This window comes from Artemia sp. Qi Xiang Cuo, chromosome 16, assembly GCF_049724085.1.
Source record: "Artemia sp. Qi Xiang Cuo chromosome 16, ASM4972408v1, whole genome shotgun sequence".
Classification (NCBI taxonomy): Eukaryota; Metazoa; Arthropoda; class Branchiopoda; order Anostraca; family Artemiidae; genus Artemia; species Artemia sp. Qi Xiang Cuo.
This window is the reverse complement of record NC_142809.1, coordinates 7,970,886-8,234,607: the sequence shown is the minus strand read 5'-3', so window position 1 is coordinate 8,234,607 and position 263,722 is coordinate 7,970,886. Positions and strand designations below refer to the sequence as shown.

The 263,722-nt window shown below is 36.4% G+C and overlaps 4 protein-coding genes across 5 annotated transcripts; 1 reads left to right on the top strand and 3 right to left on the bottom strand.

Moving 5' to 3' along the window:
• Window positions 1–29,824: 29,824 nt before the first annotated feature.
• LOC148942530 (uncharacterized) lies at window positions 29,825–40,614 on the bottom strand. The gene is made up of 2 exons (XM_089102791.1): window positions 40,428–40,614; window positions 29,825–32,590 (listed from the first exon to the last, which is right to left on the bottom strand). The coding sequence occupies exons 1-2, from the start codon at window positions 40,454–40,456 to the stop codon at window positions 29,917–29,919; spliced, it is 2,703 nt and encodes a 900-aa protein (XP_088958917.1). The 5' UTR covers window positions 40,457–40,614; the 3' UTR covers window positions 29,825–29,916.
• Window positions 40,615–112,972: 72,358 nt separating this feature from the next.
• Window positions 112,973–147,646, bottom strand: LOC148942529 (methyltransferase-like protein 25B). 2 transcript variants are annotated; one of them, XM_089102117.1, is made up of 5 exons: window positions 147,527–147,646; window positions 135,321–135,557; window positions 123,041–123,253; window positions 115,480–116,157; window positions 112,973–113,173 (listed from the first exon to the last, which is right to left on the bottom strand). In XM_089102117.1, the coding sequence occupies exons 2-5, from the start codon at window positions 135,546–135,548 to the stop codon at window positions 112,994–112,996; spliced, it is 1,299 nt and encodes a 432-aa protein (XP_088958243.1). In that variant the 5' UTR covers window positions 135,549–135,557; window positions 147,527–147,646; the 3' UTR covers window positions 112,973–112,993. The 2 variants fall into 2 exon arrangements, with proteins under 2 accessions (XP_088958243.1, XP_088958244.1); XM_089102118.1 differs by lacking the exon at window positions 147,527–147,646 and adding an exon at window positions 141,625–141,747.
• Window positions 147,647–149,462: 1,816 nt separating this feature from the next.
• On the bottom strand, window positions 149,463–174,150 carry LOC148942528 (presequence protease, mitochondrial). The gene is made up of 2 exons (XM_089102116.1): window positions 174,083–174,150; window positions 149,463–152,524 (listed from the first exon to the last, which is right to left on the bottom strand). Exon 2 carries the CDS (start codon window positions 152,497–152,499, stop codon window positions 149,524–149,526), a length of 2,976 nt encoding a protein of 991 aa, XP_088958242.1. The 5' UTR covers window positions 152,500–152,524; window positions 174,083–174,150; the 3' UTR covers window positions 149,463–149,523.
• A 97-nt stretch (window positions 174,151–174,247) lies between these two features.
• On the top strand, window positions 174,248–262,401 carry ergic53 (lectin, mannose binding protein ergic53). The gene is made up of 10 exons (XM_089102795.1): window positions 174,248–174,416; window positions 210,546–210,602; window positions 222,610–222,877; window positions 226,443–226,542; window positions 232,653–232,796; window positions 236,342–236,472; window positions 245,087–245,279; window positions 255,435–255,574; window positions 258,537–258,809; window positions 262,140–262,401. Exons 1-10 carry the CDS (start codon window positions 174,254–174,256, stop codon window positions 262,174–262,176), a joined length of 1,506 nt encoding a protein of 501 aa, XP_088958921.1. The 5' UTR covers window positions 174,248–174,253; the 3' UTR covers window positions 262,177–262,401.
• The last annotated feature ends 1,321 nt before the right edge of the window (window positions 262,402–263,722 follow it).

Here is a 263,722-nt window from a genome sequence, read left to right as displayed (position 1 = left end):
CAATTGAAGGCGAGGATTTCTGTTAAATAAATAATTGTTATACCTTTTAAAATGACTTCACGGGGTTTGAGGGGCTCTGTTGTTTTAAGCCGTTTGATTTTTTCTTTACATGGTGTTCGTTCAAAAAGCGAGGATATTCCGTGTGATTTTTTTGGGAAGTTTAATGAATTTATTAGTTACCGAGAGTTCAATGACTCCCCCCCTCAATGACTTCCAGGGGGTTTTATGACTCCTCCTCACAATGAATTCAGATGGTTTTAGGACTCATCCCCCTAGCCATAACTCCATTAAACCTTGAGCGAAGATATAAAAGTTTGATGAAGTATTTTTCTGCTTAACAACTACATTAATAACTTCCAAGATGATATTACTTATTTTTTAATTTAATTGGGAATGAAAAGTCAAAGTCTAACATAAAGAACAAGGTATTTCGGAGGGGTTAGCTAACTTCATATACGGTATAATTTCCATTCGTCTTAGTTTTTAACGATGCTCCTTATTTCTAGTTGAAAATTCTTATTGTTTAATTTAATTGTGAATGAAAAGTCAAAGTCTAACATAAAGAACAAGGTATTTCGGAGGGGGTAGCTAACTTCATATACGGGATAATTTCCATTCGTCTTAGTTTTTAACTATGCTCCTTATTTCTAGTTGAAAATGCTTATTTTTTAATTTAATTGGGAATGAAAAGTCAAAGTATAACATAAAGAACAAGGTCTTTCGGAGGGGGTAGCTAACTTCATCTACGGGATAATTTCAATTCGTCTTAGTTTTTAACGAGGCTCCTTATTTCTAGTTGAAAATGCTTATTTTTTTAATTTAATTGGGAATGAAAAGTCAAAGTGCCAGAATGGTTGAAATCCACTAGCTCAGTATTGGGGTCTTAGTCCACCAGCCTGAATGGTGGAAAAACACTGGCTCAGTATTGAGGTCTAAGTCCACCAGCCTGAATGGTCGAAATTCACTAGCTCAAAATTTGGGTCTCAGTCGACCAGCCTGAATGGTGTAAATGCACTAGCTCAGAATTGAGGTCTGAGTCCACCAGCCTGAATTGTGGAAATTCACTAGCTAAGAATTAGATTCTTAGTCATTGTTCAGAGTGGAGCGTTGGGGTTCGACTATCTGGGGTTTATTTGTCAAGACCTGAATGCTAAGTGGTGGACATGAGCTCGATTGGGACCCCATTGTGAAAATGGAAAACAAAAAACGAAAAATAGAGTGTTGATATGTGTGTAGAGCACTGTATGGTTACCGCTAGGGGCAACAGTCTAACCATTGACAGTTTTAGGTATCCGTGAATAAGTTATAAGGCGAGAGTGGAAATTGGGACAAATTTTTGGAGGTGCCCACCTCACCTGCTCAGAGTCTCAGGCAAGTGACCCTAAATTTGAAAAAGTGGAAATTGGCTCAGATTTTCTAAACTGAGCTTAGACAGTGAATAGATACTATTGGGAAAGTTATTGGAGACGCTGGGCATCCTTGAACAATTGCTAAATTGAGAGAGGAATTTGGGACAATATTTGGGGGCACCCAACCACCCAGAGTCTGCGGCAGTTGACCCAAAAATTTAAAAAACACACAGAGACGACAGCCACAAAGAGATAAATCACACACAGAGGACAAACACACAGAAACGACACATAGAGACGTCACATACACAGAGACGATACACACACACAGAGTCAACACACACAGAGAGATGAGACACACACACAGAAATGACAAACAAACAGAGAGACGACACAAACACAGAGACGTCACACACACACACAGATACGAAACACACATAGAGACAACACACACACATAGAGACAACACACACACACCCACACAGACGACAAACATCCACACAGAGAAGATAAACACACACAGAGACTAAAAACACAAAGTGACGACTTACACATAGAGACGACACACACACAGAGATGACAAACACACACAGACGACAAACAAACAGAGACGACACACTTACAGAGACAACACACACAAAGAGACGACTTACTACATAGAGATGACACACACACAGAGACGACATACACACAGAGACGACAGACAAAAAGAGACGAATCACACACCGAGAGGACAAACACACAGACCAGACACAGAGAGAGGACGAATACACAGATACGATACACACACAGAGTCTGCATACATATAGAGACGAGACAAGCACAGAAAACAAACACAAATCGAAAAGATAAGACACACACACCGAGACGTAACACACACACAGATACAGAAACACACATAGAGACGACACACACATAGAGACAACACACACACAGACAACATACACACACAGTCGACACACACACACAGAGAAGACACACTCAAAGTGTTGACTTACACATAGAGACGACACACACACAGAGACGACACACACAAAGAGACGACACAGATAGAGAGACACACAAAGAGACTTCACACACACACAGATACGAAACACACATAGAGACGACACACACATAGAGACAACACACACACACACAGAGACAACATCCACACAGAGACGACACACACACACAGAGTCGACACACTCAAAGTGTCGACTTACACATAGAGACGACACACACACAGAGACGACAAACACACAGAGACGACACAGATAGATACGACACACACACAGAGACTACACACTCATAGTGACGACTTACACAGAGAGCATGCAAACGACCACAGATGAAAAACCCACCTTGCTTGAAAACATAGTTATAAGATACGAACCCCGCGTAGAAACCCAAAATGAGAAACAAAAACCCCAGTTACGACAACAAAAACGCAACGACACACGTACTGAGACGCCCAATAAAGCGATACGACACACACACACAGAGTTCCCACACATATCGAGACACCACAGGCAGAGATCGGACACACTCATATATACGAAACCTCCCGCAGATTAGACAATCACACAGATCACTCACACACACAGAGGACAAACACACAGAGACTAGGTAAAAAACGAGACGAATGCAACAACGAGAGGACAAAACCCACAGACATTACAAATAGAGACGACACATGTCCACACACAGTCAACACACACAGAGAGACAGAGACACACACACACAGAAATGACAAACACACATAGAGATGACACACACAAAGACACGTCACACACACAGATACGAAACACACATAGGGACGACACACACATAGAGACAAAACACACACAAACAGACAACATCCACACAGAGATGACACAAACACACACACAGAGACGACACACACACAGAGACGACACACTCAAAGAGACGACTAACACACAGAGACGACACACACACACAGATGACAAGCACACATAAACGAGACACACACACATAGACACAGAGTCGACACACACACAGAGACAACACAAACACAGAGATGACACACACAGAGATGACACCACGTAGAGAGACGACACGCACACAGAGACGACAAACACACAGAGACAACACACACACACAGATACGAAACACCCACAGAGACGACACATGCACAGAGACGACACACACACACAGAGTCCACTCACACACAGAGAGGACAAACACACAGAGAGACGACAAACACACAGAGACAACACACACACACAGATCCGAAACACCCACAGAGACGACACATTCAGAGAGACGACACACACACACAGTGACAACTCACACAGATTGAGGACAACCAAACCTAGAAGGCAGACAAACAGCGCCGACAACCCAACCTATTGGACACGAACCAAGAACAGACAATCAGAGACGTCACACACACACAGAGCCGCCCCATTAATCGAGATGACACACACATCTAGACAACACACACACACACAGAGAACACATCCACACAGAGACAATGCACACACACACACAGACGACACTCACAAAGGGACGACTTACACAGAGATACGACACACACACAGACAAGACAAACACACAGAGACGACACACAAAGAGAGACGACACACACACAGATACGACACACTCAAAGTGACGACTAGCACACAGAGACGACACACACACAGAGACGACAAACACACAGAGACGACACACATAGAGAGACGACACGCAAACAGAGACGACAAACACACAGAGACAACACACACACAGATACAGAAACACACAAAGCGACGACACACGCACAGAGAGGACAAACACACAGAAACGACACACACACACAGAGACGACACACACATAGAGACAACACAGACATAGAGATGACAGACACACAGATACAGAAACACCCACAGAGACGACACACACACACAGAGTCCACTCACACACACAGAGGACAAACACACAGAGACGACAGACACAAAGAGACGAATAACACACAGAGAGGACAAACACACAGAAACGACACATAGAGACGACACATGCACAGAGACGATACACACACACAGAGTCAACACACACAGAGAGACGAGACACACACACACACAGAAATGACAAACACACATAGAGATGACACACACAAAGAGACGTCACACACACACAGATACGAAACACACATAGGGACGACACACACATAGAGACAACTCACACACACACAGACAACATCCACACAGAGACGACACAAACACACAAACAGAGACAACAAACCCACACAGACGACAAACTCAAAGTTACTAATGACAAATAGAGACTACACACAAGAAGAGACTACACGCACAAAGACACGACACACACACACATACACAGATCCGCCACACACAAAGAGACAACACAGACACAGAGACGACACACACACACACAGACGACACAACAGAGAGAGACGACACACACACAGAGACGACAAACACACAGAGACAACACATACACACAGATACAGAAACACCCACAGATACGACACATTCACAGATACGACACACACACACAGAGTCCACTCACACAGAGAGAGGACAAACACACAGAGACGACAGACACAAAGAGACAAATCACACACAGAGAGGACAAACACACAGAAACGACACATAGAGACGACACATGGACAGAGACGATACACACACACACAGAGTCAACACACACAGAGAGACGAGACATGGCGTATCTGGTGAAATAATTGAGGTCTTATTATCAATTTAATTTTTTTTTTTTAATAAAGTAGTTTTTTTTTTTAGTAAGGAAACTCATAAAAACACGCACACAGAGAGAACACACACACACAGACACGAAACCCAAAGAGCGGCCACAACCAAACACAGAATACAAATTCAAAGTGAAGACTAAAAAAGAGAGACGACACACACACACACACACACAACCACACACAGAGAGAGACGAAACAACAACCACACACGATACACATAGAGACGACACACACACACACACACAGATGACAAACACACGGAGACAACACACACACACAAAGAGACGACACACACACACACACAGATACGAAACACACAAAGAGACGACACACGCACAGAGACGACACACACACAGAGCACACACGGGTATAACCCTCACCACCAAGGTCAGGTTAGGTTAGATTAGGTTAAGTTACCTAACATTACTAGGTTAACTTACAACAGGTTAAGTGGCGCGCCACTTAACCTGATGTAAGTTAACCTAGAAATGTTAGGTAACTTAATCTAACCTAACCTGACCTTGGTGGTGAGGGTTCTACCCGTGTGTGCTCTATGTGCGCGTGTCGTCTCTGTGTGTGTGTCGTCTCTTTGTGTGTTTCGTATCTGTGTGTGTGTGTGTTTCGTCTCTTTGTGTGTGTTTGTTGTCTCATTGCGTTTGTCATCTGTGTGTGTGTGTGTGTCTTATATATGTGTCTAGTCTCTGTGGTCTCTGTGTGTGTGTGCTCTGTGTGTGTGTGTCGTCACTGTGCGTGTGTCGTCTCTTTGTGTGTTTCGTATCTCTGTGTGTGTGTGTGTGTGTGTGTGTCATCTCTTTGTGTGTGTGTGGTGTCTCCGTGTGTTTGTCATCTGTGTGTGTGTGTGTGTCTTCTCTATGTGTCTCGTATCTGTGTGTTTTGTCGTCTCTGTGTGTGTGTGTGTGTGTCGTCTCTATGTGTAAATCGTCACTTTGTGTATGTCGTCTCTGTGTGTGTGTCGTCTCTGTTTGGGTTTGGTCTCTGTGTGTGTGTGTTCTCTCTGAGTAGATTTTTTTTTTTGTTTCCTTACTAAAAAAAAAAACTACTTTATTAAAAAAAAATAAATTAAATTGATCATAATACCTAAATTATTTAAACATATACGCCATGTCTCGTCTCTCTGTGTGTGTTGACTCTGTGTGTGTGTGTATCGTCTCTGTCCGTGTATCGTCTCTATGTGTCGTTTCTGTGTGTTTGTCCTCTCTGTGTGTGTTTCGTCTCTTTGTGTCTGTCGTCTCTGTGTGTTTGTCCTCTATCTGTGTGAGTGGACTCTGTATGTGTGTGTCGTCTATGTTCATGTGTCCTCTCTGTGTGTGTTTAGTATCTGTTTGTATGTGTTGTCTCTGTGTGTTTGTCGTCTCTGTTTGAGTTTCGTCTCTCTCTGTGTTGTCGTCTGTGTGTTTGTTTATTATCTCTGTGTCTGTGTTGTCTATATATGTGTGTATTCTCTGTGTCTGTGTGTGTGTCTGTCATTTATGTGTGCTTTTCGTCTGTTTGTGTGTGTAGTGTCTATTTGTAAGTAGTCTCTGAGTGTGTGTAGTATATTTTTCTGTGTCGTCCGTGTGTGGGTGTTTGTGTCGTATCTTTGTGTTTGGTGTGTGTGTGTGTGTGTGTTGTCCCTCTGTGTGTGTCGTCTCTCTGTGTGTTTCGAATATGTGTGTTTGTGTCGTGTCTGTGTGTTTGTCATCTCTCAGTGTGTTTGTCATTTCTGTTTGTTTGTTTGTCTCGTCTCTGTGTCTGTGTTGTCTCTGTGTGTGTGTATCTTCTCTGTGCATGTGTCGTCTCTATGTGTCATTTATGTTTGTTTGTCCTCTCTGTTTGTGATTATTCTCTGTGTGTCTGTCGTCTCTATGTGTTTATCCTCTGTGTGTGTGAGTGGACTCTGTGTGTGTGTCGTCTCTGTGGGTATTTCGTATTTTTTTGTCTGTCGTCTTTGTTTCTGTGTTGTCTCTATGTGTGTGTCATCTCTGTGTGTGTGTGTGGTATCTGTGTTTGTCCTCTGTGTGATTGTGTCGTCTCTTTGTGGATTTAGTCTCTGTGTGTGTGTTTTCTATTTATGTTTTTCGTCTCTGTGTGCGTTTCGTCTCTCTATGTGTTCCCTGTCTGTGTGCTTGTCATATCTGTGTGTGTGTCGTCTCTGCGTTTAAGTCGTCACTATAAGTGTGTATTCTCTGTGTGTGTGTCTTCTCTGTCTCTGTGTCGTGGCTGTGTGTGTGTAGTCTCTGTGTGTGTGTCGTCTCTTTGTGTAAGTCGTCTCTTTGAGTGTGTCGTCTCTGTGTGTGTGTGTGTGCGTCGTCTCTGTGTGGATGTTGTCTCTGTGTGTGTGTGTTGTATCTATGTGAGTGTCGTCTCTATGTGTGTTTCGTCTCTGTGTGTGTGTGACGTCTCTTTGTGTCGTTTCTGTGTGTTTGTCCTCTCTGTGTGTGATTCGTCTCTTTGTGTCTGTCGTCTCTGTGTGTTTATCCTCTCTCTGTGTGAGTGGACTCTGTGTGTGTGTGTCGTCTCTGTGCATGTGTCTTCTCTGTGGGTGTTTCGTATCTGTGTGTGTGTGTTGTCTCTGTGTGTTTGTCGTCTCTCTGTGTGTTTGTCCTCTCTCTGTGTGAGTGGACTCTGTGTGTGTGTGTCGTCTCTGTGCATGTGTCGTCTCTGTGGGTGTTTCGTATCTGTGTGTGTGTGTTGTCTCTGTGTGCGTGTCGTCTCTCTACGTGTTGTCATCTCTGTGTGTGTGTCGTCTCTGTGTCTGTGTTGTCTCTATGTGTGTGTCGTCTCTGTGTATGTGTGTGTCGTGTCTGTGGGCTTGTCATCTCTTTGTGTGTGTCGTCTCTATTTGTAAGTCGTCACTTTGAGTTTGTCGTCTCTGTGTGTGTGTTTGTGTAGTCTCTGTGTGGATGGTGTCTCTGTGTGTGTGTGTTGTTTCTATGTGTGTGTTGTCACTATGTGTGTTTCGTCTCTGTGTGTGTGTGACGTCTCTTTGTGTGTGTCATCTCTATGTGTGTTTGTAATGTCTGTGTGTGTGTGTGTCTCGTGTCTCTGGGTGTGTTGACTCTGTGTGTGTGTATCGTCTCTGTGCCAGTGTCGTCTCTATGTGTAGTTTCTGTGTGTTTTTCCTCTCTGTGTGTGATACGTCACTTTGTGTATGTAGTATCTGTGTGTTTGTACTCTGTGTCTGTGAGTGGACTCTGGGTGTGTTGTCTCTGTGGGGTGTTTCATATCTGTGTGTCTGTCCTCTCTATGCCTGTGTGGTCTATATATGTGTGTCGTATCTGTGTGTGTGTGTCGTGTCTGTGTGTTTTTACTCTCTGTGAGTGTGTCGTCGCTTTGTGTGTTTAGTATCTGTGTGTGTGTTGTCTCTGTGTGTTTGTCGTCTCTGTTTGCGTGTCGTCTCTCTATGTGTGTCGTCACTGTGTGTTTGTCGTCTCTGTGTGTGTGTCGTCTCTATGTGTTAGTCGTCACTTTGAGTGTGTAATCTCTGTGTGTGTGTCTTCTCTCTATGTGTGTCGTCTCTGTGTGTTTGTGGTCTCTGTGTGTGTGTCGTCTCTATGTGTAACTCGTCACTTTGAGTATGTCGTCTCTGTGTGTGTGTCGTATCTGTGTGGATGTTGTCTCTGTGTGTGTGTGTGTTGTCTCTATGTGTGTGTCGTCTCTATGTGTGTTTCGTATCTGTGTGTGTGTGACGTCTCTTTGTGTGTGTCTCTATCTGTGTCGTCTCTGTGTGTTTGTCGTCTCTGTGTGTGTGTCGTCTCTATGTGTAAGTCGACACTTTGTTTGTGTCGTCTCTATGTGTGTGTGTCGTCTTTGTGTGGATGTTGTCTCTGTGTGTGTGTGTGTTGTCTCTATGTGTGTGTCGTGTCTATGTGTGTTTCGTATCTGTGTGTGTGTGTCGTCTCTTTGTGTGTGTCTTCTCTATGGGAGTTTTGTCAGTTCTGTGTTGTGTGTCTCGTCTCTCTGTGTGTGATGACTCTGTGTTTTTGTATAGTCTCTGTGCATGTGTCGTCTCTATGTGTCGTTTCTGTGTGTTTGTACTATCTGTGTGTGATTAGTTTCTTTTTTTATGTCGTCTCTGTGTGTTTTTGGTCTCTGTGTGTGTGTCGTCTCTATGTATAAGTCGTCACTTTGAGTGAGTCGTCTCTGTGTGTGTCTCTCTATGTGTGTCGTCTCTGTGTGTTTGTCGTCTCTGTGTGTGTGTGGTCTCTATGTGTAAGTCATCACTTTGAGTGTGTCGTCTCTGTGTGTGTTTGTCGTCTCTGTGTGGATGTTGTCTCTGTGTGTGTGTGTGTTGTCTCTCTGTGTGTGTCGGTTCTATGTGTGTTTCGTAAGTGTGTGTGTGTGTGACGTCTCTTTGTGTGTGTCGTCTCTATGTGTGTGTGTGATTTCTGTGTGTGTGTCTCGTTTCTCTGTGTGTCTGTGTTGACTCTGTGTGTGTGTATCGTCTCTGTGTATGTGACGTCTCTATGTGTCGTTTCTGTGTGTTTGTCCTCTCTGTGTGTGATTCGTCTCTTTGTGTCTGTCGTCTCTGTGTGTTTTTTACATTTTTTGGTCACCTGCCGGAGACTCTGGGCGGGTGGGTGCCCCCAAATATTATCCCAAATTCCTCTCTCAATTTAGCACTTGTTCAAGGATGCCCAGCGTCTCCAATAACTTCCCCAATAGTATCTATTCACTGTCTCAGCTCAGTTTAGAAAATCTGAGCCAATTTCCACTTTTTCAAATTTAGGGTCACTTGCCTGAGACTCTGAGCAGGTGAGGTGGGCACCTCCAAAAATGTGTCCCAATTTCCACTCTCGCCTTAGAACTTATTCACGGATACCTAAAACCGTCAACGGTTAGACTGTTGCCCCTAGCAGTAACCATGCCATGCTCTACACACATATCAACAATATATTTTTTGTTTTTTGTTTTCTGTTTTCACAATGGGGTCCCAATCGAGCTCATGTCCATCGCTTAGCATTCAGGTCTTGACAAATAAAGCCCAGATAGTCGGACCCCAACGCTCCAATCTGAACACTGACTAAGACCCTAATTCTGAGCTAGTGAATTTCAACCATTCAGGCTGGTGGACTAAGACCCCAATTCTGAACTAGTGAATTTCCACCATTCAGGCTGGTGGACTAAGACCCCAATTCTGAGCTAGTGAATTTCGACCATTCAGGCTGGTGGACTGAGATCTCAATACTGAGCCAGTGGATATCCACCATTCAGGCTGGTAGACTAAGACCCCAATACTGAGCTAGTGGATTTCAACCATTCTGGCACTTTGACTTTTCATTCCCAATTAAATTTAAAAAATAAGCATTTTCAACTAGAAATAAGGAGCATCGTTAAAAACTAAGACGAATGGAAATTATCCCGTAGATGAAGTTAGCTACCCTCTCCGAAATACCTTGTTCTTTATGTTAGACTTTGACTTTTCATTCCCAATTAAGTTAAAAAATAATAATTTTAAAATAGAAATAAGGAGCATTGTTAAAATCAAAGACGAATGGAAATTATCCCGAATATGAAATGGGCTACCCCCCTCCTAAAAACCTTGTTATTTATGTTAGACTTTGACTTTTCATTCCCAATTAAAATAAAAAAAAATAAGCATTTTCAACTAGAAATAAGGAGCATCTTTAAAAACTAAGACTAATGGAAATTATCCCGTATATGAAGTTAGCTACCCCCTCTGAAAGACCTTGTTCTTTATATTAGAATTTGACTTTTCATTCCCAATTAAATTAAAAAATAAGTCCTATCATCTTGGAAGTTATTAATGTAGTTGCTAAGCAGAAAAATACTTCATCAAACTTTTATATCTTCGCTCAAGGTTGAATGGAGTTATGGCTAGGGGGATGAGTCCTAAAACCATCTGAATTCATTGTGAGGAGGAGTCATAAAACCCCCTGGAAGTCATTGAGGGGGGGAGTCATTGAGCTCTCGGTAACTAATAAATTCATTAAACTTCCCAAAAAAATCACCCGGAATATCCTCGCTTTTTGAACGAACACCATGTAAAGAAAAAATCAAACGGCTTAAATCAACAGAGCCCCCTCAAACCCCGTGAAGTCATTTTAAAAGGTATAACAATTATTTATTTAACAGAAATACTCGCCTTCAATTGAACGGAAAAAATATAAGAATTATTTATTTAACAGAAATTCTCGCTTTTTTGAACGAACACCATGTAAAGAAAAAATTACACTGGCTTAAAACAACAGAGTCCTTCAAACGGAACTTTGAAAATCAAGATAATGTAAAAGTTACAAGGTAAACCACGGTCCCTTTGGCAGCCTAGAGAACCTTTGAGGACCGGGGGTTCCTTCGGGGTTGGGGTGGGGGGATCGGAGCCCTTTGGGGTTGTGGTAAGGGACCTCACGGCTAAACCACGACAAAGCACTACTCTCGTGGAACTCAATTCCCATTTAACTCAACCCCCGGGCAACTGACTCCCCCTTGGAACTGAACCCCTGGATAACCGAAACCCCCGAGCAACTGTATCCCCTTTAACTGAACTCTCGTGCAACTGAACCCTCCATGCAACCCATCCCCCTCAAAACACTTTTCAGCCATTTCTTTTTAAATTCACAATACATTCCAAACGTTACTTATGTATTATACAGACCACATCAGCGAGGTAAAGTTAGGTCAAGTCACAATGTCATTCTATCGTTACTTTTCAATTAAGCTATTGAATACTTTCTAGCAATTTCTCTTGTAAGCGTCAAATCTATTTAGTATCTGAGCTTATTCTTTGTATTGCTGATGCAAGCATCCCATTCTTTAATTACCCGTGAGGCATTCTTAACCATCGCAATACCTTTACGCAAATATCTTTTCGCAAAAAATTCACAAATCTCGCAAACTAATGAAGTAATTACCCTTTTCAAAAATATTAGTCCTTCTATTAATGAACCCATGAAACGAAACCAGTCTTATAGCATCACACAATCTCGCTCCTAGTTCCAAAAATGGAATGCATGTAGCGTTCGTAGTAATAGGTTTAAAAACCTATTAGCCAAGTTAAAAAAAAAAACTACTAATCAACTTACAGATGAATGACCACGGATTTAACCTAAAAAAACAACTTGTATATCAGGAACTAGAAATCTACGTCAGAAAAACTTGTCCTTAAATTGTGTAAATCTCTTGGCAAAGAAAGAGTGTAATGACCAGTAGAATAGAATATCTATCAGAAAAAAACCTGTTTGGTACGGGGGCGTACGCAAAGTATATAGCTTCAAGCAAATTCCATATGATATTTCAAATTGCTATAGCTTCACCCAAAATCCATATGATATTTCAAATTGCTATATGTCTACGCAAAATCCATATGATATTTCAAATTGCTATATGTCTACGCAAAATCCATATGATATTTCAAATTGCTATATGTCTACGCAAAATGGTACCTCTTACCCTACTAATGAATCATTAGATCTTAAAGCGAGTAATGCTAAGATGAATATGAAAATCATGCTTAAAAAGACAAAAAATATTTTGCTATTGAAGTATAAATGTAACTTAAAACGAACAGAAATTAAATAAAAAATTAATGCAAAGAAAACTACAATAGATATTAATTTAAATGAATAAATAAATCTTAAAACGAGTAAACTTAAATTGAATATGCAAATCAAGCTTGAAACGAACAAAAATCACTAAAAACAAGGGTTTGGGTATCGCCTCCTCACTGTAAAAGTTTTATGCCTACTGCGTCATTGGCGCTTTACTGAAAACTATATACGTCTTGAACATTCTTGGAAAGTATAAACAACATCAAATTGAATATTTGATGTATAATGAGATTAATTGTTGAAAGATCCGTCAGTTCAAGAATTTATTTCACTGTGATTTTATTTTTATTTTCAATTCTGTAATAAATGGAAAAGAAAATGTTTGTAATATAATTTGTTTTCAGTGAAGCGCCAATGACGCAGTAGGCTTTTGGTTTTTATTTACAGTTAAGGAAGGGGGCAGTATCCAAACTCTTATTTGTAGTGAAATTATATTCGCACAACTTTAGAAAGAACTAAAAATTAAACTGAATATTTGATGTATAATGATATTAATTGCTGAAAGCTCATCAGTTCAGAATTTTACTTTAATTTAGTGTTTATTTTTAATATGAAGTACAAAAGAACATATTTGTAATAAAATTGGTTTTCAGTAAAGCGCCAATGACGCAGTAGGTTTTATACTTTTACAGTGAGAGAAGGAGGCGATACCCAACCTCTTGTTTGTAGTGATTTTGGGTATGAAGGTAAAATTTCCAAGAGATTTTGAGGGGGGAAGATGAACTGAATCAGAACAAACCCTCTGTATGTAGGTTGTCAAAAGGATGTAACAGCAATATCGTAGGAACAGTTACGTGAGTGAAGTTGAAACTAACAGGGATTGTTGTGAAGATCGATTTGCACATTCAATGTAAGTTTCACTCGTTTTAAGATTTATTTATTCATTTACATTAATACCTACTGTATATTTGTTTGCATTAATTGTTTATTTAATTTCTGTTCGTTTTAAGTTTATTTATATTTCAATAGCCAAATATTTTTTTCGTTTTAAGCTTGATTTTCATATTCAATATAAGCATTACTCGCTTTAAGATCTATTTATTCATTTATATTATTTCTTGTTGTATGTTTTTCCTATGATTGTTTATTTAATTTCTGTTCGTTTTGGGTTTCATTTATTCTTTAACAGTAATTTCTGGTCGTTTTGAGTTTGAATTTTAACAGATATTTGTATTTGCTGAGCTTAAATTTAAAATGGCCTTTACTTTTCTTTCAAAAACTTATTTTTCGGAAAGTTTTTTTTTTAATTAATTACTAGTAATATCAATATTACTACTGTGACTACTGTTACAACTATGCTTAAGGGTATGAAGGTGAAATTTACAAGAGTTTTTGAGGGGGAAAGATGAACTGAATCAGAACACGCCCTCTGTAAGTAGGTTGTCAACAGGATGTACGGCAATATCGGAGGAACGGATATGTGAGTGAAGTTGAAACTAATAGGGCTTGTTGTACTAACCAAAAGAAAATATTTGCATCCTAATGCTACTGCTTCTACTCATACTACTGGTACCGTTACCATAATTACTACCTCTGTTATTGCTACTGCCACTAAAGCTTAGGCTAATGCAATTAATTCTACAGTTACTACTTCTACTACTACTGCTATTAAAACTACGGATATACAGGCAAAAAGTTTGGGATATATAGAAACTGTATGGACCTAATTCGAAGCACCCAATGCCCATACAGGTTGTCAAGCGGACGCATCAGAAATGCTTCAGGAACGGTTGGTGGTATATATTAAGCTGAAACTTTCAGCGTGTGTTGAAGGGGATGTTGAAGAAACCAAAGGTACTATGCACATACTGCTACTAAAATGCTGTTACAACTATTGGTAATGTACAAGCTAAGGGTATTAAGGTGAAACTTTTAAGGAATTAAATGTAAAAAAAAAGAGTTTTTTTTAACTGAAAGTAAGGAGCGACATTAAAACTTAAAACGAACAGAAATTATTCCGTATATGAAAGGGGCTTTCCCCTCCTCAACGCCTAGCTCTTTACGCAAAAGTTTTTTAATGGCATAAAAATTAGAGTTGTGAGAAAGAGTCAAACTTTAGTGCAAAGAGCGAGGCGTTGAGGAGGGGACAGCCCCTTTCATATACGGAATGATTTCTGTTCATTTTAAGTTTTAATGTCACTCCTTACTTTCAGTTGAAAAAAACTTGTTTTTTTAAATTTAAATTCTGAACGTTTTTAAATTATCGCAGGTTTTGATTTTGGCTGACCGTAAATAAATAATTAAACGAAACTTGCATATTAATTTACCTTTTTTTGGCTAAATGGCTTTCTCGAAAGTTGTTTAATGTTATTTACGAACGTTTTTATTAGCAATAAATATACGTAGCTTACGAATTAACTTACGCAACAAACTTCTATATTCGTATATTTTTATTACGTATATTATCGGGGTTCGCCCTCCTAGTCAATACCTCGCTCTTTACTCTAAAGCTTGATTTTTGTTTCAGTTCTTTAAGAATGACCTTTTAATCACAAAGGCCGTTAATTAGAATAAATAGCTCTTATGAAAGTACTGAACGAACATTAGGGCAAAGAGTGAGGTATTGATTAGGGGGCGAACCCAGCCATATACGTCATAGTTTCTGTTCGTTTTAAGTTTTCATGTTGAAAAGTTTTCAGTTGAAAACTTGTTTTTTTTTTTTATTTCTGATCTTTTTTTTAAATAATGCTGGGAAATCTGACGCCCCCTTCATAGCAATGTCTCTTCCCCCATGAAAACTTCCTTCATGGAAAGATTCTCCCACGAAACCCCCCGATCCACCCACCCCCCCCCCCCCCCTACCAGAAAAAATCCTCCCTGAAAACGTCTGTATACTTCCCATAACAACCAGTACTATATGTAAACATTGGACAAAGTTCAAAACTTGCAGCCCTTCCCCCGGGGACTGTGGGGAATTAAGTCATCCTCAAAGATATAGTTTCTATATTTTATAACCATGCTGAACAAAATCGCTGTCTCAAAATTTTGATCGGGTGACTTTGGGGATAAAATGAGCGTGGGAGGGGGCCTAGTTGCCCTCCACTGTTTGGTTACTTAAAATGGGCACTAGAACTTTTAATTTCCGTTCGAATGAGCCCTCCCGCAATATTCTAGGACAACTGGGTCGATACGATCACCCCTGGAAAATAAAACAAATAAATACGCATCCGTGATCTTTCTTCTGGCAAAAAACATAAAATTCAACATTTTTGCAGATAAGAGACTGAAACCTTTACAGTAGGTTTCTCTGATACGCTGAATCTGATGGTGTGATTTTCATTAAGGTTATTTGACTTTTAGGGGGGGGGGGAGTGTTTCCCCCTTTAGAGTTTCGGTTACTATTGACCCGGGTCGCTCCTTACTTACAGTTCCTTGCCACGAACTGTTTGATATTTAGACGGATCTTGAACTAAATAAAAAAAACTCCAACTCTTTAGACTTTCAGAAAGGTGGAAAAGTAATATCTGTGGACAAGCTTACAGCATTAGGCTAGACCTTCAAGGTTCAATTATTGTAAATGTCGTATTTGCCAGATAGTATAACGTAAGTGCTTTGATTCCTATCAATACAGTTACTGCATCTAATAAGGCTAAATGTACTGAGATAAAACTCTTAGGAACCGTATAGGAGTTTCAATTAAAGGAAAAAACTGTACGCCTGCAGGTTTTCAAAATGGCATATGAGCAACATCATAGACAGCACCACTATAATAGCTAGAAAAATCATTAGCTGTGCTCGTTTTCGCCGTTCGCCGTCCTTAGTTCTAGGAAGATGTTCTCGGTTTTACTCTTAAATTGCGTTTTATTTCGCCGTTCTAAGAACGTCGTTTATAAGAGCTACCTTAATTTCAAACCCCAGATAGCGTTTCAGCTTCAACAAAAATTAATGGGACAATATTGGACGCGGTAAGACAATTGTTAAACTTGCTAGTGGGGCATAAGGACCCTGACAATGAAATCCAGCGAGAAGCTTTAGCAGACAATGTCACATCAGGAGCTTACAGCTATGTTTCGCACCTGCTACTGGGAATTTTTTAGAGCTGACATAGAATAAAATAAAAGTTGTGCATTTGCTTTGCTGAATTTTTTTCTTAAAAAAGTACTACGTTTAGAAAATGATGTAAACATTCATATTGCTGATTCAGTAAGCTTTATTTTAAAATCTCTCTTGCATTAAAGCATTTTAGAAAGAGTAGAACCATGCAGGCATACAGTTTTTCCTTTAATTGGAACGCTTAAACGTTCCCTAAAACTTTCATCTTAATACCTTTAGCGTTTTTAGTTACATTAACTGTAGTGGCAGTATTAAAAGTATACATATAGTACCTCCTGATTAGTTCAAAATCTTCCACAGATTACCCTTAAATGTCTAGTCTAGTATAATAAGTTATTTTATAGATATTTCTATGCCACCTTTTTGAACGCCTACCTGCTCATAGTTTTTTTTATTTATTCCAACATCCGCCTAAATATCAAACAGTTCGTGGCAAGGAACTGTAATTAAGGAGCGACCCGGGTCAATAGTAACCGAAACTCTAAAGGGGGAAACACTCCCCCCCCCCCTAAAAGTCAAATAACCTTAATGAAAATCACACCATCAGATTCAGCGTATCAGAGAAACCTACTGTAAAGGTTTCAATCTCTTATCTGCAAAAATGTTGAATTTTATGTTTTTTGCCAGAAGAAAAATCACGGATGCGTATTTATTTGTTTTTTTTTTTTCAGGGGTGATCGTATTGCGGGAGGGCTCATTCGAACGGAAATTATAAGTTCTAGTGCCTATTTTAAGTCACCAAAAAAATGGAGGGCAACTAGGCCCCCTCCCACGATCATTTTATTCCCAAAGTCACCCGACCAAATTTTGAGATAGCGATTTTGTTCAGCATGGTCAAAAAATATAGAAACTATATCTTTGAGGATGACTTAATTCCCCACAGTCCCCGGGGGAAGGGCTGCAAGTTTTGAACTTTGTCCAATGTTTACAGTATAGTATTGGTTATTATGGGAAGTATAGAGACGTTTTCAGGGAGGATTTTTTCTGGTAGGGGGGTGGGGGGTGGGGTGGATCGGGGGTTTCGTGGGAGAATCTTTCCATAGAGGAAGTTTTCATGGGGGAAGAGACATTGCTATGAAGGGGGCGTCAGATTTCCCAGCACTATTTAAAAAAACGATCACATACTAAATAAAAAAACAAGTTTTCAACTGAAAACTTTTCAACATCAAAACTTAAAACGAACAGAAACTATTACGTATATGATTGGGTTTGCCCCCTAGTCAATACCTCGCTCTTTACGCTAAAGTTCGTTTAGTACTTTCATGAGCTATTTATTCTAATTAACGGCCTTCGTGATTAAAAGGTCATTCTTAAAGAACTGAAACAAAAATCAAGGTTTAGAGTAAAGAGCGAGGTATTGACTAGGAGGGCGAACCCCGATAATATACGTAATAAAAATATACGAATATAGAAGTTTGTTGCATAAGTTAATTCGTAAGTTACGTATATTTATTGCTAATAAAAACGTTCGTAGATAAAATTAAACAACTTTCGCGAAAGCAATTTAGCCAAAAAAAGGTAAATTAATATGCAAGTTTCGTTTTAATTATTTATTTACGGTCAGCCAAAATCAAAACCTGCAATAATTTAAAAAAGTTCAGAAATTAAATTAAAAAAAACAAGTTTTTTTTAGCTGAAAATAAGGAGCGACATTAAAACTTAAAACGAACAGAAATCATTCCGTATATGAAAGGGGCTGTCCCCTCCTCAACGCCTCGCTCTTTACGCTAAAGTTTGACTCTTTCTCACAACTCTATTTTTATGCCATTAAAAAACTTTTGCGTAAAGAGCTAGGCGTTGAGGAGGGGACAGCCCCTTTCATATACGGAATAATTTCTGTTCGTTTTAAGTTTTAATGTCGCTCCTTACTTTCAGTTAAAAAAAAACTTATTTTTTTTACATTTAATTCCTTAAAAGTTTCACCTTAATACCCTTAGCTTGTACATTAACAATAGTTGTAACAGCATTTAGTAGCAGTATGCGCATAGCACCTTTGGTTTCTTCAATATCACCTTCAACACACGCTGAAAGTTTCAGCTTAATACATACCATCAACCGTTCCTGAAGCATTTTTGATGCGTCCGCATGACAAACTGTGTGGGTATGGTGTTTCAATTTAGTTTCATACAGTTTCTATATATCCCAAATTGTTCGCCTTAATATCCTTAGTTTTAATAGTAGTAGTAGTAGAAGTAGTAACTGTAGAATTAATTGCATTAGCCTAAGCTTTAGTGGCAGTAGCAATAACAGAGGTAGTAATTATGGTAACGGTACCAGTAGTGTGAGTAGAAGCAGTAGCATTAGGATGCAAATATTTTTTTTTGGTTATTTCAACATTCCTCACAACAAGCCCTGTTAGTTTCAACTTCACTCACATATCCGTTCCTCCGATATTGCCGTATATCCTTTTGACAAACTACTTACAGAGGGCGTGTTCTGATTCAGTTCATCTTGCCCCCTCAAAAACTCTTGTAAATTTTACCTTCATACCCTTAGGTAAAGTTGTAATAGTAGTCACAGTAGTAATATTGATATTACTAGTAATTAATTAAAAAAAAAACTTTCCGAAAAATAAGTTTTTGAAAGAAAAGTAGAGGCCATTTTAAACTTAAGCTCAGCAGACACAATTACTTGTTGAAATTCAAAGTCAAAACAACCAGAAATTACTATTACAGAATAAATGAAATCCAAAACGAACAGAAATTAAATAAATAATCATAGCGAAAACATACAACAAGTATTATATAATTGAATAAATAGATCTTAAAGTGAGTAATGCTTAGATTAAAATCAAGCTTAAAACGAAAAAAATATTTGGCTATTGAAATATAAATAAACTTAAAACGAACAGAAATTAAATAAACAATTAATGCAAACAAATATACAGTAGGTATTAATGTAAATGAATAAATAAATCTTAAAACGAGTGAAACTTACATTGAATATGCAAATCCATCTTCACAACAATCCCTGTTAGTTTCAACTTCACTCACGCAACTGTTCCTACGATATTGCTGTTACATCCTTTTGACAACCTACATACAGAGGGTTTGTTCTGATTCAGTTCATCTTCCCCCCTCAAAATCTCTTGGAAATTTTACCTTCATACCCAAAATCACTACAAACAAGAGTTGGGTATCGCCTCCTTCTCTCACTGTAAAAGTATAAAACCTACTGCGTCATTGGCGCTTTACTGAAAACCAATTTTATTACAAATATGTTCTTTTGTACTTCATATTAAAAATAAACACTAAATTAAAGTAAAATTCTGAACTGATGAGCTTTCAGCAATTAATATCATTATACATCAAATATTCAGTTTAATTTTTAGTTCTTTCTAAAGTTGTACGAATATAGTTTCACTACAAATAAGAGTTTGGATACTGCCCCCTTCCTTAACTGTAAATAAAAACCAAAAGCCTACTGCGTCATTGGCGCTTCACTGAAAACAAATTATATTAAAAATATTTTCTTTTCCATTTATTACAGAATTGAAAATAAAAATAAAATCACAGTGAAATAAATTCTTGAACTGACGGATCTTTCAATAATTAATATCATTATACATCAAATATTCATTTTGATGTTGTTTATACTTTCCAAGAATGTTCAAGACGTATATAGTTTTCAGTAAAGCGCCAATGACGCAGTAGGCATAAAACTTTTACAGTGAGGAGGCGATACCCAAACCCTTGTTTTTAGTGATTTTTGTTCGTTTCAAGCTTGATTTGCATATTCAATTTAAGTTTACTCGTTTTAAGATTTATTTATTCATTTAAATTAATATCTATTGTAGTTTTCTTTGCATTAATTGTTTATTTAATTTCTGTTCGTTTTAAGTTACATTTATACTTCAATAGCAAAATATTTTTTTTCGTTTTAAGCTTGATTTTCATATTCATCTTAGCATTACTCGCTTTAAGATCTAATGATTCATTTATATTGTTACTTGTTGTATGTTTTTTCCTATGATTGTTTATTTAATTTCTGTTCGTTTTGGATTTCATTTATTCTTTAATAGTAATTTCTGTTCGTTTTGAATATGAATTTTAACAGGTATTTGCAACTGCTGATCCTAAGTTTAAAATGGCCTTTAATTTTCTTTAAAAAATTTATTTATCGGAAAGTTTTTTTTAATTAACTTTTGTTCCGTTTTGATTGCAAAAACTTTCAAGTTTTTCAAAATTCCTTATTCTAAAATCAAAATCAAATCAAATCTTCATCAAAGTATCAAAACCGGTATCAAAGTAACAATATGAAAGTGAAAAAAGTTTGCCCCCTTTGGAATGTGTCCCCTTTGAAGTTTATACGACAACCCCTTCTTCTATATAAAGCCCGTCTGTGAAAAAATAAATGGAGTGTGGGGGGGGATAGCTGCCCTCCGATCACTTTTTACTCTTAAAAAGTGAATTACAACCTTCAATTTCCAATCAAATGAGCTCTCTATGAAGTTTATACGAGCATTCCTTCCATAGGAACCTTATATGCCCTCATGGCATAACTTACAACGCCTAATCGCGGGCCCTGGGGGGCTGTGTCGTTATCGGAGTTTTTATTATCTTAACTTTGAACTATTTCTAACAAAATGTCTATCTAAAAATTTGTATCGGATGCATGTACGGCGTGGAGGGGGGGGGGCTAGTTGCCATCCAATCTCTTTTGACTCTTAAAAACTGAACGAGAACTTTCCAATCTAATGAACCCTCTTCAAAGTTTATACAAGCATCCCTTCCATAAAAACGATATATGCACCGAGAGCATTACTTACAATGCCTGCCTCCGGGCCATGGGGGTGGCGTCGACACAGGAGTATTTCTTATCTGACCTTTGAATTATTTTTAATGAAATAGCTATTTTAAAATTTTTATCGGATAGGCATGGGGGAAAAAGGGTGTGTGGGGAGCTAGCTGCCCTCGGATATCTTTTGACTCTTCAAAAATGAACTAGAACTTACAATTTCCAATCAAATTAGCCCTCTCTGAAGTTTATACGAGCATCCCTTTCATAAGAACCATACACACCCCAGGACAACACTTACAACGCCTACCTCCATGGGCCCTGGGGGGTTGTGTTGACACCGGAGTTTTTTTTAGCTAATTATTGAAAATTTTTTAAAAAACTGGCTGTCTCAAAATTTGTAGCGGATGCGTTTTGGGAAAAAATGGCTTGGGGAGCTAGTTGCCCTTAAATGTCTTGATTCTTAAAAAGCGAACTAGAACTTTCAATTTCCAATCAAATGAGCCCTCTATGAAGTTTATTTGAGCATCCCTTTCATAAGAACCATACATGCCCTTAGGGCATAACTTAGAACGCCTTCTCCCGGTCCTTGGGGGGGGGGTTGTTTTGACACCGGAGTTTTTCTTATTCGACCTTTGAATTATTTCTTTTAAGCAAAATGTCTATCTCAAAATTTTCATCAGATAAGTTTGGAAAAAGAAGGCGTGGGGGGGGGGGGGGGGAGACTAGTTGCCCTCGGATATCTTTTTACTATTAAAAAGTTAACTCGAACTTTCAATTACCAATCAAATTAGCCCACTCTGAAGTTTATACGAGTATCATAAGAACCATATATGCCCCAGCTCATAACGTACAACGCCTGCTCCCGGGGGTTGTGTCGACACCTGAGTTTTTGTTATCTCACTTTTGGACAATTTTGAACTTAATGGCTATCTCAAAACTTTTACCTGATGCATTCGGGAAAAAAGGGGCGTGGGGGGGGGCAGGTTGCCGTCCAATCTCTTTTGACTATCGAAAACTGAACTACAACTTTCAATTTCCAATCAAACTAGCCCTCTCTGAGGTTTTTACGAGCATCGCTTCCATAAGAACCATAGATTCCCCAAGGACATAACTTACGACGCCTGCCTTCGGGCACTGGGGGGTTGTGTCGAACCCGGGAATTTTCGTTATATGGTCTTTAAACTATTTTAAAAAATTGGCTATCTCAAAGTTCTTATCAGATGGATTTGAGAAAAAAATGGCATGGAGAGGCGTGGGGGGGGGGCTAGGTGCCCTCCAATCTCTTTTGACTCTTAAAAAGTGAACTAGAACCTTTAATTTCCAATCAAATGAAGTGTGTACGAGCATCGCTTTCATAGAACCATATATGCCCCCAGGGCATAACTTACAACCCTTGCCCTGACGGAAAATGGTGGGCGTGGAAGGGGTGTTCGTTGCCTTCCAAACACTTTTGACCCTTAAAAAGGGCATTAGAACTTTCGATTTCCAATCGAACGAGCCCCCTTTGAAGTTTTTACGACGACCCCTTCCATATGAACTGCCTCTGAAAAAAAAAACAATAAAACATTAGAGCCGTATGGCCTTTACTATAGGCAGCGCTATAGCGTTGCCTCTCATAGGATTGAACAGCGCTAGTTCTACTAGCAGCAATACTTTTAACCTATGGCCTTTTGATCAGTTGAATATTCCTCTCATCAAGTCCTGGAAGTTTCAACTTAATACAATTAGCCATTGCTATGACATTGCTGATGTCCTTTTGATAGCCTGTATGTTTATATACTTCTTGAAATTTTCATCTCAATGCTCTTAGCCCTACAAGTAGTTGCAATAGAAGTAGTAGTAAATGGTGACATGATCACCCCCTTTAAGTATTCTCTGAAAGTTTAAACTTAATAACCAAATCAATTCTTGAGATACGCTATTTTGACAATGTGCATACACAAAGCGTCTTTTGATTTATTTCAAATTTCCCCTTATTACTTTAAATGGAGTAATGTGGTGGTAGTTGTATTGGCAGCATGCAAATACTGCCTTTTTGATCATCTCCTTTATCATTTCATGAATTTTCCAAATTAATATACTCCGTTATTCCTGAGTTACGCCCTTTTGACAATCCTTATACGCATAACGTCTCTTGGTTTACTTCAACATTCCCCGTAACATTCTCTTAGTTTGGCTGACCCCGATCACTTTGACTCTTTAGAAGGGAACTAGAACATGACTTCTAATCAAATGAGGCCCCTCCGGAGTTTAAAAAACAACCCTTTCAATAAAAACCTTATGTGCCCTCAGGGTATAGCTTCTAACCCTTGCGCTGAGGGCTCTGGGGGGGAGGGGGTGTCATGCTCAGACATAATTTCCAGATCTTTCAACTACGTTGAACAAAATGGCTATCTCTAAATTTTGAATAGACTTGATTTGGGAATTGATGGATGAGTGTGGGGGGAGTTTGTTGCCCTTCAATCCCTTTCGACTATTAAAAAAAGTCCTTTCAATTTCCAAACGAAAGAGTCTTTTTTGAAGTTTCTACGACAACAAATAGCCATCTAAAAATTTCTATCAGATGCATTTTGGGTAAATACGCGGTGTGGGGGGAGGGGGGTACCGCCCTCTGATCACTTTGAATCTTAAAAAAGATTACCAATCCAGTGAGCCCCTCCAAGTTTATACGACCACCCTTTCTATCAAGACCTTATATGCCACCAGGGCAAAACTTAAAACCCTTGCCCTGAGGGAGGAAGGGTTTGTCATCCTCAAATACATAATTTCCACATCTTTTAACTACGAAAATTTCATATTTTGATTGGATGTGTTTGGGGAAATGGTAGGCGTGGAGGAGGGGTGTTAATTGCGCTCCAATCACTTTCGACTGTTAAAAAGGACACTACCCCTTTCAATTTTCAATCGAATGAGCCCTTTTCGAAGTTTCGACGATAACAAATGGCCATCCCAAAATTTCCGTCAGATGCATTTCGGGAAAATACGCGGTGTGGGGGGGGGGGTATCCAACCTCCTATCACTCTGAATCTTAAAAAATGCACCAACACTTCTGATTAGCAATCCAATGACCCCCCTCCAAAGTTTAAATGATCACTCTTTCAATGCAAACCTTATATGCCCCCAGGGCATGACTCACAACCCTTGCCCTGAGGGCTGTAGGGGGGTTGTCATACTCAAATAGATAATTTCCGAACCTTTTGACTACGTTGAACAAGATGGCTATCTAAACAATTTTATTGGATGTATTTAGGGAAATGGTGGGCGTGGGAGGGGGGTTAGTTGGCCTTCAATCACTTTCGACTATAAAGAAGGGCACTAGCCCTTTCAATTTCCAACCGCTTTTCCCTTTTCGCAGTTTCTAAGACAACAAATTGTCATCTCAAAATTTATACCCGAAACATTTCGGAAAAATACAAGGTCTGTGTGTGAGAGGGGGGGGGGAAGGTATCAGCCCTCTGATCTCTCTGAATCTCCAAAAGAGACACTAAAACTTCTGATTAGTAATCCAATGAACCCAATCCGAAGTTTATACGATCACCCTTTCTATATAAAACTTAGATGTCCCCAGGGCAAAACTTACAACCCTTACCATGGGGGCTGTAGGGGGTTTTCATCCTCAAATATATAATTTCCGGGCCTTTCAACTACGTTGAACAAAATGGTTATCTCAGAATTTTGATTGGATGTGTTTTAGGAAATGGTGGGCATGTGACGAGTGTTAGTTGCCCTCCAATCACTTTTGATTATTAAAAAGGGCACTAGCCCTTTCAATTCCCAACCGAATAAGCCCTTTTTGAAGTTTCTACGACAACTCTTCGATACGAAGTGCCCTGGTCTAAAGCTAAAATTAATAATAATACATTGTGCCCACATCGCTCTTTCCTTAGACTTCGCTATTGCGCTGACTATGATAACTTTGGAAGCTCCTTGTGGTGCTGGGAAAATTTGCCAATGGGCCTTTTGTCTTCGAAACTTTCAGCCGACACAGAGACTCGCAAAAATGGTATTTTTGATATCAAACATCTTTAAAGTTTGAGCACATTTGCTAAGTTATAAAGCAAGTGCTACACAGAGTATGAAAGTCTAAAATACATTTAGTTAGTTATACTAATATCTTAATGACAAATTAACAAAATATTTGACTTGGCGGCACGAATGAGGCCAACTTCTAAGGTGAAATCGAGAAAGGCGGAATTCCCTTCATGCAACGCGATAGCAGACCCCCCCCCCGGCCAACACACATATTTGTTCGGAAAACATTTTAAGGGAACTAGAAAAGTTTGCATAAGACCACCACCCCTTTGGAAAATTCCCCCATCCCAAAGGTTGTGTCACTGTGCAGCAAAGCACAGAATACCATCGTTAATAGGAAGCTGAAGTGGGACAGTAAATTCTGTTCAATCATTAGTTGAATGAATTGTGAAACAAGTATACAATTCTGGTAAAGTTATGCCAGCTTTACCTCTCACAGAGACCATCTGCCTTTGCTTTACTTTAATTTACCCTGATTCTCAAGTTTTTCATCTTTTCCACCAAGCTGATTTTAATTCAAAAATGAACCGTGAACAAGTAAAATGAAACAAGTGGAATGAATCATTTTTGTGCAATTCTGAAAAACCAAGGTAGATAGGCATAGAGTAATGGTAATTCAAATAGTCTATCAGTTCAATGAGCCATTTGAATGCAATAGGAGACCCCCAAAAAATGTTTAAAAGATTTATGATTGACCATATCCACAAGACTTGCAGGCAATTGGGCAACAGAGATTGTTCATATTATATGAGCTTTTCCAACTGGGAAACCCCACTGAAATTACAATGGGGATGACCGAGATTTTTGGGTTGACTCATGATGAAGGGGGTTGAAACTAAAAAAAAAAATTGGCCCAAGTTGCTTTTTGTGGAAGGAGGATATTTAGGACGAATGTGAAAGGAAAAGCGATGAATTCTTCGGAGGGGCTAAACATGGAATAAACTGGCCATTATATAGTTAAAAAGAACTTTTTTAATAAGATATGTATTTATTCTAGTATACAAGGGCAATAAAGGATTAGGATCTTCCAGGGCCACTTCTGGCTCACAGGGTGTTCAATCGATGCTTCAGTTGCTGGGCCATTTTTTTCAGAGACAAGTAGCAACCTTGCTGCAGCGGGGATCAATTTATGGGCCCCGTAGCATGCATGGGCGCCCACTTATATTTTCCATGGTTTTCCAAAAACAAATTTCCAGGAAGTGGGAGGTTTTAAAGTAAAAGCGTTTTTGCAAGAGAAGCAGCACATTTTGCAAATGTTTAACAATTTCGGATCTTTAGTAAATACTTCGTCTTCTAAAGGCGGGGGTGCTGAGGCCCCTCTTAAACTTTCCAATTTGTCCCCATGTCAGCATTTAAATAGATATATCTTTTGGACTCAGATAAAAAAAAAAGTAGAAAAACTAAACTAAAACAGTGGGAGGAAGGGCTGAATCTACTTCCTGATGCAAGCTATGTGTAGCCTACCCTTATCAGCATTTAGACACATATCTCTCGGGTTCAAATCAAAATTACAGTAATTAATTCAAAAGAAAGTCGGGGAGTCTTCTGATTATCAATTGGAACTTGAAACTACGACCAAAAAGTACCACGCGTCTGAGGGTGTAGTTGCACTCCTAATTTTCCCACTAAGCACATAAGATATACTTGGGCCGTAAAGAGAACTTAAAGACAATAAAGTTTTTTTCTGACGGAGATAAAAAGCAAAGTTAAAACGAAAAAAAATTTATTGGTTCAAAGCTTATGGAACATACACCTAATACTAGTTCAAACAAGCCGGCTCATATTTCCATAAATATGGAAAATTCTAAAATTTTTAAAAATTGTTCTAAAATTTTTAAAAACTAGCTCTCTACTGAAAGCCTAAAACATTTCATGATTTTTTTTAAAGTAGAAATCACTGTAGGATTTTTTTAGAGAGCAAAAACTACGTATTTTAGAATGGCTTTATATGACTTGCATTCACTAAATTTGGTATAATTTGTAGATTGATCATTTTGAAGATAGACCTTTGAACGTGTTTGAGTAGTGTTAGGACTATAAATTAACGTCAGGATTCGAGTCATAGCTTCAAACTGTCCATATTATATATAGCCAGAAATAACAGGATTTCTTGAGTTCGTTAGAACTTATTTGAAGTCTAACAGTTTGTGGTGACCAACTGTTAGTAAGGAGCGACTCGGCCGAATAGTAACTGAAGCTCTAAAAAATGAATTTTCATAAGAGTTAATACATCAAAAGAACTGGCTTTTGTGCTGATTCCAAATGTATTTAAATTCATTAATGTTACCCGTCAAAGCTACCAGCCTCAGAAATTTTACCTGATTTCCGAAGAAGGGAGAAACACTTCCAGAAAGGCAAGCGATCTTGATGAAAATCTCACCTGATTCAACATATCAGCGAATTCTACTGTAGAGGTTTCAAGCTCCTATCAAAAAAAGAAGAGGCATTTCGTTTTTTTTTTGCAAGAGGAAAATCACGGATGCGTGTTTATTTGTTCTTCCCCCAGGGGCGATCGTATCCAGCCAATAGTCCTAGAAAATCGAGAAAGGACTCCTTCGAACCAAAATTAAAAGTTCTAGTGCCCTTTTTAAGTGACCAAATAAATTGAAATACAACTAGCCCCCCTTTTCCCCCAAGGACATTCAATCAAAATTTTTAGATAGCTGCTTGATTCCGCATAGTTGAAAGGTCCAATGACTATGCCTCTGGATATGACATGACCCCCCCCCCCCCCCACAGTCCCTGAGGAATGGGTGTAAATTATGAATTTTGTCCATTGCTTATATATACTATTTGGTATTAGGAAATGTGCGCAATTTTTTAGTTTGGGGGAGGGTATTTTCCACGGGAGGGGGGATTTTCCGGCATGATTGGAAAATCGACCAGAAATTAGGCCTAAATATAAAAAATAATTTTTTTAAACAAAAGTAAGGAGCAGCATTAAAACTTAAAACAAACAGAAACTATTCTGAATATGAGCGGGGCTGCCCCTTCCTCTACCTCTTGCACTTTACAGCGAATTTTGACTTTTTCCCGGAATAAGAAGCTTTTTCAAAGCCCCAAAAACTTTAGCGTAACGATCTAGGGTAGAGGATGGGGGCAGCTTCCATCATATACGGATTAATTCTGTTCGTTTTAAGCTTTATTGTTGCTCCCTTTTTCAGTTGATGTATTACCAGTTATTGACAACAAGCCTGGTGAGTTTATAGCAGCTTAATAAGGTATCAGTTATGAAATAATTTTTTTTATTCTTTCTTTAGGGAATTTAATTTGCGCGGTGTATGATTACTGAGATCTTTGTAAATTAACTTTTATTATTCTGGAAGCTACTTAAGGACTTTTCTGCTCCTAAAACAATATTCCGATAAACCGATGTTTTGGCGCAGGTTTTACGTTTTCAGCAAAAAGCTAGTTTTTCCAAATTCTACAAACATAGAGAAACATCATGAGTCGGTTTATATGGGATAGTTTTACCGGTATATACTGAAGCAATATTTTTTGCTCGTTCTATTTTCTTTCTTTACTTCCATTAGAAAAAATTTTTTAAATAAATTTCCGGTCGTTTTTTTTTTTATTTTCAATACATAAAATAACTAAATAACATCTTTGTCAACTTAGGCGGTTAACTTCCGTTTTTGGTACAATTGGGCAGAAAATATAAGGGAGTGTTTCACCCAAAAATTATGCAAAACCCAAGATTCTTCTAGCCGATGGAAAGATGAAATGCCCAAGTATCGTTATTATGGAATTTCAAAGAATAAAAAAAATTATAAACGTTTAAATGATTATAAAACACAAATACTACTTGAAAGAGTGTAACAAAATTGTATGTGGTGTTTTTACCAAATGAAGCAGGTATTTGGCTAAAGATCGTAATTTTTTTTATTTTTTTTTAAATATACCATTCTCAAAATCTTCCACAAGAATTATCCCCGTAAATAGCCCAAAAACTTTCTTAATTCTCTACAAAACCCATAGATTTTGCACGCATCATTATGTAAATAATTTCTGAGACTACACTGGCTAATCATGATAAAACGAAAAAATAGTAAAAAAAGAGAAAAACGAGGATTATACAAGCCAGTGAAAAATTTGGACTAAAATGCAAATATTTTGGTCAAGACCTCCGCTTGACCGTCCTCAGTGCCAGATTTTTTTTTTTAGTAATTTTAATGTTATTATCTTGCACTGAGGACGGTCAAGTGGAGGTCTTGAACGAAATATTTGCATTTTATTCCATATTTTCACTGGCTTGTATAATCCTCGTTTTTCTCTTTTTTTTTTACTTTTGTTTCGTTTTATCATCATTATGTTCGTCTAAAAAAAAAAAAAAAAAATTATATATATATATAAATATAAATCATAAGTGCAATAGAAACAATTTTGATTAAATAAAAATTTGAATAACAAAAAGTGCCACATCTAAATATTCACAGATTAAAGTTCGAGAAAAGCACTGAAATCCTCAAGGTAGCTTCTGGATGGCGCCTAGAGTCAAAATAGCAGAAGAAAACGGAAAATTACTACCCCCAGTCTTAGAATCAATCGAAACAAGAGGTATACCGTATGTTCCATTACCAAGCTGGGTTAGCTTTCCAACAGGGAGACATGATTTGATACCCAGGCCTGATAGCCTTGATGTCACACTTGAGTCACTTAAATCCACAATGGGAATCGCAAAAGACTCCATTCGAGAATCAGAAAGAGTATGAGATAGCTGTTTGTGAGCCTCCAAGGCTGCAACAGTCTTAAAATGATTATTGCAGACGCTACAGACAAAGGCACCCTTAGGGCCTACGCCTTGACTAACTAGGCTTTGGCTTATGTGAATTTCAAGATGTTTTCGAAGTCTCTGCTTATCAGGAAAACGCTTTTTGCAGGCTTGACAAAAAAGATACTTATTTTGATCGCCTGTTAAATCAACAGTTGGGGGTCTTGGAGGTCTATCTTTTTCACTTATATTTCTTGCGACTGGTGGCGAGGGAATCACGAAATTATTCCGTTGTGGCTGGGACACTAAAGGGGAATTACCTGATAGATTAGGTGAAGGATATGAAGATTGCTTTGGAGGGATGCGAGGGACTGGTGACTCGTGAGAACTGGAATCTGGCGATGTTGCAGATACAGTTACACCCCTATTTGCCAAAACAGAAGCAATGCCCCCGCTCTCTCGATTTTCTGGGTTTGGCGATGGCGCAGGAAGGGTTTTGACACTGATACTAATAGAACTCGGAAGTTTAGGGAAGCTTGTGTTTTCAGGAGGGGCTAACTGGGGAGATGCAATTTTCTTGACAGCAAGAATTTCAATATCGTCACTATCTTCTTTAGCTCGTTTTTCTGGTAGCGTTCTAGGAGAGACATTGGGTCTTTTTTTAGGTGGAGTAAACCCGACTGATGTACCTTGATGAAACCCTCTTGATGGTAACGAGTTACTGTTAATAGGGGGCCTCCGAAAAGGAATTCTGAGTTTTGGCATAGCCGATAGAGGCCGTCCTCGTCCTTGTATCGGGGTACTCGGCCTTGGTCTCTGAGTTGCATTAAGTAATGGCATCCTTGGAGACTGAGCATGTGACTGTGGGGGAACGTAGTGCTGTGAATAAGGTTGGACGCTGGCTGGATGCAACCCACTTGAGGTTGCTAAATTGGGGAGGATCGAGAATGGAAATTGTGAGGAAATTTGGGGCTTTGGTTGCTCAGCAATTGAACGGTCACCGACAAAAGCATGACTAAAAGCTGAATCGCCGTTATTCGCAACACCAACTGTATCTTTATGTCCTGCTGATTCACGAAAACAAAAGTTTGCATTCTCCATAGGAATCTGTACCATGGTTTGATTGCATGGTCCTTCAGGAGACTTGGAAGCAGCATTTTCGTTCAATGATGGTGACATAAGCTGAGAAGGTGGTACAACACGTATTTGCTGTTTCGGTTGTTTTTCTTCGACTATCTCAGGTTTCACGGGGGAAGGAGGCACCGGAGAAGGATCCGGCTGCAGGTTTAAATCATCAGCATGTTTTGTCCTTACATGGATTATTAGATTTTCAGCATCCTCAAACACGCTATCACACCTAAAACATTTTTGCTGATCTTTATGGTATAGATTTATATGCTGTTCTAAATCACAAGTTGAGAAAAAGTTTACAGAACACGGCAAACAAGAGGTAGCCGGCACCGGAGTCACTTCCAAATCTTTTGTGCTGTCATTACTTGGAATAATATCGCACTTTTTTTTGTCAGAAACAATGTTTATGCAGTTTTCCACATCACTATTCAGATTTACAACAGGGTTTTTTTCGGAATCACTCAATGCTGGGTCTTTATCACTATCCCCCGAGTTTTCCGGCTCAATCATTGTTGTTTGTTCACTGGAATTGAAACAGGGGTTATCCTCTTTATTCTCTGACTGATCACAATCATTGTCGTTCAATACACAGTTTTTCTCTTTTAATGACGAAAGCCTAATAGTGAGTTTTATAGGTTTTTTCTTTTCTTCATTTTCAACCTGATCGGCAACCATTCCGTGAGAAAGCAAAACGTGACTAGAAATTCTTTCAATGCTCACTAGAGGAAAGGATGCATACGCATGCAGTAAATGATGCGATAGAAAGGCTGAATAACTTGGAAAATCAAAAGCGTGACAGCTGACACACTTTAAATGTCGTTGAGACGGAGGTCTTCTTACGCGTCGTGCAGTGTTACTTGATTGTTTGTCTGAGGTACCTTCAAGAGTGACAGATGTGGTACTGGAAGCCTGATTTGAACCAACTTCACACAAAGTTTCTTTATCAGGCAAAAGTCCCGGATCGTGACAACTGACACACTTTAAATGTCGTTGAGACGGAGGTCTTCTTACGCGTCGTGCAGTGTTACTTGATTGTTTGTCTGAGGTACCTTCAAGAATGACAGATGTGGTACTGGAAGCCTGATTCGAACCAACTTCACACAAATTTTCTTTATCAGGCAGAAGTCCCGGATCAATACATTCAATAATCTTATTATTACAAAGATCTATGTTATCAGCAGTCTTGAGTGATTGAGTCGTAATAGAAAATAACTCGACCACTGTATCTCTGCTCGGAGAGAAACTTTTCCTTGGTAGATCGATTGTTGCGTCAGTGCTGGCAAGTATATTTGTTCCACTGAAATGAAAAGATAGATTTCAGGTAAAAGACTACGAAAATGAAGGGATGTCCCCGTGGCATAGCTACAGGGGTGGATAAAGGTACCTCCTCCCAGAGTAATCTGACACTCCATCTTCTTGTACAAAACTGAAAAGCTAGTCGACAGAATATAGGTTTAACTGGGGTGCTTAACAAACAACTGAGTGGATTCATAAACATATATGTTGCTTTAAAATAATTCAAAAGGTATTGTGTTTATGGTTGCCAATAAGATACCTCAATAATATATCAAGAATGACTGGAGGTACTAAGTTGAACCGTTTGGGGATACTACTATTACTATTATTACTGTTTTTTAGTAAGCACCCCAAACAACTGGGGTGCTTAACAAACAACTGAGTGGATTCATAAACATATATGTTGTATTGCTTTCAATTACAACATATATGTTTATGTTTATGACTGTATTGCTTTCAATTATGCTGAAAATGCTGAAGTATTTTCGCAATTACAATAGACTTTACAAATCGAATATCAAGGGGAAAGGGCCAAAATTGTGAAAGGCCTAACATCATTAAACATTTCAAAAAGAAGAGCAGAATTAACAAATTGTCACGGTAAGTTTTGTCTTGCGCAAAGATAACATTGGAACTACTCAGAGGGTAGCAAAATCTTATATCGTTGATGGGAGGGGATTTTTATTGCTATTGAGCGATTAACAAGATTTGGAGGTCTGGGTTAACCCTAACCGTGACAGAGATAATTTAGAGGACACGCGTGTCAACTAGGATGAGTCAAGATTATCTTTTTATGCCTGATTAGAATAACTAGAATGTTCTTTAATTACGATGTTCCTTTTTAAGACAGAAAAGAGAAGAGGTTAAGAAAAGTACTGCTTTTATGTCATTATGTCATAAGAGAATTGGTACTGGTGCGTTATATGGTCGCTTTTATATCAAACAGTTTCTGGTAACAAACTGTAAGTAAGGAGCGACCCGGCTCAATAGTAACCGAAACTCTAAAAACCGGAATTTTGATACCCATAGATACTTCAATAGAATCATATTTTTATGCTGATTTCAAATATTTAAGTTTCATTAAGTTTAGTTTTACTCATCAAAAAATACGAGCCTGAGAAAATTTGCCTTATTTTTAAAAAAGGGGAAAACATCGCCAAAAAGTAATAGAACTTTAATGAAAATCACTCCATCGGATTCAGCGTATCAGAGAACCCTACTGCGGAAGTTTCAAGCTCCTATCTGCAAAAATATGGAATTTTGTATTTTTTGTCAGAAGAAAGATCACGCATGCGTGAGGTTTTTTTTTCAGGGGTGATCGTATCGATCCAGTAGTCCTAGAATATCGTAAGAGGGCTCATATGAACGGCAATGAAAAGTTCTAGTGCCCTTTTTAAGTGACCAAAAAAATTAGGGGAAAACTTGGCCCCCTCCCACGCTCATTTTTTTTGAAAATCACACCATCATACTCAGCGTATCAGAGAACCCTACTGTAGAGGTTTCAAGCTCCTATCTTGAAAAATGTGGAATTTTTTATTTTTTGCCAGAAGAAAGATCACGGATGCGTGTTTATTTGTTTTGTTTTTGTTTTTTTTTCGAGGGGTGATCGTATCGACCCAGAGGTCCTATAATATCGTGGATGGGCTCATTGGAAAGGAAATTAAAAGTTCTAGTGCCCTTTTTAAGTGACCAAAAAAATAGATGGCAACTAAGCCCCCTCCAACACACATTTTTTTCCCAAAGTCACCCGATTAAAATTTTGAGATAGCCATTTTGTTCAGCATGGTCGAAAATATGATAACTATGTCTTTGATGATGACTTAATCCCCCACAGTTCCCGGGGGAAGGGCTGGAAGTTATGAACTTTGCCCATTGTTTTCATATAGTATTGGTTAATGGGAAGTATAAAGACGTTTCAGGAGGGATTTTTTTTCTGATGGGGGTGAGGGGGGGGGGAGGGGTTTACGTGGGAGGATTTTTCCTTGGAGGATTTTTTCTTGGGGGAAAGGACATTTCCATGAAGGGGCAATAGATTTCCCAGGATTAATTAAAAAACGATCAGAAATTAAATAAAAAAACTAGTTTTTTCAACTGAAAGTAAGGACCAAAGTTAAAACTTAAAACGAACAGAAATTATTACGAATATTAGGGAGTTCACCCCCTAGTCAATATCTCGCCCTTTGTGATTCGGGGGTTTGTGATTCGAACAAAATTCGAACTTTAGCGTAAAGAGCAAGGTATCGACAAGGGGGCAAACTCCCTAATACACGTAATAAAACATACAAATATAGAAGAACAAAATTTCGAGAAAGCCATTTAGCCAAAAAAGTAAAATTAATATGCAAATTTCGTTTTAACTATTCATGTACGGTGAGCCAAAATCAAAGCTGCATTAATTCAAAAACGTTCTGAAATTAAATTTAAAAAAAATAGGTTTTTTATAACTGAAAGTAAGGAGCGACATTAAAACTTAAAACGAACAGAAATTATTCCGTATATGAAAGGGGCTGTCCCCTCTTCAATACCTCGCTATTTACGTTAAAGTTTGAATCTGTCATACAACTGACGAAACCCGCCGGACTGGTTATTTCTCAATAGCGGTCTCTTGAAATGGAATGCAAAGAGTAGTTTTCATTACGTTTAGGATATTTAAACTGTTGTTTTTTGGGGTTTAGGGGAGGAAGGTACCTAGGTTAGGTTACATATTAATATAAGCTATGCTTTATCCCCCCCCCTCTAATGTGCAAATATATAGCCCAAATTTGTTTATAAACTATTACATATTCATCCTATTTTATTTCATTAGCATTAACCAAACTTGACTTTTTAGACGTGACCATATAATGCACCAGTGCCAGAGAATTTTATGTCATATAAGGTTAAGAAAGGTTAATAAAAACACTGCTTTTGTGTCATTATGTCATAAAAGGTCATAAGAGAATTTCATATCGAAAGAGATTAAGAAAGGTTAAGAAGTCTGCTTTTATGTCATTATGTCATAACGGGATCATAAGAAAATTTTATGTCATAAGAGGTTAATAAAAGAACTACTTATATGTCATTAGAAAGATAATAAATATCTATTTTTGAAGTTCCCGTTACTCTATACAAATGTATCTTTTTCAGTTTTGACTACCCCCTGCGTAAAAGTTCACCAATACCCCCCCCCTTGCAGATCAAATGTGTGTGCACTTATACAGAGGCCTAATACGTCTATAGAGATAGCGTATTTCGCCTTGAAATACTTGTCATTCAGTTCGTCATGATTAACAGAACGAAAAAAATTGGAGTTGCAGAAGTATTTGGTAGGTTACTGGTTAAGAAAGCGGTAAACACGCCATATATTATATGGGGAAGATGCTTAAGAAACTAGTCAAACGGGTTTTTTTCAATAGACAATTAGATTGGAAACTGTGGTTTGTCACTGCGTTTACAATATTTAAACTATTGTTTTTTGGGGGTTAGGGGAGAAAATGTACCTAGGTTGTATTAGGCTACGTATTTAGTATGTGCTATGCTATACCCCCCCCCCCCATCCCACTAATATGAAAATATATAGTCGAAATTTGTTTCTAAACTATCATATGTTCATCCTATTTCGTTTTAATTTATTAGCATTAACGAAACTTCACTTATCGCGTGTTTGCAGCATTCTCAACCAGTACCAAGTACTTTTTACATTGATGCCTCATGGGGAATCCAAAAGGGTGGGAGAAAAATGGATTAACGAAGCCACTGAATATAGGTTTGTACATTCAACCAGTTATTTTGAGTCGCAGATGAACCCCTAGAATTACAAGCAGACAACAGTAGATACGTCATAAGAACTATGTATGGCTATGTATGGTGATTCCAAGAAAATAAATAAAGTTCATTGTGTTTAATGTTCCCCCATCAAAAGCCACGAGCCTGAGAAAATTTCCCTGATTTTCGAAAAGGGGGAAAACATTCCCCAAAAGTAAAGCAATCTTAACGAAAATCACACCATCGTATTCAGCATATTAGAGAAACATAATCTAGAGGTTTCAAGCTCCTATATACAAAACATGGAATATTGTTTTTTTTTTGGCGAAAGAAAGATCATGGATGCTTGTTTTTTTTAAGGAGGGCGGGGGTCTTATCGAACCAATGGTCCTAGAAGATTGGGAGAGTGTTCATTCAAACGGAAATCAAAGTTCTACTGCCCTTTTTAAGAAATCAAAATGATTGGAGGCTGCCAACCCCCCCCCCCAGGCCCATTTACCCCCAAGTTATCCGATCAAAATCTTAAGACGGCCATTTAATTCAGCATAATTACAAAGTCAAATAACGCTTTTGGTGATGACACGACACTCCATAGTCCCTGAAGAAAGGGCACAATTTGCCACTGTTCATATAGTACAGTGCTTGTCACTGGGAAATATAAGGAATTTTTTGTGTAATTTTCTGTGCGGAGGAGGGTAGGGTTTTCAACAGGGAGAACTTTCAGCGGGAATGAAAATACAGCGCGAGGCTTGAAGAAGGGGCAGCTCCCCTCCATGGGCATCCATAAGCTGAATTCCAGGGGGGGGGCAAACTTCGTCTAATTGCTACTTTTAATGCTATATAATAGAAATCTCAGAACAAAAATATAAAAATAAGGCAGCACCATTCAGCAAGGGGGGGCAAGAGCCCACCCCCTGCCCCCCCATATGGGTGCCCATGCTCCCCTCATATAGAATAATTTTTATTCGTTTGAATTTAAGGGACCCTCATTTTTTGGTTTTAGCCTTGTATATTTCAAATAGGTCACTTCAAAAAATTTAAAGCACCCTCATTTTGTAGTTTTAGCCTTATATATTTCAAATAAGTCACTTTAAAAGAACTAACGGAGGCTTCAAAAATTAATCTCAGGCTTTTTTTTCAAAAAATTTCAATAAATAAGCAATAATAAATAAGCAATACAAAGTAGTTAAATTTGTCAACACTTTTAGTCTGTAAAACATTGATACAATAGAAATCTGCTGATTCCCAGACAACAATACCTTCAAAATCTAAACCTTCTTAAGCTGTTTGGTGCCATATATTTTTATCTCTTTTTGCTGGTTTTTGACCCGCATATTTTTTTATAATCATTTTTTATATACATTTATAATTTGACGCCCGCTACAACCAAAAACTGCATGACTGCAAACATAGACGTGGCTAGGAGGCAACCAGGGCAGCTACTCCTGGTGCGGTGGCTAGGGGAGAGGGCGCAGCTGGGGGGTTGCCCACTTTCATTCGGCTGTTCGCTTATATGTGAGTCGGGAGCAGGGTGTTTTGATGAATTCTTCCCCAGGCACCACAAAACCTAGGAAAGACTCAGACTGTATATAAGGGTCTATATAGGCTAGGATTATATAGGCTACATGTTTGTAGACGTTCTAACATCACCAAAATTTTATTGTCACTGTACATGGTACTTCAAATACCTTACTAACTTGAAATCAAACATCGTTTGTGAAATATATGTTAACCATTTTTTGATTTTAGACGTCCATATTGCAATATTAACCATATAATCTATAGGCCTAAATACTCTAAAATTTTTGTGGCGAAAATTTATGAACACGTAGGCCTAGCCATTTTTGGTCACTGCGTGTCTAAAAGTAATAGCCTTTCTTAAATTTCAGCCCCCACCCGATATATACCTAACCTAACCCTGAATTGGCATATATAGGGGGGGGGCTGAAATTCGTTTCCGATAGAAATGATTATTATATTCGTAATCAGCATAAAAAAGTCATCGAATGGTGTATTCACTTTTGTCCTAACTCAATAATATGATTTGGTAGAACTTTACCAAAATTTTATGGATGTTTGCCAGGACCACAGATGGGAAATTATTCAGATGTTTCAAGGAATCAGCTTTTCAAAAGATATATTCAAAGCGCAAGTTGTTTCTAACTGTAATCGTAGGAGATAGTTAAAAGTTATATATCAAAACCAGAGATAAATTACCCATACTTTAACCTACAGACCCGTCCCTGAAAGTTTCATTTTCCTAACCTAACCTCTTTCCAAGTTAGCCAAAAGTAGCTAAAGCAAAATTTTACCATAACTTCGTTGTGTGGTTACAATTCAGGGCATGTATCTGCACATTAGGGGGGTGGGGGGGGGAAAATTTGAATTTCCGATAGAAGCGATTATTATATTCATAAAGAGCATAAAAAAGGCATCGAGTGGTATGTTCACTTTATTCCTAAGTCAATAATATGAAATGCCAATAATTACTCAAAATTGTCCCCCTAGATTTTGAAAAATATTTTGCCGCCATCCGTAATCAGCTTAAAAAAAGGCATCAAATGGTGTATTCACTTTACTCCTAACTCAATAATATGATTTGGTATATATTGACCCCATCCCCTAAACATCATGGGTCAATATCTACCAAATCATATTATTGAGTTAGGACTAAATTGAATACACCATTCGACGCCTTTTTTTATGCTGATTACGAATATAATAAGCATTTCTATCGGAAATGAATTTCAGCCCCCGCCCCCTATATATGCCAATTCAGGGTTAGGTTATGCATAGCCTATATAGGGGAGGGGGCTGAAATTCATTTCCGATAGAAATATTTATTATATTCGTAATCAGCATTAAAAAAGGCATCGAATGATGTATTCACTTTATTCCTAACTTCATAATATGATTTGGTAGATATTGACCACATCATGAATTGACACCACCGTGGAAACTCAAAATTAAGTAAAACATTTTTCTTGTCAAAATTTTGATGGGTAGCCTATAGACTTGTCACTATTGCAACATTCTAAGCCCTAAAAATAAGGATAGACTAGGTTAGAGATAGGCCTACTAGCTGGATAACACCTTTTCCGACTAGCCTATATTTTTGGTCCTGAATTTATCCTGAAAGTTTAATTCATCTAACTCAGCTTATTTCCAAGATAGCAAGAAGCCCCTCAACTATAGTTTTGGGTAAAATTCTACTTTAGTTACTTTTACCTATCTTGGAAAGGGGTGAGGTTAGGAAAATGAAACTTTCAGGGATGGGTCTACAGGCTAAAATATGTCCTGGGAAGGTATTTTGAAGTAATTATCTCCTCTCCTTCTCCCCCTAGAGGATCCTGAAATTTGCCTACAGGATAGGTCCTATGCCTATTGAAATTTTGACAAAACAACATTTTACCTTAATTTTCAGTTATAAGATTCTTTTTCTCTGGCTTTAGTTCTGAAAATGTAATTTCTGTTATTTGAGTAGTATTTTAAGCCATATCAATGTTAATTTTCAAAATTTAGGAAATGTATTTGCGTATCTTTAAAACTCTATAAATCATGATTGAGCAAAGTTGTGAGGCTGAAAACAATTTTGTTGGACTGCATTTTAAGGAGAAGATCTATTTTATAAAGTTTCACTTTTATAACACATATATTTTTAAAGGTCATCAAAGGTCAGGACCCTCTAGAGGGAGAAGGAGTAGATGTAGGTACTTAAAAATACTTTCCTGGGACAAACTTTAGCCTGTAGACCTATTCCTGAAAGTTTCATTTTCCTAACCTAACTCCTTTCCAAGATAGCCTAAAGTAGCTAAAGTAGAATTTTACCTGGTTTTGCCCTAAATCGAATTATTGACAATAATATTTGTCACCTAGTTGCTCGCTTGATTCCATCAATTCCAATTAAACAGTTTACTCTATTGATTAGCTTGAATTAATGCAATCGAAAATTAATCTTGTTAATCAAATAACCAGGTAGAGCCAGTAGCAACTAAACGTAGCCTGAACTGAAATATTTATAGCCTAATATTATTTCGCCAACATTATTAGTGGCACAGGAAACAATTTAATATTCATATAGTAAATTCAATTACCTGTTACCACTTTCCTCAAGATCGCTCATACTGCGCACACATACAAAAACACCAGCAACATCGAAACACTACAAGGCGCATACACTCTAACGTCACATTCACAATACAGCCTAACAGCCAACAAAAGGCTGTTAAGAACAAGATTTAAAAACCTTATTTCAAAGTCGACCTTAAGACGAATCGGAAAACATACAAAGAGCGCAACGCCAATTGCAAGCGGTTTCAGAGAGCCAACCAGTTTTTGGATTTTCTCCAGCTGCGAAAGTCCCTATGGGCAATTCTGAATTTTTATCAAACTGCTCGAAATCCAAACACAAATATAACAGCCAAGGGACAAGACCGGGTAATCGCTCAATCAATAACATACGTCTAGTCTACAGACATTTCGTAAGATATCGATTTAATTGTAATTAAACATTATCTTGCGCCTTCAGAATTCTGGAAGTGGCAAAGCCAAGGAATAGGACAAATGATGTATTGACGCTGTCGTACCTAGATGAGAGCAGTACAGGCCAATTCCAGTAAATATAAGAAGGGGGACAGGGGAGTAGCTCCAGCATTTTTATTGAGGGAGGGAGGGGACAAGAAAGGTCCATATCCGGATAGTCAAGGGGTATGGGGTATATAATAGTTTTTTATATCCAAATTATTGGGGAGGGGGCAACTGCCCCCCCCCAAAAAAAAGACGACGCCCCTAGAGGGGTGGTGCAAAATGTATTTTTCGAAATGTAGAGGCAATTTTGTTGGTTTCCGTTTTTTTCAATGAAAATGCCGAAAAGGGTATGTTTCAATATCTGGTGCCCCTGGAGTAGCCAAAATAGTATTTTCGAAGCATTCCAGCTCATTTAAGGGAAACAAATGTTGGGATCCTTTTGGGGGAGGTGAAAAACCTTCTAAAACGAACAAACTATTTGAAAATCAAGGGTCACCCACTTTTTGCTGTCTCGTGTACATCTTGGAGAGCGACACTTTCCACTACGCGTGGCAAACAGTCCCCGCAACGCTTGGCACACTTTCACCGCGCTTGGCACTCACCACCTGGTGTACGTGTTTTCTTAAAGTCGGCGGCCCCTCGATGAAAACAAGAAAATTATATAAAGACTCATAAAAATAACGAGATTTCAAGAGGAGAGAGCAGCGTGTCAGGATACGAGTATAAAGGTAAATCAGGTACCACCACAGGAATCTAGTTCAAGCACCAGACTAAAAGGACAACAGAAAGCAGGCGATTTGCATAGGAAACAACGAAAATTTTAAACACATCTTAGTAATGATAAAAATTTTAGGGGACAGGTCCTATGCGTATGTGACTAGGGTAAATGGTAGCCAAAAATGTGCAAAAAGTACGTATTTCCACACAATTTTCCAAATTTAAGGGCAAGATCGGTACTTGTGTAGAATCCGGGCAACACGCGAGAAGAACCGCATATAGAATCTCAAAGATACTATATGAAAAACAGGTTTCCGCTGCCTAGTAAGGTATTGCCCACTCCGTGACTAAGATTCAAACTTTAGTTTTTTGGGGTTGAAGGGGCAAAAGAGATACCTAGGTTAGGTTACGTATTTAATATATGCTATGCTTTACCCCCCCCCCCCCCGAATATTCAAGTATATAGCCCAAATTTGTTTCTAAACTATTATATTTTTATCATAATTTGTTTTATTTCATTAGCATTAAGCAAACGTCACTTATCGCCGGTTGCCCGGGTACTAAACAAGTCCCGATGCATCCCTTCCCTGTCCTTACAGAATTCAAAGATGAAAGCGATACCGAATACTAAAATTTATTTTTATAAGCAAAGTTAGCAGTAATGGTAATTAGTCTCAAAACGACAATGTGAATACTTTTTCCTTGACACCCCCCCCCCCCCACCCCAAGGAAATCCATCCCAGTCAAGGCTTTTCCCCCATTACTTCTCTCCTAGTTTCACCAATTGGTAAGGCATTTCCCTTTCAAAATCTGCAACTACGCCAGAAACAAACAAAACTATTCCCTTGGTTTTTAATTTGAAACCGGAATTTAAAGCTTAAAACTGTTTTCTCTTGAATAGCTTATGTTGATTGACCAGAAAGTTGATAAAACCGGATTTTGTTCAAGACTTCTCATATTCGAGTGAGTAACAAAGAACATTTTCTGGCAAGCATTCAAGCGAAAATCAATAAGAGGAATGTAAGCCCGGAAACAGACAAATAAACGCATGTCTGGCAATGCATCAAGACTGCTGTTCGCTAGAAAGGAATCATTTAACGTCAGGGAAAATCGATCTGTGACAGGATTGTACTGAAAATATTATCGGAAAGGCGCATGGAAATTGCCACTGAATTGCACCATCAAACCCGACCAAAGAGAGGAGCAAGGGCTGTTATCACGAATAATAGGTTCTGACTCAGATGGGGGGGGGGGGGTAAGAAAACAGGGATAATTACGAGAGAGTGGGTTAAAAAAAACTTATGAATAAGTATTTTTCAATAAAAATCTGAGGCGGCACCCTAGCGCTACTTGAGTAAGGAACCATACACCTGCAATGCCTTATAATTATTAGTTTGTCCCCGTCACCTCGTAGGGAAGGGGTGGTTGTAGAAAATTCGGAAGGAGCTCATTCTCTTGGAAATTGAAAGTTTCAGTGCCCTTTCTAAGAATCAGAACATCAAAGATAGCCAATAAAAATTTGAGATAACTGTTCGTTCAAACAGTCGAAAGATCCAATAAACAGTCATCAAGGAATTGCAAGACCCCTTTCAGCACTTGGGACAAAGGCCGTAAATAATGCAAATTGTCCCTTGCTTAAACATGGATTCTACAATGGAAAAGGGAGGGGGCTTGTCTCATGTTCGGGATGCAGGTGGACCGAAGCTATCAGAGATTGTTCTCTGGGTCAAAAGAATTAAATACCATTGTGGGAAGGAGACGGGAAGGACCTAAAATGGCTCAAAACCTTCTTTTATTCAGTTTTAAACTCACAGACGGAAGTCTTGGGCACAAAAGGAGCGTAATATACGAAGGAATTGTTCCGGGACACTCCGCCCCTCACACACAGAAGAGACTCCAAAAAAAGCGAAACAACTTTTTCCCCTATAAACTCGATATTTATATCCTAAGCAAAGGACCTCAATGCACAATCATGTATAGAAAAAACACCAGTTCCTCTCAAAACTGAGCCCAACAAGACAAGGGCCAAAAAAGTTTCTTCGCCGACCAATTTGTATGGAAGGGATAGTTGTAGAAGCATGAGAGGGGGCTCATTCGACTGGAAACCAAATTTTTTAGTGCCCTTTTTATTATGCTTGATCAAAAATTTGGGTACTTGTCTGTAATAGCGCCTATGAATATAGCCTAGTAGCTAAGTATAACCGATTTTCATTGAGTTTGCGGTCTATATTGAATACAATTTATCTAGTTTGCGACCTGTAAATAGACGGCACCGAGGAACAGCCCGCCGCCATCTGAAATCATATCTAGCGGAGTTCATGTGGCGTGCGGCACCGAGGTCAGAAGGCAGAGATCTTTTAAAAGCGATTCTTAATGACATCAATGCATTTTGGACAGGCGGCATTCTACAAGTTTCTTGGGTAGTTTCCATAGTTTTGTTAATAAAGTATTATATTTTTATCATATTTTGTAATGTTTCATTACGAATGAGCGTCAGAGAAACAAGTTCTACTTAGCTTCTATATACCCAGGCGGCGCTATAACAGACAAGTACCAAAACTTGAGATAATCATTTTACTGATAAACACCAAAAGGTCTAATAAGTATTGATTCTGGGTAGTACAGGCAAACTAGAGTTTGACCCCAAACAAATTGCAACAGAAATGAGTTTTGCACATTGTTGTAGAAAAAAAGCTGAACAACATATCCAAAGTTGCACATTCTAGGTCGACGCAAAACTAGTTTTCTTGCTTTTCTTGTCAGTTTTTTCAGGGTTTTCTTTAAAAAATTAAATGTCGATAAATTTTCGTTTTCCTGCAAATAAAGTGCCGTCCCGATGTAAAATAAAGAGCGGAGACCAAAAATGAAAGCAAATTTGATCTAGGCAACAATGTACCAGAAAAAGTTTCATGATCATCAATATGTGATTTTACCCTTCCCATCGTTATGACCCCTTTTTCACCATACTATCAGAAGGCAGTTATTCGAACATAAAATCATGAATTGAGCCGAAAAATCAAATAAACCTGATGTAGTGTCTACTAGAAACCTGTTTCATATTCATCAATATGCACTTTTTTATTTTTTAACAAAAAAATTAAGTTCCGATAATTGTTCGTTTTAATTGAACTGAATTATTATTCCGATGTAAAAAGACAAGATGAGTGCGAAAATCGAGTCAAATTTGGTGTACGGTATATAAAAAAAAGTTTCTTAATCATCAATATGATATTTTTACGCTTTTCGTCGTCGTGACCCCCTGTTTTTACCAGACCATCTTTCGCTGGTAAATTGTCGGTTTTGAAATCTAATAATTAGTTAGCCTGAATCTGATCGTCGCTGGCTCCATCACCTGATGGGTCGGCCTAAAAAAAGTAATTGCAAGATGTTTATTAAAACATTAAAAATATTAGAAACGAGGAATCATCTATGAAACTAGTTTTCAGCAACCGACATTTAAAATCTCACTTAGAATAAACTATTATGAACACATTGACTAGTCTTCACAACTGATGAAATCATCGAATCAACTTCATGAACATTTGAAAGACAGAATCAAAGTCCGATTACTATTCACAACTTATTCTTTTGATTCAGATATCTAAGCATCGACGTTCTCCTCATCGCTATAGCTTTCAATTCTCGGAGTGTTAGAACATGCTGTCCCTTTGCACGTTTTACACGCTGCAGTGCAAGCTAAGCCGTTTTTAAAGCAGCTATATCTCGTTGAGCTACATTCCAGTAGACAGGAGCACTTCGTGATTTTCAGAAGCAGACGAGGGGCTGGTGGGACGTCAATAGTCAATGGATACAAGAATTCATCTTTATTTTTCCAACCATATTCCTCGGCTTTAAATTCAGAATCTGGATCTCCACTCAATACCTGAACTTAGTAGAAAACCCTGTATCTGTGGAATTTAGTCGCATCAGAAGTTGGTGGTAACTGTTCTGGGTGGACGAACGTGCTAGCATTAGTAACCTTCTTTTTAAAAACTTCCCTGCGGAGTTTCTGTCATAAAACCAATTTTAAGACAAATATTTTCTTTTGTACTTAATATTGAAAAAAAAACATTAAAATTATAGTAACATTTTGAACTGATGAGCTTTCAGCAAAATATCATTATACATCAAATATTTAGTTTCATTTATTAGCTCTTTTTAAAGTTGTTAAAGACAAATATAGTTTCACAACAAACAAGTGATTGGATACTAACTCCTTTCCTAACTGTAAATAAAAACCAAGAGCCTACTGCGTCATTGGCGCTTAACTGAAAACGGATTATTATTACAAATATTTTCTTTTCCAGTTCTTACAGCATTGAAAATAAAAATAAAATTACAGTGGAATAAATTCTTAAAATGATGGATCTTTTAAAAATTAATATCATTATACATCAAATATTCAATTTGATGTTGTTTATACTTTCCAAGACTGTTCAAGACGCATATAGTTTTCAGTAGAGCGCCAATGACGCGGTAGGTTTTAGACTTTTCCAGTGACAAAAGAAGGTCATACCCAAACTCTTGTTTGTGGCGATTTTTATTTGTTTGAAGTTTGATTTGCATATTCAATTTAAGTTTCACTCGTTTTAAGATTTATTTATTAATTTACATTAATATCTATTGTATGTTTGTTTGCATTGATTGTTTATTTAATTTCTGTTCGTTTAAAGTTTGATTCATACTTCAATAACAATTTTTTTTTGTTTGTTTTAAGCTTGATTTTCATATTCAATCTAAGCATTACTCTCTTTAAGATCAATTATTCATTTGTATTATTACTTGTTTTATGTTTTTGCTATGATTCTTTATATAATTTCTGTTCGTTTTGGGTTCCATTTATTCTTTAATAGTAATTTCTGGTCGTTTTGAGTTTGAATTTTAAAAGGTATTTGTATCTGCTGAGCTTAAGTTTAAAATGGCCTTTACTTTTCTTTGAAAAACTTACTTTTCTTCGGAAAGTTTTTTTTTTCATTAATTTTTTGTTCGTTTTTGATTGCAAAAAATTTCAAGTTTTTAAAAATTCCTAATTTCAAAATCAAACTTAAAAAAAAATCAAATATTCATCAAAGTATCAAAATTTACATCAGAGTAACAATATCAAAGTGAAAAAATGGACCTCGGAGTTTTTATTATCTGATGTTTGAACTATTTTTAACAAAATTGCTATCTCAAAATTTTTATCGGATGGGTTTGTGGGAAAAGGGCGTGGGGGGACTAGATTAAACTTCGGTCTCTTTTGACTCTTTAAAATTGAACTAGAACTTTCTATTTTCAATCAAATGAACCCTCTCTTAAGTTTATACGAGTATCCCTTCTATAAGAACCACATATATCCCCAGAGTATAACTTACAAAGCCTGTCCCTGGGCCATGGGGGGTTTTGTTGACCCTGGAGTTTTAATATCTGACGGTTGAACTATTTTTAAAAAAATGGTCACCTCAAATTTTTATCGGATGGGTTTATCCATCCGATACACCCAAAGGCGTGGAGGGCGGGAGGGGCTAGTTGCCCTCCGATTTTTTTCACTCTGAGAAAATAAACTACAACTTTTAATTTTCATTCAAATGAGCCCTCTCTGAAGTTTATACGAGCATACCTTCCATAAGAACCATATATGACCCCAGAGCAATACATACAACGCCTGCCCCGGCCCTGGGGGGGGGGTGTTGTCGACACAGGAGTTTTTTTTTATGATCGTTTAACTATTTTTAACAAAATGGCTACCTCAAATTTTTTATCAGATGTATTTGGGGAAAAAGGGCTTGGGGTGGGGGCAGTTGCCCACGGATCACTTTTGACTCTTAAAAAGGGCACTAGAACTCTCGATTTCCAATCGAATGGGCCACTTTGAAGTTTATACGACGACCCCTTCTATATGAAGTGCCTCTGGAAAAAAAAGGAGTGTGGGGGGAGGCTAGCTGCCCTCCAATCACTTTTGACTCTTAAAAAGTGAATTACAACTTTCAATTCCCATCAAATGAGCCCTCTAGGAAGTTTATACGAGCATCCCTTCCATAACAACCATATATGCCCCCAGGGCATAACTTACAACGCCTACCCCCGAGCCCTGGGGGGCTGTGTTAACACCGAAGTTTTTGTTATCAGAACTTTGAACTATTTTTAACAAAATTTCTATCTCAAAATTTTTATCTGATGCATTTAGGGCGTGGAGGAGGGGGGGGGGCTAGTTGCCCTCTGATCTGTTTTGACTCTTAAAAAGTGAACAAGAACTTCCAATTTCCAATCAATTGAGCCCTCTCCGAAGTTTATACGAGCATCCCTTCCACAAGAATTTTATACGCCCCTAGAGCATTACTCATAACGCTTGCCTCCGGGCCCTGGCGGGTTCCGTCGACACAGGAATTTTTCTTATCTGACCTTTGAACTATTTTTAATGAACTAGCTATTATAACAATTTTATTGGCTGGACTTGGGGAAAAAAGGGTGTTTGGGGGGGGGGGCTAGTTGACCTCGGCTATATTTTGACTCTTAAAAATTGAACTAGAACTTTCAATTTCCAATTCAATGAGCCCCGTCTGAAGTTTATACGAGCATCCCTTTCATAAGAACCATATACGCCCCCAGGACAACACATAAACCGTCTATCCCCCGGGCTCTGGGGGGAGGTTTTTTTATCTAATTTTGATCGATTTCATGACATTTACTTTCTCACAGTTTGTATTAGGCAGGTTTGGGGAAAAAAGAGCGTGGGGGGGGCTAGTTTAACTATCTCGACTCTTAAAAAGTGAACTAGAACTTTCAATTTCCAATCAAATGAGCCCTCTATGAAGTTTATACGAGCATTCCTTTCATAAGAACCATATATGCCCTTAGGCATAACTTCAAACGCCTTACCCTGTGCCCTGGGGGGTTCTATTGACACCGGATTTTTTATTATCCGACCTTTGAACTATTTTTAACAGACTATTTATCTCAAAATTTTCATCACATGGGTTTTGAAAAAGAAGTCGTGGGGGGGGGGGGCTAGCTGCCCTTGGATCTCTTATGACTATTAAAAAGTGAGCTCGAACTTTCAATATCCAACCAAAAGAGCCCTCTCTGAAGTTTATACGAGCATCCGTTTCATACACACAATATATGCCCCAGGCCATAACTTACAACGCCTGCTCCCGGGCGCTGAGGGCGTTGTGACGACACCTGAGTTTTTGTTATCTGGCTTTTGAGCAATTTTTACTTTATGGCTATCTCAAAATATTTATTGTATGCATTTGGGGGAAAAGGGGTGTGGGGGGGAGCTTGTTGCCCTCCAATCTCTTTTGACTCTAGAAAACTGAACTAGAACTTCCAATTTCCAATCAAATGAGCACTCTCAGAAATTTTACGAGCATACCTCCCATAAGAACCATATATTTCCCCAGGGGATAACTTACAATACCTGCCCTTATGCCCTGGGAGGCTGTTTTGACACCTCAGTTTTCATTATATGGTCTTTGAACTATTAGTTAAAGAACTATTTCAAAGTTCTGATCGGATGAGTTTGAGGAGAAAAGGGCGTGGAGGGAGGGGGCTAGTTGCTCTCCAATCTCTTTTGACTCTTAAAAGTGAACTGAAATTTTCAACTTCCAATCAAATGACCCCTCTTTGAAGTTTATACGGACATCCCTTCCACAAGAACCATTTATACCAGCAGGGCATAACTTACAACGCCTGTCTCCGAGCCCTGGGGGTTGTGTCGACACCGGAATTTTTGTTATATGATCTTTGAACTATTTTTAAAAAAATAGCTATCTTAAAATTTTTATTGCATGCATTTGTGAAAAAAAGGGTTCGGGGGGGGAGGGAAGCTGGTTACCCTCCAATATCTTTTGATGCTTAAAAAGTGAACTAGAACTTTCAATTTCCAATCAAATGAGCCCTCTCTGAAGTATATACGAGCATTCCTCCAACAAGAACCATATATGCCCCCAGGGCATAACTTATAACCCTTGCCCTGAAGACTTTTGGGGGAGTGTCCTGCTCAAACATATAATTTCCAGAACTTTCAACTACGTTGAACAAAAAGGCTATATCAAAATTTTGATTGGATGTGTTTGGAGAAATGGTGGGCGTGGAAGGGGTGTCAGTTGCCTTAGAATCACTTTTGACTATTAAAAAGGAAACTAGCCATTTAAATTTCCAATCCAATGAGCCCTTTCTGACGTTTCTGCGACAACGCTTTCTATACAAAACCTTACAGGCCTCCATGGCACAATTTAAAACCCTTGCCCTGAGGGCTGTGGGGGAGTTGTCATCCTTAAAGACCTAATGTCCAGAACTTAAAACTACGTTTAATAAAACAGCTATCTCAAAATTTTCATTGGATGTGTTTGGGGAAAAGGTGGGCGTGAGAGGTGGGTTAGTTGCCCTACAGCCATCCTTGACTATCAACTCGGGCAGTAGAACTTCGTAGTTTCAATCGTTGGAGCCTGTTTTAAAGTTTCTACTGTCACATCTTATATACCAGCCTTCTATGTCCCCAGGGTCGTAATTACAACCCTTGGCCTGAGGTCTTTGGGAGAGTGTCCTCAAAAAAATATTTTCTATTTGGAAAACAACCACGCTGAACAAAATGGTTATCTCAAAATTTTTATTGGATATGTTTGGGGGAATGATGGGCGTGGGGGGGGGGGGTTGCCCTCCAATCACTTCCGACTATTAAAAAGGGCATTAGCCCTTTGATCGGCCCACCGTTCGATCGGCCTGAATCTATCGGCCTGAATTTATCGGCCCACCTTTTTTTTACCAACAATCGACGAATTTGTGGACAATAAGTGCTAAAAGGAACATGTCAAGTGAAAACAAAAAAGTGCATATTGATGAATATGAAACAGGTTTTCTAGTAGATACTACATCAGGTTAATTTAATTTTTGGGCTCAATTCATCATTTTATGCCCGAATAGCTGCCTTCTGATAGTATCGTGAAAAAGAGGTCACAACGATGAGGAGGGTAAAATCACATATTGATAATTATGAAATTTTTTCTGGTACATTGTACACCAAATTTGCCTTTATTTTCGGGCTCAGCTCTTCGTTTTACATCGGTACGGTACTTCATATACAGAAAAACGAACATTTACCGACAGCTCATTTTTTTTGGGAAATTAATTTAAAAAAACTTTCCGAAAAAAAAATTTTTCAAAGAAAAGTAAAGGACATTTTAAAATTAAGCTCAGCAGATACAAATACCTGTTAAAATTCAAACTCAAAACGACCAAAAATTACTATTAAAGAATAAATGGAACCCAAAACGACAGAAATTAAATAAACAATCATAGAAAAAAAACATACAAAAAGTGATAATATAAATGAATTAACAGATCTTAAAGCTAGTAATGCTTGGATTAAATATGAAAACAAAGATTAAAACGAAAAAAAAATATTTTCCTGTGGAAGCATAAGTTACAACCGAAACGGACAGAAATTCAACAACCAATGAGTGAAAACTCACGGGTGATATATAATAATACAGAGGCATAGATAAACCTCGTAGCAAGTTAAAATTAAATTGGACATGTAAATCAAGCCAGAAACGAACAAAAATCTCTACAAACAAGAGTTTGCGTATCGCCTCCTTCTCTCACTGTATAAGTCTAAAACCTACTGAATCATTGCCACTTTACTAAAAACCACTTTATTAAAAATATTTTCTTTTGTACTTAATATTGAAAAAAAGTATTAAAAATATCATAAAATTTTGGACTTATAAACTTTCGGACATTAGTACCTTCATACATAAAATATTCGGTTCAATCTATTAGCTCTATCTAAAGTTGTTCAAGACGAATATAGTTTCACTACAAACAAGAATTTGGATACTGCCCCCTTCCTTAACTGTAAATAAAAACCAAACGCCTACAGCGTCATTGGCGCTTCACTGAAAACAAATTATACTACAAATATTTTCTTTTCCAGTTCTTTCAGTATTGAAAATAAAAATAAAATTAGAGTGAAATAAATAATTGTACTGATGGATCATTCAAGAAATAATATCGTTATATATCAAATATTCAATATGATGTTGTTTATACTTTCCAAGACTGTTCAAGACACATATAGTTTTCAGTAAAGCGCCAATGACAGAGTAGGTTTTAGACTTTTACAGTGAGAGAAGGAGGCGATACCCAAACTCTTGTGATTTTTGTTCGTCTCAAGCTTGATTTGCAAATTCAATTTAAGTTTCACTCGTTTTAAGATTTATTTATTCATTTACATTAATATTGTATGTTTGTTTGCATTGATTGTTTATTTAATTTCTGTTCGTTTTAAGTTTCATTTATACTTCAATAGCAAAATATTTTTTTTTGTTTTAAGCTTGATCTTCATAAGAATTGGTTTTTAGTAAAGCGCCAATGACTGGAGTTTTCGACATAACTCCGGTTGTGTCGACCGGAGTTTTCGTTATATGGTCTTTGATCTATTTCTTCAAAAAATGGCTATCTCAAAGTTCTTATCAGATGGGTTTGAAAAAAAAGGGCATAAAGGGGGGATAGGTGCCTTCCAATCTCTTGTGACGCTTAAAAAGTGAACTAGAACTTTCAATTTCCAATCAAATGAGCCCTCTCTGAAGTTTATACGAGCATTCCTTCCATAAGAACCATATATGCAACAAGGGCATAACTTATAACCCTTGCCCTGAAGACCTTGGGGGGGGGGGGGGGATTATCATGATGAAAGACATTATTTCCAGAACTTTCAACTACATTTAACAAAATGGCTATTTCAAAATTTTGATTGGATGGGTTTGGGGAAATAGTGGGCGAGGAAGGGGTGTTACTTGCCTTCCAATCACTTTCGACTATTAAAAAGGGCACTAGCTATTTAAATTTCCGGTCACATTAGCCTTTATCGAAGTTTCTACGACAATGCGTTCTATAAAGACCATATATACTCAGGTGCCATAACTTACAACCCTCGCCCTGAGGGCTGTGGAGGGGAGGGGGGGGTTGTCATCCTCAAAGACCTAATTTCCAGAATTTTCAACCACGTTGAACAAAATGGTTATCTCAAAATTTTGATTGGATGTGTTTGGGGAAAAGGAGGGCGTGAGAGGGGGGTTATTTGCCCTCCAATCACTTTCGACTATTAAAAAGGGCACTAGCCCTTTGAATTTCCAATCGAAGGAGCTCATTTTGAAGTTTCTACGACAAAACTTTTTATAAAAAGCTTATATGCCCCCAGGGCAAAACTTACAACCCTTGCCCTGAGGGCTGTGGGGGAGTGTTCTCCTCAAAAAAATAATTTCTATCTAGAAATCAACTACGTAGAACAAAATGGCTATCTCAAAATTTTGATTGGATGTGTTTGGGTAAATGATGGGCGTGGAAGGGGAGTTCGTTGCCTTCCAATCACTTTTGACCCTTAAAAATGGCACTAGAACTCTCGATTTCCAATCGAATGAGCCCCCTTTGAAGTTTGAAGTACGACGACAGTAGACTAGAACCTTATACTTTGCCCAGACATATAGCCAAACAGGTTCTTCTAGTAGTCCTATCTACAGGTCATCACACTCTTTGCCAGGGGAATGGCGCAATTTCAAAGTTCAATGTCTTTTTGGTGATAAAGCCAAACCAGCACGTCTTGTTTCATTGTTATGCAATTATTTTTGTATATATTCAACTTTCATATTAGTGTGACCGCCATTTTTTGATCTGGTTAAGTGGGTATAATCTGGTTTGGTTTGCTATTGCGAGAGGACTCAAGCGATTTCTTTCTTTGTCAAGAGATTTACGTAATTAATTAAACCTGTATTATAAAACCAGCGTGTCTTGTTTCGAGTTTTAACGGGCAAGTTTTTTGATAACTTGATAGGTGATTAGGATTTGAATAAAAGGAATTTTTCTGACGTAGATTTTTAGTTCATGATACAAGTCTTTTTAGCATTTGCACAAAAGGAGTAATTAGTGATTGGAAAATTTTTTATTGCCGAGAGGAATTGAGTCAAATATATTTGGTGTTGGTGATATTATGACCCTCCAAGTCCCCTGGGGAAAGGGCTGCACAGTGTATCGGTATCGGACTTATTATTTTTGGGCGTATTGATATCGCAGTTATATATAAATATTTTTAGTAGATCGTATAAAAGATATTACTAATATCTACGTTCTTCCTATAAATTAAACCATCACAAACTTCAAAACGGCACTAAAAACGGCACTTTTGGTGCAATGTCTCAAGTGGAAAAGTTGGGGCTAGTGGACTACCAGCACTTTTAGATTGACGTTTAATGAGTCATTCGAAAGCTAATGCTCGTATCTACGTGATGTTATCATTTATACCATCACTTAAAAAAATAATTTTTATTTCAATTATTAAGTAGATTAAATAAAAAAAAAACAAGTTTTTTTTTTTAAATTAAACAAAGGAACGACGGTAAAACTTAAACCGAACAGAAATTATTCCGTATATGAAAGGGGCTGTCCCCTCCTCAACGCCTCGCTCTTTACGCTAAAGTTTTTTATTGTTTTAAAAAAGAGTCGTGAGAAAGTCAAACTTTTGCGTAAAACGCGTGGTGTTGAGGAGGGGACAGCCCCTTTCATATACAGAATAGAGTTTTATGGATATTGGTAAAAGTGGTATTTTACTTTTAAAAAGTTCAATTGGGGACTTGAGTTGCACGAGAGTTCAGTTACATACGGATTCAGTTACACGGAGGTTTAGTTAAATTTTCGTCTGAAAAATAGGAGTTCACACTTAAAAAAGTTCTATTAAGAGCTATTTTTATGGAAATGGTTCATTTTTGAACCAAAACTATGCTTTTCTGACTGAAGATACACATTTGAATCAGAAAAGGTGAAAATGTACACATCTAAAACAGAAAAGTGTGTTTTGACTATATTTTCTATAATTTAGTCTGAAAAATAGGACTTCACGCTTAAAAAGTTCTATTAAGAGCTTTTTTATGGAAATGGTTCATTTTTGAACCAAAACTATGCTTTTGTGACTGAAGATATACATTATAATCAGAGAAATTGTTTAAAAATACGCTAAAAGATGGTTCCCGTGAAGCTATTGTAGTTTTCTATAAAAAATAAATGATTTTCAAAATCAAATAAAATGGCCCCATATTTAACAAATATAGCCTTAGCTAGTTAAAAATGCGCATAAATTCTTGATTTTCAATCTAACTTAACTTGTAGGAATAGGACTTCATTCAAAAAAGTAAATCAGCTTTATTTAAAGTATATTAATTGCACAAAAAAAGACTATTATTTTTCCTTGTTTTTCCCTCCAGGTGCTAAGGTCTCCATCTCGCTTTCAGTTAGTTTTCTTCTAAGTATACGATAGTAACGATTACGCCATCGCCATACTTCATAATAGCCATCATGTGTTATATAATTATTATCATCCAATCTAGGCTCCCGATCTAAAAAAAAAACAAAAACAATTCAAAATAGAACTAGACCTTAACTAACAATTGTTAGTGGTAGTGTTACAATTGTTACCATGTAGAACTACAGAATGATTTAAAACTGTATTAAAAGTTCAGAAACACATCTATACTATTTGCTAACAAACAGGGGTTCAGTTACATGGGATCGGTGGTCGTTATAATACAAAAGTTCTATTTGAAGTGTTGCGAGATCCCCTACCACACCTCCAAAGGACTCCGATCCCCCCATCCCAACCCATGTATTAGCGAAGTTACTCTGTGGTCGTTATAATACACAAGCGTCAGTTTACGAGATTTGGGGGCTTGAGTTGCACGAGAGTTCAGTTACATACGGATTCAGTTACACGGGGGGTTAGTTAAATTTTCGTCTGAAAAATAGGAGTTCACACTTAAAAAGTTCTATTAAGAGCTATTTTTATGGAAATGGTTCATTTTTGAACCAAAACTATGCTTTTCTGACTGAACATACACATTTGAATCAGAAAAGGTGAAAATGTACACATCTAAAACAGAAAAGTGTGTTTTGACTATATTTTCTATAATTTAGTCTGAAAAATAGGACTTCACACTTAAAAAGTTCTATTAAGAGCTTTTTTTTTTATGGAAATGGTTCATTTTTGAACCGAAACTATGCTTTTGTGACTGAAGATATACATTATAATCAGAGAAATTGTTTAAAAATATGCTTTTGTGACTGAAGATATACATTATAATCAGAGAAATTGTTTAAAAATACGCTAAAAGATGATTCCCGTGAAGTTCACTTAAAAAAGTTCTATTAAGAGCTATTTTTATGGAAATGGTTCATTTTTGAACCAAAACTATGCTTTTCTGACTGAACATACACATTTGAATCAGAAAAGGTGAAAATGTACACATCTAAAACAGAAAAGTGTGTTTTGACTATATTTTCTATAATTTAGTCTGAAAAATAGGACTTCACACTTAAAAAGTTCTATTAAGAGCTTCTTTTTTATGGAAATGGTTCATTTTTGAACCGAAACTATGCTTTTGTGACTGAAGATATACATTATAATCAGAGAAACTGTTTAAAAACACGCTAAAAGATGATTCCCGTGAAGCTATTGTAGTTTTCTATAAAAAATAAATGATTTTCAAAATCAAAGACACGGGGGTTTAGTTAAATTTTAGTCTGAAAAATAGGAGTTCGCACTTAAAAAAGTTCTAATAAGAGCTATTTTTATGGAAATGGTTCATTTTTTGAACCAAAACTATGCTTTTCTGACTGAACATACACATTTGAATCAGAAAAGGTGAAAATGTACACATCTAAAACAGAAAAGTGTGTTTTGACTATATTTTCTATAATTTAGTCTGAAAAATAGGACTTCACACTTAAAAAGTTCTATTAAGAGCTTCTTTTTTATGGAAATGGTTCATTTTTGAACCGAAACTATGTTTTTGTGACTGAAGATATACATTATAATCAGAGAAATTGTTTCAAAATACGCTAAAAGATGATTCCCGTGAAGCTATTGTAGTTTTCTATAAAAAATAAATGATTTTCAAAATCAAAGACCCGAGGGTTTAGTTAAATTTTCGTCTGAAAAATAGGAGTTCACTTGAATCAGAAAAGGTGAAAATGTACACATCTAAAACAGAAAAGCGTGTTTTGACTATATTTTCTATAATTTAGTCTGAAAAATAGGACTTCACATGCGCTTTACTGAAAATATACAAGTGAATATGCATTGTCAATTTAATATACATATACTGTTATCTAGTAATAAAAATGTAAATATCATCTGATATGTGTCTCATGTTCCCCAATTTTTTTTAAGATAGTACATTTTTATAAATACAAAAAAGTTTAGTAAAATTCTACGGTACTGTTCTATTAGCTGTAAACCATACAAGACGTAAAGTTCGGTTAATGCTAATTAAATAAAACAAAATAGTATAAAAATTTCATATTTTATAAAAAAAATTAATTTAATAAAAAAAAAAAAAAAATATAATTTAAAAATAAAAAAAAAAAAAAAAATAATATATACATTAACAAATGTTAAAAAAAAACAACATAAAGAGGGGACATAAGTTGGGGCACAAAACCCCTATGCCTTCCCAAGACACGAACAAAATTTGCACTTTACTGAAAAAAAAATACAAATCAATCGCTTTCAGGAGCTCACCAAGTTTGGCGAAGTGAATTCTTCTATTCGTGTTCCACTTCATGCTTCAAATTGTAAGAAGGAACTGAATGTACATCATACTGTTTTTAAGAGATTTTATACGTATCTTGGATTAAGTCCCTTCTTAACATATTCTACAATAACGCTACATCTTGGGGATTAAAAGAGTCAAATTTCACCTTAAAACGCAAACATATCTGATCAAGCAATTTAAATCTTAGGATCAATTTCGTAGGAAACACTCGCACGGTTTAGTACCTACCTTTGGTTATCGAAAAAGATTGAAAACTTGGTACTTGTATATTATATGGCAAACACTCAAGAAGTGAAGTTAAAGCAGATAATGGGACAGTGGAAGAGTTGTAGCCTAAAACAGCCATCCTAAAATAAGGTGGGGGGGAGGGGGAGGGAGACCCCGTCGCTCCCCTCCTCCCATCAATTGTAGTTAAAAATAATTTTGGAATAAATAATTTTGAAAATTAGGATTTTGACTTTTTCTGCTCTATTTACGAGATTTCAGACATTTGAATTATTATTCCAGCAGCGTTGGATATCACAGAATTGTCAATACTTAGCTACATCACCCTCTTTGAGGTAAAATCAGGGTTTGGTATGACAAACGAGCAGGGTGTTATGATTATAAGCCCACTGATTTTTATTTGGCTGTGACGGAATGTGATTCGACACTTGAGGACACTGTTTCTTTAGCATATAATACAGTTTCAATTTGGAACTTTAAACAGACATTCCAAGGTGTGTATCCCCCCTACGTCTTTCGACAATTATTTGAAACCTCATGAAGAGTAAGCAGTTTGTTCCATTAAAACGTACTATTTTAGGAATCTACACTATCCCTACCTAAACAATGACCCCCCCCCCCACATTATAGTTGATATGCAATTACAGATAACCAAACGTGACATTACTTCTTTTGCAATTGGGAAGCCTAAAATATAGTTATTGATAATTTTAAGTCAATTAGCTTCTCAGAATTTTAAATTGATTTCAAATTCGTCCTCTTTGGGGTAAAGTCGTAGTTTGGTGCTAAAATGGCAGAAAACAAGACTTTCCCCATGGCCCAATCTTAATGGTCACTTAAAAATTTGCACTTTACTTAAAAAATACAAATCAAACCGCTTTCTGGGTATAATTACAAAAATGACCTTCATTGAAAAAAAATAAGTTATTCCCAAAATAGTATTTTCGTTCTTAGTTCAAAAAAAAAAAACAATTTTTCCACCAAATAAGTTTTTCAAAGAAAAGTAAATAAATCCATTAAAAAAAAAATTAGCAAAAATAACATCAAATAATCTACCAATCGTGAAACTGTCACAAATCCGCATCGATAAATAAATCAAACCGAAAATTAACATACATTTTTTTTTTTTTTTGAAGGGGGAGGGAGGGATTTTTCCGTGGAGATGGGGCTAGATTTACTGGCATTATTTAGAAAACGATAATACAATAAATTAAAAAAGTTTTTTCAACTGAAAGTAAGGAGCAAAATTAAAACTTAGAACGAAGAGAATTATTACGTATACGAAGGGGATCCCCCCTCCAGGGACCACAGGGACCGAAAGCCTACCACGAGTGGGACCCCCCCCCAACCCCGGGGCCACACACAGAGACAACACACACACACACAGATACGAAACACCCCCAGAGAGGACACATGCACAGAGACGACAGACACAAACGAAAACTCCACGTTTTCAACCAGACTGGTTTTTTGACACGACACACAAACAGAGTCATAGTGAGAGAGATATCCAAAAAGTTGGGGTTAATCTAGGTTCACTTAGAGTGGCATAATTTTAAGTCAATTAGCTTCTCAGAATTTGAAATTGATTGCAAATTCGTCCTCTTCGGGGTAAAGTCGTAGTTTGGTGCTAAAATGGCAGAAAACAAGACTTTCCCCATGGCCCAATCTTAATGGTCACTTAAAAATCTTCAATTTACTTAAAAAATAAAAATAAAACCGCTTTCTGGGTATAATTACAAAAATTACCTTCATTTAAAAAAAAAAATTTTTACCAGAAAATTTTTTTTGTTTATTAGTTCAAAAAAAAAAAAAAAAACACTTTCACAAAAAAAATTTTTTAAAATAAAATTAAATAAATCCAATAAAAAAAAAATTATCAAAAATAAAAAAAAAAAATATACCAAACGTGAAAATGTAAAAAAACCGCATCGATAAATAAATGAAACCGAAAATGAACATACATTTTTTTTTTTTTTGAAGGGGGAGGGAGGGATTTTTCCGTGGAGATGGGGCTAGATTTACTGGCATTATTTAGAAAACGATAATACAATAAATTAAAAAGTTTTTTCAACTGAAAGTAAGGAGCAAAATTAAAACTTAGAACGAAGAGAATTATTACGTATACGAAGGGGATCACCCCCCACCAGGGACCACAGGGACCGAAAGCCTACCACGAGTGGGACCCCCGCATCGATAAATAAATGAAACCAAAAATTAACATACATTTTTTTTTTTTTTTTTTGATGGGGGAGGGTGGGATTTTTGCGTGGAGATGGGGCTAGATTTACTGGCATTATTTAGAAAACGATAATAAAATAAATTAAAAAAAAGTTTTTTTCAACTGAAAGTAAGGAGCAAAATTAAAACTTAGAACGAAGAGAATTATTACGTATACGAAGGGGATCCCCCCTCCAGGGACCACAGGGACCGAAAGCCTACCACGAGTGGGACCCCCCCAACCCCGGGGCCACACACAGAGACAACACACACACACACAGATACGAAACACCCACAGAGAGGACACATGCACAGAGACGACAGACACAAACGAAAACTCCACGTTTTCAACCAGACTGGTTTTTGACACGACACACAAACAGAGTCATAGTGAGAGAGATATCCAAAAAGTTGGGGTTAATCTAGGTTCACTTAGAGTGGCGCGCAACTCTAAGTGAACCTAGATTAACCCCAACTTTTTGGATATCTCTCTCACTATGACTCTGTTTGTGTGTCGTGTCAAAAACCAGTCTGGTTGAAAACGTGGAGTTTTCGTTTGTGTCTGTCGTCTCTGTGCATGTGTCCTCTCTGGGGGTGTTTCGTATCGGTGTGTGTGTGTGTTGTCTCTGTGTGTGGCCCCGGGGTTGGGGGGGGGGGTCCCACTCGGGGGAGGCTTTCGGTCCCTGGGGTCCCTGGAGGGGGGGATCCCCTTCGTATACGTAATAATTCTCTTCGTTCTAAGTTTTAATTTTGCTCCTTACTTTCAGTTGAAAAAAACTTTTTTTTAATTTATTGTATTCTCGTTTTCTAAATAATGCCAGTAAATCTAGCCCCATCTCCACGGAAAAATCCCTCCCTCCCCCTTCAAAAAAAAAAAAATGTATGTTCAGTTTGGGTTTCATTTATTTATCGATGCGGGGGGTCCCACTCGTGGTAGGCTTTCGGCCCCGGGGGTCCCTGGAGGGGGGGGGGATCCCCTTCGTATCCGTAATAATTCTCTTCGTTCTAAGTTTTAATTTTGCTCCTTACTTTCATTTGAAAAAACTTTTTTAATTTATTGTATTATCGTTTTATAAATAATGCCAGTAAATCTAGCCCCATCTCCAGGGAAAAATCCCTCCCTCCCCCTTCAAAAAAAAAAAAAAAAAATTTATGTTCATTTTCGGGTTCATTTTTTTATCGATGCGGTTTTGTTAACGTTTCACTTGTGTTTTTGTTTTTGTTTTTATTTTTGGTAATTTTTTTTTTAATTTATTTATTTAATTTTATTTTAAAAAATTATTTTTTGTAAAAAGTGTTTTTTTTTTTTTTGTAATAATAACGAAAATACTTTTGTGGGAATAAAGTATTTTTTTTAAAGTAAGGTAATTTTTATAATGATACCCAGAAAGCGGTTTGATTTGTATTTTTTCAGTAAAGTGCAAATTTTTAAGTGACCATTAAGATTGGGCCATGGGGAAAATCTTGTTTTCTGCCATTTTAGCACCAAACTACGACTTTACCCCGAAGAGGACGAATTTGCAATCAATTTCAAATTCTGAGAAGCTAATTGACTTAAAATTATGCCACTCTAAGTGAACCTAGATTAACCCCAACTTTTTGGATATCTCTCTCACTATGACTCTGTTTGTGTGTCGTGTCAAAAAACCAGTCTGGTTGAAAACGTGGAGTTTTCGTTTGTGTCTGTCGTCTCTGTGCATGTGTCCTCTCTGTGGGTGTTTCGTATCTGTGTGTGTGTGTTGTCTCTGTGTGTGGCCCCGGGGTTGGGGGGGGGGGCCCACTCGTGGTAGGCTTTCGGTCCCTGTGGTCCCTGGAGGGGGGGGATCCCCTTCGTATACGTAATAATTCTCTTCGTTCTAAGTTTTAATTTTGCTCCTTACTTTCAGTTGAAAAAAACTTTTTTTTAATTTATTGTATTATCGTTTTCTAAATAATGCCAGTAAATCTAGCCCCATCTCCACGGAAAAATCCCTCCCTCCCCCTTCAAAAAAAAAAATGTAAGTTCATTTTTGGTTTCATTTATTTATCGCTGCGGGGGGTCCCACTCGGGGTAGGCTTTCGGTCCCGGGGGTCCCTGGAGGGGGGGGGGATCCCCGTCGTATACGTAATAATTCTCTTCGTTCTAAGTTTTAATTTTTCTCCTTACTTTCAGTTGAAAAAACTTTTTTAATTTATTGTATTATCGTTTTCTAAATAATGCCAGTAAATCTAGCCCCATCTCCACGGAAAAATCCCTCCCGCCCCCTTCAAAAAAAAAAAAAAATGTATGTTCATTTTGGGTTTAATTTATTTTTAGCTGCGGTTTTGTTACTTTTTCACTTGTTGTTTTGTTTTTGTTTTTATTTTTGCTATTTTTTTTTTTATTTGATTTATTTAATTTTATTTTAAAAAATTTTTTTGGGTAAAAAGTGTTTTTTTTTTTTTTTGAACTAATAAATAAAAAACTGTTTCTGGAAAAAAATATTTTTTTTAAATTAAGTTCATTTTTGTAATTTTAACCAGAAAGCGGTTTGTTTTGTATTTTTTAAGTAAATTGCAGATTTTTAATTGACCATTAAGATTGGGCCATGGGGAAGGTCTTGTTTTCTGCCATTTTAGCACCAAACTACGACTTTACCCCGAAGAGGACGAATTTGTATTCAATTTCAAATTCTGAGAAGCTAATTTACTTAAAATTATTAATACCTATATTAGGATACCAAAGTGCAAAAAGACTTAATGTGCCGTATGGTTATCGGTATTGGACTATCAACAATAATGTGGGAGGGGGGGGGGTCAGGTTTGATTTCATACTATTGAATATTAATAATATATTAATTTTTAATGGAAAAAGATGATTAATCTTAATGAGGTTTCAAATAATTTTCGACAGACGTAGGAGGGAAACACACCTTGGAATGTCTGTTTAAAGTTCCAAATTGAAACTGTATTATATGCTAAAGAAACAGTGTCCTCAAGTGTCGAATCACATTCCGTCACAGCCAAATAAAAATCAGTGGGCTTATAATCATAACACCCTGCTCGTTTGTCATACCAAACCCTGATTTTACCTCAAAGAGGGTGATGTAGCTAAGTATTGACAATTCTGTGATATCCAACGCTGCTGGAAGAAGAATTAAAATGTCTGAAATCTCGTAAATAGAGCAGAAAAAGTCAAAATCCTAATTTTCAAAATTATTTATTCCAAAATTATTTTTAACTACAATTGATGGGTGGAGGGGAGCGACGGGGTCTCCCTCCCCCTCCCCCTCCCCCCCCACCTTATTTTAAGATGGCTGTTTTAGGCTACAACTATTCCACTTTCCCATTATCTGCTTTAACTTCACTTCTTGAGTGTTTGCCATATAATATACAAGTATCAAGTTTTCAATCTTTTTCGATAACCAAAGGTAGGTACTAAACCGTGCGAGTGTTTCCTACGAAATTGATCCTAAGACTTAAATTGCTTGATCAGATATGTTTGCGTTTTAAGGTGAAATTTGACTCTTTTAATCCCCAAGATGTAGCGCTATTGCAGAATATGTTAAGAAGGGACTTAATCCAAGATACGTATAAAATCTCTAAAAAACAGTATGATGTATATTCAGTTCCTTCTTACAATTTGAAGCATGAAGTGGAACACGAATAGAAGAATTTACTTCGCCAAACTTGGTGAGCTCCTGAAAGCGATTGATTTGTATTTTTTTTCAGTAAAGTGCAAATTTTGTTCGTGTCTTGGGAAGGCATAGGGGTTTTGTGCCCCAACTTATGTCCCCTCTTTATGTTTTTTTTTTTTAAATTTTTTAATTTTTTTATTATTTTTTTTTTTTTTTTTTAGTTTTACCTGATATTTATTTTTTTTTTTTTTATTAACTGAATTTTTTTTCTAAAATATTAAATTTGTATCATATTTTTTTTTATTTAATTAGCATTAACCGAAATTTACGTCGTGTATGGTTTACATCTAATAGAACAGTACCGTAGAATTTTACTAAACTTTGTTTGTATTTATAAAAATGTACTATCTTAAAAAAAATTGGGGAACATGAGACACGTATCAGATGATATTTACATTTTAATTACTAGATAACAGCATATGTATATTAAATTGACAATGCATATTCACTTGTATATTTTCAGTAAAGCGCATGTGAAGTCCTATTTTTCAGACTAAATTATAGAAAATATAGTCAAAACACGCTTTTCTGTTTTAGATGTGTACATTTTCACCTTTACTGATTCAAGTGAACTCCTATTTTTCAGACAAAAATTTAACTAAACCCTCGTGTCTTTGATTTTGGAAATCATTTATTTTTTATAGAAAACTACAATAGCTTCACGGGAATCATCTTTTAGCGTATTTTTAAACAATTTCTCTGATTATAATGTATATCTTCAGTCACAAAAGCATAGTTTCGGTTCAAAAATGAACCACTTCCATAAAAAAGAAGCTCTTAATAGAACTTTTTAAGTGTGAAGTCCTATTTTTCAGACTAAATTATATAAAATATAGTCAAAACACACTTTTCTGTTTTAGATGTGTACATTTTCACCTTTTCTGATTCAAATGTGTATGTTCAGTCAGAAAAGCATAGTTTTGGTTCAAAAATGAACCATTTCCATAAAAATAGCTCTTAATAGAACTTTTTTAAGTGTGAACTCCTATTTTTCAGACGAAAATTTAACTAAACCCACCTGTCTTTGATTTTGAAAATCATTTATTTTGTATATAAAACTACAATAGCTTCACGGGAATCATCTTTTAGCGTGTTTTTAAACAGTTTCTCTGATTATAATGTATATCTTCAGTCACAAAAGCATAGTTTCGGTTCAAAAATGAACCACTTCCATAAAAAAGAAGCTCTTAATATAACTTTTTAAGTGTGAAGTCCTATTTTTCAGACTAAATTATAGAAAATATAGTCAAAACACACTTTTCTGTTTTAGATGTGTACATTTTCACCTTTTCTGATTCAAATGTGTATGTTCAGTCAGAAAAGCATAGTTTTGGTTCAAAAATGAACCATTTACATAAAAATAGCTCTTATTAGAACTTTTTTAAGTGTGAACTCCTATTTTTCAGACGAAAATTTAACTAAACCCCCGTGTCTTTGATTTTGAAAATCATTTATTTTTTATAGAAAACTACAATAGCTTCACGGGAATAATCTTTTAGCTTATTTTTAAAAAGTTTATCTTATTATAATTTATATATTAATTCACAAACGCATATTTTCGGTACAAAAATGAATCATTTCCATAAAAAAAAAAAGCTATTAATATAAATTTTTAATTTTGAAGTCCTATTTTTAAGACTAAATTATATAAAATATATTAAAAAAACACTTTTATGTTTTTGATGTGTACATTTTCACCTTTTCTGATTCAAGTGAACTCCTATTTTTCAGACAAAAATTTAACTAAACCCTCGTGTCTTTGATTTTGAAAATCATTTATTTTTTATAGAAAACTACAATAGCTTCACGGGAATCATCTTTTAGCGTATTTTTAAACAATTTCTCTGATTATAATGTATATCTTCAGTCACAAAAGCATATTTTTAAACAATTTCTCTGATTATAATGTATATCTTCAGTCACAAAACCATAGTTTCGGTTCAAAAATGAACCATTTCCATAAAAAAAAAAGCTCTTAACAGAACTTTTTAAGTGTGAAGTCCTATTTTTCAGACTAAATTATAGAAAATATAGTCAAAACACACTTTTCTGTTTTAGATGTGTACATTTTCACCTTTTCTGATTCAAATGTGTATGTTCAGTCAGAAAAGCATAGTTTTAGTTCAAAAATGAACCATTTCCATAAAAATAGCTCTTAATAGAACTTTTTTAAGCGTGAACTCCTATTTTTTCAGACGAAAATTTAACTAAACCCCCCGTGTAACTGAATCTGTATGTAACTGAACTCTCGTGCAACTCAAGCCCCCAAATCTCGTAAACTGAAGCTTGTGTATTATAACGACCACAGAGTAACTTCGCTAATACATGGGTTGCGATGGGGGGATCGGAGTCCTTTGGAGGTGTGGTAGGGGATCTCGCAACACTATTCAAATAGAACTTTTGTATTATAACGACCACCGACCCCATGTAACTGAACCCCTGTTTGTTAGCAAATAGTATAGATGTGTTTCTGAACTTTTAATAAAGTTTTAAATCATTCTTTAGTTCTACATGGTAACAATTGTAACACTACCACTAACAATTGTTAGTTAAGATCTAGTTCTATTTTGAATTGTTTTTGTTTTTTTTTAGATCGGGAGCCTAAATTGGATGATGATCATTATATAGCACATGATTGCTATTATGAAGTATGGCGATGGCATAATCGTTACTATCGTATACTTAGAAGAAAACTAACTGAAAGCGAGATGGAGACCTTAGCACCTGGAGGGAAAAACAAGGAAAAATAATAGTCTTTTTTTGTGCAATTAATATACTTTAAATAAAGCTGATTTACTTGTTTGAATGAAGTCCTATTCCTACAAGTTAAGTTAGATTGAAAATCAAGAATTTATGCGCATTTTTAACTAGCTAAGGCTATATTTGTTAAACATGGGGCCATTTTCTTTGATTTTGAAAATCATTTATTTTTTATAGAAAACTACAATAGCTTCACGGGAACCATCTTTTAGCGTATTTTTAAACAATTTCTCTGATTATAATGTATATCTTCAGTCACAAAAGCATAGTTTCGGTTCAAAAATGAACCATTTCCATAAAAAAGCTCTTAATAGAACTTTTTAAGCGTGAAGTCCTATTTTTCAGACTAAATTATAGAAAATATAGTCAAAACACACTTTTCTGTTTTAGATGTGTACATTTTCACCTTTTCTGATTCAAATGTGTATCTTCAGTCAGAAAAGCATAGTTTTGGTTCAAAAATGAACCATTTCCATAAAAATAGCTCTTAATAGAACTTTTTTAAGTGTGAACTCCTATTTTTCAGACGAAAATTTAACTAAACCTCCGTGTAACTGAATCCGTATGTAACTGAACTCTCGTGCAACTCAAGTCCCCAATTGAACTTTTTAAAAGTAAAATACCACTTTTACCAATATCCATAAAACTCTATTCTGTATATGAAAGGGGGTGTGCCCGCCTCACAGCCGCGCGTTTTACGCCAAAGTTTGACTGTCTCACGACTCTTTTTTTTAAAACAATAAAAAACTTTAGCGTAAAGAGCGAGGCATTGAGGCGGGGACAGCCCCTTTAATATATGGAATAATTTTTGCTCGGTTTAAGTTTTACCGTCGTGACTTGCTTTAATTTAAAAAAAAAAATTTTTTTTTTTTATTTTAATATACTTAAGAAGTGACATCAAAAGTATTGTTTTAAAGTGATGGTAGAAATGATAACATCACGTAGATACGAGCATTAGCTTTCGAATGACTCATTAAACGTCAATCTAAAAGTGCTGGTAGTCCACTAGCCCCAACTTTTCCACTTGAGACATTGCACCAAAAGTGCCGTTTTTAGTGCCGTTTTGAAGTTGCTGATGGTTGAATTTATAGGAAGAACGTAGATATGAGCAATATCTTTTATACGAGCTACTAAAAATATGTATAGATACCTGCGATAGCAATACGCCCAAAAATAATACGTCCGATACCGATACACTGTGCAGCCCTTTCCCCAGGGGACTTGGAGGGTCATAATATCACCAACACCAAATATATTTGACTCAATTCTTCTCGGCAATAAAAAATTTTCCAATCACTAATTACTCCTTTTGTGCAAATGCTAAAAAGACTTGTATCATGAACTAAAAATCTACGTCAGAAAAATTCCTTTTATTCAAATCCTAATCACCTATCAAGTTATCAAAAAACTTGCCCGTTAAAACTCGAAACAAGACACGCTGGTTTTATAATACAGGTTTAATTAATTACGTAAATCTCTTGACAAAGAAAGAAATCGCTTGAGTCCTCTCGCAATAGCAAACCAAACCAGATTATACCCACTTAACCAGATCAAAAAATGGCGGTCACACTAATATGAAAGTTGAATATATACAAAAATAATTGCATAACAATGAAACAAGACGTGCTGGTTTGGCTTTATCACCAAAAAGACATTGAACTTTGAAATTGCGCCATTCCCCTGGCAAAGAGTGTGATGACCTGTAGATAGGACTACCAGAAAAAACCTGTTTGGCTATATGTCTGGGCAAAGTATAAGGTTCTAGTCTACTGACGACCCTTTCATATGAAGTGCCTCTAGAAAAAAAACAATAATAATAAAACATTGGAGCCGTATGACCTTTACTTTAGTCATTGCTATAGCGTTTCTTCTAAAAACTGAAAAAATTGACACAAAAAGCAAAAAAAAAAAACTAGTTTTTCGTCGACTTAGAATATACTTTGGATATGTTGTTGAGCTTTTCTCTCTCTACAACATGGTATAAAAATCATTTCTGTTGCAATTTGTTTGGGTTGGCATCACCCCAAGAGTCCCAAAGAAAATGGGACTTAATTCAACGCACCCAGTCAAAGTTTTGAGATAGCTATTTTGTTCAAAATAGTCCAAAGGTCAAAGAACTAGTATTGTATATCAGTATAGGCCGAGTATAACGTGTTCTGGTTGACTTATACGATGTACGTCCAGTTGTTTAGGCTGTTCGTCCACTATTGTATATCATTATAGGCCAAGTACAACGTGTCCTGGTTGACTTATACGATGAACGTCTAGTTCTAAGTCCTGGAGCAGCATATAGGACACTACTAATAAAGCCCCATGAGAGTTATTTTCTACGTATAGTTAAGCACGCAGTAAATAAAAAGACACTATGTGTTGTCAGTTTATCAAAGTGACGCGTCTGCAATATCTCAGGAACCTAGAAATTAAAAATTCCCACAAAGTATTAGTGGGAATGGAAACTCGACGTTAATCTATGACTAGAAGAAGAGGTAGATCTCAATCAAAAGAAACAATGTGCGACCAAGTTATCCAAACACTATATCTGCAGTATCAAGAACGGCTCGGGAATGGAATTGAAACATTCAGGTAGTGTAGGAGAAAAAAGGGGCGAAGGGCGCTCCAGATAAAGGTTTTTGCACTGTAAACCCCAATGAGATCTATAATCTACTCACAGTTAAGAATCGAAGTAAATCAAAATAGACTATGTCGGTGGCGTTGATTGAAGAGGGTCTGGAGGGGAATCCATCCCCCAGGATCCCCCCCTGAATCATGAAGATAAATAAAAGTTCAAATAGGGATAAATTCCATTAATAGACAGTGATAGATTTCACAAAATTCCTAGATATTTCGGTCACACATACAGTGACCGTCATCAGTAGTAATAATGATGGTCTTCGAAATAATCTGAATTACAAAATATATCTTTCTTTGTACTTTCATTAAAAAATGGCGTTTTTTGGTATTTTCATAGAGCAAATTGAAAGAAACAACAAAACCACCCCCTTGGTTCTAATAAATACAATTGCCCCCTACATTTTTGTGAATTAACGCCATTACACTGTATGCAGGGGGTGATTAAAATGGTGTGTATCTATTATCATGTGACACTATGCGCATCCAAGTACGGTAGTCGAAAGAACATTTCTACAGTATCCTGGGAATGGCGTTGAGGATCAAGGTGAAAATATCCACGAATGTTCGGGAGGAGAAACATCTCAAATCTTGACTTGGAAGAGGGAGCAGAGGATGAGAGTCTAAAGATTTTGATTTATTTGTTAAAACTTTCAGCACTATCAGCTCTGTTTTGCCACTCCCAACGAAATAACGATGTAGATCAAAAGTAACCATCCACCAAGTGTACCTAGTTTTCAGTAGGCAGGGTTGCCTTTACAATAGTAAAAGGCCATAAAGCTTCAATGTGCTCTAATGTTTGTTTTTGTTTACTTTTTTACCAGAGGCATTTCATATTGAAGGGGTGGTCCTATAAACTTCGGAGGGGACTCATTCGATTGGAAATCAGAAGTTCTAGTGCCCCTTTTAAGAGTCAATACTGATCGGTGGGCAACTAGCCCCCTAAGCCTTTTCCCCCCAAATGCATCCAATCAAAATGTTTAGATGCTCATTTTGCTTAAAATAGTATAAAGGTCAAATAAATACTCCTCCAGGGTTGACAAAACCGTGCACAACTCCTGAGGCAAGGGCTCTAAGTTATGCAAAGCGACCGTTGTTAATATGTAAGGTCTTAATGGAAGGGGTGGTCGCATAAACTTTGAAGAGGGCCATTCGATTGGGAATCGGAAGTTCTAATGTCCTTTTTAAGAGTCAAAAGCAATCAGAGGGCAGCCTCCCCCAACGCCCTTTTCCCCAAATACATCCGATCAAAATTTTTAAATTGCTATTTTGTTCAAATTAGTCCAAAGGTCTACTAGCTGTGTCACCAGGGGTATGATACGATGCCCCCCACAACCCAGGGCAAGGAGTGTAAATTATACGGCATGCACATTGTTTACATGCATTTCAAAAGGGAACATGTCAAGTTTGGTATACAATGTACCAGAAATTTCATAATCATCAATATGTGATTTAACCCTTCTCATCGTTGTGACCTCTTTTTCACCATACTATCAGAAGGAAACTATTCGGACATACAATGATGAGTGGAGCCCAAAAATCAAATTAAACTGATGTAGTGTCTAATAGAAAACCCGTTTCATATTCATCAATATGCACTTTTTTATTTGCATTTGACATGTTTCTTTTAGCACTTAAAGTTCACCAATTTGTAGATTGTTGGGGAAAAAAAAAGTGGGCTGATAAATTACGGTTGGCTCGTTTAGAAGACCAGTTAACGCAAAAAAGGCAGTTACACCACTTTCATTACCTTAGTAGGCAATAAATTACATCAACGTTTCGTCCCACACTTTGTCCATGTGATTTCTCGGATAAAGCCGCAAGCTAAAAAGTCACAATTGAAAATTACCCCATTTATCCTTTATTAATTAACGTTAATGCCCGTTTTTGATATCTTGCCATCTATAGATAAGATACATTCACTGCGAATGTTTATCAAGTTTCACTTCACTGTTTACCAAGCCTTCAAGAATGGGATGCATGTGATCAGGCGTTCTGGGGATATATTCTGGGCCGGGCTTTGAACGGATCTTGTCATTGAGCAAGAGTACATGCCTTGTCTCCAAACGGCTGGTGGTCTTACCGATGGAAGTGGTATGACAGAGGTTCAAAGGTCTTTATGGGTTTCTTCTCGACTAGTCTGCTCTGCATTAAATCTTCTGATAGAGGGTATGTTACAGGTGTCCTATGGAACTAGTGAACATAAGGAAATGTCCAAGCCGAGGCAACTAAGAGACTGTAAAGACACCCATGTCGTTATCGATTTCTTAGAAAAAGGATCACCATTTAATGGGGATCTTCAACTAAGAAACATCACCAACGGTCTGACTTCCTACGAATCTGCCATCTTTGGTTCTGCCAGAGATTTAGGCCTAAAAACCATTGACTCCATGCCTGGATAACTGGTCGCTGATTTTGCATTTCGACGAAAACAACAGGCAGCTCAAATTACTACAAAACAGAATACAGGTGGAGATTGCAAAAGACCAGACCCCACTCTCCTTTTCCAGAAGTTCATTACGCAAGCAAAGAGGATCAATCTCACGGAATCTGAGTACTTTCAACACGAACTGTGTCCCTACCCGGCATCACTTTTTGACAGTTCTTGCATGCTCTGGTCTCTGAACAAGCCAGGGTTTTGCCAAGCCTATAGCACAGGCTTGCAATCTTAAGGAGCGCTCTACTCCCCTTTCCAAGGACATTCGATATATCATCGACAGCGGAACTCTTCTGCACAAAATTTCATGGGCCAAGAATGAACGATACTCTAAAATCCTTGACCATTATGCTACTTACATCACCCAAAAGTATCCTGCCACTATTGTGTTTGATGGATACAATGGCAGAGCTACCATAAAGGATATGGCCCAGTCAAAGAGAAGTCGTATAATCGGCCGTTAGATCTCCTTCACAGTACATATGCAGCTGAAAGTAAAAAAGGATGAGTTCTTGTCCTGCAAGAAAAACAAGGCTAGGTTTATCAGCGCGTTGGCTGTTTACCTCCGATCAAAAAACTTCTTTGTAGTCCAGGCACCAGATGATGCAGATGTCCCAATTGTGCAAGCTGCTGTTGATTCTTCCCGGTATTACGACACTGCTGTCATTAGAGGTCATAATGATCTTTTGGATCTATTGTGTTATCATGGTGACCTATCAAGCAATAAACTATTCTCTGTACCTGAGCCAAAGTCGAACAAAGTTTCCCGTATATGGGATATTCACAAATTGAAAGAGAGGCTGGGCCAAGAGAGTACTAAGTATCTATGGAAATCCAGCCGATTATGTTCCTTCCGGTGTTATTTGCCCACTTTACATTCCATGGCACCTTTCCATGGCAGATTACCAGACTGATTATTGCTATTGTTGTCAATTGCATATGGAATTATACAAAACCTACCAGACAGCTTTCTTGGTCTACCACAGCTTTCTCGGCCAACCAGACAGGTTTCTGGGCCAACCAGACAGGTTTCTGGGCTAAAACGGGGATTCCCCACACAAGTTTGTTTCAACTCCAAGTTTTTCAACCAGACTGGTTTTTTTTTAAAGCATAGTGTGTACATGTGTGTAGGCTTTGTTAATAAAAACTTGGACACTACAATCAGAATTGTTTGATTGACATTTAAAAATGGTAATGAGATTTGCGAATTGGAGTGTAGGATTCGCGAATTTGATCCTATTAAGGATTTACTTGAAATAAAAATTTTTAACTAGAAATGACTGAAGTGTTTTGGGGGAGATGAGGTCATTGTGTACTGTATAATACACAACTGATGTTTGGACAGTACAATCAGAATTGTTTGATTGACATTTAAAAAGGGGTAATAAGATTTGCGAATTGGAGTGTAGGATTCATGAATTTGATCCTATTAATGATATACTTGAAATAAAATTTTTAGCTAGAAATGGCTGAAAAGTGTTTTGGGGGAGATGGAGTGATTGTGTACTGTATAATACACATGTGATGTTTGGACAGTGTTGTCAATTTAAAATAGTTTAACGTTCCCTCCTTCCCCCATTTCTGCGGGCCGGGGTGGGGGGGGGGAGGGTCAATTTTGGAGGGAAAACCAAAAATACTCAGAATCGAAAATAAATGGGATCTGCCTCAAGGGGAAGGCTCAGAGGCCCCTCCTTCCTCCATTTCTGAGGGCAGGGGAGTGGGGGGGGGTCAATTGTGGAGGGAAAACCAAAAATCCTCAGAATCAAAAATAAATGGGATCTGCCTCAAGGGGAAGGCTCAGAGACCCTTCGTTCCCCCATTTCTGAGGGCAGGGGAGGGGGGTCAATTTTGGAGGTAAAACAAAAAATATTCCGAATCGAAAATAAACGGGATCTGCCTCAAGGGCAAGGCTCAGAGGCCCCTCCTTCCTCCATTTCTGAGGGCAGGGGAGGGGGGGGGACAATTTTGGAGGGAAAATAAAAAATGCTCAGAATCGAAAATAAATGGGATCTGCCTCAAGGGGAAGGCTCAGAGGCCCTTCGTTCCCCCATTTGTGAGGGGGGTCAATTTTGGAGGGAAAACCAAAAATACTCGAAATCGAAAATAAATGTGATCTGCCTCAAGGGGAAAGCTCAGAGGCCCTTCGTTCCCCCATTTCTGAGGGCAGGGGGGGGTCAATTTTGGAGGGAAAACCAAAAATACTCAGAATCGAAAATAAACGGGATCTGCCTCAAGGGGAAGGCTCAGAGGCCCTTCGTTCCCCCATTTCTGAGGGCAGGGGAGGGGGGGGGTCAATTTTGGAGGACAAATCAAAAATGCACAGAATCGAAAATAAAGCGTGATCTGCCTCAAGGGCAAGGCTCAGAGGCCCCTCCTTCCTCCATTTCTGAGGGCCGGGGAGGGAGGGGTCAATTTTGGAGGGAAAACCAAAAATACTCAGAATCGAAAATAAATGGGATCTACCTCAAGGGGAAGGCTCAGAAGGCTCAGAGGCCCTTCGTTCCCCCATTTCTGAGGGGGGTCAATTTTGGAGGGAAAACCAAAAATACTCGGAATCGAAAATAAATGGGATCTGCCTCAAGGGGAAGGCTCAGAGGCCCTTCGTTCCCCCATTTCTGAGGGCAGGGGGGGGGGGTCAATTTTGGAGGGAAAACCAAAAATACTCAGAATCGAAAATAAACGGGATCTGTCTCAAGGGGAAGGCTCAGAGGCCCTTCGTTCCCCCATTTCTGAGGGCAGGGGCGGGGGGGGGGGTTCAATTTTGGAGGGAAAATCAAAAATGTTCAGAATCGAAAATAAAGCATGATCTACCTCAAGGGGAAGGCTCAGAGGCCCTTCGTTCCCCCATTTCTGAGGGCAGGGGAGGGGGGGGTCAATTTTGGAGGGAAAACCAAAAATACTCAGAATCGAAAATAAATGGGATCTGCCTCAAGGGGAAGGCTCAGATGCCCTTCGTTACCCCAATTCTGAGGGCAGGGGGGGGGGTTAATTTTGGAGGGAAAACAAAAATGCTCAGAATCGAAGATAATTTCCATTCGTCTTAGTTTTTTTAACGATACTCCTTATTTCTAGTTGAAAATGCTTATTTTTTAATTTAATTGGGATGGAAAGTCGAACTCTAACATAAAGAACAAGGTAATTCGGCGGGGGGTAGCTAACTTCATATACGGGATAATTTACAGTCGTCTTAGTTTTTTAACGATGTTCCTTATTTCTAGTTGAAAATGCTTATTTTTTAATTTAATTGGGAATGAAAAGTCAAACTCTAACATAAAGAACAAGGTATTTTTTTTTGGGGGGGGGGGGGTAGCTAACTTCATATACAGAATAATTTCCACTCGTCTTAGTTTTTAACGATGCTCCTTATTTCTAGTTTAAAATGCTTATTTTTTAATTTAATTGGGAATGAAAAGTCAATCTCTAACGTAAAGAACAATGTATTTCGGAGGGGGTAGCTAACTTCATATACGGGATAATTTCCATTGATCTTAGTTTTTAACGATGCTGCTTATTTCTAGTTGAAAATGCATATTTTTTAATTTAATTGGGAATGACAAGTCAAAGTCTAACATAAAGAACAAGGTATTTCGGAGGGGGTAGCTAACTTCATATACGGGATAATTTCCATTCGTCTTAGTTTTTTAACGATTTTCCTTATTTCTATTTGAAAATGCTTATTTTTTAATTTAATTGGGAATGAAAAGTCAAAAGTCTAACATATAGAACAAGGTATTTCGGAGGGGGGCTCGTTACTGATATGGATATTAGTGCCTAAAAACTACAAACTGACAAAAATATCCAGAACTTTTTTTTTCTTATAGTCTTGCCTTTGAAGACATTTCTTCATCTTAATTGACTTTAGAAATTTCATGCAAAATAAACTAGCCTAACAGTCATTGCTTTGTCGAATTTTTAGCAAAACAAAAGGATTGTAACACCTGATTGGCCCGTTTTCCAACTTTTACCTTGAGAATCGATGTTGTTAGCAGGATTTCAAAAGGATCGTTTATTAGTGCTGGCGTATCTGATGACGATGCTCCTTATTGCAAGTTGAAAATGCTTATTTTTTAATTTAATTGTGATGAAAAGTCGAAAGTCTAACATATAGAACAAGGTATTTCGGAGGGGGGCTCGTTACTGATATTGATATTAGTGCCTGAAAACTACAAATTGACAAAAATATCCAGAACTTTTTTTTTCTTATAGCCTTGACTTTGAAGACATTTCTTCATCTTAATTGGCTTTAGAAATATCATGCAAAATAAAATAGCCTAACAGTCATTGCTTTGTCGAATTTTGAGCAAAACAAAAGGATTGTAACACCTGATTGCCCCGTTTTCCAACTTTTACCTTGAGAGTTGATGTTGTTAGCAGAATTTCAAAATTCCGATTAAATTAAAAAATAAGCATTTTCAACTAGAAATAAGGAGCATCGTTAAAAACTAAGACGAATGGAAATTATCCCGTATATGAAGTTAGCTACCCCCTCCGAAAAAACTTGTTCTTTATGTTAGACTTTGACTATTCATTCCAAAATAAAATATAAAATAAGCATTTTCAACTAGAAATAAGGAGCATCGTTAAAAACTAAGACGAATGGAAATTATTCCGTATATCAAGTTAGCTACCCCCTCCAAAATACCTTGTTCTTTATGTTAGAGTTTGACTTTTAATTCCCAATTAAATTCAAAAATAAGCATTTTCAACTAGAAATAAGGAGCATCGTTAAAAACTAAAACGAATTGAAATCATCACGTATATGAAATTAGCTACCCCCTCCAAAATACCGTGTTCTTTATGTCAGGGTTTGACTTTTCATTCCCAATTAAATTAAAAAATAAGCATTTTCAACTAGAAATAAGGAGCATCGTTAAAAAAAAACTAAGATCAATGGAAATTATTTTCGATTCTGATCATTTTTGATTTCCCATCCAAATTTGACCTCCCCCCTCCCCTGTTCGCAAAAATTGAGAACGCACGGGCCTTTGAGCCATCCCCGTTAAGCAGATGCCGTTTATGTTCGCTTCTGAGTATTTTTGTTTTTCCTTCCAAAATTGACCCCCCCTCCCCTGCCGTCGGAAATGGGGGAATGAAGGGCCTCTGAGCCTTCCCCTGGAGGCAGATCCCATTTATTTTCGATTCTGAGCATTTTTTATTTTCCCTCCAAAATTGACCCCCCTCCCCTGCCCTCAGAAATGGGGGAACGAAGGGCCTCTGAGCCTTCCCCTTGAGGCAGATCCCCTTTATTTTCGATTCTTAGTATTTTTGGTTTTCCCTCCAAAATTGTCCCCCCCTCCCCTGCCGTCTGAAATGGGGGAACGAAGGGCCTCTAAGCCTTCCCCTTGAGGCAGATCCCATTTATTTTCGATTCTGAGTATTTTTGTTTTCCCTCCAAAATTGAACCCCCCCCCCCTCCGCTGCCCTCAGAAATGGGGGAAAGAAGGGCCTCTGAGCCTTACCCTTGAGGCAGATCCCATTTATTTTTGACTCTGAGCATTTTTGATTTTCCCTCCAAAATTGACCCCCCTCCCCTGCCCTCAGAAATGGAGGAAGGAGGGGCCTCTGAGCCTTGCCCTTGAGGCAGATCCCATTTATTTTCGATTCTGAGTATTTTTGATTTCTTCTCCAAAATTGACCCCCCCTCCCCTTGCCTCCGCCATGGGGGACCGCGGAGCCTCGCTGCCGTCCCGTTGTGGCAGCTAACAGTTATTGTCGTGTCTTAGTATTTTTTGTTTTCCCTCCAAAATTGACCCCCCTCCCCTTCCCTCAGAAATGGTGGAAGGAAGGGCCTCTGAGCCTTCCCCCTGAGGCAGATCCCATTTATTTTCGATTCTGAGTATTTTTGGTTTTCCCTCCAAAATTAACCCCCCTCCCCTCCCCTGCCCTCAGAAATGGGGGAAGGAGGGAACGATAAACTATTTTAAATTGACAACACTGTCCAAACATCACATGGTTATTATACAGTACACAGTCACCCCATCTCCCCTAAAACACTTTTCAGCCATTTCTAGTTAAAAAATTTTATTTCAAGTAAATCCTTTATAGGATCAAATTCGCGAATCCTGCACTCCAATTCGCAAATCTCATTACCCCTTTTTAAATGTCAATCAAACAATTCTGATTGTACTGTCCAAACATCAGTTGTGTATTATACAGTACACAATGACCTCATCTCCTCCAAAACACTTTTCAGCTATTTCTAGTTAAAAATTTTTATTTCAAGTAAATCCTTAATAGGATCAAATTCGCAAATCCTACACTCCAATTCGCAAATATCATTACCCCTTTTTAAATGTCAATCAAACAATTCTGATTGTAGTGTCCAAGTTTTTAATAACAAGGCCTACACACATGTACACACTATGCTTTCAAAAAAAAACAGTCTGGTTGAAAAACTTGGAGTTGAAACAAATTTGTGTGGGGAATCCCCGTTTTAGCCCAGAAACCTGTCTGGTTGGCCCAGAAACCTTTCTGGTTGGCCAAGAAAGCTGTGGTTGACCAAGAAAGCTGTCTGGTGACAACATGCAACTGACATATATGTTGACATGCTGACAACATACTGACATGCAACTGACATATGCAACTGACAACAATAGCAATAATCAGTCTGGTAATCTGCCATTGAAAGGTGCCATGGAACGTAAAGTGGGTAAATAACATTGGAAGGAATATAATCGGCTGGAATTCCATAGATACTTACTACTCAAGAGACATGCCAAATTGTTCTTTTTGCTCACGACATATTTGGCTTTGACTCTACTTCACGGATCCACAGTGTCGGAAAAGGCCTTGCTCTGAAGAAGCCAATGGCAGATGCCAATTTTTTGTACATCAGCTGCAGTTTTCTTGCTGAAGTCAGCTTCGAAGGAGGAAGTAAGGGTTGCTGGAGAAGACGCTCTGCTCATGATATATGGCATATCAAAAGGGGGAAATCTGAATGAGCTCTGCAGGGAAGTTTTTAAAAAGAAGGTGACTACTGCTAGCACGTTCTTCCAGCCAGAACAGTTACCACCAACTTCTGATGCGGCTAAATACCACAGTTGCAGGTTTTTTTTACCAAGTTCAGGTATGGAGTGGAGATCCTAATTCTGAACTAAAGCCGAGGAATAGGGTTGGAAAAATAAAGATGACTTCTTGTATCTATTGACTAATGACGTCCCACCAGCCCCTCGTATGCTTTTGGAAATCGTGAAGTGCTCCTGTCAATGGAATGTAGCTCAACGAGATATAGCTGCTTTAAAAACGGCTTAGCTTGCACTGCAGCGTGTAAAACGTGCAAAGGGACAAGTTCTAACACTCCGAGAATTGAAAGCTATAACGATGAGGAGAACATCAATGTTTAGATATCTGAATCAAAAGAATAGGTCGTGAATAGTAGTCGCAGCTTGATTCTGTCTTTCAAATGCTCATGAAGTTGATTCGATAGTTTTATCAGTTGTGAAAACTAGTCAGTGTGTTCATAATAGTTTATTCTAAGAGGGATTTTAAATGTCGGCTGCTGAAGACTAGTTTCATAGATGATTTTCCTTTTCTAATATTTTCCATGTTTTAATAAAAAAAAACTTACAATCACTTATTTTAGGCCGACCCATCAGGTGATGGAGCCAGCGACGATCAGATTCAGGCTAACTAATTATTAGATTTCAAAACCGACAATTTAGTCAGCAAAAGATGGCCCGGTAAAAAAGAATGGGGGTCACGATGACGAGTAGTGTAAAAATATCATGTTGATGATTAAGAAACTTTTTGTATATACCGTACACCAAATTTGACTCCATTTTCGCATTCATCTCGTCTTTTTACATCGGAATAATAATTCAGTTCAAGAAAAACGAACAATTATTGGAACTTAATTTTTTAGTTAGGAAAGTGAGAAAACTGACAAGATACGCAAAAAAAAAACTAGTTTTGCGTCGACCTAGAATATGCAATTTTGGATATGTTGTTCAGCTTTCTTTTTCTCTACAACATGGTGTAAAAGTCATTTCAAAGGGTTTTCTTGTAGATATTACATCAGCTTAATTTGATTTTTAGGCTCAGCTCATCATTTTATGTCAGAATAGTTCGCTTCTGATAGTATGGTGAAAAAGAGGTCACAACGATGGGAAGGGTAAAATCACACATTGATGATTATGAAACTTCTTTCTGGTTTGTTGTACATCAAATTTGCATCCACTTTAGGGCTCGGCTCTTCCTCTAGCACCAGGACGGTACTTCATATACAGAAAAACGATAATTTACCGACAGTTCATTTTTATAAGAAAAAACTGAAAAAATTGACACGAAAAGCAAAAAAAACTAGTTTTGCGTCGATCTAGAATGCGCAACTTTGGATATGTTGTGCGGCTTTTTTTCTCTACAACATGATGTAAAAATGATTTCTGTTGCAATTTGTTTGGGGTTAAACTCTAGTTTGCCTGTACTAATAGCAAAGGATCAATTTTTCTCGAGTCCTTGCCATAGGCATCTGAAAATTCTCAAGTTCCTAACTGTCAAGGTCTGAATTTAACATGGAAGACCATTAATGTGTTTCCGTATTTGTCATAAAGCACTGGAGGTGTAATAACTAGGAGGACTCTAGGAGGTGTATAATAAGAGGAGGGGGACCTATTTCAGACATCAATAGAAATGAATGGGAAGGAAACTACAAATGCAGGTCTCCCTAATCACCATCTCGATAGTTATATCTATTATACTACAACTACTAAGAATTCACCACAGCACCAAGCCACCTGGGCCCAACACAGCTACCCACGCTTCTCATCCCTCCCAATCTATTCAAAGACTCTCTCTTTAGACCCTTCCAGGAAGTTCCCATTTCCCTTGAATCTTTCTTTATGACATCCTCCCATCCCAACCGTGGATAACCTGTTTTCCGTTTAGCCCTAAACGGTTGGCGGAAAAAGACTATCTTTGGCAATCTGTCATCCTTCATCTGCAGAACATGCCCTAGCCATCTCAATTTTTCTCTCATTATAGTCCAAGAAAAGCGGGATTGAACCACACTTTTTGTATAGCCTACTGTTTGAAATACGGACAGTCAATCGGGTAACCAGTACATTCTGTAGGCAATTTCTCTGGAAAACATCTAGCAAATATTCATCCGCTTTTCAGAGGACCCATGCTTCAGAACCATATTTGACCCCTGCCATCACTGAAGGTTCTAATATTCAAATCTTGGTTTGAAGACTTATCTTCCTATTCTTTGAAACTTTTTTAACTGTGAAAAAACACCCTGAGCCTTGCCTATTCTACTTTTAACATATTCACTACTCCACGTGATCAATTTTTTCGTTACCCAACGTCACCTTTTCAATGTCACAATTCCTAGCCTTAGCGACTTAGTCTTCTTAACATTAATTTTCAAACTTATTCTAGCACCCTGAACACGCAAAACCTCTAAAAGTTCATTCATTTTGCTCACACTTTTATCTGAGATGCTTAAATCACCAGCATAATCTAAGTCCAGGAAAGTTTTTCCTCCCAATTTGATTCCGTGTTCTCCCATTGCCTTTCCAATGTTCCTTAAGACAGTCAATCAAAATGATCCATATAAATGGAAATGGAAGACAACCCTGCTTAACTCTTGATTTAACACTTGATTTAATCAGCTCACCTCATTTCCTTAATTGCAGCAGTGTTATTCAGGTACATAGCACTAATGTACCGGGAGCAAAATGCGATATATTTAAAATACAAGATTCTTTCCTTCTAGAGATGATTCGGACAGAAATTAAACGTCCCCTAATTGAGTTCAAATACCGCTTCCAAGAGTCTAAATTCTTAATCAGCAAAAAGAGAAATTGCTTTCTAGCTTCAGTCAAACAACGACGCTAGTCGTTCGAATTTCGCTAAGAATATAAGATAATTAGTAACAAAAAAATTCTACGGTCGATATTTCTAAGGAAGTTTAAATGGTAAGAACCGTATGAACGTTTGAATCATCAGAAATGTTTAAAAGAAATTATTGGACGAAAGGTTCACAGCCTTGGACCCTTGGGCCAATTAAGAGCTAGTTCTCACAGCGCAAGACTAAAGAGCTACGTTTGATAGTGGGGTAGAAATGCCTTTTGAAAAGATTCATAATGTAGAAGCAGGACCATTCAGATAGAAGTCTTAAATTCTTTCATGTTGTATCTCGGTCACCATTATTGTCATTTGGAGTGACCCACTGCTGTTCACCTAAATAAGTAAGTTACAATAAACCTATTGCTTTTTTATCTGTGTTTATTTCATTTTATATGTCTGGATCTAGTCTAATAAGAGGTAATTAATTCGAATGTCTCCAAGGTAACGCTCACAGGGAATCAGATCTCCAGATAGCTCAAGAAAAAGAGGTCACGTTTACATGGCTGGACATGTTATTTTCACTCAATAATTGAGCGCGGCGCAGGCCTTGTTGGCACAATCTTCAGTGCTATAAGCGGCGCTATCTGAGAAATTACAAGGTGTAAGCTCACGACCTTTGGGCAAAATATCGCCTTTATCGCGGTCAGTATTTAGTACCATATTTAGTATAGCCAGCCTATTTTTTCATCGCTACAAATACCAATTTTTTTCATCGCTACAAATGGCGCAGTCGGAAATTGGAAGAAAATTCCGAACTAATTACGCTATAAACTTTGTAATTCGAATTTAATTGTTGGAGGTATACAGACATACAAGTAAAGTGATTAGGCCTATAACCGCTAGGCTACGACAGGAAACCCCTTATATCTCATAGGAGATAATAGCCTCCCAAAAATTAGGTTAAGTGAAAAAATAAAATTTATTTTACGTTGATTAAAACGCAAAAAAAATATGTCGGACGACCTTAGCGAGTTATTAATAGTGCAGAAATTGGTCGTGAAAAATATAGAAATAGCGAATCTATCCCGGAGTACAAAGGTCAATCAGATATTGAGGAATTTAATATCCAATTGACCCAGTTTGCACAACTAACAAAAACAGATCTAGGAGCGTTAGTCGACATGCTCCTACTACGATTAAAAAGCCAGGCCTTAACCTTCCTAAAACAGACACAACATACCATAGGCAATAACGCCAACTTGCCAATAAATACGGTTGATAACTTGTTAAAAGCATTTAAAGATAGGTTTATAGACACCAGTTCCATAAACAAATTAAAACACGGAACAGTGAGCTTTGACTATTCACAGAATAATATAGGCATTTCTGTAGAGGCAAAATACGGAAGTGGTTCGGGGCAACTTTATGAAAAATTCATACTAAATACCTTTTTGCAAGGGCTACCCCCAAAACTATATAGTGGTAATACCCAAAAATATTCAGACGTTGGATCTCGCATTTCAGGAGATAGAGTGATTGATCGAAGTCGATACGATGGTCGCAAATCATAGTAAAGCAAAAATAAATAGCCTAGGCGATTCAAATGCGAACATAAACTTCAAGGGCGATCAGGCATACCCCAATTTCTTTTCAGGGAATAACTCCCCAGTGCCAAAAAGAAATAAAACGCAAGAACCCGCTAGGCAGAAAACAGTATGTTTTCAGCCTATCAAACAATCCAATTACGAAAATAACCCTACAATAATAAGGTGCTATAATTGTAATCGTGTTGGCCGCATCGCGAGAGAGTGCCGTTATGTCCCCAATCGCATACCAAGAATTGCTGTCGGTAATACGCAAAATTACGGCAAGCATTTGTTCGGAAGAACAAATTTTAGCACCGGTCGTGGAATAGGCAATAGCCAGAGGGGATTGCGCCAATCAGTACCTTACCACACGTACCAACCAAATTTGTATAACCCTCCCCCCAACAGACAAATTAATTACCGATGTGAAAACCCAATTACTCGCCAAAACCAATATAAGGTAAGAATGCAATATAGCTATTACGAAAATTTGCCAATGGGACGTGAAAATTTTACAAGCCAACGGCATTGGCAGTCAACGCCAGCAAGCGGCAATGACACGAGACATCCACTTTACCATAATAACACATGGCGAAGACATACAGACGTAAATCAATTAGATATGCCTACGGAAACTAAAAGGTCTGAATATCTATTACAGGCACCGACACATGAAATAAATTCTCAGGGAAACGTTTCAGGCCCCTCAGAAATATAAATTGGACCAAGAGGGTACCCGGAATATTTAATAGGTCCAAGACAATATTAGTGCCGGCTTGTAGTGATATTAATAACAAGTTACCTATATTTAATGATTTTTGTGTAGAAAATATTCATTTTAAGGCTTTGATTGACTCTGGTGCAACGATTTCTGGTGGTATAATGTCGCAGTATTTTGAACCTCATGTCTCGCTAAGACATGGCATAATTAGAAATTTGTTCAATTACCCTGAGAGACATTGCAGAAATGAAGTAAATTTAAATAATAAAAGTATTGAATCTGCGAAAATAGAAACAGGAGATGTGTGATAGTACAGGTCAAGCGAAGTTAATAAAATAGTAGGGTTATGGAAAAATATCATAAAACCAAACTTAACTCCGCCAGACGCCGCAATGGTGTAAAATAGCGCCACTACAAGTCATACAAACACTGGAAATAAAGAGAAACATTACGGAGTCGCGATAAGGAAAAAAAATCCCTCCCAAACCAATGCAAAAATTCAAATATCACAGAGGATTGAGCCAGTGGTTAGCACATCAGAAATAACGTTTGCGACACCGTCTGAAATACCCGAAAATCTGCTATGCGAGGAACAGATTATATCTTATGACAAAGGAGAAGGTTTTATTTGGGTAACTAATAATCACAAAAATGATACAATTACAATTAAAAAGGGGACGTGTTTATTTCAAATCCAGATTTTAACCTAAAATGATTTAAATGGTTTGAAAAATTCTAAGGGAAACCTAGTTAACGGTATCAAAACTTCAAATGGCAAATATCCTCTAACTAAATCACAATTTTAAAACAAATATAATATGAATCATAAAATGGATTTGGAACTGAATGAACAAGTTTACTAATTACTATGTAATTTTAAAGATATGTTTTCGCAATCTGAAGATGATATCGGGCTAATACCATTTTACGACAATTCAATTTTAACGACTGGTAATCCCGTAACAAAACAGCCATATCGTGTGCCGTATAAGCACAAAGAGTGGTTAAAAAATAAAATCCATGAATTAGAAAAAAATGAAATTATACGCCCAAGTATAAGTCCGTATAGTGCACCAGTGATCTTAGTACCAAAAAAGAATGGAGATCTTAGACTCGTAGTAGATTACAGAGCCTTTAACAAACAAGTAGTTAGCGATAAATTTCCTCTACCAAGAATAAATGAAATTCTTGACTCAATTTCAAGCAAAGACAAAATTTTTACTTCTTTGGACCTTACCCAAGGCTACCACCAAGTGAAAAAAGTCGAAAAGGATGTCCATAAAACTGCATTTTCAGCACCCGAATATAGTTCTTATGAATACTTGAGAGTACCATTTGGGCTTAAAACAAGTTCAAGCCCGCTATGTAGACCCCTACTGCACCTGTTAAGAGGATTAAAGAATATAATTCATTTTGTCGACGATGTTATATGCGTGGGAGAAACACTGAACAACACTTAGCAACGTTAGCTAAGGTATTCGAGAAGTTCAGACAAGGCAATTTAAAATGCCGGCCTGTGAAAGTAATTTTATTTCAACCTAAAATTAGACGTTAATGAGTTGTATTATCAGAAGGAAAGACATCCCCAGACCGTGTTAAAACAAAATGCGTTGTTAACTTTAAGCCCCCCAGAACCGCAACAGACTATAGGTGAATATTAGGTCTTACTGGCTACTTTAGAAAATTCGTACGCAATTACGCCCAAATTTCAAAACCCCTCACGGAATTAACTAAAGGGAACTCCCATAATGTTACCTGGTCCCTGGAAGCTCAAATTTCCCTAAACTGACTCAAAAAGGTGCTCACTTCTGAACCAATATTATCGCTTCCTGATTTCAAAAACACAAAATCTGTGTTTACAACCGATGCTAGTTCAAAAGGCATTGGCGCAATTCTGTCGCAAATAATCCCGGTAGAAAACTCTAATCATCTAGAGGGAACGCCTAAACAAAAAAAAAAAAATAGAAAAAGTTATATGCTATTCGAGTAAAACTTTATCAAAAGGCGAAAGTTGTTATTCCGCCACAAACTTAGAATTATTATCTATAATCTACCCCTGGGAAAAATTTAGACACTATTTAATAGGTAGAAAATTTATACTGCGATCAGACCATAAAATTTTGCAGTACCTGTGCACAATTAAACACCCCACAGGCATTCTAGCTCGATGGATTTTGAAAATCCAAGACATAGATTTTGAATGTGAACACCTAAAAGGGAAAAAAAACGCTGCTTGTGACTTTTTGAGTAGATACCCAGAAAATATTCCGTCTGAAGCCGAAGAAAATGAAGTTAAAGCTATAAATGCTAAGAGCAAACACAAATGTAAGAAAAACAAAGTTAAAGACACAGAAAAAGAAAATAAAATTAACTTTTGTCCCTTGTCCTTGGAAAAAATAAAAATAAAGCGAAAAAAGGACGAAATCTGTGTAGCACTAATTGATTATTTTGTGAATGATGATGCTTTACTGGATAAATTCAAAACTCTTAGAAAAAGAGATAGATAATTTTTACTATGATCTTGATGATGAGATATTGTGTAGAATCGTGACTGCTGAGACAAACAGAAACCAATCCTCGATAATTCCCGAGTTATCACAAAACTTAATAGTGCCTGCATTTGAATATTTTCATTCGGATACAGGTGGGCATTTAGGAGTTATGAAAACGTTCCATAAGTTAAAGCAATATTTTTACGTACCCTCTGCAATGACAAAACTTAAAGAATTTGTAAGTACATGCGAAGCATGTAACTTACGAAAAATCTCCCCAGCTTATCCTAATCCTCCAATGGGAAGGATCCCGGTAGCAAAGTACCCCTTCGATATTATCTCATTTGACCTATATGGAACAAGTGGAGGCTTGCCTGTTTCCAGCAGAGGCCATACTTGTATTCTTTCGTTTATAGATAATTTTTCCGGATTTACTTTTGCAAAAGCATTAAAAAATCAAGGTGCTTATGCCACAAGTAAGGTGTTAGCAAAATTATTTTTACAATTTGGCATTCCTAATAAAATTTTGAGTGACAACGGAGGTAATTTTGTATCAAAAGTAACAAAAGACTTAATGAGTTTTCTTAATATAGAGAAAATGGTGACAGCCCCGTACCAACCACAAGCTAATGGTAAAATAGAAAACAGGCATAAAATATTTTCGAAAGTATTAAGTATTTATACGAAAGACCATAGGAGCGACTGGGATAAATTCTTACCTTATTTAACTAACGTAATCAACACTGCTTATTCCGAAACAACCAAAGACAATCCATTTTATTTACTTTTTGGTCGTGATTTCAGAATCCCGTATAAGGAGATTATTGAATCTAGGCAGTATTATAATAGCTCGAAAGATTACAAACAAGAATTCATAAATAGGATGAGGAAAACTTATAAAATAGTTAGGCAAGAATTGGAAAAATGTAAAATAAACCAAGAGCTAAGAAACTAACCCAAAGTCAAGGGGAGTATAGATTTCAAAGTAGGAGACTGCGTCTACCTAAAGAACGAAGCAAAAACGCAAGGAAAAAAACTTTCCAATAAATATTCTGGACAGTACAGAATAGTCAAAAAGTACGATAACGAATATACTTTCAAAATGGAAAACCCCGATAGTGGAAGAACTTACAAGGCGCATGTTAGCCGAATAAAAAGAGCCAAATTTCCAGAGAGATGGGTATCACATCCCTCCTCCACTGATTCGTCAGATTCAGAAAATAAGACCCCTAGGTCAAGATTGGCAGAGCTAAAACCCTTTAATTTCAAGCAAGACTATTTCGAGAATGACAGTGATGAACAAAATTTCGGAGAATTCTTAGCTGTAAAAAATCTTGATATTACTAAGAAAAAATCCCTAATACCAGGATTCTTTCCTGGAATATAAACGCCAAAAAGTCCAAAAATTTATTGATCGCCGAGCGCGGGAGATTTAGATTATAAAATATCTCCAAAAACCCAGTTTTTTCCCGATAGCATTTCGCCCCATGTCCCCCCAAAAGATTTCCAGACGATATGGTTTCCCCTGCAACACCGATAGAAAGGCCCCTGTCTTTACAGGAAGAATTAAACAGAGCTGTAGAAACCCCCGCTATTACTGTGAAGATTACCGGTATTACTCCTCCCAAAGATTTAACTAAAACAAACCTATGGAAGTCCATGGATCTAATAAATTTTCCCTTAAAAACAAATCCAACTGCCCTGTCTAAGAATAAAACTCCCAAAAGTGACCTGCTAGGCAAATATCCTGGCATACCTGTGTCCAAGGCCAAACCCAAAAAATGGACGTTAGTGGGGGACACCTTATTGCAAAAAATACCCCACCCCTCTAAGGACACGGCATTCAAACAGTGGAGGAACCCCGCGAAAACTCTTAATTCCTCCCAAAGCTCTCAAGAATCTTTCAAATCTCCCGAGTTGAAGACTCTAGGCGAGTACTTAAAGAATCAACCTTCTACTTCCAAAGGAATAGAAATTTACGAAGGAAGGGCAGGTGTTACCTCAAGAAGTGCCACCTCTAAAATTTCTAATCCGGATTCGTCAGAAACTAGTTCCGAAGAGTCTGACGGCGAATCAGACCATATAGTAGCTTAAGAAATAGGGAAATCAAAACCGGCCTCATCAGCCGCACACGGTAAAAAAACTAAATTAAAAGGGAAATATTTTTTGAAAAAAGAATTAAAATATTTCTACACTTTTTCGATATAAAAACCTAAAAAGAAAAGACCGCAAGAAACCCAGGAGAAAACAACGACGCAGTCAGGCAGAAGGGTTAAAAAACTTGACAGATTGATATATTCCTAATTAATGTTAAGAAAATTTTCAAATCCCTTATGAAAATCAACTAGTGATCCACCATAATAAATTTGACAGTGTGCAAATAAAGTAAACCAAGTCAATGTTAATGAGAAAAAAAGTAATACTAATACTATTGATGTCAAAACGTCGGCGATCCGGGAGAAAGGCCCAAGGTGGGAAGCTCGTGGTCGCCCCGATGGTGACAAATAGTGTTTTTAGGTCCTGTGTGGCACATTCTGCCTACTAGATAGCTACTTCACGAAAATCAACTATACCCCTATAAATGTGAATTAATCAGTTGGATAACTTATAACGGACCCAGTTATTGAGATCAATAACGGAACTTATATCCTGGAGAGGCGAGGTCGTGTTTTCGAAGTCAATATCATCGATTCTATATGTGAATCGGTGATATTCATACTTCGAATTCATACTCCTCTATGGAATTCAACTTATATTCTACAAATAAACTATGGAAATCAACCCCTACTCAATATTAAGTTGTGTAATCAAATCTAAATAGATGGACCACGTTTTGTGGGCAGCCTGGGTAGGAAACAAGGGTAAAATATCAGTACACTACACAGACACCGTGTTCATGTTTTAGAGCAATTGAGTTTGACTAAATTGAGCTATATTTAATTTTTTTTCAAACTGAATTGAATTTGATTAAAAACAGTTTAATTATAATAAATTGAGATAAATCTAGTGCAAATGGAGCATTCAGGTATTTGTTGTAAAGCTCAAAAGTGATACTTAAATTTTGAAATCATTTGATTGGTTGAAGTTTGCGTAAGAAAACCCTGTATACATCAAATGGTAACTAAGTGTGACTCATTAGGGTTACAAATTATAAGCTGGAGAATGTATAGAGGCAATCCTAATGTATGGGCCACCAGTCAATATTAGGGGCAAAAATACTTTTAAACGGAGGGATACAAAAAAATCCGATCCGATCTTTATCTATAGTTGGCTATTGGTACGTTTGTATTTAGAATTTCACGGCAGATGTGGACTCATATCTCAATAATAATATGTAAAATTTTAAAGCCATTTGATCAGTTAAGATATATGGACTGAAACCCTGTGTATGTCCAATGGCGACTAAGTAAAACCCACAAGGAATTCCCTGATAATGTGAAGGTGTTTTTCACTTAACAGATTCTAATAAGACTTTAATATCACATTTATTTATGTATTGCTGCATAGTTTGCTCAAACAATCGCCTTCTAATAAGATATTGATGTCAGTTTTTCATTACGCTTATGTTTTTTCCAAGCATCAACTGGAATCAACACGGGCAAGCTTGGAAATCCTACATCTAATTACCTTATTTTAAAAGTGAATATGAGGCTCTAATGTTGAATTGAAATTACGGAAAAATCCTTAAACTAAGAAGACGAAAACCAAGAGGAGAACACGGGGAAACAGCTGAAATGCAGAGGTTAAACCCAGAACCCAATGAGAACGTCTAAGGCAAGAAATAGGGAAGACATTAAAAAACGAGTGGGTATAGAGGTCTCCACTCGTCCTTGCTGTGCCTTTTTCCCTCATTGTAGTATCGTTTACGTAAAGCCGTGTGGTTATGACGCTGCACATGCGTTTCTTAAACAGCACGGACGTGCGTGAACAATGCAGGCATGAAATAAGTTGTAAAATTAGACCTAAAAAAATTAACCATGTAGCATAAACTCTGTTTAAATGATTATTTTAAATCAAATGTAAAATTAACTAAGTATTGAAAGAAGTTAAAATAAAGTGTATGTAGTAGTGTATATTAGAAAGTATAATAAGAGACCACACTTAAAGTTGAAGAATAACTATTTTATAACGTCGTTAGGCTATAACAACTTAGAAGAAACTTCTAAGTATTGAATTTCCCAATGTGAATTATGTCGTTTTATTATAAACCAAACAATGCATGATTTATTTTTACTATGAGTATTTAATTCAAATAACGTGTGATTCTGCCTCTTTATTTTTATTACAGGAAGTGGATGGACACATTGAATATTGAGCAATACAATTAGTTGCCCAGTACAGATACAACCTAGTAGCATCTATTTTCATCATATCTCAACCAACGAAGAGTACTCACCATATACTCCAGGCAATTTTCATCCCAGCTTCGTCTACGAAAACAACAGTTACCTTTGGTCATTGTTTCTTCGACCACAAACCACATTACGTATAAGGTAACATTATTTTTGAATATCAGTATCCAGTGCTTTATCGAACTATATAATCACATAAACGCTGAGAACCCCATCGATCAGTACAAGATATAAATACATAGATATCGCCTTTGATAATCATTATGGACCCCAGAAGCATTTGACTGTGTAGTGATGGTATTTGAAATTAAATGATATTTAACAATATTTGAAGTTAAATGATATTTGAAGATATTTGAAGTTGAAGTTAAAGACAATTTGAAGTTTACTTCTGAGAACCCCATCGATCAGTACAAGATAACTGATATTTAACGATATTTGTAGTTAAATGATATTTGAAGATGTTTGAAGTTGAAGTTAAAGACAATATGTTAAAAGAGTCACTATAGTTTGATGACAACCCGTTCCAAATCCAAACTTCAATTACCCCGTGATTAACCTAGGAATCACCGCAAGGGTTAATCGACACAAGCCATGAGCGAACAATTTTATAAAAGGCACAAATGAACAATTTTACGCGAGAATACATTCTCTATGGGCCTCAAAATATCCTAAAAATGATATGCTGAGAAGAAAATAAACGCACGCCCAGTGTTCGACCCCTTAATGATAAGGCATCCTATGAACTTTAAAAAAGAAGGGCAGGTGAGAATGAACCCTGATAGCATATGCCAACACCTGTAGTGGGAATCATGATTTCCCAGTTGACAATTAGAGAAAACTTGTCGTGTGAACACAATCAGGCTCGAACTGTTCTATGAAGAAACCATAACGTAAATGATTCAATATTTTCGCCAAGACAAAAAGAGTGAAAGACAATAATTTACAACAGAAGGATGGAGTACACTAAAGACTCGAAGGTGATGAAATAGATGTGAATTTACATATGTTACTTCCTAATAACTTTGATAACTCAAGAATCCCAATAGTGAAAGTGTTTTAATATTACCAGTGAATATGGTAAACCCAATATTGTTTGTTGTGAATCATTCATGTATGTACCGCTACACGTTCAAGTAGAATTAAGTGTAGTATTATCATGTCATTAATTTAACGTAGCATATAAAGAATGTAGTATGTTATATAGAAAGCAAAATAAAAAAAAAAGCCTTGTAAAAATTGAAAAAAAAATCTTTAGTATAGTAGCTAGCCTAGAACCATGAATAATCTTAGTCCGGTAGATGAATTTTAGATAGGGATGTAGAATAAAATAAGAAAAGTAATAGAGAAAATTTTTAGCACTCCTGATTAAGCCATAACTTAAATATAAAATAATTCTGTAGAGGAAATAGTTAATAAATGCTAAACCTCTAGAAAGCCCAAAGGCAAGCAATTACTAATGACGGGGCGTCATTAATTGATGGGAAGGGTGATTTGTACCGTGAGCAAAATGCGATATTTTTAAAATACAAAGATTTTTTCCTTCTAAAGATGATTCGGACAGAAATTAAACGTCCCCTAATTGAGTTCAAATACCGCTTCCAAGAGTCTAAATTCTTAATCAGCAAGAAGAGAAATTGCATTCTAGCTTCAGTCAAACAACGACGCTAGTCGTTCGAATTTTGCTAAGATAATTAGTAACAAAAAAAATGCTACGCTCAATATTTCTAAGGAAGTTTAAATGGTAAGAACCGTGTGAACGCTTGAATCATCAGAAATATTTAAAAGAAATTATTGGATGAAAGGTTCGCATCCTTGGGGCCACTCGGGCCAATTGTGAGCCAGTTCTCACAGCGCAAGACTAAAGAGCTAAGTTTGATAGTGGGATGGAAGTGCTTTTTGAAAAGATTCGTAATGTAGAAGCAGGATCATTCAGATAGAAGTATTAAATTCTTTCATGTTGTATCTCGGTCACCATTATTGTCATTTGGAGTGACCCACTGCTGTCCACCTAAATAAGTAAGTTACAATAAACCTATTGCTTTTTTATCTGTGTTTATTTCATTTTAATGTTTGGATCTAGTCTAATAATAGGTAATTAGTTCGCATGTCTCCAAGGTAACGCTCCCAGGGAATCGGATCTCCAGATAGCTCAAGAAAAAGAGGTCACGTTTACATGGCTGGACATGTTATTTTCACTCAATAATTGAGCGCGGCGCAGGCCTTGTTGGCACAATCTTCAGTGCTATAAGCGGCGCTATCTGAGAAATTACAAGGTGTAAGCTCACGACCTTTGGGCATAATATCGCCTTTATCACGGTCAGTATTTAGTACCATATTTAGTATAGCCAGCCTATTTCTTCATCGCTACAAATACCAATTTTTTTCATCGCTACACTAATCCTCTTATATTTGTCTGGTATACCATGCAAGGATAAGCCCTTTGCTAAAGCTCTTTTATCAACAGAATTGTACGGTGATTAATAACTCAGACACTTCTCAATTATTAACCTAAAAGGGAAATGTGGTTGAAACGTCCTCTGCCTTTCCCAAAACCGCACTGTTCTTCTCTTGTTACTTTGTCTACAGCATCTCCAATTCTAAAAAGTATCATATCACTAAATAATTTTTTAACAGCAGAGACAAGGTTAATGCCTCGATAATTATGACACTCATTCTCATCACCTTTCTTATACAGTGGTTTAATTAGGGTTTTCCCAAAATCGCTAGGTACTTCCCCCTTTTCAAAATCATATTCATAATTTGAGATATTGCTTTGTCATCTTTTTGAAAGTTCACATGCTCATAGTTTGTTTTGATTTAGTTCAACGTCCGCCTAAATATTTCTTATATTCGTTTACTGAAGACGTTGTTGTATCTCTTTGGACTATTGGCTACAAAATGGCTATCTCACAATTTTGATCGAATGTGTTTGGGGAAAATAGTATATCAGGGGGGAGGGGCTATTTTCTCTCCATCAATCTTGACTGTAAATGGAACTAGAACAATGCATTTCAAATCAAATGAGCCTCATCTAAAGTTCGCAAGACCACCTCTTCCTAAAAACTTTACGCCCCCCGGTGCATAACTTAAAACCCTTGCCCCCATACTCTGGGGAGTTGTGTCAACCCCAAAGACCATGTTATGAGATCTTTGGACTATTTTTTAACAAATGGCTATCTTAAAATTTCTATCAGATGCATTTGTGGAAAATATGACGTGGAATTGAGTTATAGCTGCCCTCCAATAAATTTGACTCTTAAAAATGGATCTTTAACTTCCGATCTCCAATCCAATGAGCCCCCTCCGAAATTTATACGACCATCGTTTCCATTAAAACTTAAATGCCCTTGCGGCACATCTTACAACCCTTGCCCTGAGGACTGCGAGGGGGTTCTCATCATAAAAGACATAATTTCTGAACTTTTAAAAAACTACGTCAAACAAAATAACTACCTTGAAATTTTGACTGGAAGTGTTTGGGGAAATGATGGGCGTGGGAGGGGGGGATGTTTGCCCTCCAATCACTTTTGACTATTAAAGAGGCCACTAACCCTCTCAATTACCAGCCGACTGAGCCCTTTTCGAAGTTTCTACAACAACAAATAGCCATCTTAAAATTTCCATCAGATGCGTTTCGGGAAATTGCAACAGGGCGTTGCAATTAAACGAAAAAACTGTGTACATGCAGGTTTTCAAAAAGGCATATAACCAATACCATAGGCAGCACCACTTTATAAAAGCTAGAAATATCATTGAAACATTTAAAGAAGCTAATTCGATTCAAAATTAAAAGTTCTAGGGTCTTTTCTAAGACTAAAAAGAGATCGTAGGGCAATCAGCCCGTCTCTCAAGCTGATTTATTTCCCATACACATCTAGTCAAAATTTTCAGACAATTATTTTGTTCAGCATATTAAAACGGTCCAGCAACTATTTCTTTAGGGATATTGGGCATGTCAAACCCCCACAATTATGCCAAACTGTAAATTCTCATAGAAAAAAAAATGAAAAGATAAAAAATTTTTATTTCATGAAAATGGCTTTTTCAATAAAACATAATCAGAAATTCATAATAAAAAAAACGTTTTCGACAAAATACGCTTTCAAAAGTGAACTAAAGATTTCTAATAAGCCAAAAATGCGAAGAAATGAAGTCGAGCAATCCTTCGAGCACAAAACTATTACAGATCACTCTCCATAAATAAATGAAACTCGAATAAATAGCCGAGTTAAACTGGAAATGAGCAAAAACTAACATTAGCAGGGCCGATAACCCCCATGCCTTCTCAAGACCAGAACATAATTTGCGCTTTACTGAAAACAAAATATGTTTGAATGTTTTCACTTTTTTTACTTAAATAAGTAAAAAACTCTTTTTACTCATTTTTGTTTACCCTTTTTTAATTTAAGGAATAAATATCAGTATAGGTATATTAAACAGAAAATCCACTGTCATTTTTATTTATTTATTTATTATTTTTTTTTTTAGTAAAGCTTAAGTTATGTTCTGGAATTGAGAAGGCATGGGGGTTGTCAGCCCTAATAATGTTAATTTTTGCTTTTCTGTTTGACTCGGCTATTCATTATAATTTCTGTTAATTTTGAGTTTCATTTAATTGTTGATAGTGATTTGTGGTAGTTTTACGCTTGGAAGTTTATTTAACTTTATTTTTGCCCATTTTTGACTTAATAGAGCTATTTATTTTTCTTTGAAAACTTATTCTGTCGAAAAAGTTTTTTAAATTAATGCAAATGTATGACACCATGATTCAGCCAGAGGGGGGGGGTTGCCCCCCCCCCTTATGGGCGCCTATGGAGCCACCATATTTAAGAAAATAATTGAAAACAGTATCAGCACCTGGTGCCTTATCATTTTTTAATCCTATTATTACTGTCGCTAATTCTTCCTCGCAAAACAAATCTTCCTTCACATTCAAGGTATCACACACTTTTAGTATCATTTTTCTCTATATCTTTTCCTGCAACCCTGTCATGGTTTAGCACATTCCCAATATGTTCTGTCCATCTCTCTTTAACTCTTTCCTTATCACTACTCGTGGCCCCGTCCCTATCTATAAATTAACTACGACAAGTTTGGATTGACTACTCCCTCTCCCTCTTTTTTCTCTGCTTACTCTGTCTAAATTTTCTTAATAAGTATTTCATTAGTTTGAATTTTTCACCCATATACCATGGTAACTATTTCAAATGCACAGACATTTAATAGTAGAGGCCTAATTATAATTGCAAATCTTTAGCTTGAGTCTAATTTCGGAAAATAGGCTACTGCCCAATCTTATACAAAAGATCTTAAAGTTGAAGTGTCTCAATTATGGACAGATTCAATCACTGACATATGTTATGAAAATGAGTGATCATACTTAAATAGGCTTGGCTATAATATTGTAGTCAGCTAATCCCAACTATCTACATCAGGTCCAAGATTAAGAACCTGTTTCCTTGTTTAGGGAAGATACATTTCAGTCAAAACATTTGTCCAAGATCAGAGACTGTCCTGGTACTGGGGGTTTTACCATAAATCCTCTTTCATGAAATAGATATGATCTGGCTGGTCTAGCCACTTTTACAGATTACCTCTCCCACCACTCAGTTATCACACTGACCTTGGCGGTAGGTTTTAGCTTCTCCCTAATGGCCTTCATGGATAGTTGCCAATTGCAACCCCAATAAAAACTAAGTTCAAATTCCTTTTCAGTATCTTGCCCAAGAGAACTGTCTGAGTTGTCAAAATCAATCACAGTCTGAACCTTTTCAGTTTCATTTTCACACTCAGTGTTGTCTTCTCACCAAATCTTTTCACAGCATGGTTCTTCATTTTGCTTGCTTTTGTTGCTTCATTTTTCTTTTCCACATCTTTACCTCTCTTGTAGCAAAGGCAGCTTGGGTCTTGGCCTTGGCTGATGTATCAGTGAGCACTTTTGTTCTGGCCTCCTTTCTTCTTTGAAGCATTTAGATTTCTTGGGGGTGCTGGGATGTGGTTGTACTTGCTCAAGTGCGACTATCCTGTTTCACAATGGCTGCAAAATCATAGGGCTTACTGAAAGCATTGGGTGAGAGGATGGCAGTGCAGGTACGGATGGGCTAGAGTTAGAACCTCTGATGAGCTTTGCAACTTGCCAGTAGCTTCATGGGATTAAAAAACATTTGGTTGGTCTATATTTAAGAGTACAGATCTTCAATATTAAAACAATCTGGATTGAAAGGGGATATACCTTCCAAATCCCTTTTGGAAAAATGATGGTATGAAAGCTAAAAGGAGAGGTTTTCCTACCAATCCAGTTGTGATGTAAATGGTGACAGTTCTTCCGGGATTGTTGACCATCGACATATCCATGGATTGGTTGTACTGACACTTGGTTGGGTCAGAGACAGCAATATCCAATGGTTGCATGCAATGACTGTAATGGGATAGTATTGTCAGCAATATAACCCCATGCTTCTTGGCACAGTTTATCACATTTGGATGAAGATGAGCATCATGCTTCTTTGGTACAAGTAGCTTCTTAGCATCAGGATAAGCATGCAAATGCTTCACTTAATATTTGATGTAATTTATAAAGATAGGACCTTTGATCCACCTATGAAGATAAGACTTGCTATTCCTAGCACAGTGTTACAAAGATAGCCTCTTATTAAAAACAAAATCCATTATTTCAGGCTTCCAAATATATTTAAAAAACAATTAATTATATAGTAGATCAGTGTTATAAAAGTACGTTTGTCTATTCATAAGAAATCCGTTAACAGGCATTTCAACCTTGGAAGGCCTAGGCTGCAGCCAAGCATGGAAGTAAGACTTGTATGGGTGGGTGGGGGCAGCATTTGAAAAATGTAAAATGGTATAAATTTATGGTTAGACTTAGAAAATTGTAAACCCTTTGAGATTTCTTGGGAACAAGGTCACAAAGGCTTTCCTGTATATGTCTGGTGGTTAATTAATTATTGATAAAAGAAGAAAATACATAATATTAGGTTTTGAGGATAATTGCAGATAACAGCCAACAACTTGCAAACTTTCTAACTCAGAATAGGCCCATATCTGTTGTAAATTAAAACTGAGTTTTGAGAAAGAATGATCTAAACATAAATGTTTGCGGTCAACAATGGTCACGCCGGCAGCGCAGAAAAGTTTTCAGCAGCGTCTAGTCCCTACTGTTTTCAGCCCGACCTTCCATTATCAGCACAGTGTTGGGGTCTAGATGCAGTAGAATTTCTGATAAGTACTACATAGCTCTACATCATCATGGTTCCCAAAAGAACTTAAGGTGCATGCAAGCACTTCATCTTTTTACTAGTATATTACTTAATACTCATCATTCATGGGAACTTTTGATTTTAGGTCAATATGATGTCAAGGTAGCCGCTTTTTCTGGATTTTATGCCGATATTTAGTTCAGATTTAGAAGGATGGTATGGTCAGTACAAAACAAGTACAAGAATCTAAAGTTTTATATTTACTTGCAAGAGGATGATTTAATCAAGGTTGTTCCTGTACACAATGGAAATAAGCAAGAATCAATAATTTACCTAACCTTGTACAATAATAGTATCAATGATGCACAGAAGGTCATGTTTCCAAGTTATATTTCCAAACATAGTGATGTGTTAATCCAATGTTTGCAGACGATTTGCTATACCTGCCTTGGCTGCTGTTGTCTTAGAAAATACTCATTGCTGGCTTCAAAAAAAAAAAAAAAAATGCATGGACATTGGTATTCAGCTCCATATGGATTATTCATCAGTTTAGTTTTTGGATTGTTCTGAAGAGGTTTCTACAACGAGGTGTCGTAAAGGGGTGGGGATGGTTAACCATTGGGGCAGGTTGAACACTCGGATATTTGTCTGCCATCTACCGCCAAAAAATTGGAGCCTTCTACTGAATATGAGGAATTACAATACAAACATGCCATGAAAAAATGGCAGTTGTAGGTTGTAGCCTCCATATGAATAGAGTGAACAAACGTTTTCTCTTTATTGGTGAGATTATTGGTTTTTTTTTAGAATGGATGCTAGAGTTAAAGTGTTTTTAAGAGAAAATGAGAAGCCTGATCTTAAAAAGGACTTCAGGATAGAATAGCCTATTGATTGGTTTTCATTATGTTTAGAAGCAAGTTCTCAATATCATTAGTTTTTCATGGAGCCATGTTTTTATTCACGAGTTCTTTGTGGTGCTGGTTGGGCATTTTTGGAGGGGCAGGCTGGTCACTTTGAAGGTGCTCTGGCCAACCTGCCCCACTAGATGAATAAAAATGATTTTATTCATCTATCATTATTTTAGGTACCATTGTTATCTTTCTATGTGAGCTTGAATAGGTATGTGAGAGATTTTTACCTGCACTCTATCTATTTCTCTCCTTCTCTCTTTATCATTATTATTTTCTCTCTCTCTCTCTATCATTATTTTTGTGTAAAACTATGTCATCTTTCTAGGTAAGCTTCAATAGACATGTGAAGATCTTTATCTGCACTCTCTCAATCTCCCTTTATCATTATTTTTGGGGTATCATTATGTCATCTTTCTTGGTGAGTTTCAGTAGGCATGCAGAAAAATTTGTACATGAGGCAGGTGAAAAATTTGCAACCATTGCAAGTGAGATGCACATCACCCAGTCAACTTAGAAATGTTGCGCCCAGAAACTCTCTGAAGAAGGTTGTACAAGTACAGCCAATGTTAGTGAATTTGTACTATCTTTTTGGAGCTTAACACCTTCACCACAGACTGTCACCAAAAAAGGTCAGGACCTTGGCATCTTAGTTTATAGTGATTCTTGGTAAGGACATTCTTCACTGAAAAAAAGCTAGAACAGCTGGTAAGGACTGGTTCTAGGCCTTCTTACACTGCAACCCAGTGCTTTCTCTTAGATCTCCAGAAGCAAAAAACATTGCAAGGGCAACTGTTTCTAATAGACCTGCAGTCAATGCTTTCTTTGAAACATACAAGGCGCTATTGCATTAACATAATTTTGCAGCTTGTGATGTCTAGACCCTAGACAAAACTGGAGCCACTACAGTTCAAAATCCCTCAGGTGGGTGGACTGGAGAGAACTTTGCAATTTTTCTGGAGCATTTCATTTGCCACAGCAAGCCAGGTATTGACAGACCAGTGCTGGTTCTAATTGACAATCACACTAGCCATATAACCATTGTATTGCTTGAGCTTATGAAAGTCTTACATTGTTGCATTGACTTTTCCACTATACACAAGCCACTAGACAAAAGCTCTTATAGCCATTCAAGTCACACTGCAATACTACTTGTAACACATGGATGACAAAGAATCCTGGACAATCCATTTCTATTTACGAAATCGCATAATCAGTTGGTGCTACCTTTCTTTGTGCTTTGATTCCAACAAATATCACCTCTGGATTCAGGGTTCCTGGAATTTGGCCCTGCAATTCCCATGTGCTTGGGGATGAGGAATTCCTAGCTGCAGATGTTACTAACAGACCAAAACCAACCAATGTTCCAAAAAGAACTCTATCCAAAGTAATTAATTTAATTAGTAATTAAATAAGTCACAACTCTGTCGTGATTTTATAGTTCAAATCACTCAGCCAGAACTAGGGTGTTTGACAAGTTCCCAAGCTCCTATGGCATCAGTATTGACTGCTACTAGTCTAGAAGTAGGAGACCTTATCCAAAAAAGGCTGATGCAACCAAACTCAACAAGGGCAAATCTGAAGTTCTCACAGATACACCAGTCAAAAATACTTGAACTGAAGAATTCTCAACTATGGAGAAACAAAAAATTGTGAAGCATGTTTCTAGTGGGATGAAAATCACCAGTAAATCAAGCAAAACAACTATGGAAGTAAGGGCACTTTTTGCCAAGGCAGATGCAAGCTTTAATAGTGAAAGGGAAATGGTTGTAACGTGAATCTTGAAGCTGATATGGATGACATTCCAGCTGAAAAGGATGAAATCAGCGCTGGTGATCTTGGTGCCACAGTTTTCCATTCAGTTAAAGAAGATGAAAATATGGATATGACATCTAATGAAATCTCAATCTAGGTTGGTAAATGTAGCGGTTTTGCCGACTTGTGTCATGAATTTATGGGTGTAGCCAAAATTTTTCGTTTGGTTAAATAAAGAACATGAAAAGCATGATATGGTGTGTACCAAAACTTCAATCTAGGTCAGTAAATCTAGCAGTTATACCAACTCGTTTAGTGATTTTATGGATGGTGCCACTATTATCTATTTGTTATAAAAAGAACATCAAAATAATGACATGGCGTCTACCAAAATCTTACTCTTGGTTAGTTAATACAACAATTTTACCAACACATGTTCTGGTTTTATAGATGGTGCTGCAATTTTTCATTTGGTTTAAATGAAGAGCATGGAACATAGTAAAGCTGATTGTGTAAAATTTATTCATAGATAGCATTGCTCTTTCAGCCAAAATATAGCATAAGTCAAAAAGCCTTGCTCAGATAATTCAATCCAAGATCAAGGATTCCAATTCTAAATTCTTCACTGTATCATAGTGCTGAAACAAATGAACCAGCAAAGCAGGAAATTTGGTTCAATTACCAATGACGATTTTTTACTTAAAAACCGTCCTGGACGTCCACCAGCTCGTTATTCAGAGACATTTGCTAATTCTGAAGCCAACCCACTCAATGACTGGAAATTGTGCTATGCTAAAGAGCTCTGCGGTGTCCTTAGAGCCCTAGTGACCAGCATACCAAAGTTTACTGGGCAACATGGATGACAGCTATGAAAGCCTTTTGGAAATCATGAAGATGTTTCCTGGGAAAGGTTTAGATCCCATGGAACTAATGTTAGAGCTAAAGGCTTTCAAACACTTTGTGGCCAGGACTGAGGTTGAAAGCAACAAAGTCATAAATCACACCATCTTTGAGGGACTATTCCATGAATTTAAAGCTGTCAAATCAATATTCCTAGCTCTCTGGTTAGTTTACCAGTAGTTTGCAACAGCACCACCAACTGTGGCCACAGCAGAAAGAAGTTTTAGGAAACTGAAACTGGTCATGACACATTTACACACAACAACAGATGATGACTGTTTGATCACCTTGTCATGATGTGCTGCAAGACTGACGTTACAGACGAGCTGAAACTCGACGAATTACTGAAAGTCTGGCTGTCTTTCAAACCAAGACGTTTGAATTTTTAACTGAAGGTATATACAGTAGTTGCATTTTCTTCTTTCGTTTTTTTGTTTAATCTCTGTATTTTAATTTAAATTTGCCAATTTTTCACTTCTGAGAACTTTTTGTAGATAAATCATGTTATCACTTTTCTCATATATTGCTCCATTCTTCACTAGGTCACCATGTTGCTGTTCATACTCTTCTTATGGGAATTTAAATAAAAAAAAAGTTTTTTTTTAACTGAAAGTAAGCAGCATCATTAAAACTTAAAACAAACAGAAATTATTCCGTATATGAAAGGGCCCTCCTCAATGCCTAGCTCTCTACACTGAAGTTTTTTATTGTTTAAAAAAATAAAGTTGTGAGACAGAGTCAAACTTTAGCATGAGCAAGGCCTTGAGGGGGGGGACAGCCCCTTTCATATACTGGATAATTTCTGTTTGTTTTAAGTTTTAATGTTGCTCCTTACTCTCAGTTTAAAAAAAACCTGTTTTTTTATTTAATTTCTGAACGTTTTTGAATTAATGCAGCTTTGATTTTGGCTCACTGTACAACAAAATTTGCATATAAATTTTAATTTTTTGGCTTAATGGCTTTCTCAAAACTTTGTTCTGATGTAACTTATGAATTAACTTATGTAACAAACTTCTATATTTGTATATTTTTATTACGTATATTAGGGAGCTTGCCCCCTAGTCAATATCTCAATCTTTATGCTGAAATTCAAATTTTGTTCCAATTCTTTGAGAATGACCCCTTAATCACAAAGGCTCTTAATTAGAATAAATAGCTTTGATAAAAGTACAAAAAAAAACTTTAAAGTAAAGAGGAAGTTAATGAATGGGGGCAAACCCAATCATATACACTAATAATTTCTGTTTGTTTTAAGTTTTGGTCTTGCTCTTTAATTTCAGTTAAAAAAAAAATGATCTTTTTTATTTAAATTCTGATCTTTATTTTTAGATAATGCTGGGAAATCTGGTGCCCCTTTCATAGCAATGTCCCTTCCCCCATGGAAAGATCTTCCCATGTAAAACCTGACCCCCTCAACTACCAGAAAAAATCCCCCTGAAAACTTCTGTATACTTCCCAATGACCAATACTATATGTAAACATCAGGCAAAGTTCATAACTTGCAGACCTTCTCCTGGGGACTGCAGGGGATTAAGTCATCCTCAAAGACATAGTAATTTTATTTTTGACCATGCTGAACAAAATGGCTATCTCAAAATTTTGATCGGGTGACTTTGGGAAAAAATGAGCCTGGGAGGGGGCCTAGTTGCCCTCCATTTTTTGTCACTTAAAAAGGGCACTAGAACTTTTAATTTCCGTTCGAATGAGCCCTCCTGCGATGTTCTAAGACCACTGGGTTGATACAATCATCCCTAAAAAAAAAAATAAAAATAAACATGTATCCATGATCTTTCTTCTGGCAAAAAATACAAAATTCCACATTTTTGCAGATAGGAGCTTGAACCTTTTATAGTAGGGTTCTCTGATATGCTGAATCTGACGGTTTGATTTTCATTAATGTTCTATGACTTTTAGTGGTTGTTTCCCCCTTTTTCCAAAACAAGGCTCTTTTTTCCTTTTTTCTTTTTTCCAACTCAGGCAAATAACTTTTGATGGGTAAGACTAAACTTGATGAACTTATATATTTGAAATCAGCATAAAGCTCTGATTGTTTTGATGTATCTATTGGTATCAGAATTCCGTTTTTAGGGTTTTGGTTACTATTGAGCTGGGTTGCTCCTAGCTTATAGTTCATTACCACAAACTGTTTGAAAAAGAACTAAGCAGCTATTCTTCCTCAGATTGTATGATTCTTTGATGATGAAAACAGTTGGCATAAATGATCAGCCAGTTTCTAAAATCAATCACTGCCCCCCCCCAAAAAAAGACATTTTGGCTAGTAATACCCCTGTTTGTATGTGAATTGAAGGAAGAAACAAGCAAGGGATATGTTGTGAGCTTCCTTTGTAGAAAATCTCCTGCAGGGAAATTTGTTTTCCTAGAAGTAATTGACAAGGCTGCAGTCCCTTGAAAAGATATTGTTTTGAAGCTCACAGGCCCTTTGGTGGGATTGAACATGCTGTGTAGGCACAGGTGCTTGATGTTGGTCTTGGGGAGTACTCAGTTGAATAAGTTATATCTTTTTCCGTTTTTATTGAACTTCTTACAAGGCTTCTATTGTAATTGCATCAGGTCTCTGATTGATCATATCATTCAATAAACCCAGAGTATGTGTCTTGGCCATTTATGTTTTGTTTATACTGGAGTTGTCACTGGACATAGAAATTCAAACTGCAAGTATCTGGTTCATCTTTATTATGTAGTTTTCCTGCCTTGTGTATTGTTCCTATCCCCCTTTTGAATGCCAAAAATAAGGAAAATATAAATAAAGCTATAAAACACAGCATTTGCACCTAACAAAAGTGCCACCTTTTGTTAGAAGTTAAAATATTGTTGATAAATATGGTATTTGTTGAGCCTTTGGGTATAGGTGAGGATGCCACTTTTGCCTATAAGAAAAAAACTAAGGCTTTCAGTCCATGGGTCAATCTAACCTTCTTAAGTAGACCTACATGTATAGTTTTCAGTGCTGGTACCTTATTGTATTTGTTATTCTTTTCTCTATTATCTATATGCTATATCTTTTCTGTTATTTGTATGATTGGTTAATAATAAAATCCAAATCAATAAACAAGTGGCTTTGGAGGCTAGTTATGCCCTATTTGGACAGGTCCTACTGATTATGAACTTAGTCAGCCAGTTTGCTTCTACTTGCAAGTACTATCCTATTTTGTATCAAGAAACATTTTTGGCCCAAGTTACTATTTATTAAACCCTCTCTTTAACAGACCTCTTTAATAGGTTTTGCCTCTTTTAAGTGTTTTTTACCTTTTATATGCATCTTCCATGGGGAAAAAACTTTTTCTTGTATATTGCTGAAAAACTGACAGAACAGCAAAATTTCTCCTGACACTCTCTTTAACAGACAGACTCTTTGATATGTTTTACCTCTTTTATGTGTTTTTTACCTCTTATAAGCATCTTTTACGGGTATAAAACTTTTTCTTGTATATTGTTGAAAAATCAACAAAACAGCAAAATTTCTCCTGTCCCTAGATTTTGATTTAATTTTAAAAAACATTTTTTTTCATCCCCCTTGGAAACTTTCCTCTCCACAGAAACTTTTTCCCTTAGAAAATCTCCTTTGCAGAAAATTTTTCCCAACAGAAAAATTATGTATATTTCCTATTAACAAATACTGTATGTAAACAATGGACAAATTGCTTAGCTTACAACCCTTCCTCAGGGGCTGTGGGGGACAGTGGCAGATCCAGAATTTTTATAGTGTGGGGGGGGGGCAAAATAGGTTGATCCAATGAAATTGCATTAGGATTAAGTTTAATTAATGTAAACTTGCTTTAATTAAGTAAATTACAGTACTTTAGACTATCTTAGGGGTGTGTGTGCCCTCTTCACCCCTCCCCTGGATCCGCCACTGGTGGGGGATCACTGTCATCCACAGAGGTATAAGTATTGGACCTTACAACCATCCTGAATCAAATGGCTATGTTGAAATTTTTATCAGATGTCTTTGGGGAAAAGGAACAAGGGATGGGGGCTAGTTGCTCTTTAATCTTTTTGGTCATTTGAAAAGAGCACCAGAACTTTCATTCTGTTTGAATGAGCCCTCTCTTCATCTTCTAAGACTATTGATTTGATAGGCTATAATCACCCCTGAGAAAAAAAAATGTGCATCTGTGATCTTTCTTTTGGTATAAAATAAAAATTCTACATCTTCATAGCTTGGAGCTTGAAACTTCTGAAGTATTATTTTCTGATATTCTGAGTCTGATGGTTTCATTTTCATTAAGACTACTTGACTTTTTGGGGATATCTGAAAATCAGACAAATTTCCTCAGGCTTGTAGCTTTTGGTGGATAACAGTAAACTTAATGAATTTATGTTGCCAACTTGAAATAGCATGAAGCCAATTCTTGTGATGTATAAATTGCTATCAAGATTTTAGTTCTTAGTGTTTTAGTCAATAGTGGGCCAAGTTGCTCCTTACTTATAGTTAATTACCACAAACTGTTTGCAAAATATATTTTGAAGGTTCTACCTCCAACCCCATTAATGTACACATATCAACCCATGTGAATGTATTTACTATGTGCTTTTCTGTTTCCTGATTTTGTCAGCATTAATTTTATTTACATGTGCACAGGTTGAAACAAGATTGATGCACAACAAAACACATAATCAGTGCTATATATTAGGACACAAGGGAGAGGGGGAGGAAAGTGTAAAGTAAAGTGGAAGCACCTTCAAGTACAATTTTCTGCCTTTTAAGAAGTAAGGATTGTTTTCTTAACATGTTTCCTTCTCATTGGCCTCATTTGTAGGCTAGCACCTACAATGCTAAATCTCCTATAGGTTGGCTAGCCTTAGTAGGCCTAGGCCTATCCTTCTAGTTCATTGTCTAGCCTAGACTTTAGCAAAATCAAAACAGCTCTCAATGGGCCTACTAGCTAGTTCTCAGGAAGGTAGGGTAAAAGACCTCTTTTTGGGAAAGACCACTTTTCTTTGGCATTCCAGAAAGAGAGCAATGTGTTTTTGGGCCACTTCTTTGTGTTGGAACTCGATAAAAGATGAGGGCAACAACAAGAACCCTGTCTTCAAAGTCACGTTTTAACCAAAGATTTGCCAACGTTAATTGAAAATATAACCCCTGTTATGAATACCAATTGAAAAGAAAATTATGTTTAAATATTTGTGATATATAGAATGAATATCAATCACTAAAAGTTACATTTCGAGAATCAGAAGAAAATCTGCTTTCTGTTAATACATAAATAAAACTGAAACACTAAAAGGATATAAACATCAAAATAGGATAATTGGTATTTCCAAAAAGAGGTCCCTGCAGGTAAGTCAATAAACTAAGAATTTCAAGTCTCTGATCTTAAATAATCTGAATAATAACCATATTGATGCATAGCTTAGACTTTTAGCTATTCATTAATATACTCAATCCTTCTCAATTCCTCTTTGGTAACAAGATGTGACGGTTTTAGTTTTACATAATTTTATTCAATTGGATACTGGTTTTTTACCCTACTACTAACAAGGTAGCTTCTTTACTGATCAGCCAACAATACAGGAGGGAGAGGCTTGTACAATGATATGAAAATGCCTTAAATATGGTAAAAGATCTCTTTTTGGGAAAGACCACTTTTCTTTGGCATTCCAGAAAAATAGCAATGGGTTTTTGGACCACCCCTTCTTTACTAGCCTACAGCATGATGCAATGTGAGGGCAGTAGCAAGAACTCCACCTTCTTGGTCGAACTTTCACCAATAATTTGTCAGCATAAATTAAAAATGTGGTCTCTGCTTTGACAAGCAATTGAAAAGAAAAAGTATATTTAATATTCCTAATTCACTGACCAAATATCAAGCAATAAAAGGAACATTTTTAGAATCAGAAGAAAGTCAGCTTTCTGTTGATATGTGAATAAAACTGAAACAAAGGATGTATACATCAAAATAGGATAATTGGTATTTCCAAAAAGAGGTCCTTGTAGGTAGGTCAATAAACTAATAGCCTAGGCTAATTTCAAGTTTTTGATCCTAAGCAATTTTAATAATAACCATATTGATATATAGCTTAGATTTTTAAATTTTCTCTGATATATATAATTCTTCTTCGGTAACAAGATTTAAGGGTTTTAGTTTTATGTAATTTTTCTCAATTGGATACTGGTTTTTTACCCTATGCTTACTAAGCTACACTTCACGAAGTTCATAGCCTAGGCCTTTGAGATAAGTTATGAAGGATTTTCTTTTACAGTAGGTTATATCATCAGAACAAAACAAATTTTACTTTAAAAGACACATGTGTCGGAGTTAAAAGGCTATAATTACCAACCAATGGAAGAAAAGTTCAATTTTTTAGATTTTTGAATTTTTTGCCTCTTAAAACATAAATAAGGAAAAGTTAGCATTAAAGTATTTTATAGATGTCGCCTTAGTTGAGACGTTATCATAGAGAAATAACGAAACAAAGGACTAAATGAATGTCCTTGTAAAAAAAGTACAATACCCACTAGCGTATTATGGGATATGAAGTTACGAATATAAGACTGCGTTATTAAGTTAGATTACACAAGAATAAACTTTAATGAAGCGGCTTTCATTAACTCGGAAAGATGTTGAGCTGGGATGTGTGTAAATTCAGATCCAGAATGGTGAAAGAGAAAGAGAGAAGTTTATTAAAACAACAGAGAAAAAAATACATAGCAAATACTACAGATTTTAATTCACAACTCTGTGCCTAGAAACCTCGATGAGGTCTAATTTAGGGTCGATTCTCATTATATGTTTACTGGTGTTCTCAAAATCCTCCTTGCCTCTTTCTCCCTACAAGACACTGCATTTTTATGATTTTTAAATAATTTTTTGCAAATAAAAGCTTAAAAATTGGTTTTATATCTCCATTTGTTCCCGACTTATTAAGTTTAAAATATTCTAAGAATCAGTAAAAATTTGAACAAATAGTCTTGGGACTTGTTCAAAATCTAGTAGCATTTTATTAGAATCCTGCAGTAAAAAATAAAACTATTCTTAAGCCTTTTCTTCTTCTCTTTTTAGCTATGACGCGTCTTTACAGAACCATTGAAAAAGTTTAAAAGGAAATAGGGTAAATGTTAAGAGCTTTAAAACCTTCCTTGACGCCAGTTTGGGCTGTACACCTGGCTCTGAAAGCTTCAATCACCGACAAATAAGAGAATACATTTTCCTAATTTTGCAAAAAGCCGTGAAACTGCTTACGGATTACGGACTATACTCCAGCACATTTCTATAATATAAAGTCAATTAGTTCGTCAAAAGGCCTATTCAGAAATAACAGAGGAAATTAATTCGTGCTAATGTCAGCGAAAAAAAAATTTCATAAGTCCTTCAGCGAATCCAAAAGTTTACAAATAACCTTATCAGCTAAAATTAGAACAAACAAAAGCTGCACCTCTGCTACCTGAAACCCGTGAAGTACATCTGCAGCTGTAACACATGAGTCACACTTTTAAAGCGACACAAAGAAACAATGAATATACTCTTTGCAAGCCTTGCGCATAATCACTTGCATCCAGGTAGTTACATTGACAAAATTTACATTGGCAAGGAATGAGTGGCAAAGGTAACAGTGAAAAAAAAAAATGTAAGATTGGCTAATCAAAAAAATAAAATTAAAAAGGATAACAACAAAATTCCAAAACAAAGAGGCTAACAAGATCATTTTACTTTGTAAAATTACTTTAAAAGATTATGGCTTCATTTTCTTTGAGTCGTTGCCTAGTATGTGAAAAGTCTTTTACTAATCCCGTCAAAGTTTTGAGTCGGAAAAAGAAAGATAGAAAGAAGACTGACGTGACCGCAATTCAGTGGCGTTTTTCAAAAAGGGCCCAAGTCCACTTTTTTCCTAAAATGAGTAACGCGTATGGTTCAAAAGAACTCTCAGAGACCTATCGACTGGTCTATTCAAAATGGACTTATCTATAAATCTGACTTGAGTTATAAGTTGTTCTGAAAGGGCGCAAAACAGAGCGTAAATCACTGTATATTATAAGTAACAAATAATTCAGCAATTTGGACGCTTTAAATGAATTTCAATCGAAAAGTTGACTAGGAATTAGTCTTTAAAGTTTCAAGTTACTTAAATGGATTAAAATCCATTTAGCGAACAATAACCCGACCCGTATAATGTCCATATAACGACCCGTAATATGTTAGTAGATGCAGCTTGTTTGGAAATGCTGTATTCGAAATAAAATCAGATCATGGTCTTTACCAGATAGAGGCTCTATTAGATGGACTATAAACATCTTATATTTGGAATAAGAACCCAGAACTGCCAGAGTCCGAAAGTGGAAGACCAGGAAATCCAGATTTGGATTCCGATGATAAGGATCTTAGAAACGTTGCAGTCTTAGGTTCAAAAAGTCTTTGGTTTTGAATATTTTTAAGAATTAGAAACGTCAAGCGACATATCCAACACATAAATATAGCAGGATAGCATCAGCTATCTCATTTAAGAAGACATTTTTGAGGGTGATATACTTGAGTTTTTGAGATCCTGAAGACAGCTTTAACAAAGACACCCGTTCATTTGCGTTTTAATTTTCATTTGTTCTCCTGTAAAATTAAGAAAAGTGGACTTTGGTCCTTTTTGCAAAATGCCATAGAATTATCAATTAGGCTTAATATATACAATTTTTATGAGAGATATCAAGAAGGGTGAATAACTAGAATAGAATCAGAATCAACACAGTAGCATTAGCAAAGTTAAAAGTGAAGTATCTTCCATGAGTGATTCATTTATCTTTTCCTCTATTGCTCCGTATTGGAGGGATGGTCCCAGGAACTAAACAGAGGGCTCATTTGTTCAGAAATTTGAAATCTTAGTGCCCATTTAAGGAGTAGTGATTTGAGGGTTACCAACCCCCTTCGATGCTCTTTCTGTCTCAGCAGATAGCTTTTCAGAGTCAATGAGTCTGTTTAATGTAATCTTTTTCAATTTAAGCCGCAATTTCGTTACTATCGAATTTGGTCAGAGCCGACTTTGACTCCTTTATAGGCTCCGATATGCGATTTTCTGGATCTAAGACAGCGTCTATCGTTTTTTTTTTGTGTGGATATCCAAGAAGATCCACAAGTATTTGTGTAAGCAATGGAGAGGAAACAGAGCTCCTCCGAAGACAAGATCATTCAGAAGAGTGAATTCAAGCAGCACCTTTTTGTCAAAAATCGTGTCCTTGGGCGCATAATTTTTATCATCAGTTGGAGATGTGTCCCAAGGTTCAGCCTGAATTTTTCAGTTTCAATAAGTTTTTCTCCTGAGGACATGCCTTTTAGATCCAAGGTATGGGTCACAAGCCCAGAGCCAAACTCTCTTCCTTTTTTCAGGCTTGGGACTGGCTATAGTGCACAAGCGCGCAATAGACGGAGCACACCTACGGTCCACAAAAAATTAACAGTTATCGTTGATTATTTATCCAATAAAAGTAACGGCAATAGAATATTACGCAGTTGCACACCCTCTATTAGGATGATAGCTAACGGATCCTTTAACGAAGAGATGGGTATCCAAGGTTTCGCAACATTTTCGAACTTTTTATGAAAGGTGCTTCAGATGAACTGAATGAATATATAAATATGAATCGTCTCTCCCCTCCCAAGAAAAACGGCAACAAAAATAACAACACACACAGACAAACTGAATCTACAGTCTTTTCTTTACCACTCCACTGACATATTTGCAAACATGAACGGGCGTCTGTCTTAAAGCTGTCTGAAGAATGTCGAAAACTCAAGGGTATCACCCTCAAAAAATTTCTTCTTAAATGAGAAAGCTGATGGCATCCTGCTAGAAAGTGTGCTGCATCATCAGCTCTTAAATTACATCTGGTACAAGAAAAATCCGCATCTGAAGCCAGTCCTCATCTTTTAAACACTCTTTTAAAAGGTCGGTCGACTACAAAACAAGGTCCCTTATATCTCGGCCGACTACAAAACAAGGTCCCTTATATCTCGGCCGACATTTCTAATTCTTCAAAATGTTCAAAACCAAAGACCTTTCAAACCTGGACAAAAGACTTTGACGTCTCTAAGCTCCTCACCATCCGGATCCAAATCTGGATTTCCTGGACTTCCATTTTAGGACTCTGGCTGTCCTAGCTTCTCATTCCAAATATAAAATGTCCCTGCTCACTCTAATAGAGACTTTATCTGATAAAGACACATGCTCTTTTTTGTTTCGACTGCAGCATCTTCAAATAAGGTGCATCTACTAACCTGTTACATTTTGTTACATGGACATTATATGGGTCGGATTATTTGTCGTTAAATGGACCTTAATTAATCTTTTAAAGTGCTGCAGCTGAATTGATTCCAACTGTGCAGCCTGCTCATATCTCCAAAGCTGAGCTCCATAATCAATTGTAGGTCACACTTAAGAATTAAAGGTATATTTATGCATCTTTAAACCCATATTTAGGCTTATCAACTTTAGCTAGTACTGTATATATACCGTACACCGTCTTATATAGCACTGATGACTCTAATTTACTTATCAGGTATACCATAAAATAGGACCTTCATCACAGATTTGCTATGAGCTGAATCAAATACCTGTTCATAGTTTCTTAAACTGAGGACTAAAATAGACTGAAGATTCAGGCACTTGTCAATTATTAATCTAAGAGTTAAAATTGGCTCCTTTTTAGAATAGAACTGTTCATCTCTTAAAACTTTATCTACAATATCTTCTAGTCTAGTAAGTATCATTATGATAAGTATTTACTGCCTATGGGAATCAAGTTAATGCCACTGTAATTACTTCACTCATTTTTATCACCTTTCCTGTAAAGAATTTTGATTAAAGTTTTTCTAAAATTCCTAGCTACTTCCCTCTTTTCAAAAATCGCATGCGTAATCTTGAGTAAATTATTTCTAACTTCACAACCACCATATTAAATTTACAACTTCACAACCACATTTAACTTCACAACCACAATATTATTCATTTACCAGATCATCGCCACCCGATACCTTATCCTTGTGGTGCTGTCTAATTCTTCTAGAAAAATAAATCCTCCTTCACTTCCAAAGTGTCAACAACTTTTCTTTCTTTGCTATATCATTTTCAGTGACTTTAATCCAGTTTCATACATTCTCAAAATGTTCATCACATCTCTATTTAACCATTTCTATATCACTAATTGCGGCCCCGTTCTTATCTTTAACTGGGACAAGTCCAGATTAACAATTACCTTTCAGTTTTTAACATACCAATAAAAATTTTTACTGTTATGTCGTCTGGCTGTATCTTCTAGATCTTCATTTTTTATCCATGGCCTCCACTTCACACCTCCTTAATTCATATTTTAATGCTTTCTCCATTTTTCTTACGCACCTCTTATTTTCATATGACCTTTCAATCAAACACTTCTTGTACAACCCCTCCTCTTCTCTACAAACTTAAAGCATTTTCACTAATATTAGCTGCTAATACCTTATGTCGAACTTCATAACCAGCATGTTCATTAAAACGCTATGGCATCTAAGACCTGCTTACTTTTCAATCCTTTCGGAACCGTTCAGTGACACATAGCTGTATATATTACTTAAATAAAAAATATACCTTTTGATTTAAATCAGAAAGGGTATTATCAGTATCCTACCCCAAGTCATCAACGACAATGGTTCTTCTCCACTACGCTGTAGAGCCTTTCACACTAGCATACCTCAAGACTATGTTACGTTAAGTAATCTTAAGGAGCAAATTGTGTCCAAAACATAGGAGTGCCGCGTAGATATGGCTCTACTTAGAATGTTACGTTACATAAGCTTGTGCTGCATTATGAAAAAGTTAACATAGTAGCATCAAATTGGAATTCCTGGATGAGCCATTAACGAATACAATAAAACATTAATAAAATTCTCCTAAAAAGCCTTTCACACTTGATAAAAGCTTTAATATCCATTTCACATTTTCTACCTTTCAATAGATTGTGGATGACGATTGTGTTGATGTGTATATGAATGTGATGTGTGATGGTTTTATAGATTTTACCTCTAGCCTAGTGTGAAAGGACTTGCTTAAAGTGTGAAAGGGTAAACTTTCCGTCATGTAAATTAACCACTGTGGTTATAAAAATTACGTGCGCAGAGTGGAAGCCATTTAAGTAAATGAATAAGAAAAGACATGGAGATTACGACCATTGTGACATAGAAGTCGTATAGAATTTAATTTAATTTAAAAAGCTTTTACAAGGTTTGCTAAAGTCTCAGAATGCTTGGAACAGACAATGGCCAGAGAGCGTGGCGATACTTCATTGTCAAAAAGTCGCAGAAGTCGTGGATGATAGCCTTTTTCAATAAGGTAAGCTAGTCGGTCAAGAAGGACAAAGTGTTCAGCTATATTTTGTATTCGTGCCTGAAATTAAAATATAACTTATAATCAAAACAAAGAGTATGGTTAACTTATAAAAGGTTAACTTACCTTATTATTACACTGATAAAAATCACTGCCAGGTGCTTCACGAATTGGATACGATTAGTTGACCATCTGTGACCGAGTCTATTCGGCTCGAGATTGAATTTAATCAAGTTTCATGAGCCTTTCTTTGTGCTCCTTAATGTGTACTCCAGGAAATGATAGGCTCAACTGGAAGGATTTTGAAAGACGTGGCTTCCAGCGTGGCTTTCCGCAAGATACCATCCAACAAGTTTAGTCGGTAATCTTTTTCTTGGTGCAAACATTTCCTATGCTTAAATGTTGAAATTGCCGTCACGCAGGCTTATTCAGAAAATACGTATTCTGAGAGTTGTTTTCATATAATCTCATTCAATGAATTCTAGTGTTGCTGTTTCTCTTCGTAGCATATTTCGTAGCATTGAACCATGCAACGACCACTTGATCTGCGTTTTGCTTTATCTTTTTACGGATAAAGTTGAAAGTAAATTAGACATTCAAATTGTGATATAAAGTATTCTTGTGTTTCATTCGTTAATTTGTTTCCCATTTTGCCCGTAAACCGTCAAGTGGAAACGCGGCTTCATTTCGTGGTGGCTCCATAGTGGTTTGTTAAAGCAAACAAAAGCTGTTTACAGCTTCTTTAGTTATCGCTCTACATCTCTCTTCTTTTTATTCTCTCTATATATACTTTTCGCTCGGTTTGTTTTCTTTCAGTTTGTTCCTTTTTTCACAGTTTGCTTTCGGTTTGGCATTTACGAAAAAAAACTCTCAAATTAAATAAATGTATTAACGGACGCACCACACGCAACGCCCTTTTTAATTTTATATCTTAATTTTATAATTTTAATTAGTTTTATGTCTTTTAATTTTTATCTGTTTTTAATTATTATTTTTTATTTTATTAAATATTTTTTTTTAATTTTATATCTTATAATGGGTATTTTTGTTATTATTTTGTTCTAGGTAGATGATTTCTTTCTGAATGATACGTAGATGGGTTGGCCGAAGAGGACCAATTAAATGGCCACCCAGATCAACTACCTAAAACCACTGAATTTTTTGATGGGTCTATTGAACGATCTGATTTACAATCTTCAGCAGAAAACAATCATGGAATTAAAGAGTGCAATCTCGGATTAATTTTATGGCATTACCACTGAAATCTGAAAACTGATATCTGTAAAATGTTCGTAAGTGTTGCTTGCAGAATTCAAAATTGTACCAAAATTCAAAATTCAGAATTCAAAATTCTTGCAGAATTTCAAATAAATCGTAACATTCTAAAACTATATTATTTTGTTTTGTTCTTTCTCCTAAATTTTGTTTTGAACATTATTAAACCAAACAAGCCTTTTACTAATTTTTTTAAAATATTATATTAAGTTAGTAGCCTGTGACAATGCCTTCAGGTTCCAAAAAAAGAATAATCAAAAAGTTTAAGTTTTGTTCTACTTAAAAAGAGCATTTCTTATGTCGCACCCCACCCCGTGTATCAATTTGTTTAGTTATGAAAGCTAGTTATGAAAGCAGTTATGAAAGCTAGGTATATTTCAGAAGGACCTTTTTCTTCCAGCTTTCAATAAATAATAAACGAAATATTAGCATAGAGAGCCGGTATTTCAGGGAAGAGGAATCTCCTTTTGGCTTGAATTAGAACAGTCCCTGCAAGCTTTAAATATTTCATATTTGAATTTTGCTTAAAATTAAACATCATCCCCTTAATTTTCAAGAGAAAATTTTTAAAATGTAACTTTAAAAAGTGTAACCGAACAACTTCTGCAGAATTAGACAATAAATAACAATAACCGGTACCTTTTGAATAAATACTGAATAAATAAACTAATAGTACACAAACAAATTTTGACATGGCAAAAAAGTCACGTTTCAAAATTTTCTGTCCGACGGGTACATAGTTCTTTCTCTAAAACCATCCAGTAGCGTCAATTTATGAAATGTTTGGGGGAGGGCAAACCGTGTTTTCAAAATTTCGGGAGGTGGAGGTAATTTTTTTTTTATTTCTTCAATAAAAATGCTAAAAAGGAAGTTTTCAATGACAATGCCTTAAGAAATATATTTTCAAAATTTAGCGAGAAGGGGGGACAAAAAATATAGGGGGAGATAAAATACCCACAAGTGACGCCACAAAAACTACCCCTTAAATACGGAATGAAATTGATGTTTGAAAAATGTTTAATATCTTTTGCTGTCCCTCTCTCTCTCTACATTCTCGGTTATAGGCTATAATTATAAAAAAGCCAGCTTACCTGAAGCACGCATAAAATTCTAATCTTGTGGATAAAATTAGTCTGAGTTAGTGCCCATTTTATGAAATGATCCTCCCACTCGTCGGAGTTATAGGCCTGTACGCCGACTCGGAGGAAATTCTCAATATCACCAGCGTTTTTTGTTCCCAAGGGTTTTCGTCTAGATTTAGCAATAGTTACTTTAATATCTTTAATGAATTGCTCAAGGCTTGCACGAAAAAATAAGTTCCATGATTGAAGTATTTTATTCTGTTTTCGCCACTGTTCCCAACTCTCTTGTGCAGCAACTCTTAAAAACGTTTTTGATATTTTACTACCACGCCGTTTCAAACGTTGAGAGACTGGAAAATTATCGTCCATTCGGTGGTAGCAGCAGGAGACTACAATACAAGCTTCAGCTGACAAACAACCGTCAAAAATTTTTAACATGGTTGGACTCAAGTCCCCACAAGCGTGGAGACCAAGAAGACATAACGGAGTTGATGGCTCAAAAATGCCGTCTGCAAGTTTACATAGAGAGCAAAGGGACTCACTTGTGCCATCTATTATTAAATTTCTGTAAAACACTCTATCAACAGATTTTGTTCTCAGGGTGGCTGCTTTAGTTCTATACTCATCAGATTCTATTCCGAGGATTTTCAGTTTTGTTCTTTGTTCTAGAAGCTCATCAATATAACCCTGAAAAGAAATTAATTTTCAATGAATTTATTGACAAAACAAAAAATAAATAAATCTCACATAACTAAAAACATCTCAATCCATTCTTGGATGTCAAGAACCACAATATTTTCATTTTTAAACATAAATACTCAGAGTAGTCATCACTCCTACTTCCTACTCCTCGACAGGATCTTACCTCCTCATCAATCATTATAACTAACCAAATATTTTCCTGCTCCTAACTCCAGGGGAAAGGCGTCCTTAAGTTTTTTTATTACTCCAAGATTCCGGGATAGCTTCAGCTTTAGAGCTTGGATATGATTAAAAAATGACAAGTTTTCCTCAAGGAGGATCCCCATTTATTTTGCAGAGCGCTTTTCTGGTCGAACGACCAGACCTCTGGATGTTTAGATACCACATATCTCCGGATGAACACCCTCGACCTGGGAAAACAACAGCTTAATCATTTATAGAACTTTTGTATAAAATATTAAACAAATGTTGAACTACTATCAAACTTATCTGGGAGCAACGGACAATGTGCATAATTGGGAAATCTTACCTCTAAGGCTAAGGGTCATTTAATCCCGGGCACATATTTATAGGACCGTTTAACTATTCTGAGCAGTTTTTTCCGACGACATGGAACGTTCTGTAGTGCCCTGGGGCAGAAAAGAGCACACTAGGGAAAGGGTCACCCAGTAATTAAATTTGACTCTTAAAATTCAACTAGAAATTTATTGACACTACTTCATTGATTATATCTGAATAGGCGAATATAAAATGGCCAAAAATTGATTTAATTTATCCTTACTGACGAAAGCTAAGCAAATTAGGCAAAATGACAGGTAGGATTTTATGTCCAACGGTGTTGCAACCGCAACCTTCAGTGCAAAAACACAAAATTGTTGGCACAACGCTCAGACTTGGATAAGCAGCATAAAAAGCATCAAAAATAACGCATTCCTTACTCAAAAGGTGGTACTAAATACGCCCAAATATAGGAAATGCGTCCATTTTTAAAATGGAAAACCTTGAAATTTTAGAACAGAATGGTTAGTCCTTCCGGTTCTTGCGGAATAAATAAATAAATAAATTCACTGTGATGTTCTACATGATAAAGAGATAACAGTGGAGTATCCCTTATCAGATTATTTACATCAAAACAAGCAGCCAATGTTTGCTTTACGTGGATGCTTCATATTCATAAAAAATAAGTACTGACGAAAAAAATTAAAAAAAAAATAATCTCAAATCCATACTTTTGAATGACATTCAAAATAAGAACAATTACAACTTTCACAAAGAAAATATTTGAATTTAATATTCCTATGAAAAGTATTCAGTTTAAAAAAAACAAACAAACAAACCAACTAACTACTACACCCTAATCAATAATAAGAACTAACACACACGACTTGTTTTATTCAGGGGCTTTTTTAGAATTATTTATAATTATTTAGATATTTAGATAATTATTTATTATAAGATATTTAAATATTTAGATATTTTTTATCTAAGATATAATAATAATAATAATACATATTGAAAACCCGTCGTATACAATAAATGTACAATGACAGAGTATACAAAAATACGAAAAGAGGGAACAAAACGATAATAATAACAACAAAAGCAACAACTTCTTAAATAGTATACAAAATAGTACGAAAAGTGGAAACTGAAAGATAGCATACTCAAATACTACAACAGAAACAACAACTTCTTCTAAAATAGCAATAAAGACAACAACTTTTGAAAGGAGAGAAAAAAAAAAAAAAAAAAAAAAAGAAATAAATAAAAAGGGAAACAAAAGGGAAAATTAAAAAAACAAACTTGCCCACTCGTGCTTTAGAATTGCTGGTTTTGTTTTTTGCCGGCTAATAAGGGTCTCAACAGCTAGATTTGGGTCCGCTAGGTTATAGCGCCAAATCAGAAAACTATTTTTTGTCCAAGGTTGCAATTTTAGTAGGTACTTTGCAAAACGGAAAAATACAGAGCGGATTTTATACTTTTCACGTTTTGCCAATAAATTCCAGAAAGGGGTCACATATAATATATGTGGCAGAGCGGTAGCGTTGTAAATACTTGCCAGTAGTGGACGGTTAAAGCTCAGAGTGGATTCAACGATCAAAGCATAGGAGCTGGATATTCACCGTTCAAGATGTGAGATCAGGAGGGAATGGGTATACTGTAATGAGAAACCTATTGGAAGCCCCAGATATACTATTTTATCAACTGGTTTTACTGAGCAATCACCTAGTGTGATATTAGTAGGAGGGTCATTCTTCCAATTATAAAGCAAAGCTTCCGACTTTTGGGAGTTAAATCTCAGACCGACTTTCTCGTAGTTGGACTGCAGACATGATAATATTTCTGAAAGGCGGTTAAGCATCCGGCTGAGATTCAGCGTATCATCGGCATAGCACACTAGGGAGATGTCAATGGAACTGAGAATCCATGATGAAGGACAGCTGTCTTGAGGTTCAATAATGTAGTTATTGAAGAAATTGGGGGATAGAACTGCTCCCTGACGGGCACCTTTACGGACTGGTATCAAAGCTGACCGTGGGGCTGGCGGAAGGCCTTTGTCGGGAGGGCGCTTGAGTCGCACGCGAAGGTGAGAATAAATATCACGGAAAGCCCGGATGATATTTGAGTTCACTCCTCTTTTAGCTGAGTTTAGCAACATAAGTGCAAGAATCAATGAATCAAACGCGCTCTGCAGGTCTAAGCCCCCGATCGCTAGACTTTCTTCTGATTTGTGTGCATTCAGGAGTGCATATGAAACGACATGGAGCGCTTCCGCACAACCAATGCCGCGTTGGAAACCGAATTGTCTTGGTTTTATCTAAATAATATAATTATTTAGATAATTATTTAGACTTATCTATCCACCCCCTTACCTTTATAAAGGGAATTGGCCCTGCCCTCTATATTTTAAATATAAGTTTTTAGTATTTATTTCAAACAATCGAGAAACAACAAAAATCCCTGAGATTTTGGAAAGTACCTTTATTTCTATCTTCACTAAAAAAATTAGAAAATCATTGATCCCCTACTATTTTATATTTTTGAAAAATGGCGCCACTGCTTATACACTCTATCCTTACCTGAATAAATAAGTTCTATATCATTCAAATTTCCTAGTTTCTAGAAGATGGGTTTCCAAAATTTCTAATGAGTCCGCTTGAATATGGCTAAATCTGTCAGGAAGAATCTTGTGTGGTTTCATGTCGCTATTTTCATATTATTCAAACCCCTGAAAGCGTTAGGCACTCAAGAAAAGCAAATAGTCCCACCAGTGAAGGCCAAGGACCAACAACCCCTCCTCAAGTGCGTAAAATGTGCTTAAGCGAGCTTACAACCTGACAGCAAGAAGTCATCGCAACCTTCAGCGGAATTGAGGCTTTGTGCAAGTCGGAGCCCACCTTAGTGGGCCCAGACTCGGTTTCAGCTCTTCGGAGATGAACTTCTATCAACAAGAGTTCACATCCTGCATAGGCAATCCCAGGCCTATTACCACTGACCTATAATTTGTTTATCCCCAGACATATAATGCTACACTAGAGTCGTAGCCCTTAATAACAATACATACTAAACAGAAAACATCTACCTAGATTCGTCTAACATCTACCAAAGTCACCCGCTAATCATTAAAGGAGGTAAAGTGGGGGTAGCTACTGTATTATACCTTTTGAATTGCATAAACTCTATCTGATTTGGTTGAGTATTAGTTTAAAGATAATTTGTTAAACCCTATTGGCCTGTCATAACATAAAGAAAGAAAACGACCAAAAATGGGGTTTTTTAAGGCCAAACATGAATACTGAAAATACACACAAAGCGAATATTTCGAGAGGACAACGGCCTCTATTCTTCAGTGTGAACAAAATAGTGTATTCAATGAAAATGCCGAAGAAAGAAACAACAAAACAAACGCGGAAAGTCAATGTGAAAAAAACAAAAACCATTGAAAAAAACAGAAAACATATAAAAATTAAATAAAATTCAATAAAAGCCAAAAATTATAATGATGAAAAAGAATATACAAAAAAAGAACCCAATCTCCCACCTCAAAAATCACTAGACCAAAAGCTAAGAAAGGGGGTAGCGCATGATTTCAAAGAAACCAATAAATAAAACAGAGAACGCAAATGAATCACGCTCGAACAAACATCCAAACCTAATCCAGGGACATCTAGTCCAGGGAAGCCGTGAAAGGAAACTAGGAAGATACATGACAGAGAAAAAATATACAAAAAAATAATCCAATATCCCGCCTAAAATCCCCCTAAATCAAAAGCTAGGCACGCGAGTGGTGCATAATTTCAAAGCAACCCCTCGATAAAATTCAAATAACTTATGCTCAGCTCAAACAAACATCCGAACCCAATTCAGAGACATCAAGTCCTGGGGAAACCGTAAAAAAAAAAGAAAAAAATGCTTCCGTTATCCCCTAATTTTCCAGGCGTTTTCCCAATCCCTCCGAAAATTAACGTTAACAAAAATTAATAATTTGTGTTTTGCGTTACTAATCGTGTATTTACGAACGGTAGTTTTGGAGAGATTTGGAGAAATTAGTTTTCATTCGGGGAAACCCCGAAAAACTTGGAGATAGTGAAAACCAATGGTTACGTGCGGTTATTGCAAAGGCGGTATGATCAAGCCTCGTTAACAGAAGTGCCAAACTCTGACTTTTAAGTCAAAATAGGAGTTAAGCCAAATTGTATATGTTAATCAAATAGGAGTATCCGACAATTAAATACAAATACCTATTTAAAGATATTAAAAAATTTTCATTTTGTTCTCATTACTTGCTGTGAAGTATCAACAATCATCACAAAAAGCATACAATCGTTGATGAAGATGAAAGCATAGAGAAACTGATCCAAGATAGTACGCAAGAGGTGTTGTCAGCTCAGAGCAGGAATTTAATAAAACTGAAGGCAAATGTAAAAATTACTGTTTTTTTTTATTGTGGCTAGCTTAGAATGCGACTCTTGTACCAACTGTACCATACCACAATTGAAAAGCCACTTTCAAATAAGATTTTTTGTAAATTGTACCATTGTCCAAAATGACAAAAATATATATTTTTTTTTATTGTGGCTAGCTTAGAATGCAACTATTGAACCAACTGTACCATACCACAATTGAAAAGCCACTTTCAAATAAGGTTTTTTGTAAATTGTACCATTGTTCAAAATGACAAAAATATATATTTTTTTTTTTTGGCTAGCTTAGAATGCAACTATTGCACCAACTGTACCATACCACAATTGAAAAGCCACTTTCAAATAAGATTTTTTGTAAATTGTACCATTGTCCAAAATGACAAAAATATATATTTTTTTTTATTGTGGCTAGCTTAGAATGCAACTATTGCACCAACTGTACCATACCACAATTGAAAAGCCACTTTCAAATAAGGTTTTTTGTAAATTGTACCATTGTTCAAAATGACAAATTTTTTTTTTTTTTTTATTGTGGCTAGCTTAGAATGCAACTCTTGTACCAACTGTACCATACCACAATTGAAAAACCCTTTCAAATAAGATTTTTTGTAAATTGTACCATTGTTCAAAATCACAATTTTTTTTTTTATTGTGGCTAGCTTAGAATGCAACTCTTATACCAACTGTACCATACCACAATTGAAAAGTCACTTTCAAATAAGATTTTTTGTAAATTGTACCATTGTCCAAAATGACAAAAATATACCACAATTGAAAATCCACTTTCAAATAAGATTTTTTTGTAAATTGTACCATTGTCCAAAATGACAGAAAAAAGTCTTACAAAATACCTTATGCCAATGCCATATTATAGTCACACTTGCTGACCGAATCAAAATTACGCACAATTGCAGGGCCAATTACGTACGCTGTTCATTATTTCACGAGTTCAACATTGTTTAACTTTTTTCTTGATTGACCAATCAGAGTCGAGATTTAAGGTAGGACATTTTGAAACTAGAAAGAATGGAAGCTTGGAACAGTCATTTTTCTATCTGCAACAAAAATCTGACAAATGTTATGAAGACTTAGTACTAGTAGAGTATAGTTGGACACAAATTAGTGTTGGCGCTAACTTTTTAAACCAATTTCTGGCAAGTTTGATATCCGTTTCTGAAATACAAGTGTGGCATCCCGTGAAATCCCCGGGCTGAAGCGGTTCCACCACACCAAAACGGTTACTTGAACCACCCAGGGGCCTGAAGCAAAAACTTCGCGTACTTAGAATGGCACTTTCGCAACACTTGCCTATCAGATTCCGTAAAAATGTCCCACAATGGGGTCAAATATAGAATATGCGGGAGAGCCACACTATTATATATTCGAGAAAGGGCTTTCCGTTCCAGATTAAGTTGCAAAGTAACCACACTAGCATAACCACACTAGCATAAGCAATTCTAAGTTTGCGTTCAGCATTCCGAATCAAATGCTTTCATGTATTCTTAATCGAAGACCCGATTGGGAGACCTAAACATGTTAGTACGGTGGTGGGTGCCACCTCACTATCACCTAGACGGACACTATTGGGTACCAAACTACCGTGTGAATTAAAGAAGACCGTGTAAATGTAAATTATACATATATATATACATATATATATATATATATATATATATATATATATATATATATATATATATATATATATATATATATATATATATATATATATATATATATATATATATATATATATATATATATATATATATATATATAATAAATTTATATTCGAATTTTGAACAAAGTTCAACTCGAAAAATTACGAACGGCATACATAATTGGTGCTTTATTCGCGAATAATTTTAAATTTTTGGAATCTCCCTATAATGTGATCAAAGCATAATACACAAACAAACGGGGGTCAATTCAATCGTACTCACTAGACCACAACCAATATCAACGACACCTGAAATTCCTTCCTCTTCAAACAGTTTCACCAAAGCAGCAAGCCGCAGAACTTCATGTAACTTCTTGGGACTCAATCCCTTCATAATACTTGGGAGATCATCAACGTCTTTCAGATTGAATTCTGGGATTTTTAGTGACAGTTTCCTCGTCATAAGCGCAAAATCCTTAAGACTTTCAGGTATAGACTAGAAACAACAATAAAGAAATGGTACTTCTTATTCATCACTGCTCGGCACTTACGTATTATATCGACCAAACTCAAAAAGTAAAGTTATGTTAATTATAGTGAAATATACCAAAATATGATGGAAATATAATAATTTAGTAACAATATTACGGAAACTACAACAGAGAATTGTGGAAAGCAGGCCGCCCAGAACACATTATATTAAATACCTAACCTAACCAACACTATATATTAAATATTTAATAAAAATATACCTGTATAGTACTTTATCTCACTCAGGCTGAGCTGATTATCTCCGAGTACAAACAGAGATACCGGTTTTGCAACAGATAAAGAACAACACTGTGGTCGATATTATTGGGAAGTACCCTTTGCTCTTTACTTTAAATGTAGTAAAGATCAAAATGATAAATTTCTGAAACGTATGCCCTAAACATCACTTGCTTTAAAGAACATATTTAACGGTAGGAATATACTGATTAAAAGAATATGATGAATCTTGAAATCAAGGAATTCAGGATAAAACGGATTAAGGAGTATGTTTCATATCAAACAGTTCGCGGTAACGAACTGTAAGTAAGGAGCGACCCGGCTCAATAGTAATCGAAACTCTAAAAAACAGAATTTTGATACCAATAGATACATCAGAAGAATCAGATTTTTATGCTGATTTCAAATATTTACGTTTCTTCAAGTTTAGTCTTACCCATCAAAAGTTCCAACCTTGAGAAAATTTGCCTTATTTTCGAAAAAAGGGTGAAACAACCCCTAAAAGTCGTAGAACTCTAATGAAAATCACACCATCAGATTCAGCGTATCAGAGAACCCTGCTATAGAGGTTTCAAACTCCTATCTGCAAAAATGTGGAATTTTGTATTTTTTTTTTTTTTTGGCCAGAAGAAAGATCACGGATGCGTGTTTGTTTGTTTGTTTGTTTGTTTTTTTCTCCAGGGGTGATTGTTACGATCCAGTAGTCCTAGAATATCGTGAAAGGGCTCAATCGAACCGAATTTAAAAGTTCTGGTGTCATTTTTAAAGGACCAAAAAAATTCGATGGCAACTCGGCCCTGTCCCAGGCTCATTTTTTTCCCGAAGTGACCCAATCAAAATTTTGAGATAGCCATTTTGTTCAGCATAGTCGAAAATCCAATAACATGTCTTTGAGGATGACTTAATCCCCCGCAGTTCCCGGGGGAAGGGCTGCAAGTTATAAACTTTGCCCATTGTTTACATATAGTATTGTTTATTCGGAAGTATACAGGTGTTTTCAGAAGGAATTTTTTTCTAGTGGGGAGGTAGGGGTCGGAGTAGGGTTACGGGGGAGGATCTTTCAATGGAGGATATTTCCTTGGGGGAAGGACATTTCAATGAAGGGGGTTCTAAATTTCCCATCATTTTTTAAAAAACAATCTGAAATTAAATGAAAAAACAAGTTTTTTTCTACTGAAAATAAGGAGCAACATTATAACTTAAAACAAACAGAAATGATTACATATATGAGGGGGTTTCACCCCCTAGTCAATGCCTCACTCTTTGTCCTAAAGTTTTTTGTAGTACTTTTAAAAGAGCTATCTATTCTAATTATCCGGCCTTTGTGATTCAGGGAATTGTGATTCAAACAAAATTCAAACTTTAGCGTAAAGAGCGAGGTATTGACTAGGGAGCAAACTCCCTAATATACTTAATAAAAACATACGAATATAGAAGTTCGTTACGTAAATTGATTCGTAAGTTACGTCAAAACAAAATTTCGAGAAAGTCAATTGGCCAAAAAAAGGAAAATTAATATGCGAATTTCGTTTTTATTATTCATGTACGGTGAGCCAAGATCAAAGCAGCATTAATTCAAAAACGTTCAGAAATTAAATAAAAAAACAAGTTTTTTTTTAACTGAAAGTAAGGAGCGACATTAAAACTTGAAACGAACAGAAATTATTCCGTATATGAAAGGGGCTGTCCCCTCCTCAACGCCTCGCTCTTTACGCTAAAGTTTGGCTCTGTCTCACAACTTTATTTTTAAAAACAATAAAAAACTTTAGCGTAAAGAGCGAGGCGTTGAGGAGATCAAAATCATCATTCGCTTTAAGGAAGATATTTAGCTGTGGGAATATGTTGATTAAAGGAATATGCTGAATTAAGGAAACTAATAAATAAAGAATGCCAGGGATTTAGGGGTACATTTCATTCTATATTGACAGGGGAACAAACATTTTTAATTTCAGTAAATTAGGCCTAGGCACATCCTTTGCTGTAAGGAAGATATTTACAAGAAGATATGATTATGAAGAATTAAGAAATCAAGGAATTAAGGAGTATATTTCAGACTATATTCAAAATGAGTCTAAAATTTTAAAGTTGAGGAAAGTAGACCCTAAGCCAATCCTTTGTTTTAAGAAACATATTCAAGGGTACATTAGACATATAACAGTATTGAGGAATTAAGGAATTATCATAGGCAGCGCGCTTTACTGAACAAAATTTGCACTTTACTGAAAAAATGCAAATGAATGTGCATTGTCAGTTTAATATACATATACTGATACTTAGTAATCAAAATGTTTATATTATTTGATTTATTAAAGTTATAAAAGTAAAAACATTTACATTTTTTTCAGTTGAGTGCAAATTTTTTTCTGGCCTTGGGAAGGCATAGGGGTTTTGCGCCCAAATTATGTTAATTTCTGCTCGTTTTGAGTTTGACTCGGTTAATTATTGTAATTTCTGCTCGTTTTGGGTTTCATTTATTTATCGATGCTGATTTGTGGTAGTTTCACGCTTGGTAGATTATTTGATTTTATTTTTGTTAATTTTTGTTCAATGGAGTTCTTTACTTTTCGTTGAAAAACTTATTTTGTGGAAAAAGTTTTTTAAATCAATTTCATACTATGTTCGGGGTTGTCTAACATTTTGAGTTTCAGTAGCTTAGTGATATCATATGGTTTAAGGAACAACAATGAAAAGAAAGTATGTTTGAAAGTATGTTTGAAAGTATGTTTGAAAGGGCATAAAATTAAAGTTACTAGAAATGTGGTAGGACAAGAAACAGGAGTAGCACAGGCGCCAGAAGAAATTGTAGTGGAAATTAGAAAAATGAAACCGTACAACACTTTATAAACGTTATATTAAGGATGGTAGCCGCACACCTATTATGGTGATTTATGTTCGTTTTAAGGTTGACTTGATTATCTATTTTAATCGCTTTTCGTCTAATCGCTTTTGATTCAGCCATTTACCTAAACAATTTCGGTGATCTTTATGCTTGACGTGGTTATTTATGAGTTAGGTTCGGAAAGCAAGTTCAGTTTTTTAATTTATTAAAAAAATACAAATAAAGCAAGAAAATTTTTTTCGCAAAAAAATACCACTCTTACCCTATTTTTCAGCACAACTTCCACTACTTTCTACCCACCTACCATCTACCACCTACCATCTACTTTCTAACCATCTACCCATCTACCCAACTACTACTTTCCACCCATCTACCATAGTGCGTACACGTTTTTGTTTACCCTGTTTTATTTAAATTTTTCAGCATTTTATTAAAGTCGAATTAAGAAAATTTTGACTTAAGAAAACGTTGTATTTTTAGTATTCAGCATTTTAGTTTCTGTTTATTTTGGGCTTCATTTATTCATCAATGCTAATTTCTGTTCTTTTTAAGTTTAAATATGACTATTTCTCTCTGTCTTAGGTTTTAATGTGGCTCTTTGCTTTTCTTTGGAAAACTCCTTTTTTGGAGATCATTTTATTTTTAAAATTAATTCTAGGAAGAACAATAGCAGTGACCAAACCATGCTGGAGGAAAAACTAAAGATAGATTAAAAACCACAGTTTATAGAATTATCCAGTATGATCATTCTCTATCTCACCCATTATAAAAACCCGGACCGGGGTGCGAGTGCTCCGGAGAACGTTTTTGCAGATATAAACATAAGCGAAGTCAGATCTTTTCATGGGTAGACAATTCAGACTGTGATCTAATCGGAAACAAGTGGAAACCCGCTATTACGAATAATGCACTTTGTTGGAAACAATCGGAAACATCGATCCCGCTAATGCAGAAATAAGTGGGAGGAGCTTTTTGTTCGCACCGAGAACGAAGACCAGAAATGATCTGCGATAAGCTTACTGTCTATAAACTGTGTTAAAAACTAACAGATCACTATTCTTTTTCTATCCCGTATACCAAATAATTTATCAGTTATCCTGCTAAATGACCTTTCCAGTAGTTGTCAGCATTCAGTTATTTGTAAAAAAAAATTTTATTTATGGAGGACTTGAAGATAGGCAAAAATATAAGTATATTTATAAACATACGGAGAAAAAAGTATACTGAAATAAGGTGTAAGCTATTTAATGTAATAGGGGTTATAGGGTATACCCTTATATCAGGTCAGAATTGCTGATCAAGACGGAAATGAAGCTCGGCACCCCTTTCTTGAATGCCCATATAATTTTTCTCCAAATCTCTATGTCAGAGCTTGTGATTGACTTATGGACATGTCTAATAAGCAGTAGGGTAGACTCAGAATATTTGAGTAAGAACACCTTCTTGAAGTCAGGGTGCTGTTTATTGATAACACATCCTTGGAAGCAATCACATATGTTATAGTGCTTTGAAACTTCCTGTGTGACGAGAATATTAAACACTCCTAAATTGCAGCGAAACTATTACTTGTAATTGTCACCACCGTTCCCGAGAAGACGATCTAGCAAGCAAGAGTGTGTCCAAGATTGTTGTTCAGGGAGAGGGGGAGGGGGTTAACAAAATTAAAAAGCGCACCCATAATTTGTTCAGATGCTTTTCTGGCCCCCCGCCTGGATAAGGCCTTGCTGATTGTCATCATTTTTTGGAAACAACTCCCTTCAACATATTTCATCAAACTGATGTTGGAAGCTAAAATAAAAAGGAAAGGGGAAAATGTTACAACTGTTACAAATTACCAATGGGTCAAAGTGAAAATTTTTGGTCAAAGTGACAAAATCGGTTTTTGACCACGGCCATAAGTGGGAAATTTTGGTCAAAGCGATAAATACGATTTTGTGAGGTATTTGTAAGGTATGTAAGGTACCTTGCTTGTCTTGGGAACCAGTCGTATTTTTTATTTATTTGACAAAACCCTAACCTTTTTCCTCTTTGTTAAGCCAAGACAAATCAAAAAGTCTGACTAGAGCCAATTAGTGGAGTAAAAATACGGCTTGACCTCGAAGAAATAGCAACAGGATTTTTTTCTACACCAAAATGTTCAGAAAAATCAGTTGAATTGCACACACAAAATCCACCAAAATCCCTCTTGCACAAGTGTCCCAAATTTACCCTTGAAGGGGGAAGATGAGGGGGGAAATTGATTTTTGTGTTTATAAATGTTTTGGAGTTTAAATAGTCGTTTCCTATCAAATCAAGTGTGACGAATCAGAATACGAGGTCAGAAATCCAGTTTTCTGTATCAGTGTATCAATTTTCACCTTCATGGAATGGGGGGACGGGTGGGTAAAATGCGCAGATCATTATTTAATCAAGATCAAAACTTTAGATCAATCAGTTATGAAAAGGAACGTTTAGAACTCAGGTAAATTAATCAAAAAAACATTTTGATTTTAAAGCACAACCTAAAACTAATTCTTCTTTCCTACTCGTCTTCATTATCGTCCTCATCCTGTCTTGCTGCAGCGTTAGCACATAACGCCCCTTTACACTCCCCACGAGCAGAGCTGCAGGGTAAACCGTTCCATCTGTAAAAGTGGTTCTTAGCTGCAACCAAAGTTGGCAGTAGCCGCTCTGCATGAACTAAAGCATTTGAACTTGCAACCCGCATGGTAAATGGCCGCATCCGGATATCCTTCAGGGTCTTTCCCTTTGTATATGCGGAGCAAAGCTTTCTCTTCAGCTTCGATGATCTACTCGTCGTTGGATCCTGGTGTCATGGAGATTTTGGAAGCATCCAAAAAATACCATCTTTGAGTGACAAGGCAACAACTGCTGGTTTCCCTACGCTATAAAGTCTAGATGTCGTATCGCAGCCAGACATCGCGTGGCAAACAAGTAGGCTTTCTGCTACTTTGGTTCCTAGTTTGTTCTTGATCCTTTCTATGTCATATACTCATCGGTTACTTTCACGCGTGTCTTTCTGCATAAAGATATCACATGCATCAAGCTTGGCCAAAGGTACAACAGAAGGACTAATAGGTCGGTATCATTCCAAATCAAAGTTGTCGACAAAGTTTCAGGACAACTCATTGCAGTTTGTACAACTAAGACATCGGCATCATCGCGAGTATGTAGAGCTTTACATCCTGAATTTGCCAACCTCTCTGTAAGTAAGTCGATGAAGCGTTGTTTATTTTTGGGACTTCTCAAAGATTCCACCTTACTTTTGACGATCTTCATGTTAGGAAAGAATTCAATCCTTGGTCATGACAAACCTTTGGTTCTCTTCAGCTGTGTGCATTTTTCCGTTGTTGATTTATCATTGTAAGGGTCAAAAACTACCACTGCCTTGCCGAAATTTCTTTTGACATAATCTATGTAAGATTCTGCTACCTTAGGGTAGGCAGTTCACGATATTCTGTGTACTAGCCAGCCACCGTCCAAAACTCCCTGGGAGTTTGGCAATGTCACTGGAACACCGAGCCCCAGAATTAACAAATACTTTATCAGTGTATTTGTTAGTGGCTTTGTCAGTTGTCCTCATCACATCGAATAAACTAAAGAGAGATGGTGTAAAAGTACAGAGCTCGAATGACAGAACTTTGTTCAAGTCAGAACCACTGGTGCTAGCCACTGCGGCTAGACGTTGGAAGATTAGCCATAGTTACACTTCTCAGCCATAGCTACAGCTTTATCCTTTCTTCTTAAAACATTTTTACGTATACGTTTACGGATGATGAAGCGCGGACACTAGTAACCACGTTCAATAGCTGTGAATCCTGCCTGAACAGCTCTAGGGGCTCAATGTAAGGGGCTCAAGCTCTCCTCAAAAATATCACTTCTGCGTTATTTTCAATAGTCAACTCTGCAAGGCCTCTCAGGTTCTGCATACATTCGTTAACGAGAATCAAAGTAGGCATAGCAGATGTCCAAATTGTCTGCTACAATTCAGTGATGCCTCTACCTCTCGTCAGACCCCCACTCGTTTTCATACTTCTAATTAACGTTTGTTTGATCACCAAATAACGAGAAAGTGTCGCCCAGTAGCTGTCAGTTCTGTGGATGAACAGGTATTCCTGTGACATTCTCTACTGCTCTGGATTGTCTTTCCTCAACTAATAAGTCGACTGCACGAAAAGCCAGGTAGACTTCGTGTAAAGATTATGCCCAAAACCAACGAAGTAAGGCAGTTCTGGACTCGGATAATAGTTTTTTTTTCACAGGTTGAACTATGTCATAGATAAGCTCCGCTGCTTCCGACACCTGCGATGGTATCTCCTTTAAGGAGCAACTCGTACGCCTGTTGTGTCTTTTCAAGGGGTTCTGGTAGCATGTAATTGCCATCAACACTCTGATCTGATATTCAGTTCTGATGACAAAAGGTTCGCATAAAAGGTTACCTCCAACAGACCATGGCCTCGCACAGCACGAGAGACAGCTTTGCCTTGTAACACACTTCGCCCAGTGTTAGGCGTGTATACTTGACTTGTGATTTCCGAAAGTCCCGAGTCAGCCACAGGGAAGGCAATAGCTCCCAGGAAACTCACGCGCGTGTGAAATTCACTTAGGACAGCAATAGCATTTCTTAAAGCACTTGTGACAAGCTCTGCATCGATGATACACTTTGCCTTCCAGTAAAGCGGCTGGTCAAAGGTAATGGCTAGAGTTTTTCCAGGCCATTACTAGAGTTATTTCTAGGTCCATGGGAAATGGTGAATCGGCCAAAAATGATTAAAATAAATAGTTCAGATAGGTCAATTTTCAAACTGTTTTAGGTAATATGAGGTACTTGACTACTTAAAATCAAGTTTTTAACTTTATTTTCGAACTCACCACCATTCATTTCATAGGAAACGATTAAAAAATAGACAACCTTTTAATTTCGGGTTTTAAACCCCTCCTCCCCATCCTTTAAGGGTGGAAATGGGCATACGGTTAAGGAAAAATGGAAACCTGAGTTCAGATTTGGAGTCAGCATGCTTGATTTGAATCGAAACGACTATTTAAACTCAAAAATATTTATAAACACAAAAATCGATTTCCCCTTCAAGGGCAAATTTGGGACACCTGTTCAGGGGGGATTTTGGTGGATTTTTTCATGCAGTTCAGCTGATTTTTCTAAACATTTTGACGTAAAAAAATTATGTTGCAATCTTCCCAAGGTTTGACCATTTTTTTCCTGTATCTTTCCTCCACTAAATTGATTTATCCCAGAGTACTATCGTCTCCACAATTGACTAAAACGGCGCAATTTTGGTAAATTTATAGTTGGCAACATAAACATAATTTAGCTGGGATGAAAGTGAATACATCACTTGATGCCTTTTTTTATGTTCTTTCATTATTAAATAATTGCTTATGGGGTGCATTACATTCCGAGCCTTTAATGGGTCCCCAAAACGTGAAGTAGTCCATAGTAACTACTACTACTAACAACTCACCGCAGCATCAAGCCGCCTGAAGCCGACACAGCTACGCACACTCCTCCTCCATCCTAATCTATTCAAAGCCTCCTCTTTGCACCCTCCCAGGATGTTTTCATTTTATGACATTTTATTCTTTCTTTATGACGCCCTCCCACCCCAGACGAGGACGACCTGCTTTCCATTTAGCCCTCGACGGTTGGCCGACAAAGATAATATGCTTCTAAAAAGTTGAAAACTGTCTTGTGAGAAAAATTTCCATTTCCAGCTGATCCAGGAATTTTAATTGTTATTCTCCTTAGCCTTAAAAAAATGCCGTTTTGAAAAAAGTTGCAGGAATTTTGAAAGAGCCTGAAATTCCTCGAGTTTGAAAGAGCCTAAGGTAGGAAATGAGGTTAGCAGCTGGTTTTGTAATAAATCAGGAGTTAAGCAGGGTTGTGTTCTATCCCCCTTAATATGGATTATTTTGATGGACTATATCTTAATGAGTACAGGAAATGGAATGGAAGACCACGGAATCAAATGGGGAGGAAAAAGTCTCCTGAACTCAGATTATGCTGATAATTTAAGCATCCTAGATGAAAATGTGAACAAAATTAATGAACTTTTAGAGGTTTTGCGGATTCGCGGTGCTAGAATAGGTTTCAAAATTAATGCTAAGAAGAACAAGTCACTAAAGCTAGGAATAAGTGAAGATGAAAAGGTGACGTTGGGTAACGAAAATATTGATTAGGTGGGCAGCTTCACTTACCTTCATAGTGTTATTAGTAAAGATGGTGGGAGCAGTGAAGACGTTAAAAGAAAATAGCTAAGCCTCATGGGGTTTTTTCACAGATATAAAAAGTTTGGAAGAATAGGAAGATAAGTATGCAAACCAAGATTAGAATATTGGTAGCTACATTGATGGAGTGGTCAAATATGGCTCTGAAGCATGGGCACTCCGAAAAGTAGATGAAGATTTGCTAGATTTTTTCCAGAGAAATTGTTTACGGATTGTTCTGGGTACCCGGCTGACTGACCGTATATCAAACAGTAGGATGCACAAAAAATGTGGTTCAGTCCCGCTTTCTAGGGCTATAAAGAAAGGAAGGTTGAGATGGCCAGGGCACGTTGAGCAGAGGAAGGATAAGAGATTGCCGAAGATTGTCCTTTTCGGCCAACCGTCTAGGGCTAAACGAAAGCAGGTCGTCCTAGTCTGGGGTAGGAGGGCGCCATAAAGAAAGATTTAAAGGAAATGAAAACTTCCTGGGAGGGTGTAAAAAGGGAGGCTTTGAATAGATTGGGATGGAGGAGAAGCGTGCATAGTTGTGTCGGCCTCAGGCGGCTTGGTGCTGCAGTAAGTTGTTAGTAGCAGTAGTGGCAGAAACCCCTCGAAAATGACGTCACAGCAAAAACTGACGTCATTTTTGAACGGTTTCTGGCTTTTTTTAAAAGTTCAGATGATCTGTTTTTATACTAACATTTCACTATCAAGACCAATGAAAATAATAATTATAATTCCCGAATCCGCTCTAAACTAGCCTACAATTTTTTCTCACCGGCCAGTGTTTTTTTGGAAACACATTTTTAAGCTTTAGGGATGTTTTGAGCCGTTTTAGCCTCCTAAATTTCACATTAAGCTGCTGCTTTACTTAACTGTACTTAGCGCTATAATTTTATGTAGAAATATAATAATTTAGCTCATATAATAATCATTGCTGTGAAAATCAATTGATGAGATGATTATCTTTATTCTATACTCTATATAATTGATTTAATCACTGATTTCTAGCGTTGACTACGTTTGATCAATTAACTAATAATAAGTAATTAAAACTAGAAACTCCTAAATAACATATAAAAGTTTAGATAGGGATAAAATCATTTTTATAGATAGTGATAAATTTCACAAACAGTGATAAAATTTCACGAAAATACTACATATTTCGGTCACATATGCAGTGACCGTCATCAGTAGTAAAACTGATGACGGTCACTGCATATGCGACCGAAATATCTAGTATTTTTGTGAAATTTTATCGTTGTTTGTGAAATTTATCACTGTTTATTAAAAGGATTCTATCCCTATCTGAACTTTTATTTATCTTCATGGAAAGGCAGTCAATCTCTGAATGACGGTGGTCATAATGAGGATTAGCATATTTTTGTGTATCAAGCCGACTTGGGCCGACTTTTATGTCGGTCCGACTTGTAAAACAAAGCCGAGTTGTAAAAAAGAAAACAAAAAACTATCAACATCATCTAGCGTTTGGCGACACTTGGCATTTTTTCAGTGTAATAATAAGTAAAATGAATTTAATTAACGGAATTGGTAAAATTTAAGTAGTAATAAATGTCTCAGTTCTTGACAGAAAAACGATTACAATCTAAAAAAAAATCCAGGTTTCACCGGAAGCTAGATGGCTTGCGAGTTTTCTATTTTTTGCAGCCGACTTTTATGTATCAAGCCGACTTTTATGTAGCAGACCTTGGGCCCCGTCAACAGTCCCTCAGCTAATCAGATTAATTACCATTGAATGATTTTCTTTTCAATAAGTGTAACTTAGTACATCCAAGGAATAATTATTATACCTATAATTAAATTCAATCCCTACTTTAAATCATTTTTTCTCACCCTTGAGGTCACGACCCACCAGATTATCGGGACACTATAGACAGGAGATCGTGGATGGCCAGAAAAACAATAAGCACTAAAAAATATTTAAATTAATTATAATTAGATATCAATCAAATTTACCAACAAATACATCCAAACGTAAAAATAACAACTTCGGACAACGACTAAGCAAGTTTCAATCAAGTATCAATGATATAATAAGGCTCTACTTATAAAACGAATTATTATGTTAAAATAATTATTTATTATGACTTTGGGAAGTGGTGGTTGGCGGTTGGGAAGTGGCGTTGGCCGTTGTCAAGTGGCTGACTTTTTTTTTACCTATTTTGGAGAGTTCGTAACGTTAAACTGGTTGTTAAAAGATAATTTGAGTAATAACTAATATTTAAAAAACTTAATATTTATTAAGTTGTTTAATAACTGAAGACTATAATTAATACAATTTAATAATGTAGTTTCTTTTAGGTAATCAAAATAAAATTGCGCAAAGTATCCCGATCTTAAATAGGTGAAACATGTTTTTATATACAAGGTTTCGAGGAAGGAGGGGGCTTGGAAACCAGGATTACACCTAAGGCCCAACAGTTTTATGAACTATGAATCCTCCCGCAATTTTACTTTCGACGAAAGGCACCATGATGAAGCCAGGTTAAGGTTTTCAAAATCAGCAACGACCAAACTCATAAACAATCGTGGATATTAAAGATCGCAAACGTAAAAACCTAAGGTTTGAGAGCACAGAAAAATTCAAACAAGAAAAAGCAAGAGCACACAAAATAAAACATTGACAGTAAATAGTTCTAATTGGTAGCAATTTCTGTTCAAATGATTCATTATATTCATCATTTAATAAAACTTTTGACAAACTATCAAATACCTTTTCACATTTATGATGTTGACCAGTTGCAAAACTCTCAAAATATGCTTCTATCAGGTTGGGGTCAAGACTACACCATTCCAAGGGTATCTTTTCCAAAACGTTACGAACTAATATTTCATTGTTAGGGGAGTCGTAAATCCAGTGAAACCTCCAAAAAAAATTCAGTGCATCATCAAAGTATTCCTCCAATGTCTCATGGAATTCTAGCAGCTCTGATAGTGACATTTCTTGCCCCTAAAATAAAAACCTTAAAAAAAGACCTTACATACATAAATAAAAGACAAATTATTTCGGCTCTTGCTTTTGGAACCCTGTTACTTGGACAACCTCTTTAGTCACACTACTTTTATATGCTCTTCATTTTCAGCAAAAAAAAAAAAGAAAAAACTTATTTTGAATTAAGGATTATAGTAAGGGCGTTGAAAATTAAATCAATTTCCAAACAGTGTGCCTTGTGTGTTCGGAATGGTCTTTTGAGTTTGAACTTCCGAGCACTGATGACTTACGTGAAAAGAATGGGTTTGGATTCCTTTCCATCTAATAAAATTAATTTTAGGCAACTTTATTTTGAAAAGCCAATACACGTAAATGAGCCTTTTTTTCAAATTTTATAGATAATGTTCTTGAACCGGTTTAAATCAAATTATTTTTTTTTTCAAACGAAGGTAAGGAGTGATGTTACAACTTAAACAATCAGAAAATTGATATAAGTTGATTGGACAACACGAAGTGTTGGAGCAACCTTTGGTCAGCTTTGCTCAGAAGTGCATACATTCTTGACCGACGAAAGTGCTGCAGAAGCAACACTTTAATTTTAGTTCTTTACCACCGATTGAATGCCGCAGTTGTCAAATCCTTAAAACATTAAAAATGACATGTAAGAAGAAGAGTTTATAACACACAAGTTCATAAAATAAATAACATAAAACATACAAAGGATGACATGTTCCTTAAAGACAGTCTCAAATTGCACTGCATTCTTACAACCAAGTTGGTTGAACCAACTTTAATCTCTATTTCCTGGCATCCAATCAATGTTGTTCGTTTAACCATATACAAAAGAAAATTCTTTACTACTTTGCCCCAAAACAAAAATCGAACGCAATATTTGCTGTTAGTTCTAAAACTAGAGCACTTGCAAGCTGAGGCTATGTTACTTTGCCTCAAAATATAACACCTATTTGATTCTGAATCTGTCACCGACTGATTAACACATAAACACTTTATTAACAATTGCCAAAATGTGCCATTTCGCTGAATTGTTAGCAAGCCAAAATCGAGATTTTATTAAAACAAGGTGCAACATCCCTACCTTTCCACCTTCTTGGATATAGAGATGCTTAGAGGTATTTAAGCAGGGATATTGAAGGAGAAACCTTCCCATTTTGGTCCTCCAGTCATACAGACTAAAAAACCATCAATGATTCTGGTTCTAAAAAGGAAAACATGGCCATCTTCATATTAAAAAATTAAATAAAAAAACAAGTTTTTTTAACTGAAAGTAACGAACGACGTTAAAACTTAAAACGAACAGAAATTATTCCGTATATGAAGGGGGCTGTCCCCTCCTCAACGCCTCGCTCTTTACGCTAAAGTTTTTTTATTGTTTAAAAAAATAGAGTTGTGAGAAAGTCAAACTTTAGCGTAAAGAGCGAGGCGTTGAGGAGGGGACAGCCCTTTCATATACGGAATAATTTCTATACGTTTAAAGTTGCACAGTCGTTCCTTACTTTCAGTTAAAAAAACGTGTTTTTCTTATTTAATTTTTCAACGTTTTTGGATTAATATGAGTTTTGTCTTTGTATTCCCGTACATGAATAGTTAAAGCGTAATTTGCATATTATATTTGGTTAAATGGCTTTCTCGAAATTTGTTTAATTTTATTTACGAACGTTTTTATTAGTAATAAATATACGTAACTTAGAATTAACTTACGTAACGAACTTGTATATTCATAAATTTTTAACACGTATATTAGGGGATTCGCCCCCTAGTCAATACCCTGCTCTTTAAACTATAGTTCGAATTTTTTTTCCAGTTCTTTAAAAATGACCTCTTAATCACAATCAGTTGATCAGTTGAAAAACTTGTTTTTTTTTATTTAATTCCTGATTTTTTTTTTTTAATAATGCTGGGAAATCCGGCGCCCCCTTCATAGCAATGTCCCTTCCCCCATGAAAACTTCCTTCATGGAAAGATCCTTCCATATAGCCCCCAACCCTCTCCTTCCCCCACCTATCAGAAAAAATCTCCTCTGAAAAAGTATGTATACTTCCCAATAACCAATACTATATGTTAACATTGAGTAAAGTTCATAACTTTCAGCCCTCCCCCTGGGGACTTTGGGGGATCAAGTCATCCTAAAAGACATTTTTATCATATTTTCGACTATGCTGAACAAAATGGCTATCTCAAAATTTTGATCGGGTGACTTTGGGAAAAATATGAGCGTGGGAGGGGGCCTAGTTGCCCTCCATTTTTTTTTGTCACTTAAAAAGGGCACTAGAACTTTTAATTTCAGTTCCAATGAGCCTTTCACGATATTCTAGGACCACTGGATCGATATGATCACCCCTGGGAAAAAAAAAAAAAATAAAATAAACACACATCCGTGATCTTTCTTCTGGCAATAAATGGATAATTCCACATTTTTGCAGGTAGGAGCTTGAAACCTCTACAGTAGGGCTCTCCGATACGTTGAATATGATGGTTTGATTTTCATTAAGGTTCTATAACTTTTAGGGGGCCTTTCCCCCTTTTTTCGAAAATCAGCCAAATTTTCTCAGGCACGTAACTTTTGATGGGTAGGATTAAACTTAATGAAACTTATATATTTGAAATCAGAATTAAAATCTGATTCTTTTGATGTATCTATTGGTATCAAAATCCCGTTTTTTAGAGTTTCGGTTACCATTGAGCCGGGTCGCTCCTTACTTACAGTTCGTTACCACGAACTGTTTGAAAAGTTGGCTGTGGGTCCCGGCAGCGCTTTTGAAGGACGTTATCGTTCCCAAGATGTTGCATATACGCCATTTTGACAGCCTGGTGGAATAAAGTGCCTTTTGCACTGGCGTCGATTAAGGAGGAGCGGGGGGGGGGGGGCTGTTTGATCTAGATTTAGAATAATACCCTTGTGGGAGGTATTTTCAATGGAAAATGTATTTTTTATTATTTCATTGAAAAAAAGTGGAAAAAACGACAAACCTGCAGCCCCCTAAATATTGGAAATTAAATTTTTGAGCTTAACCCCAAATTTTCGTGAGTTGACGCCACTGGCCTTTTGATCTATCTCACTACTTAAAAGTGCATAAATTACGAATATAGTAGGAGCTTATAGTGAAAGAACGTTACTTGTATACAGATTAAAAACAAAAATTTGCTAGCCCTTTATCCCTCCCGCAAGAATAAATGTGAATTTTCATTGCTCAACACTATCCCTTTCTTTCCTCCAGCAGAGCTGAAAGATTAAACTCTACTGTCTCCCAAGTCAAGATTGTAAATTCACTTCTTTCCCCATATTCCCTCGAGGTTTCAACTCGACTCCTTAATCCATTCCCAAGACATTGTAAATAATTTAAAAAATCAGGTGTATATTGTCTTTTGATTTACTCAGGTACACGAGTCGGTTTTCGAGGACACTCTTGGAAAGCTCTGGGAATCTTGGCCTAGTGAGCACTTCTTAAGAAATCACTCGCGATACAACTAACTAGGAACAAATTTTTTTAGCCTATTTCAGGACTCCCAAGACCCATCCTTCCTCCCTTCTACTCATACCAAATGTGTGATTTTCTTGACCTGCAGAATAATCTTCAAAAATTTCAAACTCACAAGGCACTAAGGATAAAATATCCCCTCTATCTATTATAGAATCTAAATGTAAACCATGAGATACTTGCTTAATTTACAACCTTTTCCCAGGGGCTGTTGGAGACAGGAACCACAAAGGACAAAATTTCAATTTGGATGTCATTGGGGTTGAAAGCAGGACTGTATCCAGGATTTTTTTCGGGAGCGGTTTTACAAAAGGATTTTTCGGGGGGGGGGGGGAGGGTACACAAAAAATCTCAAAAAATGCAAAAAAAATAAAATTTATTTTTGTTACGTTTTTACGAGTCGGGCGGACATTTCGGGGGAAGAGAGCTCAAACCCCCTTCCCCCTGGATACGGCCTTGGTTATAACGGTAGTTAGGGAGAAAAGGGCATGGGAGGAATGCTGATTGCCCTTCAATCACTCTTGACATATAGAAAAAGCATTAGAACTTTCATTTCAAGGGCCTTTCCCGTCCCCAAGCTATGGTAGACATAGTATTTTGATAACATGTATGCACGTAGTGTATTTTGATTTAGTCCTACCATTTCCCCTAATTCATAATTCAGGTACGCCATTTTAACAACCTTACTAAGTGTCCTTTGATTTTTCCCGCAATTTCACAGTACATGGTTTATAAGTCCCATAAAAATCTACAGTGCAAAAGCGTGATTTGTTTCTGAATCAGAGACACAAATTGTTTAGCCCCTTCCCCCTACAAAAACTTGGATTTCTCTTGAGCCACTCTCCCCTTTCCTTTCTACAACAATACCTGAAACTTTTAATTCTCCCCCAAGGCATCCCCAAGATAAACAGACATAATATTTTGATGACCTGTATATGCATGGCATTTTCCAATTTACCTCTGTGGCCCCCAAAGTCAAAACTTAAAATTTAATTGTCCGCCCTTCCCCAATCCCGTACCCCTTCAAAATTTCAGCTTGATCGACTGAGCCGTTATTTTTCTTCCCTGAGATATTATAGCTATGGTATTTTGATAGCCTGGATGACTATAGTGTCTTTTGATTTAGTTCTGAACTTCCCTCGGCATTTCCTAAAATTTTCAACTTAATAGGCCTCAGCCGCTCTTAAGATTGTAGATACGTAATTTTGACAACCTAGCAGCGCATAATGTCTTTTGATTTATCTTTTCACTTAACCATGCATAATTAAGTCTCATAGGAGCTTTTAATGAAAAAACTTAAATTTTTGTATGAATCGGAGACAAAGTTCTGTAGCATCTTCCCCCTCCCGCCAACATAAAACTTGAATTTCCCTTGATCCACAATCTCCAATCCCCTGCCTTAATATTTATACTCCTGCAGACGTGATATTTGGATGAACTGGATGAACACAATGTCTTTCGATTTACCTCGACCCCCTCTCTCTCCAACTCAAAATTCAAAGTTTACCTGACCTCTTCTCCCTCTCATATACTCCCCCAAACTTGAACTGGATCTCTTAAATCGTTCCCGAAATACTGTAAAAATTTGCTACACTAGTCTTTTGATAAGTTCGGGTACGCGTGTTGATTCCAGAGTATAATCTTAGAAAACACTGGAAATCCACGCATACCGAATTATCCAGAAGAGCTCACTCGAAATATAACTAATCAGGTGCAAAAACTTTTAAGCCCCTTTCCAGGACTCTACCCCCGCTCCCACACACACAACAAAATGTTTTATTCTTTTGACTCTGAGAATGATCCTTGAAAATTTCGAGCTAATCAGGTACCCAGGATGAAACAAGCCCCTTTTCCACTAAAACAAAAATACATTTTTAAAGAGTGGGGAACTTGCATATTCTCCTTCCCTTACCCCACGGGCTGTGGGGGTTAGGCCATCCTCAGAGGCAGAGTTATGAGACCTTTTGAATAGTCTGAACAAAATCAATATTTCGATTGGACGTCTTTAGGGGCTATGGGGGCCGGGTAGCAGAAGATAGTACACGAAGAGGAAGGGGGATGCTGGCCCTCACATTCCTTTTGATTCTTAATTAGGACACTAAAACTTCCAATTTCCCATCGAATGAGTCTTCTCCAAAGTTTCTACGACCACTCCTTCCATATGCAGTAGATAATTTAACAATAAAAAATAATATATAACAATAACAATAACAGTAATAACAATAACAATAACAATAAAAATAATATATGGGAGTCACATCGCTTTTTACTCAAGCATCACTACTGCGTTGTTTATTGAAAGTACGGAAGAAGAAAAACCTATTTTTCTTTTATCAATACACATGGTTGCCACTCGTAGTGATTTATCACTATTTCTAGTGATTTTCTTCTAGCTTGTGATTTATAGTGATTTTTTTTCTAAAACTAGTGATTTTTATCTAAATCTAGTAATTTTTCAAAATATAGCGCGTAGATTCATGATTCAATCGAGTAAATCATACAAGAAGCTAATTAATAAAAAAAAAACACAAAATAGTGATTCGTTACAGTTCTTAATATGTTCCAGATTAGCATTTATGCAAATATACCGCATTTGAAACTTCCGATTTCCCACCATACGTCCATATCAGATATAGACCTCAGAGCATTATCATCAACATAATAGGCGAATCGCATAAACCGCAAAATTGTTCTATACTTCCTATCTCAACACATATGCTCAGGTCGAATTTTCGTCTTCATATTCATGTTTTTATTTCTATAATCTATCAGTTCTAAATCAGATTTTCTTCTGTTAAAACATTTGCAAGCGGAGTGAATGGTGGATATGAATACGCCATCTACATCTGAAAATAGAAAAAAAAGGAACTATGAGCCCTCATAAGGGGGGGGGGGTAAGCCCCCCCAGACTGAATGACGCTGCCTTATATTTTATGTTTTTGGTTTGATATTTCTGTTATAAAGTATTGACAGTGCTAATTAGACCAGGTAAGCCCTCCCCCTAAGATTCAGCCTATGGGCGCCCATGAATGTAGTTATTGAAAAATAAGATTGTAGGTAGAGATTAAAATACTCTTCTAAATTAAAAAACAATACATTGAAAAGCAAAATAGGACTTAGTGCTTTTTATAATAGGATTTGTGAAATAACCAGATAGATTACATTGATTGTACTTTGATGATTGAAGTCGGTTAGGAGTAAGGGGGGGGTATCTTCTCTGGAAATCGTCTTATGGTTTTAATTTTTACTTCTAATATCTAATCAAAACTCCAATAATTCTCCAAATTCCCTTATTTGTAATAGAAACACCTAATAAGCGCAGTTTACGTCCTATTCTTTAAGTTTTTGGATTTATGCGCTTAAATACGAAACAGTTTGTAGTAACGAGCTGTAAGAATGGAGTGAAAATAGTACCCGAAACTCAAGAAACGGAATTTTTGATATCAATCGGTATATTATTGGCTTATTATGTTGATTCCAAATACACAAAATTCATTACGCTTAGTTTTATCCATAAAAGACTAAAAAACTGCGAAATTTGCCTGAAAAATGGAGGAAACACCCGCTAAAAGTAAACGAATTTTAATTAAAAACAAACCATCAAATTCGGCTCTACTGTAGAGGTTTCAGAACTCTACTGTAGAGGTTTCACTACTGTAGAGGTTAGTTCTACTGAACTCTACTGTAGAGGTTTCAAGCCCCTATCTGCAAAAGTGTTGAATTTTGTATTATTTATCAGAAGAAAAATTACGGATGCGTGTTAATTTTTTTTCCTCCGGGGGTGACCGTATCAAACCAACGGTCCTAGAACATCGAGAGAGGGCTCATTTGAACGGAAATACAAATTTTCGGTGTCCATTATATTTGAACAAAAAGATTGGATGACTACTATCCCCCCTCGGACCTCCAGTTTTCCTCAGAAATTGTTCAATCAAGAGTTAGAGATAGCCATTTGGTTTAGCACAGTTGAAAGGCTCCAAAACTATACGTTTAGATTTAACATAACCCAAGCAGGCCCTGAGGATAGGTCTGGAATGAAAGTATGCTAAAGATAATTTGCTAGGGATAATAAGGATAATGTACGATCTATGAAAACCAGCTACAAAACCACAAAGAGAAATAATGGGTGACAGAATGCATTGGACTTGTTTAACTTGGGCTATATACTTGCACATTAGGAGGGTGGGGTGAGGTTACTTTACTCCTACACCCCCCTAATGTGCAAATACATGGCCCAAATTATATTATTATAGTAAAATTATATTATTAAACATAAACTAAAGCATTATATTTTCATCATATTTTGCCATATTTCATTAGGATTAATATAACTTTACTTCTTGGTTGTGTTCCGTATAATTAAGAAGTACCTCTTTTTTTTTATTAAAGCAACAAGACCGATGCTTATCAAAAATTTGTGAAGGGTAAAAATTAATTTTTTCCACGAAAATATATAAAGGCCATTTTCAAATTGTCGCTGGTGTCCCAGTAATTATACCGGCTCAACTAGAAAAAAAAAGAAAATAGTTTCTATATTTTTTGGGAAAAACGGAGGTTTTGAGTCGACAAGGAAAAAAAAAATATTTCGATTAGATCACCGATAACCAATTTTCAGTGATCAGGGTATACCAATTCCGGAAAATACAGGGATGAAGCAAGGATTTTGTTATATTCTCTGCATAAAGATGCAAAAAGACATTTTTTCAAAATTTCAAGGGTAATTTTCCCTTGATAAAAAACAAAATGTCGATCTAAAGGTATTTTACCACTTCTAGGGGAGGGGGGGGGGAGTAATTTTACCCCCTTTCTGTAAGTGCGCATGTATAGAACATGGTAAAGAAACAAAATAATTATTAATTACAATGATAAAGAGTATTATAATTCTAGTGATTTCTATTCAATAATCTAGTGATTTATGTCTTAATTTAGTTATTTATTTTTCAAGAATCTAGTAATTTTTTTTCTCACCGGCTGGCAACCCTGTCAATACATCAATTGCAAATACAATTGAAGCACATTTCTATGAAGGCTTGTTTTTGAAGCAATGTTATCCACAAGTTAAACTTTGACCTAAAGAACGATAACTTGAGGGGGCTTCCCTCATACTTCGGATCATTCTAAATAGCTCATTAAAAAGAAATTAGCTTATTTTAAAAAAAGTTTTATTAAATGAAAGTAAACAGCAATGTCAAAATTTAAAACAAATATTTGTATCCTGCATGGTTTTGGGTACCCGACTGACTGACACGTATCTCATACAGTAAGCTACAGCGTTGCCAATGCTTTGAAATAAACTGCACCGATTTTCCAACTAAAATTGTACCACAAAAAATTAATTTTTACCATCTGAAGAGTAGGTTAAACTTTTGCCGCAACAAGAAGAAGATTTTCGACTAACTAAAACTTGAATAGATTCCCGAATCAAAAAGGAGCAAGTAAATCCGAAATGTACTAGAAAATTTGATTGTACCAAAAAAATTCCAAATGTACCGTATTGCTTAAGGACCTCCAAATTCTAACAAAAACGGTACAATTGTACCGCACTGGCAACACTGGTAAGCAGTACGAAAAAGGTGGTTCAATCCCGCTAGCTAGAGCAATAATGAGAAAAAGGTTGAGATGGATAGGACACATTCTGCGGATGAAAGATAGCAGATTGTCCTTGTCGACCAACCGTCTAGGGCCAAACGAAAAGCAGGTCGTCCCCGAATGGGGACGTCGCTAGGAAAGATTTAAGGGGAATTGGAACTTCTTGGGAGGGGTAAAAAGGGGGGCTTTGAATAGATTGGGATGGAGGAAGAGCTGTGTAGCTGCGCTGGCCTCAAGCAGCTTGATGCAGCAGTGAGTTGTTAGTAGTAGCATTACTAGTATACTGCATATTCTGAGCTCTCCCCGAACCCCACTCTTTATGGGGGTGTTTTATTTTTCTCCATCTCTAGGTTCAGATTTTGTTACAATGCTTTCGAAAAGAAAAGGGTCTCGTTCAGTTTATTTGCTTTAAGCAATAGAATTTTCGTTCAGGTGATTCGAAACACAACCTGTAAACAAAACAATTATAGTTACCAATCGCCTATGAGTACTGTCACACGCTGAACTACACGGTATTTGACTTACATAGAAAGGCAATTGTCAATTTGTCAGGTAAAATATTCAGAAAAATTAAATTAAGTCCTTTTCAAATATGCAAAGACCAACTTTGTCAAGAAATTTAAGATCCATGGTCAAAATTCTCAACATGACTCTACTGAGTTAAAGGAGTTTAAAAAAAAAGTCAACTGGAGTTTGAGAGTAGAACGGTCAGAGTCCGTCAGAGCTGTGACTACGGAGGGTAAAACACTTGAGTTGAACATAGTTCAACTAAAGTCTAAGGTCCAAATACACCCTATAAGGTGCATTCTAAGATAGTTTGAGGGAAAAACTGATCAAACTTTGCATTAAAAATGGGATTTGAGACGGCGGTAGCTCTCATCATATATAGCCGGCCATACCATCGTACCTGCCACAACTCGGATTTCTTTCCTTAAAAAAAAAAAAAAAAAAAAAAAAAAAAAAAAAAAAAAATCTATTTCAAGTCAATTAGAAATTTTCAGAATTCTTCTCAGAATCTTAATTTTGAGTATTCTGACGATTCTGAAAATGTCTACAGGACTTTAAACTGAGTTTTAGGTTCATTCAAATTAAAGATCAAAACATGGGCAATTGAGTGATGGGCAATGATATAGGATAATTTATGCTAGTTTTAAGTTGTAACCTTAGTCCTTACTTTCAACTAAAAAACTAGTGTTTCACTATTTAGTTCCATCTGAGAAATAAAAAGGGAAAATGTTCTGAATTTCAATTGGCTATTTGCCAATTTCACAGCATAGTACATAGAACCAGATATTTTTTACTCCGAATCCCATTCATTTTTTTGTCTACTTATGTTGATGAAACCCTTCCGCAACGGCCCATACTTTATTTTTCCGACATTGTGTGGGTGTTGTTTTTTTTTAAACAGCCTTAAAGAAAGACATTGCTGAAAGAATAATATGGAACCCACCTAAAACTTTGGACTCGACAATTTAATATTTATTTTGAAACAAAAAAGGGAAAAAAAGAATGCGGCACTAGACCTTACAGTCCAAACCGGCGGGTATGATCTTTGTTTCACACCCGTCAACTAGAAACTGGGAGATGGGGGCTATCCATACTGCGCGTCGTCAATTTATTTTAGAGTCCATTCAGTATAAAAAAAAATACTTAGAATTTAAACTTCTTTAAATACTATTTACAACAGCAGGGTGGCGAAAGTAGTTCACAAGTCTCTTTTACGTAACACCCAAGTATCACTATTTTTGACCAGCCTGCTTGCGCGCTGTCAATACGCATGCGCTAGAAACTGTAATAAAAGAGCCAAGTTCCAACAATAAGGATCGTAAAATTTTGATTTTACTCGACAAAGCTTGGTTTTCATTGGCTGTCAGGTATGCTTTGGCTGAAGTCATAAAATAGCATTTCTCTTTTCCATAATTTGAAAGGTAATTCGCTATCCTGGGCCAGCGCGCCCCGCTATTCGCGCTGAATAAGCTGCTTCAGGGTCGTCGCATCAATAGCGTCTATACTGAAGGAGTGGGCGGGGCGAAATCAAGAATTACGAAACAAGCTGTGTTGATTACATAATGGCTATGAAAAGACTTTTGAAATAGGGCGATCCTTTGGACTTCGAAATCTGGAGCAGAACATTATAGACTAGCCGCGAAGCATTATTGTTATCTTGGCGTGGTATCCAAGCCATTATCTTTGGATTACTGAACTACCAACTGATAAGTGTGCGACGTATCTTGAGTACCTTAGAATATTGACGAAACAGTATAACTTAATAGCCATATTAAGGGTTTACTAAAATATTACTGGGTAATTAAGGGATTATCAGCAAATTAAAACAAATTTCCTTCGCTTGTTTTAAGGTTATTATATTTTCTGTGATAAACCTATATATTTTTTTGTTATTTGTCAGCATGGGTCCGTACTTCGCCTTGTATTTGGAGCCAGTTTTCCCAAATCAAATTTGGAGCCAGTTTTCCCAAATCAAGTGAAAATGACAGTGAAAACTGGAAAATGAGTCATATATTACCATAAAGGCAAAGATTACTAAGGAAAACTGACCTGTTTCTCTGGATACTTGGATTATGCAGGCTTACCTTAATTTTGACATGATTTTTTACAGAAACTAAATTTCAGCTGGGGGGGGCCTGGGTCTGGAGGGGGCAGTTGCACCCCTGCCCCATAGTAAATTACGCCCCTGTCACAGAGACGCGAAATTTCAGTCTTGAATCGAAATATACTGAACATTCAACCACACAAGACCCCTTTTTTGTTAGACAACATGAAATCCAACTGGCGAAGCCTAAGTTGACTCATATCAGAACCCACAATTAGTACAGCAAATAATAATTTGTAGCTATTGAATTTATTTCGTGTAGCTACACTATACTATTGAAAAAGTAATACCTATCTTTTTTTTAATATCCCATATTTAGGTTATACAGCAACTGTTGAGCATTTCCAGTGGAAGACCGTTGAAACCAAGAGAAATGTTTGGCCGAATGATTTCATGCAATACTGAATTAGTTTTTCCTCTTCGTCCATTGATTTGAGGAAAAAATCATTGATCTTGAAATCATTTGATCATGAAATCACAAGTGGTTGCTACTGAGCCCCAGACGATTCAAGAACTTAAAAACAATCCTTCATTCGGCCTATTAAACTTTGCATAAGGTTATAAAGACAAAACCATTAAAGGGGGGGGGGGGCGCAATTGCCCCTTTAGCTTCAAAAATAAATTTTTTTGGTATTTTCGTGGAAATCGGTGAATGAACAGAAATACCTCTCCCGCTTAGGTTTTAAAAACCATCTTTTTGTATATTGCAATAACAAAATCCTAGCCCTTCCTCTATATTTTTATGAATCGGTATCCCCATATGGAGAGTGATGTAGAAAAAACGTGGAAGTGGGAAGAAAAATTGTGAATATTTGAAGAATGTCATTGTGAATAGCACCGGAAAAACACTGGGTGATTTCCAGAAGATAATTGCACTAATACTAGATAATTAACTATTTATTATTGTTTTTGTTCTAAAATAGCATTTGATGGCCAATTTCATTGATCTTTTGAATTAAAAGCGCGGAACGAACTAAAATGTTTGTCTTTTTTGCTTATTACGAACATATAAGGGACTGACGTTGCAGTTGTCCATAATTTTAGGATAAAGGTAATAACAAAAAAAAAATACAAAAAAAAAAAAATAAATTATAAAAAAAAAAAAAAAAACTAGCAATTGACTTCAAGAACGCAATCATTCTTTAAATGTTCGAAGAAAATTATAAATAGATAAGCATTTTAAAAGCTATCTTTATTTTACACTCACTTCATTGGGAACCCTGTATAGAATGGCAAAATTAAAGTCCTAGATTAGTTGGAAAAAATAGTAAATCTCTTTCGTTTTTTTTGGTTTCTCCCTACTTCAAATAAATTTCTTGACGAAGATTCTGTTGACCGAAACTTTTTTGGATAAAAGGAACCATAATAAATTTGCAATTCTTCAAAACGGATTTTCACTAATATCAGTATGAGACAAAAATATTCCTTTACGGTAAATGATTTTCTTCATGTTTTATTAGTCATAAATAAAGCATAATTTACCATGCAGTTTGCACATTTTTGCACCTTTTTTCGAATTTGGTTTGCATCCATGTAAATTTCTACCCACTTTTTTTATGTCCTTTTACACATTTAGTCTCAAATTACTACAACGTTAACGAATTACAGCGATTAGATACAACGAACAGAAAGGAATAAGAAAAAATGGTTAAAAATTGGAAGAACCAAGGACAACAGAAATGAAATTGGTTGTTTGAATTAGGTTAACATTAAACTTATATTGTCACACATATCTTCAAAAATTAGGAAAAATTGGGAATTCATTTTTTTTTAAGTCCTTATAAGCAGTTCTTCAATCTCTGACAGTAGCGGGCACAAAACTTAAAAAGAGAAACGAGGGTGAAAAATCAGCAAGAAATGAGATAAAAAACAAATAACACCAATCAGATTAAAAAGATACAGCTTTCCTTTGAAGGCTTGTTGTCTTTGGTAATCAACAGATTGTTACGTTTAAACTTTTATGGACAAAAGCATTGTGAAATTTATCTAATTAATTTTACCTACTTGTTTCACGGCTCAACGTGACAACACTGACAAAATGTGGCAATCTCATTTAAAGCTAAAAATTTTGAAACAACCAAACGGAAAATTACGGTTTTCAGGAATGAATGGACATAAGATGGGTTTAGAGGATAAATTTATTTTATTATTTTGATGTCCTTGGTAATTCAAAATTGGGTTACATCATAACAGACAGAAACAGTCTATTTTGTCTACCAAGCATACCTTCAAAGAGATATTACATTATATCGTTCTTTTAATTGACTAAAACATACAAATTAAAACTTCAAAAAATTTTCCATCGGTTATCACTTGTGACTTTATCAGTTTGTGGTCCCAGAACAGATACACCACACAAATCTGTATTCAAATATTTTTCTGCCACACGCAAAACATCATCTCTGCGCGTCTGCTTTAACTCAGTTCTATGCTTCTCATAAAGTTCATCCGAGATTCCGTGCACAAAAAACCTTGATCCTCTAGAGCCAGGTGGAACTGGGGCATCCACTTTCTGGAAAACACTCAACTTTGCTTCTAATAACATCTGATCGTCAATATTGGCATTACTTAGCCAATCGAGTGATTTATTGAAAACTTCTAAAGTTTCTAAGCCCTTTGGATCCCTATACGAATAGAATTGAAGAGCGCCATGGCTTCCTACAACTGCACCTGAGCCATAAGCCCCGCCCTTTTCACGTACCTCAGTATGAAGATATTTAGCACTTAATAGTCTGCATAAAATTCTAAGAGAAGCAAAATCACTAGACGAAAATGGTACAGTTGGTACAGCTTTTGATACAAAATTTACTGGGACTGGAAGTGTGTTGTAAGTCCATTGGGAAGCTGGCTTAAAGGTACTTCTGTCTACTACAAAACGACCAGAATCACTTTTTCCAAGGGTAATAGAAGTCAAAAAATTTTCTAGGCTCTTAACAGCTAAATCTCTGGATGTTGGAATACAATTTAAAGAGCACCGGGTTTGAGAATCAGATAAAATTATTTTTGCTACTTTTTGGACATTTTCAAGGATTTGTTCAAATTTCCCAGATTCAGTTAGAGTCCTTAACTCCCTGATGAACGTAAGACCTTCAGTACTTTCTCTAATATTCAATACAGGTGTCAAACAGGAAGAAGCCCCGCCCATCGCATATGCATGCCCCATTCGCACTAAAGAGTTGATATAGTCTCCCACCATTCCTCGAACTAATGTTTCTAGCCGACCTACATCAGACAAAGTTAGATCCAGAAATATTCTAGACCAAAGGTCAAACATATGCTCAATATTATTATCTAAACAATGTGAACCAATCATTATACCATCTTCGTATTTCATCACACTTGAAACTTCTTCTGATATATGCTGTCCAACGCCAAGACCACCAGTTCGCAACTGCACTTCCTGGTCAAACTGACGATAGTCTAAACCTTTAACACCCATTTCAGTTGCAAGAGAACAGAACAAAGGCACATACATTCTAAGGTGATCTGGAACATTTTTGGCTGAAAGTATTGCACGAAAATATGTTATACCATTTGTTGGCTGCAAACATATTTGAACATTAGCATTTCCTATGCTTATATGATCTAAAGTTGTTTTTTCTAGAATTGGTTTGATATCATCCATTAGTAATGTTGGTAAAACTGATATATCTTCAATATGTTTTTGCTTCTTGTTAAGTTCCCGAGCATCCTGGAGCATGATTTCCTTATCGTCTTTTGTAAGAGAATCTATTTTAGATTTTAACAATCTTTGTTCACTCAGCAGCTGCTTCTCTTCATAATCAACCACAGGTGACATGACACTAATTAATTGATGAGTGTTCTCAATAAAATATTGTCTAATTTTCTCTTGGAGGAAATTAGGGTTCTCTTTTATTTGGTTTCTAAAACGTGAAAGCCTTTCATTGACTTTCAGAAACTCTAAAGGATCACCTTCGTGATTCCAAGGTGGGGTTAAGCCCATAGCAAGCCCAAGTCCAAAATTAGATCTTTGATGCTTGATGCTCAGTTCAATTTTATGCAAAACAGCCTCGATTCGTTCAGCAGGGAACCTATTTTTGGCAGCATCTTCAAATGTCGTCCGAATTACTTCAATTACTTTTTCAGTATCTTCTGCTTGTACACCTTGCAAACCAATAGTAAACATGGCGTTTCTTGAATGTGCATCATACCCAGTAACGGGTGTATACCCAATTCCGATATTTGGTTCTAACAAGGATTTATAAAACGGGGAATTTGGCCCATCAATTAATAATTGAGATATTATTTGCAATATTGTTGATTCCAGTGGGTCACTTGCATCATTCAGAGAGAAGCTAACAGCAACTGTGGTTTGTTTGTCTTTTTCAGGAGCCATTGGATCATTTCTGCTTTCAACTTCAATTCTTCTTGAAGTTGTCCATTTAGGTTCTAATGGTACGACTGCTGCTTGGTTAATTCTGTCATATTTTGAAAGATACTCTTCATCTAAGAATTTCAGATGGTTCTCAAAAGGTATATTTCCATATGAAATGAACTTAGCATTGCTTGGGTGATAGAACTGTCTATGAAAGTTTTTCAATTGCTCCCAAGTTAAAGAAGGTATCTTGAGAGGATCCCCTCCATAAACAGTAGCATATGTGTGACTTGGCAATAAGGTGTTCATGATTTTCTGAGACAAATTTGACTGAGGATCAGCATAAACCCCTTTCATTTCATTAAAAACAACCCCCTTAATCATCCATTTTGAATTAGGATCCTCGAGGTTCTCTGGCTCTAGTCTCCATCCTTCTTGAAGAAAATCCAGCTTCTCAAGCTTAGGGTTAAAAACTGCATCCAAATAAACCGACATCAAATTCCTAAAATCTTTATCATTTTGAGTTGAGAAAGGATACATAGTAAAATCAGGTCCAGTCATGGCGTTCATGAAAGTGGATAAGGACCTATTTAGCATCTTAAAAAAGGGATCACGAACAGGATACTTCTGACTACCACAGAGAACAGTATGTTCCAAAATATGAGGGACCCCCGTTGAATCACTAGGAATTGTCCTAAATCCAATCGAAAACACGTTATTTGAGTCATCTCTGGCTAAGTGAATATAGTCAGCACCAGTTTTGATATGTGAAAGCACCGTTGATTTTATAAAAAGTTCGGGTATATCCTCCGCCCTTTTTACCGTGAACCCATGAATCTCTTGGCCAACAAAAGAGCCTGCCAGGCGTGACTGAAAACGAAGTGCAGCAAAATGACCCTTTCGCAAGAATCCACGTAGAATTCCCATGATAAAACCACAGTCAATAAAGTATCTGCAAAAAAAATAATAATTGTACATTTTGGAAATCAACAATTAAAAATAAGTAACAAACAGTGGCGCTACTGGCCTCTCTTGTACCAGATGAAAAATTTTGATTAGTCCCCCCACACCAAGAGCGGATCCAGGATTTTTTTTCGGGGGGGGGGGGGGTACTAATTTTTTAATTTTTGACTTTTTCGGGGGGATTTTACTAATTTTTGACTCAGTTTTGACTCATTATACTGATTTTTACCTAGGTTTTACTAATTTTCGACTTATTTTTGACTCGGTCAAAAATTTCGGGGGGGGGGGGGGGTTAAAAACCGGTAACACCCCCCCCCCCTGGATACGGCCTTGCCCCACACCCCTGCCTCTCACAAAATTTTCAGGTAAAATTTTACAAAATTTTCTTTTATAAAGTAAATAATAATTTATTTTTAAATCATTTTCTAATTTGTTATTTGAAGCCGTCCTAGCCAAGTGGATTGGTGCGCTGGATTTACGATCCTTTGTCCGATAGGACGAGGGTTCGAATACTAGTGTACTCAATTATTTGGGTTTGGGACGGGGTCAGTGGCGAGACTCTCTAAGCTTAACCAGAGTCGATCCAGCTTTAAATGGGTACCTGGAGAAATCTGGGGAACGTAAACAGGAAGGGTATGCGAAAGCACAGGATGGTTGCCCCCTCCCAAAATTGTACATCCTGGCTGAAGGGCCAAGAAACGGAGATCAGCACCGTCGGTAGGGACTGTAAATTCCAATGCACTATTCTTTACTTTTTTTTAATTAATACCATTTAATTATTTTTCGTTTTTTTACTTATTTTAATTTTACTAATTGATTAATATTTTATTATTATTTTGATCTATTAACACACCTTCTAATTTATTTTAATGAGAATAAAACTTCACAAATCGCAAAATAATTATAACCGTTAGATTATTCAGGCTATTTGAAATTTTGCGCCCCTAAAATTTCCAAGCCCGGGTTAGTGCCCTCTCTGTCCCTCCCCAAAAATAGCCTCTAGTAACAAACGAGAGATATCTCTTCTACAGCTCATTAAAAGGCAGACAACCAGATTCGGAAGAGACAAACAGGCTTATGCCATGCCATGATCATGCCAGAGATTTCCTGTAGTTTGGAAAGTAAGCATGGGTCAGTTCTGAGGTCCTCGTCGCTGCCCTCTGGCTGCCAGCTGCCAAACATTCTTAAATTTTACTAGTTTAAGTTTTAATGTTACTCCTTACTTTCAGTTGAAAAAACTTTTTTTTTATTTAATTTCTGATCGTTTTTTAAATAATGCTGGGAAATCCGGCGCCCCCTTCACACAAATGTCCCTTCCCCCAAGGAAGCATCCTCCATGGAAAAATAATACTCCGTAACCCCCTCCTCCGACCCTTTCCCCCACCAAAAAAAACGCACTAATATGTTCTGGATCTGAAGCATATGTAAAATTGTAGCTAAATCATCAAAGCAATAGAGATTATTGAAAATAAATTACACATTGTTGGTGGCTAGAGAACAATACCAAACCTGCCGGCAAAATTTAATTATTTGTTTAATGTTGCTGATTATAATTCAAATCACCAGCTTAAACTTTATGCTGAAAAACTAAAGAAAAAAATTGGAATATAATAAAACCATGAAATGACCTACCCTGTCCCCCTGGTTTTCTGAAGCAGTTAATGTCCATTCATTTAAGAGCCATCTAAATGATACCCCATTTTATTTAGACCAATTAGTGTTTTATAGTACTTCCTTAGTTTAGTCATTATTAATTGCACAAAATCAATTTCCATTATTTATATAATTTGAGTCATTCATGTCATTTTTCCCTTTTGTTACTTTCATTTATTTTGTTCCCTTTGTGCTATTATTATTTTTACCTTTTTTTGTATTATATTGTTTTTTCTTTGGTGGCAAGAAGTTGGTTAATTGCTGTGTTTTCTATAGAAATACATTAAATCAGCTCCCTATTGGCCAAAGCAAGCCCTGTTTGAAAGGCCTATTTCTAGAAAGTTGGGCAAAATATGACTGCTATGAGTATTACGACAATTAGTTCCTACAAAACTTTTGCGCTTCAACCAAAAGCAGCCTGCTTGAAGCCAAGAGTTCTGAGAGGATATTGTTAGTTTGGCACAATATCTAGCTTCTCGAACCAAAAACAGCACAAAAATCTGTTGCAGTTACTACTGGGTCGAACCAACCACATTTTCCTGAATCAAAGGGCAGTGAGCTTAGTTTACCATCACATGTAACAGTTGGTGGTAACAAACTGTAAGTAAGGAGCCACGCGGCCCGACAGTAACCGAAACTTTAAAAAGGGGAATTTTGATATCAATAGATACATCAAAAGAATTGAATTATTATGCTGATTCCAAATATATAACATTAATTACGTTTAACTTTACCCATCAAAAGCTACGTGGCTGAGAAAATTTGCCTGACTTTCGAAAAATGGGGGAAACACCCCCTAAAAGTCAATAAAAATCACACCATCAGATTCAGCGTTCCCGACAACCGTGATGTAGAAGTTTCAAGCTCCCATATACAAAAATGCAGAATTTTGTATTTTTTGCCAGAAGAAAGATCACAGTTTATTTTTTTCCCCAGGGGTGATTCACTGCCAATATTCTTTTGCCTGTGAGGCTATATCTGTGATGATGAAATAATCAGCAAAAAAGAGAAATTTTTCCACTAAAAATACGCATATTTTAAACAGTTCTTGGTGATTCAACTTGGAATTAAGTACTAAAAGTGAGAGATCTAAACAGGTCCCTGGATATTTTGTTTACCTTAAATTGCATGTCCAGCAAGATAAGGTGGTCAAGAGCCTCCTGTAGAGCATCTTGATGGTGGTGGGACATGACTATGGTTTAGCATCCCAGGTTAGCCTGCACTCTGCATTGGCCCAGTCATGATCAACTCCTTTCTTGAATGCATCTATGATTTGGGACTGGATGGTGGCTTTGGAGAAGCTGTTCTAGTCAGAGACAGCATATACAGAAAAGAAGTGCTGGTGCTCACATTGATGGCAATAGGGGATTTGTAGCTTCTTTGTGTGACCTCTAGTTGTACTTGCAACAGATGAGGAGAAAATTTGACTTGAAAGGCTGTTTTTGAGCAGTTTGTTACTAGCAATTGTGTCTCCTCTCTTTCTTTGATAGACTAAGGTGGGGAATTTGAGGGACACAAGATGTTCCTCATACAACTTGTCTTGCAAAGCTGGTATGAGCGTGGCTGCTCATCTTTGGACACTCTTAAGTGCTTCAACATCTATTTTATACTGGGGAGACACCAGGGTCATTCCAAATTCCAGATGTAGATGTACAATAGTTTTGTAGAGCTTCTTGACCACACACAGCTTCCTGGTGGTAAATATTTGTTTTATGAGCTTTTTACAGATCTTTTAGCTGGAACATAACGTACTGAGAAGAAGTGGCTTTTCCTAGATGATCAAACTCAAAGAATCAACTATATGGTAATAGTCAACTGTAATCAGAAGGTGGCTTCCTTCCCCTGAGAACAGGTCTACTCCAACATGTTTCTATGGGTTATTTCATATGTCAAGGGGTTTGAGAGATTCTTTCTTGTTGTTCCTTTTTTCTACAGAAGACACAAATGTGGAGCAACCCCAGCAGAGCAACTCAGATACCATACCAGAATTAAGTCCAATGGGATCTCTTAATACTTTCTCTACCCTATCCAATAGTCCATCCAACAGAGACATCTCTGCAAGCATCAGGATCAAGCCCAGAATCACCATTACAGTGGAATATTATCAGCTATAATGATCTTTTTGGAAGAATTTCTCTACCCTATTCAATAGTCCATCCACCAGTGTTTCTCTTCACACATCAGGATCAAGCCCAGAATCGCCATCATAGTGGAGTATTACCAGCAAAAGCGACCTGTTTTTAAAGAGTAGTTAAAGCCCCCTCAAGTCTTAACTTATAAATTAAAGGGTGAAAGTATTGTGTTTATTTGTAAAAAATGTGAAGTAATTTATGACTTTTTAGTTCAATTAATAGTGCAGAAAGAAAAGATATTGGTTTAAATCAGAGATAATGATAATTTTTTTGTCTTTCTTTATTGTTTAGGAGAAGTGAGATGTAACATACCCTGTATTTGCATGTAATGATATGAATGTTGCTTTTGCTTTGCTTTTTTATATTCTTTAATGTATTGCAGATTATTGTAACCTGGGGTTCAATTATACTGTTTAAATACCAGACATAAGTAAATCTCTACACTATGAATCAAGATACCTTGCATCACAAAAGAAATCAACAAAAAATGAAATACATCCATTATCCACAAAAATCAAATTCCTAAGACTTATTAAAGAGAAATTTCATAATTTTTGTATATTGGAGGATCCAAAATAGAAGGAAAAGGAGTGGGGGCTATAGCTCTTGTCCCAGAGAAAAAAAAAATAAAGCAGCATCCAGATCCCTAGTTTGCCACTCCATAGTTTTTAAAGCCAAACTAAAGCTATAGAGATAACTCTTGATTGATCTAGACAATCTTGATTGAAAAAGGAATAAAAGGAAAAAAAGGAATAAAAGGAATTGAAAGGAAAAAGGAATAAAGAGTAATCAAATTTGCTCTTTGTAGTGACTCAAAAGCTGCATCAATGAGACTCATTTGCAAATATAGAACTCATTTGTATCAGAAAAGAACTTGCACAATGAACCTACAACACACCCATCCCTGCCCCCTATATTTGCAAATATACGCCCTGAATTGCATATATGCAATAACCTTTGCATTATCTTTGTAAACTGTTAATTTTGCCCAGAGGGAGGCACTATGAAATTGTTTCTTTGTTCATTGAGAAGTACTTGTCTGTTTTTGTAATGTCACAAGTATAAGGAATTTATTAGCCTATTCATGCTACCAATCAATACCCAGATAAAGAATCCAGGTAAGGTTCACATAAGTGGACTATTCAGGTAGATATTAAATAAACTTACCTTTATAGACAGAGTTTCATCCTAAATCCAAATTTAACATGCATTTGCATCAGAAATGAACTTTACCGCCTCCCCTATATATACTAATTCAAGATATATATTTACATATTAGGGGGGGGGGGGGGGGTAAATTTCAAACTTACCACTACAGTCAGAATCAGGGCCATCACGTGTGGGGGGGGGGAGGTGGATGTCCCACCAATGTTTTTGGTCACTCAGTAAAAAAAAGCTGTTGGTAAAATTGTGGTGCTTTTCACCACAATTTTTCTGATGCCACTAAAATTCTTTGTTTGGTTCAGTAAAGACCACAAAAATACTGACATGTCACATACAGAAACTTCATACTGGATCAGTAAACACAGCAATTTTACCAACTCCTGCAATGATTTTACATGAACCCTGGTCATAATTGCATCCTGAATTCCAAATTTAACATTTATTTACATCAGAAATGAACTTTACCTCCTCCCCTTTAATGTGCAAATATATGCCTGAATTGGAATATACCCTGAACTGGTATATATAGGGGTGGGGGTACAGATCATTTCTAGTAAAATTCTACTTTAGCTACTTAATGCAATTCCTGTGATTTGAGTAGAATTTTAAGCCATATCAATGTTTTTTTTTTTAATTTACAAAATGTATGGAAAAATGCAATTCCTGTTATCTGAGCAGAATTTTAAGCCAAGTCAATGGTTTTTTTTTTAATTTACAAATGTTTGGGACAGGGGTCAGCGGTGTGACTCTGTAAGCTCAGCCAGAGTTGACCAAGCTTTAAATGGGTACCTGGAGAAATCTGGGGAGGGTAAACAGGAAGGGTGTGCGAGAGCACAGGATGATTGGCCCCCAACCCCCCATTGCACTTCCTGGCTTAAGGGCCAAGAAACAGAGATCAGCACTGCCGGTAGGGAGGGAAGTTTCCGAGGACGAGCTTTCCAAGGGAAATTTCACTCTAGGTGATTTGGCCAGAATTCCTTTGCGAATTTTTTTTTGTCTTATTTTCTCTTTGCCGACTCAATTTTACATGTGGAGGCTTTGTAAGGAATTGTCCGGGGGGGGGGGGGGGTATATTCAGGAAGAACTTTCCACAGAGGGGAGGGATTTTCGGTATGATTTAAAAACAATCAGAAATTAAAATATTTTTCAAATAAAAGTGTGCTAAGAATTTTTCTTTAGCCAGAATCGTCCGCAAGAAATTTTTCTGGGGAAATCTTCCGCTAGAATGGAATTGTCTAAATGGAACCTGTTTTTAAAGAGTAGTTAAAGCCCCCTCAAGTCTTAACTTATAAATTAAAGGGTGAAAGTATTGTGTTTATTTGTAAAAAATGTGAAGTAATTTATGACTTTTTAGTTCAATTAATAGTGCAGAAAGAAAAGATATTGGTTTAAATCAGAGATAATGATAATTTTTTTGTCTTTCTTTATTGTTTAGGAGAAGTGAGATGTAACATACCCTGTATTTGCATGTAATGATATGAATGTTGCTTTTGCTTTGCTTTTTTATATTCTTTAATGTATTGCAGATTATTGTAACCTGGGGTTCAATTATACTGTTTAAATACCAGACATAAGTAAATCTCTACACTATGAATCAAGATACCTTGCATCACAAAAGAAATCAACAAAAAATGAAATACATCCATTATCCACAAAAATCAAATTCCTAAGACTTATTAAAGAGAAATTTCATAATTTTTGTATATTGGAGGATCCAAAATAGAAGGAAAAGGAGTGGGGGCTATAGCTCTTGTCCCAGAGAAAAAAAAATAAAGCAGCATCCAGATCCCTAGTTTGCCACTCCATAGTTTTTAAAGCCAAACTAAAGCTATAGAGATAACTCTTGATTGATCTAGACAATCTTGATTGAAAAAGGAATAAAAGGAAAAAAAGGAATAAAAGGAATTGAAAGGAAAAAGGAATAAAGAGTAATCAAATTTGCTATTTGTAGTGACTCAAAAGCTGCATCAATGAGACTCATTTGCAAATATTATTTTATGTGAAGGATTTTTTTTTTTTTTTTTTTTTTTTTTTTTTTTTTTTTGACGAATGAGCTTCAAATCTTCCGCTAGAATGGAATTGTCTGAGGGGAATTTTCCTGTTGGGAGGGGGCATTTTACGTGGAAAAAACTTTCTTTTGAGGGATTTCCCGTGAGGGAAGGAATTTTTCACGGAGAGGGAGCCAGATTTCCCGACATTACTTAAAAACGATCAGAAATTAAATAATTTTTTAACTGAAAGTACGAAGCAATATCAAAACTCAAAACGAACAGAAGTTATTACGTGTATGTGAGTGGTTGCCACATCCACAATACCTCACTCTTTACGCTATAGTTTTTTTTTTAGAACTTTTAAAAAGCTTATTATTCTAATTAAACGGGCCTTGTGTTTCAGTCGTTGTTCTTAAAGAATTGGAAGAAAAAGTCAATTTTTAGTGTAAAGAGCGAGGTATTGAGGATGGGGCAGCGGCTTTATATACGTAATAATTTCTATTCATTCTGAGTTTCGATGTTGCTCCTTACTTTCAGTTGAAAAAACTTTTTTTTAATTTAATTTTTCAGCCGAAGATTCTGGTAACAGCCATTGTAATCTGCCATCTGGTAACAGCCATGGACTTCGCTAAGAGAAAATTGTGGTTTTCAAAAGCTCAGTGATGCTCTGATTCATCTAAGATTCTCTGCAGAAAAAACAACAACAAAATTTTCAGGTCTTTAACTGTATGGGGAACAAAAGTTGGCATAAAAGAGATTTATGGGAGCACAAAAAAGACATCATTGAATATACATCAACAATTCAATTTCAATGCTATTATAAATTTGCGTGGGCTGTAGTCAAAACAAGAACAAACGTAGGATTTGTCTTAGGGTTCACACTCTCTTCGAGAACTTGCAACCTCTGCTAAATTTCTAACACGTTCCATTTTTTGCCTATTTTTTGTATTTCGGCCAAAAATTTGCCTCTTCCAAAGTGTTACTTCCCGAAACAACTCAAAACAACCAAAGCAGGCCAGGGGAATGATTTGTCTTATTGACTGATAAATTTATAAAAAGTTCAGGTAGAATGATTCTTTAATCTTATTTTCCTTCAAGGGATCAAAAAATTGTTTGTTGAACCGCCGGTCGTCTTGCTTTTCTATTACGATATTCCTTGGTGTTTGATAACAAAGGGAAATAAATGTCTGCAATCTTCCCAAATATAAGAGGATGATCTTACGAAAAAATTAGCGATAGGCTATAGATAGAGATTCAGCGCGTCAGTCCGTCTCCTCACTTTTCCAGAAGTTCATTTCCTAGTAGAGAAATACAGAAGAACTCGCAAAGATCCAATTGATGTTGTTCCTATCAAGACAGAGACTAACTAAGAGAAAATCAAAGAGAAAAACCTATCAGAGAAAAAAAAAATTACAAAATTCCACAGTTTTGGAGATGGGACCTTGAAACCTCTACAGTGATCTTCTCTGATACACTGAATCTGATGGTGAAATTTTCATTAATATTCTCTAACTTTCTGGTAGCATTTCCCTGCTTTTTTAAATCAGGCAAATTTTCTCAGGCTTGTAGTTTTTTTTATAGGTAACAGTAAACTTAATGAATTATATATTTGGAACCAGCAGAAAAAGCCAGTTCTTTTGATATATCTATTGATACCAAAATTCTATTTTTTAGATTTCGGTTACTATTGAGCCGAATCACTCCTTACTTACAATTCGTTACCCCAAACTGTTTGACCAAAAGATTTGAGATGAACAAAAACGGGACCTTATATTAAATCTCAGCAGTCAACTTGAAAATGACACTAATAATTTTCTTGGCCAGGAGGACTCATAACCAGACAATAAATTCAAAACTAATTTTGGCTGTACTTGGTTTGTAATGCCTTTTTTTTGTCTCCTATAGGTTTGTAACTAATAGGGGATGTACATAGGGCTAGGTAGACTTTAATGGAAACAACTTTTTTAAATTGGTTGTATCTATATGAGAAACCTGAAACATGGACAGCAATTTATATACATAAGATTGACCTACAGGATATGTAGACAGAAAAGATAACTTCAATGAAGACAAAAGCTACAGGAAAGCATCGCTGTATTGATTCCTAATACCCAAAACAGGCAATGATTTGTTCTATCACCAATTGGTAAGGAGCTTATAGGGAAAGTATACTGGGCCAAATTGTGTTTTACTGAAAACACTAATGTGTATGCTTTTTACTTATCATTAATCAAAAAAACTTTTTCCACAAAATAAGTTTTTCAAAGAAAAGTAAAGACCTCCATTAAACCAAAAATGAGCAAAAATAAAATCAAATAATCTACCAAGCGTGAAACTGCCACAAACCAGCATCAATAAATAAATGAAAGCAAAAACGAACAGAAATTACAATAAATAACCGAGTCAAACTAAAAACGAGCAGAGATTAACATAAGTTGGGCTCAAAACACTGATTTGTGGCAGTTTCACGATTGGTAGATTATTTGATTTTATTTTTGCTCATTTTTGGTTTAATGGAGTTCTTTAGTTTTCCTTGAAAAATTTATTTTGTGGAATTTCTGTTCGTTTTATGTTGAAATAGTCTTTTCAGGGAAAAAGAAAATAATACTTTAAATATTTTCTTTTGTTTAAGACTTTATAGTTTGGCCTGCTATTTGTAGGCTGGAGAAAAATTTTCAGCAATTTTTAACAACATACACCCTTTTAAAAATCTGGACACATATAGTAGTGTTTAAATAAGTTTTATACCTCCTCTAGTTAACCTGAAATAGAAAAATTGATACCATTTGCAACAAAATCTGTTTATTTTCTTTGATAGCTTGGATAGACTTACGCTATTTTGATTTGGTTAAATTTTAAAAGCACAAGTAGTCCCGACAGTTTGAACATAATATCCTCAGTCGTTCTTGGGATACTGCTGAGATGCGTTATTGGGAATTAGCATTAACTCTGTGAATTTTGATTTGATCTTAAGGCAACATTTAGTCTTTAAACAAAATGGGCAAATGGGAGGGTGGGCGTGGGATTAGTTGCCCTCCAATCACTTTTGACTATTAAAAAGGGCATCAGCCCTTCTATTTTCAATTGAATGAGCCCTTTTCGAAGTTACCACGACAATTTCTTCAATACGAAGTGCCCTGGTCTAAACAACAACAACAACAAAAAATAATACATTATGCCCACATCAATCTTTACTATAAAAATGCCAAGCCGTCCAATCACTTTGGACTATTAAAAAGGGCACTAGGCCTTTCGATTTCCAATCGAATGAGCCCTTTTTGAAACAACAACGCTTACAATAAAAACCTTATCTGCCCCCCCGGCATAACTTACAACCCGTCCCCGGAGGGCGGGGGGGGGGGGGGGTGTCATCCTCAAAGACCTAATTTCCAGAACTTTCAACTAAGTTGAACAAAATGGCTATATGAAAATTTTGATTGGATATGTTTGGAGGAATGGTGGGCGTGAGAGGGGGTTAGTTAATCTCCAATCACTTTCGACTATTAAAAAGGGCACTAGCCCTCTCAATTTCCTATTGAATGACCCTTTTGAAGTTTTACGACAACTCTATCTACAAAAACATTGTATACCCCCAGGGCATAACTTACAACCTTAGACCTGGGGACTCTGGGGGGTTTGTCATCCTTAAACACATAAGTCCCAGAACTTTCAACTACGAGGAAAAAAATGATTATATCTGTACTTTGATTGAGCGTGTTTGGGGAAATGGTGGGCGTGAGAGGGGGGGTAATTAATCTCCAATCATCTTCGACTATCAAAACGCGCAATTTCCATTTTAAAATAAATGAGTCCTTTTTGAAATTTTTACAAAAACTTTCTATATAAACCTTATATGTCCCCAGGGCATAACTTACAGCCCTTGCAGTTATGGCTCTGAGGAAGTTATCATCCTCAAAGACCTAAGTTCCAGAACTTTCAACTATGTTGAACAAAATTATCTAAAAATTTTGATTGGATGTGTTTGGGGAAAAGGGGGGCGTGAGAGAGTTTTAGTCGCTCTCCAATCACTTTCAAGTATTAAAAAAGGCACTAGCCCTTTCAATTTCCAATTGAATGAGCCCTTTTGTAGTTTCTAGGACAACGCTTTCAATAAAAACCTTATATGCCCCCAGGGCATAACTTACAACCCTTGCCCTGAGGGTTGTGAGGGGGAGGGGTTGTCATCCTTAAAGACATAATTTCCAAAACTTTCAACTACGTTGAATAAAAAGGCTATCTAAAAATTTTGATTGGATGTGTTTGGGGAAAAGGTGGGCATGAGAGGGGGGGCAGTTGCCCACAAATCACTTCCGACTATTATAAAGGGCACTAGCCGTTTGAATTTCCAATCGAATGAGCCCTTTTTCAAATTTCTACGACAAAGCTTGCAATAAAAACCTTACATGGCCCCAAGGTATAACTTAAAACCCTTGCCCTGAAGACTGTGGGGGGGGGGAGAGTGTCCTGCTCAAAGATATAATTTCCTGAACTTTCAACTGCATGAAACGAAATGGCTATCTAGAAAGTTTGATTGGATGTGTTTGGAGAAATGGTGGGTGTGGAAGGGGTGTTAGTTGCCTTCCAATCACTTTTGACTATTAAAAAAGGCACTAGCCATTTCAATTTCCAATCAAATGAGCCCTTTTTGATGTTTCTACGACAACGCGTTCTATAAAAACCTTATATGCCCCCAGGGCATAACTTGCAACCCTTGCCCTGAGGGCGGTGGGGGCGGGGGGGCTGTCATCCTCAAGACCTATTTTCCAGAACTTAAAACTACGGTGAACAAAATGGCTATCTCAAAATTTTGATTCGATGTGTTTGGGGAAAAGGTGGGCGTGAGAGGGGGTTAGCTACCCTCCAATCACTTTCGTCTATTAAAAAGGGCACTAGCCCTTTGAATTGACAATCGAATGAGCCTTTTTTGAAGTTTCTTCGACAACGCCTTCTATAAAAACCTTATATGCCCCAGGGCATAACTCACAATCCTTGCTCTGAAGGCTGTGGGGGAGTGTCCTCCTCAAAAACATAATTTTTATCTGGAAATCAACTATGCTGAACAAAACGGCTATCTCAAAATTTTGATTGGATGTGTTTCGGGAAATGGTGGGCATGAAAGGGGTGTTAGTTGCCTCCCTCACTTTTGACTATTAAAAATGGCACAAGCCAATCCAATTTCCAATTGAATGAGCCCTTTTAGAAGTTTCTACGAAAACTTCTTCGATACGAAGTGCCCTGCTCTAAAAAAAAAAAAAAAAAAAAATAATAAATAACACATTGTGCCAGCATCATTCTTATACGCCCCCAGGGCATAACTTAAAACCCTTACCCTGAGGGTTCTGAGGGAGTGTCCTCCTCAAAAACATATTTTCTATCTGGAAATCAACTATGCTGAACAAAATGGCTATCTCAAAATTTTGATTGGATGGGTTTGAGGAATGACGGGCGTGGGGGGGGGGGGGGGGCTAGTTGCCTTCCAATCATTTTTGACTATAAAAAAGGGCACTAGCCACTCCAATTTTCAATCGAATGAGCCCTTTTGAAGTTTCTACGACAACTTTTTTGATACCAAGTGCCCTGGTATGGAAAAAAAAAATAAATACATTGTGCCAACATTGTTCTTTACTTAGGCAGCGCGATTATGCTGCCTATAATAACATCAACAACAACTCAACTATAAATAGTATTGCAAGGCTAATCAAGGTTTACAAATAACAGTGGCGCTACCCCTCTCTCTCGAACCTACTAAAGTTTGAGTTTCAATTACTCTTTATGGCAAACAATATTTATTCTGAACAGTGTGGCTCATATTTGTCTAAACATTGACCAAAAAATAGAAAATCATGGTCATAAAGTTTACTGGAAAAAACAATGAAAGTAGACTGATTGTCTAACATGGAGTAACATAATTCCTGGAAGTTTCAAAAATTTTTGGTTACTGAATGTTATAATCATAAAACAAAACATGTTTAAAACATATTTGTTTTCAGTAAAGCACTAATGACGTTCTAGTCTTTAGAAGGGTTAAAGGCACACACAGCTGTAAGTTTTCAAATCCATTTCTGTGCCTCCTAAAACTCTCCCATCAAAAAAGTATAACCCTCTTAGCTGAGTAACAATCCAGGAGTTGAAGGCAAATTGAAAAATAAACTTTTTTTGGGCCCATTGAAAGGAGGACTGTGGCCCCAAACTAAAATGTTACTTGTAGATTATGGCCCACTTCAACTCAATGATGACAAAACAATATTTTGCCTTTGTTCTTAGAATTGGGTCCAATTGGCCAAGGAATTTCAGATATAAGTTTTAAGCCAATCTTTAATAAAACTCTGGCTCAGTTTTAGGGGGCTTTTACAATCAACCTAATTCCTTTTGTTTTACTTTGGGGTTCCCTTGATGTGCAAACTAACAGATGTATGTTCCAAACCACTTGAAAAAAAGTAGCTTTATCTTTTTTTTGTGGGAAGGGGAGGGGGGTGAACAGGTTAATTTTCTTTTTGCCTCTTAGCCCAGGTAACAATCCTTGAAAGTTTCAAGCCAACTGGAAACGTTTTTTCCCTCTTTTGGGCTTCAATTATTTGCTTTTTTTTGGGGGGGGGGACTGATGTCTCAAACCTTTTTTCTTGTAAGTTAGGGTGCAATTGGCCAGGGATTTAGGGTTTTTAGTTTGAAGCAGTTAAGGAAGAAAAAAGTTTATTGCCCAGTCAAACAAAGTTTTTTTCCGTCATTTTTTTTTGTAAATTTGGGCAAGATAAGATATATTTCTGAGAAATGACTATCCGTTGCCCAGATGGGCCAAATTTGCACTTTAGAGCCAATAAATGCAACAAGAAAAAAAACAAAACAAATATAATGAGAAAGGTCAGAAAAAAAAAACAATAAAAATCATAAGCAAACATTTTTTGCAAATACTACCATAAATCACATTGTCAGGCAACTAAGGTAAATCCTGCAATGGCACTGGTGAGCAATGGGAATCACTCAAATTAGTTGTATCCCACTCTGTCTTACATGGTTACAGCTGCCAGTCACAATCGACTCCAGATTGGAAGGCATTGGTAGCAGGGGCTTTTACTGTTTCATCAGTCAGGGAATTAAAATCAGACACAATTCTATTCGAGAAGAAGTGGTTGGCTAGCCAACGACTGACAGTATCTGAGATCTCAAATGGCCACTGATCTTCCACTGGGTGTCTGATTGGAGATAAGATGGAGGGTTGTCATTGATTGATAACTCTCAGTCATGATCATGTCCCCCCTTTGCCTTCAAAAAACTAGCAAAGGTAGCTGAAATTTTCTTAATCTTGCAGGATAGTCAAGACTTTGCACCCCTCTATACATGCTGTGGCCTTTCTTTGAATGGATTACAGAATTTCAGAATCATCTGTTACATAATTTCAAAATGGTTTAACTGAGTAAATACTATCATCTCAAGGCATCATAAAAACCAGGTCAAAACCCATATTTACTGTGAAAATTTTTTCCTCTGTGCGTAAATTTAAAATTCTAACTTCTAATTCTTGCCCTTTCTACGTTTTGTAATTACCCTTCTTTCCCTACCTTTTTTGCAATTGCCCTTATCTTTTTGTCTAAATTTGGGCAATTAGACTTCATGGCAGCTACATCATCCTTATTAACAGGAGATGCAACATTCATTCCATATGCTAAAACAGATCAAACTAGGACTTTGTACAGCTTAAGTGTAGTCTATGGATCTCTGGAGGAAGATTGTTCTTATTAACCCCACTCTTTGTGATGCTTCACAAACAACCATTCTTGGGTTGTATGTGAATTTCAGCTTGTTATCTTCAATAAGCTCAAGATCTCTTTCTTCAGTGGTTGCAAAAATAAGTTGTGGTTGTGTGTTATTTGATTCTATATTGTATTATTGCACAATTTTTTTGCAGATTTGGCTAGAGTCAATGTTAGAACTTCTGCACCATTTCTATTTAGTATTTTATAGGTATAATAAAAACTGTAACAGTCAATGGAAAATGCAAAACAACTGTTTTTATGGCATAATCCATAAAATATGAAATGGAAATATGACTTTATGCAAAACTTTCACATAGATACAAAACAAAATCTCACAAATGACTAGTTTTCCATAATATAGTTTTTGTATATATATATAGTTTTGTATAGTTACAAAACAAAGGTTTTGACTCTTTTATAAAAATATTTAATTTTTTGTAAAGAATGTGTTTATTTTTTAATGAATCTCATAAACTGATGGTTTTACACAAAGATCAATGAATAAGCTATTCATTTGGTCCATTTAATTGCATCCTTTAGCCACTTTTAAGTATATAGTTGTTTTGAACATTTTTTGTTGCATTTGTCTGGTTTTTTTTTCCTTAAAATACAAATTTGGCCCTTTGGGGTCTGTGATTGCAGTTTCTTGAAATAAATATTTTACCTCTACTACTGTCCCTATAAATTGAATAAAAACACAAATGTCTTCATTTGTCACAAAACAGGGTCTTAATCATTATTAGACCCATTTATAGCACTAAAATCTGACATCTAAGATTTTGCATCTTTCTGCAAGGATTATTGTTTTTTTTACTCATCTTTGTTCTAAGATCTTATAGCTCACTGTTGTTAGCAAAAAGTGTGAAGGATGCCATTTTTGTGCCATATAGAACTATAGAGCTGTTCTTTTGCACCAAGATCTCACATCTTTCTGAAAAGATTTCTGTTCTATTAACTCATCTTTGTTCTAAGATCTTACAGCTCACTGATGTTAGCAAAAAATTTAAAGGACGCCATATTTCTGCCACATAGAACAATGACGAGAGAACTTTGATGATATACTCATCATTGTTCTTAGACTGCTGATCAGAGCAGAATGATGAAAGACGTTTGCAAAAGAACGCTATAAGATGTAAGATCTTAGTGCTAAGATTTCACTTTTAAGCATTCATTGTCAAAAGATGTTAGATCTTAGCAGAAAGATGAGTAAAAGAACAGCCCTAATGATGAGAGAACTTTGATGATATACTCATAATGAAACTGGATATTAACATATACAATATTAACAAGTGGACTGGAAAATAAGTTAGTTTACCTTTCTAATCTTTGGATTCTATTCATGATCCTTGGTGACTTTAACAAAGATTTAATGAGATTTTTGTTGTCAGATCACCAAGGGATTGATAGAGTGCTCTAATTCCTGTAATTTATATCTGGTGTGTTTTGTCCCATTGTGTGTAGCTAATTCATCTAGTTCACTCACTGCCAATATTCTTTTGCCTGTGAGGCTAAATCTGTGATGATGAAATAATCAGCAAAAAAGAGGAATTTTTCCACTAAAAATATGCATATTTTCAACAGTTCTTGGTGATTCAACTTGGAATTAAGTACTAAAAGTGAGAGATCTAAACAGGTCCCTGGATATTTTGTTTACCTTAAACTACATGTCCATCAAGATAATGTGGTTATGAGCCTCCTATGGAACATCCTGCTAGTGGTGGGATATGACTGTGGTTTAGCATCCCAGGTTAGCCTGCACTCTGCATTGGCCCAGTCATGATCAACTCCTTTCTTGAATGCATCTATGATTTGGGACTGGATGGTGGCTTTGGAGAAGCTGTTCTAGTCAGAGACAGCCCATACAGAGAAGAAGTGCTGGTACTCACATTGATGGCAATAGGGGATTTGTAGCTTCTTTGTGTGACCTCTAGTTGTACTTGCAACAGATGAGGAGAAAATTTGACTTGAAAGGCTGTTTTTGAGCAGTTTGTTACTAGCAATTGTGTCTCCTCTCTTTCTTTGATAGACTAAGGTGGGGAATTTGAGGGACACAAGATGTTCCTCATACAACTTGTCTTGCAAAGCTGGTATGAGCATGGCTGCTCATCTTTGGACACTCTTAAGTGCTTCAACATCCATTTTATACTGGGGAGACACCAGGGTCATTCCAAATTCCAGATGCAGATTTACAATAGTTTTGTACAGCTTCTTGACCACACACAGCTTCCTGGTGGTAAATATTTGTTTTATGAGCTTTTTACAGATCTTTTAGCTGGAACATAACGTACTGAGAAGAAGTGGCTTTTCCTAGATGATCAAACTCAAAGAATCAACTATATGGTAATAGTCAACTGTAATCAGAAGGTGGCTTCCTTCCCCTGAGAACAGGTCTACTCCAACATGTTTCTATGGGTTATTTCATATGTCAAGGGGGTTTGAGAGATTCTTTCTTGTTGTTCCTTTTTTCTACAGAAGACACAAATGTGGAGCAACCCCAGCAGAGCAACTCAGATACCATACCAGAATTAAGTCCAATGGGATCTCTTAATACTTTCTCTACCCTATCCAATAGTCCATCCAACAGAGACATCTCTGCAAGCATCAGGATCAAGCCCAGAATCACCATTACAGTGGAATATTATCAGCTCTAATGATCTTTTTGGAAGAATTTCTCTACCCTATTCAATAGTCCATCCACCAGTGTTTCTCTTCAAACATCAGGATCAAGCCCAGAATCGCCATCATAGTGGAGTATTACCATCAAAAGTGACCTGTTTTGGAAGAGTAGTTAAAGCCCCCTCAAGTCTTAACTTATAAATTAAAGGGTGAAAGTATTGTGTTTATTTGTAAAAAATGTGAAGTAATTTATGACTTTTTAGTTCAATTAATAGTGCAGAAAGAAAAGATATTGGTTTAAATCAGAGATAATGATAATTTTTTTGTCTTTCTTTATTGTTTAGGAGAAGTGAGATGTAACATACCCTGTATTTGCATGTAATGATATGAATGTTGCTTTTGCTTTGCTTTTTTATATTCTTTAATGTATTGCAGATTATTGTAACCTGGGGTTCAATTATACTGTTTAAATACCAGACATAAGTAAATCTCTACACTATGAATCAAGATACCTTGCATCACAAAAGAAATCAACAAAAAATGAAATACATCCATTATCCACAAAAATCAAATTCCTAAGACTTATTAAAGAGAAATTTCATAATTTTTGTATATTGGAGGATCCAAAATAGAAGGAAAAGGAGTGGGGGCTATAGCTCTTGTCCCAGAGAAAAAAAAATAAAGCAGCATCCAGATCCCTAGTTTGCCACTCCATAGTTTTTAAAGCCAAACTAAAGCTATAGAGATAACTCTTGATTGATCTAGACAATCTTGATTGAAAAAGGAATAAAAGGAAAAAAAGGAATAAAAGGAATTGAAAGGAAAAAGGAATAAAGAGTAATCAAATTTGCTCTTTGTAGTGACTCAAAAGCTGCATCAATGAGACTCATTTGCAAATATAGAACTCATTTGTATCAGAAAAGAACTTGCACAATGAACCTACAACACACCCATCCCTGCCCCCTATATTTGCAAATATACGCCCTGAATTGCATATATGCAATAACCTTTGCATTATCTTTGTAAACTGTTAATTTTGCCCAGAGGGAGGCACTATGAAATTGTTTCTTTGTTCATTGAGAAGTACTTGTCTGTTTTTGTAATGTCACAAGTATAAGGAATTTATTAGCCTATTCATGCTACCAATCAATACCCAGATAAAGAATCCAGGTAAGGTTCACATAAGTGGACTATTCAGGTAGCTAAGAAATGAACTTTCCTCTATAGTCAGAATTGCATCCTGAATCCAAATTTAACATGCATTTGCATCATAAATGAAATTTACCCCCACCCCTACATATACAAATTCAACATATATATATTTACACATTAGGGGGGGGGGGGTAAATTTCAAACTTACCACTACAGTCAGAATCAGGGCCATCATGTGTGGGGGGGGGGATGTCCCACCAATGTTTTTGGTTACTCAGTAAAAAAAAAACTGTTGGTAAAATTGTGGTTCGCACCACAATTTTTCTGATGCCACTAAAATTCTTTGTTTGGTTCAGTAAAGACCACAAAAATACTGACATGTCACATACAGAAACTTCATACTGGATCAGTAAACACAGCAATTTTACCAACTCCTGCAATGATTTTACATGAACCCTGGTCAGAATTGCATCCTGAATTCCAAATTTAACATTTATTTACATCAGAAATGAACTTTACCTCCTCCCCTCTAATGTGCAAATATATGCCTGAATTGGAATATACCCTGAACTGGTATATATAGGGGTGGGGGTACAGATCATTTCTAGTAAAATTCTACTTTAGCTACTTAATGCAATTCCTGTGATTTGATTAGAATTTTAAGCCATATCAATGTTTTTTTTTTAATTTACAAAATGTATGGAAAAATGCAATTCCTGTTATCTGAGCAGAATTTTAAGCCAAGTCAATGGTTTTTTTTAATTTACAAATGTTTGGGACAGGGGTCAGCGGTGTGACTCTGTAAGCTCAGCCAGAGTTGACCAAGCTTTAAATCGGCACCTGGAGAAATCTGGGGAAGGTAAACAGGAAGTGTGTGTGAAAGCACAGGATGGTTGGCCCCCATCCCCTCATTGCACTTCCTGGCTGAAGGGCCAAGAAACAGAGATCAGCACTGCCAGTAGAGACTGTAGAGTCTAATGCCATATTCTTTACTTTTTTTTTTACCTTTACAGATCTATAGGCCTACCTATTAAAATTTTGACAAAAAAACATTTTACATTAATTTTGATTATCAGTTTATTTTTGTCTGGCTTTAGTTCTGAAGAATGCAATTCCTGTTATTTGAGTAGTATTTTAAGCCATATCAATTTTTTTTATTTACAAAATGTATTTGCATATCTTTAAAACCTTATAAATTGGGACTGAGCAAAGTTGTGAAGCTGAAAACAATTTTGTTATACTTTATTTAAGCAGAAGATCTATTTTCCAGGGTTTTACTATTATAACACACAGATTTTTTAAGGTCATCAAAGGTCAGGACCCTCTAGAGGGAGAAGGAGTGGAGATAGGTAATTCAAAATACCTTTCCAGGACACACTTTAGCCTGTAGACCAATTTCTGAAAGTTTCATTTTCCTAACCTAACCTCTTATCAAGATAGCAGAAAGTAGCTAAAGTAGAATTTTACCTCATTTCCAATGCAAATGCATGTTAAATTTGGATTCAGGAAGTAATTCTGACAATAGAGGAAAGTTTATTTCTTAGCTACCTGAATTGTCTGTTAATATAAACAGTAAATTTCTAGGTGGCACTATAGTTGACTTGACTTAAGGCTCCTGCCATGGGTTCAGTATAGAGAACAATGAGACCAGGCACCTCCAGGTTGACCTAAAACTTGCCAGGCTTGTAGCTTATTCCACCAGGATGTAGGATTGGGCAAGGAATTCATTGGCTTGGTCTTTCCACCTAGTGGGGGTGTGTCCTCTTGGTTGCTTCCATCTGTGTAGGGTGGGGTTGAAGTCAAATGCAACCTGTGCTGGGGCTTTGTATGACATGCACAGGAGGTGGCTGTACCACCAGACAGTATGCTGGGCAAGCTGCACTGAGAAAAGAGTTTGTGCTGTATGTGACAGGAGGGTCTGGTTGCTAACATAGTCAGTCCAGTGAAGTCAGTCCCTTGATTTTTTGGAGGTGTTTTGTCTGTGTGACATTGATGGCACTGAGGATAGATTTTGCAGCTGGCCACATCTTTGCTCTATACAGCAGCACAGTGCTGACTGATACATTGTAAATGTACATTTTGGTAAAGTGCCTTATGTTTGGCTTTTGCCAGATGCTGCTCAGCCTCCTAACAAGTGCTGATGCTTTGGCTATTCAAGATGTAACCTCTTTTGTGATCAAACCATCCCTTGACAGAATAGATCCCAGGTAAGTGAAGTCTTCAACAATATCTACTTGGTTGCTTCTGATGTTGACCTCCTTTATGGTAGAATGGGACATGGGGGGCTCAAGGTGCATAACTTTGATTTCCTGCCAGTTGATCTTCAGTTCAACTTTTGAGGCTTCTTCTGAGAGCACCTGTAGAGCTTTGGTGACCTTTTCAATGGTGTCTGCAACTAGTGCTATGTCATAGGCAAAGTCAGCATCAGAAAGTAGCTGGTCTCTAAACTGAAGACTGACCTGAAAGTGATTTGTCATGCTGGCCATAACATGGTCTATGATGTAGTTGAAGAGCTTAGGAGCAGTGGCGCAACCTTGCCAGATTCCAGTCTTCACCAAGAATATGGGGCTGCATCTTCCATTGACTTGCACACAGCTCTCTTAATTGTCATACAGCTTTTCAAAAGGCAAACAATATTCCTGGGATAGGCCCATAGTTCTATCAGCCAAAGTGAACAGCAATCAACAGAATCAAAGACAGCCTTAGTCCAAAAATGTGATGGACACTTTTTGGTGGAATTCATGCATCATCTCAATCAACTGGTGTATAGTTGAGCTAGGATGAAAGTGAAAACATCATAAAGGAGTAAGGGACTGCAACATACATGACTTTGCTGCTCAGAATCAGAAGCTTCTATTTTGTAATGCAACAGGGCTATGATACTTATACACTTAGCCTATGAATTTTTTGCTGTGTGTAATGAGTTGAAATTTAACTTTAAGGTCTCTGAGATTTTAACAAAAACTTTAAAAAGAGAAGTTCCTGAACCATAGAATAGCTTATCTACCTAGGCCACTACCACTACTGTAAAAGATATTCCTTATAATTTTAGAAATCCACAAAAATTAAAAGCGTAAAGCATAAAAACCTTCAGCTTAACCGACGGCCAATTTTCATGTAATAGTTTTTGAATTTATCGCTGAAATCTTTGATTGTAAAATCCTTGAAATGCAAATTGGTTTTTAAGGAAACGTGTGAGGATTTCAGTCTTATATAGGATTTCAGATGACTGTTCTAAGACAGCAGAGGAAAACGGAAAATGGAATTCAATTACAAAATATCAAGACTCCTTAATTTCTTCATTGTTTTGCAAATTTCATTTTCCCAAAATGTATATAAGCGCTTTGAATACAAGTTTTCCTTTAAACCACCTTATTTGGCCCAGAAAGATGGATCAGTGCCATTTTGGCAATACTCAGGAAGTAAGTTGTGCTTTGCTCACTTGTAATAGCCTATTCTAGCTGATTGGATTTTCCCTGCATGGGTGCCCGTAAGGGGGAGGGCAACCCCCCTGGCTGAATGAAGGTGTCATATATTTGTATTAGGCTAATTAAACAAATTTTTTTCACAGAATAAGTTTTCAAAGAAAAGTAAAGAGCTCTATTAAGCCAAAAATGGGCGGAAATAAAGTCAAATAACTGGTAAAGTTCTACCAAATCATATTATTGAGTTAGAAATATAGTGAATACACCATTTGATGCCTTTTTTATGCTGATAACAAATATAATAATCATTTCTATTGGAAATGAATTTCAGCACCCCCCCCCCCCCCACCTATATATACCTAACCTAACCCTGAATTGGCATATATAGGGGGGGGGCTGAAATTCATTTCCGATAAAAATGATTAGGCCGATTATATTCGTAATCAGCATAAAAAAAGGCATTGAATGGTGTATTCACTTTTGTCCTAACTCAATAATATGATTTGGTAGAACTTTACCAAATAACCTTCTAAGCATAAAAATAACACAAATCACTATCAAAGATTAAATAAAACTCAAAACAAACAGAAATTGGTAAATATTAACCAAATCATATTAGGGTAAGACACCCAGTAGTCGGCCACCTGCCTATTCTCGGACAGAATGTAACTAACAGGGAACCTACCTCTAGGCTAATGTGGTCACTTAGTAGTCACTAAACTGGTCACTTAGATATCCATATGGATATCTAAGTGACCAGGGAAACCAGCTTTGTCTTTGTATAAAAACTTTCTAAGCACATTAGCCTAGAGCTAGGTTCCCTGTTAGTTACATTGGTCAATATATACCAAATCATATTATTGAGTTAGGACTAAAGTGAATACACCATTCGATGCCTTTTTTTATGCTGATTACGAATATAATAAGCATTTATATCGGAAATGAATTTCAGCCCCCCCCCCCCCATATAGGCTGTACCTAACCCACCCCTAAATTGGCCTATATAGGGGGGGGGGCTGAAATTCATTTCCGATAGAAATGCTTATTATATTCGTATTCAGCATAAAAAAAGGCATTGAATGGTGTATTCACTTTAGTCCTAACTCAATAATATGATTTGGTATATATTGACTGTTACATTCTGTCCGAGAATAGGCAGGTGGCTGACTACTGGGTGTCTTACCCTATTGACTTATGCATAAAGTGAATACACCATTTGATGCCTTTTTTATGCTGATTAAAAATATAATAAGCATTTCTATCGGAAATAAATTTCAGCCCCCCCCCCAGTTATGCCAATTAAGGGTTAGGTTAGGTATATATAGGGGGGGGGGGGCGGAAATTTATTTCCGATAGAAATGCTTATTATATTTATAATCAGCATAAAAAAAAGGTATAAAACAGTGTATTCACTTTAGTCCTAACTCAATAATATGATTTGGTAGATATTTACCCAGAAATTATAATAAATAGCCAAGTCAAACTCAAAACAAGCAAACATTAACATTACTAGGGGTGACAACCCCCATGCCTTCTCAAGACCAAAACACAACTTAGGCTTTACTGAAAAAAAAAACAACAACAAATGGCAACCATGTTCATATACCTATATGCTTAAAACAATCAGAAATTATAGTCTAATAAATAGCCAAGTCAAATTCAAAAGGAGCAAAAATGGTAAATTTCTACCAAATCATATTATTGACTTACTCATAAAGTGAATATACCCCTCAATGCCTTTTTTTATGCTGATTACAAATATAGTAATCATTTCTATTGGAAATGAATTTCAACCCCCTCCCCTCTATATAGGGGAGAGAGGGGTGAAACCGTACATTTTGAGGATTTTGACCCCTAAAAAGCGTATTTCTAAAGATACAAATTTCCTTTTTACATGAATAGATAGCTCAATTATTCACTTTTCATGGTGAATTTTTTCAATGACATCCATCAAGTTGTTTCTTGGTGAGACCCAAAAATGTGTGACCTCTTCAAGTGTCCAAAGTCACCCCAACCAGGGGGTGACTTTGGACACACATGGGGCATTTCCGTACATTCATTAATTAATGCTTGTAATTATTGATTCAGATATTATTAACATTTAATTCAGATAATATACAAGTTAAATGTAACATTAAATTTATTTTATGGGAAATTGGGCCAAATCACAGCCAAATACAAGAGCTTTGGCTGTTTGCCCAGTTCCTCCTACTGATACCGGTGCAGGAAGCTTCATAATAATGTCTTGAAAGTCAGTTTCTGCACAATCTCGACATTCAGGGAAGATGAACTTCCTACCAGACTTGCGTAGGTAGTTTATTTTTGCTACCCTGCCACTTATTTCTTCAATTTCACCAACATAGTAAACAGCAGAGTTTTGCTTCTTTCCAACCATAAACCTCACAAGCACAAAATTTCCACAAGATAATTCTTCATCTGTCTCAAACTGACTGATACTTCCACAATGTAAAGACTCCTCATCTGACTCGTCATTGAACTCTATATCTATGTCTGAAATGCTGTCTCTATTTTTGTCAGTAATGAGTGAAACCTTTGACTTTTTTAGCGACTTTTTCATTTTCTTAGCAAGCCTTAGCTCAGTCTCTGTTTCTAGTACTCTTTTTTCTGGTGTATCTGTCAGAATTCTACTTTTGCCTTTTTTACGGTTTTTGTGCGGATTGCATTTTTGCCTGTGGATATGGTCTGATGCTTTCAGGAGTTACTGCTGTAGGCAATTTTGACTGCTGTTGACCCATCATGACAGGAGATGAATCACAAAATAAACCAAGGTGAGGATCATCCATATTGGAAGTTTCTGGGGCATTCTGTTCAGCTGGATCTGGGCGGTTTGTCACCTCAGCTGGCCGAAAATCGACTTCTGTGAACACATTTGGATTTAAAGGCCAAATTCCTGCCTTATCAAAACCAGCTGTGATTTTTTGAGGATTTAGCTTTTTCAGAAAGAGATGCACGCACAATTTTTCTATTTCATGTATCAAAATTCTCTGGCCTGGGTTTAAGTCCATCCTTTTATCAAACGACTCCCTGAGAGCATATGTCAATTGTGCATACATTGTAATATCAAGGGGTTGGAGATGATGGGAGCAATGGGGCGTATGGGTTAGGAGATGGAAGCTATTATTTTTACACAAGGAAACTAATTCTACTGAAATATGGCTTTCATGATTGTCAAACAAGAGTAAAACAGGGTCTTTTTTGCTGGGTTTGACCTCTTTTAGAAAGTGTTCCATGGAACAAAGGAAATTGTCCAAAGTCATCCATCCACTGGGATGGGCTAAGCCAATGCATCCTGGTGGTCCATCTCGATACATCCTTTCTGGAGCTTTGACTCTTGTAAAAACAAACACTGGTGGAATTGGCTGACCAATTGCAGATACAAAGCATAGCATTGTGATATTTTCCCCTCTTTCTGCTGACACAGTTTGTGCCACCTGTTTTGCTCCCCTTTTAGCAATCACCTTTGGGGCCTGAACAACTGTGGGTACTCCTGTTTCATCACAGTTCCAAATTTGACCAGGAGGAAAATGATACTTGCAATATAAATCCTGAAGATTTCTAAAGAAGACACCAATTACAACGGCGTTAAGGCCGGCAGCACGAGCCTGGCTTGTATTTTTGGGTTTTCTGATGGACAAACTGGCGTTCCGCTTGATGAAACCTCTTAGCCAATCCACTCCTGCTCTCTCATTCAGTTTCCAGCTTGATGGAAATTTTATCTTCAATGCTATTGCCCATTGGTAGGCTAACTTTCTTGTTGCATAGGGAGTCAGCCCATGGTTAAGTAATGAAAATTTTCCGAGGTATGCAGCAAGCTCTTTCTCTTGTTTGGAAGTAAAAACAAACTTAGTGCTCTCCTGAACAATGTCATTGTCAAAATTGCTACCACTAGCACCACTCTGCTCGAGAATTTGCATTTTTGCCTTGTATTGTTTCATGGCATCCGCAAGGGTACTCTTCTTCAGGGAAAATTCTTCTGCAGCTGCTCGGAAAGACAACTTCCCATGTATAAATTGAATAACAACACGCCTGACTAATTCTGGATCAGGAGGACCACTTCCCTTTCGAATGTAGTTGCGAACCATCTGTAAAAGAAAATTATAATCGTCAGAACCTCAAGAGAACAATATGGAAATTAACACAGGTCACGCCATGCTTTGAGGCATAGAATGGAAAGATGCCTTCAGGCAGTGTAATGTTTAGTTTAACATTATAATAAAAAACATTAAACAAACAAACTTAAAAAAACACATCAATCATTTGTTTATGTTCACTTTTGTTATGTTTCTACAAGTTGGACAAACATTTCGGGGGGTTTCAAACCCTCTACCCCCTTGGATACAGCCATAGACACTACTGTTTATCTTTCTGATATAAGTAGGCATTGAGCAAATGTTTATTGTTCAACATAATAGTAAATCATTTAATAATAAGTATTATTTTTAAATATGATGGGTGAAAATGAATTGAACTGATCTGCATAGCTGTGAAGGTGTACTGTAAATCTAAGCTTATATAAATCTCACATGACTCCTTTTGAATTATCACTGTCTAATTAAAAGTTCCAATCAAATATATTATAAAACTAAACATTATAATATATAAGACAATAATCCATTTAATTTATACATTTAATAGTTTGTATTTTAAACACGGTGGGGTGGGGGGGGTAAGGTTTATTGGTACCGTACACCAGTGAAAAAGTATTGTAGAATATTCAATTAAGACTAGCTTGAATATTTTTGCCATAAACAGTGACAGGCCGAGACTATTTTAAACGTATAGACAGTCAAAAGTACACTTTAATTTTGGATAGAAATTATAGGCTAAGCTTAGCCAAATCATATAAAATGCTGTCCAATCTTGAACACAGGGTCTTAAAGTTGGAACAAAGTATCTAAATAATAGGCAGACTTAATCTTGGACAACTTTTATTCAAGACAAAGATTGTTACATAGAGTAGTTGTGTTTAAATAGGCTAGGCTGTAAGGCAAGGGGTAACTTTTGTCTAAGTGTAAATGTTGAAAACAAAGTTTGATAGTCAAAACAAATCACTTCAGTTTCTCTATAAGACAAAAGGAATACAGTCAATTTCACCAATATTCTGCTTCCAGCTACATACAGTTCTATTTTCCAACTTGTAAAAGACTTCCTTCAGTACAAGGCGAAACCGGACACCGCGAAAAGTGTCCAGAATCATCCCCACAAAAGTTTCTGGAGTTAGCCTATGTTGACACCATTTTGAAATATTTTTTTTCCGTAGATAACAGGCTGATATATACTGATGAAAATTACCATGCAAATAGCAGGGGTATACCTTGTCTGATCCTGCTAACTCACGGCTCAAGAGCTACAATAACTTAGAAAATATATGACAAATACTACATGTGTCAGGATTTCCAGCAAGCAAATAAAAACTTCCTTACCTCTTTTCTCGGCTGTCTCTTTTCTCCAAAATTTAAAACTTGCGCCAAATGAGTGTTACATGAAGGGCATCTAGCGGGAATTTTTTGAAAGGATTAGCTCAAAAACTTTAGACGACAGGTCAAACGTACGGAGTCGCCCCCGTGCGGTATCGCCCCTCTCTCCCCTATGCCAATTCAGGGTATATATTTGTACAACCTAACCTAACCCTGAATTGGCATATTTAGGGGGGAGGGCTGAAATTCATTTCCAATAGAAATGATTACTATATTTGTAATCAGCATAAAAAAAGGCATTGAGTGGTATATTCACTTTATGAGTAAGTCAATAATAGGCTATGATTTGGTAGAAATTTACCATTTTTGCTCCTTTTGAATTTGACTTGGCTATTTATTAGACTATAATTTCTGATTGTTTTGAGTATATAGGTATATGAACATGGTTGCCCATAGGCTGAATTTTAGGGTGGGCTTACCTGGTCTAATTGGCACTTCATTTTGAGTTTATAGGTATATCAAACTGATAATCCACAGTCATTTGTTGTTGTTTTTTTTTCAGTAAAGCCTAAGTTGTGTTTTGGTCTTGAGAAGGCATGGGGGTTGTCACCCCTAGTAATGTTAATGTTTGCTTGTTTTGAGTTTGACTTGGATATTTATTATAATTTCTGGGTAAATATCTACCAAATCATATTATTGAGTTAGGAATAAAGTGAATACACTATTTGATACCTTTTTTTATGCTGATTATGAATATAATAATCATTTCTATCGGAAATGAATTTCAGCCCCCCCCCCCTATATATACCTAACCTAACCCTGAATTGGCATAAAATTGGCAGCAAATGGTGTATTCACTTTATTCCTAACTCAATAATATGATTTGGTAGAAATTTACCACAAAAATTAACATTACTAGGGCTGAAAACCCCCCATGCCTTCTCAAGACCAGAACATAACTTAGGCTTTACTGAAAAAAAAGATGACTGTGGATTGTCAGTTTAATATACTTATAGGCCTACTGACATTTATTCCTTAAATTACAAAAAGGGTAAAAAAAGTGAATAAAAAAAAGTTTTGGTCAATTTTTTGTTATTCATATAATTGACTTATGAATAAAGTAAACATACAACTTGATGCCGTTTTCTATGCTCTTTCCAAATATAATAATCATTTTTGTCAGAAATGAATTTTACCCCACTCCCCCCCCCCCTCCTGTATATATTAATTCAGGGTATATATTTGCACATTAGGGGGGTGAGAGTATATTTTATTTCTTATGTAAATGAGAGGTAAGTTTAAACTTTCCCCCACCCCCCTTAATGTGGGTGGGGGATAAAATTCATTTCTGACAAAAATGATTATTATATTTGGAAAGAGTAAATAAAGGCATCAGGCTGTATGTACTTTATTTGTAGGTCAATAATATGAATAACAAAAAATTTACCAAAGTTTTTTACTTATTTAAGTAATATAAGTGAAAACATTTAAACATGTTTTGTTTTCAGTAAAGCACAAATAATGTTCTGGTCTTGAGCAGGCATGGGGGTTATCAGCCCTACTAATGTTAATTTTTGCTTGTTTTGGGTTTGAATCGGCTATATATTCTAATTTCTGTTCATTTTGAGTCTCATTTATTTGTTGATAGTGATTTGTGGTAGTTTTACGCTTGGGTGATTACTTGACTTTATTTCTGCCAATTTTTGGTTTAATAGAACTCTTTACTTTTCTTAAGAAACTTGTTTCATGGAAAAAGTTTTTTAAAAATTAATTTCTGTTTGTTTTTTATTAAATGTCATTTTCATGAAAAAAATAATATTTTATATCTTTTTTTTCTTTTAAAATCCATAGTTTGGCTTGCTATTTGTATGTTGGGAGAAATTTTTTCAACAATTTTAAATCCTGACACAAATAGTATTTTTTAATTTTATGTTATACCTCCTCAAGTGGACTTGAAAAAATGAAACTCAATATCAATCCCAAAAGAATCTATCTATGCTCTGTGACAACCTGGATATCCTTACAATCTATTTAGTTATTTAAAATGTAAGAGCAAAAGTAGAAATAGTAGTAGCCCCGAAAGCTTCATCCTATTACCTTCAGTCGTTCTCGATATATTGCTGAAATGTTCTATTGGCAACCGCTATAAACACAATACCTTGTGATTTAGTTGTAAAGTAGCATTTAGTTATATAGTATGATGGGCCAATGGCATAATTGTGGGGGGTTGACACGCCCAATATTCCTGACTTATATTTATTCAATAAAAGACCTTTTTGGATGTGTACAAAAAGGGTGTGTCTAAAACAAGCTGGTTTGCATATCAATATGTGGTTTGCTCACAGTAGATATGCCATTTGTTTCATTTATTTGTGGGTTTACAAATCATCATCTATGACCTGGTGTGAATGAGAGCTAGATATTTCTAACAAAAATAGTTGATTAAAGTAACTATCTCTGTGTGCTTGTTTTCTGTGAAGCAATAAAACTAGGAAAATTTGAGGAATTGGCTTTATAATTGAAATAGACAAAATCTTGTTCATAAAAAGGAAAAATATTGTGATGTATTTTATATCATATTGTATATTTTACATCATATTTTTTGATATTTCATTAGGATAAAGTTTTCTGTATAATACACAAGTACTGAACTGCTTGAATGAGATACAAGAAGTACTTTAAAACCTCATATCTTTGCTCAATCAAAATTTATAAGCTTTTAAAGATCTGTAAAATTATTTCTTAAGTTTAGGAATAAAAACCCTTGATATGGATCAAAATTCTATTGAGATTGGTGATACATTCTTTTGCCAACCCAGATGCAGATAGTTCGTTTTTATTTAGTTCCAGCTCCCCCTTAATACTCCCTGAAAGTTTCAACTTGATACCCTCAGCTGTTCCTAAGATAGCCTCCAACTACAGGCCAATAAGCCTAACTTCCCAGCTCTCCAAGATTATGGAAAAATTAGTCCTCAACAAGATTATGAATTTTTATCTGAAAATGAACTGATTAGTGCAGAACAGTTCAGCTTCATGAGAAGCAACTGCACAAGTCAGCTCCTGGAAATTTTGGACGAGTGGACAACAGCCCTGGAATGTGGCCTGAGTATTCTGGTGGTTCTGTTCAATGTAGGAAAGGCCTTTGAAAAAGTCCCCTGAAGCACCATACTCTCACAACTTTGTATCTTTGGTATAAGTGAGCTGATGATTTTATGGATATATTCCTTTCTACTTGACTGTAGCCAGATTGTTAAAGTGAAAGACATATCATAGGCAGCACAATTGCACTGCCTAAGTAAAGAACAATGTTGGCACAATGTACTATTTTTTTTTTCATACCAGGGCAGTTTGTATCAAAGGAGTTGTCATAGAAACTTCGAAAAGGGCTCATTTGATTGGAAATTGGAGTGGCTAATGCCCTTTTTAATAGTCAAAAGTTATTGGAGGACAACTCGCCCCCCCCCCCCCCGCCAATCATTCCACCAAACACATCCAATCAAAATGTTGATACAGCCATTTTGTTCAGCGTAGTTGAATTCCACATAGAAAATATCTTTTTGAGGAGGACACTTCCCCACAACCCTCAGGGCAAGGGTTAGTTATGCCCTGGGGGCACCCCTAAAACCACCATACAAGGGACACTTTTTTGTGTTTTTGTTAATTTCTCATCAAGTATTCATCCTAGACCAATGAAACTTATGCCATTGGATACATCTGAATGAGAGGAAAACTAGTGCAGAATCCGCGATTTTTTCATCATATCAATTTTTTTCAGTTGTTTTTTTAAGAGGTGTCCCTTTAGTTGGGCCCAGTTTCCAATCTCGGGACAGTAACTTGAATCACATTGTTAGACCTTGTTTTTGCTGTTTAAATTATCAAGGGACACTAAATAGGTTCTAAAAAAAGGTTTATTTTCATTTACAAGCACTATATGGCACTATTGCTTATAGACTACACTTTTAGACCCCGAGTTTCTTCCAAAACAACTTCAAGTTTCTTCCAAAACAACTAAAAAAAATAAGTTAAATGTGGTGAATCACATAAATTACAGTATCTTATGCACTTTGAATTATATAAATTATCTTAGCCACTGATCTAGTTAATTGGCAAACTTCTAATATCTTGGAACTTCAGAGCCCCTCTATGATTCAACTCTAGAGGCTGGAGAAATTTTATAATGTCAGACTTACTGAACGTGGCCTTGTCCTCTGCCGGGAATGCGAAGTAAGGCAAGGCGGTCTTCCTTAAAAGTTTGGCCATGACTTTCCCATGCTACACTTCACTCACTCTCCCAATGTAAAGCTTCTGGCTTTTGTTCTTCTGAGTGTCACTGGGGTCCTGAGAGCTCACTTTAGGCCAGGATCCAATAGCCAATTTGGTGTCTTTCTCTGGTTTTTCTATGTCAACGTCTGGTTATGTGCCCAAGTCAGGAGAACTTGAGCTTTACGAGTTGCAATCCTCAAGTTCAGCACTGGTGCTGCAGTCTTTGTTAAAATAGGTCACTAGGTTGTCATCATTTTCTTTACTTGAATTGCTTGTCTTTATAATTTTGTTTCATTATAATTTTGCGCCAAGCTTGTTTGGCTGATTTTCTGACCATACGCACCAGTTTCCTTTTTTCTAGGATTAGCCATTTTCTTCTCTTTGGCAGAACGTGACTGTGTGTTAGGTGGGAGATTGACTGGTGTGTCTACTGGCATTGAGCACTAGGAATCTGACTCTTCAGATGACTGTTCCCTGGGTGTGCCAGTATCCCTTCCTCTGACACTCTGGCTGGCAGACACTGTTAGCCTTTTTTTTCTGCCACAGCGTGCTTTGTTATTGTTTCCATTTGCCAAACCCAAGGGCTCCTCAGGACCAAACCTGATTTCTCTGAGATAAGAAACAAGACTGTCTTGAAGTTCACCGCAGTTTTAATCAGTCAGGTCACCAGGTGGCAGACGAGCAAGCCCTATTTCTGGCTTAAACGGATAGATCCCGCACTTTTCAAAACCAGCTCTGAGGTTTGCTGGAGCATTTGCTTCAATTGACCTGAGAAGAGTGTTCAATGGCACTTAAATTTCTTCCTGGTCCCATCTTCCACTTGTCTAGAATTTCTCTCCACTTTCATTTGAAAGGAGCAAAAAATGCAACATCAAGTGGCTCTAGAAGATGAGTTGCATTTGTTACAAGGAACTTGAAGAGAATGTTGTTTTCATCACATAATCTGACTACTTCTGGGGACAGGTGGGATGAGAGATTGTCACCAATAAGTACTTTCTTCCCAGATAGCTGATGACAGTAGGGCAAAATAATCCTTATGAAGTAATCTTCAAAAGTGATGCTGTCAAACCAAACAGACTTTGAATTATTGTACCTTGCACCAGTTGGACCACCAATAGTCCAGGCATCATACAAATTGATTTCCCTGTAGCACACATAGGGAGGTAGCACTATACCACTTGCTGTACCTGTCATCATTAGTGAAACACTCGCTTTTGAGGAATTCATAGTCTTTTCTGGATACTTTGTGCTGCATTTCACAATCACTTTTTTCTTCCCTGGCTCATCAGTCAGATTTGTCTCACTATAGTTTATGATATTTTGAGGAGGAATTCCTTCTGTGTCTTTAGTATATTCCTAAAAAAAAAATCCCTAACCATAGCATGATTCACTTTTGCTCAAGGTCTTTTTATGTTTGAGGCCATTCTCTCTGATAGTCTGCCAATGTTTCTTTGTAGAAATTTTTTCGCCCACTGTATGCCAGGAATATTGTCCTTGAATCTGCCAGATGATCTCCCTTGGCAATCTAGGTGTTACTTCACAAAACACCTCAAGTCAAAAGCTGTCATGGGATAGCCCATCTGTCCACAAGTCACCAAGCTTTTCACAAATTCTTCTTCTTGAAACTCGTCAATCTTGGGAGGTCTTCCCATCTTTAAGATTCTATGACCCTTTTTTCTTGCACTATGATGTCTATAGAGGACACTTTGGGATGCCAAATATATCACCAGCTTCTCTATAAGAAATTTTGTCGTAAACAGCGGCTATAGCCTATTCCAGGGCATCCTTGTCCACCTGCTTTCTTATTATGCTCATGCCCCTTGATTGAGCACTTTACAACCCGAAAAAGACAGATTTTAGTAAAAAATATTTTTTTTTTTTAGAAACTAAACCTTTTCCTTAGAAAATTGGTTACAGTCATCCTTGACAATATAGCTATCCGTCTAGCTAGCTCTCAGCTCCGCTTCAATCATCCAGTTGTAGCACCAGACAGCACTTTCAGACCTAAAAAAAAAAAAATCAAAATTACCCACTCTTGCTTTTTATTTTTTTTTCAACACAAAAAATCACTAAGTTAAACAAAATATGGCACAATTCTATATAAAATGAATAGGCTTACTGATAGTAATTTTAGTTTGGCAGTATCCTTAAAACTTCTCCAATTATCTTGGCCTAAGCAACTTTCCTGGAAAAATGTCCCTAGATTGGGCTGCATCCCTTGTTAGGTGGTTTTACAGCATATAAGAACAAAGTTGGCACAATTTATTATTATTTTTTTTCCTTTAGGCCTAGACCAGGGCACTTTGTATCAAACAAGTTGTCATAGAAACTTCAAAAAGGGCTCATTCAATTGGAAATTAGAGTGGCTTGTGCCCTTTTTAATAGTCAAAAGAGATTGGAAGGCAACTAACACCCCTTCCACGCCTACCATTTCCCGAAACATACACCCAATCAAAATTTGAGATAGCCATTTTGTTCAGCATTGTTAATTTCCAGATAAAAATTATGTTTTTGAGAACACTCTCCCACAGCCTTCAGGGCAAGGGTTGTAAATTATGCCCTGGGGGCATATAAGGTTTTTATAGAAGGTGTTGATGTAGAAACTTCAAAATAGGCTCATTCGATTGGAAATTCAAAGGGCTAGTGCCCTTTTTAATAGTTGAAAGTGAATGGAGGGTAACTAACCCCTCTCTCACGCCAACCTTTTCCCCAAACACATCCAATCAAAATTTTAAGATAGCCATTTTGTTCAATGTAGTTAAAAGTTCTGGAAATTAGGTCTTTGAGGATGACAGCCCCTCCCCATATCCCTCAGGGCAGGGGTTGTAAGTAATGCCCTAGGGGCATATAAGGTTTTTATAGAACACGTTGTTGTAGAAACTTCAAAAAGGGCTCATTCAATTGGAAACTGAAATGGCTAGTGGCCTTTTTAATAGTCAAAAGTGATTGGAAGGCAACTTAACACCCCATCCACAACCACCATTTCCCAAATCACATCCAATCAAAATTTTGAGATAGCCATTTTGTTCCATGCATTTTAAAGTTCAGGAAATTATACCTTTGAGCAGTACACTCCCCCCACAGTCTTCAGGGCAAGAGTTATAAGCTATGCCCTGTGGGCATATAAATTTTTACTTAAATATTTGTCATAGAAACTTGAAAAAGGGTTCATTCTATTTGAACTTCAAAAGTCTAGTGCCCTTTGTAATAGTCGAAAGTGATTTGAGGGCAACTAATCCCCCTCTCATGCTCACCTTTTACTCAAACACATCCAATCAAAATTTGTAGATAGCCATTTTGTTCAGTGTAGTTTAAAGTTCAGGAAATTATACCATTGAGAAAAACACTCCCCCCACAGTCTTCAGGGCAAGGGTTATGAGTTATGCCCTGGGGGCATATAAGTTTTTATTGAAACCTTTGTTGTAGAAACTTGAAAAAGGGCTCATTTGATTGGAAATTTAAAGGGCTAGTGCACTTTTTAATAGTCTCAAAAGTGATTTGAGGGCAACTAACCCCCCTTTCACACCCATCTTTTCCCCAAACACATCCAATCAAATTTCTTAGATAGCTATTTTAATCAACGTAGTTGAAAGTTTTGGAAATTAGGTCTTTAAGGATGACAACCCCCCCCTCCCCCCACAAACCTCAGGGCAAGGGTTGTAAGTTATGCCCTGGGGTCATGTAAGGTTTTTATAGAAAGCACTATTGTAAAAACATCAAAATGGGCTCATTCAAGTGGAAATTGAAAGGGCTAGTGCCCTTTTGATAGTCAAAAGAGATAGAAGGGCAACTAACCCCCCTCTCACGCCCACCATTTCCCCAAACACATCCAATCAAAATTTTGATATGTCCATTTTGTTCAACATAGTTGAAAATTCTTGAAATTAAGTCTTTTAGGATGATACCCCCCTCAGACCCCTCAGTGCAAGGGTTGTAATTTATGCCCTGGGGGTATATAAGGTTTATATAGAAAGTTTTTATAGAAATTTCAAAAAGGGATCATTTGTTTGGAAATCGAAATTGCCCTTTTTAATAGTTGAAAGTGAGTGGAGAGTAATTGACCACCCTCTCATGCCCACCATTTCCCCAAACACATTCAATCAAACTTTAGAGATAGCAATTTTGTTCAACATAGTTCAACCCCCAAACACATCCAATCAAAATTTTCAGATAGCTATTTTGTTCAACATAGCAGCAAGTTCTGGAAATTAGGTCTTTGAGGTTTACAACCCCCCCCCCCCTCCCAGCCCTCAGGGTAAGGGTTGTAAGTTATGCTCTGGGGGCATATGAGGTTTTTATTGAAAGCATTGTTGTAGAAACTTCAAAAGGGCTCATTTCATTGGAAATTGAAAGGGCTAGTGCCTTTTTTAATAGTTGAAAGTGATAGCAGAGCAACTATCACCCCTCTCATGCCCACCATTTTCCCAAACACATCCAATCAAAATTTATAGATAGCCATTTCATTTAACATAGTTGAAAGTTCTGGAAATTAGGTCTTAGAGGATGACAACCCCCCTCACAACCCTTGGGGTAAGGGTTGTAATTTATGCCCTGGGGGCATATAAGGTGTTTATAGAAAGCATTGTCGTTTCAAAAAGGGCTCATTTGATTGGGAATCGAAAGGCCTAGTGCCCTTTTTAATATTTGAAAGTGATTGGAAGGCTTGACATTTTTATAGTAAAGATCAATTTTGGTATAATGTATGATTTTTTGTTGTTGTTGTTTAGACCAGAGCACTTCGTATCAAAGGAGATGTTGTAGGAACTTCGAAAAGAGCTCATTTGATTGAAAATAGAAAGCGCTGATACCCTTTTTAATAGTCGAAAGTGATTGGAGGGCAACTAACCCCCCACCCACGCCCACCCTCCAATTTACTTTTATGTTTAAAAACAAAATGTTGCCTTAAAATTAAATCAAAAAGCACTGTGTCAATGCTAATTCCCAATACGGCATCTCAGCATTATCCCAAGAATGACTGAGGGTATTATATTCAAACTTTTGGGGCTACTTCTGCCCTTAAAGTTTAACCAAGTCAAAATAGCATAAGTGTATCCAAGCTATCAAAGAAAGTAAGCAAATTTTTTTCGAATTGTATCAAGTTTTCCATTTCAGGTCAACTAGAGGAGGTATAAAACGAAATTAAACAGTGCTATTCATGTCCATATTTTTAAATGCGTGTATGTTGTTAAAAATTGCTGAAAATTTTTCTCCAGCATACAAATAGCAGGCCAAACTATAAATTCTTAAAAAAACGAAAAGATTTAAACTATTATTTTCTTTTTCTCTGAAAAGACTATGTCCATATAAAACAAACAGAACTTAATTAAAAAAAAATTTTCCACAAAATAAGTTTTTCAAAGAAAAGTAAGGAACTCCATTAAACAAATAATGAGCAAAAATAAAATCAAATAATCTTCCAAGCATGAAACTACCACAAATCAGCATCGATAAATAAATGAAACCCAAAACGAACAGAAATTACAATAAATAACCGAGTCAAACTCAAAACGAGCAGAAATTTACATAAGTTGGGCTCAAAACCCCCAAGCCTTCCCAAGGTCAGAACATAATTTTCACTTTACTGAAAAAAATACAAATGAATGTGCATTGTCAGTTTAATATACATATACTGATATTTAGTAATCTAAATGTTAATATCATTTGATTTATTAAAATTATAAAAGTAAAAACATTTATATTTTTTTTTAGAAAAATACAAATGAATGTGCATTGTCAGTTTAATATACATATGCTGATATTTAGTAATCAAAATGTTAATATCATTTGATTTATTAAAGTTATAAAAGTAAGAACATTTATATTTTTTTCAGTAAAGTGCAAATTATGTTCTGGCCTTGGGAAGGCATAGGGGTTTTGAGCCCAACTTATGTTAATTTCTGCTCGTTTTGAGTTTGACTTGTTTATTTATTTTAATTTCTGTTCATTTTGGGTTTCATTTATTTATTGATGCTGATTTGCAGTAGTTTCATGCTTGGTAGACTATTTGATTTTTGCTTGTTTTTTGTTTAATGGAGCTCTTTACTTTTCTTTGAAAAACTTGTTTTGTGGAAATAGTTTTTTTTGATTAAATGTTATCAAAAGCTAGTGTACCAAGTGGCATCATCCAGTGGAGCGTAATGGGGCCACTACTCTTCATCCTCCACATAAATAGCATAACTGATTGTATCACCCGCCACTTCAAGCTCTTTGCAGATGGCACAAAGCTTTTCAAGCCAGTGGTAAAACAAGAATATGTAACCATCCTGCAGAGCAATATTAACATGTTGAAAAGGAATCTTGAGTGCCTAGGGTTAAGCTTCAATGCTAGAAGGTGAAGACATTATGGATTGGATCCGAGCCAAAAAACATTGATGACACCCTCACATTAGCAAGAAAAAACACTGTCTCAGTCATATCACACACTGATTATGAAAGAGACTTAAGGATCTTTATAGACTTAGGGCTAAAATTCCACCAACAAACAGATCTCATTGCAAATAAGGCAAGCTGGCTCTTTGGTTTAATCAGGCGGTCTTTCAGGCATTTAGACACTAAAACCTTCACCAAACTCTGCAAAGCCCTTGTTGGACCAACCATTGAGTATGGAAACATAGTTTTGTGCCCCTCATACATTGGAGACGCTATCAAAATTGAAAAGGTGCAGAGATGGGCTACCAAACAACTCCCTTGACTAAAAGAAATGACATATGAAGAGCGCCTGAATCAAATGAAGCTACCAAGCCTAAACTATAGAAGAAAAGGAGGGGACCTGATCCAGATTTTCAAACTGAGAAAAGATGTAAATAGAACCAAGTTTGACAAATTCTTCTCTAGTCAGACAAATGTCTACTAGGGGTCATTCTGCAAAAAATCCAGAAACAAACAGCATCAACTAGACAGAGATCTTCTTTCTGGTCAGTTAGAGCAGTTAAAGACTGAAACTTGTTACCTGAAGAAGTAGTGTTGGCACCAACTCTAAACAGCTTAAAAAACCATCTTGGCAAGCGTCAAGAGAAAGAAGTGTTTATTCACAATACATAATATACAAAAGTGATATGACTTTGTGCACTAGGTACACTATGTTAAGCCGAAATTAGAGTGCCACAACAGGATATGATATCCTAGTAATGTAATATTCCTTACTTACTTGCCATGCTTGCTTGTATTTTGTGTATGTGTGCTGTTATGTATTGCTTGTGCTTTGCTTATGCTTGCTGTTATGTATTGCTTGTGCTTTGCTTATGCTTGTATTATTTCAGGTTTTGTGACCTGGGTTTTTGAAGTATATGCTTGAAGAGACAAATCGTTACATGGTGTCAGAGTAGAAGATGGATACCTTCGTCCCATATTCTGAGCTGAACTGGGAATCGGACAATCTAAAAGAGGCTTGGACTAGATTCAAAAGTCATGCTAATCTAATGTTTGATGAACCCTTGAGCGGAAAAAGTGAGAAAATCAAGTGTGCATATCTGCTAATTTGGCTTGGTGAAAAAGGACGAGATATGTTCAGCACTTGGACGCTAGCAGCTGATGAAAAAGACAAAATTTGTGTATACCTTGCCAAATTTGATGACTACTTTAATACACAATCAAACCCCATATTCTCCCGATATACATTCCACAAACGTGACCAAAGGGAAGGCGAAACTATTGAACAATATGCAACTGAACTGAAAATCTTAGTGCGACACTGCTCATATGGAGCTACGATTGTTGACGAAATGGTCCGTGATCGCCTCATCTTCGGAACATCATCCCAGAAGATTCGTGAAAAACTACTGCAATTGGGATCCGAATTGACTCTCTCAGATGCTATCAAAATAGCAAGAACCTACACAGAAACCCAGGTACAACTTAAGACAAGGTCAGCAGAATCAACTAGTCATGGAAAACAAGAAGTTGATATCATCAAGAAGAATCAAAATAGACTGTGGAAACCCAATCGTGACTGAATTGAAAACCGTGAATGTTACTTCTGTGGTGGAGACTATTCACAGAATCACCAGAGCCCTGCAAAAGGGAAGATCTGCAGTAACTGCAGAAAACCCAACCATTTTGCACGTGTCTGCCGTGGTAGCAAAAAGAATGTGAACATCATCAGATCTGAAGCTCAACAAACTGACGAACTATTCATCCATCAACTAATGATGGATAAAGCTGATGACCAGCCATATGCTAAACTAAGAATCGCCAACCAGTTCAGTGTGAAATTCAAGATTGACACAGGGGCACAAGCTAGTATCATTACCAGACAGACGGTGGAAAGACTGAATCCAGAACCTGCAATCCACCCTACAAACCATATTTTAACAAGCTTTTGTAGTCAGACTATTCCCGTCCTGGGGACATGTAAGATCGACTGTGCCTACAAATCAAATGATAGTCAACCTATAGTTTTTTGTAGTGCAGTCAGCCCCTACTCCTATCCTTGGCTTCAGTGCGAGTCGTAAGCTGAACCTGATAAAGCTGATACTTAGTCTTCAATCTGGACAGCTCAGCACCGAAAAGATACTCACCAAATTTTCCGACCTATTTGAAGGAGTTGGGAAACTGGAAGGTGAATGTAAGATAATCCTCAAGGAAGATGCACAGCCATCCATTCAGCCTACAAGACAAATCCCCTTGAGTCTCCAGTCCAAATTCAAGGAAGAACTAGATTGTATGGGAAACCTAGAAGTCATTGAGAAGGAGACTCATCCAACTGATTGGGTGAACTCAACTGTAGTTTTTAAGAAACCAGATGGAACCTCGAGTCTGTATAGATCCTCGTGACCTCAACAAAGCCATAAAGAGACCCTACAATCCCATGCCAACTTTTGAGGAAGCTGTGCAAAAGCTTGTAGCCACTAAGTATTTCTCCAAGCTAGATGCCCGAACAGGATATTGGAACTTATGTCTTGATGACGAATCTTCCGAACTGACTACATTCTCAACTCCATATGGGCGATACAAATTTAGACGTATGCCCTTTGGACTCAAGTCTGCACAAGATGATTTCCAACGCCACATGGAAGAGGCATTCAGCAACCTCAAGAGATTCTCAGTAATTTTGGATGACATGATCATCTCTGGTGTATCTGAAGAGGACCATGACAGAAATCTTCAAAAAACCCTTTTAAGAGCTAGAGAAAAGGGAGTCAAGCTTAACAAAGATAAGTGCATCTTCAATTCAGCTTTGATACTTTACTTTGGACACATCATTTCCGAAAACGGAATCCACCCAGATCCTGGGAAAATCCAAGCAATAGAGGAAATGCCATCACCCAAATCCCAGGAAGGACTACAAACAACCCTTTGTATGTTAAACTACCTTTCACGCCATATCCAAAATTTGTCTAGCCTAAATGAACCTCTTAGGACCTTAGCTAAGCAGAAGCACTGCAACTGGACAAATGAACATGAAGCCACACTTACGAAAATTAAAGAGTCAATCATAACAACAATTTTGCTCTTCGATCCTACAAAAAACCAAATAGAGATCCAAGTTGAAGCTTCCAAATCAGGACTTGGTGCTGTCCTGCTTCAAGAGAATAAAATTGTTTCATCGAAATCGCTGAATGAAATAGAGCAGAGATACTCGCAAATTGAAAAGGAGCAGTATGCCATTGTTTTGGATGTCGCCATTTTCATCAGTATCTCTATGGCCGTCACTTCCAAGTCATCAGTGACCATAAACCCCTGGAAACAATCCTCAATCGGCCGATCAATAAGTCGTCGCCGAGACTTCAAAGAATGCTGTTACATCTACAACCCTACAATTTCAGCATAATATACTGACCAGGCACTGAAATACCCCAATACCCTGTCCCAGCTCCACTTAGAAACTAAGAAAACATTGCATCACAGAGAAATTGAATACTTTGTACACTCCGTTATGAAACTACTACCAATCAGTCAAGAAAAGCTATCTGAGTTGAAACAAGAAACGCTCAGAGATCCACAGCTGAGGGTTCTGAGGAAAATGGTAGAAGAAGGTTGGCCCGAAAAAAGATCAATGGTTCCGTCATCCATAGCTGAATTCTGGACAGTAAAAAGTAATCTCAGTGTTGTTGATGACATCATCATGAAAGATGACCGTCTTGTCATCCCAGACAGCATGCAAATCGCTGTATTGCAAATCATCCATGCTTCACATCTTTGTATCGAGAAGACGAAAAACAGAGCCAGATCAGTCATTTTCTGGCCAAAGATGAGTCAGACAATAGAAGATTTTGTCAAGAAGTGTGATGCGTGCTGCACTTAGTCTACAGCAAATGCAAGAGAACCCTTGCTTCATCACAATATTCCCAGCTACCCTTGGGAGCATGTTGGCATTGATCTGTTTTACATATCCGGAAGATACTATCTGATCATAGTGGATTATTACAGTCGATTTTTTGTAGCTGATTAGCGGGGAATAAATACTTACACCAACCTCAAAATACAGAAGCGAAAAAATAACTTCTATAGATTCGGGATACCCCTGATGATTACATCTGATAATGGCCCACAATTCACTTCAGAAACATTCAAGGATTTCATGAGACAGTGGGGAATACGACACAAAACCTCTAGCCCGAACCATCCTCAGTCCAACGGACTCGCTGAGAAAACAGTTGGTATTGCTAAGGCCATGATCATGAAAACAAAGAAATCGAAAACTGACCTCGAGCTAGCTCTCCTTGAGTACCACAACACACCAGTTGATGGTCTAGCTTCCCCAGCCCAACTGCTAATGAGTAGAAACTTGAGATCCCTAGTGCCCTGCACCATTGAGCACTTATCTCCAAAAGTCGTACCTATGCAGGAATTCATGTCCACAAGGAATAAAGAAAGGGAAAGACAGAGACGCTACTATGATCAACATACCAAAAGCCTTAATCCGCTGCAGATAGGCCAACAAGTTCGAGTACGGTCCAACGATCAAACCTGGCAACCTGCAACAGTCCTCCGAGAGGCAGATGCGCCACGATCGTATGTAGTACAGACGAAAGCAAACAGACAATACCGCTGGAATAGAAAGCACTTGAAAGTCATGACTACAGATGAGAAGAGTTCTGATTCTGATTCAAACACTGGCAGCTTGTCAGTACACGATTCATGGCATCACTCTCCGGACTTACCCCAAACAGAGGACGTGAACTTTCGCCAAGCCAGCATGCCAGAATCGCCGGTCGCCGTGGGCCAGGAAAACACTGTGGTCTCCCTGCCTTCCGCGGCCGAAGTCGACAACAGTCTCAGAAGTTCTGTAACTACCAGGAGTGGTCGATAAGTCAAGCCACCGTCAAGAATAAACCTATGATTGACAAGCTCTTCCGAAAAGAAGGGAGATGTAATATTCCTTACTTACTTGCCATGCTTGCTTGTATTTTGTGTATGTGTGCTGTTATGTATTGCTTGTGCTTTTGCTTATGCTTGCTGTTATGTATTGCTTGTGCTTTGCTTATGCTTGTATTATTTCAGGTTTTGTGACCTGGGTTTTTGAAGTATATGCTTGAAGAGACAAATCGTTACAGTAAGAGGCACTCTTCCTGTAAGTTATATCATAGATGTGACTTTTTGAAAACCTAGATGCAGACCACAGTATATATAATTAGCAGTATGATCTTTCCCTGTCTCACCCATTATAAAAACCCGGACCAAGGTGCAAGTGCTCCAGAGAATGTATAAACATAAGCGACATTAGATTTTTTCACGGGTAGACAAGCCAAATCTCTCTTGAACGCGAAACTTGGCTTCAATGTTGGAACACTAATTTTGAAGAAACAAATTTTAACTTAATTTATTCCAATACATACATGAAAATCGGTAATTGGTAGTGCAATGTTATTATTAGATGTTTTTAGGAATTAAAAACGGGTTTCGAAGTCTCAAGTTGGTTTAAAAGGCATTTTGAGAAAGTTTCTGCCAAAATATGTGTTCCAGGGTAATTGGACTGCTGATGGTAGATCAAATGAGAGGAGCTGTTTGTATGCGCCGATATAATATATAATATATATATATATATATATATATATATATATATATATATATATATATATATATATATATATATATATATATATATATATATATATATATATATATATATATATATATATATATATATATATATATATATATATATATATATATATATATATAAAATTAGCATACTTCCTTATATAGGTAGTAAAATCAGGTTTTCTCAAAATTTCCTCCTGGCCACACACTGTTAGCCATTCTGTTGCCCTGGAAAATCAAACGTAAAATTTAGTGGCTGAAATCTTTGAAATATAGCTATACTCCTGGCATTAATTTTGGTATTACTGGCACCTGCTCTCTTTAAGCAAGCAAAAACTGTAGCCTATATATCTAGGTTCGTTTATTTATCTGTAAATTTTTTTTCGAAAGCGACACTATAATTTTTTCTGAAAATTGGGATATTAAAATTTTTAGGAGGTATATTTCATAAGAATGACGTCAGATATGCTCTACATTTAATACCAGAAATCCTATAGTAATCGTCTAACTTTCTACGGTAAATAAAATGAAATTGAATTCAAATTTAAATTGTTCTGACAAAAAGAAAGAGACTTTATTCTAAACAAACTATCATATATACATGTAATATATATATATATATATATATATATATATATATATATATATATATATATATATATATATATATATATATATATATATATATATATATATATATAATTAGCATACTTCCTTATATAGGTAGTAAAATCAGGTTTTCTCAAAATTTCCTCCTGGCCACACACTGTTAGCCATTCTGTTGCCCTGGAAAATCAAACGTAAAATTTAGTGGCTGAAATCTTTGAAATATATAGCTAAAAATGTATTATTTCTTATAGCTCCCCTTTAGAAATGTTTTAGAAATATTTTAGAAATTGTGCCGTAAAAGGTCTAAGATTATACAGACTCAGCAGTAAGAAATGCATTTTTTTATTTTCTGGTAAACAAACTGGAAGAATATTCTATAATAAGAGCTTTGCTAGCGTAAAGCCCCGTAAAATTTTGAATCTCTCACTAAAATGTGTGATGTCCTACAATTTTCTGAAAAGTCACTAAGAATTTTATAAAAAACACATTTTAACAGATGTTTGGCATTTTCTTGTATAGGGCTCTTGTGGCAACTTTTACCACAGCAACTAATAATTAGAACCCAAGTCCTAAAATTGGTCTCAATCAGGAACCCTTATCGCTATCTAAATCCACAAAGTGCAAAGATTTTCAAACATAGGTGTTTATTGTTTAAAGTTCAGGAAAGGTCTGCCCATTTCATATGATAAAATTGATTGAAAACGAAACAAGTCTTATCCTGGCTCTCCGCCAAAACAGGTAATTAGAAAATAAATATATCACGACGAAAATAAATATCACGACGTGAAAAAAAATGAAAAACCATCCATTAACGGATCCAGAGGGGGGGGCGCGGGGTGCCCCCCCTTACGTAGTGTAATCTACCTAATTAACGCAAGCTTGCATTAACTAAACTTGCTCTCAACGAAAGTTTGTCGGATCAACCTATTTTACACCCCCCCCCTGAAAAATTCTGGATCCACCCCTGAAACCATCACATCTATTTCACCAGTTATTAAAAGAAAACAAATTTCCTTATTTTCACAAATTTCATCAACCCCCTCCCCCTTTTTTTATAAAATCCTACATAGGCCAATCAGTTGAGTCCACTGTATATAAATAATAGATTAAGTCATAATTTGTATATAAATTAAGACATACCTGTGAGATGGGACAGTTGCAAACCACTTGGCCAGCTCACCAAGTTTTTTTCTGCTTTCGCAATTACGAATTATGCAATTTCTAACCATTTCTCATTGATTGACACATACACACTAACCCACTAATGCATAAATAAGTGGGAGGAGCTTTTTGTTCGCACCAAGAATGAAGAGCCAGAAATCATCTGCAGTAAAGTCACTGCCTAATTATATAAACTGTGATGCAGACAGTGTCTTGATTAAGTTTATATCCACCTCAATGCTTCCTAAAAGTTTCAACTTAATACCCATAGTTGTTCTGAAGATAATATAGATATGCACCTTGATGACAAGGATATACATAGTGAGTCTTGATCACCATGCCCAGAAGGTGTCAACCAAATACTTTTAGCCACTATTCAGATATTACTGGTACATACTTTGACAACCCTGGATGCAGGTAATATCTTTTGGTTTAGTGTAACATCCCCCTTACCACTCCCTAAAAGTTTAAAGATGATTCTCCTGGCTGTTCTTGAGATAATGTAGGTATGCAATTTTGACAACCTGGATGCATCACTTATCCTTTTGAGAGCTTTAAGGTCCTTTGGACCTGTAGTGCTCTTGAGTTGATGACTTCCAGTCAAACCTCCACTGCCTTTTTTCCCACTCCTTGCCAGGTTGGTATTTGAAAGACTGGATGGAGGGAGTGCTGACAGTTGAATCCTTCAATTAATTCCAGTTGTTTATGACTTTTCTTGAGAAGTACATCTGATGGATTCTTGATTGGGAGCTTAACTTTGGCAGCGTCTTAGTGTCCTCTTGTGTAATGTTGACCGGTACTATGGCTACCAATGAAAACAGTAGTTTTCCTTTCGAAGTTTGTAAGTCAGCATTATTCTACCATCACACTATGTACAGGGCTGGTAGCTGAGGTATCTAACAGTCCATGGGCTAGTGTGGGTAGCTCTCACCTGGATGAATCAAGTTTTTGGGAGCAATTTTCCATGGTGAATAGCCAAATTCAGCTCTCCTAGCTCTTTTTGGCAGCTAAGTTTGCCAGATAAAATCTTTCCTTTTCTCCTAATCTTCCTGGAATGCATCTGCCCTGAACTGAATTTCTTTGCATTGCTTATAGGATTTCTGCAGAATATGTCTTTTTAAGTTTGGGACAGAGATGAGAATAGGAGAGGGTCAGTTGTCGGTTGATTCTTGGTGGCTGGTTCCAGGTTTAGTGGCTGGCAATGGTTGCCCTATTAAACATCTTCTGTTGCTTATGTTTGCACCTGTAATGCCATACTGCTCTGCAAGGTGTCTTTCAATGAAAGTCTTGTCATCCAGACCACACTGCCTTTCTATGACAACAAATAAATGTTCAAATGGGGATAAGTCTGTTTATTTAGACAGTGAGAACAGGTACAAAAGTCTAGGCATTTCAATCACATATACAGTCATTTTCATCAGTAGATATACTAAAGTATTGAAACTAAAACTAAAATACTTATACAAAACAAAATATTTAACTTCCAGTTCATTCACTAGATTTTTCTGAGTGTTCAATAACAGGGTTTATTCAAAGTCTTGAAATGTAAATTTCCTTCTTTAAATGGCTAACTAGCTTCTGTTTGCTATCCTGTTAAGGAGGAATCCTTTTTTTGTGCAACTGTGAGCCTGCGCACTTTTCTATCTGATTCTATATTTTATTTATTCTGTGGATGGAGTCAAAAGGTTGTTAGCAATGCTGCTGTGCAGTATTAATTTTGAGCTACTAGCAGCTTAAGTTGAAAGTTTCAACTTAATACCCTTAGATGCTACTAAGATACTGCAATAGTATGCTCTTTTGACAACATGGATGCACCTAGTTTCTTTTGATTTAGTTCAACACCCACCTCAAAATTCCATGAAAGTTTCAACTTAATACCCTAGTTGTTCCTGAGATATTACACATGTGCCCTTTTGACAACCTGGTATGTGTTTTAGCTTTTGATTTAATTCAACATCCACCCCAACATTTTCTGAAATTTTCAGCCTAATACACTTAGCTGATCCTAAAATATTGCAGATGCGCCCTTTTGACCACCTGGATACATATGGTGTATTTAGATTAATTCAGTATTCCCTGAACATTTCAACTTGATACCCTTAGTTGTTTTAGAGATATTGCAGATATGCCCATTTGAGATCTTGATATTTCATATCTATAGTTGTTCCTGAGATATTGCAAATGCACCCTTTTGACAACCTGGATGCACATTGTGAGTTTTTATTTAGTTCAGTATCCCCCTCGACATTTTACAAAAGTTTCAGCATAGCAACCTTAGCTGTTCTTGAGATTTGGCAGATAAGCCCTTTTGACCACCTGGATGCATGCAGTGGTCTCAACACATTTCCTGAAAATTTCAGCTTAGTATCCTTAGTTGTTCCTGAGATAATATGGGTATGCCATGTGACAACATGGATGTACATAGTGTCTTTTGATTTAGTTCAAAATGCCCTCAAAATACCCTGAAAATCTCAACTTAATACCCTTAGTCATTTCTCAGATTTTGGGGATGCATCCTTTTGGCAGTCTGGATACAGGTAGCATCTTTCTGAATTTAGTTCAACATCCACCTTGACAATCCTGATACTTTCAACTTGGTACCTTTAGCTGTTCTTGAGATATCACATATATGGCCTTTTGACAGCCTAGATACTCACACATAGTGTCTTTTGATGAAGTTCAACATTTCCAAAAATTTTCAACTTAATACCCTTAGTTGTCCCTGAGATAATATAGATTTCTGCTTTGAGAACATGACCATGATCATATCATGGGCATGCACAAAACATGATAATGGGAAATGTAGCCAGCCTTTCTGCATTCATGCTGGAGTTTGTCTGGGATGTGCTGTGGCTCCTCTCTGAATTAATATCCTTATCTATTCCTCACATAGTGCTGATATGTCCTCTTTTACATCCTGGATACACATAGTATCTTCTGGTTTAGTTCAGTTCCCAATAAATTTAATATTGATACCCTACAAAATGGCTATTTCAAAATTTTGTTAGGGGGTAGGGCAACTAAGAAAGGTGTGGGAGAGGGGCTGGTTGCCCTCCAGTTGCATTTGACTATTAAAAAGGGCAATAGAATTTCAGTTTTCAATTGAATAAGCCTCCTCTGACATTTGGATGACAACTTTTTCCATATAAAGCAGACTGGAAAAAAATAATGCTATAATATAAACACAAAAAATGATGTAAATTATATTATTTTCTATTGCCATATGGTGAAGATCTATTGAAAACGGTTCCCGAAGGTTGTGAAAACTATGTTAAAACAATCACTGATACTTAGTTATCTCATTAACAGAAGTGCATTGCTTGCTTAACACCCTTCCCTCCTTATAGATAAATATCCAGGCTGTTTTAAATATTTAAACTGTTTCTTAGAATGGTGTTATTCTTCTTCCTGACAATTGCTCTGTAAAATAATAAAGAAGAAAAGGGTCATGCTATTAAAAAATGTCCTGGGCATAATGCAGATAGGGTACTTGTATGATATACCTACTGCTGTTCAAGTTGTTCATGCATTGACACACTGTAAACTGGTTTCTTTTGCCAGTTTCTTTCATCTTAGCATCAGGTGTGCAAAAAGCTCCAAAGCTGTCAGTAACAGAATTCTAAAGGCTGCTGACACTTTAGCAGCACAGCTTGTGTTTTGACAGCTTTGCTTTGAGCAAAAAGTATTTTCAAACATAAAACTTGCAGAAAAGTAACAAATCTAACTTGTTTTCTGAATCACAATTAACAATGTAATTTAATTCAGTGGCAAGCCATATACTAGCCATAAAATCATACTCCATAATTTTATAGGCCTACCGTTTCATCAAAAGTTCTGTATCATATTTACTCTAATACTCCTAGTGGAGTGTAGTATTCAAAGGCCTAAGTATACTGTATATAGTTTACTGCTGTTACTTTATGGATGAAATTGTACACTCCAATGCTATTGGTATTATAAAAATAATGCATACCCAACTGCATGCTTGATACTCATTGATCACTATACTTCAACTAGAGAAAGCCCCATTTGATTTTCGGGGAGAACAATATTGATTGGCAGTCACATGCATTATGAAGCTGTGATATTAGTGTTGCCCTAATCTAATCCCCCCCCCCCAAAAAAAAAAACAACAACAGAGAATTGCTGCTACATTGTAGTGTGGTTGTTTTAGGCTACTAATCTTCCACCTTCCAGCTTTCCCATTACCTGTTTTAACCCTTGTGTACACCCAGATAGCTACCACCTCTTTTAAGATTCTTTCAACTGACAAATAGACAGTTTTTGGAGAATTTGGCTATTTTTGCAAGATTTGGACAGATATTCGCTTTCAGTTGAAGAGAAGAGAGTGAGTAAAAATTTGTCCACAAGGACGAAGGATAACAATGACTTAAAAGTAAATTTTCACATAGCGACATTGAAACTTAATGAGCTCTTAGACATGAACATTGAAACCCAATGAGCTTATATGAGATACATCCATCTTACAAGAAGAGATATTTCAGAAGAGATGCATCACCTGCTAAAAAAAAGAATATCAAAAACAAAACAGCTCTTTTTTGTTTTGTAGTTACTCTTTTTTAGAGTTTTGGTTCCTGTTGGGCTGATCAATCTTCAAACACAGATATCGGGTAGCAGAGCAAGAAATAAAGACCAACCATTTGTAAAAAAAATATGTCCGAAAATAATATAAAACTTTACAAGAAAACAATCTGGAAATGTAACCAAATTCTCATATTCACCAAATTCATAAAAACCAAATTCAGTAACCAAGTATACAATTTCTCATAAATCATGCTTTGGGGCTGCTTCTGTTTTAATAAACTATTCCTTGAACTTGAATATAATATATAGCTTAATTTTGTCTCATAAAGAGGGACAAAAAGGAGGTGCTGCAATTTTTAGAGCAAGAAGATTATATTTAGAAAAACCTCTGAATGACAAATCCAATTTTACTGCGATTTTTATTTTATTTTATTGTTTTTATCTCAGTATTAGCCTTCATACAGGGCTAAAAATTGTTCAAGCATTACAACTTGTGGAGGTAGGCCTAGGTATTTAAAAAATTTCCAATGCCCCAATTGGAGCAGAATATTCTGTAAAATTTCATTCACTTACCTAACAGCTTTCCTAGACTGTACAAAGATCCTAGACTGAAATTGAACCACTCAATCAAGCATGGACACCTGCCAAAAATATTGCAGGGGGAGGGCACCAGAGTAGCAATGATGAGGAGAGGAGGAGGAGGGGAACATATTTGAACATAATAGGTTGTATGCAAAATAAAATTCTCAAGGGAAAAAGAAAAGTACTTAATTTTTACATACTAAATGAAGCAAAATTCAACAAATTTTTAAATTGTGAAGATTCCTGGCTAAAAGATCAACTCCTTTAATCGGTACTTATGTATTATACTGCCAACACTCAAGAAGTGAAGTTGGGTTAATATTAATGGAAAATACCAAAACATGATGAAAATATGATACTTTAGAAACAATTTGGGCTATATATTTGCACATTAGGGGGGAGGGGTTAACCTGACCTAAACTAATCTACTCTCCCCCTAATGGACAAATATATAGCCCAAATCCAATGTATTCTGTCATCTGCCACTTGTTTTCCACTGGGCACAAGCTAATTGTTTCTTAATATAGACAGATAAAACTGGTTTGTTCTCGAGTTTTACACATGTCCAAAATATAGAGTAAAAGAAAATAAGACTCAAACTAATCAAATCTAAAATTGAAGAAAGGAAGAAAACGAGGACAATAACTAAATTACGACTCAAACTAAGCTGCAGAAAATAAGAGAAAAAGGTATCACCTTAAAAGGTCCATTTAATTTCTGAGTAAAATGATGGTTATATTTTGAAAGAGCACAAAAAGAGGTCTTGAGTGGTATGTTCATCTAATTTATGGCTCGACAATGAAAATATCTCCAAATTTATCGCAAAATCCCCTCCCCCCTCTGCATAGGTATCAGGCTTTCCCTTTTTCATTTTAGAATGTTTTTTCAATCTTCAATCATTTTTGAATAATTTTTCAATCTTCAATCATTTTTGAATAATTTTTCAATCAAATTGTAGAATAATTCTTCAATTTTCAGACCTTTGAAAATTAAACAGAATAGCAAAAGACACAAAATTTAAACTCATAGTCCAGCTGTCTAAAATAACCTTCTTTGCTTCAAAGCTTAGAATTACACTGAAATTAAACATGTTCAAATGAAATTCTTCACCAGGAGTCGCAAGAGAATTTTTGATGAAATAAACATTTTGCTTTTACTAGCATAGGAAGCAAGGTCAGCAATTCAATGATCTATGTCTGGTTTTTGATGTGTAGTAAATAATTGAGACAAAAACTTTGGAAAGTTTTTACAAAATTAGGTCAAGTTAAGTTAAAGTGATAGTTACTAGGGGTGGCAACCCTAAACAAAAGGGGATTTTTGGGGAACCGATTTTTTAGTTGAGAAGACAGATTCTTGGGGAAATCCCAAAAATTTAGGGATAGTTGAAGCACTGGTATTTTCAGACAAAATCTGCCAATAAATTTTACTAGGCCATGAAAACTGCCAAGTAACATTGCTATTATGCTATCCCCCTTTTTGCATGGCAGAGCACAACTTGTGTTTTGACAGCTTTTCTTTGAGCAAAAATTATTTTTATATGTAAAAATGGTATTTTCAGACAAAATCTGCCAACAAATTTGAAAACTGCCAGGTAGCATTGCTACTTTGCTACCCCTTCTTCTTCTATTTTACAGCAGGCGGGCTTTTCAGTAACACTATTTAGCCCTTTTCCTTTTGCTTCACTCTGTGGGCTACAGAGCTACTGGCTTGATTGCCTCATATTTATTAGATATATTCAGATATCTTTCAGCAGATCTTTCAACTCTAGGAGTTCAAATATAAGATGATAGATGTCGATTTCTATGCTCTGTGTGCAGGTATAGTTGACTAGGCCCTTGGCTGATAGTGGGATTTTGTGGTGTTTGAAGTATTTTAACAGTTTACAAAGCAAGGTATGTTGTGCAGACGTCAGCATATTACATTCAAATAGGCAATGGTCAATTGTTTCATTATTCATATTACAATGCCTGCACAGAGGGGACAGGGGAATTGAACCACTTGAATTAGAAAGCTTATATGAGAATGCAAGGAAATTTAGTCCATTTGTTCCAGAACGAATTCTATGATAAATTTTAGAAAGATATTTATTGGGAAAGGGGGAAAGGATAGGATTCATCTTATTAAAATTAATATGTGATAGCCTCCATCGGTAAATATCTCTAATTGGGATTGGTCTCTCACTTGGCTGGTCAATATTTATAGCATTTTTTGCTATTTCATCAACCTGATGATTACCACTTATACCAGAGTGGCTAGGAATGTACTGAAAGTAAGTGTTTATACCACTTGAAGCAAGATTATCAATAATACTGAGACAATGATAAGTGTCAATGTCCAACTTATATTGAGGAGCTGAGGCCAGCAACTCAAGGCTTGATAAAGAGTCGGAATATGTGATAATATTATTCAAATTTTCAATCAAAGATTGGTTTTGCTTAAGGTGTTCTAATGCCATGATTATGGCATTTAACTCAGCAGACATTATAGATAAATTATTAAATAATCTCTCGCCCATTGCAATTTTCAGGTGAGGAAGGAAAACACCACTTGCAACCTTCTCATTCATTTTTGACCCATCAACAAACATTTGGAAGTGATTTTTATACGTAATTGTATTAAGTTCTGCAATTTTTTTCTGAACAAAAGCAATGGGGGTTAAATCTTTATTCCATTTAGAAAATTCAGTATTTATTATGGGAGATGACCAATTCCATGGAGGGGAATGGGGAAAAGTAGGTGCAATAGACTTTGCTGGTACAGGGAACTTCTTTTGAACATTGGCATACTCATCTGCAATACCTCTATACATGGCTGGATTTCTTAACCAATTATGTAATGTGTGTGAGCTATTTGATTCAATTTTTGTAAGATGTTTTATCAAGAGAAACCTATGTCTCTCCCTGATTGTTGTTAATCCACTCTCCATAAGCAGAAACTTGGTGCTTGTGGGTTTCCTAAGACCAAATATGAGACGTATTATATCATTTTGTGTTTTTTCAATTTTTTGCATCTGGGTCTTTGCACATGCACCATAGACAATGAGCCCATAGTCAATATGGGGTCTTATATGTGATTTATAAAACTGGAGTAAGGTTTTCTCCTTACAGCCCCAGGGTGTGGAAAGAAGTCTTTTTAGTATATTTGCTTTTCTATAACAATTTTTTATTGTGTTTGAAATGTGGAGGTGGAAATTAAGTTTTTGGTCAAGCATGAGACCTAGGTAATTAATATTATTATCTTCTGGAATAGTTGTTTTATTTAAAGTTAGTTTTGCATTAACATGGTTTCGCTTCCGGTGAAATTGGATTATTTTTGACTTGGTTGGTGCAATGGGTAAATCTGAATGTTGAGAGAATTTTTCAAACTGGAAAAGTGACTTTTGCAGATTTGACTGTGCTATCTGAAAGGTGTTGCCAGATGACCATAGCACCAGATCATCAGCATATTGTAGATTCGTTTGGGGTAGGTTCATGTCCCAGAGATATAGGGCAAATAGGAGGCAACTGAGGACTGCTCCCTGAGGTAGGCCTTTGGATATTGTCTTTTGGGGTGAAGAGGCTGAACCAACACAAACAATGAAACTTCGCACTTCTATGAAGGATTTAATAAAGGATACTAGCTTAGGAGGTACTCCAAGGTTTGCAAGTTTATTTAAAAGGATTTGGTGGTTCACATTGTCATATGCTCCTTCAAAATCAAGGAAAGCTGCCACTAGGATATTATTTTTTGAGAAAGATTCATTTATTGCATTTGTTAGCAAAATGAAAGCATCTGTTGAGGAGTGGTATTTCCTGAATCCAGTTTGAGTGTGTGGGATCATGTTATTTTTCTCAACAAACCAGAGGAGTCTGTGATAAATCATTTTCTCCATTATTTTCCCCATCACAGGTGTAATCATTATGGGCCTATAAGACTCAGGGTTATCTTTTGGTTTATTTTTCTTTAGGATTGGTAGGAGGGACGAACATTTCCATATATTGGGGAACCTAGAAGATGCCCAAGCGTGATTATAACAATTTAGCAGTTCTTGTTTGTATGAAGGTGTGAGGTTCTTTATCCATCTAGGGTGTATATTGTCATAGCTGCTGCTAGTTTTGGACCTAATATGATGTATTGCATTATTCAATTCCTGGATTGAAAATGGAATGGTTACGTACTCGGATACTGGGCGCGGTTAGTAACTAGGATTCATAGGAATTGTGGACAGTTTGCTTTGATTATTTGATGTTAGCTTATTAACAAAAAGAGTTGCAAATAGATTAGCCTTTTCGATATCATTGTCATAATGGGTATTATTATGCATAAGCTGATATAGGAGTGGGTTGGGAGAAGTCTTTTCCCCACATATGTGGCTTATAACTTTATGTATAATTGGCTCATGTGTTTCTCTGGAGAGATTATTTGCAAAATTATCCCAGTATTTATATTTAGGATCTATTATAGTCCTTTTTAGATTAGATTCTGCTTGTAATTTTTTTAAATATGTAGTAGGTGTTGGTTTTTTTATGAATTCTGTCCTAGCTGCCTTTTTTATCTTCCATTTATTTAGGCACTCATTTGTCCACCATGCTTTAGGAATTTGTTTAGGGAATGTTTTCTTAGGTGTTGTCCTGGGGATAGTATGATTAGCTGTATTTATTAGTAAAGATGTCAAGGCTTCAGCATGTGTGTCAACTGTTGTATTAGAAATGCATGAACTTTTGGTGAAACTTGTAATTTCATCATTTAGCTTATTTTGGAAAATAGACCAATTTGCTTTAGTGTTGATATATTTGGAGGTATGAGATGAAGTTTCAGCAGGTTCATTTAGGGAGCAAACTATAGCAAAGTGGTCTGTACACAGACTATCAATTTTATTTATGTAAATTTTGTTCAAAAAGTTTAAAGACACAACTTTTAGGTCAATTGAAGAGAATTTGCCACTTTTGGGGTTAAAATATGTATTCAGGTTTGGAGGGATAGCAACAGCTAATTCATTATTATTTTAAGTCATATCCTCAATAAATTTACCAGCTTTATTTGCTGGTTTATTCCCCCACAAAAAGTTATGAGCATTGAAATCACCACAAATAATAATATTTTTTAAGATATTGTAATTATTTATATAATTAAGGAAATCCTCGGCATCTGAAGTTTGGCCATTAAGGTTATAGAAGCTTATTATGTAGGTTTTTAAATTATTCATCCAAACACTTTTACCAATTACATCAACATCATTTTCAAAATCTGGAAAATTAATGCCACAAAATTTTATATTATTATTAACTAATAAAGCTACCCCACCTCCTTTTCTCTCTGAAGATCTATCCTTTCTCAGGATAGTATATCCCAGAGACTTAATTTGTTGATTTTGGGTTAAATGAGTTTCCTGGAGGCAAGCAATATTAATGGAATTATTGTTCATAAATGATATTAGTTCATTTAGCTTATCTTCTGTGAGTGATCTTACATTCCATTGGAGTATTGATAAATGTTGTGTTGTTGATTTATTCTTCATATGACTGTGTATCAATGTTCAGCTTTGTTAAAAGTAAAGCAAGATCTTTTTTTGCTTGAATGAGCATATCATCTGGGATGTAGATTTTTGCCAATTCTGCAATAATTTTTGTTTTCCGTAGTTGATGTATGTTCATGGCCTGAACTGCATTACAGTTTAGAATGAATAAGCATATATTTGGGGATTGCATTTTTGGTAGTGCATCCTGTTTGTTTGTTAAGGGATTGATTCCTGGTAGTGTTTCTGGTTTGTTTCTTCTTGAAAGGGAGAGCCATGCTGGCCTTCTCCCACCAGAAAACAAGGCTTGGTGGCTTGTTGATTCTTTCTGATAGGGATTTGAGCTAGGGGGCTTAGAAGAGATAGTTTTGTATGGGGTGCTTGATGCATTTTGGACATTTGACTTGTAGGTGTTGGTTGGTTTCATTACAGGCTTTATTTGGTATTGTTGGGCAGCATTTGCTTCCATCGCTGCGAAGGGGTATGGGATGGCCTTCTCTGTTGATCTTTGGAGTGTTAGAGCTCTTTTCTTGTATGCAGGGCATAATGATTTATTTGTAGATTCATGAGGACCTTTGCAATTGATGCATGTAGGCTGGGTGTTGTTGCAAGTTGTCAGCTCTTTAGGATTGAAAGATTTACAATTACTACACTCTTGGAGAATTTCATTGCATTTTTTTGTCGTATGTCCCAGTTTGAAAAACTTCTGACACTGAATAGGCTTAGTTTTGTATTCCTTGTGTGGTTTTATTTGCCCAAATAGGATTAATTTTTCTGGGATATCAATTTTATCCTTTAGTGTGAATAAGAAGGATCTACTAGTTTTTAGGCCAGTAGAATTAGGTTTTCCAAGTTGGGTAACATCCTCAACTGGGATTGTGTTTCCAGCCCTATCTGAGAGACCTTCTTTTAATTCCTGAGTAGATATCTCTGGGGGAACATTGTAAACTACAATTTTTGTTGGTGATTGTTTTGGGTTCCAATTAGATGCAATAATTGGGACATTCAGAAGGGATTTAAGGTTAATTATTGTATCTGCTAAATTCTGATCTTCTACAGCTATTAGCAGAGATCCATCATAGTTAATTTTAAGAGAGAACATTGATATTAGCAGTTTAAAAATTGCAATTCTTATTGCAGTGATCCATTTTATTTCAAAGGGGGTAGTGGGAGTAATTTTAAGGTAAATTCATAAGTTTTTGGAGGGAGGATCTTGGGCAGGGAGAGGGGAAATGCTTTTAATTGGGGAGATTTTGTTGCTTTTTTTAGAGCTTCTAGAGAGGACCTCTTGAAACCCATTATCATCACTTATAGTTGCATTAGGACCTACATTTATCATTGTCCTATTCTCCGAATGGATGTACCATTAGAACTTTCAGATAGTGTGCTTGACCAGCCAGGATGGGTATTTGATTTGGGATCTGGGGGGACGTTTTTTTTTTTGTGGACTTCTGGAAAATTCCTATTTGAAAAGTCTTTAAAAACAAATATAAAAAAAAAAAAATAAGGGAAAAAATATTATATAAAAACGTCTGCACAAAAATATGGGAATGATAAACACCACAGTATAGCCCTGAGGATGACTTGAGCAGGATAGGTTTGGTACAACTGCTGATAAGAAGCGATAATAATCACAAGAAAATATATTTCGATTTTCTGGTATGGTTGCTGTTGTTGTGTGACCACTTTTTGTACCCCACTTTTGTACGCACGGCAGCTTAACGTGAGTTAAGACCAATAAAGACAAAGATGATAACGAAATTTTCGGACATTAGAAAAGCCAAATTTTTTTTTGGCCAAAATAAAAAATAGTCATTGTGAGAGGCAAAGCTGGTATATTTTTTCAGAGTTGTATAAAAAATTATTATTTTCACTTCTTCATGATAGTCTATTACCGTAGGGTAAAAATTTTGGTTGTGCAGTTTCCAGAATAAGTGTTCTTGATTGCGAGTATTGATGAAAAGTTATATTTCTAGTCTGAAGTTGTTATTTTAATCTCTTATTCTGATTTATTTATAATATGTTTGCAATGATTGTCATTTTCTATTGTAGATGCCATTGCTAATGAAGAAATGCTGAGGGTAACTCCTTCTCTAAAGAGTCAAAGTGGTGAGTGATCAACTGATATTCCTCCTTGTTATACAGTTTTGTGCTTCTATATTGTTTGTTATGTAAGTTTTTTTGTACCCCCCCCCCCCCACCTGCGAAAAAATCCTAGATACGTCCCTGCATCCCAAACACACTGGGCCGTAAACATTCTACTGACACATCTCATGGGCAGCCCACCTCATGTACAGAATAATTTCTGTTTGTTTTAAGTTTTAATATTGTGCCTTACTTTAAGTTGGAAAAAAATTATTTAGTTTCTGACTGTTTTTCAAATCATGTCAGGGAATACCCTTCCCCTCCTCCCCGTGGTGAAACTTTCCCTTTGAATGTTCCACCCGGAAACTTTCTTTCATTGGAAAATCCTCCATATGGAAAATCTCTCCTATAGAAAATATCCCTCCCCAGAAATGTCTATGTATTTCCCAATAACAAATGCTATATGTGAACAATGTGCAAATTTTGTAGCTTCAGCCCCAGGGACTATGGGGATAACGCCATCCTCAAAGATATAGTTATTGGACGTTTTAAAGGCAATGGGGAGGGGGGAGTATTTAAACCAGAAGTTATTCTGCAAACCAATAAGTAAAAGTTTTTTTAGTTTTTATTTATTTATTTATTTTATTGATAACCCACATACATGAACAAAAATAGTGGAGTAAAAAAGAAAAGAAAGAAAGAAAAATTCACTACAAAAAATGGCAAATAAATTCACTACAAAAATGACAAATAAATAATTAACCAAATATATCAAACAACACTAAACAACCAGATAAGGCGATGATGTGGACCCAGCCTTAAACACGCATCAGAAGTAACTACATGTTGATGACGGTGCAGAGTACGCATAATATCAGTAGCAACAAACCGAGAAATTATGTTTCTATTTGGGTAGGAACGTGGCAAATAAAGAAGAAACTTGCAGTACCGGAAACAATAAATGTGGATTAGATCCAGATCGCTTTCTCGAAGCAGAGGGTAAACTCCAGACACAAAAAGTATAGCATGATCACAAAAAGTCGAGTAAAATTTCGCGAGACCGCGCCTATTATAACGACCGCGATTAGCAACAATCTTGGCATAACCCATTTTTAATTTATCTTTAATATCAGATACAGTTTTTCGCCGGAGAGCTGAAACTGAATCACAAAACGAGATCCCAAGCCACCTGAGAATAGAAACACGAGGAATAATAAAAAGACAGCAATTTAAACCACCTATACCCAACTTATCATTAAACGACAAATATTCACATTTGGCAGTGTTTAGGGATAAACCAATTTTTTCAAGAGAAGAACGGACTTCATTAACACTCTGTGCTAACCCAACTTTCGACCGACTAATAAGTAGCAGATCGTCGGCGTATCCAAGGTCACACACATCCGAAAATCCGGTAAAACAGGTAGAGGGTATCTTCAAAAGAACACTAGATAAACAAGCACTGAAAATATATGGAGAAAGCACCCCTCCCTGTCCAAAACTACAGCGAACAGGTATATTCCCAAAAATCTGACCATTTGATTTCAATCTTACAAAAGAATTAAGATACCAAAATTTTTAAACCAAAAGAATAGAGGCGTTTGTCCCTAGCTCATATAAAGAGTAAAGGGCCTGTGAATGAACAACGCTGTCGAATGCTTTGGATGCATCAAGGGCACATATATACAGAGCTTGTCCCTTAACGCTAGCATCTCTTAAAAGAACTGAAAGGGCTCTATGCGCATGCTGGCAATCAATTCGTTTTTGAAACTCAAACTAATACGAATCACACTTGAATGTGAATTAGAAGAAGAAAAAGAATTAGGATCTTTACCTCGCTTCAAAATCGAGTTAACCGTGCCACCAAGGAAACTAACAGGAACAACGGCATTACAAAGACACATTTGAAATAAAAGCTGTAAATGAGATAACAACCCTTTTGAATGCGGATTCAAATGAAAAGCACAAATATCATCTATATCATAGGACTGACATTGTAGTCACTTAATCGACGCCATAATGGCGTCAACAGACGGGAATGACATTTTATTGTGACACTTTAGGGGGGTAAACAACGAGACAAAAGAATTGAGAACCGAGCGTGAACAGCATAATTTACAGCAGAAACCTGAATAATACTGAATCCAGGATCGTTGCGGTATATTGTCAACATGTGAACAATCAAGTCTCGAAGAATTAACAACACGTTTCCATTCATTGGAACTTTTCGGAAATTGGGCACCAGATTCCCGAACAGATCGTAACCGGCGCTTAAAAGCAATTTTAGTTTTCCGTTTAATATCAAAAACATTACCACTAGACGGACGCCCACAGGCAATCCAAATTCGGAGCCACGATTTTGCTTGATTTTTAATTTTCTTTAACTCAGGGTTAATATTCCACATAGGTTTACGAGTACGGCAACGAACCATTTCACTTGGAACTGTGACTTCTTCAGCCTTCTTCATGCAGTCTACAATGCCATAATAATACATGTTTATCTGGGCTCGAGTATTTGATTTAAAAACACTGCAACATAACAGGTTATATGTTACTTTAATACTGTGCAACAGGGAGGCTAGAATAGCCAGATATAAAGGCCAATTTGTACGATTCCAATAACGATTTTTAAACCACTTGGAATACTTTACACGAGGAGAGTTAATTACCAAATTAGCAGAAATAGAAACTTGTAACGATAAGGGTAGGTGGTCATAGTCCCTCTCTTCTTCGTCAACGTGAACACTAGATGTCGGTAGATCGGCTGAGCAGACACAATGGTCAAGGTTAGAGCGAGAACCAGTATTATGAGTATATGTATAAGGCAAATCTTGATTTATAATCCGAAAGCCGGGGGGAAGGCTATTTAAGAGGGTTTCGGATCGGGGAGACGTCGAATTTATATCACAATTCAAATCACCAATTAATAACCAATCATATCCATTCGCACAGATCCCATCGATTAAATTCTTCAACTTGACACAGGTCTTAGTAAATGCATTAAAAGAAAGCATATTGTTCTTATTATGCGGCAGGTAAATGTTAACTAGAACAGTATTGCCAAATCTGATCGCGAGATAATGATTATAAGAACCATAACACTTAGGGGAGAAATGTCAGAGTCGACGCTTGATGATACACGCCAGAACTCCTGAGGGTCGACCACGAGTACGCCGTGCATTTGTGGTATACATAATATGATCAGGACTACTACGCAAAAAATTAACGCTGGCACCGGTCAATAAATATTTTTGAAGTAACACTATATCAAAAGAGCTCAACAAACTGTCAATGCAAAAATATTTGTCTTTGATGCCGTTAATATTAAAAGAGCATATACTAGTATGTTTTGAATTAATTTCTGATCAGATTTTGCAACAATTTCACGAAGCTTAGGACGTTTAAGGCTATAAGATACATGATCGCCAGCACAATTCGCACATTTGGGGGGGCAGATTGCAAGGCGAGTCTTTGGTTGACTGATGAGGACCCGAACATCTCGCACATTTTAGAAAAGGGCTCTTGCAGGTAGCTAAAAGGTGGCCAGGAGACCGGTACTTGCGGCAGCAGCGAGGAATAGCTTTGAACTCAACGACACGTAGAAATTCATAATCAATTTTCAAACCAAATATAAGCGCATATTTAGGTGCAGCATTGTCCCGAAAAGCGAGCTTAACCGTCTTAGAATTATTATTTCTAGTGGCATCACTGACTCCATCACAATCCAATATATTGGATAAACCATAATCATGCTCAATTCCTCTAAGGAGACCATAGAACTTTTTTCCATCAATTTAGCCTTCAAATTATTAAGAACAGACGAAACAGATTTGCAGAAATCTTTTGCTGCCAGATCATCAATTTTCACAACTAGTTTATCACCCACAGGTCGTAAATTGACAACAGATTCATGCCCATGAATTTTATCGATCAGTTCTTTACGTTTAGCTGGATTATTCACATTTGGAGATACATTTGAGATTATAACGGTAGCGAAACCATCAGGGGCACCACTAGCCGGAACAATTTGTGGGAAATTTACCTCATAAAGTGTTAACTTTCCATTTATAACATCAAGAGTTTGTTGAATTTTATTTACTTTAGTAGCTAAACTGGAGTAGGCTATTGCTGGTATAACAGGAACTTCAGTAGGGATGCGATTCACGTAGACCAGAGCTTGTTATGCGTCAGAATCACTTTTTCGGAATTCACTCGGAATCACAATCCTTTGACAAATATTGCGAAATCTAAACTAGCTTCACTGGGATTAGAATTCACTGAAAAGCTTACTGGTTAATGAAATATCCAATTTAAGAGAGATGCGTTCACTTTGAACTCTAAATCAATACTGAACTCATTTACTAACGTAAATGAGTTCAAATTTTGTTAAAGTAGCATTTAGTTTAGGACACATTAAATTAGTACTCATTTCTTTTATTGATGATAAATAGGCTTTTATTTTATTAAGGTTGAAGACAGAGGCTAATTTTGGCACAACCCCCCTCACTTCAAACTTCCCTGAATTTTTGAGCACTTCCTAATTAGATTATTTAGTTGTTGTTTTTTTGGAGAAGAAATTCATTTATGACTTCCAATTTAGTTTTTTTATGATATACTCTGAAAACGCACTCTCACAATATAAACACACCAGCAGTCATCAGGGGACTGGAGGTTTACTGTTTAAGTGTGCATGAAGTTCCATAGACCGTCGTTTCGGCAGAGGTGTTAAAAAATTTGCTTATTTTACCTGTCGTCAAACCGTCAAATCCAGAAAGTTGGTGATGAATAAGATGAAGAATTTCGTGACAGATTATGTAACGTTTTATTATGTTTTGTTTTTCGTTATCATTCTGTCATATTGTATTAATTTGAAAATGAGATCTAAATGTTTCAAACATAACTTTTCTTACCATACTTTTGAATCCCACTTAATACTTGGCTATGTCAGTTAACCTCTGTGAAAATGAAATTAAAGGAATAGTAATACACAGTTTAATTTTAATTGTCTTTAATATCATCAACACCAGCAAGTTGTGGCATTTCAAATTAGGAAACTAGGAACAGCTTTAGAATCTAACAAAGATTATTGACATTTTTTTTTTTTTTTTAAATTTCAATTCAATGGGTTTATTTTACAAGTACAAAAAGTAAATTGCACATAATACAAAATACTCAGTCTATTTCTGGACGCCGAGAACCACAACCAATATCATTTCAACATAATACGCAGAGTGGTCACCGCTCCTACTCCCAGACACAACATTATCTTCTTTAATCAAAAAAACAAATAACTAATACCTTTCTGCTCCTTTCCCCAGGGGAAGCCACCCCATCATAAAAAAATCATACTTTAGTTATTTATATTTTAATCTTAAACTTTTTATTTATCATACTTTACATTATTTATCACACTCTACTTTAGCTTTTCTTTTGTAATGCCAATAAATGATTTTTTACTTTTTTTTCAAATGACGCAAGGGAGCAAGTACCTCTCAGCTCTTCTGGGATCAGATTCCATATCATTGCGCATGTTATATTTGAAGCAAAGTTCGATCGTACAGTCGGGGCGAAGGGTATGTGTAGGTTTGATGATGATCGAGTAGTCATATTATGATGGCCCGAGATAGGCCGGAATAATGTTTTAAATGAAAATGGCTGCTCACTAGCTAGAAACTTAAACACAAAGGTCAAGCATAATAGTTGATGCATCGACTCTAGTGACAAGTACTCCTCATATTTTCCTATGAATATGAGGCATTGTCTACGAATAAAATTCAATTTTTGCAGATGAGACTCGAAAGTTGACTGCCAGATCATTGCATAGTACTGTAAATGGGGCTTTATGAAGGCGTTGTACAGAGGAACAAGTGTTTCTGCGGTAAGGTGTGCTTCAGTTTTTGTATTGTTTTAAGATTTCGGAATAGCTTCAGCTCTACTGCTTGGATGTGATACAGGAACGACAGGTTCTCATTAATGAGGAATCCCAGGTATTTCGTGAAGCGTTTTCTGGCCGACTAATCAGACCTCTGGAAGTTTGGATACCATATATCTCCAGATGGACACCTCCGACCCGGGAAAAAAATAAAACCGAAGACTTGTTAACGTTAATGACTAGTCGATTAGCATCCATCCAGAAATATGTCTGCTCCAGAACATCCCTCAGCTTGTACATGAGCAGTGTCTTATCCTTTTCACAGCAGCCAAGCGTCGAATCATCGTCAAAGGCCACGAGCTCATCGTCATCATCTTCTGACTGAAAATAATCTCCATCATGGCACAGGTTACAGCAGCGAAGATTAGTGCATGTGGGGTTCAGTACTCGACTTAGATCTTTAGCGTGGATTAGGAACAGTAGAGGGCCTAATATTGAGCCCTGGGGACACCACAGTTGACGAGTACATCATTCCTTGGATCTTCTCCCATATTAATCTTGCGGTCCCTAAGATAAGATCTGAATCAATCCAGAGGTTCGCCTCGTATTCCTACGTGTTCCAGTTTCCCGAGGAGAATTGAGTGGTATATACTATCAAATTCTCTTCTGATATCAAGCAGAACCGCTGCAGGTAGTAGGCCAGAGTCCAGAGCTTTGTTTATCCACAAGCTTAAAGCTGTTAGTGCATCTTGAGTGGTGTGCCCTGGTCTGAACCCAACTGGTGATCACTAAGAAGCCCTTTCTTTTCCAGAAACAGGAGTAGCTGCTGCTGCATAGGTTTTCAAAAACTTTTGAAAATACTGAAAGAATGAAAATACGACTGTAATTTGCCGGGTCAAGTCGAGGACCACCTTTTTTGCAGCGGAATTATTCTAGCTTTCTTTAGTAACTCTGGGAAAGTACCTTTTTGCAACGACAAATTTATTAAGTAACTAAGGGGCTCAATGATAGACAGGGCGGCTGCTTTTAAAACTTTTGTGTGTACTCGGTCGAACCCAGAAGCCGAATTGCTTCGCAGATTTGGTATGATTAGCAAGATTTCAGAGACAGGCACGAGTGCCATTGACTTGAAACATGCCGGACCAAGGTACTCTTTCTGTGCTTTCCAACAGAATCTGCTGTTTTTTGCCAACCTCTGCAAAAAATGTCCCCAATGCATTTGCAACGTTTTCTGGTCCCGTTACAGTTTTCCCATTAACAGATAATGGCGATGGAAGCTTAGGGGGGGGGCTGCAGGGGTGCAGTATGGAGTTTACAACCTTCCATATTTTCCGAGAGTTCTTTCCACTTATCTATTTTCTCATTAAAATAATCTCTCTTGACTTTTCGTAAAATTGATCGAAGACATTTATTATAATTTTCATATTTCTCAAGCGTTGCTATGCATGGGTCATTTATGTGATCAGTCCATAGTTTATTTTTCTTATTAATAGACTGGAGCAGTCCGTGACTAATCCTAATAACACTTTCCCAAGAAGTGGTCTCTAGATTTTGTTTATGGGTTTCCAAGTTCTAATCATTCAAATTCCAAGTTTTAAACTCATGCTTAATCAAACCATTAGGCTTAGGATGTTGATGCTGTATGTTGAAAATCGTAAGCAGAGGGAAGTGATCAGAAGTGTCAGATAGCAGAACTGAGGCCGATATTGGGTGCAGCGTCGAAAAAATGTTGTCAAGTAATGATTGTGAAGTGGCAGTTACTCGGGTAGGTATCGTCGTCGAGAGGTACATATTCGAAGCTGACATTGTACTCAGCAGATCTGCCGAACCGGAGGACAGAGGAAGAGTTAGATTAATGTTGAGTGGAGGGTATACTTCTGCAACTGTTATTTTCTTCAGTGAAGGTAAGGATATTTCAAGAAAAAGTGATTCATAAACGCCTTCGACGTTCCGTGTTAATTCTCTACTAATACACACTGAGTAGTCTTGCCCTGTTTAAATAGCTAAGCCTCCCCTACTCGTAGTCGATCTCTGCAAAAAATGGGAAGTGTATCCAGGTATTTCCAAAAGGGTATCTGTTTGTCCTGTTAGAAATGTTTCGTAAAGTCCGTTTACATCTGGCTGTAACTGTTGGCAGAAAATCATTAGATCAGAAAACGAAGAGCATAACCCTTGACAGTTCAGTTGTAGAACAGTAAGCTGAGACTCAGAACGTCCCCTACTTAAATTACATACTTCTTGATACCGGCTTCAAGGAAATTTAATTTCTCTTATCAAATAACGGAGAAACTGATTAATTATTAATTTCAAAATCAAAAAATTTTTCTTCTAGCTCTGTTAATCTAGCATTACTTTGGCTAGTTGATGAGGAAGGGTTCCGGGGGGGGGGGGTTAGAACAGAAATTCATTACTTACCAACATACTGAAGAAAGGCAATGGCTGTACCTATGAGAAGAGCCGCAGATCATTCTGAATTTTGCGCAAACCTGAACTTTTCTTAAAGTACTGAAAAAGAAAGCAAGAACACACGAAAAGAAAAAGCATCTCAACTGAAAAAAAAATACAGAAAAACAAAAAACAACAAAAACACTTCAAGATTATGCAAGTGGCAAATTACACATAAACACTGTTTCGAGGTGGAGTTATAATACTTAATAATTTATAATTTACATCTAATTTATCAATATCTAAAATCTACCAATATTCTCATCTAATTAATGCTTGCACCAGTACTATAATAGCCCATTATAGCACACACAATATAAATAAACAAAAGAACTCTATGCTTCCGAGTCAGAATCATTTGCATTGTCTGAGTCCGAGCCAGCGCGAGGAAGCTTGAGCGGATGATTGCTTTTTGAATCGCACGCGTTTCCGCTACTTTCTGACTCGCTACTTTTGAATTTCGCAGCTTATAACCAAGCGATAAAAGTTCTTTACGTCGTTTCCCGAGATCGGCTGGTGAGTTAACAAATACACTCAAACCGATTTTCTTAAGCTTAACACATTCTTTCATTATTTCTGACCGGTCGAGATTTTCAAGGTTAGCGAAAATCAGATCAGCAGACTTTTTACGTTGATCGCTATTTTTCAGTGTCAGACCGCTAGAACCAGATGACTTATTGTTTGACGGTTTCTTTGAGATCCTGTAGACCACATTTAGGCGTATCTGAGTTGCGGTAGCTATTCCAAGTTTCGACTCAAAGAAACCGACTACTTTCTGACAGAGATCTTCGTCTACTGAAGATTCTAGGCCGTGGATAACAAGATTCTTTCTCCTCGGGTAAAGTTCGAGTGAAGAGCAGTCGACTTCACTCTTACAAAGCTTAGATCTAAGCAGCCTGCTTTCCGACCTTAGAAGCTTATTTTCTTGCTGGAGCTTCGCAATCTTCTGGAGAACATCATCCATACGGTCATCAAAATGCTGTTTTGAGAGTGCTGTAATTATCAACTATAATGCCGCTATGCAGTTAAAAGTTAAAAGAAAAACATGGAAAGAGACTTACTCGCAAGGGCCCCTGTATGGTAATAGAACCAGCTATAACTCGGGACCACTTTCATAAAATTCAGTAGTATAAAATCCAAGATCGTCCGTCTGTGCTATAATGCTTATCCAAAGACTGAGAAGTCACTTGTAACTTTAATCTTTTATAGAGTATTTGTGACATTTCCGTAATCACTGACTTACTTATATTTTCAAGCTCAAAGAATGCAGTTCAAATAGATTCCTGATAGGAAGTAACTCTTTTGTCGTGTTGCACGGATCGACTCTTTGTCATGTTGCGCAGGTCAACTTTAGGAAGTAAATCCTTTTGTCGTGTTGCACGTGTTGCTGTCGATGCTTCTGCTTCTTATAGAAATTAAAAACAACAAACAGAGAAAAAAGAACAGTATCAAACAGTTGAACTTGAAAAGCAAAACTCCTTTTAACATCATCAGAACCAGCAGAGTGATACTTAATGATCCCATTCTCTACTGACTGAGTTAGCAGGCTTAGTTAGTTGGTTTTGTACATTCAGTGTAATACAGATACAACTTTAGGAAGTGCAACAGCCACAACTCTAGGAAGAAACCTAGGTAAGTTGTTGATGAGTGGTATAGAAGGCCATAAGTTTTTAGCAGCCTGGTGCCATGACAAAAAAGGGGGGAAAAACGGGATTTCTCTGAAGTTTACAGACATAGCCAGTTGTTATATGGGATTAAAAAGTACGATATTAATAGTGTAAGTTATAATTATATATATATATATATATTTATATATAGACCTATATGTATATAAATGTTAATGGAAGATAATGTAAAATGGACAAATTCATGAGTCCGTTAATTTTGAATTGAAGTTATCCAGTGTTTTGCAGTAGGTTGCATCAAGATATGGCTAATTGTAGAAAGAGACAAGCCAAGACAGATATTCCAAGTAATTGAGAGGCAAATGTTTAAATGGCTGCGGCACGGGTAAATGGCGGGAGTAAGTATGGTCACATTGTTTCACTCCCGCTTGTTTGTTATTGTTTATTTCAAACTACTAGTTTTTAGATACGCTTCTTTCATTTTTTTAGGGGAGGGGAGGAGGCTTTTAGAGTTTTATATTTTATTGCTTTTATTTTTCTTGCTGTTTGAAATTTGTTTTTTCCTTCACATGCGATGATTCATAAAATTTGTATTGAATCGTTTTTATTTCAATAATTGTGAAGGGCTAAAAATTGTGATTCTAGTCAACATACTTGTCTTCAACCCCCTCGACAATGACCCCAAATTACGTAAATGGCCCATTAAAAAAGCTAGAGGATTTTTAGTAGATTGATGGGATTTTTTTTACCTATTTTATAAGAAAAAAACAAAGAGAGAGGGATCTTTCACGAAAAGAAAACAGACGGGACTATGGCCAGGAGAAAGGTACCTCACTTTATTGTAATTCGTCTTACTGTTTACCAGCCTTGTGAATTTTTCGTTTTGTCAAGAATTATTTTATTGCCCTGTCAACAGTTAATAATGAAAAAAATTGCTTCTTCTGTGCCTTGGACACATAAGGTATATTTTGCTTAAACAGTCAAACAATCATACCAGAAACGATTTACCAGACTTGGATCTAATGCTCCATGAAAGATTTGTTAAAACTATTACAAAATGAAGTGATATATGGGGTCTATTATATACTTATGGACATAATGTCTGAGTTGTAAATAAAAAATTTAAACATGAATGTAACAGGCATTTTAAAAATTGATTTTGAAGTGACCCCGGATAATATCTAACAATTACATATTCGTCTTTTATTCCATGTTGAATGTTTAAAATTTGCAGATAAAGTTTGGACAAAGGTAATTATCACACAAGACTAAGTAAATAGTACAACAACAAAAAGGTAAGATAAAAAACAAAAACTTTAACAAGCTGTGAAAAAAACGAGGTAATTTCGAAGTAACAAGGTAATTTAATCAGAGGCAGGAGTGTCGTTTGGGGGTGGCAAGGGGGGCAGTTGCTCCCCCCCCCCAATAATACGAATAAAAAAATAATATATATCCTATGCCCTTTGACTATCTGGATATGGATCCCTCTCGCCTTCCCCCCCCCCCCCAAAAATAATGCCGGAGATTCAACCCTGATCAGAGGTAATTCTAATGGGAGCTTAATTTTACCTTTTATTAAGTCTAACTGTATCCATGTTAGAATAGCTTAAAGTAGGCTAGAAATTAGGTTGAACTGTAACAAGTTGAAGCACAAACGCTTTTGCATCTATTTGATGCATAAATGTATCAAAAGTCTAGAGATGTTTATGAGGGAAAAAAAAACAGTATTAATGTTACAGCCATTTTAAAATTTTATCTTGAACTGGCCCTGGGGTAGATAATTTCGGAAACCACACTGCCTTTCCATGACGATAAATAAAAGTTCAAATAGGGATAAAATCCTTTTAATAGACAGTGATAGAAATTCACTAAAAAATACCAGATATTTCGGTCACATATGCAGTTTTACTACTGATGATGGTCACTGCATATGTGACCGAAATATCTGGTATTTTTGGTGAATTTCTATCACTGTCTATTAAAAGGATTTTATCCCTATTTGAACTTTTATTTATGACCCTGGGGTATATCCTAACAAGTAGATGTTCATTTTTGTTATATATTGAATTTTTAAATTGTATATTTGCAGGTCAAGTTTGGACAAAGAATAGTGTCAACTTCGACTGGTGGGAAGTTGAGATGATATTTCGCGTAACGGGCCGGGGCAGGATTGGTGCAGACGGATTAGCATTCTGGTACACAGAAGAAAGGGGCACTTCCGGGCCTGTATTTGGTTCTAATGATATGTGGAAGGGATTAGGAATCTTTTTTGACTCATTTGATAACGACAATAAGCACAACAATCCCTATATAATGGCCATGGTTAATGATGGAACTAAAGTATATGACCATAAGAAGTAAGTTTTTGTGGTTAAGACTGCATAATTTTTTAATGCTAATATTATTGTTAAGGGCAATAGGTTTATTGTTTGCGTCTGAGTATTTCTTTTATTGAAGAAAATGACTTACAATTTTTATTATGTTATTTTTGTCTGAAAAATTCCTATACCTGGATTAAGGGGAGGGGGGTCTATTGTGCATCTTTTGCTTGGTGATTTATTCCAATGAGCATAAATCTTTGCCGTCACTAAAAGGGACATCTGACATTTTTACACTTATGAGATAATTGCTAAAAACCATTTTAAGATAACTTTTTATCCTATTTTTTATCGCACTTTTAAGTGTGATAAAAATGTGTTGTATATGTGATATCACACAAAAGTCGCACTGTTAGTTGCCAAAAACTGTTCTCAGCTGGAGAACCAGCATGTCTATATATGAAGTCACATTTTGATCCTCTTGATAAGCAGGGCTATATAGCCCTGCTGGCCCTCCTTTTGAGAACAGTTTAGCATATGATTTTTGGAAATTATCTCACAAGTGTGAAAATGTCATATGCAACCCTTAGGCATGACAACGACAGTATATCTACAAAATACTTGCTATTCATTTTTAGTTCCTGTTTCTTTTTTGTATATGCAGGTTTCACATTTGCATTTAAGGATATATAATTAGTTATAATTACTTATAATATATAATTAGTAAAATAAATCGTTGATCAGAAGCAAATTTATGCTGTAACGTAAGCCCTTAAATGGACCGAGATACTAGGAAAGGTGATGTATTTAAACGACTAAAATTTAAAATAAGGGTAAAAAAATATATACAATGCTTTTCTTTCTGTTATTGTTGTTTTTTTTTTTTTGTTTTTTTTTTTACTTTCAAGACACAACAAAAGCCTTTCAGCGATTGAGAAAACGAGAGATGCCTTGTTTTTGGGAAAATCCAAACTGTTAATTATCTTGGAATATACGGTAAAGTGCAAAGCCTTCCCTATCTACCGTAAGATATTCTAAAGTGGATTGGTACAACTGTTTGAGTTTAATGTTCAGTTTAAATACCATTTAAACCCATAAAGCTATTTAACTATGTTCAGTTTATTGGGATGGTCTATAAATCTCTGTTTAGCTCAAGCGCCTCAAGATGCTATAATCGCTTTTGGATTAGTAAAGCTGGAGTGACAGTTCAAAAACTCCTACATTGAATATAGAGAAGAAATATACTACAGGGGGATTTGGCTCTCTAAACATCATTCCTTGGCTGACTTCAGCGTTTTTTCTTTTAAAATTATATTCTAGTCAACAATATTATATCTTTCTTCCAATATTCCACCTGAAAATCTATAGGCGTCCCCAAACAGACTAGGTAATTGACTGCATGCAAAGGCCTAATCAATAATGAACAAGTTTGTTTTTGATAAACCAATCAAAATTGAATCAAACGTCTATCTATCGTTCGTATTTGGACGGAGTGGGGGATTACATCGTCTTGAATGTTCAAAACGCATTTAGCTTGTAAAATTTTAAATAAATGCAAGGTCTTTACTTAAAGATTGTATCTTAATTTAAAATAATATCCCAGAAAGTTTTTGAGGATGAGGATGTTGCCTACTAATGGCTAACATTCAGGTTGTGTTTGAATTTCCTTAAGGAATTTAGATTTTTGATTGCTCTAGTACGATTTACTATGTCAGAATTTTTGCTTGGTAGTATTTTGAACTCCTCCATGGCACAATCGTTGTCGTGTGGCTCAGAATGGCAAAACCACCAAATTATGCAGCTACATATTTGATACGATCAAGTCTGAGAAAAAAAAATATAAGAAAGAACCAATGAAAATGAATCCTTTACATCCTTCAATATTTAAATGTCGTATATTTCTGAATAGGGGCTTGAAACCTCCACTTTAAGGTCAAAATGCTTTGTTTATGGTATAATTTTCGTAAAGATTACAGTCCTTTAGTGGGTGTTTTTCCTCTTTTTAAACAATTATGCATATTTTCTTTATGGAAAAACTTTCAGTGGAGATACTTTATGATTAATGAATCTTACATATTTGGAATCAGCATGGAATTGCTCTTTATCTACAGTTCGTTGTCTTAAACCGTTCGATATCAGAGGTGCTAAGGGGGGGGGGGCGGTTAAGGATAAATTTGCCGACTGATTATTCTGAGCTCAGATTATCCAGAATGGACTGTTTTCGGTCGACACTATGATTAGTTCTTGCAAAGTTTTGCAATTTAGTTCTTGCAATTAGTTCATACAATTACTTTTGCCAGATACAATTACTAAATACTACCTTTTACTTATAACAACTTGTCAGAGCACCAAGCCGCCAGAATTCAAAACGGCTGCTCACCCTCTGCCTTCGCCCCAATCTGTTCAAATATTTGCTCTTCATCCCCTCCAGCGAAGTTCAGGTTTCCTTAAAATATTTTCTTATCGACTCTTTTACCTCATTTGCGAAGGGACTGCTTTTTTAGGACCCCAGGTAACTTGGTAAATTGCCGAAAGGCAATTTACCTTGGGCATTAAAGGCTACAGATTATCAGTTATCCAGAAACTCATCATCCGTAAAACATGACCAAACCACCTTAAACTTTCTTTCAATATTGCTGTGGAAAGCAGGATCGAACCCTATTTTTCGTACAGCCGACGAAACAGCCTATAAAGTGTATTAAAGTATTCTTTTGATTAGTCGTACACGGAAGGGGCTTTCTGACTCTGTTAATTTCGTTGCCTCTTCTTTTTCCAATATTGGACTTTCTCTGAATGTTGATAAGTGTGAGTTCCTCTCTTTTAATGTTAAATATTCTTCTCTTTTAATGTTAAATCTTCACCACTTAGTTGTCAAAATTTGTCTATACTTTTGCTGAATCCGTTAAATGGCTGGGAATCTCGATTACACGTAATTTACGGTCGTTTCGTTCGTGTGGAATTTCGGGCACTAAATTCAAGCTCCAGATATTTTTCATTGGAACGGGTATCTAGAACTACCTTCAAACAATTCCTTCAGAAAATAGCATATCATCCAGAATCAGAAATCTCAACAATCAGAAGCATATCTTCCTCAATTTTAGCGCCCATATTTCATAGCCATTCTTGACTGCTGTCATTCCCATTATTTCCACCATCCTAATTTCATTTTGAAGGCTGGTTCTCTTGTTCTTCCAAAACATTTTTCAATTGTGAAAAGCCCCCTACTTTTCACATTTTCTCTCCTTTCACTCTCTCTACAAATTACGCTACCTAGATAAGTGAAGTTAGTCGATTTTCTCATTATCATTATCACTTCTTTATCCGCATTTATTCCCAATTTCAGCGACTTAGTCCTCTAAAAATCAGTTTTCAATCTATTTTCACACCGTGAAGACTCTATTTTCAAACCTTCATTGCTAACATTTTTTTTCTAGGAAGTTCAAATCACCCGATCTGAATATTAATAATGGAACACATTTTTAAGTCAAGCCACTGTGGTTTCAGAACAATTTTACAGAAAATAAATTTATATCAGCTATTTGCATTCTTAAATATTGGATTTAGCCTGAAAAATTGTTAAATAAGACTACTTTTTTTATTATAGAGACGGATCATCTCAACAGATCGCTGGATGTCTCCGAGACTTCAGGAACAAGCCCTTCCCAGTTCGTGCTAAGATTGAGTACTATAAAAATTCTTTGACAGTAAGTGTTTAATAACGATTTTAAAGCTTTTTAGAATTCTATAGGTGAGATATTGCCAACTGAGGAATAGTTGTATATGGTGTGTACAATATGTTAAAACATAGCGAATAAAACGATAAAATTGATAATTATAATAATAAAATTAGTAATGAGTTATTTTTAAATAACAAAATTAACTAAAATTAATCAAGTAAAAATAACTAAGAATAAATTAACTTAAAATTGTCAATTATTAAAACTAATCAAATTATTGAATCACATAAAATAATTAGATAAAATGAAATAAAAACAATATATTAAAACATGATTGTCTCAAGTTCAGAAGTACCGAAACACGTATTTTTAAACTTCTATTCTTTTTTGTCTTATTTTTTGAAACTAGTATGCCCACCTCCTCACCATTTATTGTTGATGAAACGGATGCCAAATTAGAACGAATCAGTAAACATTATGTCGTTCTAGAGCCTAGTTAGAAAAAAAATGCAATGTAGAGCCTGGTTTGATTTGACGCGGTCAAGTCTATTGTTTTATTTGAACCTTTTTGTTGACAGTACTTTAAGGCCATTCGATATCTTAAAAATCATTTTGTGAGCCTCAGCGTCGGCTGACCGTCTCAAAGACAGGGCTTATCAGCAAATTTTCCCAGCATCACAGGGAACACCAAAGTTGTCAAATTACTCAATTATCTCCTTAAGATTTTGGTAAAAATTGATATGGTGATCTTGAATATGTCAACAGTTCGAAAAGTTATCGAGAGACTAGTTTAAATAAAGAAAATATAATATTTTACTAATTGTTCAGCAAAGCGCTTTCTACTCAATGTGCCTAAGGCAGGGCAGTATCCAGGATTTTTTTTTCGAGGGGGGGGGGAATTCTACAAAAGATTTTTTTTTGGGGGGGGGGGGGTATTGCAAAAAAACCTATAAAAACGCATCAAAAATTTGTCATTATTCATTTTGTTACGTTTTGACGAGTGGGGCAAAAATTGTCGGGGGTTTGAAACCCCCCCCCCCTGGGTACGACCTAGGTCTAAAGTATAAATGATACGTCCCCTGTGCTGACAAGGTTTTCAGTCAAAGCAGGTATCACGACAGGGAACTCCCAAGTCTGTCAAATTGCTAGAATGATATTTCCTTTGAGTTGAATATTTAATATTTTCCTAGCAGGTATTCTAGAACATTTTTAAGAGACTGCCATTTCCTGAACTTCAACAAGAAAATTCTGCTCAATTTAATCGGAAAAGCAAAACTCGCACTTTTTAATGAAGCAAGTTTCAATAAATCTGAAAATCTCAGGCACAAAACATGAGAAGTGAGATGTTTTTCTAAGGTTTTTGGGAAAGCAGGTGACAGGTTTACAGTTTTTGCTCTGTAGCTCTAAAAGCTATGGCAAGACCGCCCAATCAATTCTAAATAGTTTGTCACACAATCTGAAAAGTTCATAGTAGACACAATAGGGCGATTCTTTAAAGGTATCGAATTGCCTTAAAAGAGCAAATGAAAAAAAAATGATAATATTACTGTATATAATTAGTAAGTGCCCATAACAACTAGTTAATAACTGGATGTTATACACCAGGTAGCTGAAGTGAGCATTTCTCTGGAGCACTTTTACAGTCAGAGTCCAGTTGATTTCTGATGACTGAAAGGTAAACCCTGTTTTATCTTACGGCTGCGGGATTGAGTTTTCAGGAATTTTTTGGTGGGTTGGGAAGGATAACGATACTACTGATTTTGTGTTTAGGGGAAGAGGGAAAATGGTTTTCCGCCTATCCTCACAAAACTCTACGTATCGTTTTTTTTTTTCATTTTTATGTCTTTAGTCGGACAGGCTGTTTGTCTTGTTAATCATAAATTAGTTAAAGTGGATCATAAACCGTACATGATAAATTTAAGGGTGTTAATCATAAGTACTTCTTGCCATAAATAGGCCAATAAGGGTTTTCACCTGGATTGGGAAAATCAATAATAACGTCTCTAGTATACTTACTTAAATCTCATCCGGCTTCTGTGGCTGTATTGACGCTTACCCTCTTCTCACTAGGTGATGAATATGGCGACGGTACTCTGCCATCTAAGTCTAATTATGAGCAAATGTCTTGGATCAAATAAGCCGCCATGTGACTGACTATATGGGGTCCAGAATGAACTCCTTTATTGATCAGGATTTGATTGAACTGTTGGTTCTAGACCATGGTTGATACATGGTTGATGTCATACGACATTAAAAGAACTTTCAATAGTTTGGCATAGTGATGATGGTCAAGTGATGTGGAATTTGGTCGGCGTATATTCCACATTTTTATGAATACTCTAGCTCAAAGACTAGCGGAAACCCAACTTTTTTGGCAACGGGCAAGAATTATGCGTAACTTTCCAAAATGTAGTTTCATATGCATCAATCGAGTCTAACATCCACTCTACTAAAATAGAAGAGGTTAAACACTTACCACTTTCACGCAATAAACCGAAATCGGTTGCAGAGGAGGGGAAGAAACAGAACAAGACCGAAGCACCGCTCCCTACGATATGATAAGCGTTGGTCATCCTACTTATTACCTCCTATTAGATGACTCTTTCCTAATCCACAAGACACGTCATTTACCCGATCCATATACCAGACACGCCATTTATAAATATAGCCGCCGATATCAAGTCACCCTCTGGTGGAGAGATGCTAAAGGCGGCTAAGAAGCTGAAGTCCGGAAAGTCCCATGGGGAAGACCGAATTGCGTCTGAAATGATTAAATGTTCAGTAGCTGCATGCATAACTGTATGGACCACGTTTTTTGTATAATTTAGAGTACAGAAGAAATTCCTAAGGATTGGACAAAAAGTACTCTCGTCAAAATGTTCAAAAAAGGTAACGCTGCAAAGTGCGAAAACTGGAGAGGTATCAGCCTTGTATCTATACCTAGCAAACTATTGGTGACTATACTCCTTAACAGAATCCAACCAGCGTTGAACGAACATCTCCGAGAGGAGCAGCACGGATTCCAGCCAGACCGATCATATGCTGATCTTGTATTTACTCTTGGAATGCTGCTAGAAGAAGCAAATGAATGGCGCAATAAGACGTACTTGGTCTTTATAGACTTTGAGAATGCTTTTGACTCAGCAGATTGGCAAACGCTTTGGATGGTTCTCTAATATTACGGTATTCCTGATAAGCTCAATCGAATCATTGAAACCTTCTACTAAGACACAGAGTGCTGCATGAAGACAAGTGACGGGAGTACCCGTTACTTTCACATCATGACAGGGGTGAAACTAAGTTGTTTGCTATCACCACTGCTATTTATCCTTATCAGAGATTATATTCTCCAGACCTGTGACGGACATGGGATCCAGTTGGATAATAAGAGACTCGGAGATGTTTATTTCGCTAACGCTATCAGCCTCCCAGAGTCCTGCAAAAAAAAAAAAATTCCAGCATTACCTAAAACAAATCAGGGACGCTGCCGAACCTTTCGCCTTTAAGATAAATGCCACCAAAACAAAAAGTATGGTGAACACTGGATCTCCACTCGACCTCGAATGCAATAACCAGACGGTAGAGCAAGTCATGGAGTTCAAGTACGTAAAAAGTACCATCTACAATTCAGGATCTGGTCAGTGAGAAGTCTAGCAGAGGATCGGCCAGGCTAATGCATCTTTCAGGAAACTGTCTCAAATTTGGCGCTGCCAGAAGTACTCTCTCCAACTCTAGCTGATTCAGGAATTGAGGCAAAAAAGAGACAGCAAAATAAATATAAAAACAAATACACAAACATATTTGATGGCCAAGGCCATATTCAGAGGGGGAGGGGTTCCAGATTTGATTCCCCCTGAAATTTTTTCCGATGCTCAAAAACGTAACAAAAATGCATATAAACAAAAATTTGATGCGTTTTTAAACAATTTTTTTGTACTTATTATTTCTTATTAGTATTCAGACTACAGACTCGCTTTAAAATTTGTGTCACAACTTGAAAGTCTCCGTTTTATGTATCAGAACTTGAAATTCTCCGTTTTATAGAGAGAAATAACTGGTTTTCCAGAGTCCATATTACGGTTGATAAGTTCTTCATTTCGAGTACTAGGTGAGACCAAGATGTTACCTGATGTATTAATGCATTATTTTTTATGCTGTGTAACGACTTTAAACTAACCTAACCTAATACGAATCTTTTTGTGTTTCATTCACGTTCGTAAATAGATGGCGTTTGATTTCATTTCTGATAAGTAAGCTATAGCAGCAGAGTGTAATGGAGCAACGGGATTATCTTCAGTACATCTAGTATTAACATAGGCCTTGATTTTTAACAACATCTTCACAATGTCCCTAAAGCCAGACAGGGCTGCCAATGATAAGGCCATATATCCCTCTGCATTAAGTTTTTCTCTTGGTAAACTTAAGTTTACCAAGGTGAAATGTGTGGTCATTTAAAACGAAAGGGTAACCAGTATTGAAAATATGTTTTTCTAAATTTCTTTTAGACTAATTGGTTTTTGTGGCCCAAGAGCATGTGGCCCAAAAGCAATCTTTTTCTCCAAGTACGACCCAAAGAGTTGAAGATAAAATAAGCTTTTGACGTACAAGAAAACAAATGGGAAAATAAGATATTTGGCTGGTTTGGAAACACTACCTCACGTAAGGATTGTATCTGAGGGCACGTTGGGGTATATTCAGCTTTAGTCGCGACGAAGTAACGCACACAGTCACAATCAGCAGAGTTGTAGTTGCAGTCCCAAGCAATCGCAGTCACTGACTAAAGTGGTTGCAGTCGCTGGAGGCAGTTCAACAGCAACGTCCTCTCTACGCTTTACTATGGTAATGAAACTTGGCACATAGATCAATAATTTAAAAAAAACCCTCTCATTTGAAAAAGTGTGTTTAAGGCACATTATAAATAGTCACTAGTCCCAAAAGTAACAAACGCTACTATACGACTGAAGACATCAGCAAATGATAACCAAAGTGATCTAATATAGGAAGTGGAGATACCTCGGTCATGTGATCCGCATGCCCGAAATTTGACTACCGAAGGTTATCCTTCAGTGGCAGTCACGTGGTACCAGAAGAAGAGGACACCCCGAAAACGCTCTACGACGCAGCTACCGGGCTGACCTCACAAATGTCAATGCCTCAATTCAACCTGAATGGGAAGATGTCTGGGCGGCCGCAGCGATGAGAGATGACTGGTGACTCTTCTTAAATGCCCTAAGCGCCTCTGGAGGCACAGGAGAATCTAAAGTAAGGTAATCCACAAGACCCCGAGGAAGAACGAAGTTTTTTTTCTAGTAGTTTCGGTAAATGTGTAAAAAAAGGTAACAACGGTGATTACCTCGAATATGCTATACATCTGTACTTTAATAAATCACTATAATTTAGTCTTCTCAATATGGTACCCCGTGGCTATTTCCCGGTACCACGAAGGAGTTTGATCTCAGTTCCTCCGCTTCGGTCGGAGAGTTGCACTACTATGGTATTTAAAAAAAAAATAGAAAAAAGTATTTTATGAGGATTTTAATCTGTAGGTCGCTATTGTCATTTGGATAGTTTCAAGGATATGATTCAGAAGGAGTTCTCGGGAGGCTCTGGAATATCAAACAGCTACATTAACAAATTGTTAAATGTTCAGATTCTGTGTAAAAAAAAAAGAAAAAAAAATCACGTCCAAAGCTATTAGCATTTGAAATATCGTTCTACTAAGTAATATTGATAGAAAAAGAATTGTTTTATTTTTTAGACCGAATCCAAATATTCATCATTTTATAGTCATTTGTGATTTAAAACTTTTCAACCATCCCCCCAAGCAAAAAAAAAAACACACAAAAAATTGTGTTCTTTTTTCTTTAGGATTGTCAAATAATTCCTTCAGTCTGGGACCTCATAGACACCCTTTATTCATTGGATGATTGTATCGTCTATACATTGTTATGCTTTCTCTTATTGTTTCCTATTAAAAAAAAGTCTGTCGTTTTTCCCCTTTTCATAATGCATTATCTTTCACTTGGTATACATTTATGTATACTAATTTTTCGCATACTAATGTATACTTACGTACACTAATGTATTTTATGTATACTAATATATATTTTTGTGTTAATGCTTTGTTTACTTTTCAGGTATACTTCCAAAGTGGCATGACAAACAATGAGAAGGAATACGAGTTGTGTTTCCGGTCTGAGAACGTGGTTCTCCCTAAAGGTGGCTACTTTGGTATTACCGCTGCCACCGGTGGTCTTGCTGACGATCACGATGTTCTCAAAGTAAGTTGCATCTGCACATAAAGAAAAGTATGCTCATTGAGCACGAGCAAATAAAAACCGCATTTAACATTTGGGTTTGATATTTTGGTATTAAGACTTTTTTGGCATCATGACATTTTTATTTATTACAAAATGTCATTGGGGCCGATCTTTTAATATTGGTCCAACCAACGCTCCTCCTCGTAGACAAAATTCCAAATTTGTGGCACAAAAATGGCGCCCTCCACTGCCAGCAGATTGTAAATCAGACTATTTAAACTTTGATAGATATTTAAGCTTTGATAGTTTTTCACAATATCTCAGGAATTGAAATGTTTATTAGGGCGTATTTGCTTTTGACAAAAGGGCTTTTTGTTAAATGGTTTTAAAGGGTAAACGTTAAATAAACATTTAAAATTACCCAGTAGCAATATTCATATTACTCGTAAATTCTTTCAGTGCTATAAACTTTATCGTAAAAAGTGGAGTAGGTTAGCCCCCCTAATATTCGGAAATTTATTTCCGCTTTAATTTTTGATGTTGCTCTTTACTTTTATTTGATAAATCTTCTTTTTTGTTCTATTACCGTTAAATTTATTCTAATGTAAACGATAAATCATTCTGTTTGGGATTGTAATCTGTGATTGTAATCCACTGCCAGCAGATTGTAAATCAGACTATTTTAACTTTGATAGTTATTTAAGCAATCCTTTTATTGCTATTTTCTTACGTTTTCATACGCCTGTCCTGTTTCGCCCCCATGTTTCACTGAACATCAGACATCTAAAACTGAGAATAGTCAGAGGGCTCTAAAAATGTTTTATTCTTTTTCTTCCTTTAATCCTTATAAGGGGATTAAAACCAGCTTCATATGATCTTCTTGGAAATAGAACGATATTAACTTATCACGGACTTCTGACTGAAATGCCTACAGTCGACTTTCACCGTCACTTTCTCCCTCTCGACCAAGACAGCTTGGCAACTCAGCACGATATTAGACTTTCTAGAAAGAATGTCTGCAGTCTTTTATTTCAAATTAATTTCAATTTGGCAAGGGAAATGTATCGTAGTTCCTTAGTACGGTATTTGACATCTTCCTTATTTCGTACTGTTTTATTTATGTTGTGTTTGTGCAGTATTTGATATTTTCCATATATTTGTATTGACATTTTTCATATCTAAAGAAAAATATCATAATTCCTTTGTGCAGTATTTTATTCGTCATTTTAACCATCGATTTTATTATTTGACTTTTTTGTAGATCTTACTATATAAACCGCGCAGTAGTACTTGCTACTATTGGATTTTTGCTCTTATGTTTTTTTTTTAGCTCTTTGCATTATTTGATTCTTTTTTTTTTAAATATTGGCATGCTTGTGCTAGCTGAAAGTACCAAGGACCTTAAAATAAAAAGAATTTTTGCCACCCTTTGAGGCAAATTTTTTGCCCTTAAAAAGGGCGAAGCATTTTTTTTTGTGGGGGGGGGGAAATAAAACATCCGTCTTGGATCTATTTGTACCTAAAAACCACGATTTTATAAGATTTTTCTTTTGGCTGTTTTAAAATTATGAAGTCTGGGGCAATACCAGACTTTATTTTTTTTGTGGGGGGGGGGGGGGAAATAAAACATCCGTCCTGGATCTATTTGTACCTAAAAACCACGATTTTATAAGATTTTTCCTTTGGCTGTTTTAAAATTATGAAGTCTGGGGCAATACCACAAATTCGCCAGTGTTGCCACATTTAATAACGAGAAAAATAAGTAAATCTAATTTTCTATATTTAATAAATTTTGGCCATACAAATTCGAACACTAATAATTTGTTGATTCCCAAGCACAAAAACACCTTCAAAGGAAGCCTGCAACTTTTTAAGCAGTAAGGTGTGATATGTTCCTACCTTATTTTAATAACCTTTTTCTTTCTTTCTTTTTTTTTGGCGCCACCTACTACCAAAAATTGCATATGGAGGTCTTTCTTGGACCTCCATAATCTGATTGATTTTGTACAGTGAGAATGACGAGAATGACAGTATATGTTTATTCATTTGAGTTTTTTTTTTTTTTAATGAAGATGCAACAAAAGATATTTTCAAAAACTATAGAGGAAATTTTTTTTTCGATTTTTTAATCAAAGTACCAAATAAGGCAGTTTTAAGATCTCAGGGTTGGGGAAATTGTCCCCCTGTTCAACGTACCCCTCCCGCAATTGGTGTCCCTGTTTTTCTTATTTTATAATCATGATGTTTACTCCCGATTGAGGGCAGGGTGGCAGGAGTATGGGTGCTGCGGGTGGTAGCTACCCCATTATTACAGAATTTTTTTTTGTTTGTAGTATAAAAGAGCTTATTAAAATGCTTACCACGCTGCTTTTGGCACGCTGGACCTGAAATCCTTTTTCCTTGAGGACAGGGGTTTCAGTCCCGGTGTTTCTTGTTATTTGGTTTGGAACAAGGGTCAGTGATGTAACTCTGTCAGCTCAGCCGGAACCAAAGTAGTTCTAAATGAGTATCCGGAGAAATCGGAATGTATTCAGAAAGGGTGTGCAAAAGCACAGGATGGCTGGCCCCCAATCGCTCCATGTACTTTCTAGATGAATGGCCGTGAAATGGAGATCAGCGCCGCCGGTTAGGATTGTAAGATTCAAATGCCGCATTTTAAACGCTTACCGGTGCAAAATAATAGGTGCGTCATGAACGCCACCAGATACTTTTCCAGGGGGCGCAGTTCTGCCATACTTATTTAACAAGCAAAGAAAATTTTATAATTGACTGGTAGACAATATAAGCTTCTCAACATACAGTAAAAGAAAACTCGACGGTAAAAAAAAAAAAAATTAACTTTTTTTGTTCAGATCTTGAGAAGGCAATTTAAGTGAGAAGAAATTCAAAAGAAGATTTTTTTTTTTTTTAATTTTTTGGTTCATAGATTTCTGCTTTTTAGTTTTTTAGTTTTTATATTATTTTTTTAGTTTGTGACAATTAGTTTAACTCCGTCTCAAGTTTATTAATATGAGTTTATTTTTGAAAACTTTCTACCTAATGCACAACGAGAAATGATTAAAGTGGTTAAAGGGTTTATATGTTTTCGTTTCATTGTGTTAATAAGTTATTAAAAAAAAAAAAAAAAACTAATTTCAAAAACTAATTCATGAGGTTTTGATCATAGTAAAAAAAAAGCAGATTTTAATTTCAAGATAACCTCAGTTGAAGTGTGTAATTGTCGGTTAAGCCATTTTCCACTGATTTCCTTAAAATTTAGCATTATACCTTGTCACTCAATTGGAGCTAGTACAGTCATGATAACGTCTTGGTTTTGAAGAAACGTGTGAAAATCCTGGAACAGTACTGGTAGAAACGGGCCAAATATTGCCCTTTTTAGCTCCAATTGAGTACTCAAATTAATGCTAGTAGAGTCATGATACCATCTTGGTTTTTAAGAAACGTGTGAAAATATGGCTCTTTTTCGCCGAACGGGCCAAAATATAAATACACAAACGGGCCAAACGGGAGCTTAAAAAGAGATTTTTCCTCCTTTTTTTGCTCCTCCTTATAGATTTGTTTTTTAGTTTTTGACGAATAGTTTAACTCCACCTGAAGTGATGGACAAGGCAAATCAGAGTATCAATCAATTGGAGCAAGAAAAACTGGCTAAAGAATATGAGCGCTATCAGGAAAACTTTCAGAAACAAAAGGACGAGTGAGTTTTAATTTTGTTTGTTTACTTAACAGCTCTAAATTGGTACCATGAGGACTTGGTTTTGAACCAAGTCCAAGTCTATGAGGACTTGAGGTCCATGTGGACTTGGTTTTCGAGTCTTGGTGTCACTGGTTATTTATATTGTCCGAAGGGCGAGGGTTCGAATCCTAATGTATCCAATTATTTGGTTCTGAACGGGGGTCAGTGGTGTGACTCTGCAAACTCAGGCAGAATCGACCCAGTTCTAAATGGGTACCTGGAGAAATCTCCCACTGCAATTCCTGGCTGACGGGCCGTGAAACGTAGATCAGCACCGCCGGTAGGGATTGTAAAGTCCAGTGCCGTATTCTTTACCTCTTTTTTACCTTACTGTCGTAAACTAATAAGAAAATAGTCTCGAATAAAACAATAACAACTTGGTCAGGATTTCCATTGTTCCAAAGGAATAAATTTGGCTCCAATAGTGGACGAAAATAAGCATTGTAGAGTCGGTAATGAAACGTGTGATTTTTCGCTTGAAACAGCTTGAGGGTATAATTTGATTTTTTAAAGTAGCAAGGACATTAAAAATTAAGTTTGATACTCTAAGTTGGTTTTGTAGGAAGATATACAGTCATATAAGTTATAAATAAATAAGAAAACCTGGGATCTCAATTTTTAATGAAAAAGACCTCCATATGCCGCCATCTAGTTTTAAACTTAGCTGGCGTGAAGATTGAAAATAAGGAACGTGTGTGGAAAGATCAGCACAAAATGAGCGAAAAAATATATAATCATGGAACTCTAGAAAGAGTAATTGTCCTGAATGCTGTAGCAAAAGATCAATTGTCAGCAATCTGGGAAAAAAATACTGTGTTTTGCCACCAGACCAAAAAATTTCGTAACGTTCAAACTCTTAAAAGGTAACTTTTTCGTAATTTTTGATAGGAAAGTCTCTTTTCAAGGCAGGGTGCCTTAATTTTGCTATCAAGAGCGGTACTTAAAGGGAGAAGGGGACATTTTTGCCTGTATAATTTGAAAAATATGTTGTTACAGTATCTCATTAAAAATCCTCCCTTCAACTTATAAAAGATGCCTAAAAAAGTATACAATAATAACAATTCATGCTTCTTTATCTTTAGGAAATTCTCATCTATTCAACTGTAAGTGCTTCTTCCAGTTTAGCTGCACAACAAAAAGGCATCCCCCCCCTCCCCGATGCGGGTACATAATCCCAGGCTGCTATTTTGCTTATTTTGTTGTTGTTGTTTTTAATTGCTATTATTGGTGTTTTAAACCAAAAGTTGATGAGTTATACATACAAGATAAAAGGTAAATCAACAAACACAGGACAATTTAGAGTTTTTCAGAAAAGAAGATAACCAACTAGATTTTTTTGTTAAATTTCATTAAAAACAATCTTAATAAATCCAGCTTCTTAAAAAGAACTTAAAATCATTTTAATCGCTCCCTTCCCGTCTAATATTTTAGATTGGCTCGGTCCCAGTCCCACATCCACAAGCTTCAAATTTGTATCACTCCAAGATGAAAACTTGAGCAATTCCGAGTGACAGAGTTTATGTTTTGTTTTTATTTTATTGAATAAAAAATATTTCAATCGTTGTCTTCAGTTCTTATACGAAACAGCAGTTATTTTACACAAAATGCCTTTTTCAGTTTGTAATTTAGATCGTATCCAAAAGAAATCGTACCAACCCAATCAAAAGAACTCAACCCAATCAAGATCGTACCAACCCAACCAAAAGAAAGCAAGAAATAGAAGAAGAGTTCTTACAATTCAACCCCAAGAATGTTATCCTAAACTGTTTTGATGGGTCTCACAAGTCCAGGCACGTACAAAGAATTTCTAGGGGAGGAGGCTAAACAATAAAACAAAGTTAAACTCATTTTCAAAATGAACTAAAAAATAGAGAGTAAACTAAAAAAAAATTTCTCAAGAATATATGAATATAATCGAACATGAGGGGCAGAAAAAGCATTGGGTTTTACATAACATAAAACAGCAAATTTACCTAGGTTTTAAATGCATAAACGGAAAAAGCCGACGAGTTGAGGAAAACAAATAAAAAAGATCAAATTATGCAAAAAGGAATCGATTTTTTGCCCGAATTTTCACTTATATTTATAAATGCTGTAAAAAAAAATCTTTAATATTTAATTTTTCCAATTAAAAAAAATATAATATCTCATCAAAGATTACAACATAAGTTAACATAGCCTCGGGAAGCGCTCTTACCGGTGTGCTGTACTGAAGAAAGTGGGAAGTAACTGAACATTCGGAAGTGGTTGAAAAATAGTTCACGAACTAAAAAAATTGTGAGACAAAGAAATAACTGGCAGACGGAACAAAAAGATCAGTGAGTTAATAAAGACGAACTGGAAATGATTTAATTAAAAAAAATTAGGGGGGATAATAAAGACCCTATCTAATGAAGAAATGCCAAGAAATTCGAAGAAATTTAAATTTCAGGGGGTTGGGGTCCCAGTCCAGCCTGCGTGGTCCCTATGAATCAGTTTTTAAGTAAACTGTAAGCCTACCCTATACAGACACAAGACTGTTTATCTTCTTCATAAAAATGGGCATTAGTCTAGTTGTCTTTTTTGTAAAGCCAATTATTTAGTGATTGTCCTTTCCTGAAGAAAACATGCTAAACACACAAGCAGTACCCTTAAATTCTTCATTTTATATTATTTCGATATATCATGGTCACCTATATAGCTCTAAGAGTATATTAAATAAAATCAATCAATAAAATTCTTACTTTACAATATGAAAGAACACGAAAGAATATAACAAGAAAGAATGTCATCACAAGATTCGACACACCAATGAAATGAATTTATACAGTTATATATGGGACCTCAGATGGGCAGGGGGCGGGGTATAATGTCAAAAAAGTAACCATGATATTTGTAAAAATTATAGCATAAAATCTAAAATTCCGGATCAACTACCCCCCCCCCCCCTCCTCCTCCTCAATGCTTAGATATAACCAAAAAATGGCTTATTTTTACAGTTTCATATATTTTGTTAATATCAGCTGTTCATAATCCTATATAAAAAGAGCGGGTTTTGTATATAACCTGACTTCTCGCGTGTGTACCAGTTAATTATAATCACTTATTTGAAAAGAAATTATAAAGGAAATAGCTTTTATTATTACTTACTTGTTTTTATTATACATTTTAATGTTAATTAATGAAAATTAATGTTAAGAAGACTAAGTCCCTAAGGCTAAGAATAAGTGAAGATGAAAAGGTGACGTTGGGTAATGAAAAGATTGATCAGGTGGACAGCTTCACTTACCTTGGTAGTATTATTAGTAAATAGATGGTGGGAGCAGTGAAGACGTTAAAAGCAGAATAGCCAAGGCTCATGGTGTTTTTTCACAGTTATGAAAGTACTAAAAAATCTTTGGCTTAAAGAGCGAGGTATTGACTAGGGGGTGAACCCAATCATACACGTAATATTTTTTGTTCGTTTTAAGTTTTGATGTTACTCCTTATTTTCAGTTGGAAAACTTGTTTTTTTTATATTTAATTTCTGATCTTCTTTTTTAAATAATGCTGGGAAATCCGGCGCCACCTTCATAGCAATGTCCCTTCCCCCTTGAAAACTTCCTTCATGGAAAGATATTCCCACATAACCCCAGACCCACCCACCCCCCTATTACCAGAAAAAATCCCCCCTGAAAACGTCTATATACTTCCTAATAACAAATACTATATGCTAACATTTGGTAAAGTTCATAACTTTCAGCCCTTCCCCCGGGGACTTCGGGAGATTAAGTCATCATAAAGGACATAGTTATCTTATTTTCAACCATGATGAACAAAATGGCTATCTCAAAATTTTGATCAGGTGACTTTGGGAAAAAAATGAGCGTGGAAGGGGGCCTCATTGCCCTCCATTTTTTCGGTCACTTAAAAAGGGAACTAGAACTTTTAATTTCCGTTCCAATGAGTCCTCTCACGATATTCTAGGACCACTGGGTCGATACGATCACCCCTGGGGAAAAAAAAACAAATAAACACGTCTCCTTGATCTTTCTTCTGGCAAAAAAAAAATGCAAAATTCCACATTTTTGTAGATAGGAGCTTGGAACCTCTACAGTAGGGTTTTCTGATACGCTGAATATGATGGTGTGATTTTCATCAAAGTTCTATAACTTTTATGGGGTCTTTCCCCCTTTTTTCGAAAATCAGCCAAATTTTCTCAGGCGCGTAACTTTGGATGGGTAGGACTAAACTTGATGAAAGTTATATATTTGAATTCAGCATTGAAATCTGATTCTTTTGATGTATCTATTGGTATCAAAAACCTGTTTTCTACGTGTTTCGGTTACCATTGAGCCGGGTCGCTCCTTACTTACAGTTCGTTACCACGAACTGTTTGATCAGTAAAATTCTTCTTTTTACGCCTGGCTCTGAAAATATCCCTTTTATTGCTTGATTTTTATATATTCCCAATATACTTATTTCCACTAATTGTTCAATGGTGAATGGATATGATGCTCACTGATAAGATGAAGATCCATTGGGCGTTATAAACGTCTGGTTTGACTTGACAGAAAAGCATCGTAAAATTGCCGTATTAGTTTCTGTTTTTTTTTTTTTCTTATTTTCTTTTTTTTATTTGCTTCTTCTTTTATTTTCACGGCAACAAAGCAAAAACACTTTAAAATATTGTAACAATTAAAGGGAAAAGCGTGGAAATCTCGGTTGAAATAGACGTGGAAAAACCCTGTGGAAATGGACCTAGATTGGAGCCAGACGATAGAAATGTTTTCATTTTGACGTCCTTTGAACTTTAAAATGGTCTCGAAGTCCTTTTTTGCTCTTTTTTTTACTAGATGGGCTGTATCAAACATAAAAATATATATTTATAAATTGATATCGTAAAGAAGCTAGAAGGCCTTTTAAATTTAAGACTTATTGGAAAAAATAATGTTTTAGTTAAATAATTTCTTAGACTATACTGCTTCGCTATTTACAGAATTTAAGAGAGAAAAAACGAGTGTGATTTCAATAAAAGAGTGGAACAAATAAACAAACAAAACAACAAACTTTAAATAATAAAAATCCGAATATATCAACTCAACGTCCCTGTGCCTTTATCAACGGAAAAAAAAAAATAAATTAAACAGAATATATAAAAAAAGACGAAAAACACAAACACAAACAAAACTTTTGTTGTTTGTTTGTTTTTTGTCTTTTGCCTTCTATGTTGTGTTTAATTTGATTTAACTTATTTTCCGGTAATAAAGGCCCCCAATTGTGGTGTTGAAAAATTTGGATTTTATTATTTAAAGTTTGTTTTTGTTTTGTTGTTGTTTTGTTCCACTGTATTTTCTCGTTTTTTCTCTCTTTAAATCTGTAACGCATTAGTTACTAATTTGTTTTAGGTCTAGAATTGTTCCTATTCTTTTTCACTTACGTTTATTTTCCTTTTTTTTATATAGCGCCAATTACTGCCAAGTAATTACTGCAATTACTGCCTTTTTTTAACTGCACGACTGTATATGACGGTCTTTTTCATTTCCAAATTTTCTAAAACATATATGGTTGTGTAAGTTTCATAGGCAGTGCATAGCGCTGTCTAAGTAAAGAACGATGTGGGCACAATGTATTATTTATTTTTTTTTTCTTCTTTTTCCATACCAGGGCACTTCGTATCGAAGGAGTTGTCGTAGAAACTTCGAAAAGGGCTCATTCGATTGGAAATTGGAGTGGCTTGTGCTCTTTTTAATAGTCAATACAGATTGGAAGACAACTATCACCCCGTCCACGACCACCATTTCCCGAAAACACACCCAATCAAAATTTAAGATAGCTATTATGTTCAGCGTAGTTGATTTCCAGATAGAAATTATTTTTTTTAGGACACTCCCTCGCACTCTTTAGGGCAAGGGTTAAAAAGTATGCTTAGGGGGCAAATCCGGTTTGTATCGAAGGCATTCTCGTATAAACTTCAAAAAGAGCGCATTCAATTGTAAACTGGAATGGCTAGTGCTCTTTTCAATAGCTGAAAATAATTGGAGGGCAACTAAACTCCCTTTCACGCCCACCATTTCCCCAAACACATCCAATAAAAATTTTGAGATAGCGATTTTATTGAACGTAGTTTTAAGCTCTGTAAATTAAGTCTTTGAGAATGACAACCCCCTCACAGCCGTCAGGACAAGGGTCGTAAGTTGTGCCCTGGGGGCATATAAGTTTTTATTGAAATCTTTGTCCTATAAACTTCTAAAAGGGCTCATCCGATTGAAAATTGAAAGGGCTAGTGCCCTTTTTAATAGTCAAAAGTGATTGGAAGGCAACTAACACCCCTTTCACGCCCACCATTTCCCCAAACATATCCAATAAAAAATTTTAGATATCCATTTTGTTCCACGCAGTTTAAAGTTCAGGAAATAATACCTTTGAGCAGGACACTCCCCCCACAGTCTTCAGGGCAAGGGTTATAAGTTATGCCTTGGGGACGTAAAAAGTTTTTATTGAAATCGTTGTGGTAGAAACTTGAAAAAGGGCTCATTCGATTGGAAATTCAAAGGGCTAGTGCCCTTTTTAATAGCCAAAAGTGATTTGAGGGCAACTAACCCCCCTCTCACGCCCACCTTTTCCCCAAACACATCCAATCAAAAGTTTTAGATAGCTATTTTATTCAACGTAGTTGAAAGTTTTGGAAATTAGGTCTTTGAGGATGACAACCCATCCCCCCCCCCACAACCGTCAGGGCAAGGGTTGTACGTTACGCCCTGGGAGCATGTAAGGTTTTTGTGGAAAACGATGTTGTAACATCAAACATCAAAAAGGGCTCATTCAATTGAGAATTGAAAGGGCTAGTGCCCCTTTAATAGTCGAAAGAGATTGAAGGGCAACTAACCCCCCTCTCACGCCCACCATTTCCCCAAACACATCCAATCAAAATTTTGAGATATCCAATTTTTTCAACGTAGTCGAAAGTTCTGGAAATTAGGTCTTTTAGGATGATAACCCCATCAGGGGTTGTAAGTTGTGCCCTGGGGGCATATAAGGCTTATATAGAAAGTTTTTGTAGAAATTTCAAAAGGGGCTCATTTGATTGGAAATTGAAATTGCCCTTTTTAATAGTCGAAAGTGAGTGGAGAGTAATTAACCCCCTCTCACGCCCACTGTTTTCCCAAACACATTCAATCAAAGTTTGGAGATAGCCATTTTGTTCAACGTAGTTGAAAGTTCTGGAAATTAGGTATTTAAGGATGACAAGCCCCCCAGAGTCCCCAGGGCAAAGGTTGTAAGTTATACCCTGGGGGTATATAAGGTTTTTAATGATGTAGCTGTCTTAAAAACTTCAAAAGGGGCTCACTCAATTGGAAATTGAGAGGGCTAGTGCCCTTTTTAATAATTGGAAGTGATTGGAGGGTAACTAAACCCCCTCTCACGCCCATCATTCCTCCAAACACATCCCATCAAAATTTTTAGATAGCCATTTTGTTCAACGTAGTTGAAAGTTCTGGAAATTAGGTCTTTGAGGATGACAACCCCCCCCCCCCCAGGCCACCGGGTGAGGGTTGTAATTTATACCCTGGGGGCATATAAGGTTTTTATTTAAAGCGTTGTCGTAGAAACTTCAATGGGGCTCATTTGATTGGAAATTGAAAGGGCTAGTGCCTTTTTTTAATAGTTGAAAGTGATTGGAGAAAGAATAACGCCCCTCTCACGCCCACCATTTTCTCAGACACATCCAATCAAAATTTTGAGATAGCCATTTTATTTAAGGGGTAGTTGAAAGTTCTGGAAATTAGGTCTTAGAGGATGACAACCACCCTCACAGCCCTTAGGGTAAGGATTGTAATTTATGCCCTGGGGCCATATAATGTTTTTGTAGAAATTGTCGTCTTAAAAACTCAAAAAGGGCTCATTCGATTGGAAATCGAAAGGCCAAATGCCCTTTTCAGTAGTCAAAAGTAATTGGATGGCTTGGAAATTTTATAATGAATATCGATGTTGGTATAATATATTATTTTGTTGTTGTTGTTGTTGTTTAGGCCAGGGCACTTTGTATCGAAGGAGTTGTCGTAGGAACTTCGAAAGGGCTCATTCGATTGAAAATAGAAAGGGCTGATGCCCTTTTTGCACTTCACTGAAAAAAATACAAATGAATGTGCAATTTCAGTTTAATATACATATACTGATATTTAGTAATCAAAATGTTAATATTATTTGATTTATTAAAGTTATTAAAGTAAAAACATTTATATTTTTTTCAGTAAAGTGCAAATTATGTTTTGGCCTTGGGAAAGCATAGGCGTTTTGAGCCCAACTTAAGTTAATGTCTGCTCATTTTGAGTTTGACTCCGGTTATTTATTGTAATTTCTGTTCGTTTTGGGTTTCATTTATTTATCGATGCTGATTTGTGGTAGTTTCACGCTTGGTAGATTATTTGATTTTATTTTCGCTAATTTTTGTTTAATGGAGTTCTTTACTTTTCTTTGAAAAACTTATTTTGTGGAAAAAGTTTCTTTTAATTAACCTTTAGTAAATAGGCATTTGGGGAGAGGGTTGAATTCGTCACGACTAATTTATCAAGGTGTGTATCTGTATTTCTCAAATCGTCTATCTGTGTTTCAGATATAGAAAGGAGAATCCAAATGCGCCGAAAGAGGAAGCAGAGGACGGGGAATGGTTTGAATCAGATCAACAGCGAGAATTGAATCAGATTTTCTTAGGACAAAGCCAAATTTTTGACCATATCCGGGATATGCATAGAAAACTAGACGAAATTGTTGGAAGGCAGGAAAGAAGCATGGTTTTACTCTCTCAGGTTTATATGAATTATATACTACTACTAACAACTCACCGTAGCACCCAGCCGCCTAAGGCCAACTCAGCTACGCACGCTCCTCCTCCATTCCAATCTTTTCAAAGCCTTCCTTTTCAGACCTTCCCATTAAGTTCCCATTTCTCTTATATATATATATATATATATATATATATATATATATATATATATATATATATATATATATATATATATATATATATATATATATATATATATATATATATATATATATATCGAAACGAATAAAATTTATAGAGATGTAATTTTCGATCGATACCTTTGCTCGACCGTCCTCAGTGCAGAATAAAAATAAAGATAAAAGTCCGGAGCCTTTCATCGGTACCTAGAAAGGGTCTTCTTCTTTTAGTTCGAGCGTTTGTTTTAAGGTTTGGTTTTTATATTGTTCTTTGGACTTTTCAGGTTATTCAGGACGGCTACGGGTTGGGCGATACCGCCAGTCTGTGGCTTTCCAATGATGTCCTTACTTTGCGTCTTCCGCCCAGCGAAACCTTTTAAGGATGGTTTAGTAATATTTCTCCATGATAACCATGAGAGCTACGTGTCAGTTGAGCTTGTGAAACTTCACAAAGACAGCACTTTGGCCTTTTCTTGACACTGTTCGCATTACTTCCAGCCACTCAATGTCTCAGCTTACTGGTATACCCTCCATAGGGTATACAGTTTTTTTTTTCTGGTAAGAGATTTGAATTTGAACCTGATGATGACAGGCACATGCCATCATTTTTTTTTCTGGCAAGAGATTTGAATTTGAACCTGATGATGACAGGCACGGGTCCCGTTGAAATTATAGTTTAAGCAAAATGAAGACCAGACATCCATAGCTTAGGTAAACATACTACCATCTACCATTATCAGTTTACTGGCCATTTAAGTATATGTTGAGATAAAGGATGAATTTGTGGCTTCAGCCTTTTTGGCAAATTTTTATTCATGACCTCATCTTTGAGAGGAGCCACTGTAGAGCAAGCTGAATCTAGAATGAGTTCAGAATAGCTGGAATTTGGGCATTTAATAGAAATATTTTCACAGCGGTGACTTTTCTACTAGCCCATATGGCAAGACCCGAATGCATCCGCTTGTCAGGTTAGCTCAACGGGTGGTCCTTCTCCCCAAGGAATTGTAAAAACAACGGAGAGGATGGACTGGACTCCCGAAGCATTAAGGCCTTACCCCAAAGAAAAAATCGCCAAACGACGAGGGACCTTCAAGAAGCAGGGAAAGACTGGAATACCCAAGAAAAAGGAGCCCTGGAAGCTCCTGCTCAAGCCAAAAAAGCAAAACATGAAGCAAGACCTGAAGCAAAGCAAGACCTGTCAAAACATAGAACATTAACAGCTGTGATGAAGAAGTTGAACTGCTTAAGAATCAGTGGAGCTCCTGAATATTACAGAAACAGGTATGGAGGATGTTGGCGTCAAGCTCCTGTTTCCATCAACTTCTAGGAGGATCAGGCCAATTTCTTCAAGGCTATTTTTTAAATTTTAATTGTCTCAAGTACTGCATAAGGTACCACTCATTTTGCAAAAGTTCCAAAATGTATGCTTCAGAACAGTGCTACTGAGTACCTGAAGTTGTTGTTAGAGGTCAAGATACATATTTCCTTAAATTTATGTACGATTTTAAGAGTGGCAATTTGCTCAAAACAAACATATATTCATAAACTGCCTTTATAATTCGTCTTTATCTAAGATATTGGGAGTGATATAATCCTCTGGTCGAGTGTTGTTTTTTTTTTTTTTTTTTTTTTTTTTTTTTTTTTTTTTTTTTTTTTTTTTTTGTACTTCAGAAAGGGTTAGGAAGACCAATCATGATCGAAAAAAGTAAAAAATCGAAAGTTCGAAGTCAAGATCGAAAAGATTCAAAACCCGAAAAAAGGAAGCAGTCATTGCACCAAATAGGGTATTCTAGCATCATGAGCAAACAATAACAAAAATCAGAAAAATACTGAAAATGCAGCAAATCGTGAGAGATTTCGGGGGAGGGGGGGGGGGCAAGGGCCAAATCTCCTCGCTGCATAAATGCCTTTTGATTTTTCATTGTTTATGGACAACCTCTTTCACCAGAGGGGAAAAGAGGTTTTAACCTCGTTTTGACTCCCTATGGCAATCAGAAAGAAACTCTTCTTGGCTGCACCCGCGTATTTTTATGTTCTGTGTATCAAAATGAAACAACATTACTCAGGTATGCACCGTGATCCTGATATGTGGTGTTTGTGATTTTCACTCAAGTTCCCTGTTCAAGTTTTGGTATGTTTTTGCTTTATTTTATGTTATTTTATGTTTGTCATAAAATCGTATGTTTCATATCGCATTGTATGTTTTCATGCTTGCCACATAACCATATGTTTCACGGAGAACATATACGTTGAGTTCTAGAAAAAAGCTGCCTCCGCAAAGAGCTTAGCAAACTTATTTCTTCTGTTCTATGAAATTGCAGAAATATATGGTATACTCAAACTTTCATTCAATCCTGCTTTCTGTTAGAGGTCATTCAGGGAAATATAGACCAGGGACTTAACTCCCCTAGCCGTAAGAACGAATCTGAGAGTAAAATACAGTATGGTTGACAACTCACCTCCTCCCTTCCATCCAATATTTCCGTATCCCTCGTTTTTACAGGGATCTTTCATCCCGGATCATTCGGTCCCACGGATCCGGATCATTCGGATATCCCGGATCATTCGGTCCCACGGAGCCTTCAAACAAATTTCAAATGCATAGTCCCTACCTACTGGAATTTTTTCTAACCTTGGTCAGAATTCCTTTTAGGGCACTGATTAGAGTACCTATACTTGTTTCATTTTCTACACCTAACTGAGCAAGGGTCTCATCAATAGTTGGACTATCTGATAAATTTTCCATTATTAAAAACACTAGTAAAATCCATTCATGGCTATGTATATCCGTAACACGAGACCCGAACGTAAATTACATCCTTTTCACCAGATGTTTACAGAACGGGTATCCGAACGAGACTCCAAAATGTATGGTATACTCAAACTTTCATTCAATCCTGAATTTTCAAAATTTCTGTTAGAGTGCATTCTGGGAAATGTAGACCAGGGACTAAACCCCCGCCCCCCCCCCAGCCGTAAGAACGAATCTGAGGGTAGAATACAGGAGGTGAGTTGACAACTCACCTCCTCTCTTCCATCCAATATTTCCTTATCCATTGTTTTTACGTGTATCTTTCTATATCCCGGATCATTCGGTCCCACAGAGCTTCCAAACCGGGTTTAAGTTCAAAAATTTGAACTCCCTCCATTTGAAATGTCAGGTCGACACCAGTCCGGTCAAAATAGTAAATTTGGGTCGAAGTGATAAATTTTATTTTGTCCGTGACTTCTTTTGAGAGTGAGTTCGAAATCCTCAGAAATGAGACTGCACTTACCGGTTGTTTTATCATAGCCTTTTGGTGAATCCCTTTTCAATCTGTTAATTTTTACTACTAATCAAAAGGCAAATTTTCGGTAGTTTTCCGATATTGTTTTTTTGCTGTAAGAAATTTTTGATACGATTTGAGAAATTGACCTCCCCTCATTATTTATTTTTCTCCTCTGTGGTCTTATTAAAAGAGCCATAATGGAAATGATGATCCTTAGAACATAATTTCTTCTGGAAAACTAAAGAGATCTAATTAGACTAAGAAGATAAAATATGGAACCTTTGAAAACTACTAGCGTCACTTGCAGTACATTGTTATCCAAACATATTGCCAAAAATCTCAATTTTTTTTAAAATGTTGTTTCAATCTACTAAAAGTCGAATTCCTGGTTCAAAACTGAAGGTGAGTGGAGGCTTTAGTTATAACAGAAACTATTCGTTGCTGTCAAATATTGCACTTAATGTCGGTTTCATCTGTTGAGAGTGGTTTTGCCGAATCTGTTTTTCCAAAGTTCCGAAAAAAAAACGAGTTTGAAAATTTTACATTTTTATCTCAGAATTGGCTGTAGCTAGAACGATGACGTCTTATAGCAATGTCAATTAGACCGGTCGAAAGAGAATTTTTTGCACAACATAGCGTTTATAAATCGATTTCAACAAAAACTGTTATTTTCGGCAAAACCGCACTCAACAGACGATTTATCTTCCATGGATTAGAAATGGCTGAAAAATTAACACGAAAACTCAAATCCTTCGACGCTCTTCGTAGGATTAATCCTATCTTTTCTAAAAAAAAAAAGAAAAAACTAAAATATAGCTCTGTCCTATCAGACTTTTTCTTCGCTTTTTAGTACTTGTTTTCTCGATTTGTCTTCCTTTCGTTTGAAGATTTTGTCACTTCATCCTTTTTGTCACTTCCTTTTGTCACTTCATCTTTCTCTTTAATTACGTAACTGTTCAGCTAACATACCAGCTTCTTCCCTCCGTTGACTAGAGTTGAAATGTTGCTGCAACTATTTGTGTTACTGTCATTATGACAGTATGCCTTTTGTTTGAAGATTGAGCTCCCCCCCCCCCCCCCACGCCCATCATTTTCCCAAACACATCCAATCAAAATTAAGATAGCCATTTTGTTCAGCGTAGTTGATTTCCAAATAGAAAATATATTTTTGAGGAGGACACTCCCCCACAACCCTCAGGGCAAGGGTTTTAAGTTATGCCCTGGGGCCATATAAGGTTTTTATAGAAGGCGTTGTTGTAGAAACTTCAAAACAGGTTCATTTGATTGGAAATTAAAGGGCAAGTGCCCTTTTTAATAGTCAAAAGTGATTAGAGGGCAGCTAGCCCCCCCGCACGGCGCTGATTCCCTCAAACACATCCAATCAAAATTTTTAGATAGCCATTTTGTTCAGCGCAGTTGATTTTCAGATAGAAAATATATTTTTGAGGAGGATACTCCCCCACAACCCTCAGGGCAACGGTTTTATGTTATGCCCCTGGGGCATACAAGGTTTTTATAGAAGACGTTGTCGTAGAAAATTCAAAACATGCTCATTCGATTGGAAATTAAAGGGCTAGTGCCCTTTTTAATAGTCGAAAGTGTTTTGTATGCAACTAGCCCCCCTCCCCACTCCCATCTTTTTTCCAAACACATCCAAACAACATGCGGAGGTAGGCATTTTGTTCCACGTAGTGGATTTCCAGATGGAAAATATGTTTTTGAGGAGGATATTCCCGCAGAACCTTCAGGGCAAGGGTTTTAGGAAATGCCCTGGGAGCATATAAGGTTTTTATAGAAGGCGTTGTCGTAGAAACTTCAAAACAGGCTCATTCGATTGGAATTTCAAAGGGCTACTGCCCCTTTTATTAGTCGAAAGTGATTGGAGGGCAACTAGCCCCCCCCCCCACGCCCATCAGTCCTCCAAACACATCCCATCAAAATTTGGTGACATCCGATTTCCTCAGTGCAGTTCATTTTTAGCCCTAAAACATATTTTTGAGTAGGAGACTCCCCCAAAAGCGTCTGGGCAGGGTTTTCAAGTTATCTCCTGGGGGCATATAAGGTTTTTCTAGAAGACGTTGTCATATAAACTTTAAAAAAGGATCATTTGATTGTAAATTAAAAGGGTTTGTACCCTTTTTAATAGTAGAAAGTGTTTGGTGGGCAAATAGCGCGCCCCCCCCCCCCTACGCCCATCATTCGCCCGAACACATCCAATCAAAATTTTGAGATAGCCATTTTGGTTCAGCGTAGTTGATTTCCAGATTGAAAATATATTTTTGAGGAGGACACTCCCCCACCACCCTCAGGGCAAGGGTTTTAATTTATGCTCTGGGGGCCTATATGGTTTTTATAGAAGGAGTTGTCGTAGAAACTTCAAAACAGGCTCATTCGATTGGAAATTAGAAGGGCTAGTGCCCTTTTTAATTGTCGAAAGTGATTGGAGGGCAACTAGCCCTCCCCCACGCCCATCATTTCCCCAAACACATCCAATCAAAATTTTGCGATAGCCATTTTGTTCAGCGTAGTTGATTTCCAGATAGAAAATATGTTTTTGAGGAAGACACTCCCCCCCAACCCTCAAGGCAAGAGTTTTAAGTTATGCCCTGGGGGCATATAAGGTTTTTATAGAAGGCGTTGTCGTAGAAACTTCAAAACAGGCACATTCACTTGGAAATTCAAAGGGCTTGTGCCCTTTTTAATTGTCGAAAGTGACTGGAGGGCAACTAGCCCCCCCCCCCCCCCACGCCCATCATTTCCCCAAACACCTCCACTCAAAATTTTCAGAGAACCATTTTGTTCAGCTTAGTTGATTTACACATAGAAAATATATTTTTGAGGAGGACAATCCCCCACAACCCTCAGGGCAAGGTTTTTAAGTTATGCCCGGGGGGCATATAAGGTGTTTATAGAAGTCGTTGTCGTAGAACTTCAAAACGGGTTCATTTGGTTGGAAATACTGAGGGCTAGTGCCCTTTGAATGGTCGAAAGTAATTTGAGGGCAACTAATCCCCCTCTCACGCCCACCTTTTCCCCAAACACATCCAATCAAAATTTTAAGACAGCCATTTTATTAAACGTAGTTTTAAGTTCTGGAAATTAGGTCTTATTACAACTCCCCCAAAGCCCTCAAGGAAAGGGTTGTAATTTAAGGATTCTCCGAATCCTTCATATTATTTCTTATGGAAGGGATGCTCGTATAAACTTTAGAGAGGGCTCATTTGATTGAAAATTGAAAGTTCTTGTTCACTTTTTAAGAGTCAAACGAGATTGAAGGGCAACTAGCCCCTCTCCCTCCTCCACACCCTAAATGTATCAAATAAAAATTTTGAGATAGACATTTTGTTAAAATAGTTCAAAGTTCTGATAACAAAAAACTCCGGTGTCGACACTGCCCACCAGGGCCCAGGGGTAGGCGTTGTAAGTTATGCCCTGGGGCATAACTTATTAAAGGGGCTTTATAACTTATGGGAAGGGGTTTTGTATGCGAAGAACACATAGGAAATCTATTATAATTATCCAATTATAAGGTTAAAATACATACTCTGTGATAGATGCAAAATTGTTTTGGCAAACAAAATCCTATTAAGGTCAATTCCAAACAGTCGTGATCCCTTTGTGTCAGCAAGTGAAATGGTCTAAACCCCCTTATTGGAGCTATTTTTTCAATCCATTCATTGTTGTTAGTCGCTTTCCACAAGTTATGCAAGCTGTCTATTGTTCATATATAAGGTTTTTATCAAAGAGGTAATCGTATAGACTTTGAAAAAAGCCTCATTCCATTTAAATTAAAAGTTCTAGATCCGTTTTTTGAAGTCATGAATACTCGGACAGTAAGCACCCCCCCCCCCATGCCATAAAAACTTGAAACTTTTTTAAATCAAAAACTAACAAAAATTAATTAAAAAACTTGTTACCTGTTAAAATTCAAACTCAAAACGACCAGAAATTACTATAAAAGAATAAATGAAACCCAAAACGAACAGAAAGTAAATATACAATCATAGTAAAAAACATACAACAGGTAATAATATAAATGAATAAATAGATCAAAAAGCGAGTAATGCTTAGATTAAATATGAAAATCAAGCTTAAAGCGAAAACAAATATTTTGCTATTAAAGTATAAATGAAACTTAAAACGAACAGAAATTAAATAAACAATCAATGCGAACAAACACACAATATATATTAATGTAAATGAATAAATAAATCTTAAAACGAGTGAAACTTAAATTGGATATGCAAATCAAGTTTGATTCGAATAAAAATAACTACAAACAAGAGTTTGGGTATCGTCTCACTGCAGAAGCCTAAAACCTACTGCGTCATTGGCGCTTTACTGAAAACGAATTATATTACAATTGTTTTCTTTTGTACTTAATATTGAAAATAAATATTAAGATTACGGTAAAATTTTGAACTAATGAGAATTTAGAAATTAATGTTATCATATCTAAAATATTAAGTTTTAATTTATTAGTTCTTTTCAATGATGATCAATATACATATATTTTTATTACAAGAAAAATTTGGATATTGCCTTATTTTTTAACTGTAAAAAACTAAAGCCTTCTGCATCATTGGCGCTTCACTGAAAACAAATTACTCGTATTTTACAAATTTATTATTTTCCAGTTCTTACAGCATTAAAAATGAAAATAAAAATTACAGTGAAAAAAAATCTTGAACTGATGGATCTTTCAACAATTAATATCATTATATATCTAATATTCAATTTGATTTTGTTTATACTTTCCAAGACTGTTCAAGACTCATATAGTTCTGCCATTTTTTTTCAACTCTGCCATTTTTTGAAACTAATCGTGTTAGTTTGTTATGAGAACATTCTATGGCTTCTAGGTATTTCTACTTGAGCGGAAAACTGCACCTCAAACTTTGTGGAACATGCATTTTCTTGCATGAAACACCAAAATATAATAAAATGTCAAGTTTCGGAGGGTTCCACCACTCGCAAGCAAGTGCCATTGGTATTTTTGAATCTGCATGGTCAATTTAGGGGGTGGAGGGTAGGCTAATTCTCGTAGCAGCCCCATTCCGTCGTGGTATGGCTCACATTTTCAACACCTGGCGTCCGGACTATCATATAATCTACCAAGCATACAACTACCCGAAATCAGTATCAATAAATAAATGAAACCCAAAACGAACAAAAATTAATATAAATATTAGAGCCAAACTTAAAACGAGCATAAATTAATGTGAGTAGGGTTCAAAACCCCTATGCGTTCTAAAAGCCAGAATATAAATTGTACTTTACTGAAAAAAAATTCAAATGAGTTTACTGAAAAAAAATGTGCATTGTCAATTTAATATACATATGCTGATTTATTCCCTAAAATCTTAATTAATTTTTGATTTCTTAAAGTTACAAAAGTGAAAATTTTTCAAAGAATTATTTTCAGTAAGGCGCCAATGACGCAGTAGGTTTTAGGCTTCTGCAGTGAGACGATACCCAAACTCTTGTTTGTAGTTATTTTTATTCGATTCAAACTTGATTTGCATATTCAATTTAAGTTTCACTCGTTTTAAGATTGGTTTATTCATTTACATTAATATATATTGTATGTTTGTTCGCAATGATTGTTTATTTAATTTCTGTTCGTTTTAAGTTTCATTTATACTTTAATAGCAAAATATTTGTTTTCGTTTTAAGCTTGATTTTCATATTCAATCTAAGCATTACTCGCTTTTTTATCTATTTATTCTTTTATATTATTACTTGTTGTATGTTTTTTTCTATGATTGTTTATTTAATTTCTGTTCGTTTTTGGTTTCATTTATTCTTTAATAGTAATTTCTGGTCGTTTTGAGTTTTAATGTTAAAATGTATTTTTATATACTGAGGTTAATTTTAAAATGTCCTTTAATTTTCTTTTAAAAACTTGTTTTTAGGAAATTTTTTTTTTAATTAATTATGAAGTAAAAACAAACCTGCAGATGCATAGCGGAAACAAAAATCTACTGAAGGAATTTTTTCTTGATTTTAACCCATTGTTGAAAAAAATGTCTACCACGCCCTTTTTCTTTCGGATATGGCGTCATATTGATGATGTCACTTTCCTAAATGGCCGGACTGGTGTCGACCGGACATTTCAAATGGAGGGAGGTTCAAATTTTTGAACTTAACCAAATGTTTTGGCTTAAAAATATTTTACATTCAGTTTTTGACCATAACAAGTCTGTCCAAAATAAAAAGCATGAAATAAGATAAACGTGTAACTGGTGCCACACCCCGGTTTGAAAATTCCGTGTGACGTCATCAATCATTTGAGGCTCTTCTATATTTCAAAATTAAGCTTTTAGTTACTTATGTCATAGAAAGGTGAGTGCGGTCCTTTGGAGCAATTACGAATACGAATGTGAAATACGAAAATGATATGATAATATAATGTCACTTTCAACAAGTGAAAGTAACATAAAAATGTCTACCGCTGCTCTTTCCTTTTGGATATGACAATATGTATTGATGAGAAATAGAGTTCTAAGTAAATTTTAGAACTCTGAGAATTAGACTGTGTATTAAAATAAAATGGATATTTGAAAAATATTTTTACTTTCGCAATGTAAAATAAGATTACTCAAATACAATAAATTTGAAACCAGAATTGTATACTTCAGTGAATTTATTTTCTTGTTGGGACAAGGGGGGTAGTTAGAGTAAAAAGAGAATTTTTAAATTTTTCGGCTGAATCATTTTTTCGTTTAGACTGCAACAGCAGCTACTGGCGGTGGTCTTCAAGGTGTGCAGCCTGTTGGAATTCCAGCTCCAGAGGGTATTCGAAGAAATGAAGTCGACCAACTTCTAGTCAATCAAAGGGAGGTTATGAATATCGTTCGAGATCTAAAGTAAGTTTCTCTCTCCCTTTCTCTTTCTCTTTCTTCTCCTTCTTCAGCTTTGCTTAATTTATTGACCCCTTTTCAGTATACAAAGGGAAGTGATGTTTGAAAGGCTTAGCAGTATTCTATCTGTGGTTTCGGGAGATTATCCAAATCGTGACAGCGGGGAGGGGACTCCCTTCATAGAAGGTAAGGTTACACGAACCCTACCATTACCCAAACAAAGGGCCAACAGAGACGAACCATTTTACGGGGGAGAGGGCTAGAAAACCTAACTTAGTGGCTGAATTGTTTTCAGTGTGTGTGTGTGTGGGGGAGGGGGGGGGGTAACACTACAAGTAACATTTAAATACGGAGTCAAAATGGGGAGAGATGACTGACGATGGTTATGAGTATTTTTTTCTAGATTTATGCTGGTTTTGTAGGAACCGAGTTATCTTTGGGGGGGGGGGGGCTGTTCTAAACTTTAGATTTCGGTGCTTGTGTATTTACTTCCTTGACGAGAAAAGGATACATCCTAAAAATGACGCATGGAAGTAATCAATCCTTAAAATATATCATATTGCTATAAAAAAAAAGTTCTAATTTATTATCTTGTTGTTTTCTATAAAGTAGCTTAAACAGGGGGTGGGGGATAGTTTGGTTTTGCTAGGTTGTATCTGACTGTGGTATTTTATTCCTTAATAAGAAGCAGCTTAAAACAAGGTGGTGTCATGACCGATTTTTGTTGTTTCATTTTTACATTTTGAATGTTTTTACTTTTCGTTTTTTCTATTCTTTATCTCCTCTCCTTGTTCTATCCTTCTTTTTTTTCAGTTTTTCAGTATTTCTGTTTTCTTTTTTTTTGGGCTGTTATCTTCGCTGAAGACGTCATTTTGGATTTTTTTTTTTTTTTTTTTTTTTTGTCATGGCCTTATGGACCTTATGGACCATGACCTTATGGAAATTTTTATCTTTGATCTGTTGAAAATTTGTATCTTTGTCTCAGTTTCTAAAATGTTAAATAAAGAAATGAATATCATAAAATACAATTATTAAACTACTACTACTACTACCACCAACAACTTACTGCAGCACCAAGCCGCTTGGGGCCAACACAGCTACGCACACTCATCCTCCATCCCAATCGGTTCAAAGACTCCGTCTTTACACCCTCCCAGGAAGTTCCCATTTTCCTTAAATCCTTCCTTACGGCCTCCTCCCATATCAAACTTTCTTTCATTTTAGTCCTAGAAAGCGGGATAGAACCACATTTTTTTTTTACAGCTTTTCTGTTTAAAATACGGCCAGTCAAACTGGTACTCAAAACTATCTGTAGACAATCTTCTGAGAAACCTACAGCTAATTCTCTTGTCTCCCGCAGCGTCCACGTTTCGGAACTAATGAGTAATCAAACCTTATGATTCACATATTTGCTTTTACCCCCCCCCCCCCTCCTTCCACTGATAATTCATTTTTCATACACACATTTCACGTTTAAAAATGTGTTATCTTTACCACTGAAATACGTATTTTTTTCAGCTCCTATAATATAAATTAAACAAAAATAGCTTAAAACATAATGACTAAACTGGGTGAACGGCAGTTCTTTTGGGTAAACGGCACTTCTATAATATAAATTAAACAAAAGTAGCTTAAAACATAATGACTAAACTGGGTAAACGGCAGTTCTTTTGGGTAAACTGCACTTCTATAATATAAATTAAACAAAAGTAGCTTAAAACATAATGACTAAACTGGGTAAACGGCACTTCTTTTGGGTAAACGGCACTTCTATAATATAAATTGAACAAAAGTAGCTTAAAATATAATGACTAAACTGGGTAAACGGCACTTCTTTTGGGTAAACCGCACTTCTATAATATAAATTAAACAAAAGTAGCTTAAAACATAATGACTAAACTGGGTTAACGGCAGTTCTTTTGGGTAAACGGCACTTCTATAATATAAATTAAACAAAAATAGCTTAAAACATAATGACTAAACTGGGTAAACGGCACTTCTTTTGGGTAAACGGCACTTCTATAATATAAATTAAAAAAAAAGTAGCTTAAAACATAATGACTAAACTGGGTAAACGGCAGTTCTTTTGGGTAAACGGCACTTCTATAAATTAAACAAAAGTAGCTTAAAACATAATGACTAAACTGGGTAAACGGCAGTTCTTTTGGGTAAACGGCACTTCTATAATATAAATTAAACAAAAGTAGCTTAAAACATAATGACTAAACTGGGTAAACGGCACTTCTTTTGGGTAAACGGCACTTCTATAATATAAATTGAACAAAAGTAGTTTAAAACATAATGACTAAACTGGGTAAACGGCACTTCTTTTGGGTAAACGGCACTTCTATAATATAAATTAAACAAAAGTAGCTTAAAACATAATGACTAAACTGGGTAAACGGCAGTTCTTTTGGGTAAACGGCACTTCTATAATATAAATTAAACAAAAGTAGTTTAAAACATAATGACTAAACTGGGTAAACGGCATATTTTTGCCGCTTCTTTTTTGCCTGGAGTCATGAAACAAGCTATGAAAGAAAAGTGAATAATCTCAATATTATTAAGAGCATAATAGAAATTTAAAATTTGCTATAAGTATAATTTGTATATTCTATATTTGCATAATTGTATAATATTTTAAGATATATTTAAGTTATATATTAAATACTTAATAATTTGCTAAGAGTATAATTGTATTGTATTTCATGATTTATACATGCTATATTTGTGGCTATATATTTGCGCATTGGAGGGGGGGGGGGGTGAAGTCAATCGCTTTTAGGATTGCTACAAGTAAGTATTTATAATTTTCTTTTAGCTTGTTCTTAGAATTTTTTAATATTGCCTTTTGAACTAGTGCTATTTATTTTACTAATAGCTTATTTTACTAGTCTTGATAATTAGTTGTTCAGTAGCTTAGTTTTACTAATTATTTTTAATTTTACTATTGCGTTTGTATTTTTAGAGCATATGTAAATGAGGTTCATTCTCGAACTGGAACAATTATTCAGAACCAATCCAAACAACCAGCTGGCCAAGCTCAAGTTCAAACCTTTGGCTATGATCACGTAATGAACTCCATCAATGATATCAAGGAAGGGATCCATGTTGTTAAAAGAGATGTCAGTAATACTGCCCAGAAGATGAATCACTCTTGCCCTCAGTGCCTCTCTATGACATTCTTCCTTATATTTGGCGTTGTACAAACTCTTCTGTTTGTCGTCTATTTTGTTTATAGGTAAGTGTAGTTGTTATTACACAATGACAATTAACAAAATTGTCATTTTGTCACAACAGTTTACTCTCTTACTGTTGATGAATTTTTTTGGAGCATATTCAAGAGGACGTATAGAAGACCATTTCCCCTTGGACTGAAATTCTTGTATTCGAAATACTCAAGAAAACACACCCATTTTCAATGAAAATACCACGAAAATTTTTTTTTTTTACTCAAGAGGTTGCATGTAAAAAAAAAAAAAAAAAAAAAATCTGGCATGGATAATACCCCCTTTCCCCAGCTGACACCAATTTTACTAAGGGCCGTGGTTTGTTTTTTACTAAGTTGCAGCTATCGCTGCAATCATGAAAAGTGTGACACTTGGAACGTACATGAGAATATAATATACCTAAGCTGGTAGTGGCAAACCATTGATTAAGTATTAGATGTCATATTGTACCATCATTTACTCCAATATTGCAACTGGAGGAGGCTAAATAAAAGTCCTCAAAAATGACTTTTTTGGATTTCTGTGTGTATTCTCAGCAAATGTGGAGTATATCCATGAGGGCGCGTACAAGACCAGTGGACATTGTCCGTCACGCGTCAACCCAAAATCAATCCAATGGTTCATCCCTTAGTTCTATGACTATCTACCTTAGTTCTTCGATAGGAATGACGTATGGACGTTATGTTCTGGCCTTGGGAAGGCATAGGGGTGTTGCGCCCAACTTATGTTAATTTCTGCTCGGTTTGAGTTTGACTCGGTTATTTATTGTAATTTCTGTTCGTTTTGGGTTTCATTTATTTATCTATGCTGATTTGTGGTAGTTTCACGCTTGGTAGATTATTTTATTTTATTTTTGCTCATTTTTGTTTAATGGAGTTCTTTACTTTCTTTGAAAAACTTATTTTGTGAAAAAGGTTTTTTTAATTAATCCCTGTAAGAAACATTCAGGAACTGAAACGCCGATTTGACGCCCTCTGCGCCAGGTACTTATTAGGGGGTGCTTGTTAAGGGTTCATTAGCTTTTAAGAAGGAGAGATGGTTCATTTTATAGGCGGTGGGGAGGGGGTGGGGTGGCAGATCGCCCAAAATTGCATTTTTAATACCGAGATTCTCTTTGAGCCTTTAGATGAACATAGAATTAGTTTTAGGGACGGGGGAGGGAGGTGGGATTGATGTTTAATCACTCTTGATTTCTGGGAATATTTCTTGTCAACGCCTTTATTATGAAATTAAATTGTAACATTACATCCTAAAACGTGCAGAATTTATTCCGTATAGGAGGCGGGCTGTCCCCACCTCACCCCCCTTTGTGGTCGTAGAAACTACGGAGGATGCTCATTCTATCGGATTGCGGTTCTAGTGTTGTTGGTTTTTTTTTTTTTTTTTTTTTTTTTTTTTTTTTTTTTTTTTTATCAAAAGGGATTGGAAGGCAACCATCCTCCAGAACTTTTTTGATATCTTGTCTTTTTGCAACCCATTAGGACATCAGATCAACATTTCGATGAATCCATTTTTGTTCAGAATGGTCAAAAATATCAATATGTTTGTATCCAAGGATGACATAACCCCCGGTAGCCCCTGAAATCAGGACCATAAATTATGTGAACTGTCAATTCTTTTCAAGTGGAAAACGGCCGGGGTGGGGGGGGGGCATGTTTGATCTTGGGAGTCCAGTGGCGTAAGTCTTTGAGAGATTATTTTCTTGGTCGATAAGGTCTTCAGAATTTTGCTGTGGCAAGAGAGGTGTTAGGGTCCTGAAATTGAGCCACAAAAACTTTTCCTGATCTATTTAAAACTTACAGCCGCATGTCCTTGGGCCAAGGGAACTGATATACGAACAATTATTCTAAGGATTGTTCCCTTTGAATTCGTCCCTCCTCTAACAAGGAGAGCTAAAAAAGCCCCGTATTTTTCCGATTTTCCTGGAAACTTCTATGAAACTTTTGGCTAAGGGAACCTCAATGCAGAAGAAAAATTGCTTTCTCTCGAAATGCAGCCCAAAAAGGGGCCGGAAAAGTGCCAAAAACTTATTTCCCACCCAATTCACTGGAACAGACTATTTTAGAAAATTGGGAAGGAGATAATTCGATTGCTAGTTCAAATACTGAGAGGGAAGAGAGGAAGGGAGGGAGGCAATGAGCCTCCCTCTTAGTTCTTTTTCTGCTATCCGGTCCTCCTCTAAACGCTATGATATCGAATCAAATTTTGAGATATATATTTTATTCGAAACTGAAATGTATAATAGGTTGGCCTTTGAGGTTGATATCTCCCCCACAACCTCAGTATTAAACTTTATCATACCCTGCTATGATAACTTATCTCAGGAACACGGAAAAAGAGTTAAAATAAAATGTAAAATTCAATACATTAAAGACATTCTACACTACATATTCCGCATATATTTTGGAATATTAATAAAATAATCCAAAATTTCTTCACTGTTTTTATTTTATGCGTTTCTATGGCTGCTCAATTTTTCATATGGACTAATTTTCAACGGGGGGGGGTGTAAACATGGAACCATATTTTTTGTTTCTTCACTTTTTTAGTGTTATTTGAGTTTATTTAGTTTAATCATAGTATTGTGTCATCTTAACTTTTTTGTAAATGGCTTTATAGTTTTGTAACACAAACATTATTGTTATAAATTATTATCTATAATTTTGAAAATCTAAGTCTTAAGTGAGCTAAACCGGTTGATCTTTTCTAAAATTTAATGTGAAAAGACGTGTTTTTGTTCTATTGAGTTGTCTTAATAAAGGCACTAATATTGAGGTATCTTGACAAAACCAGTTAAATGCTGCCTGTGGCTAATTTACAATTAACAGACCGAAAACTGCCACATTTTTTTTTCTGACGTATGATGAGCGTTTGGCCCATGAATCCATTACCATGGATAAATGATTTGGCCGATGAATAAATTACTTAATTTTTTTTTTTTTTTTTTTTTTTTGCGTGTGTGTGAGTGTGTGTTTAAATAAAACCTTTTGTGTTTTGTCGCAGCTTTTGTCTTTTGTGCTTAAAGAAAAGGTCTTTTGTCGCAGCTGCAGTCTTTTTATTTATCTGAGTTGTACAGTTGTCTCATTTGTACAATTATCAGTTATCGAAGAGTACTTATCAAGGTTTTATCTTTGCAAATAACATAATAACTGAAAAAGAAAAAATAGGCAAAGGTTCTTTTTTTTTTTTTTTTTTTTTTTTTTTTTTTTTTCTTTTTTTTTTTTTTTTTTTATAGAGACAAAAAAGTTGTCAAAACAAAAACAGATCAAAATGGCAAACTACTGTGAATGATTCTGTTTTTGTTTTTCGTTTTTGTTTTTAATTAACTTGATCTTTTTCAGGGACAACAAGGAATCACAAGCTAAGAAGTTCTACTAGTTGTTTTTCTTAGGTAATTTTGACAATTCATGAATGAAAATGGTGATTTATTGAAAAATGTTTTCTATCATTGTGCAATTCTTTATAGACAGAATGGAGTATTTTTGCTACTGACATAATTTATAATTTTTTTTAGTTTAATTGGTTTTAATTGGTAAATGTTTTTATTGTTTTTTCTGGTTGGGTCTAAATAAAAATTTTATTGTTTTAAAAACATTAAAGTTTATTTTTAACGTTTTTTAATCAGCAATATTATACGAAGGGCAAAGATTGCCTCTTTGTTTGGATTCTGGTCTTCAAATAGACGAGTTAGACTGTAGTAAACTTACTGGAAAGAAGCCATGCAATCTAGATGCTGTTCGAGAAATGGAAGGTATGTAAAACTATCGACCGCCAGATGACAAAAATATGGCATCATAGAAATTCTTATGAATTTCCTAGCTCTCGGTCGAATCGTCTATTTACAGTTCATTATTTAATTAAAATGCAAAACATTTTAAAAACCAAGTTTTACGCAAAAAAGATTAAACAACTACCTATGGATATCTAACTATTCCAGTTCTTTAAGTAAAATGCGAAGCATTTTCTTCGCAAATGCTTCGCATTTAACTGAAATACAGATCTGTGAATAGTTAGTTACTTTTGATAAACATACTTTTGATATACATACTTTAAACATGATTGAAACGTGGTACGCATTCGTAACAGATGTAATTTGCGAAGTAAGATGCGAAGCATGCTCTTCGCAAATGTTTTGCATTTAACTTAAATAAAGATTTGTGAATAGTTAGATATCCAAAGGTAACTTGATGCTCCAGATACCAGAATAATCCCGATACTTTTGATATACATACTTTAAACATAATTGAAACGTTGTGCGCATTCGTAACAGATATGATTTGCGAAGTAAGATGCGAAGCATGCTCTTCGCAAATGTTTTGCATTTAACTTAAATAAAGATTTGTGAATAGTTAGATATCCAAAGGTAACTTGATGCTCCAGATACCAGGATAATCCCGATACTTGTGATATACATACTTTAAACATAATTGAAACGTTGTGCGCATTCGTAACAGATATGATTTGCGAAGTAAGATGCGAAGCATGCTCTTCGCAAATGTTTTGCATTTAACTTAAATAAAGATTTGTGAATAGTTAGATATCCAAAGGTAACTTGATGCTCCAGATACCAGGATAATCCCGATACTTTTGATATACATACTTTAAACATAATTGAAACGTGGTGCGCATTCGTAACAGATATAATTTGCGAAGTAAGATGCGAAGCATGCTCTTCGCAAGTGTTTTGCATTTAACTTAAATAAAGATTTGTGAATAGTTAGGTATCCAAAGGTAGCTTGATGCTCCAGATACCAGAATAATCCCGATACTTTTGATATACATACTTTAAACATAATTGAAACGTTGTGCGCATTCGCAACAGATATAATTTCCGTTGTATCCGGAAATTATCTGAATACAAATAAAGATTGCCTCTGTTTTGACCAAGCATTAATGTTGCTGCCATTCAAATCGAACATGTCCC

Coding starts and splice junctions, on each gene's coding strand:
- LOC148942530 (XM_089102791.1), bottom strand. CDS start 40,456: ATGAGCGATCTTGAGGAAAGTGGTAACAG. Junction 32,591..40,427: donor CTTGAGGAAAGTGGTAACAG/GTAATTGAATTT, acceptor TTTTCATTTCAG/TGGAACAAATATACTTGCCA.
- LOC148942529 (XM_089102117.1), bottom strand. CDS start 135,548: ATGTCACTATCAGAGCTGCTAGAATTCCATGAGACATTGGAGGAATAC. Junction 123,254..135,320: donor AACATCATAAATGTGAAAAG/GTATTTGATAGT, acceptor TGTTGTTTCTAG/TCTATACCTGAAAGTCTTAA. Junction 113,174..115,479: donor GAATTTTATGCGTGCTTCAG/GTAAGCTGGCTT, acceptor TTTTAATTTCAG/GCACGAATACAAAATATAGC.
- LOC148942528 (XM_089102116.1), bottom strand. CDS start 152,499: ATGGGAATTCTACGTGGATTCTTGCGAAAGGGTCATTTTGCTGCACTT.
- ergic53 (XM_089102795.1), top strand. CDS start 174,254: ATGGAATTCAATTACAAAATATCAAGACTCCTTAATTTCTTCATTGTT. Junction 236,473..245,086: donor TTTCAGAAACAAAAGGACGA/GTGAGTTTTAAT, acceptor TCTGTGTTTCAG/ATATAGAAAGGAGAATCCAA. Junction 245,280..255,434: donor GCATGGTTTTACTCTCTCAG/GTTTATATGAAT, acceptor TTTTTCGTTTAG/ACTGCAACAGCAGCTACTGG.